This window comes from Bos indicus x Bos taurus, chromosome X (genome assembly GCF_003369695.1).
Source record: "Bos indicus x Bos taurus breed Angus x Brahman F1 hybrid chromosome X, Bos_hybrid_MaternalHap_v2.0, whole genome shotgun sequence".
In the NCBI taxonomy this organism is placed as follows: Eukaryota; Metazoa; Chordata; class Mammalia; order Artiodactyla; family Bovidae; genus Bos; species Bos indicus x Bos taurus.
This window is the reverse complement of record NC_040105.1, coordinates 143,229,970-143,499,744: the sequence shown is the minus strand read 5'-3', so window position 1 is coordinate 143,499,744 and position 269,775 is coordinate 143,229,970. Positions and strand designations below refer to the sequence as shown.

At 40.2% G+C, this 269,775-nt stretch overlaps 1 protein-coding gene and 1 non-coding gene across 6 annotated transcripts; one reads left to right on the top strand and one right to left on the bottom strand.

Moving 5' to 3' along the window:
- Nucleotides 1-4,938: 4,938 nt before the first annotated feature.
- Nucleotides 4,939-5,010, bottom strand: TRNAY-GUA. Its single transcript has one exon. It is a non-coding gene; the product is annotated as a tRNA-Tyr (tRNA).
- Nucleotides 5,011-52,293: 47,283 nt separating this feature from the next.
- DOCK11 (dedicator of cytokinesis 11) lies at nt 52,294-268,545 on the top strand. 5 transcript variants are annotated; one of them, XM_027534836.1, is made up of 55 exons: nt 52,294-52,503; nt 110,019-110,135; nt 110,212-110,301; nt 110,956-111,038; nt 112,269-112,338; nt 113,484-113,579; nt 126,764-126,898; nt 129,301-129,478; nt 129,883-129,962; nt 131,475-131,558; nt 136,136-136,276; nt 137,507-137,719; nt 147,361-147,483; nt 149,043-149,125; nt 152,123-152,245; nt 152,448-152,524; nt 155,525-155,709; nt 155,801-155,866; nt 157,568-157,660; nt 159,644-159,767; nt 164,479-164,600; nt 165,194-165,280; nt 167,982-168,071; nt 173,879-173,997; nt 175,537-175,606; nt 175,686-175,811; nt 176,873-176,944; nt 177,858-178,004; nt 183,282-183,365; nt 187,596-187,707; nt 188,216-188,254; nt 190,281-190,459; nt 197,395-197,511; nt 199,096-199,171; nt 200,076-200,185; nt 202,124-202,235; nt 209,289-209,355; nt 210,629-210,676; nt 212,180-212,322; nt 213,535-213,650; nt 217,563-217,700; nt 221,274-221,456; nt 226,092-226,205; nt 228,451-228,666; nt 228,751-228,808; nt 237,943-238,049; nt 245,227-245,349; nt 248,404-248,517; nt 249,048-249,194; nt 255,659-255,869; nt 256,235-256,425; nt 256,863-256,963; nt 258,433-258,571; nt 264,135-264,152; nt 264,306-264,398. In XM_027534836.1, the coding sequence occupies exons 1-54, from the start codon at nt 52,402-52,404 to the stop codon at nt 264,138-264,140; spliced, it is 6,147 nt and encodes a 2,048-aa protein (XP_027390637.1). In that variant the 5' UTR covers nt 52,294-52,401; the 3' UTR covers nt 264,141-264,152; nt 264,306-264,398. The 5 variants fall into 5 exon arrangements, with proteins under 5 accessions (XP_027390637.1, XP_027390636.1, XP_027390638.1 ...); XM_027534833.1 differs by lacking the exon at nt 264,135-264,152 and having other exon boundaries at nt 52,295-52,503; nt 264,306-268,545; XM_027534835.1 differs by lacking the exons at nt 248,404-248,517; nt 264,135-264,152 and having other exon boundaries at nt 264,306-268,545.
- Nucleotides 268,546-269,775: the final 1,230 nt, after the last annotated feature.

The following is a 269,775-nucleotide window of genomic DNA, read 5'->3' as shown; positions in this document are numbered from 1 at the left end:
TTTCTTGCTCTTGCCAGCAACATGCTTTCTCCTTCCTCTCCTCCCACCTCCCTCACTGTCCCCCACCTCTCTGCTCACTTTCCTGTATTCTGCCTGACAGATCAAGTTGTTATGCCATTGGCTTTCTAACCAGGCTCTTTCTTAGTCTCAGGGTCTGGATGGCAGTGGAATTGGTCTAGTGTCTCAGAGAACTCAGTGTCTTCAACTCTCTGAGGCTGCTTGCTTTCACTGACTTCTGCCTGATGCCTTGTAGTCTTGCTGTGGTGCTGGATGTTTCAACTGCATATAATCGGGGTGTTGCCATATGAATATTTCCTGATGGGTTTTATGTGGTGTCTTGAACAAAAAGGCAAAGGCAAAATAGTTGGGATGCAAGCTTAAGAGAACAATACTGATACTTCTAAATTTAGTTTTGAAAATATTGGTTTATCATTATATAAATATACTGCAAAGTTACAAGTCAGAAAGTGAGTTTGAAAAGGTAGCATCAAGATGTATGTAAAGAAAAATTGAACAGCATTTTCCCCTAAAATGAACTGTATTAGAAACTCACTATATTAAGTGGTGTGGTATTATAGGAAGGAGCACAGATTCTAGAATTAGATAAACTTAGATTTGGTTTCCTCTGTTAGCACCTTCCTTGGGCATGTTATTTTATATTAATTTCCATGTCCTTATCTGTAATATGAGAATATCTCACTGAAATTGTAAGGATTTAGTGAAAATCATGTATATGTAAAACTTGGTACCTAGTTAGTACTCAATAGACACACATTTCTCACTGCATTTCCTGAATCCCTCAGTACAGTTTTAGACCAAAAAAAAAAAAAAAAACAAAAAACAAAAAGGGAGGAGAGGATGTAGAAGCACTTTTCAGATACTGATATTTCATGGATGAATAGTATTTTAAGGATTGACGTAGGGCACCAGCCCTTTTTTCTCAACTCAACACTTTAAAAAACTTCCACCATCTATTTGTTGTTTAGTTGCTAAGTCATGTCTGACTTGTGACCCAGTGGAATGTAACCTGCCAGGCTCTTCTGCCCATGAAATTTTCCAGGCAAGAATACTCAGTGGGTTGCCATTTCCTTCTCCAGTGGATCTTCCCTACCCAGGGATCGAACCTGCATCTCCTGCTTGGCAGGTGGATTCTTTACCACTGAGCCACCATCATAAAAGAGAGAACATTTTAATACTTAAAAAAAAGTCAAGCACAATCTTATCTTAGGGCAACAAACAGTCTATTAAAGTGAATAAACCTAGCTTTTGAAAAAAGTAACCATATTTTCTTATTTTCCCTTTCTCTGGTGAAAATTTCACCACAGAGTTAGTGTGGCTGCCTAAATAAGTTTAAAGCCACATTTCATTAAAAACTCTTTGGAGAGATAACAAGCCTTCCCTTGCTTTCATCTTGTTTACATTAATTGGAATTAAAATATGAATGACTCAACATAATTTAGCATGCCATTTTCTCTGGTCTTTCACATTATACAGCTAAACAGTTGCTTTTTATTATTTGAAATACATGTATAACAATATATTCATTCCCCAAATTCCAATTTCAGATTTTGAGAGCCAGCTCTCCTTACTGATATGAAAAAATCAAATTTTCGGAATTTTTAAAGTCTTTATTATGGGGATTCAGGATAAAAATATGTTTGGGATTTAATATTTCCTCATAAGTTTTCAAAAGAAAATCATGCCCAGTTTCACTAGTTTCTAGCTTCCTGCCTTACTTCTGCATTAGCGTATGTTTATTGAACATCTATGTACAGACCATTGCTGGGACTAGAGAATAAGACAGCATCCGTGTGCCAGAAGAGCTCACAGTCTGATGAAGAAGGTGGCCATAGAAACAAGCAAGAGACTTGAAACTGTCTTGTGGCTGTAGCCCTAGGAATGCCCCTTCTCATCCTATTTCCAATCTCTGTTTTTTTGTTTTCGCTTCCTAGTAACTCATGACAGCCACTTGACTTTCAGGCCAGTCTTTGTTCATCTAATATTACAAGTAGCAAAGATAACATGAATAAAAAAAGACCTTATGAGTAAGCCAGAGGTAAGGCAGAAAAAAACACAGTACCTAACCAAGGCAACGTTTTCACTGGTCTCTGGCCCCCCTCCTCCCAGCCTAAAATCGTTGTCTATTTCCCCCAAAATCTTACCTGTCTTCTGTTTCAAACTAACTCCTGATTATCAGACTCCTCCCCGCAACTGCTGTCCTGTTGCCTTCAGTTCTGAAGCTTGGTCCATTCTATTTTCTTTTGTTCGCTAGATGTAAGTCATCTAGTCTTGGGGAGCCCAGGTTCCCCGCGTTAACCACAACCACATGACTGGTGTAGATCCATGGACATGAAATACATTTAGGTTGATATAGCAGGGCCAGTGCGAAGGGTGGTGTGGAGAAGAGGGGAGGGATCCACTGCAGATTCCCCAACAAATCAAATGTCATCATGTAGATTACAGGTTATCTAGGCTGGCCCAAGCAGATTGAGCTGGCTTGTATGTCTAGCTACTCTGCACTACATTTTTTAAATTTTATTTTGGAATAACTAGATTTACAGAAAAGTTCCAAAGGAAATATGGCGTTCCCACGTACTTATTACGCAGTTTCCCTTAATGATAGTATCTTACATTACCATGGTACATTCATCAAAACTAAAATCCACACTGCTGCAATACTATTAAGTAAACTCCCAGCTTTATTCATATTGCACCAGTTTTTCACTAGTGTCCTTTTTCAATTCAATTCAATTCAAGATCCAGTCCAGAATACCTTTCATTTAGGCATATTGTGCTTCCTTAATTTAAATAAACTTTATTTTAGAATAGTTTTATATTTTTCAGAAAAGTTTGCATAGTTCACATATCCCCTGCACCAACTTCCCCTGTGGTTAGCATGTGACATTACAGTGGCACATTTTTCACATTAAGGAACCAACACTGGTACATTACTGTTAACTCCACGCTTTATTTGGCTTTCACTAGTTTTTACCTAATGTCCTTTTCCTGTTCAGGAATCCCATCCAGGATGTGACATTACATGTGGTTGTCAGGTCTCCTTTGGCTCTTCTTAGCCATGATATTCTCTCATGCTTCCCGTGCTTTTGATGACTTCAGCAGTTTTGAGGAGTACTGGTTAAGTATTTTGTTCAATGTTCCTCAGTTGGGTTTGTCTGGTATTTTTCTCATGATTCAATAGGCTGTAGCCTCTAGGGAGGAAGCTCATGGAGGTGGATTGTTCTTTCATTACGTCACATCAAGCATATATAGTACCAGCATGACTTATCACTTGGCTGAGGAGTGTTTGTCAGGTTTCTCTACTACAAAGTTACTTTTTTCTCACTTTCCATAAATTTGTTCTTTGGAAGTGAATCACTAAGAACAGCCCAAACTCATGGGGTAGGGAAGAGTTAAGGCCCACCTCCTTGAGAAGCAAGTATCTGTATAACTTAACTTGGAATTGTTTAGTACAGGAGATAGGTCTCTTCTCCCTTATTTATTTATTCAACCATTTGTTTGTATCAGCTTGGACTTACAGGTAATTATTTTATACTTCGAGTTGTAGTCCAACACTGCATTATTTTGTCTTTCAACTTGTTCTTTCAAGTTGGTTTCTATGTCCCTTTGACTTTTTTTTTTTTTTTGAGCACTTCCTTTCTTTATGTCACTCCTAACATGCTCCAGGTTCATTTCATACGTTTCCAGTTCTGTAATCAACCACTTATCCAGGTTCCTTTTATTAGAGACTGGTGTTAAAAATGAAGATCCGGGTGATAGATGTGCTCATTGCTACTGGGCCGTTGTTTCTCTTAGGCCATCTCAGCTGACAGAGCGAAGAAATATATGCATGCATACAAATCTCTGTTTATATCTACATCTATAAAATTTTCCATGTATCTCAATATTAAATTGGATTTGAATCCTTGCTGATGTCTCTGAGTGATCCATTAGTGCATAGGTTATTCTAGTTTCCTCCTCTTGCTTATGAATAACCTCTTTCTCCAACAGTGAGCCACCTGGTTCCCACCATTCACTATCCATTTACTTATTTGTTCAATCACAACATGGAGAAGGAAATGGCACCCCACTCCAGTACTCTTGCCTGGAAAATCCCATGGACGGAGGAGCCTGGTAGGCTGTAGTCTATGGGGTCGCAAAGAGTCGGACATGACTGAGCAACTTCACTCACTCACTCAGTACTCAATCACAACATAACATGTTCAGCAGTTTCAGAACTGCTAACCCATATCCCCAGAAGAAACACCTTTACCAACTAGAATACAGTTTTTACATAAAGTCCCTTGTCTTTTATGTCATAATACCTGGTCACAACACCATTTTTCAAAGTTACTTAGATCAGTGCCTTTTTTCTCTACTCACATCACCTTTTAAAATTAGATTCGTCTATACTATCTGTTCCTCTATTAAGATTTGATGATATAGATAGCCATACTTATTTAGTAAATAAACAATGGCATTCTTTTGTAGACAACTCCCTGACTTGCTTTCAGATGCTTAGCATTATCCTAAAGCAATTTTACGGTCTGTCCTGTTGCTCCACTGGAGTTGCACTCATTCAGCAAACATCCAGTGCTTAATCTGTGTTAAGACCTCGAGGGAGTCTAATATGCTTTGGATCTCAGAAATTCATGAAGGTGTTACAATTATGATTTCAGTAATTTTATTGCATATTTTCTGAGTTCCTACTCTGAGGTACTGTAAAGAATAAAAAATAATAAAGTATGGCCTTTTCCTTCAAAGGTCACAATCAGAGCACTCTTTATTATAGAAACTTTTTTCCACTATTGGTGGTTTAGTCACTAAGTCATGTCCAACTGTTTGTGACCCCATAGACTGTAGCTCACCAGGCTCCTCTGTCCATGAGCTTTTCCAGGCAAGAACACTGGAGTGGGTTGTCATTTCCTTCTCCAGGATATCTTCCACAGCCAGGGATCGAACCTGGGTCTCCTGCATTACAGGCGGATTCTTTACCAACTAAGCCACCAGGGAAGCCCTTTGTTAGTAAAGCCTCTTCAGATTAGCAGTAGAGCATAAATAATGGCAGATCCGTTACACATTTTTCAACTTCGAATTTTGTGGGAAACCTAAATCTTAGGAGGATTTAACAAAATGTTATAGAGAAACCATGACTTAAGGATTATTTCCATGTAAAATACTATCCTCGAAGAAGCATTTGTGGAGGCAGAGTTGGGTTATATATGTTGATTGCTGGCAGGGACTAGTAGCAAGGCTTAGGTAGAAGAAAGGCTTTAGTAGCTACATACCTTATCTATAAACTGACACAAATTCATAAGAAATCCTTTCTAATTTAAAATATTTATTTTACTTTAATACTTACACATTGTAGAAAATGTGACTTATACCAAACAGTTTAAGAAATAACCACCCATAATACTGTAAGTCAGAGATAACAGATATTAATATTTTAGAATATGTAGCTTTATTTTTATGCATGTATATTTTTAAGAGCTTATATAGTTATACAAGATAATTTGAATACTATTCATACTACACATCATGGGCAGTTTCCATATTTTTTCATGGTGCATAAATAAATGTTCTATCATATGGATCAAATGTTGATCATATCTATCAGATGTTCTATCAATGTAAGCAATGTATGGATACTGAGGGTGTACCTGTATTTTATTACTATGAATAATAGTAGAAGATACAGAGGCAAATATCTTTATCAGAATTTCTAATTCCTGACTTAAGATGATAAATCCTTAAAATGGAAGTATAAAGCATGAACTTCTAAGGATAAGCAGTATCATAGATTGTAAAAATCTTCTGCAAAGGAATTGGGAGCCTGGGTTTGTAGCCTTGGTTCTAGTGGCCTTGTGATTTCAGAAAAGCTAAGGAATTCTCTGGAAGCCTAACAAAATAGGATATTTAGAAAGATTCCTTCTAACTCTGGTGGTCCATGTGCCTGGTCAGCATTCCTTCAGAGGCAGTATAGCTAAGAATTCTCTCACTTTCTTGTTTCCTCAGCAGATAGCTAGAAAACCTGTGATATGCAAGGCAATCACAGTTTATGTCACCTGCAAAGTCAGAGCCATGTGAAGTCTGTTGAAGTCAACTCAGGGAGCTCATTTCTGGAGATGGAATTCCTGGTTATGGAATTGACTAGTAGGAGAAAGGAGGGTGGGTAACAGTTGGCTCACCTTGCCCTACCTGTCTACAAGGCCAGTCACCACATCCAGGTATATCAACTCCTCTGCCTTTAGTTTACTTCCTTTAGTATAGCTTCATTTGTTTGGGTCTTGAAGGTTTTTTACCCTGCTGCTGCTGCTAAGTCGCTTCAGTCGTGTCCGACTCTGTGTGACCCCATAGACAGCCTCCTACCAGGCTCCTCCGTCCCTGAGATTCTCCAGGCTGGAGTGGGTTGCCACTTCCTTCTCCAATGCATGAAAGTGAAAAGTGAAAGTGAAGTCACTCAGTCATGTCCAACTCTTAGCAACCCCATGGACTGCAGCCTACCAGCCTCCTCTGTCCATGGGATTTTCCAGGCAAGAGTACTGGAGTGGGTTGCCATTGCCTTCTCCGTAATTAGTTAAGGTGATACCAATTAATTTTCCTTATCACTTGGCATTAACTAAGAGTTGCAAATAAAGAAAAATAGGGCTCTGGAAAATGTTGGAAGGTACCAGGAAGGAAGAAAGGGAAACATATGGGAGATAAGAAGACTCCAAAACAAACTCTATGGGCCTCACGTTTTTGTCTAAGGTATTCCAAGCTACGTTACTGTTAGAGGCCATACCAAGGTTACTTACTTCTGGAATATGGAATGTTGTGTTGTGTTAAATCAGTTCAGTCATGTCCAACTCTGCAACCCTATGGACTATATAACCCACCAGGCTCCTCTGTCCATGGGATTTTCCAGGCAAGAACACTGGAGTGGATTGCCATGCCATCCTCCAAGGGATCTTCCCGACCCAGGGATCAAACCCGCATCTCTTAGGTCTCCTGCATTGGCAGGTGGGTTCTTTACCACTAGCGCCACCTGAGAAGCCCCATATGGAATGTAGGACCACGTTTACCACTAAATGGATGGCTCACAGCCCAATACCAACAATAACCAAAACTACCATAAGGGGGCACTAGTGGTTCCAAGTCAGAGTGTCCCTGAGAGCTTCACTGTAGTAAATTCAACTGCTCCAAGAGCTGGCTGTATTATATGGCAACTAGGAACCTCAATAAAGCCAAGCCCATCACCTCTCTCACCCAACTGCCAGGACAGGTGTGGCTTTCTGTTGTTAATGTCTTTATGTTCATGTTGGCATTAGAACTTCTGACCTGTGGCACCAGAATGGCACAGTCTGACTGAGTTCTACACCTAGAATTTCTAATTTCAAGTGATCATGCCCTAAATCAGTGTTTTGAGAAGCATTTTTCCCTAATGTTTTTCCTCCAAATACATCCATCAGCTGAATCAGTAAATATTGTCTCCTCTAGCTGATACTCAACATTTAAAATACTGCAGTGCTGGGCTTCCTTGGTGGTACAGTGGTTATGATTCTGCCTTGCAATGCAAGGGCACAGGTTCCATCCCTGCTCCGGGAAGATCCCACACACCACAGAGCAATTAAAAGCCGGAGCACCGCAGCTACTAAGCCGACATACTGCAACTATGGAAGCCCACGTGCCTAGAGCCTGTGCTCCACAACAAGAGAAGCCCCCACAATGAGAAAGCCGTGCGTTGCAACAAAGAGTAGCCCCTGTTCACTGCAACTAGAGAAAGCCTGCATGCAGCAACCAAGACCCACCACAGCCAAAAAATTAAATAAATAAACTTTAAGAAATAAAATATTGCAGTACGTATTGTTCATTATCTGGATAAGAAGGCCAGAAGCATAACTTAAAATTACTAGGAAAACAAAAGGCCTTAGATTTTTCACTGTCCCTAGCTAGGAAGAGTGAGGAGGAATATTCGAGCAGATGGCAGTAATTTTCCTCTCCTGGGACCAGACCAAACAGAGAACCAAAAAGCAAGAAGGAACCGTATCAATCTGCTGAATGTCCAAAGAAATTTCACATGTATTTTAGTGAACCGCAAAACTAACCTAAGTTAGCCACAGAACAAAGTGTTTGCTAAAGCACAGCAAACCAGAACTAACCTGCTTTCTAAAACAGCTGAGTATTATAATAATGATCAAAGAGAACTTGAATCTTGCTTTTGGTAATTCACAATCCATAATCAGGAGTGTCTTCCAAAAGATGAGTTTGGGATGAGGTAAAAAAACAAAGACCTTCATTAAGTTCTGTATGTGGCAAGAGCAAATCCCTAAGTATGAGGTGGGGGGAGTGCAGACAGACTGCAGAAACACCAAAGGCTGGAACAGATCCCGATGGCAATGGGAGTGGAGTGTGGTAGAAAGCCTTAAAACCTCCAGGAACCAAGTTGAAACAGATACACAAGAGAATGATTCTACTTCATGGTCGATTATTATGAACTGACCCTTAGAATGTATATGAAAGTTGATCACAGGGCCTTACAAGTATGAGATGCTCAACAAATATCCAACTTGAGTTGCCCGCTGTGAAAAAGGCTACAGTAATAGAAGAGAGATTGAAAATTATGTGTGACTTCACTGGCTGTATTTTTACCTTGACGTGGGCATTTGCTAAATCAAAGGAATAATCCATTAGAGACCGGATTTGGTCAGTCAAGCTTTTGTGCATCTCTATTAGGGAAAGGATTTATTTTCATCTTATACATGTAAACAATTACATGAAAGCATTTCACTCTCAAGCATTAATGTCGAGAACAGAACATTTTGTTTCTCCTTTTTCAAGGCCTTCTCCCTTCAGTCTGGCTGGGCAGCACTTAAACTGTAGGATGTCTGATTTGTCTACCTTCCTCAGAAGCACCTGGGAGCTTGTTAACCATGCACACTCCTGGGTCACACCTCCTGTAGGTGAGAGGCAGGAATCTTTTTTCACATCTTTCTAAGAGACTGCTTTGCACCCTCAACTTTAAAAGTCCCTGAGCTAGGAATAGATGTTCAAGCAGCTAACTCACTTGGGCAAGGTCAAGAGGCGGTCAAGTATGGCCATGGATTTTCCCAAGGCCAACAACCAATGGTGGGTGTGCTGGTAAATGTTTCAACAGTCAGCTCTCTAAAAGAAAGCCTCCATTTGTAGCATTTGCCATTTCTGCCATGTCAATACTCTCACTATAGCTGATTTCAAGCTACCAGTGTGACATCACCTAGTGTGGACTTGAGAAGGGATACGCAGCAGTGCACGTTTATATAGTAGCCCTACCATGCAGCTATAATAGATGTAAATAACCTTAAGATCAAAAATTATAGTAAAAGGGGGACTTCCCTGGTGGTCAAGCAATTAAGACTCTTCACTTTCATTGCAGGGGGCACAGGTTCAATCCCTGGTCAGGGAACTAAGATCCTGCATGGCTCATGGCAACCAAAAAAAAAAAAAAAACTTATAGTAAAAGGTAGGAAAATAATTAGGAAGTGATGAGTTTTTGAGTACTTTCCTTTGTCTTCACTATATTTTATCTTGTAATTTAAATTTTAAGTATGACTGTCTAATACATCAGTTCAGTTCAGTCACTCAGTCGTGTCTGACTATTTGGGACCCCATGGACTGCAGCAGCACACCAGGCTTCCCTGTCCATCACCAACTCCCAGAGCTTACTTAAACTCATGTCCATCAAGTCAGTGATGCTATCCAACCATCTCATCCTCTGTTGTCCCCTTCTCCTCCAGCTTTCACTCTTTCCCAGCATCAGGGTCTTTTAAGAAGAGTCAGCTCTTCACATCAGGTGGCCAAAGTATTGGAGCTTCAGCTTCAGCATCAGTCCTTCCAATGAATATTCAGGACTGATTTCCTTTAGGATTGACTGGTTCAATCTCCTTACTGGCCAAGGGACTCTCAAGAGTCTTCTCCAACACCACAATTCAAAAGCATCAATTCTTCGCACTCAGCTTTCTTTATGGTTCAACTCTCACATCCATATATGACTACTGGAAAAACCATAGCTTTGACAATTCTGACCTTTGTCTAATACATGGCTTGCAAATTTAATGATCAGCTCTCATAGGTATTATAAGCTGGCACCAGCACACCACTGCCTGCAACTATTCCTGAAAGATGCACCACCCTCCTTTTTCCTATGGATTAATCATGGCACATGACCAATCTTAAGAAAACCTACCATCTGCCCAGTGAGACAGGAGCAAGTAGGAGGTGGGCGGAAGGGAGGGAGCAAGGCTGTATGGAGATTAATTTTGTAAGTAACGAACATCCATGAATTGCTATTGATTTATTCACTCTTGTGGGGCCTGTGTGGCCAAACAGAACCCATGAGGCAGCTACTTTAGCTTCATTCAGAGGCTTGCCCTAGAGCCAGAGCTAAGAAAACGAGGGTATGTGTATATGCTGCAGCCCATGGGCAAAAACTGTCCTCTGCACCTTACACTGTATCAGGCACAACTTGCCTCAGATGAGGAGAGGGAAGGAGGTGTGCTTAGAATGCAGAGTCCAGGCCTCCCCAGGTTTCCTGAATCGGGATCAAAGGGAATCAGGCTCCAGAATTTGCATATTTACAAACTCACCATAAATTCTGATAAGCACTAACATTTTAGAACTCCTTGGTTGGAACAGCTGTTAGAGACAAGTACACATACCCCTGAGGGTACATGAAGACTTTCCAAGGCATAAATAGTTTTGTAGGCAAAGGTAGTTTTGTAGGAATCAATTTCCAGACCCTCCATTTTCATATGTCCTCAGATTTCCTAAAATCCATCTGCCTGAGAAAGAAGCAACCTGAAGAATCTCCTTTGCTGCCTCCCCCATTCATGATCACCTGCATCTCCCTTGCCATCAAATAGCCATCTCAAAACTTACTCTAAGGAATGGCCCCAGGGTGTAAAAACCGCCATAGAGACAAAGAGAGGGACAATTCAAAATACTATTATTGGGGCTGAGGACACGAGTGACTACAACAATGGGGTAGTGTTGGTTTCCAACTCTTTTCTGCCAACAAAATTGTATGAATACCTGTCAGCTAACCATTAAAAAATCACTGATAATAGATCGGTATTTTTTAATATACTTGAAAAGGGTTCAAAGAATTGAATGGCAACATTATAACAAAATTCTCATCTACTTAAATTTGTGAATAATCTTCCTCAGTGCTTAGGTATATAAATGGAAAGGAGAATAGGAAGAAAGTGAAGCTGAAGCCTGTGTTGTTTTAGCAGTAAGAACTAGTCAGCCACAGAAATATGAACTAATTGAAAATCACCTCATACACCTCATTTAGAGCTCTATTTCCAATCAAAATGTACTAGTGTTTAATAACTGATTAAAATTGTTGCATTTATTTTCATTGAGCCTTACAGCAATATAAATGTAAGGCTAACTCAATTAAGAAGAAAAGTAATATTTAGAGCATCTTGGTCACGTGAAATGAAAAATATGTTTAACATATGTATCTGTATATTGCTGCAAAGAAGTATGCTAGGATGATCAATATAAACATTTCCAAGAATGAAAATATATTAGGATAAAAATCTGGGAGAAGAGGAACAAAACTATATATTCAAGGAGAAAAGGGAATAATAAATAATTTTCAACTGTTAAAAAAGAGCTTGTCTACATGTATTTGAAAGTACGATGGTAGCTTTCAAGTAGTTATGGTGTGAATCCTATGGTTTATAAAATATATCTTTTAAAAGCTACTATTTAAAAAACAGAAAATTGAGAGATTTCCCTGGTGGTCCAGTGGTTGAGAATCCAGCTTGTAATGTAGGGGACATAGGTTCGATCCCTGATCAGGGAACTAGATCCCACATGTCACAGCTAAGACCTGAGGCAGCCAAATAAACATTAAAAATAAAAAACATAAAATTGAGAATGGGTTGGGTGTTTTGTATAATGGAATAACTACTGATTCCTCCCCTCTCGTTCTTAAAAATAAAGTTCTGAAAAATATATATTGGATGGCAAAGTATTACAAAATTTAAGTAAACTCTTCTACATTCAAATGGGCTCTTTGTAATAGGAAAGTTTTCAAGGATTTCTTTGAAATGATGGTGTGTTCCAGGAGCAGCTTGTATTCTGACTTTTTCATTAGCTTTCTGACTTGGGGCAAGTAGCTTCCCCCCTCCCTGGGCTTCATTATCCCTACTTGCAGAATAAGGGACTGAATACAAAGATATTTCACGTCCTTCCTGCTCTATGTGGTGATCTCGCCTATTTCTCTTAGTTGGTTTAAACATCAGTGTATTTTCCCTTTCAGTTCAGTTCAGTCGCTCAGTCGTGTCCGACTCTTTGAGACCCTATGAATTGCAGCACGCCAGGCCTCCCTGTCCATCACCAACTCCCGGAGTTCACCCAAACCCATATCCATCGAATCGGTGATGCCATCCAGCCATCTCATCCTCTGTCGTCCCCTTCTGCTCCTGCCCCCAACCCCTCCCAGCATCAGAGTCTTTTCCAATGAGTCAACTCTTCGCATGAGGTGGCCAAAGTATTGGAGTTTCAGCTTTAGCATCATTCCTTCCAAAGAACACCCAGGACTGATCTCCTTTAGAATAGACTGGTTGGATCTCCTTGCAGTCCATGGGACTCTCAAGAGTCTTCTCCAACACCACAGTTCAAAAGCATCAATTCTTCGGCGCTCAGCTTTCTTCACAGTCCAACTCTCACATCCATACATGGCTACTGGAAAAACTAAAGCCTTGACTAGACGGACTTTTGTTGGCAAAGTAATGTCTCTGCTTTTGAATATGCTATCTAGGTTGGGCATAACTTTCCTTCCAAGGAGTAAGCATCTTTTAATTTCATGGCTGCAATCACCATTTGCAGTGATTTTGGAGCCCAAAAATATAAAGTCTGACACTGTTTCCACTGTTTCCCCATCTATTTCCCATGAAGTGATGGGACCACATGCCATGATCTTAGTTTTCTGAATGTTGAGCTTTAAGCAAACTTTTTCACTCTCCTCTTTCACTTTCATCAAGAAGCTTTTTAGTTCCTCTCCACTTTCTGCCATAAGGGTTGTATCATCTGCATATCTGAGGTTATTGATATTTCTCCCGGCAATCTTGATTCCAGCTTGTGCTTCTTCCAGCCCAGCGTTTCTCATGATGTACTCTACATATAAGTGGTTTTAGGCCATTGTGTAATTTCAGTTCACTTCCACTAGAGGGCAGCCAGAGAAAGGAGATGGTGCTTAAAAAAAAATTGGCGGAAGGAACATGTTACATCGACAAAAATGAAATTGGAGTTTCTGCTGGTTTCATTTCTCTTAACGATTGTGCTCCTATATTACACGAAGAAATTTTGAGAAGTAATTTACATAATTTTCTTTTTATTCAATGTAAGGAAATCAAGTATATACTTGCCTTGTTCATACTGCCTATCCCCAGCTAAGAAATTCAATCTTTACTAAATCAGTCTTAAAGCTCACTCCTTCCCCCTTCTTTTTACTGGGATTTCCAATCAAGAATTTTGATTAGAAACCTTCATTGATTTCCATTTGCTTACCACAAAAAATTCTACACTCTGGACAACTTTGTAATCAGCTTTGTTTCCCATAACTCCCCAGGAATTATCCTGTACCCCAGAGATGTGTCTTTCCATGCAAATCCCCCAAATGTAGCCATGGTCTTTGCAGGGCTGAACTAGCTGTGGTGTGACAGAAAGAGCCCCAAGCTAGAATCAAAAGATCTTATTACACAGAACTTAGAGAGATGGTTGGTTTCAGGGCTAGACAAGGTAGGCACAAGATGGTGCTGGAACATGCTGTTATTCCATAAATTAAGGAAATGCTCAAAATAAATGATGGGAGTGTGTCACAAGAACAGGAACCAGCTTGAAAGGGCCATAGGCCAAATCTCTGACAAATTGAGAAGCAAAATAAGTATGGTAATGAAATATGAAACCCTGAAAAAACAGAAAGCCATCAGTCCATACCAATAATAGACAGAAACACATACATACACATATAAATGGAGGAACGTGAAGGGATCTTGCTTAGAGTATGCAATGGTGAAGGCAAAAGAAGTACTTGAGTTGGAAAATCAACATCATGTTAAGTATTGGTCAGAGTCAACAATGACTTTGATTAGCAGTAGGATAGTTGCATGGTCTTAAAGTATTACCCCACAAATTGCTTGTTAATTGCATAGTAAAAAAAAAAACAAAAAACAAAAAAAAACAACTATACAGTGAGGAAATTGAATAACATCTTGACCAAGTGATAAAATTAACATCACCAAGGTGTCTCCAGATGTGACACCCTGAGAAGTACCCAGCATTGCCTTTGTAGTATCTCAGTTGAGAATGTCAAACCTGAATGTCAAACAAACCTCAAATAAGGAACATTCTATTGAAAAAATAAAGAGGAGAGCGAGGACTGTACTCCTTGAGAATATCAATATCATAAAAGACAAAGTCTACGGAAATATCTCCAGATTAAAGAGATTAAAGAGACATGACCATTAAATATATACATGATCTTAGACTGGACCCTGTATGGGAGGATCATGCTATAATGGACATTATTGGTCAATTGACAAAATTGGAATAAGATGATAGATCACATAAAATTGTATCAATATTAAATTTACTGAAGTTGATAACTATACTGTGGTCATATAAAAGAATATCCCTATTCTTATGAAATACATGCTGAAATATTTAGGAGTAATTGGTCATAAACTTCCCTGGTGGCTCAGAAAGTAAATAATTTGCTTGCAATGTGGCATACCTGGGTTAAGACCCTGGGTCGGAAGATATCCCTGGAGAAGGGAATGGCACCCGACTACAGTATTCTTGCCGGGAAAGCCCCATGATCAGAGGAGCCTGAGGGCTACAATCCAGGGGGTCACAAAGAGTTGGACATGACTGAGCAACTGACACTTTAAATAGTTCATAAATTATGTGACATTCTCAAATGGTTCAGAAAAAATGAATGTGTATACACAGAGAGAGCATGTGTTATAACAGTAATCAGAGGTATTCTCTGTACCATTCTTGAAACTTTTCTGTAATTTTGAGATTTCTCAGTTTACAAGCTTAAAAACTACGGTTGCAAATCCTGATCATGCCCTTCAGATCTCAGGCAACATATATGACTTCTCAACAGGGGCAGCTACCAATCCTTGTTGCTTACCATGGGTCAAAGTGGGAAGTATTGTACCTGCGTTAACTCAGTCCTCAAAACAGTATTCCAGGGGAGGTTTTACCCTGCCTATATAGATGAGAAAACTAAGGCTCCAAGAAGTTAAATAACTTGCCCAAGATCACCTAGTTATTAAGTGGTAGGGCTGAGATTTGAACCCACGTCTGATACTAGCAACTCATTCCCAAAGAAGATAATCGTACTTAGTCATATTTTTCTTTTTACATGGTAATTATGATATCCTAGAATGGGAAAGACTAGAGATCTCTTCAAGAAAATTAGAGATACCAAGGGAACATTTCATGCAAATATGGGCTCAATAAAGGACAGAAATGGTAGGGACCTAACAGAAGCAGAAGATATTAAGAAGAGGTGGCAAGAATACACAGAAGAACTGTACAAAAAAGATCTTCATGACCCAGATAATCACGATGATGTGATCACTCACCTAGAGCCAGACATCCTAGAATGTGAAGTCAAGTGGGCCTTAGAAAGCATCACTACAAACAAAGCTAGTGGAGGTGATGGAATTCCAGTTGAGCTATTTCAAATTCTGAAAGATGATGCTGTGAAAGTGCTGCACTCAACATGCCAGCAAATTTGGAAAACTCAGCAGTGGCCACAGGACTGGAAAAGGTCAGTTTTCATTCCAATCCCAAAGAAAGGCAATGCCAAAGAATGCTCAAACTACCGCATGATTGCACTCATCTCACATGCTAGTAAAGTAATGCTCAAAATTCTCCAAGCCAGGCTTCAGCAATACGTGAACCGTGAACTTCCAGATGTTCAAGCTGGTTTTAGAAAAGGCAGAGGAACCAGAGATCAAATTGCCAACATCCGCTGGATCATCAAAAAGCAAGAGAGTTCCAGAAAAGCATCTATTTCTGCTTTATTGACTATGCCAAAGCCTTTGACTGTGTGTATCACAATAAACTGTGGAAAATTCTGAAAGAGATGGAAATACCAGACCACTTGACCTGCCTCTTGAGAAATCTGTATGCAGGTCAGGAAGCAACAGTTAGAACTGGACATGGAACAACAGACTGGTTCCAAATAGGAAAAGGAGTATGTCAAGCCTGTATATTATCACCCTGCTTATTTAACTTAGATGCAGAATACATCATGAGAAACACTGGGCTGGATGAAGCACAAGCTGGAATCAAGATTGCCGGGAGAAATATCAATAACCTCAGATATGCAGATGATACCACCCTTATGGCAGAAAGTGAAGAGGAACTACAGAGCCTCTTGATGAAAGTAAAAGAGGAGAGTGAAAAAGTTGGCTTAAAGCTCAACTTTCAAAAAACTAAGATCATGGCATCTTGTCCCATCACTTCAGTTCAGTTCAGTTCATTCGCTCAGTCACGTCCGACTCTTTGCGACCCCATGAATTGCAGCACGCCAGGCCTCCCTGTCCATCACCAACTCCTGGAGTTCACCCAAACTCATGTCCATCGAGTTGGTGATGCCATCCAACCATCTCATCCTCTGTCGTCCCCTTCTTCTCCTGCCCCCAATCCCTCCCAGCATCAGAGTCTTTTCCAATGAGTCAACTCTTCGCATGAGGTGGCCAAAGTACTGGTGTTTCAGCTTTAGCATCATTCCTTCCAAAGAACACCCAGGACTGATCTCCTTTAGAATAGACTGGTTGGATCTCCTTGCAGTCCATGGGACTCTCAAGAGTCTTCTCCAACACCACAGTTCAAAAGCATCAATTCTTCAGCACTCAGCTTTCTTCACAGTCCAACTCTCACATCCATAAAAACCACTGGAAAAACCATAGCCTTGACTAGACGGACCTTAGTTGGCAAAGTAATGTCTCTGCTTTTGAATATGCTATCTAGGTTGGTCATAACTTTCCTTCCAAGGAGTAAGTGTCTTTTAATCTCATGGCTGCAAGCACCATCTGCAGGGACTTTGGAGCCCCCCAAAATAAAGTCTGACACTGTTTCCACTGTTTCCCCATCTATTTCCCATGAAGTGATGGGACCGGATGCCATGATCTTCGTTTTCTGAATGTTGAGCTTTAAGCCAACTTTTTCACTCTCCTCTTTTACTTTCATCAAGAAGCTTTTTAGTTCTTCTTCACTTTCTGCCATAAGGGTGGTATCATCTGCATATGTGAGGTTATTGATATTTCTCCTGGCAATCTTGATTCTAGCTTGTGTTTCTTCCAGCCCAGTGTTTCTCATGAGGTACTCTGCATCTAAGTTAAATAACCAGGGTGACAATATACAGCTTTGACATACTCCTTTTCCTATTTGGAACCAGTCTGTTGTTCCATGTCCAGTTCTAACTGTTGCTTCCTGACCTGCATGCACATTTCTCAAGAGGCAGTTCAGGTGGTCTGGTATTCCCATCTCTTTCAGAATTTTCCACAGTTTATTGTGATACACACAGTCAAAGGCTTTGGCATAGTCAATAAAGCAGAAATAGATGCTTTTCTGGAACTCTCTTGCTTTTTGATGATCCAGCGGATGTTGGCAATTTGATCTCTGGTTCCTCTGCCTTTTCTAAAACCAGCTTGAACAACTGGAAGTTCACGGTTCACATACTGCTGAAGCCTGGCTTGGAGAATTTTGAGCATTACTTTACTAGCATGTGAGATGAGTGCAATCGTGCGGTAGTTTGAGCATTCTTTGGCATTGCCTTTCTTTGGGATTGGAATGAAAACTGACCTTTTCCAGTCCTGTGGCCACTGCTGAGTTTTCCAAATTTGCTGGCATGTTGAGTGCAGCACTTTCACAGCATCGTCTTTCAGGATTTGAAATAGCTCAACTGGAATTCCATCACCTCCACTAGCTTTGTTTGTAGTGATGCTTTCTAAGGCCCACTTGACTTCATATTCCAGGATGTCTGGCTCTAAGTAAGTGATCACATCATCGTGATTATCTGGGTCATGAAGATCTTTTTTGTACAGTTCTTCTGTGTATTCTTGCCACCTCTTCTTAATATCTTCTGCTTCTGTTAGGTCCCTACCATTTCTGTCCTTTATCAAGCCCATATTTGCATGAAATGTTCCCTTGGTATCTCTAATTTTCTTGAAGAGATCTCTAGTCTTTCCCATTCTGTTGATTTCCTCTATTTCTTTGCATTGATCACTGAAGAAGGCTTTCTTATCTCTCCTTGCTGTTCTTTGGAATTCTGCATTCAGATGCTTATATCTTCCCTTTTCTCCTTTGCTTTTCACTTCTCTTCTCTTCACAGCTATTAGTAAGGCCTCCCCAGACAGCCAGTTTGCTTTTTTGCATTTCTTTTCCATGGGGATGGTCTTGATCCCTGTCTCCTGTACAATGTCACAAACCTCATTCCATAGTTCATCAGGCACTCTATCAGATCTAGTCCCTTAAATCTATTTCTCACTTCCACAGTATAAGCATAAGGGATTTGATTTAGGTCATACTTGAATGGTCTAGTGGTTTTCCCTACTTTCTTCAATTTAAGTCTGAATTTGGCAATAAGGAGTTCATGATCTGAGCCACAGTCAGCTCCCAGTCTTGTTTTTGCTGACTGTATAGAGCTTCTCCATCTTTGGCTGCAAAGAATATAATCAACCTGATTTCAGTGTTGACCATCTGGTGATGTCCATGTGTAGAGTCTTCTCTTGTGTTGTTGGAAGAGGGTTTTTGCTCTGACCAGTGCGTTCTCTTGGCAAAACTCTATTAGACTTTGCCCTGCTTCATTCCATATTCCAAGGCCAAATTTGCCTGTTACCCCAGGTGTTTCTTGACTTCCTTCTTTTGCATTCCAGTCCCCTATAATGAAAAGGACATCTTTTTTAGGTGTTAGTTCTAAAATGTCTTGGAGGTCTTCATAGAATCATTCAACTTCAGCTTCTTCAGTGTTACTGGTTGGGGCATAGACTTGGATTACTGTGATATTGAATGGTTTGCCTTGGAAACGAACAGAGATCATTCTGTAGTTTTTGAGATTGCATCCAAGTACTGCATTTTGGACTCTCTTGTTGACCATGATGGCTACTCCATTTCTTCTAAGGGATTCCTGCCCGCAGTAGTAGATATAATGGTCATCTGAGTTAAATCCACCCATTCCTGTCCATTTCAGTTTGCTGATTCCTAGAATGTCAATGTTCACTCTTGCCACCTCCTGTTTGACCACTTCCAATTTGCCTTGATTCTTGGACCTGACATTCCAGGTTCCTATGCAAATTTGCTCTTTACAACATCGGACCTTGCTTTTATCACCAGTCACATCCACAACTGGGTATTGTTTTTACTTTGGCTCCATCCCTTCATTCTTTCTGGAGTTATTTCTCCACTGATCTCCAGTAGCATATTGGGCACCTACCGACCCGTGGAGTTCCTCTTTCAGTATCCTATCATTTTGCCTTTTCATACTGTTCATGGGGTTCTCAAGGCAAGAATACTGAAGTGGTTTGCCATTCCCTTCTCCAGTGGACCACATTCTGTCAGACCTCTCCACCATGACCCGCCTGTCTTGTGTGGCCCCACATGGCATGGCTTAGTTTCATTGAGTTAGACAAAGCTGTGGTCCCAGTGTGATTAGATTGACTAAGCTAAGCTAAGTCACTTCAGTCGTGTCCGACTCTGTGCAACCCCATAGATGGCAGCCCACCAGGCTCCCCCGTCCCTGGGATTCTCCAGGCAAGAACACTGGAGTGGGTTGCCATTTCCTCCTCCAGTGCATGAAAGTGAAAAGTGAAAGTGAAGTGGCTCAGTCGTGTCCGACTCTTAGCGACCCCATGGACTGCAGCCTACCAGGCTCCTCCACCCATGGGATTTTCCAGGCAAGAGTACTGGAGTGGGGTGCCATTGCCTTCTCCCATTAGACTGACTAGTTTTCTGTAATTATGGTTTGTGTGTCTGCCCTCTGATGCCTCTCGCAACACCTACTGTCTTACTTGGGTTTCTCTTACCTTGGGTTTCTCTTACCTTCTCTCACCTCTGGTCCCATCACTTCATGGCAAATAGATGGGGAAACAGTGGAAACAGTGGCTGACTTTATTTTTCTGGGCTCCAAAATCACTGCAGATGGTGATTGCAGCCATGAAATTAAAAAACACCTACTCCTTAGAAGGAAAGTTATGACCAACCTAGACACCATATTGAAAAGCAGAGACATTACTTTGCCAACAAAGGTCCGTCTAGTCAAGGCTATGGTTTTTCCAGTAGTCATGTATGGATGTGAGAGTTGGACTGTGAAGAAAGCTGAGCACCAAAGAATTGATGCTTTTGAATTGTGGTGTTGGAGAAGACTCTTGAGAGTCCCTTGGACTGCAAGGAGATCCAACCAGTCCATTGTGAAGGAGATCAGTCCTGGGTGTTCATTGGAAGGACTGATGTTGACACTGAAGCTCCAATACTTTGGCCACCTCATGCGAAGAGCTGACTCATTGGAAAAGGATGGAAGGGATTGGGGGCAGGAGGAGAAGGGGAAGACAGAGGATGAGATGGTTGGATGGCATCACTGACTCAATGGACATGAGTTTGGGTGAACTCCGGGAGTTGGTGATGGACAGGGAGGCTGGCGTGCTGCAGTTAATGGGGTCGCAAAGAGTCGGACATGACTGAATGACTGAACTGAAACCAAACTGAAGAATATTATTTATTTATTTAATATCATAATAGTTTCTTTTCTGTCTTCCCTCATTGCCCCTGAAATCAGGGATTGTTATCTATTTTGTTTAATGATATGCCCAGAAGGTTCTGGAATAATATCTGGCACATAGCAGGTGCTCAGTAATGCCTTCAATGAAGACTTAAACCCTATGAGTGTTGGGAAGGTTAAATAGGATGACGTAAATAACTCTTTGAGTATCCTTTGCTTGTGGGGTCTTAGTTTCCCGACCAGGGGGTCAAAGCTGAGCCCTCTGCAGTGGAAGCATGGAGTCCTAACTGCTGGACCACCAGGAATCCCTCCTTTGCTGTAAATTTTAAATGAATTTGTCATTTTTTAGCAGGGGCCCTATCAGTTCTATCAAAGCTTTGTGATTGATGAATCTCTCCTCACAGAGCTAAGCTTAGGAGACCTCTACCTTGCATGCTTTTGGATACAAAACAGCCAGGCCATAAGGCATACTCTGCTTACATCTACGAAACAGTTTAAAGGCACTAAATTACTGGAAAGATTTTCATAACTTAAGACAGAATTTTAAAATAAGAGTAGTTTCCAATCTTTTTCAATTCCCAGACACTGGCAAGGAAACCTTTTTTTCCCCAAGAGAGACAGATTTTCCATGTCATTGGAAATGAAAATGTGATGGTAATACCTCCATTCTAGGAGCCCAATTAAGTTGAGGGGTTAGTGGAAGGTAGAAACTCAAGACCAGATCAGTAATATTGAGGTTTCAGACATATTTTTAGCATATTTTACTGGCCCCACTTTAAAGAGAAAATAAAAAATAATGAGAAAAAATATGGCAGCCAAACAAAAGGGGTAATCTGTGATTTTCATGAGAAGAGTGTCTGGGTTTGTTAACCACTTAAAGCCAACCCCTAGCCCAGAGCCTCGCATATAATAGGTACTCAAATAACTATCCATAACCTGATGACCTGTCAGATTTTGCTACAATAACAACCCTTCAAATTCCAGATACAACAAATCTTTATCTCTTGTTCATGGTTCTGTAGGCTGGTTTTGGTCTACTGGGACTGACTAGCCTGGCCTCTGAGGTCTGCTTGTCCATTCAGGATCCAAGCCAAAGAGGAGCAGCTACCTGTAGACAGTCATCTTTTAGTGGCTGGCAAGAGCACAAGACAGAAGCAAAAGTATTGGGTTGGCCAAAATGTTCATTCCAGTTTTTCTGTAAGATGGTAAAGTCTCTGTTCAGAACTGATACACTATCACTTTGGCCCACAAATATGGCCAAATAGAACCCTTGATCAAAGTAAGTCGCATGCTCAAACCCAAAGTAGATAGGATGAAGAAATATACTCCATCTACTCTACTGGGTGGAATGCACTGCAAAGTTGCATGGCAAAGGGTGCGGATGTATAATTCTATAATAAGGAGGTGGGAGAGATGAGAATAATGAGCCAGTATTCTAGACATCCTTGTTCACACACCAGAGCAGAGTTGAGGTGGCTGAGAAGACCTGTTTATTGATTCTTATGATAAGTATCCATGTATTTGTGCTTATTTAACTCAGGTCTCTCTCTTGCTCTGGGTAAGACGGTGTCAAATTTGGCTCATCGTTGAGACTCCGGCATCTAGAACAGTACTTAGTACATAGTAGATGCTTAATAAATGTCATTGAAATAATAGATGAATAAATGGATCTCTGTGTGTTCCATTAGAGTTTTCACATGACCCATTTCTCTTTCTAGAATATCAGAGTGTTCCACAATTCAGTCAAAAATGTCCTGTGATCACTTGAGAGAACAGAGATCTCTGTTAAGACTTGGAAGAAACTATTACAAAAGGACAATGGTTTGTTTAAGAGATTCTAAAAGAGGAACCTACAAGCTGGACTTCAGGTCTGACTCTGCAATCACGGAATATATCTGGAAGCTTTGATAAGGAACGTCCCTCTGAGCACACTGGATTCAGATGAAGTTGAACAGAAATAACACATTAGCCAGTTTTGTGCAAACACTCCAGGACATAAACCAAGTAAGCAAAGGAGGAAAAACTTGCACAAGCTTTGAGGGGAAAAAAGAAATGATTACCATGCATTTACTTAGTCACATTGAATAAATCTGGAGTTGTTAAATAAAATGGGCCTTACTTTCAGTTAAACCCCACCTGAGGGCTCTGAGCACAGAGATGTTCTGTGCAGGGGCATATAAATCCTGTGAGCATAAGATTTCATTGAAGTCTTGGGTTTTACTTTAAAAATCCAGGCATTTTTTGCTTTTAGCTTCATAATATATTCAAGTTTGTTGTCATATAAAAATACTATTTAAAATTACTCCTGAGCTAGCCAAATAGACCCTGGAGGAAGGCATGGCAACACACTCCAGTATTCTTGCCTGGGAAATCCCATGGACAGAGGAGCCTGGTGAGCTCCAGTCCATGGGGTCGCAAAGAGTCGGACACGACTGAGCGACTGAACAGGGCACAACACACAGTCAGATGGGTACTTGAGAAGACGCACTTTGTTGCTTTGCATACGACTGCTTCTCCACCCTGCCCCCCTCTTTCGTAGGCTCACCTGTCTCTGTGTGAGAAACAGGCCTCTTCATCCTTATGCTGGAGCTGTTCATCAAATTATAATCTCTAGATCTGCCTGGCTAGACTTTGCCACCTTATACAGGAGGCATTCCCCCAAAGGAATACCAGAAGCAAATCCTAAGCATGTAAAAACCAAACAATCAGAACCAACAAAAGTGAGCTATTACTCCAAGGCACTTGGGGTATTTTTCCAGGAGCTCTGTAGTGAATGGTATTGAGAGAAGCAGTGAGCACTTTTGCATTTCTGCCCCCATTCCCTGCCTTGAGATGTCACTCTAAAATCCTATGCCTGCACAGTCCTTGCCCCAAAAGAAATCATCCAGTGTGTTTGCACAATGGACATGAGCCTGCCTGGTGGGGTATAGGTTGTCCAATAAGTTTAGAGAAAAGGCTTCTTTTTATGGTTACAAAAGCAATTCTTATTCATTGTGTAACAAATGGAAAAGTATTTTAAAAGTAGGGGGGAAAATAAGCTGATGACCCAGAGCAACCTGAAGTTGGCAAACTTTTTTTTTTTTTTTGAAGTAGAAAAGGATAGTTTTGTTGCTTTCCCAGACAAAGGGGGCCATAGAGGGTTAATGCCCTCAAAACTATGTGTCCAGACCTGGAGTGGGTAGAGGAGTCTTATGGTAGTGATTCAAAGAGGACGTGAACCGCTCAAGGACATTCTTCTGGTTGGTTGGTGGTGAAATAAGTGGGAATCAGCGTCATCAACTCTCTGGTTCCAACTGATTTGGGATCTAAGACTGTGCTTGTGGGAAGCATACAGTTACCTTCTCCCACCTGGTAGGGTTTTCAGTATCTGCAAAACAGCTCAAAGATATTGTTATGTATGTCCCTGGAGGGGGAACCAGGACCCTTCTCCAAGGCTACATTTTTGTTCCATTTTGACTTGTTTTCTTCCAGCTATATTTTTTTCACTCTTTTTTTTTTAACACAATAGTGATCATACCACACATGTAAATTTTATCTTGATTTTTGTCACTTATTATGATAGCATTTTCCCACGACCCTAAATATTCCTTAAATGATTCTGTTTAATGATTGCAGAGTGTCCTGATATCTAAATATGCCATCATTTACTCAACCATTTTCTTAATATTAGAGGTTTAGATTGTTTCCAGAGTTTAAGTTTTCTTCAATAACACTTGGCTAAACACTTTTGTATACAAATTTTTTCCACAGTATGGACTGCACTTAAGTAAACATCTTAGAATGGGGACTCAAAGGACATGCATATTTTTTTCCCTGCAGGAATGTGAGCTTTCATATATTTTGTATATATTTAGATATATTACTAATATATTAGATATATATTGTATACATTTATTCTGGCTTAGGTTATTGTAAGGGTTTTCCTTATCAAGGTAAAATATACATAATGTAAAGTGCACCGTTTTACCCATTTTTAAGCATCCAGTTCAGTGGCATTAAGTAATACACATTGTTGTGTAATGATCACCTCCATACATCTCCAGGAATTTTTCATCTTCCCAGACTGAAACCTTGTCCCTATTAAATACTAACTCTCTACTCCCTGCTCCCTCCAGCCCCTGGCAAACACTCTACTTTTTCTATGAATATACTTCCTCTAAGAGCCTTATATAAATGGACTTACACAATATCTGTCCTTTTGTGACTATCTGATTTCACTCAGGGATATGCACATTTTTGAGGCTCTTGATACTTATTGTCTGTCAGTCAGATTTCTTAGTTGAAAGCAACAGAAGCTGACTCTGGAAGATTAAGCAGAAAATGAATTTATTAAAGGATATTGAATCATTCACAGAATTGTTGGGAGGACTGAATAATCAAGGCTAAATGGCCAGAAATGACGCTCCAAGCCAGGTCACAGAACAAGCTTGATGAAAAAGATATCATAATCTAAGTAAATAGCACATTTCAGAGTTGTACGTATGTGGTGGCCTTGAACATCACTGTAAAAAATCCCCCTGCCCTGCACTGTCACCAGCACACACACACAAAAAGCAGAACCTCACTTTTCATCACCAATGTCAGCAAGAATGGAAGCTCTATGCAGAGCTGGATTTAATTATCATCCTTACTGTAGAGTCTAAGTCTTCTGAAAGCAAAGCTGAGGTCATATGCTTGCAGGCTAACTGCAAAGGACATAGAATATGAGATGGGCCTTATAAACCTGGAATTCCCACAAGTATAGAACGTTGCCAGATAAAATACAAGATGGTTAAGTGTGAATTGCAGATAAACAACAAATAATTTTTAAGAACCAGTATATCCCATAAATGTTTGGAATATACTTATATTAAAAATTATTTGTTGTTTATCTGAAATTTGAACTTAACCAGGCTCTTATATTTATCTTTGCTAAATTTGGCAACCCTAATAGAAATGGTGTTCAAAAGATGATCGGCAGCCATGAGTGCATATTTCTAACACCCACCACACTGTCACATTGCTATAGCAAACTCAAGCACCAACAATGAACAGGAGTTTCTAACTTACCAATAGTCACACTTCAAGAAAAAGTTTGCTGATTTGATAACCAATAAATGATATTTAACAATTGTTTTAATTTGCCTCTCTTTGATTTTTAGTGAGGCTGAACAGGCTTTCAATCCTTCATTATTTTTATCTCCCACTTTGTGAACACATCAATCTTTCTGTGTTTCTTATCAAAGAGAGCATCAGTTCTTCATACAATAAATATATTATTTCTGTGCCTAGCTTATTGTTGATCTTGTAAGTCATGATCCCTTTATTTACAGAGGTTTTACATGATCCAGTCTCTTGTTTTAACATAGAACAATTTCCCCTATCTAGATAGCCAATATTCATTTACCTTTTCTTCAAGATTTTTGCGGTTTGATTTTTTTTTTTTTAAATTTTCAATGTGTATGGAGTGGGAGTGATTATAGATCTTTTTAAATAGTTAACCCATTTTCCTAGTAGGATTTGTTGAAAAATACCAGGAGTTTCTTTCTCAAAAAACTTTGTCAATATAGTCAGTTTCTCTCTTCCATTGCCTGACAGTGCTCAGCCCTTTCAATGCCTTCCTTTCAGCATATCCCTGTCACTAAAAACCAGCACCTACCAGTAATGGCAGGAATGTCATTTGGACTCTTCTCTTTGCCCATTATATACATTTGGATTCTTAAGACATTCAAAAGTTCTCTCTTGACTTCTAAGAATTACACGTAACATTCAGGTGACTCCAATGATGAGGGGCTTATGTCTTTGGGATCCAAATGCTCTGCCTCTGTGTAGACGTAGATAGCTGGGTCAGAGAATATGAATAATTTCTCCCATAATTTTGATCTGCCTCTAAAATAAACTCTCCATTACAATAAAATATTGTTAATAATGATTTAATCTGTTTACAAAGAGGCAACACATGATTTAATCTCTGTTTAGAAAGAGGCGATACACAAAAATTTTAGCAAGCTTGGAATAGAAGGTGGTGGTGGTGGTTTGGTCACTAAGTCATGTCCAACTCTTGAGACCCTGTGGACTGTAGCCCCCCAAGCTCCTCTGTCCATGAGATTCTCCATGCAAGAATACTGGAGTGGGTTGCCATTTCGTTCTCCAGGGGATCTTCCCAACCCAGGGATTGAACCCTGGTCTCCTGCACTGCAGGCAGATTCTTTACCGACTGAGCTACCAGGGAATAGAAGGTAACATTCTTAAATTGATAGAGGTATCTACCAAAAATCTTTTATATAATCCTCAGTGTTCATAATATTTTTGAAGCATTCTTATTGATATATTAAAAATATAATAAAAAAAGAAATTGCACCTGCTATCCAGCATTGTACTGGACAATCTAGTCAATCCAATAAGAAAGAAACAAAAGAAGCATAAGAATTGGAAAGGATGAGACAAAGCTATTCTTACTGGCAAATGATGTGATTGTCCACTTATTGAAAATCTAAGATAATCCACCAACTATTAGATTTCATATGAGAAATCAGCAAGATTACTGGATACAAGATCAATATACAAAGAAAATAAATAATCATACTCACAATAGGACAAGATGACATTACTAAAGAGAGAAGCGTATCAAGTTCAGTAATGGGAAGATTCAATATCATAAAGAGATCAATTTTCCCCGATGATCTATAAATTCAATACAATTCCAATAAAAATTCCCAGAGGTTTTTGTGTTTATGTGATATTTGATAGGTTAATTCTCTAATTCATATGTAAAAGTGCCAATAACCAACACATTTTGAAGGAGAACAATATGAGAGTATTTCCCTTATGAGATTTGATGACATTATAGACATAGCAATGAAGACATTGTGCTAATGGCAGAAGGACGATAAGATGTTCAATGGATTGGAACAGAGAAACCAGAAAAGACTCATTCATATATGGAAAAGTGGTATATGACAGAAGTGAATTGAAATATAAGAGAGGATGAGACTGTTTACTAAGTGATGCTAGAACAAATGGTTGTTCAGATTGAAAGAGATTTACAATATCACTACCACACACCATTCACAAAATTAAATCCCAGGCTAATGAAATACTCAAATATGAAAACCAGGTGGCACTAGTGGTAAAGAATCAACTTGCCAATGCAGGATACACAAGAGACACGGGTTCAATCCCTGAGTGGGCAAGATGCCCTAAATGAGGAAAGGGCAACCCAGTCCAGTTTTCTTGCCTGGAAAATTCCATGGAGAGAGGAGCCTGGTGGGCTATAGTTCATGGGGTTGTAAAGAGTCGGACATGACTCAGCGACTGAGCACAAATGTGAAAACAGAATGTTAATGCTTTTGGAAGAAAGTCTGAAAATTCCAAATAGAAATGAGAATGAAGAGAAAGGGAAATTTTCATTAATAGCTTGTGCAAGACTGTACCACCACTTGGAAGGACAATGTGCTAGTTTAGGGGAAAGGTGAGGACAGTCTTGGCTATACAGACTCCAGAGAAACTTTACATAGGTACCCAAGGAGACGTGTACAAGAATGCTCATCCAGTATCACTCTTGATGCTGAAAAATTGGAAATAACCTACAAGTGAAAAGGAAAATGGGTACATAAATTGTAGTATATTCATACAATGGAATAAGGTATAGCAGTTTAAAGGAATGAACTAGGTATAAATGTATTAATATGGATAACAACCAAAATCATTATGTTGAATTACAAAACCAAGTTGTATGTACAATACACCATATATGTAAAAATTTTTAAATACACAAAACAATACCATATATTATTAATGGAAAAATGCATAAGGGTATGCTCAGTCACTCAGTTGTGTCCAACTCTTTGCAACCCCAATGCATACGTAGTAAAAGTATAAAGCCTTGAATGGGAAGTTATACCTGGAATTTACGTAGTGGTTACCTGTAAGGGAGTGGGAAATAGGATTGAGGAGACAGGTATAAAGTAGATCTGAAATGTATTAATAATATCTTATTTCTTGAAAAACTCTGAAAAAGACTTGTAACTATATGAGTTACATTTGTAACTATATGAGATAACAACTTATTGTGGTAATTATTCCACAATATAAGTGCATCAAGTCATTATGCTGTACACATTAAACTTATACAGAGATATATGTCAATTATATCAATAAAGCTAGAAAAAACTTTTAAAAGAAAACCTCTGAAGCCCATATGGAAAAATATTAATATATGTCATGGGCTCCAAAATCACTGCAGATGGTGACTGCAGCCATGAAATTAAAAGACACTTATTCCTTGGAAGAAAAGTTATGACCAACTTAGACAACATATTAAAAAGCAGAGACATTACTTTGCCAACAAAAGTCCATCTAATCAAAGCTATGGTTTTTCCAGTAGTCATGTATGAATGTGAGAATTGAACTATAAAGAAAGCTGAGCACTGAAGAATTGATGCTTTTGAACTGTGGTGTTGGAGAAGACTCTTGAGAGTCCCTTGGACTGCAAGGAGATCCAACCAGTCCATACTAAAGGAAATTAGTCCTGAATATTCATTGGAAGAACTGATGCTGAAGCTGAAACTCCAATACCTTGGCCTCCTGATGCGAAGAACTGACTCATTTGACAAGACCCTGATACTGGGAAAGATTGAAGCCGGGAGGAGAAGGGGACAACAGAGGATGAGATGGTTGGATGGCATCACCGACTCAATGGACATGAGTTTGAGTAAACTCCTGGAGTTGGTGATGGACAGGGAGGCCTGGCATGCTGCAGTCCATGGGGTCGTAAAGAGTCAGACACGACTGAACGACTGAACTGAACTGAACTGAGCAGTGATTAAATAGGTGTTTATTCTATGCTCCATCCTATGTGTTTGAAAGATTTCATAAATTCAAATATTAAAAAAAAAGAATCACAAGGCTGGGTGATTGACAGAGTGTGGGTGTAAAGTCAAGAAAGGAGTCAGAGATGAGTCAGATTTTATGTCTGGTGATCCTGCATTGACAGAAAGAGAGAAGCTACGGAAGCAGACATGTTCGCCTTAGGAAACAGCAGAACATCCAGCTAAAAATGCACTTAGGATTCGTGAAGCCAGATATTGGGAAGAAAACTAGCCTGCAAATAGGAAGTGCCAAAGCAGGATACTTGCCCTGAGTTCCATCTTTTCATCATGTCACAGATTCCAGGCCTTCAGAGAAGAGATTTAAGAGGGAGGGGATGAGGAACAATGTGGAGTCAGGTAATCAGGACTGAGGAAAAGTTATTGAATATGGTGATTACTTTCAGATGAGAAGATTGTGTCATGCAAAGATGAGAGTTTAGGTGGCAAGTAGCTAAGAAACAAAGGAAGAAGCAGTGGAAGCTTATTTACTTTAGAAGATGGGCCATGAAAGAGGGGAAGATACTACATACTGTTTAAGAATAAAATACAACAAAAGTAGAAAAATATGCATGGGAAGTATATACACGGAGTTTCTGTATATATGTACATACATATTCACACATATACAAGGGTCTCCTGTGTCTCCTGCATGCAGGCAGATCCTTTAAACACTGAGCCATCAGGGAAGCCTGTGTGTGTGTGTGTGTGTGTAATATATTTTAATATAGTCACGATACTAATTAACAGATTATTCAAAATTTGTTTTGAATAAAACAAATATATTTTGAACAAATATATTTGTTCAAAATATATTTTGTTTGTTTGTTTCTGTAAAGTTGTTTATTTTTATTTTTTAATTTTATTTTATTTTTAAACTTTACATAATTGTATTAGTTTTGCCAAAAATCAAAATGAATCCGCCACAGGTATACATACAAAAATATAAATACATGCACAAATATGATATATACATAATTGTATGTATATATTATGTTTGTTCAAATTTTTAATTTTTGCAAAGAGGACATGAAGAAAGAATTTAACATTTAGGCTGACACCAGACCCAAAGTTTCAAATGGAGTACCAGTCATAATTACAGAAAAAGAAAATCTTGAAAACTTTTCACGTGGGGAGAACAAGAAGTCCAACAAGTATATTGACCCTTTAGACATTTCCAGCCATTTCATGAGAAATATGAAACTAAAGTCAATAGCCATTAAAGCTTAGATACAAAAAAATACATTTTCTAAGAGGGGAAAAATTGCTCTCTAACTATTAAGACTAGCAGAAAAGCAAATGCTACAGCAAGCACTTGATGAGAAATTCAGGCTGACTTGCAAAACAGAAGAAGAACAAGAGACCATTTGAAGTCACCCAGCTGGTAGCAGTCCAGAAAATCTGGTAAAGGACCAAGGAGATGAAGTAGTTTCACACAAGATAATAGACTAAGCAGAATTTCCCGAGTGTATTTGACCAAAATTAAAATTATCATGTGTGGCTGGAACTCCACCAAGAGCTCAAGATAATGCTCATTTGAATTAAAGTAGAAAATCAAACAACGAAAACATTTTACTGGGAGATTAATTGCTGTAAGAAATGATTACAATTTGATTCATAGGCTTTATACATTTTATAAGACACCAAAATACTTATGATAACACATTTAGAAGATTGAATTATTTTTATTTCATTAAGAACAAAATACAGGGACTTCCCTGGTGGCCCACTGGTTATAAAACTTTGCCTTCCAATGCAGGGGGTGCACTTTTGATCTCTGATCCCACATACCTCAGGGCCAAAACACACAAAACATAAAACAGAAGCAATATTGAAACAAATTCCACAAAGACTTTTAAAAATATATGTATAAAAGAACAAAATATACTAAGCTCAGATATCTGTGTTTTCAAGTTTTATTATAAGAGGAGACTTCCCTGGTGGCTCAGACGGTAAAGCATCTGCCTACAGTGTGGGAGACCCGGCTTCAATCCTTGGGTTGGGAAGATCCCCTGGAGAAGGCAATGGCAACCCACTCCAGTATTCTTGCCTGGAAAATCCCATGGACGGAGGAGCCTGGTAGGCTAGGTCCATGGGGCTGCAAAGAGTTGGACACGACTCAAGTTTTATTATAAAATGTGGTATAAAAAGCAATATTTAGGGATGAGAACAATACTTTCGTGTCTTCTGATCACACACTTTCTTCATATTATAAACAATTGTGCTGAACAGGAGTTTGACATTATTCAGTCATTTGACAAATATTTATTGAGCACCTGCTACGTGCCAAGCACTGTTCTAGGTGCTGTGAATATAAGCGATGAAAAAAAAAAAAAAAAAAAAGGACAAAAATTCTTCTCACACAGAGCTGGGAAAAGATCAACACTAAAGAAAATATATAGGTAATAGGGTGCTTTGGGAAGAAAACAAAACAGGGAAGAGAAAAAATAGGGAGTCTGAGGGCGGAGCTGGGTTGCAAGCTTAGATAGGGTGTTTAGAGAAGGTCTCAGTGAGAAGGTGGCATTTGAGCAAAGGCTGAAATTGGGAAGAGAGGGAGCCTCGAGGATGTCTGAGGTAACAGCATTCCAGACAGAAGGGACAGCAAGGGCAAATGCTTGGAGGCTGGAGCCTGCCTGGCTTGTTTGAGAAACAGCAGGAAAGCCAAGCCAGAAGTTCCCGTATGAGGATAGTGAGAAGGGCAGAATGGTCACTGGAGGGCATGAACCCCTGTTAGGACTTTGGCTTTCGCTGAGTGAAATGAGGGGTCAGTGGAGTTTTGAGCAAACTGCTGTGGTCTGACTTTCCTTTGAACAGCACCACACTGGCTGCCATGCTGTGAACAAACTGAAGGAGTGGTGACTGCGAGCAAGAAGACCCAAGGAGCACCTAAGTAAGAGAGGATGGCCCTTCGGACCAGAGTATTGGCAGCAGAGATGGTGAGAAATGATCTTATGCAGAGAAGGTAGAGACAGCGGAATATGCTAATGGCCTGGATGTAGGGTGTGAGACAAATATAGGGTTGCCTCCAAGGTTTTGGGCCTGAACAACTGGAAACACAGAGTTGCCATTCACTGAGATATGTAAGCCTCTGGAACAATTGTAGGGGGAGATGAGAAGGTTTATTTGGGGCAGATTAATTTTAACGCACCTCTACTAAATTCAGGTAGGTTTGGTTGAGTAGACACTTGGATGTATTATACAAGTCTGTGGATCAGGAGAGAGGTCTAACTTCTCTCAGGTAAGAGGTCTAACTTGCTCATAGCTTAATTGAGTTACGTAAGCCCCTTCACCACGACAAGGCAGTATTCATAGTCATGAACCTAGGCAAGCTCCAGGAGATAGTGAGGGACAGGGAGGCCTAGTGTGCTGCAGTCCATGGGGTTACAAAGAGTCGGACATGACTTAGTGACTGAACAACAATACATATATCTATTCTTTCTCAAATTATTTTCCCATTTAGGTTATTACAGAATATTGAGCAGAGTTCCCTATGCTATACAGTAGGTCCTTGTTGGTTATTTATTTTAAATACAGTAGTGTGTAGGGCTTACCTGGTGGCTCAGTTAGTAAAGAATCCACCTGCAATGTGGGATACCTGGGTTCGGTCCCTGGGTTGGGAAGATCCCCTGGAGGACTGCATGACAACCCAGTCCTGTATTCTTGCCTGGAGAATCCCCATGGACAGAGGAGCCATGGGCTGCAAAGAGGTGTACATAACTGAGCGACTAAGTACACAACCCAGTGTATACTTGTCAATCCCAAACTCGCAGTTTATCCCTCCCCTCCAGCTTTCCCCTTTGGTAACCATAGTTTGTTTTCTATGTCTGTGAATCTGTTTCTGTTTTGTAAATAAGTTCATTTTATCATTCTTTAGATTCCACATATAAGTGATATACGTCGTCTATCTCTTTCTGATTTACTTCACTTAGCATGACAACGTCCAGGTCCTTCCATGTCACTGCAAATGGCATGATTTCATTCCTTTTTATGACTGAGGAGTGTTCCATTGTACATATGTACCACATCTTCTTTATACAGTCATCTATAGATGGACATTATTCACTTGTAATTAGAAATTCTAACTTTGTTTTTGTTAGATTAAGACTCCATCTGAGAGACTTCTCGTGGGGTCCAGTGGTTAAAGATGGCCTTCCAATGCAGGGGACACAGGTTCAATCCCTGGTCCGGGAACTAAGATCCCACCCCTTAATTGGTGAGAAGTCTGTGCACAGCTATGAAGATCTGACACAGCCAAACCAACTAATACATAAAATATTTTTTAAAACCACAAAGTAGCACTTATATGAAGTAAAGAAATATAACAGAAGCTTTAAAAAAAGACTTCATTTGAGCACTCCAAGACTCTGGGTTTTTGTTTATTTTGTTTATTTGTTTATAACTTTTTTCCCAACCAAAATATCCCTGGGGAGTGAGGAGAATGAGTTAATACAGCATTGGGCCACTTGCGTGGAACTGTACAAGTTGTCCGTCCACGTCCCTAGGGGCTGCCACTCACATAGCCTAGGATGTGGTTGGAGTTCTCTAGAATTGTTACTATTCAGTATGGTAGCCCTGGCGGTACATTTGTTTAACACATAATTCTGAGTGTCACAGAAACTGTAGTCACGGATGAGGACAATACATTTTAGTAAGATAAGTTTAGTTGATAAATGCTGCCTATGCATTAATTCTCTGACTGTCACGTTTTCCTTCTCTTGGTGGTCTTTTATGGACTTTTAGTAGCTGTTGGGCATAGCACGCCATTTTGAAAGGCAGATTATCACATAAGAACAATTACATGAGTGTGTTCCCTTAGGCATCAGCGTTCCCAACACTTGCTGTTTTCCTTGGCAGTCTGTTTTTTTGCCACTGGTCCATGCCAAATCAGCAGACGTAGGCAGTTTGTCAGGGCATGATTTACTCTAGACTTTTAAAGTAATTTTAGAGAAATTCCTGAAACCAGACAATATGTATTATATAGTTTTACAAGCACCGTCTCTCTCTTGACTTTTCATTATGGAAAATTTTATATACAACATACACAAAAGAAGAAAGACCAGTATAATGAATCTTCAGATACCCTTAACCCACTTCAGCAATTATCAGCTTTTTGCTAATCTAGTTTCATCTACCACCACGCCTCCATTATTTTTTTTTTTGCTGTAGTATTTTTTAAGCTTAAATTTGAGTAACATACAGCTAACCAGTTTTTTATTTAAAAATTATCTGTGATAAAACACATAATATAAAATTTACTCTTGGGCTTCCCTGGTGGCTCGGTGAATAGGAACCTGCCTGCCAATGCAGGAGACACGTGTTAGATCCCTGATCCAGGAAGATCCCATATGCCTCAGAGCGACTAAGCCCATGTGCCACAAATATTGAGCCTGTGCTCTAGAGACCTGGAACTGCACACCCTAGAGCCCTTGCTCTGTAACAAGAGAAGCCACTGCACTGAGAAGCCTTCACACCACATCTAGAGGGTAGCCCCTGCTCTCTACAACTAAAGAAAACCCTGTACAGCAATAGAGACTCAGCACAGCCAAAAATAAGTAAAATTATTTTTAAAAATGTACTCTCTTCATCATTTTAAGTGTATTTATCAGTACTATAAACTACAGTCACACCGTTGTGTAACAGATTTCTAGAACTTTTTCTTCTACTAAAACTGAAACTGTATACCCATTGAACAACTCCCCATTTCCTTCTCTCCCCAGGCTCTGGCAACCACCATTCTATTTCTGTTCCTGTAATTTTGACTACTCTAGGTATCTTATGTAAGTGGAATCATACATTATTTGTCCTTTTGTGACTGGCTTATTTCACTTAGCATAATGTCCTCAAGGTTCAGCCATGTGGATCACATGATAGTATTTCCTTCTTTTTAAAATTGGAATAATATTCTATAGTTAATAATTTTAAAACATACAATTCAGTGCCATTTAGTGCAGTCAAAATGCTGTGCAACTACCATCTCTCTGTTAGTTTCAGAACGTATTCATCATCCTAGAAGAACACTCTATGTCCATTAAGCAATTACTCCCCATTTCCCCCTCCACCAACCCCTGGCAACCATTAATTTGCTTTCTGTCTCTATGGATTTGCCTTTTCTGGGTATTTCATGTAAATAGAATCATATGATATGCGACTTTTTGTGTCTGGCTTCTTTCACGTAGCATAATGTTTTCAGGGTTCATCCAAATTATAACATTTATCAGTACTTCTTTTTATGGATGAAGATATTTCATTATATGCTAGACCAAAATTTCCTTACCCATTCATCTACTGATGAACATTTGGGCTGTTTCCACCTTTTGGCTATTATGAATAATGCTGCTATAAACATTCATGTAAAGTTTCTGTATGGACATATGCTTTCATTTCTCTTGGATATATATCAATACCTAGGATACGAATTGCTTGATCATATGGTAATTCCATGTTTAACTTTCCAAAGAATTGCCAAAATGTTTTTCTACAGCAGCTGCACCATTTTATATTCCCACAAGCAAAGTATGAGTATTCCAATTCCTGCACATCCTGGCCAATGCTTGCTATTTTCTTCTTCCCCCCTTTCTCTCTCCCTTCCTTCTATTTATTTATGAGATTGACATATATGCACTACCATGTGTACAATAGATAGTTAGTGGGAATCTGCTGTATAGCACAGGGAACTCAGCTCGGGGCTCTCTGATGACCCCAGTTCAGTTCAGTCGCTCAGTCTTGTCTGACTCTTTGCAACCCCATGGACTGCAGCATGCCAGGCCTCCCTGTTCATCACCAACTCCCAGAGTTTACTTAAACTCATGTCCATTGAGTCAGTGATGCCATCCAACCATCTCATCCTCTGTTGTCCCCTTCTCCTCCTGCCTTCAATCTTTCCCAGCATCAGGGTCTTTTCAAGTGAGTCAGTTCTTAGAATCAGGTGGCCAAAGTATTGGAGTATCAGCTTCAGCATCAATCCTTCCAATGAATATTCAGGACTGATTTCCTTTAGGATGGGCTGGTTGGATCTCCTTGCTGTCCAAGGGACTCTCAGGAGTTTTCTCCAACACCACTTCTCCAACTGATGTTCAAAAAAGTTCTCCAACTTCTCCAATTGATGTTCAAAAGCATCAATTCTTCAGTGCTCAGCTTTCTTTATAGTCCAACTATCACATCCATACATGACCACTGGAAAAACCATACCCTTGACTAGACGAACCAGCTTGGCAAAGTAATGTCTCTGCTTTTTAATATGCTGTCTAGGTTGGTCATAACTTTTCTTCCAAGGAGTAAGTGTCTTTTAATTTCATGGCTGCAGTCACCATCTGCAGTGATATTGGAGCCCAAAAAGTAAAGTCTGTCTCTGTTTCCACTGTTTCTCCATCTATTTCCCATGAAATGATGGGACCAGATGCCATGATCTTAGTTTACTGAATGTTGAGTTTTAAGCCAACTTTTTCACTCTCCTCTTTCACTTTCATCAAGAGGCTTTTTAGTTCCTCTTCACTTTCTGCCATAAGGGTGGTGTCATCTGCATATTTGACGTTGCTGATATTTCTCCTGGCAATCTTGATTCCAGCTTGTGCTTCTTCCAGCCCAACATTTCTCATGATGTACTCTGCATATAAGTTAAATAAGCAGGGTGACAATATACAGCCTTGACTTACTCCTTTCCCTATTTGGAACCAGTCTGTTGTTCCATGTCCAGTTCTAACTATTGCTTCCTGACCTGCATACAGATTTCTCAGGAGGCAGGTCCAGTGGTCTGGTATTACCATCTCTTGAAGAATTTTCCACAGTTTGTGATGATCCACACAGTCAAAGGCTTTGGCATAGTCAATAAAGCAGAAATAGATGCTTTTCTGGAACTCTCTTGCTTTTTCCATGATCCAGCGGATGTTGGCAATTTGATCTCTGGTTGCTCTGCCTTTTCTAAAACCAGATTGAACATTTGGAAGTTCATAGTTCACGTACTGTTGAAGCCTGGCTTGGAGAATTTTGAGCATTACTTTACTAGTGTGTGAGATGAGTGTAATTGTGATGTAGTTTGAGCATTCTTTGCATTGCCTTTCTTTGGGGTTGGAATGAAAACTGACCTTTTCCAGTCCTGTGGCCACTGCTGAGTTTTCCAAATGTGCTGGCATATTGAGTGTAGCACTTTTACAGCATCATCTTTTAGGATTAGCTCAACTGGAATTTAGCTCAACTGGAATTCCATCACCTTCACTAGTTTGTTCGTAGTGATGCTTTCTAAGGCCCACTTTACTTCACATTCTAGGATGTCTGGCTCTAGGTGAATGATCACACCATCGTGATTATTTGGGTCATGAAGATCGTTTTTGTATAGTTCTTCTGTGTATTCTTGCCACCTCTTCTTAATATCTTCTGCTTCTACTAGGTCCATACTATTTCTGTCCTGTGTTGAGCCCATCTTTGCGTGAAATGTTCCCTTGATATCTCAAATTTTCTTGAAGAGATCTCTAGTCTTTCCCATTCCATTGTTTTCCTCTATTTCTTTGCATTGATCGCTGAGGAAGGCTTTCTTATCTCTGCTTGCTATTCTTTGGAACTCTGCATTCAAATGGGTATATCCTTCCTTTTTTCCTTTGTTTGTTGTTTCTCTTCTTTTCACAGCTTTTTGTAAGCCCTCCTCAGACAGCCATTTTGCTTTTTTGCATTTCTTTTTCTTGGGAATGGTCGTGATCCCTGTCTCCTGTACAATGTCACGAACCTACATCCATAGTTCAACAAGCACTCTGTCTATCAGATCTAGTCCCTTGAATCTATTTGTCACTTCCACTGTATAATCATAAGGGATTTGATTTAGGTCATACCTGAATGGTCTAGTGGTTTTCCCTACTTTCTTCAATTTAAGTCTGAATTTGGCAATAAGGAGATTTAGCAGCTCAGTCTCTTTATTATTATTATTATTTTCATTACAGTCATCCTAGCGGATGGGAAATGGTGTCTCATTGTGGTTTTAATTTGCATATCTTCAATGACCAATGATGTTGAGCATCCTTTCGTATGTTACTTGGCCATTTGTATGTCTTTGGAGGAATATTTGTTCAAGTCTTTTGCCCATTTTTTGATTGAGTTTTTCTCTCTTTCTTGTTGAGTTACAAGAATTCTTTATACTGGATACTAAACTTTTAAAAGACATGATTTTCAAATATTTTTCCCACTCTTCACCTTCTCGATAATGTACTTTGATGTACAAATGTTTTTAATTTTGATAAAGTCCAAGTTATCTATCTCCTGTTGCTTGTGGTTTTGGTGTCAAATCTAAGAGTCCATCACCAAATCCAAGGTCATAAAGATATATGTGTATGTTTTTTCTAATAGTTTTACAGATTTACTGCTTATAACTAGATTATTGATCTATTTTTGAGTTAATTTTCATCTATGGAGTGAGAAAAGGATCCAACTTTATTCTTATACATGTGGAAATATGATTGTCCCACCACCATTTGCTTAAGAAACTACATTTCCCTCCATTGAATGATCTTGGCACTTTCAGAGGCACTTTTAAGTACATCCCAGGTCATGTTATTTAATTTGTAAATACTTCAGTATGCATCTCAAATCTATAAAGACTGTTTTTAACATAGTCATCATGCTGTGGTCATATCTAACAAGATGAACAATTATTCCTTAATATCACTTAATACCCAGTCCAAGTTCAAATATTTCCTATTGTCTTAAAATTCTCTTAAAGCTAGTTTGATTGAGACAGGAGCCAAACAAGTTTCACACATTCAGACACAGTTCCTTTCATTCTGCTATATCACTTCTGCTCCTGTCACTGGCTGTTTTAATTCCTTGTTTTAATGATAGTGTTCCAGTTATCCATTACTACATAACACATCACCCCAAAACTTAGTAACTTAGAAGAACAACACTTATTTTATTATTCTTCATGGTTTCTGTGGGTCAGGAATTTCAGGAAGGGCTCAGCTGGATGGTTCTTGATGAATTTCACATGTGATTGTGGTCCCCCATGGTGATTGAAGCTGGAATTGCAGGGGCACCATAGTAGCAGGAGATTGCTCAGGCATTCTTTTCATTTCATGTAGCCTCAGGGTCTCTCCATGTGGCCTCTCCACAGGGGTCATTCTGGGCTTCCTCCATGCATGGTGTCCTGGAGACAGATAGATTGCTTATAAAGACAGCTCAGGGCTCCAAAAGGGTATCAACAAAGAACCAGATAGACTTTGTATCACTTTTTATGATCACTCCTCAGAAGTCACATTGCGTCATTCTGCCAGGGTCACAAGCCCACTGGGATTCTGGGAGAGGCAACACAGACCCGTAGCCTCATGGGTGTGCTACTTGGACAGTCTCACAGGGCCCCACCCTCAGAAGGACCCCATGCTTGGTTTAATGTTCTCCTGTCATTGTAAGTGTAAAAGTAAAATTTTGAATACATTTCAAGTAAGGGGCCCTGCATTTGCACTTCACACTGAGCCCAGAAAATTATGTAGCTGGTCTCGCCTTGAGGCCAAAGCATTAACGTCCTGTTGTAAAAAGAGCATGTTGGGGCTTCCCTGGTGGCTCAGTGGTAAAGAATCTGCCTGCCAATGCAGGGGACATGGGTTTGATCCCTGGTGCAGGAGGATCTCATACCTCGAAGCAGCTAAGCCTGTGGGCCACAACTATTGAGCCTGTGCTCTAGAGCCCAGGAGCTGCAACTACTGAGCCCACGTGCCATAAACTAAAGCCCTCACACTCTTCAGCCAGTGCTCCACAACAAGAGAAGCCACCGCAATGAGAAGCCCTCACACCACAACTAGAGAACGCCCTGGGGCAGCAACAGAGACCCAGCACAGACAAAAATAAATAAATAAGCTTATATATATATATTAAATATTATATATAGTAGAATATGTATTAATATATATTATTATATATATATATATATACACACAAGAGCGCATGGGATGGGAGATCATGCTCTAGCATCTTTGGGAAACATAACCTCTGCCATAGACAACCAATGTTTATTTGATGGCTTACTGTGTGCCAGACACTTTCTTTCATTAAATTTCCATAAACATGAAAGTCAGATACTAATTGTTATTCCCATTTTTTTCTGATGGGGGAAGGTGAGCTGCTTATGCTTACTTTGCTAGAGAGTAGAAAACCAGAAGTTGAACCAGTTCAATTAGACTCTTGTGCCCTAGTGCATACCCACTATGCTATTCTATTCCTGTTTATTATACACCCTCTCACCGGCCCTGACCATTTGGGTTGTTGTGTTCCTGTGAATTCTCCAGGGTGGTCAGATCACAGTAATCATCATGATGCCTGGGAAATGGTAGGAACTCAGTAAAAGGTCACTCCTCTCCTCTCCCCTTAGTGTGCCTTCCAGGCTTGGTTGCATTTATTACCCTGAAGAGCCCTTTTTGGCATCAGCAGAAGCACGGTCCTGTTTGTTCAGCAAACTTTTTCTAAAAAATATTTATTCATTTGGCTGTGCTGGCTCTTAGTTGCAACATGCAGGATCTAGTTCCCTGACCAGGGATCGAACCCAGCTCCCTGCATTAGGAGTACAGAGTTTTAGCCACTGGACCACCAGGATGTTGATTGTACTCCTACTAGGTGTCAGCCCAGGTGCTTTCTCTGGCCTGTCATGTGGCCCCTTCTCCTAAGTGGTTTCTTTTCCTGTGTCTGAATTTAACCCCGTCTTGTCTCCTATACAGTGAAGCAGTTTGAACTAGAATCTAGTCATTAGGTGATTTCTAAAATCTGCTCCAGCTCCAAGTGTCTGCCTTCCCTGTGCTTGTCCCTGCTCTGATCCTAGTCCCTGCAGTTTTCTGATACAATCTATCTGCCCCTAAAAGCCTCTGAAAGTAGTCCTTTGCTCTTTTCAACTCTGCACCAGAGATGGTTTCCACTCATCTCGCCCAGCGTCAAACCCTCATCTTCCTGCCCTAGCCTGGACCATTCAGTCTCTCACAAGTTTCCCATTCAGAAACATGCATTTACAGTATAAAGTAACACCTAGTACTTTCTACAACCTTTGAAATACTCAAGACCCCTACATTTGCATTTTCAGAGACATATCATTAGCCTCCAGTAGGGGAAAAGGTTATCCTTAAATCCACAAACAATTTATGGGTAGAAGATTTTTATTACACTCTTTGAAGGAGGTGGATTCAGAAAAAGTAACAAAGAGGGTGAGGTTTGTGGCTTTGACTGGGGAATAAGAAACCTCCTATTATACCAAGTGGTGCAATAGGCTGTCAGTGTACACACAATAAGGTTTATATAATTTAGAGTGTCTCATACTTGTAATAGGGCTCTTAACATTTTCAGATACTCCTATAATGCGTGTATTATTGTATCCAATCACACACCATCACTACAAATTCATGGATGATGGATCCATAATGACATGAAGTAAAATGGAGTTCTTCTCAAGGCCATTCTGGTTACCTGACACTCTCTGCTGCTGCTGCTGCTAAGTCGCTTCAGTCGTGTCTGACTCTGTGCGACCCCAGAGACAGCAGCCCACTAGGCTCCTCTGTCCCTGGGATTCTCCAGGCAAGAATACTGGAGTGGGTTGCCATTTCCTGACACTATCTGGTGTACTGCAAAGAACTAGAAGACCTGGGTTCTGTTTCTTGCTCTGCCAAATAACATAGGACTTAGCTTTCTCAGTTTCTTTATCTGTAAAATGGGAAAAATAGTCTTGGCTCTATGTACCTCTCAAAACTGTGTTGAGGATTCCAAGAGCTAATGGATATAAATGTGCTTTGGAGTTTCTACAGCTCTCCACAATTACACTGTGCTTGCTACAAATGCCTCAAAACAAAGAAGTGGGCATGGCATCATGATTGTTTTCATTTTGCTTTATTTGTCTCATCTAACTAACCATGAATATCTTCTCTTTGGAAAAGCCTCACACAATAAATTTGCATATTTTAATTAATTATTGAGTGACCCTGATGTACTGGGCACTGTTCTAAGCCAGTTTTGTCCAATTTAGTAGTCACTAGCCACACATGAAATGAGGCTTGTGCAAGTGAAGAACTGAATTTGCAATTTTACTTAATTTTGATTAATGTATATTTAAATATAAAACTAAATATATGATACAGTTATTGGAAACTTTTTAAACAACTGGGATGTGTGAATGTACTCTTTCAACTAGTACTATGAATCTAAATGTAGATCATGGATTTCTGATGAAAACTTAGTATCTGAAGAATGTAAGGTGAAGCCTAGATTTTGAAGACTTACTATAAAAATAAAGTAAAAACAAAAATCTCAGTAACAATTTTTACAGGCATACCTTAGAGATATCGTGGGTTTGGTTCCAACCACTTCAATAAAGCACATATCACATGAGTTTTCTGGTTTTCCAATGCATATAAAAGTCAAGTTTAGGGACTTCCCTGGTTGTCCAGTGGTTAAGACTCCATGCTCCCAATGCAAAGGACATGGATGGGTTCTATCCGTAGTGGGAGAGCTAAGATCCCACATGCCACTTGGTGTGGGCAAAAAAGAAAGTCATGTTTATACCATACTGCAGTTTACATATAGTGTGCAATAACATTATGTCTAAAACACAATGTATACACTTTAATTAAAAAGTAGTTTATAGTCAAAAGATGCCAACCATCATCTGAGCCCAGAGCAGGTTGTAATATTTTTTGCAACAGTAACATGAAAGATACTGATTACAGATCATCATAACAAAAAGAAAAAAGTTTGAAATATTGTGGGAATTACCCAAGCATGACACAGACATGAAGTGAACAAATGTTGGAAAAATAGCAACAGCGGATTCCTTTAATGCAAACAAACTGTCAATTGACTTAAAAACGCAGTTTCTGCAAAGTGTGATAAAACGAGGTCTGCCTGTATATTGATCTCATGCTGAAATGACAGCATTTTGGATATATTGGGTCAAAGAAAATACATTCTTAAAATATATTTCACCACTTTCTTTTTACTGAATTTTAATGTGGCTACTAATAAATTTAAAATTACATATGTAATTGCATCTTATTTCTATTGGACAGCACAGCCCTAAGCATTTAAAACAGGTAGTAAACAAAGCAGACAAAATGTCCTGCCCTCACAGAACTTGGGTCTCCCCAGGTGGCTCAGTGGGTAAAGAATCCACCTGCAATGCAGAAGTTTCAGGAGATGCGGTTTGCTCTCCAGGTTGGAAAGATTCCCCTGGAGAAGGGCATGACAACCCTTCTATCCTGAATATAACCCTTCAGTGTTCTTGCCTGCAGAATCCCATGGACGGAGGAGCCTGGCGGGCTGTAGTCCACGGGGTCACAAAGACTCAGACATGACTGAAGTGACAGCATGCATGCATGGAACTTAAATTTTAGTGTTAAAGACAGATGCTAAACAAAATAACTACATAAATACATATACAGCACATAAAATGATGATATGCCCTTTGGAGAAAAGTAAAGAAGGGTAAGTTAGATAGGAGGGAGGGTTACCATTTTAAACAGAGAGATCAAGGAATACCTAATAGAAGCTGACATTGGGCACAACCCAAAGGAGTTGAGGGAATAAAGCAATGAAGCTATGTGGGGAGGAGCCTTCCAGGGAGAGGGAATAGCAAGTGCTCTGATGATGGGCAATGCCTGCCATTCCAAGAAACCAGAAGGATGCCTGTGTGGCTCTAGCACAGAATACAAGAGGGAGGGTCAATAGGAGACGAGATCAGAGACTTATGGGAAAGGATATGTAGTATGACAGGTGGTCTAGTCTGTGACAGGCAGCTTCTGACACAGTCCCCGATGGTCCCCACCTCCTGGTGCAAAAACCCTTGCGTAACCTTCCCCCTGACTGGGGACTGGATCTAATGAATAGAAGATGGCAAAACTGAAGGGGTGTCACTTCCAAGATTAGGTTCTTAAAGGCTGAAGCTTCCACTTTCTGGTAGTCTCTCGTTCTCTCGGTAGCTCACTTTGATGAAGCCAGGTGCCATGTTCTAGATGCCCTATGGAGAAGCCCATGTGGACAACAGCTGAAGGCAGCCTATGGCCAACTGCCAGTGAGGACCTGAGGCCTTCAGCCAAGCAACTTGTGAGGATCCAGATCCTGCCAACAATCACTGAGCCAGCTTAGCTGGAGATCTTAACCCACCAATTGAACCTTGAGATAAGTGAGACCTCAACCAATGCCCTGATCATAGCCTAGTGAGAGATCCTCATCCAGGTGACCCAGCTGAGCCATGCTCAGATTTCTGATCCACAGAAACTGTGAGATTATAAATGTGTGTTCTTTTAAGCTGCTAAATTTGGAGGTAATTTGTTGCATGGCAAGAAAGTACTAATACATTGGATCTTGCAGGTCAGTCAAAGTACAAACTGGGCAAGGCATAAGGACTGATTAGAAAGATTGGCTGGTATTTCGCAAATAGATTGTAGCCAGGTACAGAGGAAAGCGGGGTGGAGGATGGGGTGTCAGTTGAGAGGCCTCTGAGATAATCTAGGCAAGACATGCTGGCTGAGACTAGGGTGTGGTATTGGTAGAGATGGTGAGAAGTGTTTGGATCTCGAAGGTATTTTTGTGTTTGTTTGCTCGGCCATACCACTTGGCATGCAGAATCTTAGTTCCCTGACCAGGGATCAAATCCGTACCCCCTGCAGTAGAAGTGCAGAGCCCTAACCATTGGATGCCAGGGAAGTCCCTCTTGAATGTATTTTGAAGGCAGAGTCAACAGGACTCACTGTTAGATTAGATGTGTAAGAAATAAGAGATGGATAACTCTAAGGTTTTTGGCTTGAGCAGCTACAAAAAACTGTCATATGCACTGAGATACAGGAAATTATAGAAGTACATTTGTGGAGAAAGAATAGGAGTTAGGCTTTGGGCATGCTTAATTTGAGGTGTCTATTAGACATCCACATAGGGGTGATGAATTGAACATACAAGTCTAGTCATTGAAGCTGGAAATATAAATTTGAGAATCTGCAGCCTTTAGGTGATAAAATGGTAAAGTCCTCTTGCTCTCCACACCCAGGACCCCACCATGAGGCCCCCCACTGTTTCATGTATAGGGGTAAAGAGACACATACGTAAATAAAATTTTTTTTTCACAATTAGAATTGTTCTGCAACTTGCTTTTGAAGTTTTTCCACGTAAGTACATGCATATATGGGCTTCCCAGGTGGCACTAGTGGTAAAGAACCCACCTGCCAATGCAAGGGACTTGAGAGACCTGTGTTCAATCCCTGAGTCGGGAAGATTCCCCTGGAGGAGGGCATGGCAACCCACTCTAGTATTCTTGCCTGGAGAATCCCATGGACAGAGGAGCCTGGTGGGCTGCAGTCCATGGGGTCTCAAAGAGTCTGACACCATTGAAGTGACTTAGCATGCATGCACATACATATATGGGGCTTCCCAGGTGACGCTAGTGGTAAAGAACCTGTCTGCCAATGCTTGAGACATAAGAAACACCAGTTTGATCCCTTGGTCAGGAAGATCCCCTGGAGGAAGGCATGGTAACCCACTCCAGTATTCTTGCCTGGAGAATCCCATGGACAGAGGAGCCTGGTGGGCTCCTTAGGGTCCTAAAGAGTCGGGCACAACTGAAGCAACTTAGCATGCATGCATATATATACATACCTCATTAAAAAAAAAATAGCTGTAGAGAATTCCTTAGTATGAATGAATCATGTTATGTCCAAGTGTTCATTCATTCACTCAATAAATATTTTTTGAGTACCTAAGCACTGATCTAGGGATTGAGGATAAAGTAGTCCCTTATGGATGGATATTTAGATTGCTTCTGCTGCTCCTAAGTCGATTCAGTTGTGTCCGACTCTGTGCGACCCCATAGACGGCGGCCCACCAGGCTCCCCCGTCCCTGGGATTCTCCAGGCAAGAACACTGGAGTGGGTTGCCATTTCCTTCTCCAATGCAGGAAAGGGAAAAGTGAAAGTGAAGTCACTTAGTCATGTCCGACTCTTCGTGACCCCATGGTCTGCAGCCTACCAGGCTCCTCTGTCCATGGGATTTTCCAGGCAAGAGTACTGGAGTGGGGTGCCATTGCCTTCTCCAAGATTGTTTCTAATACTTAGCTATTATTAACATTGATACAATTCGTATGTTTATGCAAGCATCTCAGTTCACATGAGAGCATTTTTATTTGGCATTGATTCATAGAAGTGGAACATCTAGGTCAAAAGGGTCAATGGCATTTCTAATACTTGAATCTCAAGTTCAATTAGGATAGGGCTAACATTAAATTAAACATTAGGATAGGTAACTTTGTGATGAAATCAAAGATACCTAACAAATGTGGAAACCACCCAATAAAATGCTCTGTTGGAAGCTGTAGGATTGCCTCTACAATTTCCCTTTATTATGAGAGTGTGCATGCATGTGTGTTCAGTTGCTTCAGTCATGTCTGACTCTTTGCGACTCTATGGACTGTAGCCCACCAGGCTTCTCTGTTGGAGTGGGTTGCCATGGCCTCCTCCAGGGGATCTTCCCAACCCAGGGCTTCTAGACCCAATGCCGAAGCCACGTCTCCTGTTGTCTCCCTGCATTGTAGACAAATTCTTTTACCGCTGAGCTACTGGGGAAGCCTATTATGAGAGTGTAGTCATGCCCACATCCTATTCATCTTCAAGGTCTAACTCAAACACCCCCTCCTACAGGAAGCCTTCAATACTCCTAATCACATGCGATCTTCTAATCTTCCTTTTCACCTCAAGTACGGTCCTTATCACATACTTCCTTGTATCATAAACACGTTCTCCAAAAGACTTTTTTTTTCCCTAAAGAGAATGGACAGTGTATTTAATTCATCCAGCATCCTCTCTCAGTGCATAGTACAATGTTTAATGTTTGTGTAATGAAACAGAAGCCCTAAAGCAAGAGAGTGAAACCTACAGTCTCAAGAATAAGCGAGGAGCCTACATAATGACCAGATGGTGTTTGCATACCATCCGTGTGACATATGCTTTCCATGGCTCACAAGGCTCTGTAGAAATTGCCTACTTCTCTGATTCCATCTCCTACCACTCCATTTCCTTCTATGCTTCAACCATGCTGGCCTTTTTTTGTCTTCTGGCTTTGAACACACTAAGTCTGCCCCCATCTCCATGCCTTTGTATCTGTCATTTCTTCTACCCGGAGTGCTCTACCTCTAGATCTCTACTGGCTGCTTCTTTTCCTTCAAGAATCTAACAATTTTCACCTCCTCCAAGAGGACTTCCTTGACCATCTATTCTAAAATAGGTCTTCACTTAGACAATGAACTTATGGTTGCTGGGGAGGAAGGGTGGGGGGAAGGGACAGTTAGGGAGTTCAGGATGGACAGGTATACACTGCTATATTTAAAATGAAGGGAGTTTGGGATGCACAGGTACACACTACTATATTTAAAATGGATAACCAACAAGGTCCTACTGTATAGCACAGGGAACTCTACTCAATGTTATATGGCAGCCTGGATGGAAGCGGAGTTTGGGGGGAGAATGGATATCTGTATATGTATGGCTGATTCCCTTCGCTAGTCACCCAAAGCTATCACAACATTGTTAATTGGCTATGTGAAAGTGAAAGTGTTAGCTGCTTAGTTGTGTCCAACTCTGTGACCCCATGGACTGTAGCCTGCCAGGCTCCTCTGTCCACGAGATTCTCCAAACAAGAATACTGGAGTGGGTTGCCATTTCCTTCTCCAGAGGATCCTCCCAACCCAGGGACTGAACAGGGTCTCCGGCATTGCAGGCAGATTCTTTACTGTCTGAGCCACCAGGAAAGCCCTAATCAGCTATCAGATCAGATCAGATCAGATCAGTCGCTCAGTCGTGTCCAACTCTTTGCGACCCCATGAATCGCAGCACGCCAGGCCTCCCTGTCCATCACCAACTCCCGGAGTTCACTCAGACTCACATCCATCGAGTCAGTGATGCCATCCAGCCATCTCATCCTCTGTCGTCCCCTTCTCCTCCTGCCCCCAATCCCTCCCAGCATCAGAGTCTTTTCCAATGAGTCAACTCTTCGCATGCGGTGGCCAAAGTATTGGAGTTTCAGCTTTAGCATCATTCCTTCCAAAGAAATCACAGGGCTGATCTCCTTCAGAATGGACTGGTTGGATCTCCTTGCAGTCCAAGGGACTCTCAAGAGTCTTTTCCAACACCACAGTTCGAAAGCATCAATTCTTCGGCGCTCAGCCTTCTTCACAGTCCAACTCTCACATCCATATATGACCACTGGAAAAACCATAGCCTTTACTAGACGAACCTTTGTTGGCAAAGTGATGTCTCTGCTTTTGAATATGCTATCTAGGTTGGTCATAACTTTCCTTCCAAGGAGTAAGCGTCTTTTAATTTCATGGCTGCAGTCACCATCTGTAGTGATTTTGGAGCCCAGAAAAATCAGCTATACCCCAATACAAAATAAGAAGCTTAATAAACAAGATAAATTAGGTCTTCAACTCCAGTTACTCCCTATTCTATCATCTTAACTTAATCCTCCACATAGTGTTTTTCACATTCTGTAATTAACATGGTCATCTGCTAGCACTAGCAGGTAAGCTACACCAGAAGAAGGACCTTGTCTGTCTACTTCTAGTGGCTACAACAGAGTCTCTAGTAGTAACAATGCTTTTGACTGAAAGAAACAATTTTCAACTAAAGGTTGCATAAACCATAAAGGTTTACTTTTCTCAGAGGTAGGCAGTATCAGGTAAGGTTGATTCAACCATTCAATGCCGTCTGGATTCTGGATCTGCTCCTCTTTGATGGTCTTGGACTTTCTTTGTGGTTGGAAAATGGCTGCCAAGAGCAGATGCATCGCCAGAAAAGACACCTCTCAGGGAAAAAGGGGAGCAGAGGTCTCTCTGCACAGTTCTTTTAAAAAAATATCTTCTTTTTTTTTCCTCTTTTTAAAAGAGTGTGGGAGCTCTCTTCCCACACTTCTCTTTTATATTCCATTGGCCCAAACTGAATGGGAGCTAAGACCATTAATCTAGCAAAGGATAAATATTCAACCTTGAATATTCATTGGAAGGACTGAGGCTGAAGCTGAAGCTCCAAAACTTTGGCCACCTGATAGAAAGAACTGACTCATTAGAAAAGACCCTGATACTGGGAAGGACTGAAGGCAGGAGAAGGGACAGCAGATGAGATGGTTGGTTGGCATCAACTCAATGGACATGAGTTTGAGCAAACTCTGGGAGTTAGCAAAGGACAGAGGAGCCTGACATGCTGGAGTCCATGGAATGTCAAAGAGTCAGACACGACTTAGTGACTGAACAATGGCAACTGGTAAAGGAGAGTGAGGTTGTCATGATTTTCTTTTTAACCAGTCATAATTCATCACCTGGAGCTGGGTCTGCATTTCTTAAGCCCCGTGGCTCTGCTGATACCAGAAACGAATCTGGGCTCCCTTAGCAAGGAAAAAGTGTTATGGCTGTTGTGGAGGTAACCAACAGTATGGAACACACAGGTACTCATGGAACAGAGGGGTGAAATCAGACTGATATACCAACATTCAATGATTAACAACTTTTGTACACACATGCACTGTGCAAAGCCAAGATTGGTGATAAAAGGCTTTTTCCTTTACAGGACTTCCAGGGCCCAAACTCTCTGGAAACTTTGTCTATGCTTTATTGGGACTAATGTGATGGCTGCTGAAATAGTCATGCTGCTAAGAGATCTGGCCTTCCCTGGACTCACAGAGGCCATCAACCATGCATGCCCTATATGTAGGTGTGACTGTTTGTTCTTTGAAGATGGGAAAAGTGGGGAACGTGCCCTTATGGCAGTGGTAGGATCCACTTAGAAGCGCTGCATGGATCCACAGAAATTACTGGTCATTTTCAAACTGTCAACACATTAAGTAACCAGACAAAATTGCTGCAGTTAGCAGAACCTCACTTTGCACTTGAGGAGGCTTTACAGGGTCACAAGTACTTCAAGATTCACATCCTTATTTCTGTCTTGTTGTTCAGTCGCTAAGTTGTGTCTGTCTCTTTGTGACCCCATGGACTGCAGCATGCCAGGCTCCTTCACTATCTTCTGGAATTTGTTCAAATTCATGTCCATTGATTTGGTGATGCCATCTAACCATCTCATCCTCTGCCACTTCCTTTTCCTCCTGCCCTAAATCTTTCCCAGCATCAGGTGACTCTTTGCAATGAGAAATGAGTTGACTCTTCACATCAGGTGGCTGAAGTATTAGAGCTTCAGCTTCAGTCCTTCCAATGGGTTGACTTCCTTTAGGATTGACTGGTTTAATCTCCTTGCTGTCCAAGGGACTCTGAAGAGTCTTCTCCAGCACCACAATTGGAAACATCAGTTCTTCAGCGCTCAGCCTTCTTTATGGTCCAACTCTCACATCTATACATGACTACTGGAAAAACCATAGCTTTGACTCTACCGACCTTTGTTGGCAAAGTGATACGATGTCTAGTTTTGTCAAAGCTTTTTTTCCAAGGAGCAAGCATCTTTTAATTTCTTGGATGCAGTCACCGTCCACAGTGATTTAGGACCCCAAGAAATTAAAATCTGTCACTGTTTCTACTTTTTTCCCTTTTATTTGCCATGAAATGACGGGACCGGATACCATGATCTTCATTTTTTGAATGTTGAGTTTTAAGCCATCTTTTCCACTCTCCTCTTTCACCCTCATCTGCGGTTGTTGGTATTTCTCCCTGCAATCTTGATTCCAGCTTGTGATTTATTTCTGTCTTAAGCATCTTTATTTTACATCTCGGTTCAGAATATGTTCCTTGATTCTTAGGAAACAATTTCTTGGAAGGTGAAGAGGATAAGGAAAGGAGTGGGAAATGGAGAGGTGATAGGACGGTGTGTAAACGCTTCTAGAAGATCAGTAAATCCTCTGGACTCCAGGTAATTGCCTTCCCAATACCACCCTCCTACCCGCCCCCTGGCTCCCGCGCCCCGGCCTACAGCAGTCTCTGCCCAACTAGACAACCTGCCACAGGTGCAGGCCCCCACCACCCAGCTGTTCCCTGCACTGGGGCGGGGGGGGGGGATTGCGGGGTGGGTTCGCGACAGCAACTCTCTACTCCGAGGCTGCCCCCCACCGCCCCAAACGTGAGGATGACCGATGGGTAAGGAAACGGTGTGGGGAGGTGACCCAGGCATATCGCTCCGGCCGGAAAACCATTCTCCCTCCTTCGACCTCTGACATCGGCGTGACTCCTCCCGGGCGAAGCACACAATAGGCGGCCGCTCCACGTCGTTCCCCAGCCCCTCTGGCGCCCCTGCCCTGGGGGCTTGAGGGGCGAGGGGAGGCTAGAGTTCCCCAGCCCTCCAGCGGGCACTGCAGCCTAACGGGTGGGAAAGGAGCGCTGGAGAAGAGCGTGCTGCACTCTTGGCGACTTTCCGTGTCCCCCCGCCCCCGCCACCCCCCAAATACACACGAAAAATGAAGCAGCCAGATCTCCTTTCCCGGATGCGGCTGCACCAGCAACAGCAGCTGCGGGCGGAGCCCGAGCGGTTGCCACTTCCCCCCTCTTCCCTCGTGACCCCGGGCCCCCCTCCCGCGCTCCCTCCCCCTCCGCACACCCTTCCCCGCCAGACACACCCTCCTCCTCCCGCAGCTCGCGCGCGGAGCTCCGGCTCTCTAGGGCAGGGAGCGGCCGCTGCTGTGGGGCAGGACTGCGAGCGAGCGAAGGAGGGCGGGGCCGCGGGGGGCGGGAGGAGGAGCCGCGGGAGCCGCGCCGCCGCCGAGCTGCGATGTGGCCGGCCAGCCGGCGTGTAAACACGGGGAGCAGCCGCGGCCGCCCCGGCCCCGGGCACTGAGCACGCCCGCCGAGACCTGCCCGCCGCTGCCATGGCCGAAGTGCGCAAATTCACCAAGCGGCTCAGCAAGCCTGGCACGGCGGCCGAGCTCCGGCAGAGCGTGTCGGAGGCCGTGCGGAGCTCGGTGGTGCTGGTGAGTGACCGAGGGGTCCCGGGGGACACGCTCCAGGCGAGGACGATCGGGCGGCTTCCCGCGCGCGCGCCGGGCCGGGACGGACGGCTCAGCCCGTGGCCGCCCGGTGCGCTCCGCGCTTTTTGCTCCGCTTCAGTAAGTTTTTTGCCGCGGCCACCCATCGCTGGGGGTCCGAGTCCCAGGTGCCCGCTGACAGCGCCGCGGCTGCCCGGCTGCCCCGCACGGCGGAGGAAGCGTGCGCCTGGCTGGACGCCGACGGGCCATCGGGGGCTCGGAACCGGGCCCCGGGAGGGGAGCGTGAGCTGGAGAGCGGACCCTGCTCCCCGAGACCCGCACAAAGAGCCTGAGACCCCGGCGCGGCGAGATCCTGATTCCCTCCTGGCCGCACCTGAGGCAGCCTAGGCGGAAGGATGCGATGAGCGTTTTGCACACACACGCACGCGCGCGCACGCACACACACACACACAGACACTCACACCGTGTACACAAAAAAAGAACCCCACCCAAAAAGCCCCGGGCGCCCAAGCTCGGGCGGGCGGTGAGAACGGAGGAAGCGCAGCGACTTCCTCCTGCTACTGGGGAGAGGGTGGTGATGGGTGTAGAAGGGGCGCTGCTGGCGCTGGCGCCCAGAAGGGAGCGGATTGGAGACAACGGGGTCCCGGGGCGAGTGGGCGCGGGCTCGGCAGCCGCAGGGCCAGGGTGTCCCCTGGGACCCGGGAGCGCTCCAGAGGCGAGGAGATGGGCCCATGGGGTTTTAGGAGAAGATGGTGTGCGCTAGTCTGGGGATGGAGGACCTGGGCTCAGAGCCCCACCGCTCAGGGCTGGGGGATGGGGATTGGAAAGCGAGCTGACCCCTTGGGAACCCTTCCGTTGTACCCTCGGGTTGTCAGACTCGGGAGCTCAGCGGACGGGTACTAACGGGCCTCTTCTGTTTTCAAGCCGCTTGTTGCCAATTTCCTGGACCAGCGATCAAAACCTAAATAAGCAATCAGACTGGTTAATTACTGTTTGTTTTGTTGCTTTGGTTGGTTGGTTGGTTGGTCGTTTTCATCTCTCTCTGGTACCTCTACCTTACAGCAAGTTATCTGCTGTGTTTAAATTTCACCATTTAAGAGTGAGCTGTTTTTGTTAAAACAACTTATCATCTCAAGGGAACTTCACAGCCTTTCCATGTAATTTTTCTGTTGATCTTGTAGTATCTGATAAAACCAACATAAAAGGGAGGCCAAAAAAAAAAAAAAGGAGGCCAGGGACCTGATCCCAACTGTGGAGAAAGTTGACATTAGTGGGAGTTTCTGGAGGAGGATCAAAGGCAAAATATGTACCTTTGAGATAAAGATCTGATCCCTAATAGCTACAACTGTGCAAAGCCAAGTGACTTTAAAGAAATCTCTCTATCCTGGCTGGAACCTTGAAAGTTTAATCCTGCTGTTTAGCAGAGCTAAAAACCCAGACCTTTAATGTTGTTTTAATGGACTTGGCTGATTGTGTGTCTCACTGATTGTAGAATGAGGTCCTGTTGGGGTCAGATTGGAACCTCGATTGTCAGCACAGCCCCTTAAGATTGGAAAACAAGCTGTGTGTAGGGAATTTATACCAGGGCTCTTATCTCGGGTGATTGTTAACAAGTGATTCAATCTCCCTAGCACAGGAAACCCTTTTCTAAATTCAGGAAGAAAGAAAAATCTTACTTAAGCAGGGGTAGCTGGCTCTCTACCACACCCTGTGAAGTGGACAGATGGTCTCAAGAGAATAAATGGGCCTCAGCAAACCTCCACTGGGATTTGACCAGCATTTGACCTGCCACCCTCAGCAGCGTAAAGTTAACATTAGCATTCTTGCCCAGGTTTTCGGGTTTGAAAAATAATTTGGGGTAACATAGGTACCTTCCTAACCACTGACTCTTTGGCAAAGCTCAGAAAGCTGTTAGTGGGAGGAGACTCCAATCTAGCTTACTTGGGAACCAAGGCTACAGACTTTAACAGGCAAGGCACAGGAATATTTATTTACTACTTTGGTATGTAGTCCACACTGAAATTTTGGGAGGTGGGGAGAACTGATTCGAGGAATCTAAATCTATATCTGTTGAGTCCTTACTGTGTGCAAGACACAATCCTAGATGCCTTAAAATGATGAGTGAATGTGGATTACTTTATTTTCATTTGTTTCATTAGTTCCAGCCTGGATTGGGTGTACATATGTGTTTATCAGGAGGATGCCCAGATTATATACATACGTCAATTATAGATTATTCATAGCACATTAGTGAATGCTGTTTTAAAGTGGTTCAGTCAATTAAGAAATGAGGAAACAATCATAAAGGAGTATACTCTCCTAAATGGCTCTTTTTCTTGGCCCCTGTTTTCCTGACACCAAGAGCTCATTAAGTAAAGCCACGCGTGACTGGAGAGTGAGTAGACCATGCACGTTGCAGCTGCCGACATAACGTCTGATTCTTTTCTGATTTAAGACCCAAAATGTTTATTTGTGACAGCTGAGGTGGGATTTATACTTGCTGCTGTAAACCCACGACACTCAAGTTAGGGCTTCAACATGGAGTCACATTCATTAGATTCCAATATGGAGTCATTCCTGCTGTAGATCAAGCTTTCTTGTGGTGTATCTTTTACTAGAAGTTGGAAAACCCACCAAGCTGAACAAATATACAGAATTTCCTGTTTAGGTGGTTTGTTTAAAAAAAAAACCAGTTATACCCTGTTTGGCATATTGCTAACACCATTCAGTTTTGCTCACTGTTTGAAAAATTCAGAAGGCCTGGGCTATATATAGCATGTAGTTGTGTATTCAGACCTTCATCCAGTTATCAGTACTTCCTCGACTCTATTAACTAAATAATGAAGCAGAGAAAGAAAGACCATTTTGTGGCTGCATTTTCCTGTAAGTTTGGCATTTTTATGAAGGATACTTTTAACTCAAGCAAAGGGATAATTACAGAATTAACCACTGGCAGAGGTTTCTCAAGAAAGACTTGGGGAGGAATATTATAACCTGAGAGTGTATGTGATTAACTGAGAAGTGTTTACATATATACACACATTTTAGAATGCAGAGTTTTAGTGCTGTTTTTGTTAGAATTCAGGATGGAGCTGTTTGTGCCTATGAGGGGACAAAGCCATTTGATAAACCTTTTGTATTCTGGCTGCCCTTGGGAGGAGTCCCTGTGTCAGCCTGGGAAAGTCGCCTAGTAGGTGTTTCAAAACTGTTTGCTTGCTGCTGCTGAATATACCCTCAATTCCTTGTGCGCCAAAGGATCAGGAAAGAGTTGCTAGATATTACGGGTTGTAGCCCCTTGAGGCAAGGCAATGCATGCATGGTCCCCAGGCTGGCCCCATTGCACACAAGGCCAGTAGAGAAAAGCTCTCCACACAGACACACACACACACACTCACTCACTCACCCCTGTAACACACACACACACACCCAGAAGTGTTCCTTAGGTTCGCACTTAGGGAAGGCCTGAAAATGAATCAGCTCCCCTGCTCCCTCTTCCCAAGGGAATTTGTGGAATATACTTAATTGAGTACAAAATAATAAAGCCAGTTGCAATGGGTTTTGATCGCCTGCAATGCAGGAGACCTGGGTTCGATCCCTGGGTCAGGAAGACCCCCTGGAGAAGGAAATGGCAGTTCACGCTAGTATTCTTACCTGGAAAATCCCATGGACAGAGAAGTGTAGCCCTATAGCAGGTCACAAAGAGTTGGACACGACTGAGCGACTAACATACACACACACACACACACACACACACACACACACACACACACACATGCACACTCCAGTTCAAAGACTTAGTTGGGCTCTCAATGAAATAGTCTTCGCTGCTCCTTGGCTTTTCCAGGTTTGGAAAAGGAAGGATCTGTCTGCAAGCCCAGTGCAGAGGTTACTTAGAAGCACCAAATAGTAGAATTTGTTTCTTAAGCTGAATGTGTTAAACAAATTTATCATACAAACTTTTAAATAATTATTTCACTTATCCATATTTTAAGAACATTTCTTGACATCAGTAATATAAGTCTACATAATCATGTTTAACGACTGCCAAAAATTACACTGTGGGTGGATTATAGCTAATCATCCTTTATTGTTTGATACCTTGAGAAGCTATAATTTTGTGGCATTCTGAACACAAGCTCTCCCGGACAGTAGCTACTGGCCATCTGTGGCTATTTACATTTACATTTAAATTAATTCAAAAATTAAAATTAATTAAAAATCAGCTCCTAAACTGCACTTGCCACAGTTCAGGTGCTCAATAGCCACATGTGTCTAGTAATTGGCAAGTAGGACAGCACAGAGAGCAAATTTCCATCACTGCTTAAAGTTATTTTAGACAGTGCAGGTATAAACATGGATTGGAATGAACATCTTTGAGCAGGTACTTTCAAACTTGCTAGATTGACCATCTAGGATAAATTTGTAGCACCAGAATTGTTTGCTCCAACATTAGATACGTATTTAGCATTAAAAGTTCCCCTTAAACCTGATGTTAAATTGCGCTGCAGAATGTTATTACCATTTACTGTTTCGTCACCAGAATGTGTGCGTGTTCCTCTCCCCACCCCGCATCCAGCACTGGCAATTAATATTTTTTAACCTTTGCAATCTGATAGGTGATCAAGGGCATAACACTCTTCTAATTTGCATTCCTTTCATTAGTCTTGAAGTGGAACAAGTTTGCATGTGTGATTAGCTATTTGTATTTCTTCTTTTGAGGATTCGAGTGAACCTTCTTACAGACTTATTTCCTGGTTTGTAATCCTCGCACTAACGGTCTCTAGCCCTAAGATTCTGTTTCGATAAGTCTGGGGTGGGGCCAGGCATCTGTATTTTTAAAAACAACCCAAGGTGATTTTGATGTGCACAGTGCACAGAAACACAGATCTAGGCCACTTGCCTACTCAAGGCAGGAATGTCCCCTGTACCACCCCTGACAAACGGGGACTAGCTTCTTAGCCACTCTCCGCCTATGAGAGGGCTGGGTAAAAATGTTGTGCTGAAATGTGTTTTCTTTAAGTTCCACTGCTAGGCTAGGCCCAGCTCTGCTGTTTGGAGCCACACAGAATGTTTGCTTCCTCTTTCACATGACAACCCTTCAAATATTTGGAGACTGCCACCATGGCATTTTAAAATTCTCTCTTCCCAAAGCCAAACAGCCTTCATTTTGTTCCTTCCTCACATGATTTGGTTTCAAGATGCTTTACCATCACATTTGTCTTGTTTGGGCTCCTTTCCAAGGTTTCAGTGTCCTCCTTAAAATATGGAAGGCAGAGCCCAGGTTCAAGAGTCAGACCTGGGCTTGAATCTGCCCTCTGTCACCAGCTTGCATTGTGAACTGAGGCAAGTAACCAGATCTTGTTGTCCTCATCTGTGAAATGGGGGTAGATAGTTGTCCTAACCTTGTGGAGTTCTCGTGGGGTCAAAGAAGGTAATATTTGGAAAGTGTCTGATGTATAAGTGATTCATAAAGGTAAGTCCCTGACTTCTTGACTCATATCCAAAATGCATATGAAATACTGTTACTAGATTTCTCTATAAAAAAAACTGTATTCTGGAAGGGTCTAATACAGATTACAGTAAAGAAGGGAGCAGTATTTCATACCCATTTTGGATATGAGCCAAGAAGTCAGGGACTTGGCAGCAGATACACTGTAAACAATATGGAGGATGGGACCGGGTGCTGGGTGCCTGGAGGCCAGGTAACTAGTTAAAATGTAGCTCTATGGCTCTGAAGAGGGACAACAAAGGCATAACTGAGGCAGTGACAATGGAGATAAGGCAAAAGAGAAGCGATAAAATCAACAGGATTTAGTGATGTCTTGAAGGGGGCATAGGAGTGGGGAAAGGAAGAAGTGGGAGGGAGAGAAAGTGGGATGGGGAGAGGTGGAGTCAAGATGGCTGAAGTTTGTCCACCCGGGTGATCTGCAGGATCAGCGTGTTCCATGAGAGGGGAAGGGAGAGAGTGTGTAGTGTTGTGTTTTGGCAAAAGACTGGGGTTGTTGAGGGCCAAAAGAGTGTCCCAGATGGGATTAGGAAGGGGAGGAAGAGCCAGGGTTGAGCAGCTGGTGAGGTGAGATTGTAGGAGAGATTAGCTGATTGAAGAAGTTTGCACCTTTGGGGGTGATTAGGGAAGTGGGAGGCCGGGCAGCAATAGCGGCCTCTCCAGACTTCATGGGAAGTTAGGTCACCCTCGAACAGCCTCCTCTCCAAGGGCTCAGCCTCACTAGCCTCTTTCCCCCAAAGAGGCTGGAGGTTTCCTGCCGTGGAGGGAGTGTCAGGCCCGGAAGGGAGATGAGATGTATGCAAATGACTGAAATAGAGAAGATGGTGGTGTGGCTTCTCTCTTCAGCTAGTTACATCATTTCTGCCCAGGGCCCTGTGACGATCCTTTTTGTGATCCTTAAGGGTTTTTCAAGAGTTTGATCCTTCTGGGCTCAACAGTGTTAGTGTTAAATGAGCCTCTGCTAATTAAGTGTTCCTCTTGGCATTGCCCACATTTACTGAACTACAGAGGCCTTTTTTTAAAAAAACGTAAGAATGGAGAAAGTAAACGGCAGTTGTCTGACACTCATCTTGCCATTCCTTGACTTGACCTCTGTGAGCTGCCGAAGTCCTTGATATCTTCCTAGACCCCCAGCGCTCCACCCTGGGAGCCCCTGTTGCTCCTTTGTTGGAATTCCATTCAGAGGTGTCTTCACCTCTCTGCTTTTGCTTTCTTCTGACACATAAAATCATAAGTATGTTGAAAAGTTGTTAGTTTTTTGTGTGTGTGCCATTTTCTTTTTTCTTTCTTTCTGAAACACAGAAGGGAAGGCCAGAAACCACAGACGGGAGAAAGCGCGAGAGCGGTTTCCCCTTTTCTGTAAATCCTAACGGTCATTTGATGATACATCTCTGTTTGGGATTTATATCTCTTGGTTTCCTTCAGCTTTTGTCAGACTGCAGCGGGGTTCATGGTAACGTTAGCATGTCACTTATATCAGCTCAGAGCCAGATGCCTTTCCAACTCTTGCAGGGCCGCACCCTGCAGGCTCCCAGAGCAGTAACTGGGGCAAAGGGACAGTTTCATTCAGCTCCGTTGCCTGTGACTCGTGTTTAGTAGGGCAGAGTAGGCTCTGAAAGCTTACGGCCTGGGTTCAAAGTCCAGCTTAGTGGCTTATTAGCTGGGTGATCTTGGGCCAGTTTTTTAACCTTCTGGGCCTCGAGAACCCTCTTGTGGGTTTGTTGAAAGGCTTCAGCGAGTTGCATGTGAAGCACCGGGGGCCAGGGCTTGGCACATGGAGGGCACTGAATGACTGTTGGCCTGCATTATTTTTCCTGGGCTTGATGGTGTGCAGGAGGTCTTTTGTGTATGTGTGACAAGTCAACAGACAATAGTAAATGGGTAGAAGGGAAGCAGGTACCCTTGCCTTAAAAAAAAATGTATTCATTTCTTTTTTTTTTAATTTTATTTTATTTTTAAACTTTACAATATTGTATTAGTTTTGCCAAATATCGAAATGAATCCGCCACAGGTATACCCGCGTTCCCCATCCTGAACCCTCCTCCCTCCTCCCTCCCCACACTCTCCCTCTGGGTCGTCCCAGTGCACCAGCCCCAAGCATCCAGTACCGTGCGTCGAACCTGGATTGGCGACTCGTTTCATACATGATATTATACATGTTTCAATGCTATTCTCCCAAATCTCCCCACCCTCTCCCTCTCCCACAGACTCCATAAGACTGATCTATACATTGGTGTCTCTTTTGCAGTCTTGTACACAGGGTTATTGTTATCATCCTTCTAAATTCCATATATATGCGTTAGTATACTGTATTGGTGTTTTTCTTTCTGGCTTACTTCACTCTGTATAATAGGTTCCAGTTTCATCCATCTCATTAGAACTGATTCAAATGTATTCTTTATAATGGCTGAGTAATACTCCATTGTGTATATGTACCACAGCTTTCTTATCCATTCATCTGCTGATGGGCATCTAGGTTGCTTCCATGTCCTGGCTATTATAAACAGTGCTGTGATGAACATTGGGGTACACGTGTCTCTTTCCCTTCTGGTTTCCTCAGTGTGTATGCCCAGCAGTGGGATTGCTGGATCATAAGGCAGGTCTATTTCCAGTTTTTTAAGGAATCTCCACACTGTTCTCCATAGTGGCTGTACTAGTTTGCATTCCCACCAACAGTGTAAGAGGGTTCCCTTTTCTCCACACCCTCTCCAGCATTTATTACTTGTAGACTTTTGGATCGCAGCCATTCTGACTGGCGTGAAATGGTACCTCATAGTGGTTTTGATTTGCATTTCTCTGATAATGAGTGATGTTGAGCATCTTTTCATGTGTTTGTTAGCCATCTGTATGTCTTCTTTGGAGAAATGCCTATTTAGTTCTTTGGCCCATTTTTTGATTGGGTCATTTATTTTTCTGGAGTTGAGCTGTAGGAGTGGCTTGTATATTTTTGAGATTAGTTGTTTGTCAGTTGCTTCATTTGCTATTATTTTCTCCCATTCTGAAGGCTGCCTTTTCACCTTGCTAATAGTTTCCTTTGATGTGCAGAAGCTTTTAAGTTTAATTAGGTCCCATTTGTTTATTTTTGCTTTTATTTCCAATATTCTGGCAGGTGGGTCATAGAGGATCCTGCTGTGATGTATGTCGGAGAGTGTTTTGCCTATGTTCTCCTCTAGGAGTTTTATAGTTTCTGGTCTTACGTTTAGATCTTTAATCCATTTTGAGTTTATTTTTGTGTAAGGTGTTAGAAAGTGTTCTAGTTTCATTCTTTTACAAGTGGTTGACCAGATTTCCCAGCACCACTTGTTAAAGAGATTGTCTTTAATCCATTGTATATTCTTGCCTCCTTTGTCAAAGATAAGGTGTCCATAGGTGTGTGGATTTGTCTCTGGGCTTTCTATTTTGTTCCATTGATCTATATTTCTGTCTTTGTGCCAGTACCATACTGTCTTGATAACTGTGGCTTTGTAATAGAGCCTGAAGTCAGGTAGGTTGATTCCTCCAGTTCCATTCTTCTTTCTCAAGATAGATTTGGCTATTCGAGGTTTTTTGTATTTCCATACAAATTGTGAAATTATTTGTTCTAGCTCTGTGAAGAATACCATTGGTAGCTTGATAGGGATTGCATTGAATCTATAAATTGCTTTGGGTAGTATACTCATTTTCACTATATTGATTCTTCCAATCCATGAACATGGTATATTTCTCCATCTATTAGTGTCCTCTTTGATTTCTTTGACCAGTGTTTTATAGTTTTCTATATATAGGTCTTTAGTTTCTTTAGGTAGATATATTCCTAAGTATTTTATTCTTTCTGTTGCAATGGTGAATGGAATTGTTTCCTTAATTTCTCTTTCAATTTTCTCATTATTAGTGTATAGGAATGCAAGGGATTTTTGTGTGTTGATTTTATATCCTGCAACTTTACTATAATCATTGATTAGTTCTAGTAATTTTCTGGTGGAGTCTTTAGGGTTTTCTATGTAAAGGATCATGTCATCTGCAAACAGTGAGAGTTTTACTTCTTCTTTTCCAATTTGGATTCCTTTTATTTCTTTTTCTGCTCTGATTGCTGTGGCCAAAACTTCCAAAACTATGTTGAATACTAATGGTGAAAGTGGGCACCCTTGTCTTGTTCCTGACTTTAGAGGAAATGCTTTCAATTTTTCACCATTGAGGATAGTGTTTGCTGTGGGTTTGTCATATATAGCTTTTATTATGTTGAGGTATGTTCCTTCTATTCCTGCTTTCTGGAGAGTTCTTATCATAAATGGATGTTGAATTTTGTCAAAGGCTTTCTCTGCATCTATTGAGATAATCATATGGTTTTTGTTTTTCAATTTGTTAATGTGGTGTATAACATTGATTGATTTGCAGATATTGAAGAATCCTTGCATCCCTGGATTTGGCTATGCTGGGTCTTCATCGCGTCGTGCGCTTTTCTCTAGTTGCAGCAAATGGGGGCTACTGTCTGGTTGTGGTACTCAGGCTTCTCTTTGTGGTGGCTTATCTTGTGGAGCATGAGCTCCAGACACACAGGCTTCAGTGGTTGTGGCACTTGGGCTTAGTTGCTCCATGGCATGGGGGATCTTCCCAGACCAGGGATCAAACCCCTACCTCCTGCACTGGCAGGTGGATTTGCAGGTGGATTCCCACTGAGCCACCAGGGAAGCCCTGTTGTTGTTCAGTTACTCAGTCATATCTGACTCTTTGAGATCCTATGAACTGCAGTACACCAGGCTTCCCTGTCCATCACCAACTCCTGGAGCTTACTCAAACGCATGTCCATTGAGTTGGTGATGCCATCCAACCATCTCATTCTCTGTTGCCCGCTTCTCCTCCAGCCTTCATTCTTTCCCAGCATCAGAGTCTTTTCCATGAGTCTTTTTCCATCAGGGTCTTTTTCCATGAGTCGTCAGGGTCTTTTTCCTTCGCATTAGGTGGTCAAAGTATTGGAGCTTTAACTTTGGCATCAGTCCTTCCAATGAATATACAGGGTTGATTTCCTTTAGGATTGACTGGTTTGATCTCTTTGCAGTCCAAGGGACTGTCAAGAATCTTCTCCAGCACCATAGTTTGAAAGCATCAATTCTTTGGTGCTCAGCCTTCTTTATCATCCAACTCTCACATCCATACATGACTCCTGGAAAAACCATTGCTTTGACTATACAGACTTTTCTCAGTAAGGTGATGTCTCTGCTTTTTAATATGTTGTCTAGGTTTGTCATAGCTTGAAGGTTAGGAATCCGTACTCTTGCTTTTTTATTTCCTTGCTCCAGGTAATGCCCCAGAGGGTGAGCTACATACATGGCTGAGCTAAGAATCATTCCCTCTTGGCAGAATAAGCTGGCTGCCCATGAGGTCCTGGGGAACCGCCATTCTCAGGTGGACGGGGTCATATCAGAGAGCCCAGTGGATGTGAGGTAGGAACAAAACAAAAACTCTGGGTTTTTGGCAGTTCCTGCTTTCAGACTAGCCAGATGAATGAGTGGGAAGGCTAGTTGTCTAGTGGGGAAGAACATCCCATCCCATGTCCGGGGAAGGTTCTCTGGTCTGGGGAACTTATGACTGGCTCTTTATCATGGTTCCTGCAAAAGCGTGGCTAGAAGAGCACTGGGCTCTGTATGGAAGACTAGAACTTCAACAACCCTTCCTTTCCCTCTCAAAACTTTATTAATCTTCATTTCATGCATTCATCCTTACTTCAAAAATAATCAAATGAATATTGACATTCAAATGCCTTTTTAAAGATGTATTGTGGAAACATGTAATTTTAGTGGGCACGTTTCAAGCTTAAAGGTCTCCTAAGAAATTAATTCTTGCCTGGAGAATCCCAGGGACAGGGGAGTCTGGTGGGCTGCTGTCTATGGGGTCACACAGAGTCGGACACCACCGAAGCGACTTAGCAGTAGCAGCAAGAAATTAATGTCCTTTTCTACCCAGTTATCTTGGTTTTGCAGTAGCAGGGTCAGTTCTATTAGGAATGGTGTGGAGAGGTTTCCATTGTGGTTGATACGGTAGAAAACATGCCAATTGTTCCAGGGATGTGAGGTTTACCTATTGTCTATGCAGAGCCTCACACAATCACGCCAAAATTTGCTATTAATGATTTCCTGCCATTCTTTGCCACTTTATTTTTATTGCCCATTGAGTTTATTGTTGACAGGAAGTTATATTTTGGCCTTTCTCAACAGCTTATGTCAGATTGTGTTATGTTTCAAGCTGCAGAGAAATGTTTGAAGGTACTCTGATACTTCAGTTTTTCCCTCCTGTTGCTTTCCCTAGTGGCTTAAAGATTGGACTGGGTGAGATTTAACTAAGAAGTCAAGTGTTCTTCTAAGCCTCTGAGACCAGAACATCTTTATTTGAAGTGCTTCGGTGAAGTGGGTCAGGAGGCTGGGGAATGCCTTTGTACGAAATGGTGGTTGGACAATGAAAAGCCCTTGTATTTTTATAGCCCTGATCTTAGGAAGAGTTTTAAAAAACTGCAGCTATGTCTCTGACCTCCCTCACATGTTCTTCCAGGTCACTATGAAATGCATACTGCATTGCCGTCACCTCTCTCCCATCAGAAGGGAACAGAGGCATGGTTTCAAGTGAGGCAGGCTGTAGGCAACCCATGTTTGCTAAATGACAGAACAGGTAATGAACTCCAGGTGTTTCAATTTCTTTGGCCTCATCAGGTAAAGAAGCACTAGCTCCCGGGCCAGATTCCACAATAGATTGGGTGGAGGAATCTCTTTTAGTGTGGTTTGGGTGATGATCTCCTCCTATTGGGAAACAGTGTTTATTTCTGAACAAGCTTAGGTCTCTTTTATGGGAAAGTAGAAGGTGAGGACAGAAGGAAAAAAAGAGGGGTGATGTTGTTATTGAGCAATGCAGGCAAGATCAGTATAGATTTTTCCTTGCCAAAGTCAGCCAAAGGATTTTGAGAACTGTTTGCCGTTGGCCGTTCTTCCTTTCTTTGCTGTTTGAATAATGATATGGGGGAAAAAATATCTCCAGGACACTGGTTCAGCTGAGGTACATGGGATCATTTTCAGGGAACTGTTTTTTATGTTTTTTTTTTTTTTTTTCCCAAGCAGGTTAGTGCTGTCCAAAAATAACAACATATATATTTCTCTCCATGCCTTTTATATGAGCAGTTTAGTTTTCCCACTTGTCAAACTGCCAGATTTACGCCTTACAGGACCTGTTGTCAATGTTCATGGCATGAGTAGAAGAATGTTGTTGGCAAAACCAGTTTATTTTCATAGGTTAACAAGTTCTCAAGGCTTCGGTCCATTAAATGATTTCCTAGAGACCTGAAGGAGGGCATACCACCTTCTAAGTTGCCTAACTTCCCACCCAGAAAGAACTGAAATCCAGGAGGGCTCTCCATCAACTGTTGCAAACACTGAACCAAACAGTAATTGGAAAGCTCATAGGCGCCACAGCTCTCTTCTGCCAGCAGAGTGTTTAGCTCATGCTCTAGTGCTTGTGCCGCAAAGAAGGTACTCCCTGCTAACCTGACCCTGGGGGAGAATCACTCCTCCACTGCTGGTGAGCCACGTGACTGCTTACAGAGGAGTTCTGCCTCTGTCTTCCCCTTCCAAACAAAATGAAATGGTCTGGCTGAATTCTCACTGGGGAAGTCAGAGGAGAATTCTGCAGGGCTTTCTCACTTCAGTTCTGTGATTGATGCCCAGCTCCCTCGCCCTGCTACCTCAGTGTGGAGTGGGAGCTACTCGGATGTCCACTGCCAGCCTGGCATCACCCCAGGTGCAGAGCCCGAAGCAGGGGACATTGGAAAACTCGTTGTATTCAAAGCTTGGGGGCTGGGCCTTAAGTCATCTAGGCTGTTGGTTCTGCCCTGTCAAATCCACTGCTGGTCCCTGGGTTTGATCTTCTTTCTTGTCCCCAGGGGTTGCTGTCCCTGTGTCCTGGGCTTGACCCCGTATCTAACCCTCTGTCTTGGTTTGCCAGTCAAGTGCCCAGTTCCTCTAGGAGGGTTCTCATCTTGTTGCTGATCCTGAGGAGGACTGCCCTACCCTCACAGTGACTGCACAATAGCTTGAGCTTAGCAGGAGGTCTGCTTAGAGAACTCAGAAGAGGCAGAATACTTCCATGAGGAGTTCTAGCGGTGGCCCTGCTGAGATGTGCACCAGACGCATGGTCTGTTAATTTCCTCTGGCCACTAGAAACATTGCCACAAACTTAGTGTCTAAAGCAGCACTGCTGCTACTGCTACTGCTAAGTCGCTTCAGTTGTGTCCGACTCTGTGCGACTCCATAGACGGCAGCCCACTAGGCTCCCCCGTCCCTGGGATTCTCCAGGCAAGAACACTGGAGTGGGTTGCCATTTCCTTCTCCAGTGCATGAAAGTGAAAAGTGAAAGTGAAGTCACTCAGTTGTGTCCGACTCTTAGCGACCCCATGGACTGCAGCCTACCAGGCTCCTCTGTCCATGGGATTTTCCAGGCAAGAGTACTGGAGTGGGATGCCATTGCCTTCTCCGCTAAAGCAGCACAGGTTTATTAAACTCACTGTCCTGGAGGTTGGAAGTCTGAAACAGGTTTCACTGGGCTAATGCCAAGGTATCTGTAAGTCCTCACTTCCTCCCAGAGGCTCTAGGCGGGGAGCTCTTACGGTGCCTTTTCCAGTTTCTGGAGGCTGCCTACATTCCTTGACTCATGGCCCCTTCCTCTGTCTTCATGCCAGCAATGTCTGGTCAGGTCTTTCTCACATCGTGTCATAGTGACACTGCTTCTGTCATCACGTCTCCTTCACTGATTCTCACTCTCCTGCCTTCCTCCCTCCCTCACTTAGAAAGACTCATGATTACATTGGTCCCACCAGGATAACTAGTGAGGGTAATCTTCTCACCTCAGAGTCCTTAATTTAATCACATCTGCAGAATCCCTTTGCCGTGTAATATAACATAGTCACAAGTTCCAGTAAATAGGAAGGGGGCATCTGCCTAGTGCTCAGGCATTGCTGGAAGTTGAGGAATGGTGATCTTATGGTGGATGAGGAACACCATAGGGTCTGGAGGAGGGTCTGATAGACTGGCACACTGTGAACCAGGTGCAGAAATCTTCACAGAATTAGAATGAGAAAGCACAATCCCTTTTGAGAATTTTGGCCGGAAGAAAGCAATATAGGTTTGCAGTCTGCAATTTCAGTTTGGATGTTTTCTTAAATTCTTCATAATTAAAAAAAAAATTTTCCCACACAAAAGTCTCTCAGTCTGGAGTTCTTGTAAGTGGGCACTGCTTTCAGACTTGAGGTGTTTCAAGATACAAGCTGGCCAGACACTTAGCAGGCATTTGGCCAGTTCAGGCCTATGGAATTTTCCACCCTCAGCTAAAGTGTAAAGAGGTAAGGGTGTGTGTGTGTGTGTGTGTGTGTTTAAAAGAGAAAAGGATGGTTTCAAATCACAGAGAATAACTGTTTCACTGACAAGCCCAAGACACCTGTCATTTGTCCTGTGGAGATGCACTTCACTCATCCTGATGGTCAAGTTAGACTGGCCATGGCCCTCCTGCATATTCAAGGTAATTGATGGACTCTTTCCCAAAAATGGGTTTCTAAAACACATGATTAGAGAAGCAGAGGGAAGGACTGGAAAATCTCTCTGATTCCTTCTGGCTTCATGATGGTTTCAGTTGAGAGAGAAATTGAAACTTCCTCTCTCATTCACCAAGTCCAGTCACTGCCATCTTAGACACACCACAAAAGCTTCCTGGCTGATCACATTTTCATCAGCCCTCCGAACACTGGCTATAACAATATCCATGATGAGCTGATGGCAGAGAGCCCGACTGCCCTGAAGAAGCACTCTATCATCGATGTGGATTGCATTTTCTATTTTTACATCAGTTCTAATTGGTCATGGCTATATTTCTCTGAGGGCTGGCCTATCTTTTTCCAGGCCCTTGAATAACTGGTTGAAATGTACTAAAAAAATTATGTAAATCTGGGGGTTGGCAAGATTTTGATTAAAAATCTTATAGACAAAATATACATTAACCATCTTCCCTTTCTCTTGTTCCATTTTTCCTTTCCTTTCTGCTTAACAGGAAAACTGTTCCAATTCTCCTTATAAGCCATCTCCATAAAAAAATTCAGATGTTTTCAGTGGAATTATCATAAAAATTTTTTCCTAATGTATTTATATACTGCTTATCTCTAGAATGTGAAAGGGTATTAACTGTAATCCTATTTAAATCTTTAGAAATGGATGTTCATTTTCATGTTACAGGCTCTTGCCCTTCAACCTGGCTTGTTTTATTGCAGTTAATTTCACATTATTTTACTGACTTACTCCTTTCTAGTTTGGGTTTTTTTTTTTCTTTTTTAGTAGCCCTCATCTGAATTATGGCTTATGGGCAGTAGGCATTAGATCAATGAGCTTCGTGACAGAGTTGATGCCTCAGGACTCTGGAACATCTGGGAGTGTGGTATATACCAGAAGCAACAACAGAGCAAATGTGTTGTTTGTGAGTGAGTGAAAGAAGAGAGAGAAAGAGAGAGAGAGAGAGAGGCAAGCTGAGCTGTGAGAGATAGCAAGCTGCCTGAGCTGAAGGAAAAGATAGATACTTTGCTTTGGGTCATGCTAAAATCCCAAAGGAAATGCTTCTAGAACTGTTGCTTAAATTGAAGAGAAGCAGAGAATCTATTTCCACTGATTTCTTTTTAATGGATTAAATCTACTTAGAGCAAAGTTGGGGGTGGGGTGGGGGAAGGGAGACAAAGATTTAATCTGAAGAAACTAAAGGATAAAAATAAGTTAAGACGGAAGGAAGGGATTTTTTCCCCCTCATTATAGTAGACCAGGAGTCCAGAGATTAAAATATTAACTATTTAATGAGAGTAGCCAGTATATCTTTAGATTCAGACAGGAATAAATCTACCCCTGTAGAAACCATACTAGGCAAATGGGAAAGTTGTGGGTGGGACCAGAGTGGGGGTAAGTAGACATTCAGGAGATGATAGCAGCACACCCTGTCACCTCAGATAATTCAAGACCTTGAATTAATTAGTGAAGGAGTGCGCAGGACACTTGTGTACAGTTCTCTGCTGTATATGATCATTGGGACCCAGTTCTCCAACTCGAGAGTTCAAGATTTGAAACCTGCAAAGGCCAGATTTCTTTTGGGAGTCAAGGGTTGGCTGGCTCTCACGTCCTCCATCTTCCTGTAGAAGAAGGGCCACAGTTCACAACAATCCAGACCCGTATTTCTCAAGGCAGCAAACTTGGCTAGACAGGAATGTCATGGAGACTGCCGCTGAAGCCTTGAGACTTGCTCTGAGCTCAGCGCCCACTGGAGCTGGATTCCTTTGGCTGACTTCGTGCTCTCCTTATCAGATTTCCTTTCTTTCTCTTTCTACCTTCAACTGTACCCTGACTGTTCCCCCCTCATTTTGATTTTCCTCAGTTGCTGTTCCCATCAGCGCTCACCTCTCTGTACTGCAGCCTTCCAGAAAAAGCTTCTGTAGATCTGGATCTCTGGCTCCAGTTGCACCACAACTTTCCCATCTCCAGCCCCGTGCTCTGGAAACTTCCTTCCACTGTGGGCACTTTCTTACTCGCCCTTTTCATCTTTTTCTCACCTCTTCCTTCCCTCTCCCCCATGTTTGGCCATAAAGTGTTCTCCATGGGACAAGGCCATCACTGTGTTTATTTTTTTTAACCTTTTCTGTAGCCAAGGATGGAAAATTCCAAAGGCCTGAGCTAGTGATGGCTGGGTTTCTTTTCTGGAAATTCAATGGCCTGGATGCTAAGGGAATGTCGTGGAGCTACACATCTGGCAAGGTTGTCCCCTAAAATGTCCTGGCTTTGGATTTAGTTCCAACTAAAAGAAGCAGAGGTTCTGTCTGCGGAATTATGGAATAAGAATGAAGAGTTTAAGAAATGATATAATTACAAATCCAGAGCCCAGTTTACATCACTTTGTGTGTTTTGAGTTTTTTTTTTTTTTTTTTGCTGTGTTTCATTGGGAAAGAGTGGCCTTTTTTTGGCTTAGTAGGCGTTTCAAAAGTGAAACCTTCCACAGGAGACACAAATGAAGTTCAGTTTAATGGAGGATTTTGCTTTCTTGGGGTGGTGAGTTGGCAGAGGCCATACACATTTCATAGCAACAGGGGTTATTGCAGAGTCTCCCGGGGGGCACCAGAGTCCTCCCAGTTGACACCAGGTGGAATGGAGCAGGGCTGCCCCACTGTCACGGTTCTTGTCCCTCCCCTGGAGAAATCCCTTAGGCAGGATCTTGTCTCCATGTCCCTAGAGTATGACATACCAGAGTGGATCATCATCTTGGCAACAAGCAAAGCAGTTACTGTCTTGAAATAGCTAGAAACTGACCTCCCATTCTGCTCCCTCTCAGGAAAGATGAGGGAAAATGACAAAATCCCCAAACTCAATTCTACCTGCATTGGCTCCACATTACCGGAAAAGAGCACCCAGATTTCTTAGCAGGACTTCCTGTTCCTTCCTGTCCACCAGGAAGGCCCATCCCACTTTTGGATTCTCTTCTCCCATCACATCCCTTCCTGTTGCCTGTACTCCAGCTGCACTGGACCATTAGTGGTCCAGTAACTACTGCTCCCCCAAAACACTAAAGCTTCTCATCTCCATGCTTTCCACGTGCTGATTCCTCTTCCTAGAAGGCCCTTCCACTTCCTTCCTTGCTAAAGGGAATCTTATCTGTCTTGCAGGGTTTAGGTCAAATGGCCATCCTTCACTGCTCCCCGCCCGAATGTACACATTCGGAACAAGTTGCCCATAGCCTCTTGCTTCCTGTATTGGTTTCCTGAGACTGCCATAAAAAATTACCACCAACTCGGTGGCTTAAAAACAATGAATGAATTCTCTTATAGTTCTGGAGGCCAGAGTCCAAAATCAGTATCACTGGGCCACACTTCCTTTGGAGAATTCAGGGCCACTTCCGTTCCTTGTCTCTCCCAGGTCTGGTAGGTGCCAGCATTCCCTGTCTTGTGGCTGGATCACTCTAGTCTCTGCCTCTGTGGGTCATGTTGCCTGCTCTTTGGTAGTTGCAAATCTCCCTCTGCCTGTTTCTTTTTTCTTTTTAACTTTTTATTTTATATTGGAGTATAGCTGATTTGGTCTTCATGACCAAGATAATCATGTTGGTGTGATCACTCACCTAGAGGCAGACATCCTGGAATGTGAAGTCAAGTGGGCCTTAAAAAGCATCAGTACGAACAAAGCTAGTGGAGGTGATGGAATTCCAGTTGAGCTATTTCAAATCCTGAAAGATGATGCTGTGAAAGTGCTGCACTCAATATGCCAGCACATTTGGAAAACTCAGCAGTGGCCACAGGACTAGAAAAGGTCAGTTTTCATTCCAATCCCAAAGAAAGGCTATGCCAAAGAATGCTCAAACTACCGCACAGTTGCACTCATCTCACATGCTAGTAAAGTAATGCTCAAAATTCTCCAAGCCAGGCTTCAGCAGTATGTGAACCGTGAACTTCCTGATGTTCAAGCTGGTTTTAGAAAAGGCAGAGGAACCAGAGATCAAATTGCCAACATCTGCTAGATCATGGAAAAAGCAAGAGAGTTCCAGAAAAGCATCTATTTCTGCTTTATTGAATATGCCAAAGCCTTTGACTGTGTGGATCACAATAAACTGTGGAAAATTCTGAGAGATGGGAATACCAGACCACCTGACCTGCCTCTTGAGAAACCTATATGCAGGTCAGGAAGCAACAGTTAGAACTTGACATGGAACAATGGACTGGTTCCAAATAGGAAAAGGAGTACATCAAGGCTGTATATTGTCATCCTACTTATTTAACTTATATGCAGAATACATCATGAGAAACGCTGGGCTGGAAGAAGCACAAGCTGGAATTGAGATTGCTGGGAGAAATATCAATAACCTCAGATATGCAGATGATACCACCCTTATGGCAGAAAGTGAAGAGGAACTAAAAAGCCTCTTGATGAAAGTGAAAGTAGTGAAAAAGTTGGCTTAAAGCTCAACATTCAGAAAACTAAGATCATGGCATCCAGTCCCATCACTTCATGGGAGATAGATGGGGAAACGGTGGAAACAGTGTCAGACTTTATTTTTCTGGGCTCCAAAATCACTGCAGATGGTGATTGCAGCCATGAAATTAAAAGACACTTCCTCCTTGGAACGAAAGTTATGACCAACCTAGATAGCATATTCAAAAGCAGAGACATTACTTTGCCAACAAAGTCAAGTCTATGGTTTTTCCAGTAGTCATGTATGGATGTGAGAGTTGGACTGTGAAGAAAGCTGAGTGCCGAAGAATTGATGCTTTTGAACTGTAGTGTTGGAGAAGACTCTTGAGAGTCCCTTGGACTGCAAGGAGATCCAACCAGTCCATTCTATAGGAGATCAGTCCTGGGTGTTCTTTGGAAGGACTGACGGTAAAGCTGAAACTCCAGTACCTTGGCCACCTCGTGCAAAGAGTTGACTCATTGGAAAAGACTCTGATGCTGGGAGGGATTGGGGGCAGGAGGAAAAGGGGACGACAGAGGATGAGATGGCTGGATGGCATCACCGACTCAATGGACGTGAGTCTGGGTGAACCCCGGGAGTTGGTGATGGGCAGGGAGGCCTGGCGTGCTGGGATTCATGGGGTCGCAAAGAGTTGGACACGACTGAGCGGCTGAACTGAACTGAACTGATGGCTGATTTACAATGTTATAGTTTCAGGTGAAGGTAAAGGGACTCAGCCATACATATACATATATCCATTCTCCCCCAAACTCCCCTCCCGTCCAAGCTGCCACATTAACACCGAGCAGAGTTCCCTGTGCTATACCTTAGGACCTTTTTGGTTATCCATTTTAAATATAGTAGTGTGTACGTGCCCATCCCAAACTAACTATCCCTTCCCTCCACCCTTCCCCCTGGCAATCATAAATTCATTCTCTAAGTCTGTAAGTCTGTATCTCTTCTGTTAAAAATGTTCATTTGTATCATTTCTTTTTAGATTCTGCATATAAGGGATATAATACCATATTTATTTCTCTGACTGACTTTACTCAGTATGATAATCTCTAAGTTCATCCTTGAGGCTGCAAATGGCATTATTTCATTCTTTCTCATTCCCTCTGCCTTTTTGTTATAAGGATGTTTGTGATCGCATTTAGGCCCCACCTTGATAATCCAGAGTGATCTTGATTTCTTTATCTTGAGACCCTTATGAACTCAAACACATGTTAGAGACCCTTTGCCATAAGGTATAATTTGGGAGTTCCAGGGATTATGATGGGGACATATCTGGGTGGGGGGAGAATTTTTCAGCCTACCACTCCAGTTCTCCAGTTTTAGAGAGGACTTGATTTCATTCAGCCTCATAACTATCTATGGTTGACAACTTATCTCGTCCTGCTAAGTTGCTTCAGTCGTGTCCGACTCTGTGCAACCCCATAGACGGCAGCTCACCAGGCCCCGCCGTCCCTGGGATTCTCCAGGCAAGAACACTGGAGTGAGTTGCCATTTCCTCCTCCAATGCATGAAAGTGAGCAGTGAAAGTGAAGTTGCTCAGTCGTGTCCGACTCTTAGTGACCCCATGGACTGCAGCCTACCAGGCTCCTCTGTCCATGGGATTTTCCAGGCATGAGTACTGGAGTGGGGTGCCATTGCCTTCATTAACATGTAAATGCCTAAGGAGCAGGCAGGAGAGTAGAAGGAGCTAATGCATAGTTGTCTGAGTGCCAGAAAGGCCCAGTGATTCCTCTGACCCTCTGTGTTACCTTGGACAGGCTATTAAACTGTGTGGAAACACCTTATGCTCATTTGTAAAGAGGAAATAGTATCAACATCAGGGTGCCTTACAGAGTTGTTTACAGTAGCAAAACAACAAAAAACAACACCCCTGCCCCAGGCTTCAACAGCCTGACTGTTCAAAAGTAAGGGTTGGCAAAATTTATATCCACACACCAGAAAACCATGCAGTCAATAAAATGACATCTCTGTTTATTATTGACATGGGAAAAAGTTTAGAGTATGAAACAGCATGAAAAGTATGATTGTATTTTTTTAAAATAACACATATGTGATAATATATGGTTTTAGTTGCTTAACCACTCTGTGCCTCAGTTTTCTCACCTGTAAAATGGAGATGATGGTAGATAGATCTGACTTCACAGGGTTGTTGTAAGGATTGAGTAAAAGAATACAAGGGAACAAATAATGCCTGAAACATAGGAAGCACTGAATAAATATTTGCTGTTAGTATTATTGTTATATTCAAAGAAACATTCTCAAAGGGAATGCCTGTGTTTATAATACATGTAGGTATATAGAATATTAACAGTATGCATCTCTGAGTGCTGAGATTATGAGTAAATTTTTTTTCTTGTTTTACATTTTCTGTTCTTAAAATGTATTATTTCTGTAATCGGAAAAAGTATTGATAGAATTCAAGAAAAGCTCAGTACTTACTTTTCAGGCTTGCTATAGTTTGGTGACACATATAAATGCATATGTGTATGACATGGTATCTATATAGTAATTAGCATGGTGCTCTTATTATTAAAATATTTTTCCTATAATCTTACAGCTGCTTGTTCATTGCTTTCCACATCTCACATTCTCTCTTTTGAAGCAATAAATTTAGGATGGTCTAGAAATTGAGACTTCAATTCCTATTTGCATTTCATTTCAATCTGCTTAAGTATTCCCCTAATTTTGATCATAGTGGGTTCTCTATAAAGTGAAGTCTCAAAGGGTTTATGTGTACATACTTACACATATATGTCTGTAGATCTGCTGCTGCTGCTGCTAAGTCGCTTCAGTCGTGTCCGACTGTGTGCGACCCCATAGACCTGCATATATCTATTTAATGTTTCATATTATCTTCACAAGTTTTGAGAGGCAGAAATGCCTACCCTGAATTTTCTGAAATGTAAATTAAAATTGCTCTCACCTTTCTTGCGTGTTACCTGTGTCTTAGGTTTGTCGATACTGTAGTCATCCTTTGCTGCCATTAATATAATCAATCACTAGAGAGACTGAAATTTCAAATAAAACTATTAACGGCTGATATGCATTGATACTGAAAGGATTTATGGTTGCCATTTTCCTGATTTTGAACAGGATTACAGATTACAATAGGCTGTATCTTTGTTCTGTTATTTAAAAGCAATCTTAGATTTCTTGTGGATTTAAAACAAATGGATGGGAGAATTGGGGATGAATTAAGAGCTTGGAAATGGAAGGTCTTGCCTCTGACATTTCAAATAATTAGATGATGCTGCAGATCTTGATAGGCAGGACCTCTTTTTCCCTTTTCCCTGTGTGCTCCCCCTTTTTTTCTATCAGTATGCACATGCTTGAATTAATTTCTTTTTGGTTGCTTTTGTACTCTGTCTTTTCCCCACCACATTTCATGCTCCATTTTATTTCTAGCACCCATTCTGATCATAATATAAAAGTGGTTTATAAAAATTGATTTGTTGTATTTAAACTGAGCTTTGAATATTTTCATAACTTAAAAGTAGAGGAGAGGGAGGGCTGAATAGGGTGAGTGCAGAGGAATTTTAAAGCAGTGAAACAATTCTGTATGATACTCTACTACTACTACTACTAAGTCACTTCAGTCGTGTCCGACTCTGTGCGACCCCATGGACTGCAACCTACCAGGCTCCTCCGTCCATGGGATTCTCCAGGCAAGAGTACACGAGTGGGGTGCCATTGCCTTCTCCGACTAGTGGGAGATAAATATTGTTATGTATTTGTCCAAACCCGTAGAAGGTACACCACCAAGAGTGAACCTTAGTGTAAGCTATAGGCTGCGGGTGATTAACATGCATCAGTGATGGTTCATGGATTGTAACGAATGTACCACTCTGGTAGGGGATGTTGACGATGGGAGGGTTGTGCTGTACGTGTGGGCAGGGGGTACATGGGAACTGAACTCTCTGTACTTTCAGTTTTGCTGTGAACCTAAAATTGCTTGAAAAACTAGTCTATTAAAAAAACACCACACATGAAATATTTTATTTTTAGAAAAATAAACGTAATTCTTTTCTGCTTGTGTGGATCTTTAATTTTTTTTTTCTTTGCCTGTTAGCTGTCCTAATTTCCTCCCCGCCCCCGCCCCCCAATCCCTGGAATGATATGGGTATTGAAGAACCACATGAAGAGGTACCTGTAATTAAATTCAAGCTTTGGTACAGCTGTGTTTGCTCAATGAAGCTCATGTGCAAATCATATCATTTAGCATACATTAGGGGAATCTGATTTTTGAATATGTTTGATTGGAATTCTTTGGCGAAGCAAAGAAAATCCTTTTGTAATGCAAATCACCACCCACAAATTTTTATCTTTTGTAAGGTAGGATTTAATGCTTTAAAGTTGAGACTGTTGCTTTGCCATTTACAATCAGATTGTTTTGGTGGCTGGGAGTGAAGAATCGCTCTGGGAAGTTGTATTAACTCTTTCAGGCCTGAGGAAGCCATTTAGTCAATTATTGTTTCTGGGAACTAAATAATACCCTTGTCACCTGAAAGATTTAAAATAGCCTTTGTAAGTGGCTCCTTAGTCTCTGAAAAAACATGACTCATTCTTTCATTGTAATCTGACAGAAATCCAAGTGTCAGAAGACTCTGGGAAATGGACTTAAGTTATACTTCTAAACATCAATACTAGAGCTTTTAAATATTAGGAAACCAATTATGATATGGGTGAAAAGTTGATGTTGGAGCCACTGTATTAGGATGTGGATGAACGGGCAAGGGGTGGATTGGCAGTCCTTTCTAGAATATTCCTTGGGAAATTCTTGTTGGTGGCATTAAGAGTCTTGTGCTCCAGTTGAATTCTGTATACCATGGATTGTCTTATTCTTTTGCCCACCCTGACCCCTCCATTTCTGATTGCCTCATGGTTACACATGACCTGATAACATTTCTTTTGCCAGCTTTACTGAGTGTTGCTTCCCCCATAGCAGTCTTTGGATCCATCTTCTGCAGTGAAAGGAGACTAAGGGTATTAGAACAAGTCTTGCGTTAGTGCTGGGAGATAGATTGCATTCCTATACCTTTTAAAACCGACGTTCTTGATAATATAAAATGGGGCTGTGGAGGGTGAGGTTGTCCAAGTCTGGGTCAGCCATTGCCTTTCATTGACCTCGGTGGATGCCACTTAATGGGAAAATATGATCAGGGTTCACCCTATGGAATCATTGCTTAATAGTGTAGATGACTCATTGGAACTAGTGTGTTAGAAAATCACTTCCAGATGTGTCACAGAAACTTTTCCAAAAGGGAGAAATAAACTCTGGAAAACTGAGTTAGTTTTCCTTTTGATTTTTGTGATCTTAGTGCCAGAATCAAATCTTCCTGTATACAGTTAGTCAACATAGAGTACAATTCTGTTCACTTACTGTGAGATTGGGACACATGTGAGTGAGGGGCTGCCTTCAGCCCGCCTCCTTCTCCTGTATTAACTTCAGTCCTCTGGTCTCCCATCTTTTCCCAGTGATGAAGGGTCTGGAAACCTTGCCTAGTCCCTCCAGTATGAGCCTCATTCGTTATCAGTATTAGCAAATATCTATGGAACATTGCTATGTGAAGGCTCATTGCTAGGTCCTGTAAAGGATGGAAAAAATATGTAGTTGCAGAGCAGAAGTACTGGTGATACAGCAAAGTGACTGAGAATGTGAGCTGTGGTATCAGCATCTGAGTTGAAATGCCACTGTCTGGTTGGAGAATGTTGGGAAAGTTACTTTACTTTCTAAAGAAGTCTCAGTTTCTTGGTCTGTAAAATGGGACAGACAGTGATAATAATATCTACTTTGTGAGGTAAATGTGAGACCTCAATGACATAATTCATGGTAAATGCTTGGCATCAGCTACATAAGCATTAGCTATCATTATACATCTACTTTGCCCCCACGTGTAGTTTGGGTGTGTTCGTGAATGAAAGAACATGAAACATGAGCTGTTGACTGATGCCCTCCAAGAAGCAACTCCAGTGTACAGTTCTGTGAGTTGCTCTTTAAGCTGATCTCACTCCAGCAGAGAATTCGCTGGCTGGTCCTATTCAGTGAATTTTGAGTTGGGCTGTCTGAGAAGGGATAATGGGTTGTCATCTCCTCAGAGGCACACGATGACAGATCTTGTAGATCATGCAATAGTCAGAAGGAAAGTATTCATAAGTAGCCCAGCCTGGAGCCCTTGCAAAAACCAAACCCGCTTCAACAAGGTGCCATTGGTAAATAAAATCTTAGGATTTCCAGCCTACTTATTTTATCACAACTTTACCTGTCATCATACTGCATTTGAGCAGTTTTTGATTGAATATGTATTCTTCCCCCAGATCTTAAGCCAATATGTGTTTCTGTTCTAGAATACAATCAAAACATAAATATTTTTATTCTATTTGTCTGTTGTGGGTGTTAGTTGCAGCTTGCAAACCCTTAGTTACAGCAGGTGGAATCTAGCTCCCCTACCAGGGATCAACCCCACCCCTGCCACACACACACATTGGAAGCATGGAGTCTCGGCCACTGGACCAGCAGGGAAGTCCCCAAAACATTTTTAAAACTTGAAAACTGCATCAGAAGAGGAAAAGATCATACCCATGACTGTTTGGTAGAAATGGATGTCTTGGGGACTTCCCTGGAGATCCAGTGGTTAAGAATCCATGCTTCCACTGCAGGGGACATGGGTTTAATCCCTGGTTGGGGAACTAAGATCCCACATGTTGAGTGATGCTGCCAAAAAATGTTGAAAAAATTGATGTCTCTATTTTTTCTGAAGAATTAAAAATGGTTAAGAATTTGTGAGACTGCCACTGGAACTACTGTAGTGGTTAAGAGTATTCATGCCAGAGTTAAAAAGTCCTGGCTTTGACTCCTGAATGAATGAGTTTTCTATTGCTGCATAGCAAATGACCACAAACTCAGCAGCTTAAAATAACACACACTTCTTATTTCAGTTTCTCTGGGTCAGAAGTATGGGCAGGTCACAGCTAGAGTCTACTCAGGGTTTCACATGTGTTGGCAGGACTGTGTTCCTGTCTGGAAGCTTAGGGGCCTTTTCCAAGCTCCTTCAAGTTGGCGTGGTTCAGTTCCTTGTGGTTGTAGGACTGACTGGACCCATTTTCTTGCTGGCTGACAGCTGGGGGTGGCTGTCAGTTCCTAGAGGAGAGCCTCAAGTCTAGCACTGTGGACTGCTCATAATATTTCTGTCTGCTTCTTTAAGGCCAGTGGGTGAATCTCCCTCTCCAAGAAGGGCCTGGTTCCTCTCCTATGGTTCATCTGATTAGGCCAGGCCCACCCAAAATAATCTCCCTTTTGGTGACCTCAGAGTCAATTTATTAGTCACCTAATCAGGGGAATGATAGCTCATAATATTCACAGGTCTGGCTTACAATCAAGGGGAGAGAATTATATATGGTGAGCAGGCTGGGGCCAAATATCTTAGGGGGCATCATAGAATTCTGCCTACCATTCCTGTCCCACCTCCCTTAGTTTCAATTTTTCCCATTGATAAAATGTAAGTCATGATAGTATTTTCTATTCCACAGGATTATTGTGAGAATAAAATGAGATAACACATGTAATGCATTTAGCACAGCACCTGGTACTTAGCTAGCATTCAATAAATGTTAGAATTGTGGTAGAGTTGAGCTATTTTTCTTCCTCCCCTCTTAGTTTTCTTTACCCCTACCCATTCCATAATGTGATGACTTTGAAGGGTAGAGCATGTGAGCACAGGCTAAAGGAATTCAGGTGTTTTTTTTTTTCCCCTAATGATTTAATTACCAAAAAAAGGGATTTCCTAAGAAGAAAGATGAAATTTCTAAACCAGTTGTTTTGGAATGTGTAGGTGGAGGGAGGCTTCCTACAGATATCCTTCTGTTGCAGGAAGGGGGACCCCTTCCAGGGCCCGAAACTGGGCTCTTGTCTAACACTTGGAAATGAATTGTCCCAGGAGACACATATGCTGACAAAGCAAGAGATTTTATTGGGAAACGGCACCCGGGTAGAGAGCAGTAGGGTAAGGGAACCCAGGAGAACACCTCTTGATGCGTGGCTCACAGTCTCGGGTTTTATGGTGATGGGATTAGTTTCCAGGTGGTCTTTGGCCAATAATTCTAATTCAGAGTCTTTCCTGGTGGCGCATGCATTGCTCAGCCAAGATGGATGCCAGAGAGAAGGATTCTGGGAGGTGGTTGGACAGGTGGTGTCTCCTTTTGACCTTTCCCGAACTCTTCTGGTTGGTGGAGGCTTATTAGTTCCCTGTTCCTTACCAGGACCTCCTGTGGTAAAACAACTCATGCAAATAGTTACTATGGTGCCTGGCCAGGGTGGGCGGTTTCAATCAGCATGCTTCCCCTAACACTTCCAGTTTGGTTCTTTGCTAAATGAATGCGTGTACAGTACTTGATTCATGCCCTGGGGTATGAGGTATGTTTCCATGTTAGGGGGAAAGTTTCAGATATTTGTCTTCTTATGAAAGAATGGTTTGGTGGATCAGTGATTTATAATTGAGAATATCTTTGATAACAAATGCTTACTTTGTAGAGCAGGAAATAATCAATTTACTGGATCTGCAGTGGGTTAACCTTTAGTCTTAGATACTCAACAATTTAGCCTCACAATTGTCCTGAAATTTAGACTTCATGTATTCACATTCCAGGGGATTTGAGTGTTTCCAGGATCCCCAGAAGAAAATGAATATGTGGTGCTTCTTCTGATTGATTGCCTGTAGAAACTCATTAAACTTCAAAAATGTTTGGAAAATAAATTCTCACATGACAAAGAGTTGTTTAGAAGCTCCATTTTGCTGACAGGAGTAGGGAGGTGGGGAGGGAGGAGGAGGGAGAAAAGAAATGAAGGGCAGAGATACACAAAAGGCAAAATGCCTGCAATTTACAGAGGATGTCACTTGAATAGTTTGATTCTTCAAGAAGGAACTTGGCTTGGGTGTCACTTTTCACAATGAGGAGTTGAACAGTCCATTCCATTCAGTAGTAACAAATCTGTGTGTTTATCTTCCATTTGAGAAGTTTGAGTGTATATAGTCATGAACCAGCCTGAGAAACGGTGGCATGAAATGTCTGCCTGGTGGAACTGGCGGACCTTAAAAGTCTTACAGGATCCCATGTCCTCACCACCCTGCGCATTCCCATTGGGCTCACCTACCACCCCCCAGCATGAGTTCCCTTTCTGGGACTCTCACTAGCACACCAGTGTCCTACAGCACTAGCTGCCTAGTGAGAAGCCAAGCTGAGGGAGGAGATGTGAGTTGTTACCTCGTAGAAATGACCTCAGTTCTTGTTTCTTTTCCCATAAAAAGGAAGTCTAAAAAGAAGCATGAGGATTCCCATCTCCTCTATACTTTACACTGTCTGTCTACCCTCTAAAGCTTTTACCTGTGTTTTTTTCAAAAAATAAAGTTGATGAAGAACCTTTGCGTATCAGAGGATACTATCAGGAGAAAAAAGCAACCCACAGAATACCCAATAAAGGATTAATATCTAGACTATATGAATAACTCCTAACTCAACAACAAAAAAACAAACAGCTTGATTAAATAAAAAATGGGCCAGAAACTTTAGTAGACATTTCTCCAAAGAAAATAAACAAATGGCCAATAAGCACATGTAAATCAAAACCACAGTGAGATACGTCTTCACACCTACTAGGGTGGCTGTTGTCAAAGAAATGGAAAATAACAGATGTTGTAGAGGATGAAGAGAAATTGAAACCCTTGTGCAATGCTGGTGGGACTGCACAATGGTGCAGCCACTGTGGAAAGTGGCTCGGCAGTTCCTCAGAAAGTTCAATATAGAATCACTTTGTTGCAGGAAGAGAGACCCCCTTCCAGGGCCCAAAGCTGGGCTCTTGTCTAACACTTAGAAGTGAATTGTCTGAGGAGACACATGTGCTGACAAAGCAAGGGATTTTATTGGGAAAGGGCACCCAGGTGGGGAGCAGTTTGGTAAGGGAAGCCAGGAGAACTGCTCTGCCATATGGCTCAGTCTCAGGTTTTATAGTGATGGGATTAGTTTCCGGGTCATCTTTAGCCAATCATTCTGACTCAGAGTCCTTCCTTGTGGTCCATGCCTTGTTCAGCCAAGACGGATGCCAGTGAGAAGGATTCTGGGAGGTGGTTGGACATGTGGTGTTTCCTTTTGACCTTTCTTGAACTCTTCTGGTTGGTGGTGGCTTTTTCGTTCTGTGTTCCTTACCAGGACCTCCTGTCATAAAACAACTCATGTAAATTGTTACTATGGTGCCTGGCCAGGGTGGGTGGTTTCAGTCAGTGTGCTTCCCCTAACAACTACCCCCCTGAGAGACTTCATACTCAAGATATTTCTTGGAAATTGGGGCGGAGGTCTCTTTCTTCTGTAACTTCTTCCTGCTGTGCATGGGCGTAGACCTGCCTAGCAGAGCAGAAATCTCTCTCTACCTGATCTAAGTCGAGGTATTCTTTGCCTGAAACCAGCATTCACCCTTGTAATAACAACAGTTTAGCTTGAAACTGTTGGCTCCTCTCAGAGATGAAATAGACAGGGGCCAAACAGGATACCTAACAGGATGGTCATCACTGGTCCAGAGAAAAAGAAGGCAACATTTGGGGTGAGAGCTGCAGGGTGTGTGACTTTTTTTATGATTGGTGGTGAGGCAACAGAGCTGTGCTCCAGGAATCTTGTGTTCAACCTGAAGTTACCATCCTCCACCTGGGTGGGGGCTCCAGTTCTGTAGAACTCAAAGACATTGTTATGCATATTTTTTTGAGTAGGAACCGGGACCCTGTCTGGAGGCTGTACCACCCTTTGATTGTTTCTCCTGTTTCTGTATCCCCTCCCTTCCCTGATTAGCAACTGTTTGAATCTACCCTTTGGAGCTCAGGGAAGGTCAAGGAGGCTGAATGAAGCCTATATCCTACAGACAAGAAATGGAGAACACTGAACAGATCTGTACTCCAGAGCCCCAGAGAGTCCTGCTCAGTTTTAATTCAGGGAACTAGGCAGCTGTGACTGTGAGAACTTCCTGTCAAAATGGGGCATAGGACTGTCTCAGATTGGAGAATAGACACTGATTTAGAAGTATTCCTGAGTTCCAAGTCCTAGATCTGAGTCTTGTATGATTAAAATCTCAATCCCTTGGTCTGCCATTTTGGTGTAACAGACCCAATTAGAAGTGGTTGGAGGAGTGATAACTGGAATTTTAATAGACAAAATAAATCTCATTTTTTTAATAGTTTGCATCTTTTTATTTTATTTTTTTTTAATTTTATTTTTAAACTTTACAATATTGTATTAGTTTTGCCAAATATTGAAATGAATCCGCCACAGGTATACCTGTGTTCCCCATCCTGAACCCTCCTCCCTCCTCCCTCTCCATACCCTCCCTCTAACACCAATACAGTATACTAACGCATATATATGGAATTTAGAAAGATGGTAACGATAGCCCTGTATACGATACAGCGAAAGAGACACTGATGTATAGATCAGTCTTATGGAGTCTGTGGGAGAGGGAGAGGGTGGGGAGATTTGGGAGAATGGCATTGAAACATGTATAATATCATGTATGAAACGAGTCGCCAGTCCAGGTTCTTTTTTTTTTTTTTTTTTTTTTGAAGAATAGGCCTGAAACCCTGTCTGGACCTGGCACTTTGGGGAGGCTTGTAGTCAGGTAGCCAGTTGCCTAGTTTTATAAAAGGTATGGTTGCAGTTACTAGCTGCCAGCAGACGTTGTTTTGAGAATGGTGGCATCCAAGCCTGACACGACTCAGAAAACTCAAGTGTTTAGCAATACAGGGTCTAGTCTGAAATTACACCCATAGAATCACCTAGTTATTTCCTTGGATGTCTGAACCATAGGTATTCTATTTTGAAATTTAATTGTAAAATTCTCCTTAATAACCAAAGCAGATGTCACCATTAACGATGTCAGTGTTTCTCTAGGTATGAGAAGATATAAGAATTGGAACTCATAAAATCTTCTCCTGAAAAGATCTAACTACCCGAAGGCTTGTTCTGCCAGTTTTTTTTTTTTTTTTCCAGAGCACAGAGTGTCTCATTCCCAATTTCCAACCTGAACTCCTTTTAGGGGTGTTGAAGATAAGCAGCTGCAGTGGTCATGATTAATCTTTGTAAAGGTAGTTGGCAAGTGTCAGTTCTTTAGTTGGGAGAGCCCCTTCTTGGTCATAAACTTGACCATGATTTTGAGGGGGACATTTCATGACCATTTTATCCCATGGTGCTGAGAATGTCCATTCTCAGGTTTGGCAAAGATTTTGTTGACAGGCCACTCAATGTGCTGGTACTGGACTAGGCCATAAAACAGTATCCAAAATTCTCTGGACCATCTGTCTTATTAGCCTTTTGGTCCAGGAAAACATTCCCTCTTGTTGCTTCTTCCCATATCTAGAGTTACACTGTTACCATCATCGATCTCATATGGAACTATGTATTATTTTATCAGAGGCCTCATTCACACATTTGGCAGTATAAGAAACAGCAATTTTGTAAAACAGGTAAAATACAAATAACATAGTCACCAGTATTAGTAAAGTCATAAGTAAGACTTAAGCTAAGAGCTTCCATTAGATGTAGCCCAGTATATTCCAGGTCATCTGACTTAGTCTAATTTGTATGAATCTTTATCTTCCAGGGAAATTATATATTGGCACTGTCTATAAGGCACATAGCCTAGTTTTCTAATGTTACTTGATTGATTTTCCTTAGTATGATTTAACTGTTTTCAACATACAGGAGACTTTAAATCTAAATTACCATAGCCTGGTATTATCTATATAAATCTATCCCATAATTGTGGGAGATTTTTTTTTCCTTTGCTGAAACTTTGCTTATTGTTCTGATTGAGCTTGAATAATAGAAGAAAACTCAAATTTATGACCAGAGTCAGAGCAGGCATTATTAATTGGCCAGGTGAGGGGATCCCATCTAGTAATATCAATAGTGACTTGAATATGACTATAAATTTTTTTAAGTAAATTTTCTCAGGGCCAACTAGTTAGAGCCTTGAAGTAGAGAAATTTACCAAGGTAACCCAGAACTAGACACAGGTAATTGGCCACAAACCCAACAATTGGATTGATTTTTAAAACTAGCATAGTATCAGGCCTATGATAGAAAAGCATTTGATTTATATGCAAAGGTCTAAGAAGTCAAGAAAACATTATAAATGATCATATGAATCAGGTCCAGCATCTTGGGCAAACTGTCTATCTCCTCCTGGTGTAGTGTAGTTTTTCCTCTAAGTATCATTTTAAGGTGAGATCAGGTCAGCTCTCCTCTCTTTAGACCAGTCCAGTGTAGGGGCCTTTGGAAGTGGGAATTAATCTAAGAATCAATTTCACTGTGCATTAGCCAGTTAGGAGTACCTGATAAAAAGGTCCTTTCATCCAGGTTGGAGACAGTCCTTTAAATTATGTCTTTTTCCAGTCCTGGTTGCAGCTCATGAGGCATCTGATCTTCATCCAAAGATACATTATTGAGATAAGCTTCAGAAGTAAACTTAGGGTGCTCTTTAAGAATTCAGTTAAAAAAAAAAAAAGAATGAGGTGGATGAAACTGGAGCCTATTATACAGAGGGAAGTAAGCCAGAAGGAAAAACATAAATACAGTATTCTAACGCATATATATGGAATTTAGAAAGATGGTAACAATAACCCTGTGTACGAGACAGCAAAAGAGACACTGATGTATAGAACAGTCTTATGGACTCTGTGGGAGAGGGAGAGGGTGGGAAGATTTGGGAGAATGACATTGTAACATGTAAAATATCATGTAAGAAACGAGTTGCCAGTCCAGGTTCGATGCACGATACTGGATGCTTGGGGCTAGTGCACTGGGACGACCCAGAGGGATGGTTTGGGGAGGGAGGAGGGAGGAGGGTTCAGGATGGGGAACACATGTATACCTGTGGTGGATTCATTTTGATATTTGGCAAAACTAATACAATTATGTAAAGTTTAAAAATAAAATAAAATTTAAAAAAAAAAAAAAAAAAAGAATTCAGTTAAATTTTACATTAATATCAGATAACAGCAAAGAACTACCCAGGAAATGAGTCTTACTAGATTCAGACCTCCATTAACAAACTGGGATTTAACATTTATTGAAAAATCTTTTTCTTCCTAAAATTACCCTCATTTTTATCAAATATAACCAAATTAAGCCTAGTTTTTTAAACAACTTTATTGAGATGTAATTCACATAGCATAAAATCCTCTCATTTAAACTAATCACATCAATTTTTTATTTTTTAGTATATTCACAGAGTTTTGCAATCTTCACTTTCTAAAAAGGATTTTAGAAATTTATTTATTTGTGTCTGCGCTGGGTTTTTGTTGCTGCCTGAAGGCTTTTTCTAGTTGTGGCAAGTGGGGGCTACTCATTAGTTGTGGTGCACGGGCTTCTTTTGTTTTTTAATTTTAATTGGAGGCTAATTACTTTACAGTATTGTGGTGGTTTTTGCCTTATATTCACATGAATCAGCCATGGGTGTACATGTGTTCCCCATCCTGACCCTCCCTCCCCATCCCATCTCTAAGGATCATCCCAGGGCACCAGCCCTGAGCACCCTGCCTCATGCATCAAACCTGGACTGGCGATCTATTTCACATATGATAATATACATGTTTCAATGCTTTTCTCTCAAATCATCCCACCCTCGCCTTCTCCCACAGAGTCCAACAGTTTGTTCTTTACATCTGTGTCTCTTTTGCTGTCTCACATATAGGGTCATCATTACCATCTTTCTAAATTCCATATGCGTTAATATACTGTATTGATGTTTTTCTTTCTGACTTACTTTGCTCTGTATAATAGGCTCCAGTTTCATCCACCTCATTAGAACTGATTCAAATGCATTCTTTTTAATAGCTGAGTAATATTCCATTGTGTATATGTACCACAGCTTTCTTATCCATCATCTGCTGATGGACATCTAGGTTGCTTTTATGTCCTGGCTATTGTAAACAGTGCTGCAGTACTGTTTACATTGAACATTGGGGTACACGTGTCTCTTTCAATTCTGGTTTCCTTGGTATGAATGCCCAGCAGTGGGATTGCTGGGTCGTATGGCAATTGACTGTGGCTCAGATCATGAACTCCTTATTGCCAAATTCAGACTTAAATTGAAGAAAGTAGGGAAAACCACTATACCATTCAGGTATGACCTAAATCAAATCCCTTATGATTATAAACTGGAAGTGAGAAATAGATTTAAGGGGCTAGATCTGATAGATAGAGTGCCTGATGAACTATGGATGGAGGTTTGTGACACTGTACAGGAGACAGGGATCAAGACCATCCCCATGGAACAGAAATGCAAAAAAGCAAGATGGCTGTCTGAGGAGGCCTTACAAATAGCTGTGAAAAGAAGAGAAGCGAAAAGCAAAGGAGAAAAGGAAAGATATAAGCATCTGAATGCAGAGTTCCAAAGAATAGCAAGAAGAGATAAGAAAGCCTTCCTCAGCGACCAATGCAAAGAAATAGAGGAAAACAACAGAATGGGAAAGACTAGAGATCTCTTCAAGAAAATTAGAGATACCAAAGGAACATTTCATGCAAAGATGGGCTCGATAAAGGACAGAAATGGTAGGGACCTAACAGAAGCAGAAGATATTAAGAAGAGGTGGCAAGAATACACAGAAGAACTGCACAAAAAAGATCTTCATGACCCAGATAATCACGATGGTGTGATCACTCACCTAGAGCCAGACATCCTGGAATGTGAAGTCAAGTGGGCCTTAGAAAGCATCACTATGAACAAAGCTAGTGGAGGTGATGGAATTCCAGTTGAGCTATTTCAAATCCTAAAAGATGATGCTGTGAAAGTGCTGCACTCAATATGCCAACACATTTGGAAAACTCAGCAGTGGCCACAGGACTGGAAAAGGTCAGTTTTCATTCCAATCCCAAAGAAAGGCAATGCCAAAGAATACTCAAACTACCGCACAATTGCACTCATCTCACACACTAGTAAAGTAATGCTCAAAATTCTCCAAGCCAGGCTTCAGCAATACGTGAACCATGAACTTCCTGATGTTCAAGCTGGTTTTAGAAAAGGCAGAGGAACAAGAGATAAAATTGCCAACATCTGCTGGATCATGGAAAAAGCAAGAGAGTTCCAGAAAAGCATCTATTTCTGCTTTATTGACTATGCCAAAGCCTTTGACTGTGTGGATCACAATAAACTGTGGAAAATTCTGAAAGAGATGGGAATACCAGACCACCTGACCTGCCTCTTGAGAAACCTGTATGCAGGTGAGGAAGCAACAGTTAGAACTTGACATGGAACAACAGACTGGTTCCAAATGGGAAAAGGAGTCCGTCAAGGCTGTATATTGTCACCCTGCTTATTTAACTTCTATGCAGAGTACATCATGAGAAATGCTGGGCTGGAAGAAACACAAGCTGGAGTCAAGATTGCCAGGAGAAATATCAATAACCTCAGATATGCAGATGACACCACCCTTATGGCAGAAAGTGAAGAGGAACTAAAAAGCCTCTTGATGAAAGGGAAAGAGGAGAGTGAAAAAGTTGGCTTAAAGCTCAGCATTCAGAAAACAAAGATCATGGTATCTGGTCCCATCACTTCATGGGACATAGATGAGGAAACAGTGGAAACAGTGTCAGACTTTATTTTTCTGGGCTCCAAAATCAGTGCAGATGTTGACTGTGCCATGGAATTAAAAGATGCTTACTCCTTGGAAGGAACTTTATGACCAACCTAGATAGCCTATTGAAAAGCAGATATTACTTTGCCAACACATCCATCGAGTTGGTGATGCCATCCAGCCATCTTATCCTCTGTCATCCCCTTCTCCTCCTGCCCCCAATCTCTCCCAGCATCAGGGTCTTTTCCAATGAGTCAGCTCTTTGCATGAGGTGGCCAAAGTACTGGAGTTTCAGCTTTAGCATCATTCCTTCCAAAGAACACCCAGGACTGATCTCCTTCAGAATGGACTGGTTGGATCTCCGTGCAGTCCAAGGGACTCTCAAGAGTCTTTCCCAACACCACAGTTCAAAAGCATCAATTATTTGGCCCTCAGCTTTCTTCACAGTCCAACTCTCACATCCATACATGACCACTGGAAAAACCATAGCCTTCACTAGACGGACCTTTGTTTAGGTTTTCTATTAGAATACCAGGACATATTAGAATGTTAAGAACTCCATATAATTTCTAGGGTACCTATATTAGTAATATTTACCATATACTATAACGTGAGTGGATTTATTACTCATTTGATAATATTTTTCATGTAATTTAACCAACCAAATAAACACAATTAGTTTAATATTTCTCTTTGGGATGTTTCAGGGGCCCTCTGAAGTACCCCAAAGTGAGCTAGAGGTCAAAGGAACTTTAACAGAATTTGATTTAGGAAGTTTTATCAAAAAGATCAATTAAAAGGGTTTAGAATCAGTGCTGATGGGTGTATCATTTTGCTTGTTGATATGTCACAATGGGCGTATATACCGAGGCTCAGGGTCTTGTGAAAGTTAACTCCGCCATCTTGGACCTAGTTGGCTCTAACCAGTTTTCCTATGGCTGTGTCAGTCCTAACAAAATCCATTTATCTAACTAACTGTAATCCAATTTTAGAAAATACTGATCATGTATGACTCTTTTCAGTATTTTTTTATACTTTTTTTTAATTTTTTTACTGAAAACACACTTCTTTACTTTAGCAACCAGGAACTAACTTTTATATTAGCATTTTATAGATTCCTGAGCATAAATACCAGTGATAATTTCTAAAACCTTTGCTTTCTTAGAACATTTTAGGATGGCACCAAACATTATTCATTTATAGTCCCAAATCTCTTTAGTTTCTCTGTAAAAGGAAATCAGTGTTTAGTAGTAAATGTTTCAAAATCTTATTTTATTTGGAAATGACCTAACTATTCAATAGACTTCCAACACTTAGTTTAGCACAACCCTTAGAAATTTAAGTTATCCCAATCTGGAGAGACTATTTTAGACAGATATTCCCCGAAAGCATAATTATTCTTAGTAGAGTTTATCTATGGCTCACTTCTCATTTACATTTTTTTAGAAGTTTCTTCACTGGAGGTAATTTCCTTGTTGACAAACTTGTAACAGATATGATAATATTTAACATATTATACCAGGGTACAATGGAAATATTGTACTTAATGTAAATTACTCTAAGACATGTCTGTATTAGATAGATCAACAAACATTAATATCAGGTATTTAATACTGAATATTTCCCAGTTCACTTGAACTTGGAATGTATTTTTTTAGAATTATTTGATTTGTAAATGCTTACTTTTCTTTAAGCCAATTAAATACAGCTCATTTACAAATTAATCTCAAAAAATATTATCCAGAGACAAAGACATACCGAGACATATTCAGACAGACACAACACAAGATCTAGCTTCATTTTCTAAGCTTAGTCATGAATTAGATAGTACAGTATAAAATTTACAAGTTTATAGATAACAGTTGGAATAAATAAAACTTTTAAAGGCTTTTTCCCATTTTTCCTCAGTCTCAGGAGTTAGAGATGGTCTAGATAAGTGTTCCTGAGAGCCCTGGTCTCAAGGTACAGGGAAAGAAAATCAAGTTCTAACAAAATGGCGGCAGGTCTAAACCAAATGGTGGCCAGACAAAGCAAAATGGCCATCACAAATCATAACACAGAACACAGAATATAAAACATATACACACAGATATGGCAGTCCTCATCAGACACTTAAATATAAGATTACAGTCTCTCAGAAAACCTCCTATAGACACATAGAACTCCAGATCCAAGTACTAACAGAGTAAATGAAAATTTCTCGGTCTTCAAACATTTCAAAGGGAGGAAAGGAAGCCAGGTTGAAAGAAGAAGGGGGAGGAGGCGGGAGAGGAGGGCAAAAGGGGTGGCCTTACAGACGTCTCCTGCCACCTGCAGACATCTAGGCATTACGGGACTTTACCCTGGGCCTTCAGAGAAAGGAGGACTGGAACTTGACCTTACCAGAAACCAGACCAGAACAGAACCAGAATTCGAGTTCTCTGCCAAGAGGAGGTGATCAGTCTCCAATCCCCAGCTCAGGCTGAGTCCCTTTGGCCAATTCCTGCATCTAGGACTGGGGGACAAGAAAAAGGGGGTAGAATAGGAAGGGTTAAGGACAGAGAAGGGGAGAGAGGTCAATAAAGTCTCTTGTTCCTTACTGGGTCAGGGCACTCTGGCCAGTTGTCCTAGTCAGGAGGAGACCAGGGACAAAAGGGTCCCAATTGCAGCCGGTGGGTCTGGTCCATTGATAGGCAAGCTGGTCTCTGAGTACCCTGAATGGTCAATGAAGAGTCCTGCCAGAGTCACCATTTGTTGCAAGAAGGGGGACCCCTTCCAGGGCCCCAAACTGGACTCTTGTCTAACACTCAGAAGTGAATTGTCCAAGGTGACACATGTGCTGACAGAGCAAGAGATTTTATTGGGAAAGGGCGCCCAGGTGGAGAGCAGTAGGGTAAGGGAAGCGAGGAGAACTGCCCTGCCACATGGCTCACAGTCTTGGGTTTTATAGTGATGGGATTAGTTTCTGGGTCATCTTTAGCCAATCATTTTGACTCAGAGTCCTTCCTTGTGGACTCTAAGTCCATGCCTTGTTCAGCCAAGATGGATGCCAGTGAGAAGGATTCTGGGAGGTGGTCGGATGTGTGGTGTTTCCTTTTGACCTTTCCTGAACTCTTCTGATTGGTGGTGGCCTATTAGTTCTGTGTTCCTTACCAGGACCTCCTGTCATAAAAAAGATCATGTAAATGGTTACTATGGTGCCTGGCCAGGGTGGGTAGTTTCAGTCACTGTGCTTCTTCTAACAACTGTATTATCCAGCAATCCAACTTCTAGATTGTGAACCCCAAAGAAAAAGCAGGGGTTCATACAGATACTCGTACACCAGTGTTCCTATCAACACATCCTGTCAGTGTTCATATCCTGTTATTCACCATAGGCAAAAGGTGGAAACAACCCAAATGTCCATCATAAACAAAGCATTCTACATACGTACAGTGAAATCATATTCAGCCTTTAAAAGGAATGAAATTCTGACACATGCTGTAATATGGATGAACCTTGAAAATATTAATATCATGGTAACTAAGATCATGGCATCTGGTCCTATCACTTAATGGCAAATAGATGGGGAAATAGTGGAAACAGTGGCTGGCTTTATTTTTCTGGGCTCCAAAATCACTGCAGATGGTGACTGCAGCCATGAAATTAAAAGATGCTTACTCCTTATAAGGAAAGTTATGACCAACCTAGGCAGCATATTAAAAAGCAGAGACATTACTTTGCCAACAAAGGTCCTTCTAGTTAAGGCTATGGTTTTTCCAGTAGTCATGTATGGATGTGAGAGTTGGACTATAAAGAAAGCTGAGTGCCAAAGAATTGATGCTTTTGAAGTGTGGTGTTGGAGAAGACTCTTGAGAGTCCCTTGGACTTCAAGGAGATCCATCCAGTCCATTGTGAAGGAGATCAGTCCTGGGTGTTCATTGGAAGGACTGATGTTGAAGCTGAAACTCCAATACTTTGGCCACCTCATGCGAAGAGCTGACTCATTTGAAAAGACCCTGATGCTGGGAAAGATTGAGTGTAGGAGGAGAAGGGGACAACAGAGGCTGAGATGGCTGGATGGCATCACTGACGTGATGGACATGGGTTTGGGTGGACTCCGGGAGTTGGTGATGGACAGGGAGGCCTGGTGTGCTGCGGTACATGGGGTTGCAAAGAGTCGGACACGACTGAGCGACTGAACTGAACTGAGTGAAGTGAAATCAGCCAGACACAAAAGGCCAGTTATATATGATTCTACTTGTCTGACATACCTAAAATAAGCAAATTCATAGAGGCAAAAAGTAGATCAGAGGTTCCCAGTGGTTGGGTTGAAGGGGGAGTTAGGGTTTAATGACTACAGAGTTTCTGTTTTGGATGATGAAAAAAATTGGACATGGATAATGGTGGTGGTTGCAGAACAATGTAAATGTACTGAATGCCAGTGAAGTGTACACTTAATATTGTCAGAATGGTAAATTTTATGTATATTTTACCATAATAAAAAGCTAATAAAGTTAATTTTATGTTTTTGGATTATAATAGCAATACATGTTTGTGCTAGAAAAATTGGGGGGAAAACAGAAAAAAGAAGAAAAATTCATCCATAATCTTGTCATTCAGAATACCAAAATCTTTAATGGTTTCGTTTGACCGTGTTTACTTTTTAAAAATACAGTTGTTGTTTTTTTTTTGGCTGGATCTTTGTTGCGGGTAGGGGACTTTCTCTAGTTGTAGTGAGCAGGTGGCTTCTCTTGTTGTGGAGCATGGGCTTTGGAGCGTGGGCTTCAGGAATTGTGGCACACAGGCCTAGTTGCTCTGAGGCACTGGGATCTTCAAGGACCAGGGATCAAACCAGTGTCCCCTGCATTGGCAGGTGGATTCTTAACCACTGGACCCCCAGGAAAGTCTGACCATTTTTACTTTTAACTACTCTCTTGTCAGTAAAATGACCGTGACTTTCTACTGCTTCTGGTATAGGTAGTACAGTAGCACCTACTTATTCCCCCATGAAATTTCAGCACCTTAGACAATCCCCAAACAGAAAAGAAATAGTCGGTGTCGAGTTGCAAAGCTGTTGAGCACATCGTGGGGACCTAATGGGTCAGCAGGTCTTACTTTCCAGCTGTAGTACTATGAAAAGTCTATAAAAAGGCTTTAAAGTCTTTGGTCTTTCTGTGCGACACACTGAGCCCTGGAGAATGGACTCAAGTCCCTCATATGTTGATTGTGGCATTCTAAGAGAATCTGAGGGCTCTGGTTTTTTTTTTTTTTTTTTTGATCGTTTTTAGGTGATATTTTATTTATAGGAAATATTATAGCAATTTGAAATATAGATAGAATAAATTCTTTGCAAAGTTTTTATTGAAAAAACCTTCTGAAAACGTTTTCTTGCCTACAGAAGGATGCCTGCTTACAGTTTATAGAATATTACAACAGGAAAAGTCTTCAGATCATTTCTGGTTTCATATACTTGACTCAATCAGCTGATACCAGACACTTATTTTGTGCCTCCTCTACTGTGCAAAGCACTAGGAACATGAAGGTGAAAAAGAATGAGAATCTGCCCACAGTGAGCTCCCAGTGCCACAAGGCTGAGTAGATAAGGTTCATGTCTTGTACAAGTAGAGGAGATGTTTTAGCAATTTTCTTTTCTTTATTTTTTGGTTGTGCTGGGTCTTCTTTGCTGCGTGCAGGCTTTTCTCCAGTTGCCGTGAGTTTGGTCTACTCTCTAGTTGCAGGGCGAGGACTTCTCATTGCGGGGGCTTCTCTTATTGTTGGAGCACGAGCTCTAGGGCACACAGGCTTCAGTACTTGTGGTGCATGGGCTTAGTTGCTCCAAGCATGTGGGCTCTTCCTGGACCAGGGACTGGAACTGTGCCTCCTGCATTGGCAGGCAGATTCTTAGCCACTGGCCCACTAGGAAAGTCCAAGAGTGTGTAAATTACTGATTTGTATTCAAGTATAGTTGCTTTACAATGTTGTGTTAGTTTCTACTGTTTAGCAGAGTGAATCAGCTGTATGTATACATATATTGCCTCTTTTTTTGGATTTCCTTTTGCTCAGTAGGACTTCCCTGGTGGTGGATGGTAAAGCGTCTGCCTACAATGCAGGAGACCCAGGTTCAATCCCTGGGTCGGGAAAATCTCCTGGAGAAGGAAATGGCAACCCACTCCACTATTCTTGCCTGGGAAGTCCCATGGACAGAGAAACCTGATGGCTACAGTCCATGGGGTCACAAGAGTCGGACACGACTGACTCACTTCACTTTGCTCAGTGCTCTAGCTAGCTAGTTAAACTGAGCTGATACAGTCCATGGGGTTGCAAAGAATTGGACATGACTAAGCGACTTTTACTAGCTAGCTAGCTACCTAAGTTGCTTCAGTTGTGTCCGACTCTTTATGACCCTGTGGACTGTAGCCCACCAGGCTCCTCTGTCCATTGGATTCTCCAGGCAAGCATACTGGAGTGGGTTGCTATGCCCTCCTCCAGGGGGTCTTCCTGACCAAGGAATTGAACCTGTGTCTCTTATGTCTCTTGCATTGGCAGTTGGGTTCTTTATCACTGCTCAGTGATCTGTGGTGACCTAAAAAGGGCTCTTAACTCTCGCATCCACTCTCAACCATCCTGTCCACTGGCTGCTCCAGGGTCTTCTGAAAGGGGCCCTGGCCCTAAAGAAGAAAAAGATGCTGAGGCATTGCAGTGGGGCTGCCTCTGTCTGCTTGCCGCGTGACTACCTCACTTAGAGCCTGCAAGAAGCTGCGGTCACGTTGTGGTGTTGACAAGAAAGCAAGGCTGAGCCTTTGACCTGACCAGAGGCTGTGCCTTCTCCAGTCAATTCCAGTATATTCTGGCAAACTCTGATGGGGTCAGGCCTGGATCACTCCCTCAGAGAGACTTCCAATGGTCAGAGGAATGAGGAAAAGGCTCAATGGTTTAGCATGGGATGGGGTGACAGAGAGAAAGTTCTAGAGAATTTCACTGGGTTCAGCCTTGAATTGTGCAAAGAGACTTACTTGCTTTCCTGCTGGAAAATGGAATAATACTTAAATGTAAGTTGAAAATTGTATTGGAGGGAGTGGACTTGAGATAAGAAATCTTTCAGTTGGCTTGTCCTCTGCCTATATGTATTTAAAGCAAAGAAGCAATAATCCTGTTTTTCCAGAATTATCTTGATTGTGAAATATGTAAGCAGTGGCAGTGAAGTAATTACACTGATCATCCTCTTTCAACACAGCGGAATTCCACAAGCACACAAGTGCTGTCCTTTGAACAGTCGCCATAGGAAGCCACACAATTATTTCCTAATGTCATTGCTCAAAACACAGGGAATTTTCCTCAGAATGAGTTTATGAGTCATGTGAGATGACCTGGGCCTTTACTCTATAGTCCCATCTCATGTGTTTTTTTAATCACCTGTTTTTTTTTTTATCATTAGGTGATAAAAGAAAAATGTTTTGGTAGTAAAGGAAAACCATTTTTTTAAAAACCTGACTTCTGGTGGTTTTAATTGCATTATTTCAAGTCTATGATTAAGTCATTGTTGCCACCTGTCTCCCCTTTTTTCTGGTTGATATAGGTCCAGTCATTTTAAACGAAAATGTTCTTTTTCTTAGGCTGGAGCTTTACACAGATTGTTGAAATCCCTAGAATTTTTAAACACTTTGTGTGAAAACTTGGATAAGGCTTTATTTACCTCTTGACTTTTGGAGTAGTATGTCATACACATAGCAGTGCTCAAGAAATTTTCTTGGTGGGTGCACTTGAAAATCAAAGGAATTTTTGAACACTAGTCCCAAATTCCTTGTACTCTGAAGTTTTTTATGTTATTTGGAACACTGTAACTATCAGAAATCAATAGTATGAATCCAGTTTAAAAGGAGAGAAAATAGAAAAGAGATGGAGGAACATCAAAATGGTCACTCATAGCGGTCCTCCTTGAATGATGGAATTCTAAGTAACTTTTATTTTCTTCTTTACATTAAAGATCTTCTTTACATTAAAGATCCTTTAATGAATATATATTGCTTTAATTAAAAATTTTTAAAATCAGTATTTATTTTTGGCTGTGCTGGTTCTTCATTCTGATGGCTTCTCATTGCGGAACATGGGCTCTAGGATGTGTGAGCTTCAGTAGTTGTAGCTCGTGGGCTCTAGAGCTCAGGCTCAGTAGTTGTGATGCACGGGCTTAGTTGCCCCATGGTATGTGGAATCTTCTCCCACCAGGGATTAAACCTGTGTTCCCTGCATTGCCAGGCGGGTTTTTCAACACTGACCACTAGGAAAGTCCCATGTATTGCTTTATAATTACACAAAATCAATAAATCTTATATAAAAAAGTGTGACCTGTTTATACGCAGTTAGTAAGGCAGTAGATCTTAGCCTTTCTTGGATCACACACTGCTTTGAGGTAGGGAAAGCTCTGGGTCCTTTTCCTATAAAGATGTTCATACATTTTTCATATAATTTCAGACTTTCATAGATCCCATGTAGCCCATCCAAGGATCATTTAGAGACTCCAGATTAGGAACCAAATTAGGAGTGGAGAAAGTGGCACCCAGAAAGGAGTTGACTGCTAAATCAATAAGGAAAGATATAGGGTTATATGAATTTTGTCAGTGCCAGTGGGGACTGCAGATTCAGTAGACCAGCCCTTCTGTCAAGCTATGGAAATAAAGCAGGATGCTATTGTAAGAGAGAGGGGATTTTCCATTTGTGGAACCTCAAGTGTCCTGTTCTTTAGGTCATGGTGTGCTGACAAGGAGTAAGTAAAATCCTCGAGGAGACTGAGAGCCCAGCTGAGCCAAGGATTTGTTATCCCTGTAAATGAAGGCCCTGAGCACCCAGTTAGGATTTTTTCCTGTGGCAGCAAAGACAAGCAAGGAGGGGTTTGATGTAGTGCTGGGGAGTGGCCATGGATGTGGTTCCGAATGACAAAGGACTAATGAGAGTGCTATTGACCAGGGGGTCCAGGTTGAAATGAAAATGAACACAGGATAGGAATGTGCTGTCATATGGAGACACTTGGCAAGGGGGATGTTAGCCTAGTTGGAGATGGTCCTGGGGACAACATGGGGAGATTCTTTTCTAGGAAAGAGAGTTCGATCATTATAACAGTGGTCCAGCCACATGTTATAGGTAGAGGGTTGTAGAGGGAGGGTTGTGCTGAGTCTGGAGTCTCACAGTGTCATTGCGTCAGATGAGCATCGCAAAATGGAGGTGCTTCTTGCTAGTGGTTCTTTGCATGTGTGATGAATTGCACTTTCAGTTACTTTTAGGGAAGGCAGCCAGAAAATGTACCTGTAGGCACCTTCAGCACACCGAGCAAATGTGAGCTGAAGGGAGGGGAGGGATGGGGAGAGAGAGAGGTTGCTCAGGATGAAGTTTGGCAATGGGAGAACTGTTACAAGCACAAAAAGAGTTTTTCTGGAGTCATCAACTTTCTCTCAAGTCTAATTCACATGTCCAACCAACACGATTTTCTACCCCCTGACACTTTACGTTTCTTCATGCAGGTGTCTGATTCTATGAAAACTTCATATATGATGTTGTGACTTTGTCAAAAAAGAATGAGTGATGATTCATGTTATTAAAGTGTTCAGTAGTCTGGCTGCTTTGGACGGCTACTCAAATGTGTGTTTTTCAGTGAGCATTTGGTAGATTTGAATCCTCTTGAAAGATTGGAAGAGGCAGAAAATCGTTTTATTTTCTTTTTGGTTGCACTGTCTCTTTGTTGCTGCCTGCGGGCTTTCCCTAGTTGTGGTGCTCAGGCTCCTCATTGTGCTGGCTTCTCTTGAGGTGGAGCACAGGCTCTAGGGCACCTGGGCTTAGTTGCTGTGGGACACACAGGCTTAGTTGCCCCACATGTGGAATGTACCTGGGCCAGGGATCAAACCCGTGTTCCCTGCATTAGCAGGTGGACTCTTATCCTATGGACCACCAGGGAAGTCCAGAAAATATTAATGTTGAGATTAGAAAGATAATCACAGTGGTTTCATACTTTGTTCGTTCAGTCATTTAAGATAATAATTTGAGGGTGATGAGGATAGAGCCAAGAATAAGACAGAGACCCTTGAGTCACAGAGCTTTCATTCTAGTGAGGGGAGAGGTGGAAAAGGAAATGGGCACCATAGCACTTCATCATGGGACTAAGATGGGGAAGGAGGTACAGGTCCTACCTCTGGGTTTGAGGAGGTGGGTAGCACTGGGTAGGAGGGAGTGGCCATTTGTACCTAGAAAGATGGGCAGCTTCATGAAGTCTTGCGGTGGGGTTGCGGGGAGAACTGGCAGAGGAGCAGCAAAGGTGGATAACAGGGCTCTTAGGAGCTCTGCCCACAGGGTAGGGGGGGTGTGGATTAGAGGGTGGGGTCAGAGGCTGGGAGTGGAGGCCAGATCTTATAAGCCTTACTAACCAGAGCCAACCTTTTTCTGTAGGCTATGGTTTTGTTTTTTAATTAAAAAAACTTATTGCTGATTATATTAATATATTCTGTATTTCTCAAGGAAAACATAGGACATTTTTATTCAGTCCTTCCCATTGTTTACCCCAACATTTTTCTCTGCTTTGCAAATCACCAACTCTGCAGGCTGTGTTGACCCCTTAAAGGGGTTTAAACAAAGAAATATTGTGATCCACCTTATGTTTCACTGAAAATTTAACCATTTTGAATCAAATTAGCCATTGAAAAGGTGTGGGAAACACATGAAGTGCAAATTGGCAGTTGTTATTTTCAAAATAAAATGCTCAGGCAAATTAATCTCTGTCACACAAGGAAGATATAAGCAAGCATTTCTTTCTCTGAAAGAAAAGCTGCTCACAGAAACAGAACCCTCACTTTATTTTCCTCAGTAGTTTTGTATGCAACTGTAATGAGTAGTTTTCCATAATTCTGTGTATTGCTCCTGGAAAAAGTAGACAATGGGGCAAATTTTCAGCCTATGCTGTCATTTTATGGATTAATTTCCATTAGCGCTGACCTCCTGGCTTTCCGTGCATAAATATGAGTAAAACATCTGTTCATGTCATTCCCCTGCTTAGAAACCTCTGCTGGCTCCCCATGGCCTATACTAGGAAGCAGTCCAATCTCATGGCCTTGGCATCTGTGGTCCTCTGTTATCATGCCTTTCCAGCTCATCTCGACCATTTCTCCTTATTCTGTGTCTCCAGACCCCTTGAACACATCAATTCTCATCCTCTTCTAGTACTTCTGCTTTCGTGTTTGCCTGCCATACCTTTCTCCACCTGGCCTGCCACGGGCAGTTTTATTCAGGCCTTCAAGGCTCAGCACACATGTGACGTCCTCTCTGAGCCTCCTTCACCCATGGACTGAATCTGCATTCCCACAGCCTTCTCCATATCCCCTTATCCCGCCGAATTTTAACTGTCTATTGAGGAGGTCTGTCTTCCCTCTGAAGCTCATGAATTCCTGAAGGGCAGCACCCACATCTTGCCCATCTTTGTTTTCTCAGCTCTGTAGCCCACTGCCTGGCACAGGGTGGATGCTCAGGGACCGTCAGAACTAAGCTGTGTGTTTTGTGTTTCTGTAAGAGCTCCAAAAGAGCCGTCAGGGAGTGACAGGGCAGCAAGCCTCACTTTTGTACCAGGCCTATCAGTGGACTCTGGCTGAAGCGTGGGCTCCTCACACACTGACAGCTAACCATTCTAGTGAGGGCCGCCATGGTTGCTGTCCTGGGAACTCCTCTTCCTAAATAGTGGAGGGGTCTTTTTAGGTATAAGGAAGTGAGACTGGTTAGGAGGAAATTGGCTTAAAGAAAGAAACAAGGATTACAGATAGGCATTTTTCTGTTTGTTTGTTTAGAGTAGCCAAGGGGTGGTTACCCGAAGGACGCTGGTCTGATTTAACAGCCTTTCCTAAGGGTTGACAGTCGCCATGTTCCCGGGAGCTGTGCCCCAGTGAGACCCCATGAAGCTGGAAAATGTGGACAGGAAAGTGAGAGATGAATTTCTGAATGGATAAGAGCTGGAGAGGTCACTGAAACTTACTAACCTGAGAGTAGGCTCTGAGCTTGATTACTCTCTGCTAAAGCAGCGTGGGAGTGACTGTAGACTAAACACTGTGAACAGTCCTCCCAGGACGTAGGAAGGACAATAAGATACAGGGCATGATAAGCAGCATGATGTATAGACTCCTGCCTCACATCACCAAAAGGCAGAACCTACTGGAAGGTCTATCTCTTTAATCACAAGTGGGTAGATAGGATAAACATGGCTCAGGTCACCGTATACTGAAATAATTATATATAGCAAGAAGTAGGGCATCTCCTGATTTTTTAAAGAGGTAAACTTAAGAAAAATCAAAGGAGCTCTCACTTTATTTCATATAGCTTTAGAATGTATTATGAAGTGGTATGAACTGAGGATATTCAAAAAAGGCAGAAAGTGTGAGAATAAAAGTATGAAAGTGTTAGTCGCTCAATCATGCCAACTCTTTGCGACCCCATGGACTGTACTCTCCCAGGTTCCTCTCTCTGAGGGATTCTCCAGGCAAGAATGTTGGAGTGGGTTGCCATTTCCTTCTCCAGGAAATCTTTCCAACCCAGGGACTGAACCCAAGTCTCTTTCATTGCAAGTAGATTCTTTACCGTCTGAGCCACCAGCGAAGTCCACCCCCCGATTTCCCCTCCCCACAAAAAGAGAAAAAAAGGCAGAATTTCGATTAATGGATAGATCCAATATGACTGATTGTGGAAAATGAAAGTATTTGTAGAAAGGTGTGTCTTTGCTCCTTTAAAGGTTGGTTTTCAAAATGGGGCCCATCAGTCTTCTTTACTCCATTGTCAGAAGCAAATTAATTGAATGGGTAGACCAGTGGTTGGATCCAGTGTGGAAAATGATGAGTGGCTGATTTATAGGTTACAGAGCTTTTTTAATGAAATAGATTTGTCCTGTTGTGTTCAAATGACACAAACAGGACCTTTGGGTTTTTCTGTTTTCATGGAGTGTAAGTAATCTAGCTGGCTCAATACATAGACCCGTCGAACATCAGTGCATTTTACATTTTGTTCTGCTTAAGAATGCAAGGTATGTTATAGTTGTGTTTGTCAAATTCAAGAAAAAGTCAACAAGGTTTCTTTTATGTCATTACTGGAGTGGGAACCAAGATCTGAGGCAGGTTTTAAATTATTTGATGGACACATAGTCTAATTTCTTCTTGCACGAATGAATTATCTGCAGTAATTTTGTATGTCTATGTGAACATGTTAAATTCTTTGGTTGGCTAGAAAGCAAGCCGAAAGAAAGCCATTACATATAATCAGGTTGCATTTTTCTTTTTGTCAATAATGGTTTGCTAAAGAGTACAAACTGTGCTTCTAGTTTTAAAAAGCTACTTCACTATTCTCTCAATTTATTCAAGCCTTTCTTTTTATTTTTACCTCTTTTTGTCCTATCTTTGAGTCATTTAAATACTAATTAGCACAAAGTAAACACAAAAAGTAAGGGAGTGACTGGATTCAAATCAGGTTTCCTACCTGTCAGCCAGCATATTGAGTATACTTATAATTATCAGTTTAAATCAAGTTTTGGGGTATAGAGTGCATCAAAATTTTATTTTTTCATCTGTAGATAATCTATATTACTTGCATAATATTTGAGTTGGCTGTAATGAAAACACTTGTTAACTGAGTTTGAATTAATCATAGATGATATATCAAGACTTGTCTATTTTGTGATTTTAAAAAAATATATAAATTCTTTGTAGGTTTTAAAAAATAGTTCTTGACTTTGTATAAATAGCCAAATAGACTTAGAAAAGTAATTTGGCATCTAAAAAGAATTCCTCCCTAGGTGAAAACTCTAAAGAGGAAAAAAAAATGAGTTTTCTTTTTCCTCAGATTTAAATGCCTTTAGAATCTCATTTTGCTGCTTTCTCAGAATCAAAAATCAAATTGAAACTGAGATCTGAAAATGAATTCTGAAAGCCTTAGCAATCAATGAGCTGTCCCTCTCTTCTTGTGTGCTGCCATTTGGGCTGGGAAAGCATACGTGTAAAAGATCAGTCTCTTTGTTTTATTGTCTGGCTTTGTGGTTCTCACGACTCTCTTCCAGGTTCTATGGAGGATACTGAGGTGAATTAGACACGGTCCCTTGACAACATCTTACTGTTGTTTTTTTGTAATCTGATTCTTACCCATTTGAAGTTGAATCTGCCAACTCCTGCCCCAAAGTAAAAGACCTGAGGTGCTAATCCCTACTCACTGATGGCAAATGCTAAATTGGAAGCAACAATTAAGAAATGTAAAACTTCTTATCCAATTACAAGTTCCATAAGCCAGTCATGCTCAGTATCATCAGGGCGATGAGAAGGCAAGATCTCACTTTGGTTAAAAAAAAAAAAATAAAGAAAGTGTAGTTTGAGTCAGGGCCAGCAAATCCTAAATTGCTAAGTCTGTACAAGGGAATTAAACGTGGTAGGATCGAGGATTGGGAAATGTTTTATATTTGTTTGTGTGTATTATGGTTAGGAATACTGGTTCTGGAGTCCATCAGATAGATATAGATTTGAATCCCAGCTCTGCTAATATGTGGCATTGGACCTGCCTGAGCCTCAGTTTCCTCATCTGTAAAATGGGCATAATAAAAGAACCTCCTGTGAGGTTTTGCAGGAATTAAGTGAGATAATAGATATAAAATACTTAGTGTATATTATGCTCAGTGTAAGGGATAGCTAATGTACAGACATTGTTTTCTCCTCCAGGTGTTTACGATCTTGCTAAGGAGTCTAATATGCAAAGTACCCACAATGCAATTACAGCTCTACGTGAGTAAATGCCACAGTAGTTGGGAAAGACGTTAAGGGCTGTGGATGAGAGAGGTTGGAGGTTGGACTCTCACAGGAAGAACGTGAGAGCCAAGGTAGAAATTAGGAATGAGCATTACCCATGGTCTCATGAAAAGTATGATTTTCCCTTTAGCTGTTTGTTAGCTGTAAGAAAGGTCAGTGTCTTGAATGAGATTTGTAAGTGGCTATCTGTGCCAAGATCTGTCCTGAAAAATACTCTTTATTAAAATATGTTCATGTCTATTTTGCCAAGTCGGTTGTACTAACTGAAAAGATGGCCTTCCCTCCACTAGCATCATCATCCAGTTTATATTAATTCAAAGCTCTTTTGGTACTTGACTTCCTATTTGGAAAAAGGAAAAGAAATGACCTGGTGAAAGGTAATCATATGATTGACAAAAGACAAGGGCATAATAAAGCCAGATACTCTTGACATGAACCTTATGAAAAATTCCTCACAGTCATGTTCCTTTGTTGCCATGCTGTGTAGAGTCCCCCTCTAGAAATCTCTAGTCTACAGTGGTGACGTTTGTCATTTCTGCTAGTTGCAGCTCAAATTTTGCTGCTCTCTACCATCCCGCCACTCTTGACAGATACCTAGTCTCCAACCTTACAGAATTTATCAACAAAAGTAGAAGATGAAATGATCCGAGACCATGTGTAGCCATATAGGGGAATTCTTCTGATTGCTATACATGTGAATAGATGGGCTCGCACACTTTAATGTGCAAGAACACTTGTGCAGTCGTTTTGTTGGAAGAAAATGTCATATCAAAGGGTCTGACACGTGTGGAAGCCAAATGGGGCTTCAAATTATAACAGTTTCTGTGATCAAGTTAAACAGATCAAGTGTTATACTTGTGATCAAGTATAACAGTTTCTGTGATCAAAGCTGTCTTGGCTTTATCAACCTCCCCCTGTAGATCATGAGCTCCTCAAAGTGAAGTGAAAGTGAAAGTTGCTCAGTCGTGTCTGACTCTTTGTGACCCCACAGACTATACAGCCCATGGAATTCTCCAGGCCAGAATACTGAAGAGGGTAGCTTTTCTCTTCACCAGAGTAGCTTTTCCCTTCTCCAGGGTATCTTCCCAGCCCAGAGATCGAACCCAGATCCTCCCTCATTGCAGTCGGATTCTTTACCAGTTGAGCCATCCAGGGCTAGCACAAAGCCTGGAGCTTAGCAGGGACTTGATAAGAGTGCTCTGCCCCCCAACCCACTTTCTTTTCTGCATTGCTGGAAGCAGCATGTCCCCAGTGGGCCATTTTGAGCGTAAAGTGTTATTTTGAGATCTCTGTGGAGAAAGCCTTCCAAACCTGGCTCCAAATGTCTGAAACAAAAGGGGAGCTAAATCTCTTAGTGGGTGTCTGGAGTCATTCCCAAGGGAGGGAAGTGGGCAACGGGTGGGAAGGAGAGATGCATGGAGTAACCCCCTCTGTTTGTGTCTTCCTTCTTTTCTAAGATGGTTGTTATTTTCAATATAAGTCTGTTCAGATGCCATTGAAACCATAGTCTGATCACAATACCGCGAAAATCAGCTTCTAACTTTTGGTCGCCATCATTCTCCTTCTTAAACCAGTCGTTGCCGCTCTCCTTCTGGCACCAAAACTTAGTGTGGAGAAGGAGGTGGCAGGGGGAGATTTTGAATTGGCTCCATGCCCCACTGCTAAGCCTTCTGCCTGCTCTGCTCTCTCTCCCAGTGTGATACAGAAGGGATTCTGTCAAGCAGTGTTCACTGCAGACTTGTAGAAGAGACATTCTTAGCATTCTTAAGGAGAACTAGTTTCTAAAGTCAAAAATTTACCAGCGAACGAATGACCTTTGGTGTAATATCTAAACAGAAGTAATGATTTAAATCAGCAGGCTGATTTTGCACTGTTGACAGAATATTACATGATTATGATTACTTTTTAAAAATGAAATTGAAATGATACAGTTTCCAATGATATGGTTTCCCTGGTGGCTCAGAGTTTAAAGTGTCTGCCTCCAATGCGGGAGATCCGGGTTCAATCCCTGGTTTGGGAAGATCCCCTGGAGAAGGAAGTGGCAACCCACTCCAGTACTAAGCCAGCTTGCTAGTAATGTGCACTTTTATTTTTACTTATTTATTATTTAGTTGTGGCATGTCGGATTTGGTTCTCTGACCAGGGATGGAACCTGGGCCCCCTGCATTGGGAATGTGGTATCTTAGCCACTCGACCACCAGGGAAGTCCCTGTTCCCTTTTAAATACATGAGTGGTTGGAGGGTTGAAGATATACTTGCATATACATATTTACATATTATTTTAGGATTGCAAACTTGGTTTTACATTGATACATACGTAAGTTGAGATGATGAATGATCAGTCACACTGTACAGTAGATATACACGGACTACCACTAAAGCATAAAGTCTTCAGTGTTTGATGCTGTTGGCGATTCCCAATGATGATACGTCTTTGTACCTTCCTGTCTTTGTACTAAGAAGCAGATTGTATCTGAATCTGTACTGATGAGTTCCCTTTTTCAATCTCTGTCATTTCAATCTATGTTAGAAATCAGAAAGTTATCTTCATTTGTGGAATTGTGCACTTCTTCACAATTTGAGGGTTTATACATGAAACTCTATTGAGATTTGGTCCTAGTGTCCTAAGTCTGGAAGAGTGTACTGTGTCCCAAACCACAGTACAGAGATTGACATTTAAATTTTTATTTTACTAAGGATTAGGAAAATATTGACTTAGTTTCCTCTGGGGGACTGATACGAAGTTTACTGTTGCAATAAATCCATTTCAATGGAAAAGAGATTTGAAGAAAAATATGGAGTATATAATAGTGCAGAAGTTGTGGCAAAATTTTTTGAAGACTTTTTACATGAGTAAGTTGAGTTGGGAGACACTGCTAAGAACAGAGGGGCTTCCCAGGTGGCTCAGTGGGTAAAGAATCCACCTTCAACGCTGGAGATCTGGGTTTGATCCCTGGGTCGGGAAGATCCCCTTGAAAAGCACATGGCAACCCACTCCAGTTTTCTTACCTGGAGAATCCCATGGACAGAGGAGCCTGGCTGGCTACAGTCCATGGGGTTGCAAAGAATCAGACACAACTGGAGCGACTGAGCATGGATGCACACTAAGAACAGAAAAAGGATCAGTAGTTGGAAGACCTGGATTTGAATCCAGATTCTACCATTGGATATAGACAGCTGATCTTAAGCCTCTGAACCAGTTTCTTCGTGTGTAACTTTGAAACAGTAGTATTTTCCTTGTCTATTTCACAGGTTTGGGTTAAGAAACAGGTAGAATATATATTGAAAGTATTTTCTTAAAACTTCAAAGTCATTTTGGAGTGAAACAACATCCAACCCCCTAATAATATAACCAGCAAGTTATTTCAAGAGCCCTCAGGAATCAGTGAATATGAACTTTGAAAGGCAAACCTTTTTTTTTCTCCTACATGGTGAAAACTGAGTAGGTTCCAAATTTAGGCTGACGGTTTTCCTGTCACTACTTAAGAAGAGAAGACTGAAACATATGCTTGCTTCTCTCCAGATTATATGAATGCTTTTGCCTTTTACTTAATGCTGCTACAGAATTTAGAGAAGTACACAGTGGGAGCTTGCTATGAGCTGGATGTTTATAAAGTACCATTTATTATAACAGTGTTCTTACGTTATGAGAAAGCACCTTTTCAGGCCAATCAGTGTACCAACTGGCAGGAAGGCAGTTCCCAAATCTGAGAGGAAGACCCTTTTTGTGTATGATAGAAGCTTTATTTAGGGTAACCCTGTAAGTTTGATCATCAAATGATAAAGCCAAATAGGAAAGTTAGATAAGCATTTTATGTTCTAGACTGCCAGGCAAGGGGATATATTGTATATACATGGCTGATTCACTTTGCTGTACAGTAGAAATGAACACAGCATTGTAAAGCAACTGTACTCCAATGCAAATTAATTAAAAAATTATAGACTGCCAGGCAGAGCTGCTATTAAATCATGATAATTCTAAAAGTCAAAGGTTTTCATTGTCTCTGATGCCAACAGAGTTACACTGAATCCTACTGGAAGGGAAATGTAGGATGCGGTTCTTTGGGGCTGACTCCTACTGTAGCCACTGACAGTTTGGGCTTTTAATGCCTGGGAGAGGGCTGGAGAAAAAAATTCAGATCAGAGGCAGCTGGCTGATGGGAGGGAGCCCTTTGTCCTTCTCTTTTTCCTCTTAAAAAGATGAAGCCTGATTCACAGGCTTAGATCTTCTTTCAGGGGAAGATTTGTGGGACTCAGAATAGCCACTCTACCTTTTTCTGCATTCGAGCTACCACTGATAAAGAAATAGGACCAAAGACCCAGAATGCTTAGTTGAATCGGTTTTCTATGAAAAGTGAAACCTTGTTTTCTGTAACACGAATATGTGGCCTTTAAAACACACAGAGAACTGCAAGTTTCATTTTTAGAATGCATATACTGCACGTGTAAATAAGTGGTTCATTTTGCTGTATCCTTTAGCATATTAATTTGACAACTACGTTAGAAAGCTAAAGGAGGATTTTTTCTTTTTCAAAGTTACTTGAAGTAGGTACTTATGAAATTACTATGCAGAGAGATTAATAGATGCTAATCCAACAGGTTAAACATTGAAATTTGAGGACTGTTTTTGCAATCTGTATGGGAAGATAGTTGGCACCAAAAGCAAGACTTTGGAATTTTTTTCACTAAGTCTTGCCTTCTCTGATGGGGCTTTATTCACTTTATTCTCATATTTCTCTGAGAAATGGATCACACTGATTGTTAGGGCTGGAAGCTGCATTCACAGTGTTCTTTCATTGGGTCCATGAAACATGGTAGATGTGGGACAAGGGGGTCAAATTTTCCTATCAGAAAAATCTCTGCGTTCACAATAAGAGTTTTTTTCTTTTGTTTCAACTCATTTCACACGCATATCTATAGACATGATAGGGATAATCTGCTTAATTAAATCCCATGGGTCAATAAATTCAAATTTGACTTGAAATAAAGTATATCTTTGTTCAGATCTTTTGTTCCAGCAGACTTATTGAGATATAATTGAAAAATCAAAGTATATGTTTAAAAGCTTCAACATGATGATTTAATATATATGTATCATCGGGAAGTGATTACCACAATCAAGTTAATTAATACATCTATCACCTCACATGATTACCTTTTTTTGTGTGTGAGAGAATGTCTAAGATCTACTGTCAGCAAATTTCAAGTATACAATATAGTGTAGTCACCATGCTGTACTTTAGGTCCTCAGAACTTAACTTATAACTGAAAGTTTGTACCCTTTGACTAAGTTCTCCCCCGTTTTCCCTCATCCCCCTGCCCTTGGCAACCACCATTCTACTTTTTTTTAGATTCTACCATATAAGTGATATTGCATAATATTTGTCTGACTTATTTCACTTAGCATAATGCCTTCAAGATTTATTCAAGGAGCAGAATTCCTTCTTTTCTGTGACTGAACAACCTTTCTATCTGTGTGTCTATCTATCTATTTTATGTTGTTAAAAACTCCATTCCTCTCTTGATGGAAATCTAGGTTGCTTCCGTGTTTTGGTTATTGTGAATAATGTTGCAGTGAACTTGAGATAATGATTTCTTTTCCTTCAGATATGTATCCAGAATTGGGATTGCTGGATCGTATGGTAGTTGTGTTGTTAATTTCTTGAGGCACCTCTATACTGTTTTTGTTAGCATTTTTAGATTTGTTGAAGGTAGGAGATGGGATCCTATTCCAAGTTCAGTACCTTGCTCTTTAGTATCTTTCTGTATTTCTCAGGCAACGGAAGGCTGCATGAAGTAGAAAGAACAGAGCTTTGGAGTCAGATGCAGGTTTAAATTCCAGCTCTAAAGGTGGGCAAGTTACGTAACCTGATTTGAGTCCAGGATTTCCTCATCTGTAAAGTGGGGACAAAGATTCAACCTGTTTCATTGGGTTATTATGAGTCTTACATGAAAAACTGTAGAGAAAGCACTTGGTGTGATGCCTGGCATCTAGAAAGGGCTTAGTAAATGCTGTTATCACTCTTATTAAAAGAATCACAGCCTGGATTTCTCAGAGTCACTAACCCTTGTAACCTTGGTCTCGGGCTGGACTCTACTGTCAATGGCTGTGTCACCTGCAAGTCCCACAGGGACCCTTGACTTTGCCACCTGGAACCTCATCCTTTCATGCCCTGTCCACTGAATCAAGCATCTCTAGGACCCATACCTGCCCCGGCTATGGCAGAACTTAAGGCATCCTTTGGACGGCATGCCTGGTACCGAATGGGCATAGGAATGTTGATACTGCCTCCCTTTCAGTTACCCAGTGAATAGTGCATACTCATTATCAACTCACAGGCTTCTAAATAGGCCACTTTTTGTTTTGTCTTAAATTCAATAAATTGTTGGGGGGTACACGGACAAGCAGAGTACAGGGCTGTCTCTCCTCAGCTCTTGCCTTTAGCAGAGAGATGTGTGTGTGTGTGTGTGTGTGTATTTGGTGTGTGTGTCTAATTATAGAGATGGTTTCTCTCATAAAAGTGTCTCCCTTAAGTGCTGATTATCAGTAATCCCTTTGGTGAAATAATGTATCTTGGACACATGACAAAGAACTTCAGTCTGTTTGACAGTATTACTTTCTTTGTGTCTCTTATAAAGGAAAAGACCAAAGTTGTTGAGCCCTTGGACTATGAGAACGTTATCGCCCAAAGAAAAACTCAGATTTACAGCGACCCGCTCCGAGACCTGCTTATGTTTCCAATGGAAGATATATCTGTGAGTCCACTAGTACTTCTTCAAAATTGCATTTTTCAGGCTGGTTCGTATAGCGAGAATATTCTGTGTCTTCTAGATCTCCGTGATCAGTCGTCAGCGCCGAACAGTCCAGTCCACTGTGCCAGAAGATGGTGAGAAGAGGGCCCAGAGTTTGTTTGTCAAAGAGGTAAGAGGCTCAGAGGCCACAGAAGAAAAGTCATTATTCATTCATTTAATAAATACTGTAATTAAAATACTCCAGTGGAAATGGAAAACAAAATTACTAGAATTTAACTGACCTACATAACAAGTCTATTTGATGTGACATAGAGGATACAGCTTAAATACTTTTACAAGTAGCTTGTATTCTTAGTCTTTTCTTATAAACTTGAATACTCTTTGGACTTGAAGTCAGAGAGTCCAAGAGAACATGTGAATTGGGATTTATTACCACCAACTGGTTTAGGAAGACACAGTTAATCCCCAAAGGAAGATCTCAGTACTAGCATGCCCCAGATGATTTTTAAAAGTCTGTCAGCTTATTGCTGCTGCTGCTGCTTAGTCGCTTCAGTCATGTCCAATTCTTTGTGACCTCATGGACTGTAGCCCACCAGGTTCTTCTGTCCATGGAATTCTCCAGGAAAGAATACTGGAGTGGGTTGCCATGCCCTCCTCCAGGGGATCTTCCCTACCCAGGGATCGAACCCCGGTCTCCTGCATTGCAGGCAGATTTTTTACCCCTGAGCCACCAGGGAAGCCCCATCAGCTTATTACCAGACATAAAAACAGTGTGCATGTACCTTTCCTACATTTCAAATGAAAGATTCCTATTTTCTTTCAGTGTATAAAAACCTATAGCACAGATTGGCACGTGGTGAACTACAAGTATGAAGACTTCTCTGGAGACTTTCGAATGCTGCCATGGTAAGTTTAGAATTTAAGACAAACTTTCAAGAGGCGAGTTATTAAACATTTTACATTTTTTCAAACCACTTGTGAATCTTCTTAATTATCACAGATAATAAAGCAAAACCTCAAACAACCAGTATGTTTGGTAAGTGTGTTTTGTGTAATTGGATATTTTTGCTTATTGAAATTTTTTCTGAAATGGACGTGTTCACTTCTTGGCTTTGGTGCATGTATATTGACTGTAAAATCATCCTTCTTTGATTCTGGATAATGTGAGCATTTTCTAGTGCTGTCGATGAAAAAGCCAAAAGACATTTGACTCAGTTTGATGGCCCCAGACATCTCTGACAAAAGGACATCTGTTGAAACTTTCTTGGTGATCCAGTGGTTAAGAATCTGCCTTGAAATGCCGGAGACACGGGTTAGATTCCTGGTTGGGGAATTTGACCCCACACGCTATGAGGCAGCTAAGCTCATGTGCCACAACTTAGACCTGATGCAGCCCAATAAATAAGCAGATACTTTTTTTTTAAGTTTATATTTTATTTAAAATAAAACAAGATTTTCCCCCCCTCTTCCCACTGCAATTATGAAATTTTTTTTTAAGTGCATCTCTTTCATTTGAGTTGAAAGGCTGCTGTGAGCACTCTGGCCCAACAGCCAGACTGTCAGGGTTCAAATCTTATTTCTACCACTTCCTAGCTGGGTGACCTTGGGCTAGTCACTCAGTCACTTGAATGCTTGCTTTCCTCCCCTTGTCATCCATAAGATTATTAACCTCACAGGACATCACATGGGAGATGTTTTGGAGGAATAAGACTTGGTGTACCTTTGGTAGCTTTCAAGGCACGTTCCCATAGACGAAAACTGAGTCTTAAAAATGTCCTTTAAAGCTGAGTCCTAAGATGGTCAGTCCAGGATCATATAGCAAACAGATGGAAGAGCCAGAATGACATGGGGTTGCTTTTTGGCCTGGGAAAGATAAGGTCCCACCACCGACAGCTCTGGCGTGCATTCCTTGCAATTTGGGCTTATTACGTCTTTGCTGTTGGCTGCACATGTGGGAGTCCTTTTGCAGAAGGTAATGCCAGAGGGGAGAATCTCAGTTTGAAAAGGAGAAAAGAATTCCTCCTTCTTATGTCTTGGCATTTTCTTGGTTGTGAAAGAAAGAAGTCTACTCATCTTGATTTGGTTTCTTTTTTTCTATTCTGCTCAGTGTCTAAGACTACTCTTTTGTATTTTCAGCAAGTCTCTGCGACCAGAAAAGATTCCCAATCATGTATTTGAGATTGATGAGGACTGTGAGAAGGATGAGGTAATGATGGGGGCAATTGCACTGGCTTCTTCAAGGTCCCTTGTGTTGAGAGAGATTTCTCTGAGAAAAGATGAGGGAAAGAATTGTTTATGAATGATCTGGAGCAAACTTTCAAGCTAATGAGTGTTTTGTTTTTTTTTTTTTAATTTAACATTGTTGTATTTCCAAATGGAGTTTAGGAAAAATAAAGTGAAATGGGCTGTGATGTGTGTATAAACCCATTTTCCCACCTGTGGGACACGCTTGTGGAGTTGCTTTTCCTGCACTGGGCATGTGGTGTGGTGATTCATATGGACTCTCCTGCCTGATAGATCCCTCTTAGAACAGAGGACCCATATGTCTATGACATTTTGAGGTGAAGTTTGACCATTTACATAATGTAGAAGACTTTCCCACAAGACAGCCCTTATGATTCAGTAAATATTGACTGTTTATTGTGTGCATGGCACTGTGGACTTAAAAAATATCCACAACCTAAAAACTGAGAGTTACGTTTTTATTCAGTCGACATTTGTAAGACTTCAAGTCCGGGAGGCAGCATCTCAAGTAACGCTGAAAGAACTACTCAGTGGAGGAAAGAGGTGGAGCCAGGTTATTTAGAAGTTTTGTGATGAAGGGCAGGAATTTTGAACATCAAAAGATTATTGTTAATTAAAGAAAACCAAGTTAAGGAATTTAGCACTTTTCTATGTATGGGAAGATGCAAGAGTCGGGGCTCACTGACATCATTCCTTTGATATATACCTCCGCTATCTGGAGCCAGTATCCTGAGTTTCCTCAGGGTTTAATGCAGGGAGTGGCTGCAGTCTGATGGCTGCTAGATGGCAGGTATTCTTTCCTCTCTGGGTTCTCTCAGGGCTCACCAGCTCACCATCCTTGGTGGCTGCAATTGCTGTTGACTTTGACATCCTTTGTCTACTGATACGGCAGGCAATATTCCATTTCTCAGCACAGAGCCTTTCATCCTCATCCTGTTATTAACAATTTCAAGTTTAATCAGGCATCTTCAAGGGGGAGTGGGGGGGTGCAGGGAGAGGGAGCTTTATGCTTTGCAAAATGCGGCAGGGCCTAGTTCGTGCTCCCCAATTGTTTGATTAGATAATGGGCCAGCTGCTGTTTCACTGATGGTTTTCCCTCTGTTTCAGGATTCATCATCTTTATGCTCTCAGAAGGGTGGTGTGATCAAACAAGGCTGGTTGCATAAAGCCAATGTAAATAGCACCATCACAGTTACCATGAAGGTAGGAAGTAGTTATTATTATCATTTCATCATTTTAAGGATAGTGCCATGACTAGCCTCTCTGGAAGCAATATTTCTTTTTAAAAATTTTTTAGCAAGGAGCCCCAACAAAAAAAATTCTTTAGTGAGAGGATTCTCACAGAAGTATGGAATTGAAGAACTCTGGAACCTTAGATAAATTTAGAAGCGTACCTTTTTAAAGAAATGTAATTATTATCTTCTGAATCAGGGTGTTTGAAAAGGAGGCTGTCAGTTGAGTGAAGAAAATAGCTTTGAAACAAAAAGGCATCAAAGGTTCCTGTGTGGAAATGAATGTAAATTGAGTAGAAGAATAGGGTACTCTCTTTCTTTACCAAATTTAATTAGTTGCTCATTCTATGCCGATCACAATGGGGAAAAGGTATGGATATCTAAGACGGTATTCTTGGCCTGCAGAAACCTCCAAACTAGATTTAAAAAACATACCAAATTAGCTAATATACCAAAGCTTACCTTAGTCCTGTCAGAACTAGAGTTTTGTAGTTTGGCCAGAATAGCAACTTTATGCATGCGGTTTGTGCAAAATGAAGTTAGAAACATTGAGAGGGATCAAATTGTGCCATGAATGCCTCAGACATGAAGTTGGCTTTTGTTCAGGAGGCAGTGGAGAGCCATTAAAATCCAAAGGTAAAACTAACAAGCTACTTGAAGATTCTGAGCAGAAAACCAAATTATTCTCTGATACCAAATATAACTGTTCTTTTGGATATTCAATATCACATCATGTGGTTTGCTGAGGGTGATTCACACTTCCATTAAGTAAAAAAGGTCATTCTATCTTCCACATAACCTGCAAGCAGAAACCATGGGTGTCTACCAAGGGAAGACTCAAGTTTTATCTTAATTTAATATTTTGCCTGCTGCTTTCCATTTAGTGGTTATGTCCTGTTCTCACTTTCATTTTCAAGTGCTGAAAATAATGAATCTAAGTTGCAGAATACTTCCTATATGTCTTTTGCACCTAAACCTGTGCATTGGAACGTGGTGAGGATAAGAAAATCCACTTATTGATGACTTGATCTGCGCCAGGCACCATATTGAATGTTTCACATTCTGTATCTCTTAATCCTCATGGCAGTCCTAAGATACAGGTAAAATTATTATTCTTGGTTGACACGTGGAAAGTGAGGCACAAAGAAATTCAGTGATTAACCCAAAGTCATATAGCTTCGAGTTTTCAGAGGTAGGATCAGAACCTAGGTAGGCAGATGCCTGAGCCTGTGATCTTAATCAGCATGTTGTTGGTGCTCCCTAGCTGAGTGAGTGAGATTCAAGTCTTTATTATATTTCCTATCAGAGTTATCAGGTTCAGAAATGTCCATGTGAAGGTGATAATTCTGGGCAGTTTCTTAGAAAATGGTTCTATGGTTTTTGATTCCACTCTCTTCCCCTAACTTCTCAAAATATTAAAATGCTTTACCCATACTTAAGCTTTAGTCCAACATTAAGTAAATGTATGAAAATCTGGACTCCTAAAAGAAGACATCAGGGAGTTAATATCTTTACAGAACTATTCACCACAGGATTTGTTTCAGTAGTGAGTTAGTCTGATGACTTTGGGACTTCCCTGGTGGCTCAGATGGTAAAGAATCTGCCTACAATGCGGGAGACCTGGGTTCCATCCCTGGGTTGGGAAGATCCCCTGGAGAAGGAAATGGCAACCCACTCCAATATTCTTCCCTGGAGAATTCCATGGAAAGAGGAGCCTGGTGGGTTACAGTCCATACAGTCCATGGGGTCACAAAGAGTCAGACATGACTGAGCGACTAACACTTTCACTTATAATGACTAAATTGTAATTTGTTTTACATATAACTTTTTTAAAAAAGAAATTCTTCTTTAGTTTTTTCTATTTTGGCTCTGCTGTGTCTTCATCGCACATGCAGGCGCCTCGTCGCAGCACGCATGCTTCTCTAGTTAAAGTGTGGACGCAGTTATGGTCTGTGTGCTCTCTAGTTGTGGCATGTGGCTTAGTTGCTCTGCAGCATGTGGGATCTTAGTTCTCCGACCAGGGATAGAATTTGCATCCCATGCATTGGAAGGCAAAGTCTCAACCACTGGACCACTAGGGAAGCCCCAGTATTACTTTTTAAGGAGCTTATATATTATAAATGCAAATGCAGTTGTCTGTAAAAGGTGTATGCTTTCAAATTTTCTACCATAATTCATGAACTACAGATTGATGTGGTAGGCAGAATAAAGACCCCCCTGCCAAGACATCCATTCCCAATCCCTGGAATCTATAAATGTTCCCTTACATGGCAAAGGGGAGTTTAAAAAATCACTAATCAGCTAGTAGGGAGATTAGCCTGGATTATCCAATGTAATCATAAGGGTCCTTTTAACTGGAAGACAGAAGCAAAAGAGGGGAGTTAGGGAAAGAGATGTAAGGGTAGAAGCAGAGTCAGAGAGAGATGCTATGTTGTTGGCTTTGAAGATGGAGGAAGGGCCCAGAAATGCGGGCAGCCTCTGGAAGCTGGGAAAGGCAAGGAAGTGGATTGTCCCCTAGAGCCTTCAGAAAGGAGCAGAACTCTGCTCTCACCTTAATTTTAGCCTGGTGAGAGCCATGTCAGATGTCTAACCTTCAGAATTGTGAGATAGTACATTTATGTTGTTTTTAGCCACTAAATTTATCGTAACTTGTTATAATGGAAATAGAAAAGCAATTCACTCAGTTAGTCAAAGATTGATTGTTCAGCTTTTGTATCATCTCCCCCTGAGGTTTAAAACTCCACTACTTACAAAGGCCAGGCAGGAACCATAAATTCATGAAGTGGGTCGTGGGTCTGAGATGACCTGGTAACCACGTGGCCTGGCTGAAGGGGACAGCTGCTGCTTGTTTCCGGCTAATCATTTCTATGCTGCTGCTGAGCTAGGCTCTTTGCTTCCCCCCCTCCCTTTTTTTTTTTTTTTTATCCCCAGCTGTTCATATTTTTACCACTTCTTTCTTCTTTTTGCAAAAGTGAGATGTAATTCACATAACATAAAAACACCTATTCTTTTCAAAACCTTTACCAAACAGTAAGCAGAGAAAGGAAAAGAAGAGTAAATTAATTTGGTCATATGTGCTACACAGTTCTTTTTAAAAAAATGAGTGGGGAATAATTTGAAATATAAAGGCCATAATGAGCTTTGGGAATTGTCTCTGGTTATGGATTTCATTTATCCCAGCTCTTCTTTATTATGGATTCTGAGTCTCCATTTTGGATTTCTGGGAGCTGACTATACAATCTATGTTCTTCTGGTTTTTACCTCCTAAAACCATAGCAATAAGTAGTGGATTTCCAGATTTTCTCATGGCTAGACTGGGCATGAGAGGAAGGTCCAGCCAGATTCAGTTAAAGGTATCTGAAGGATTTCACCAAGATATTTTTTTCCTATAAAAATTGTGCTTTAACTCTAATTTAGTTTAGCATCGTTGAAATTAGTGGAAACTCATAGTGTTTACTGTACTCTTTCTCCCTACATAAACAGAGGGTGTGTGAGTGTATGAAACAGGCAGGGGGAGGATGGGGCGTGGGTAGCAGTTTTATAGTCGTCAGGCTAAAGTTGGACTGAGGGCCAAAGCAGAAGTACAGGCCAATAAACTGAGATGCACTGGAGGCCTCAGGCTTGTATCCCTAGGTGCCCTGTACAGGGTGGGGGATCATACACATCAGGCCTGGATTGGCTCAGGCAGAGGACAGAAGAACCAAGGTGGAGGGCTAGAGTTTATGAGACACTCTGAAAGGGAAAATTCTATATATCTCTTTCTACTGTGCCAATGTTTGACGAGAAGAATTTTAATTCCTCTCCTGAGTGAATGGGAAGATGATTCAGGTATGCTGTTGGTTGAGTCATTTTCCCGATCCTGCTGGTAGTTTGACTTTTGGTACATGCAGAGTCCCCTGCTTGCTAGGAACTCCAGCCCATGCTGGTGACAGGCTTTGGTGGCTTCAATAATGAGCTCACCACAGGGCTAGCGCTTGCAGAGTTGAGACCAAAGAACCTTTTCTATCAGAAAATTTGCGTGTTGACAGCCCCTGCAAATTCACAGCAGGCTAACCAGGAAGCTACAGCAGAAGGCTCTGGGTATTAATCATGACTCATTGGCAAATAACAGCCTATGGGAGCCATGTGTCTGCCCTCCTATTTTATCTGCATGTCTTTGATGCGCTGTGTCTTGACACTGGCTGGCGGAGCCTTCTGTGGATGACGGGGATTAAAGCAGGGCAGCTGGGTATCTTTCAGAGGGAGGTGAAGTTTACAGATCTTTATTCACTTAAAAATTTCTGGATTTTAAAAGCTATGCAGAATCAGTCCTTTAGATTGTTTGAAATTATGCACAACCACTTTAAAACTATTTTTATCAACAAGTCTGAGTCTTTTTCCTGGCCATGTTGCCTCTCAGAAATAAGGCCATCTAATAGCCAGGAAGGAAGAAATAGAATCACGTGAGAAGGTAGAAAAAAAAAAAAATGAAGGAAAGGGGGTTAGAAAAGACTCCACAAAGTCCAGTAGATAAAAGAGGATCAGAAGACTCCTACTTTATAAGGGCTTTTGAGAAAGCAAGCACATGACCTCTAATGCAATATGAATAATGTAGCCCAAGTAATTTGTACATGAGCTGCTTTAGAAAGTTCAGCCTCCCTTGCAGCTGCCAGACAGTTTTGCAAGAACATTGAGGGCAATGGATGGTCTCTAGGGAAAAAAGTCTGGTGAAAACTGAGCTGAGCTCTTCCTATTGAAAGATTGGAAGACCCCATATTTAGAGAATAAATCTTTGTATTTTCCCCAGTATCCACCTTTCTGCCAGTGAGGTCAGACGGGATATAGTCTGCACCATTTTCTACAATTCTCATTTTCCCAGAAGTGCTTGCTGAGCTTCCCTGTTATTGGCTGAGAACTAGCCCTGAGGAACCCAAGCTACAGGAGAGCTGCTAATGACATGTGTCCGTCCCCAAGTCACAGTTATCTGGTGCCTGAGCATGTCCTTTCATGGAGGCAGATGCTGGCAGCTTGTAGCTCTCCCAGAAGTTCTGTTGGTTGTCTGGGCACAGTGACCACTTCACTCAGCTCATAATTGCTTTTTTCTCAGTGTTCATGTTAAAACAAGACAAGCTTTGTCATAGGTGATTAATTTCCTCAATTTGTACCTTCTAGATCATGAGAACACACCCCATTGCTACTCTTCAGTTCCTGGGAAAGTTCTGGAGAGCAGTTTAAAGATAGCAAAGACAATAAATGATCCCTTGGGCAGAAACGTCGGTCATCACGGAAACGTCCATACTCTCTTTCCCAAGTAGCTAGCTGCTAGGGACATCTGCTTTTTTCAGCATCTCTCCATATCAGTGAAGGAATTTAGTGTGGACTAGATAGCTCTGATATTGGACATGACCTTCCTGTGGTATTTAGAACTGTTTTTCCTGAGGGATATAATGATATGGAATAAGGAAGAATCTGATCTTGACTGTGGTTTTTCATAAAAAAAAAAATCTGTTGCAGATTCTTGGCCAACCCTTTGGGACACCCACCTTTAGGCATCTTCTTGGCTCAATTTGGTCACATTCCTCAAGTTCCCTCCTCTCCATTCTTAGCAATTAAACATTGAAGTGTCTGGGTACATTATCGGGGTTGCAAGTTCAGTTGCTTGATGTATGACTCAGTTCTGGTGCCCTTTCTTTTTGCACAAAGCAGAGCCATTTGTTATATATACAAGAGTCTAAGAGTTCTCACTTATTCTTTCACTGTTAGAGGAGGGGTTTTTTGCCTTCTGCACTGGGCGAACAACAAATCAAAAGAGGATTTTACCTAAAAAAGCACATATGAAATTAAAATAATTGCTGAGAGGCCAAGGTCACTGTGTTTATTGGAACAGAGGTAGAGGGAAGCTTTTATTTTTGCTACACTAATACCTTGTATGTTCAAGTCTTCCAGTCCATCTCTCACAGCTGACAAACAGATGACACTTATTTAATGGGTAAGGGATTTCTCACTAGTTTGTTTTTTTTAATGTTTCCTTTTCTCTCTTCATTGGTGAATGTTTAAAACCATTTATTAGGGGCTTCTTTTTTTATTTTTTAAATAATTATTTGACTGCACTGTGTCTTAGTTGTGGCATGCGGGATCTTCGATCTTCGTTGTGACATGCAGGATGTTTGGTTGTGGCACGCGAACTCTTAGGTGTGGCATGTGGGATCTAGTTCTCTGACCAGGGATCAAACCCAGACCCCCTGCATTGGGAGCTTAGAGTCTCAGCCACTGGACCACCAGGAAAGTCCCAGAGAAGGCTTCTTGAAGGGGGTGGGGACGTCAAGGAAGGGAATCAGAAAGGAGGTGAGCATGGCAGGCAGTGTGTACAGGGCAAGTATATTAGGTGAAGTTGGGTAGTCATGGGAAACAGAGTTGATTTGGTCCTCTGCTCTCTCCTCGGGCCTCAGTTTCTCTGCTGCAATATGGAGATGATAATAGTAATTACCACACAAGGTCATTATGAGGATTTCACTGATATGAAAGAAGCACTTAGTCAGAACTGTAATGTAGTAGGCACTCCACAGATGTCACAGATCGGTATTATTTTATATTATTAATAGGGCTGTGGGAGTGCCTTGAATGTCAGATCAGGCATGGGAGCCTTACCACATATGTGGGTAACTGGGGGTCATTGGAAATTTGAGCAGGGCCATGACATGCCCCAAGAAAGACAATAAATTAATTTGTCTCTAATGAGAAGGGTGGATTGTAGACCCCTCTTTTTAGACTTTGCTTCAAACTAAATAGTTAAAAAAATTTTCCAGGGCCCAGATATGATAGAATTATGTAAGTAAAGCTATTTGGTTTTTAACCAGTTGTCCAGGGGGTAGACATATGTAGTATATTAAAACCTGGTAGGACTGTAAAATAATATGGTAGAGAGTCATAAGTGATATATTAGGTTGCCAACCTATGGGTAGGGGTGCTTTAGCAGGGTGACGTTCCCAACAGTCTGGTGTCATTAACGGCAACTCAATTTTCTGATAAGTTATGGGATTTTCTTCCCCATTATTTCTTTCATCTTTGCTTTGAGTAGTTCTCAGACCCAGTGTGTCTCCTATTCTCCTGCTTTCTTCTTTTCCTCGCTGCCTCTTCTTCCCTATTCTGAGAGATGAGTCAGGTAAATTTCCCCCTCCCGATTTCTACATTGCTCCTGGCCCACCTAACTTTAACAAAGCCTTTGGACCATCCTTTCTCAGGGCTCCTGGTTCATTGAATTTAACCCTACATAATTACCCTCTAGGGAACACACATAGGTTAAACACCCTTGAGATTTGTTACATAAAATGATAAAAGGCTCTCCTAATTTGAGAATACTAGGTGCTCAAACCTCCCTGCTTTCCATCATTGAATTAACCCGAACCCTTTGTTCCTGCTCCAGAAAGGGTCGTGTGGGGTAAATGTTCAAAAGGTTGTTCTCTGAATAGCTCAGGGCCTTCAAGATACTTGGCAGAACCTGATGCCAGAGAATAATCTCCTTTGGCTAACTCTGTTTTGTTCTTCTGGGTGGTCTGGGTAAGCCACTGGTCAGGATTCATGCTTCTCACTGAGTTAAGTGGGGAATTTTCAGCTGTGTTCACCATCTAGGAAACATAATAAAACGGGAGAAGAGGAAGAAGAATATGGGCATTACAGAGAGACACCCTTCTATTGTATGAAACCACTGGAGAATCTGCACTGGGGAATGAATTATTCATTCATTCCTCATTCATTTTGCAAAATTTTATTGCGTTCCAGGCACTGTCTCAGGTACTAGGGCTATAGCTGTGGATGAGATGTGGACCTTAATCGTTTTAAAAGAGACAGCAAATAGATACATAGATGAATAAGATATATTTGAATAGTGATGATTCTATGAAAAAGATAAAATAAGATGCTGCCACGAGGGCAGGTAGTCACAGAAAGCCTTTCAGAGGAGGTAAGAGTCAAGCGAAGACCTGAAAGAAGCTGTGGATATGTGGGGGAAGAGACTTCCAGGCCAAGGGGACATAAAGCGTAAAGGTCCAAAGGACACTTTTTTGTTTGAGGAACAGCAGGTAAGCCAGTGTAGCTGCATAATTAGAAATAAAGTCCATGAGGTAACCCAAGGCCAGAGCATGCACATCATCCCAGGCTATAGGGAGGATTTCAGGTCTTATTCTAATCTCAATGGGAAGCCATTGGAAGGTTTGGGCAGGATTCTTTGTCATTGTCCTATGATTGTGATCCTAGTTCTGCCATCGCCTTGCCCATGTGAACTTGAGTGAGTTCTTAGTCTCTTAGTTTGCTGTTAGATAACATGTGGATAAAGACGCTAATCCCCAAGTGACATTAAAAAAATTAGCTCCTGGTTACAAAGAACTTGAGGCCATCAGATGAAAGGTATGATACAGAGTAATTACCACTGTTCTATATAGTCATTATTTTAACAGCTGTCTTCTTTTCAAAATGGAAAAAAATACCAAGGTAAACCTGTACTCTAAATAACAACATTAAAAAATGTCATGTTTCTGGAACTTCCCTGTTGATCCAGTGGCTAAGACTCTGCTTTCCCAATGCAGGGAGTCTGGGTTCAGTCCCTGGTCAGGGAACTAGATCTCACATGCTGCACCTAAGAGTTCATATGCCATTAACTAAAGATCCTGTATCCTGCAACCAAGACCTGGCACAGCCAAATAAATAAGTATATTTTGTGCTCAGATGCTCAGTCATGTCCAACTCTTTGCAACCCAGTGGACTATAGCCTGCCAGGCTCCTCTGCCCATGGGATTCTCCCAGCATGAATACTGGAGTGGTTTTCCATTACCTCCTCTGGGGGATTTTCCTGACCGAGAGATCGAACTGAGTTTTTTATGTCTCGTGCATTGGCAGGTGGATTCTTTACCACTAGCACCACCTGGGGAATCCCACATTTATATAAATTTATAAAGTCATGTTTCTGATTTCCCTTTTGATTCCACATGAGAGATTTAACTTATTTGCATAGTACATCATGCGAAATGCCAGGCTGGATAAAGCACAAGATGGGATCAAGATTGCTGGGAGAAATATCAATAACCTCAGATATGCAAATGATACTACCCTAATGGCAGAAAGTGAAGAGGAACTGAAGAGCCTCTTGATGAAAATGAAGGAGGAGAGTAAAAAAGCTGGCTTAAAACTCAACATTCAAAAACCGAAGATTGTGTCATCTGGTCCCATCACTTCGTGGCAAATAGATGGGGAAACAATGGAAACAGTGATAGACTTTATTTTCTTGGGCTCCAAAATCACTGCAGATGGTGACTACAGTCATGAAATTAAAAGATGCTTGCTCCTTGGAAGAAAAGCTATGACATATCTAGATAGCACAGAGACATTACTTTGCTGACAAAGGTCTGTCTAGTCAAAGACATGCTTTTTCCAGTAGTCATGTATGGATATGAGAGTTGGACCATAAAGAAAGCTGAGCACTGAAGAATTGATGATTTTGAACTGTGGTGTTGGAGAAGACTCTTGAGAATCCCTTGGACTGCAAGAGATCAAACCAGTCAATCCTAAAGGAAATCAGTCCTGAATATTCATCGGAAGGACTGATGCGGAGAACTTAGTCATTGGTAAAGACCCTGATACTGGGCAAGATTGAAGGCTGGAGAAGGGGACGACAGAGGATGAGATGGTTGGATGGCATTACCAAATCAAAGGAAACGAGTTTGAGCAAGCTCCGGGGGTTGGTGGTGGACAGGGAAGCCTGGCATGCTGCAGTCCGTGGGGTCGCAGAGTTGGACATGACTGTGTGACTGAACTGAACTGAGAGATTTAAGATATTCCTTTCTTCTTTGAAAAGTATCTTAAAAGCTTCCCAGAAGTTGAAACCCAACATATATCATAAAATATTTGAATGAAAAGAAATCTTAGAGATCTTATGGATCTGTTGTGGGGACAGTCTGATGTCTATAGAAATGACTTTAAGAAACTTCCTTACTGTGCAGACTGTATGATTTAAGCCTGTGTAGGAAATCACTTGGGGATTGTGGCCCCCAGCTGGGAAGGCAGGTGTGTTATTTGTTCATTTCCAATAAAGTTATATGTAGATAATGAAAAAAAAGGAGGTTACAGATCATGTAGTCTGATCCCATCGCTTTACAACTGAGGCAAGTCGTGAGGACAGTTGCACTGCTGGGGAGCAGGAGTGCTGGGTGAGACTCCAGATCTGCGATTCCAGGCATCTGCTCTCTTCCCAGATCTGCAAGCTACATTCCTACCTCAGTGTCACATTTAGACATAATTGCAGTGTTACAGGAACTGATTGACTGTAATTTCAGATCCCTTTCCATCTCTATTGTAATGATCGTGCCTTGCTAATATTGGAAGTGCCGGCTGCCATGAAGCGTCTTTGCTTGGTGAGGCAGCTGTACATGAAACAAATTTTGCAGGCTATAATTTGACTCTGTGCCACAACTGATTTGCTCTGTATCTTTATTTCCTCTGGTGCTGGTTAAGGACTCTGCCAGTGGATTCTATAGACTGTACCACTGAGTCTATGAACCTTGAGTTTTAGAGTTGACCATGGTTCAGATTCTAATCTGGTTGTAATTTTTTTTAAATTTTATTTTATTTTTAAACTTAACAATATTGTATTAGTTTTGCCAAATATCGAAATGAATCCGCCACAGGTATACCTATGTTCCCCATCCTGAACCCTCCTCCCTCCCCTACCCTCCCTCTGGGTCGTCCCAGTGCACCAGCCCCAAGCATCCAGTATCGTGCATCGAACCTGGACTGGCGACTCATTTCATACATGATATTCTACATGTTTCAATGCCATTCTCCCAAATCTCCCCACCCTCTTCCTCTCCCACAGAGTCCATAAGACTGATCTAGGTTTGCCTGGAAAATTTATTTTTATCATACATAGTTTTTGTGATAACTTTTAAGAAGTAGTATTCTGTTCATGTGAAATTTTGAACTGTGTCATTTTAGGTCTGGTTCCATCAATTTAATAACAGATATGAACTATTGTCATAAAAATAAGCAATATCTATATACACAGACACATATATAATGACCTTTATGATTAACTTTTTCCTTGTATATGGATCTAGATTTCTTCAGTTACAGTGGCAGTAAACTTAAATGTGGGTAAAATGAGATCACACAGAGACACACACACATACTTTCTATACCTTTGTAAAACAGTCATATTTACTTGATTGGCATCCAAACTGGTATTTTTCTGCTTGAACTTCTTTCTACTGATTCCATATAGCCCACACAGTCCCTTTCTGAAATAGATGCTATAAGCATTTACCAGTCTAACCTGTTAGGGTGTTCCTCATACTGGTATATTTTTGTCATTCATTCCAAAATCAATGGTATTTGAACAAGTCAAAAATAACCACAAGCATATGATTTCTTTTTTACTGGTTTTCCTTAAAGGAAATGCCGTTTAACATATTTTTATATTTTGCCTACTCATGCCATAGAGAAATAAATTGTTGATATTTTGGATACTTTGCCAGAAGTTAAGTAGTTTTCAAGAATAATCTTGCCAAATACTACTCTTTCCTTAATTAAAGTTCTTAAAATAGGCAGAGATCATACTGGATAGTCATATGGGTTATTGAAAACAGCAGGCTTAAATCTGAAAACTGACTTCTGTAAGACAAGATGCATAGGAATGCATTTCTTCAATAGGATCATCAAGAGGCTATTTCCTAGTCTGTCTCCCCATTCCCACCCTGAAATCATTTTAGATCTCTTGTCCTGGGGAATTTTACTATAACAAATGCTAGACATATCTTGCAGTCTGTGGCTTCTGCCACAGACTTTGAATCACAGAGCTCTGAATCCCCCTTTCCCACCTCCTTCAGCAGGTCCAAGACTCTTTTTAAGGGAGAATAGAGAGGCAGCATCTGAGTCTTTGTGACCCCATGGTCTGCAGACCACCAGGCTCCTCTGTCCATGGGGATTCTCCAGGCAAAAACACTGGAGTGGATTGCCATGCCCTCCTCTAGGGGATCTTCCCAACCCAGGGATCGAACCCAGTTCTCCAGCATTGCAGGCAGATGTTTACCAACTGAGCCACCAGGGAAGCCCAAGAAGACTGGAGTGGTCTTCCCGATCTAGTAATCAAACTGGGGTCCCCTGCACTGCAGGTAAATTCTTAGCCAACTGAGCTACCAAGGAAGCCCAGAGGGGCTTCCCAGATGGTGCTAGTGATAAAGAACCTGCCTGCCAATGCAGCAGATGTAAGAGATGTGCGTTTGATCCCTGGGTCGGGAAGATCCCCTGGAGGAAGCACAGCAACCCACTCCAGTATTCTTGCCTGGAGAAATCCCATGGACAGAGGAGCCTGGAGAGCTACAGTCCAGAAGGTCACAAAGAGTTGGACACAACTGAAGCGACTGAGCATGCACACATGCAGAGGGAAGAATAAATGCATCAGGCTGTCTTCCAGCTCTTCTCCAATTCCTGTGGATTTCACTGTGAGTTGTAGCAAGGGTATTCCTTACTATTAATCCCTAATTTCAAATAGATGGGCTGATCCCATTGGGCCTTTTAACGCACTTCTCAGCCTACAGGGCTTTCAGCAGCAACTCGTAGCAAGTGGTGGTGCTCAGTGTTTCCCTGTGAGTACTTTCTAAGCTGGACTTTCAGGAATAGGGACCCTGGAGCAGCATAAGTGAGTGTAGTAAGGTCTACAGGTGAGATATAAGCACATGATACAGGGTGTGTGTGTGTATATTACATATATATATATATATATATAATGTATATATAAGTATATATACACTGTATATATACATACAACTTGGATTTGTAGTGATGTGAATGAAATAATAAGAATCCAGTTAATGAAATAATAAGAATCCAGTTATGGTTTGCAATTAAACAGGAAAAGGATGCTGTAATGAAATGGATGGTAATTCATATACATAAATGCTTTATAAACTATAAAGAGTTAAAATTTCTCCAGATACTTGGCTGAGAGTTAAACCACTTGACTTCAAGCTCTCCATCTTAAGAAAGTGAAGATCATGCTGATTCCTAATGACTTCTCCAAGTTGTCTGCAAATTATCCGGATATAATGTCTGTGGCAAACCCATCAAGGTGTTTTGTTCAGATGCCGTGTACATGTAACAAATGTGTCATTGTTGGTTTTTCCCCCATAGGTGTTCAAGAGACGGTATTTTTACTTAACTCAGCTTCCTGATGGTTCGTATATTCTCAATTCCTATAAAGATGAGAAAAATTCAAAAGAATCTAAAGGTTGCATCTACTTGGATGCTTGCATCGATGTTGTTCAGGTAGGGCTCATGGAGGTAATATTTCTTTCTCCTTCTGGAAGAGGGTTGTTGATCTAGTAAGAACCTCAGTACTTTTCTGCCTTGATGAATTGCCTCTCCACCTATCAAAACGTGCATACTAGACACTCGGAATCCTCTTCAGAATCCCACTCTCCCTCTGTGCTGCCATTCAAGTGCTTTCGCGATCCTCTGGAGTCTGCTCCAAAGTGCCTCTTCAATCCCTCACCTTCTTTCCATTCTCACTGTCTTCCTCCTGTTCTCTCTTTTATCCTCTCTTGCCTAGAGTCTTGTCTTCTGCCTTCTGTTGCGTTGCCATGCTCCACTCCATCTTCCTGAGATATAGATGGGGTCCTTCACTCGTCTGTTCAAAACCTTTTGGCTCTTGATTTACTGTCTTGCAGAGTGAGCTCTAAAGATCCTACCAGGGCATTGCAGGCCCATGGTGATTTGACTTTTCCTACTAACCCCCCACCCCCACCCCCGGCACCCCCCTCATACATTCTGTGCTCTCATCACTCCAGGCTAAGCACTCCACAGAGTGTCACACACATGTGCCTTTCTTATATTTGTTCCTCTGCCCAGCACATACTTCCTGTTTGAACCTTATCTTTTAAGACTTAGCTCAAAAGGGCCTTGTACCATGAAAACATTTTTTGTTTTCTTCCTCACACTCACTCCCACTAAGTGGAACTATGCTCCAGCTCCCCTGTGCTACCACTGTGCTGAATTATTCCCATTCCTTGTTCCATTATACAGACCATGTCATATTCATGTCCAAGCCCCTTATAATAATTAGGTAAGTTGTATATACAGTAGGGGCTTAATACATGTTTGCTGATTTGAGTCACTGAGGGGGCATGGATGTTAGGGTTAGTATGTACAGGGTGGGGAGTAGAGGACAGAGAGATGATTAAGTAGGAAGTTGATTGACCAAGCAATAGGAGCCAAGACTACAGAGCCAGCCTGGCCTGGTCGACTAGAAGGGGCACTGCGTTGATTGGGAGGCAGGAGATGTCGGTTCAACACCCCCAAGCTACCTGAATCTTAGTTTACAGAGGTGTAAAGTGTGATTAATAATATCTCCTCACTTTATTAAGTGAGATTATCATGAGAAGCAAATGAAAAAACACTTTAAAATATAATATACAATGATCTATGTGAATAGAAGGTACCTTCTTTTATACATTGAATTGGCAAAAAGTTCATTTGTTTTTTTCTGTAACATTACAGAAAATGGAACAAACTTTTTGGCCAACCCAATATATATGTGTGACAGCTTTCTTATATTTCTGGAAAGAAGAAGGCACATACAATTCCCACATTTTCTCAATTAGCTCTAGTACAGTTTGACCTTCCTTTACTGGGGCTCCCAGGCTCTGATTTCTCCTCTATTTATGATTCCCTCCTCCCAAATATTTTCAAATATATAAATCTTTAGGACTTGCTACAGCAGTTTAATCATTCTTTACTATACTTTGAAGATGAGAAGGAGGGACTTTCTTGGATCCTTCCTGAATAATGACCATGCAGTGGAAAATTATTGATTCATGAGCCTTCCTTGAAATTAAGGCTGAGGTTTGGGAGCAGGGGACAGACTTCTTTTGTCATGACAGAGAAAGCGGTAATATAAAAGAAGGTGTCATCATGTTTGATGAAAGGAAGAGGCTTTTCTTTTCTTGTGTGCTAGGATTCAGTCTAGGCCATTTCCATCATTTTTATTGAGAACCACACTTTAATATGAACCAACTACAGTCTTCTTTTATACTTCTTTCATACTGTGATGAAAATGAACTAGATAGCGATATTGTATTTTATGGTGTGATATAAAGCAGCTACCAGATTTATTTCAGGTCACATTTGAGCTTGTTTTTAAGGACTGCTTTTGAGAATCTATAAATATGTCAGGAAAACTTCCAGCAGGGTGGAAATAGTAAAACATTGGCTTATTTTTGTCGAGTTAGTTTGATTATTTAAATGTGAAGGATGTCAGAAGGCCTTAAATGATAATACCCACTCAACATGTAGTATTTTATATCAGCTTTGTGCTTATACTTCCATGTTCAATACTGGTGGTGCTTTGGTCGCTAAGTCGTGTCCGACTCTCGTGACCCCATGGACTGCAGCCCACCAGGCTCCTCTGTCCATGGGATTCTCCAGGTAAGAATACTGGAGTGGGTTGCCATTTCCTTCTCCAGTGCTCAATACTAAGGGGAATAAAAAAGATGTTTGACATGGTCTTTACATTGTCTTGGAATTTCTGTTCCTTGTTGAAAGAAGCAATTATTTCATGAAAGTATTGACATACATGTGTGCTGAGCTGAGGTAAAAATAAACTAATGATATCTAGTATTAAAAGGGTAACTAAACTAACTGAACACATACCTCTTCTTTTTTCCCTCCAGTGCCCCAAAATGCGCCGTCATGCTTTTGAACTCAAGATGTTAGATAAGTATAGCCATTATCTGGCTGCTGAAACTGAGCAGGAAATGGAGGAATGGTTGATAACTTTGAAAAAGATTATTCAAATCAATACTGACAGTTTAGTGCAAGAGAAAAAGGAGACGGTGGAAATATCACAAGGTCAGAATTTTTTTAATAATTCGTTATTGAGGTAAAGCCCTCGTGTTTAATCCATGGGAATGTCCTTTGTGTAGGGTGAATATGGAACTCTTATTCGTGAGGGTTGACCTACTTCTTCATTAAAAGTGACTGTGGAGGTTGATAGGTTTTTCTTTTTTTTTAAAGAGTTGATGCTCCATTGGCTCTGACATGTGAAATATAACCAGACTGAAAACAGATAGGGGATTCATGGCAGATTTTCAAAAGTCCATTAAAGTTTTCCCAGTGCTTTCATAATCAAAATTCTTTGTAATAAATCTAGTAGGAGAGATTGGGGTGGGAGAGAGAGATAGTTAGGATATTCCTCTTAGGTGATTGTTAATGGTCTGCATGGTTTAGAACATCTGCTTTTAATGAATTTTCAGATGATGAACCTAGCAGCCAAGGAAAAGCCGAGAACATCATGGCCAGTTTGGAAAGGAGCATGCATCCGGAACTGATGAAGGTACACCTTTGTTACTACAACTTACCTTCAAGTGAGACAGTGTTAATCCTGCATATTAAGGCTGTAATGCTGGATTCCATTTGGCAATGTCATTTCTAAGTTCAAAATCGCAACAAATTAGTGAAACAGGTAGAGATTACAAAAGACAAGTACACTGCTCAGGTTGGACCTGCTCAGTACCAACTAACAGTTTGGAAAGTGTTATTTTTTTTCCCTAGGTTCCAAGAAATGCTACTAGATTCTTATGAATATTAATTTTATCTGCTATTTCTTATTAAGTGTATTGTTCTGGTTTAGTCGCTATGTCATATCGGACTTTTTTAGGACCCCATGGACTGTAGCCCACCAGCCTCCTACTGTCCATGGGATTTCCCAGGGAAGAATACTGGAGGGGGTTGCTATTTCCTTCTCCACATTCAGTTTAATTACTATATGTCATTCATACACTAAATATTATTCATTCAAGGAGCTATTGATGCAGATTGAACATGATATTCAGTCTAATTGTTTGTATATGTTAATTTCATATGAAAATCAGAGTCTGTCTGTATGTGAATGCCTATCTATATGTATATGAATAATTTTATCAGATAAGGATTTTGGTTAACAGACATCATTTGTGTTGATTACTCTGTTCTTTGGTGTTTGAAATGAGCCCGCTTTGAAAGTGTAGAGGTGATTATCATGTCTGTCTTACTAGGTTACATATTTTATTCTGTGGACTCTATACTAGATTAGGAGGTTATACCCTATTTCTCCATTTAAATCCTTGCCAAACCTATTTATATTTTTACTTTATTCCTCCTCCTGAGCTATTAACTTATACAGATTTAGATGTTACTTTTTTCTGTTTTAAATTTACCATTCTCTTAAGCTTCAATGTTAATATATTTTCAAAAATTTTGAAACACACTCATGATCCCCTGTAGATTTTAATGTGTTCTCTTTGAGTCTTTGTTATTTCAGACCATAGAGCCCATTATGTTTTTTTTTCCTAAAGTGATAGAATCAGAATTGTATATAATATACATATATATATATGTAACATATATACTCATGGATTTATATATATATATTATATATATCATGGATGAGTAGCACCATGGATTAGTTCTCTTGTTAATTCTCTTTTATATCACAAGTCTCTTGTATTTCTTTTTTGTACTATGGGTTGAATAATATTCTTGGTCTTAAAAAAGTGTATAGAAAGTGTAAATACTTGATTAATAGCACAGGTCGACTGTAACTGTAACTGTAACTGTAACTGTGACTGTAACTCTGCACAGCAAGCATTCTGTATCCACCTTAAGTACTTGGAAGTGGAGAAGAGTGTATATTTGAAGCTGTGTCAAGCTGCTAGTTTCTCATAAACTAGATCATTAAATGGCATTTAATACTGTTTTGAAGGAAATGAAGTAATGATCAACACGTGTATATGTGTGTGTGTGTGTGTGTGTATATATATATGTATATATATATATATATATATATATTTGTCTGTTTCAATTTTAGTATGGAAGAGAAACTGAACAACTAAACAAGCTCAGTAGAGGAGATGGAAGACAGAATCTCTTTTCTTTCGATTCAGAAGTTCAGGTATTAATGATATATTGCTTTAAATAATTGTTGCTTATTCAGATAAACAGTGTCTGAAATGTTTAAATCACTGATTTTTGAACTACTGGGCATATATTTATTGCTTTATATTTTTTTGTCTTGGTTGCTTTGAATAGGTAGCTTAATAACTAATTTCACTAGGAGGACTGAAAATATACAAATAGTTTGGAACTGTATATATGTGTGTGTATATATATATTCCTCTCAATTCTTTATATTGTTGTCACTTCATCTTACTCTTCAAAGTCAATAAATTAAAGAATCTTTAACAATGGTTTCAGTGCTTTTAACACATTAAATACAATTGTGATCCAGTATCAGTGAAAATGTATAGTATAAGGAACACCACATCATATGAGACATGTTTATTTTCCATTTTTGATGTAGGCCTGTAGAACTGGGATAATTTTCATGTCTGGTTTAATCTCACTTCAGAGGGAAAGCGATCCAGGAAAGTGCAAATTTATGTGCACATGTGTATTTTAGTCTCTTTCAGGAGAGTGAGGCACTTTTAGTATTAAGATACTACTAAATATGTAGTTAATATTTAGTTCCATGATTCTTTTTACCTTTTATTTTTTAATTTATATTTTATATTTGTGTATAGTTGATTAACAATGTTGTGTTAGTTTCAGGTGTACAACAGAGTGATTCAGTCATACATATACATGTATCTATTCTTTTTCATATTTTCTTCTGATTTAGGTAATTCCATGATATTTTCCAACTAAGTTACCAATTTTTAAAAATGGTAAACTTCTACCGTGTCTAAATTTTACAGATATTTTTCTTAATGGAAAATACTTCACAAGAAAATAAAATACTTGAGGGAAGATGAATCTTTTGGTTTTCTTTTCAGTATTTCTACATATTGTTGTTCAGTTGTTAAGTACTATCTGACACTTTGCAACCCCATGGACTGCAGCAAGTCAGGCTCATCTGTCTTCCACTGTCTCCCAGAGTTTGAGCAAATTCATGTCCATTCTAGCCATCTCATTTTCTGCCACCCCCTTCTCCTTTTGCCTTCAATCTTTCCTAGCATCAGGGTTTTTTTTCCAATAAGTTGGCTCTTTGTGTCAGGTGGCCAAAGTATTGTAGTTTCAGCTGCAGCATCAGTCCTTCCAATGCATATTCTGGATTGATTTCCTTTAGGATTGACTGGTTTCATCTCCTTGCTGTCCAAGGTACTCTCAAGAGTCTTGTCCAGCACCACAATTCAAAAGCATCAATTTTCCTGCACTTAGCTTTCTTTATGGTCCAGCTTTTTCCATCTGTACACAACTACTGGAAAAACCATAGGTTCGACTATGCAGACCTTTGTCAGTAAAGTAATGTCTCAGTATTTCACGTTCTTTTGTTGACTATGAGGGTTACTCCATTTCTTCTAAAGGATTCTTGCCCACAGTAGTAGATATAATGGCCATCTGAGTTAAATCACCCATTCCCGTCCATCTTAGTTCATTGATTCCTAAAATGTCAATGTTCACTCTTGCCATCCTCTTTCTGCTTGACCACCTCCAATTTACCTTGATTCATGTACCTAACATTCCAGGTTCCTATGCAATATTGTTCTTTATAGCACTGGACTTTACTTTTACCACCAGACATATCCACAGCTGAGTGTTGTTTCCATTTTGGCCCAGCCTCTTCATTCTTTCTGGAGCTATTAGTAGTTGCCCTCTGCTCTTCCCCAGTAGCATATTGGACAGCTTCTGATCTGGGGGGCTCATCTTCTGGTTTCATATGTTTTTGCCTTTTACTACCATTCATGGAGTTCTCGTGGCAAGAATACCGGAGTGGGTTGCCATTCTTCCTCCAGTAGACCACGTTTTGTCAGAACTCTTCACCTTGTCCTGTTTGTCTTGGTTGGTCCTACATGGCATGGCTCATAGATTCACAGAGTTACGCAAGCCTCTTTGCCATGACAAGGCTGTGATCCATGAAGGGGTTTTCTACATGAGATTTCTAATTAAAATCTATGGAATTTTTAAATAGTATGCATTATATAAGCATTAGAGTTTTTTTCTCGGTGAATATGTAGCAATAAAATATAAAATAATTTTGGGAAGATAGATTGTGTTTCTTTTGCTTCAAACATTTTTCTAACTAAAATTCTTTTAGTCTGAAATGGAAAAAGTATGTAGTCTATCAATAATGCAGAAGTTTTTCCTTAATAAAAATACTACACGAAAAAATAAAATTATCTGGGGAAAATTCATTTTAAATGTTTCATCTTTTTTCCCCCATAGCACTATTATATTATTTGTGTAAGTTCTATAATTTTTTTCCAGAAAGTGTATAGCAGGCCTTGGGAATGTTAGTTCTAAGATATTCATTCAGAAATTTACTCGTTTGAGCCATGTCTGAGCCTTTGATTCACTTGTTGTCCCGTGCACCCCCCCCCCGCCATCTTGATTGCACTCTAATTGAACACGTCAGACTCTTTGATTGTATACAAAGAAGCCAATTGACTGTGGTTGAAACTCCATCCAATGTATTTAAAAAATTTGTGGTGTAGTGTTTTTGTGGTCATGCAGCAGAACTGATTTTATGTTTGTTTATCAGTGAGCTACAGTGAGAGAAAAATTTACAGTTGAGATGAAAGTTTGAGCAAAAATTGAATTCAGTGTTAATTACGGAAGGCCAATTTTACCACAGAGAAATCCAGGTTGTGTGTACATTTCTAGGTAGGCAGGCCATCCGATAATATCAGCCTTCCCTTATGGTCAGAGTTCAGTGTCCAGAGACGAGTTTTCTACCACTGACTGTAGAGAATAAAGAAACACTGACTGAAGGAGATGGTTCTGACTTTGAACTCCTAGAGAAGGCCGTATGTCCCCACATTTGCACGCACAGGCCTCAGAAGAGAAAGGGGGCTGGAGTGGTTTAGTCCAGTTTTCTTTCACATTCCACTGTCTGAGTAAGCTCGAAAGGAGAGCAGATAAATGGGCGGAAATTAGAATTGATCTCCATGGCAATGACTTGCCTTTGCTGGCTCCACAGACAGATAAGTGTTCAAGAGGGAGCTGTCTAGTCCCACACATTTGTAGATAAATAGACTCTAGGGGAAAAAATTATGCTTTCAGGTACAAATATTATACTTTAGGCCCTTTTAAGGGGAGTTTTGTCAGTGACGCAGTCAAGGTCAGAACAGCTATAATTATCTAAGACTCTTCAGGCACAATACCTGTTTTGGCTTGAATTACTCAGGCAATTGAGAAAAATTCTTGTGTTTCTTGGCTTGACTTTTCCATACTGGCAATATATTCTGCTCAGATTCATCCAGTCACTTCCCATCTACCCTCTCTCTGGTCTTATTGAAAGTATAGTAAGTTGTGCCACAGTCTATACTTTTTCTTACATTTGTGAACAGAATGTGAATCTGTTCAGACAATCAGAATGAACAGATGAACTCAGATCGCCTGAGCTGGGTGAGCTGAAGGGGGATTCAGTGAGTTTCTTTGGGGCGGGGGAGGGGGACAGATTCCTCCCCTGCTGGGAGGAATTTCTTGACTCTCAGTATCTTCTTTTAAACTTTTTTTGAAGTACGAATAATTTAAAAAATATATCTCAGTGGCAGCCAGGATTCATCCTCCAGCTCTGTTAGAAGCTGAGCTCAGTGGTTTTGTTTCCTATGTGCACGCCTCACCCTCTGTCCATCATTTCAGTGTAGGTGGTCCCCAGGGTTCCAGCCTCATCCTCCTCACCCTAGTTGCCACTGATTCTGAAATCCAGATCTCCAACCCACACCTTCCCTATTTTCTAACCAGTTACTTGTATCCTTTCAAACTCAGTATATCCTAAACTGAAGTCATTGTCTCTATTCACCCTCCCCTTATATCTGTTATTCATTTTTATTTCACAACTAAGTTTATAACATCGCAATCTACTGAATCTTCCAAGTTAGAGGCTATGGTATTATTCTTGCCTCCCATATCCATTCATGTCAAATTTGTTTCATGCACAGCTCAGAAAAGAAACAAAATTCCTACCATCCTGGAACACAGTATTTTGTGGGGAGGACAAACAATAAATAATGAAGTAAATGTTAAAAATAATGTTAGAAACTTAATTAAGGAAAGGGAGTATAGGCTGTCAGAGAGTATATAATTCTATATAGGGAGTTAAGGAAAGTCTGTCTTTGGGACTGCCAATTGATTAGAGACTTGAATGAAATGAGGGAGTAAACCATGCATCTATCTTGGGGAAAGAGAGTTCCTGACAGAACAGCAAGTTCAAAGGTCCTGAGGTGGGAGTGTACTTGGTGTGCTGGAAAAATAACCAAAGAGGCTGGTGGAGCTGAAACAGAGGGAGGGGGCAGGCTTGAGTGGTAGGAGATGAAATCAGAGGAGCAGGGTCAGGAGTGAGGCAGGGATTTATTTCAGTGTTAGAACCTTAGTGTAAGAACACTACAAAGGCTCACTGAAAAAAGTTAAGAGTTCAAATGAAGAATGGACAGAGATCTGTTAGATTTTGCAAGTTTTACTTAGAGATCTATGTGAATTCATGTGAATTCTATTTTGGGAGAGAAATGATTCATATTATCTGTTTTTTAGAGGTTGGACTTTTCAGGAATTGAACCTGATATAAAGCCATTTGAGGAAAAGTGCAATAAACGTTTCTTGGTAAATTGCCATGATTTAATGTTCAATATCTTGGGTCAAGTTGGAGACAATGCAAAAGGACCACCCACAAACGTATGTATGACTTTTTCTTCTACCTCCCTTAAACCAGTACATTAAAGAAATTACTGTTTTGTTTTGTTTTGTTTTGTTTTTGCTGAGAACTAATTTACTGGGTGAAAATTCCATTGCTACATGTTACAATAAATTTAACATGGAAGAATTTTATTTGTCTTTCTTTTGCCAGGATAGGAATATGTTTTCATCTTAAGAGGATTCATGAAAGTCTTACCTATTCAAAATAGCAGAGTAGGTAGGCTCTTGACCTTCAGGAGGGACATATCTCCAGAACCTGGAAAGTCCTCAAATTTGTAAATTTTACTAGAGAATATGACTTCTGTGAAATTGACTCATAGCCATGAATAAGGAACACCAAAATCATGAAGGAACACAGAGGCTGTTCAGTCAGCTTGTCTCACTCACTATTCTCATCGAGTGAATTCATTGTGTTCTGCACAGAAAATTCTAATTATTAGCTGTCACAGATCATTTGAGCTGCTTAGGAATACTTGAAACTATGAATGTAAAACGCCCAAAAGACTGCATTTTCTGTTCACCTTTTTTTGTTTTCTTTTTTTTTGGGGGGGGGGGGGAGGGAGTTCTAGTTTATGTTTGAAAAGTATCCAGTGATGATTTATTCTCTTATGAAGTAGCTGAGATACACTAGCAGACTCTCGGTGTGTAAAGGGTTAATCTTTATGCCATCTGGCATGAAATTTCTCTTTGTGACCAGCTTTCAAATGCCATCTGTAGAGAGGAATCATGTCTTCCAAAATGCTGATGGGGCAAAGCTTTTGTCAAGTAATTTGATTTTGACTGATATTAGCTCTTATTAAATGTATAATCCAGTAAGCTGTAATATAGAAAAAGGGAAGATTTATTTCTACTGTGTAATATTGGCATTATTTTTAGGTAATTTCAATGAGCCTATGGAGAATTAAAATTTATTCATAGAATAATTGATGTTCTTTAAGTGTGGCTTCCGATTTCTACTCATTTAAAAAAATTTGTAACTTATGAAATTACACAGGACAAAAGTTACAATTTGAGAGTCTGTTATTTAGAAAGCTCTTTCTCATATGCAAATGAGCCATAATACACTTTTAGCTGAATATTGAACTCAGAAAGGAACTGTAATCACAGAAACTTGAAGAATAAAAAAAAAATTTCTGTAATTTGTGTCCCTCCCCCATCCCACCTAAAATAAAAGTCATTGTTTAAAAATGTAATGGTTTTCATTCCCAGGTTGAACCCTTTTTTATTAATCTTGCCTTGTTTGATGTGAAGAACAACTGTAAGATTTCAGCTGACTTCCATGTAGACTTGAATCCCCCATCTGTCCGTGAAATGCTGTGGGGCCCTTCAAGCCAACCAGCTACTGATGGTACCCCAAGAGGCTCTTCACCTGAGTCTTTCATTCATGGAATTGCTGAATCTCAGTTACGCTTTATAAAGCAGGTAAGGAATCTTTTAGTCTTGGTAGCACGTTCAGAATAAGAAACAGAAAGACCCTTGGTTTCTTGCATAGTTTCAGGCCAATGTTTTAATGTTTTCATGGGCATTCCGTCTTTTGTAGGGTCTGTGTATAGCTGTTTTTCTGGTGACTGAAGTTGGAGGGAATAAAAGGGAAAACAGCAAATATGCTAATAATACCCTAGTGAAGTGGGACGTGATGGGAATCTCAAAGGAAGTATTTTGTGAGATGGAATGCAGATGACACAGACACACCCCTGGACTCATGCACATACTTTTGAGCAAGGCAATAAGTACCTGAAAGGCTATTTTCTTTGAAGAAAAAGTTGACCCTAAAATAACCTTCCCTTTCCCATTCCCATTTCGAGTAGGTAGCTTTAATGGAGCATAAACAGTCCTTACACAAGGAGTTCTTATGTCGTCACAGCCGTCCTATCTGATACAAAGAATCCCCTTCAGAAGGAGCCAAACAGTTCCCTTGCATTTTGACCTCTGATCAGACCAGAGGCCTTAAGAGGTTAGGCAGAGCAGAACTGATAGTCTGCCTTCTAGACTTCTGCAACTGAAAGGAAATTAGAGTATTGCAGAGAACTAAAGCAGGAAGAAGCAGAACAAAGCACCTCACTTTGTAAGGAGATTTATTTTACCTCAAATAAAAATGTTATTCCTTCCATGTCCTGGCTATTGTAAATAGTGCTGCAATGAACTTTGGGTGCATGTGTCTTTTGAAAAGAAAGTGAGAGTCGCTCAGTTGTGTCCAACTCTTTACGACCCCATGGACTATACAGTCCATGGAATTCTCCAGGCCAAAATACTGGAGTGGGTAGCCTTTCCCTTCTCCAGGGGATCTTCCCATCCCAGAGATCCGAACCCAGGTCTCCCACATTGCAGGCAGATTCTTTACCAGTTGAGCCACCAGGGAAGCACGTGTCTTTTAGAATTGTGGTTTTCTCAGGATACATGCCCTATTAGTGGGATTTCTGGGTCATATTGTAGTTGTATCCCTAGTTTTTAAAGGAATGTCCATATTGTTCTCTGTAGTGGCTATATCAATTTACATTCCCACCAACCATGTATATAATGCAATATTACTCAGCCATAAAAAGGAACGAATTTGAGTCAGTTGTAGTGAGGTGGGTGAACCTGGAGCTTGTTCTATAGAATGAAGTAAGTCAGAAAGAGAAAAACAAATATCATATATTAACACACACACATATATATGGAATCTAGAAAAATAGTACTGATTAACCCACATGCAGAGAAGGAGTAGAGATGCAGACGTAGAGAACTGACTTGTGGACGCAGCAGGGGAAGGAGAGGGCGGGACGAATTGAGAAAGTGGCACTGACACATATACACCATCATGTGGAAGATAGCTGGCTAGTGGGAAGCTGCTGTGTATATAACACAGGGAGCCCAGCCTGGCGCTTTGCGATGACCTAGAGAAGAAGCATGGGAGGGGGGAGGGAGGCTCTAGAGGAAGGAGACATACATATAATTATGGCTGATTTGCATTGTATAGCAGAAACCAAGACAACATTGTAAAACAGTTATTCCCCGATTTAAAAAAAAAAGTTACTTTTTTTCCTGATTAAAAAGATAAATACATTATTATGTAGAAAATTCAAAGAATACAAAAAGTACTAAAGAAGAAAATTAAAAATCACCACCCATAAATGATAACTATTAACATTTTGGCCAACATTTTTCTAAATATCTCTGTTGTGTATATATAAACACATATACATTATGTGTGCTCTTACGAACTGTATTATAGTCCTGCTGTTTTATACCTACTGTATTCATTGAACATCATGTTTATCATCCTATATCACTCTCTGGATCAGTTACATTCTTATTAAAGAATGATATGGTGATTTAGCTTATTAGGATATTTCTAATTTTGACATATCATAAATAATGCTGCAGTATTGCATCCTTGTAGCTCATGTGTATTATCTCCCTAGAATAAATTTTAAGCATTGGGCATTTCGGTGTCAAAGATTATGCTCATTGATACATGTGTTGTCACTCCCCTCTGTGGGCTGTGGATCTGTGGTCGTTTTTCCCCATGTTATCCCTCATTCTCTTGGGTTGTTACTCGACTGTGGTTGTCACATATATGAACATTCCACTCTGATGGCCTGTGCTTCTAAAAGAGAGATTGAGCAAAACAGTATTATAAGTATTCGAGAACCTGCTATTGCATTATATGTTGAAAATTTTCCACACAATTCCAAATAAGTCCTTGTAAGCCGATGATATATTTGCTGCCTTACTTCAATGTGTTCAGCTGTCTGTTCAACGCAAGAAGTTTGAATTGTAGTTTCAGATGTCATGCCATTTATAACCCAGTTTGGAAGAAAATCAACATTTTTTTAATATCTTGTGTGCTAGAATCTTCCACTGATGTCTCATGTAAACATGATTGTCTTGTAAAATATAATTATGACTGGTTTGCAAATCAGGGAGGCTAAGTAAGCTGCCTACCATGGCAAAGCCAGTAGTGGTGAAGGTGGGATTTGAACCTAGGTCTGTTTGAAAGACCTCAGGCAGCAAAATTAGGCAGAATGTAATTAAATGCTGATATGTATAACATGTTGATCACTGAGGAAGGCTTTCTTATCTCTCCTTGCTATTCTTTGGAACTCTGCATTCAAATGGGTATATCTTTCCTTTTTTCCTTTGCTTTTCACTTCTCTTCTTTTCACAGCTATTTGTAAGGCCTCCTCATACAACCGTTTTGCCTTTTTGCATTTGTTCATAGTGATGATCTTGATCACTGCCTCCTGTACAATGTCAGGAATCTCTGTCCATAGTTCTTCAGTTACTCCATCTATCAGATCTAATCCCTTGAATCTATTTGTCACTTCCACTGTATAATCATAAGGGATTTGATTTAGGTCATACCTGAATGGTCTAGTGGTTTTCCCTACTTTCTTCAATTTAAGTCTGGATTTGGCAATAAGGAGTTCATGATCTGAGCCACGGTCCGCTCCCAGTCTTGTTTTTGCTGACTGCATAGAGCTTCTCCATCTTTGGCTGCAAAGAATATAATCAATCTGATTTCGGTGTTGACCATCTGGTGATGTCCATATGCAGAGTCTTCTCTTGTGTTGTTGGAAGAGGGTATTTGCTATGACCAGTGTGTTTTCTTGGCAAAACTCTATTAGCCTTTGCCCTGCTTTATTCTGTACTCCTAGGCCAAATTTGCCTGTTACTCCAGGTGTTTCTTGACTTCCTACTTTTGCATTCCAGTCACCTATAATGAAAAGGACATCATTTTTGGGTGTTAGTTCTAGAAGGTCTTGTAGGTCTTCATAGAACCGTTCAACTTCAACTTCTTCAGCATTATTGGTTGGGGCATAGACTTGGATTACTGTGATATTGAATGGTTTGCCTTGGAAACGAATAGAGATCATTCTGTTGTTTTTGAGATTGCATCCAAGTACTGCATTTCAGACTCTTTTGTGATTATTATGGCTACTCCATTTCTTGTAAGGGATTCATGCCCACAGTAGTAGATATAATGATCATCTGAGTTAAATTCACCCATTCCAGTCCATTTTAGTTTGCTGATTCCTAGAATGTCGACATTCACTCTTGCCATCTCCTGTTTGACCACTTCCAATTTGCCTTGGTTCATGGACCTAATATTCCAGGTTCCTATGCAATATTGCTCTTTATAGCATCAGACTTTACTTCCATGAACAGTCATATCCACAACTGGGTGTTGTGTTTGCTTTGGCTCTGTCTCTTCATTCTTTCTGGAGTTATTTCTCCACTGATGTCCAGTAGCATATTGGGCACCTACCGACCTGGGGAGTTCATCTTTCAGTGTCCTATCTTTTTGCATTTTCATGCTGTTCTTGGGGTTCTCAAGGCAAGAATAACTGAAGTAGTTTGCCATTTATTTCGCCAGTGGACCACCTTTTGTCAAAACTCTTCACCATGACCCGTCCATCTTGGGTGGCCCTACATGGCATGGCTCATAGTTTCATTGAATTAAACAAGGATGTGGTCCATGTGATCAGATTGATTAGTTTTCTGTGATTGTGGTTTTCAGTCTGTCTGCTCTCTGATGGAGAAGGGTAAGAGGCTCATGGAAGCTTCCTGATGGGAGAGACTGACTGAGAGGGAAATTGGGTCTTGTTCTGATGGGCAAGGTGTCCTTAGTAAATCTTTAATCCAATTTTCTGTTGGTGGATGGGGCTGTGTTCCCTCCCTATTATTTACCTAGGGCCAAACTATGGTGCAGGTAATGAAGATAATGGTGACCTCCTTCAAAAGATCCAATGCATGCTCTGCTGCACTCAGTACCTCCAACCCTGCAGTAGGCCATCACTGACCCATGCCTCTGCCAGAGTCTCCTGGACTCTCAAGGAAAATCTGTATCAGATAAATAAAGAACAGATGAATAAAGGACAGAAATGGTATGAACCTAACAGAAGCAGAAGATATTAAGAAGAGGTGGCAAGAATACACAAAAGAACTATACAAAAACGATCTTCAGGACCCAGATAATCATGATGGTGTGATCACTCACCTAGAGCCAGACATCCTGGAATGTGAGGTCAAGTGGGCCTTAGGAAGCATCACTAAGAACAAAGCTAGTGGAGGTGATGGAATTCCAGTTGAGCTATTTCAAATCCTAAAAGATGATGCTGTGAAAGCTCTTCACTCCATCTGCCAGCAAATTTGGAAAACTCAGCAGTGGCCACAGGACTGGAAAAGGTCAGTTCTCATTCCAATCCCAAAGAAAGGTAATGCCAAAGAATGCTCAAACTACCACACAATTGCATTCATCTCACATGCTCGGAAAGTAATGCTCAAAATTCTCCAAGCTGGGCTTCAACAGTACGTGAACTGTGAACTTCCAGATGTTCAAGCTGGTTTTAGAAAAGGGAGAGGAACCAGAGATCAAATTGCCAACGTCTATTGGATCATTGAAAAAGCAAGAGAGTTCCAGAAAAACATCTATTTCTTCTTTATTGACTATGCCAAAGCCTTTGACTGTGTGGATCACAATAAACTGGGAAATTCTGAAAGAGATGGGAATCCCAGACCACCTGACCTGCCTCTTGAGAAATCTGTATGCAAATTAGGAAGCAACAGTTAGAACTGGATATGGAACAACAGACTGGTTCCAAATAGGGAAAGGAGTATGTCAAGGCTGTATATTGTCACCTTGCTTATTTAACTTATATGCAGAGTACATCATGAGAAATGCTGGACTTGATGAAGCACAGTCTGGAATCAAGATTGCTGGGAGAAATATCAATAACCCGAGATATGCAGATGACACCACCCTTATGGCAGAAAGTGAAGAACTACTAAAGAGTCTCTTGATGAAAATGAAAGAGGAGAGTGAAAATGTTGGCTTAAAGCTCAACATTCAGAAAACTAAGATCATGGCATCTGGTCTCATCACTTCATGGGAAATAGATGGGGAAACAGTGGAAACAGTGTCAGACTTTATTTTTGGGTGCTCCAAAATCACTCCAGATAGTGACTGCAGCCATATTATTAAAAGACGCTTGCTCCTTAGAAGAAAAGGTATGACCAACGTAGACAGCATATTAAAAAGCAGAGACATCATTTTGCAACAAATCCGTCTAGTCAAAGCTATGGTTTTTCCAGTAGTCATATATGAATGTGAGAGTTGGACTATAAAGAAGACCAAGGGCCAAAGAATTGATGCTTTTGAACTGTGGTGTTGGAGGAGATGTTCGAGAGTCCCTTGGACTGCAAGGAGATCCAACCAGTCCATTCTAAAGGAAATCAGTCCTGAGTATTCATTGGAAGGACTGATGCTGAAACTGAAACTCCAGTACTTTGGCCACCTGATGTGAAGAACTGATTCATTTGAAAAGAGCCTGATGCTGGGAAAGATTGAGGGCGGGAGGAGAAGGGGATGACAGAGGATGAGATGGATGGTAGCACTGACTCAACGGACATGAGTTTGAGTAAACTCCCAGAGTTGGTGATGGACAGGGAGGCCTGGCGTGCTGCAGTCCATGAGGTTGCAAAGGGCTAGACATGACTGAGCGACTGAACTGAACTGAACTGATGTATAACACAATGGGAGTGGAGGGGTTTGGAATGTGAGGAGGCTTCAGGGGTTGAAAGTTGACTTAGAAGATGGCGCAGAAGTTGTGGGACGTCAGGGAGGTTTCAAAGGAGTAGATGAAAGCTGCAGAGGTGAGAATGAATGGAAGTGGCCTCAAATGGCTTGATCATTTTCACTCTTTTCCCAGATCCAGTAAAGGTATCAGGAAGTGGTCCTTCACTTCAAATAGTTGAACATTCCCTTTTGAAGAAGTCTTTTTCTTCAACTTCTTCCGATTAGGACTAGGATGCAGTAGTGTATAGGGAGAGACAATATTAGCAGATCTGAACACTGATCTGAGCTCATTGATTTTTTTTCCAGCAATATTTTTTTCAGTCTTCCTCTAGGTACTTTATCCGTATGAAGTCATTAATTTTTTCTTAATATTTATTTATTTAGCTGTGCCAGGTCTTAGCATGTGGAATGTGGGATCTTTTGTTGTAGCAGTTGAACCTGGGCCCCCTTCATTGGGACTGCAGGGTCTTAGCCACTGGACCACCAGAGAAGTCCTTGTGTGAAGTCATTTAATTCTTACCACACCCTAGTAAAGTAGATAGGTCCTATTCCTATCCCCATTTTACAGATGAGGAAACTGAGGCACGGACCAACCAGGTGACTCATTCAAGGTCCCAGAGCTACAATGGTGAGGAACAGGACCTGAATCTGGCTCTAACAGGCCCCAGAGTGCAGCTTCCCCCTTCCTGCCCCTCCCCTCCTGCCGTTCTGCTTCCCTCTCACCCTAGAGAGGGACATGGCACTTCCCTGGCACTTGTGGAAAGTGTGAAGACCCCACCCCTACAGCAAGGCTGTTCAAGCGGCAGCAGGATCTATAGGAAGAGGCCACCTACTCCCAGGGCTCGGTGGATGGTGGTGCTTGGAGCTATTCTAGGTTCTCCCCATCTGCTCCTTGGAGAGTCTTTCTCTGTAGCGGCTTCCTGAGGAGCAACAGTTGACCACAGGAATAGGAAGAAGCTGAGCGCATCGAGTAGTTTTGCCTTCCTGACACCAACCAGCTACTGTGACCAGTCACTTCACTCTCAGCTGCCTAACAGTTCCTTCCCAAGTGCCCAGATAGAGCTCGGTGTCCTGGGTCCCTCAAGATGACCTAGGGTGGGGTTGTTGGGGAGGTGCTGACCCTTGGGAGTCTGCTACCACATGCCCTGCCACACCCTGGGGGAGTGGGGACACCTGGCCCGTTCCTTAGAGGGAGGGGGCAGTGATGTGGGTGACAGTCACCCTGAAGAGAGGCAGGGATAGCCGTGTCTCCTTGGTGGGAAAGGAGGGCCTTGTCCTGAAAAGCCAGACTCCCAGGCCACCTGGGATTCCAGGGTATTCTCTAGCTACCCCACTGTGTTCTGGGGAGTGGAGAAGAGGTGGAAGCTAAGGGGCAAAAGGCAGAACTGCCTCAGAGAGTGTCCCCCTACCTCGAAATCCTGGTTAGTTGAACAGTGAGCATCTCTGTGCCTCAGCATTCTCATGTGTCTAACGTGCCCCATCCCAGAAAGCACTCGGCCCTGTGCCAACCTGCCGAATTTGCTCAGTACGGTGGGGCTGCTAGTGAGAGCAGCAGTCACGGGGATCACACAGTCAAAGCAGCTTCCTCTGATCAAATTGTCACATCCTTTGACACGATCATGTTCGTTTCTGGCATCAGTGTAGGGAAGTGGCTAGAGTACTAGGCACAGAAGGTGCTCAGTGAATGTTAGTTGCGGCAGTCAGCAGCGTTGCTCTTCTCATCCAGCTTTATCAGGTGAGACAATGGGAGCCTGTGTTGATAGGCTGAGTGGCTCTGTAGCCTGGGCTGTATTGTCTGGAAGCCCTGACTGCAGTCGTCACCCACTTACTGCACGAACCTAACTACGCCTCAGTTTCTTAATCTGTAAGAAGTGTGTGTCGTAGTGCCTTTGTTTGAGGGTTTTTATGAAGACGAGAAAAAAAAGTGAAAAATGTTAGTGGCTCAGTCATGTCAAATTCTTTGTGACCCCATGGACTGTAGCTTGCCAGGCTCCTCTGTCCATGGAATTTCCCCAGGCAAGAATACTGGACTGACTTGCCATTCCCTTCTCCAGGGGATCTTCCCAAAGACTAAGGGAGAGGGTGCACAAAAGCTATCTAGCACAGTTGTGTGACAATCGAAAGCCTGAGATGGTGCTCAAAAGCACTGCTCAGCATACTTTCTGTGGGTTGCTCCAGCACTCTGCCAGCTGCATCTCATAACCTAGGCAGCATGCTGCTGGCAGAACCAAAAATCGGATTCTGCGACCTTGAGATGTGGGTTACTCTGGTAACCAGTTACCTAATGTGCATTACTTCATTGAATCCACTCAAGAAGATTACAAAATAGCCATTCCTCTTGTCATAGCCCATTTCATAGGTGGGAAATCTGAGCTATAGGGAGGATGTGACTTTATCTAAACCCATAAATAGTGGGGCCAGAATTTGAACCCAGGAAATTTAACTCCTCGAACAACTTTTAACCACTTTCTTCCATCGTTGCTGCTTGGGAATCCGAAGGTGAATCAGCCATAATCCAGTACCCTTAGATGCCATTTGGATTTGGGGGGGATTACTTAGTGTCCTCTACTCAGTGTTCTCTTCTTTCCTGTCTACCTCAGAGAGTTCTATCTGCAACAGATGAGCTCATGAGTCTGAAATGCTTTGAAAACTGGAACACACTATCTTAACACAGTTGTTAATATACCAAGCAGACAAAATAAAACTTGGTAGAGTCCCAACGATGGATTTTTCCATTCAAATTCACTTGTGTGATGCTCATTTAAGCAACAGACATCACCACCTAACGGGCTATTTGGAATATATTATATTTGGAAAGAGCTGAGCTGGACATGAGATGGTATAGTTGTTCCACATGGAGCTTGGTAGCATCTACATTAGTCCCTGAAACAAACTGTTTTGGGACAAAAGGAGTTTTTGGATCGTCTGTCCTCTACCTTTACATTGAGAGCACCAGAGCTCTTCTGCTGCAACAAAGGAGTGTTTTCTATAGGATGATTTAGTTTTTATTCTATGCAGAATAGTAAAGTGTTTTCATCCTTCTTGGCTACCTTTAGTAGTAGTTAAGGGTGAGTGAATTGCAGTGGAGTTACAGGCAGCTACCTTTAAAAATGCATGTCCTGTCCCACTTCAGCAATGTATGCTATTTTAGCACATGCTACTTTAAGCCAAACAATACACATTGTATTGATTAGGCCTAAGGATACACCTTGCATACCCCACCAAACACAAGAGGCTAAGTAGTCAGGGTGACACCTACACTTTGGGGACTAATAGATGTGAGACTGGTGACAAAATTGAAAATCTTTATTGAAAGGAACATCAATCAGGACCTTTGAAAACTGTATGAATGGAAATGCTATCTCTTGCCAGGGCTCTGGACATGATCCTATGTTGAATATCAATATTCTGTGCCAAACACACTGCTAGGAATCACTAACCAAGCAACTGTATGCATGAGATTACATTAAAGAAAAATCTAACAGAAGGAATTTTTTTCCAGGGAATTTTCTCAGTGACGAATCCACATCCTGAAATTTTCCTGGTTGCAAGAATTGAAAAGGTTCTCCAAGGAAACATCACACACTGTGCAGAACCCTACATCAAAAATTCCGACCCGGCAAAGGTATTTATAAAGATCATTTGTGAGCATTTCAGCCAAATGCAAAATTTGCCTTTTATTGATACTTTAAATGATAATGTCAATGATGCCTCTAAAAAGAAAGACAATAACAACAACAACAACAACAAAAAAACCAACATTCTTTCAGCCTGCAGTATATTCTGAAAATATCGTGTGCTCTGTAAGTATGCACGTTTAAGCTTGAAAATGACTTTTTCCCCCCTTTTTACATGGCAATCTGCTTTTTGCTTATTTATCAAAATCAGAGCTAAAGGCTTTTAGGCAACATATGTTCATTGACACTATATCCTTGGAAATAGCTACTCTTTCTTTATTCCCAGCCCTGCATATTAGCCAAAGATGTCAGAGCAACAAGGGTAAATGCCAGACGGTACTCAAATTTAATCCTGTCTCTGATGACATGAGAAAAGAAAGACAAGATAGTGAGCCATTCATGAAGCTTCAGGGTATTCAATTTGAAGGAGTTTATTCTGAGATTTTTGCACTTCCTACTTTTTAAACGTCACACCTATCTGTCTTTCTATAATGTTGGTGTGTGAAGTGGCAGGGATTGTAGGAAGATTGCCTATAGGAGGGCATGGCAACCCACTCCAGTATTCTTGCCTGGAGAATCCCCATGGACAGAGGAGCCTGGTGGGCTACAGTCCACGGGGTCACAAAGAATCAGACACAGTCTTTAAATGGCAACCTTAAAAGTTGGCGACCCAGATAATTCTCCAAATTTCTGTATCATGAATTCTGAACTTTTGGAAATTATTGATCTAATCCTCTCTCATTTTATAAATGAGAAAAGTCAGGCCCAAAGACGGAAAGCATTCATGGCATAGTTCATTAGCGGCAATCCAGCTTCTGAGTACTTATGAGTCAGTCTGTTGTATGTAGCCTTTAGTTGTGGATGAAAATAGTGTTATTAAGTGGGAGATGCTGAGGACACGAATGACTAATTTGTGGGGGGAAAGTCTCAACAATATAGATAAAAGCCTTCATCATTCTGTATCCCTAGGGGTAGCATAAAGGCAGCATTTCACAGCCTGTTTAGACTCTATAGGCAGTTTATCTCCTTTGTCATCTCCCAGTGCCTGTGCAAACAGCAGCTCCTGCCCACGCTAAACTAATTGCATTGAGTCTTGGTCATTTGGCTTTTATCTTGGGAGTAAAAAGGTCAGCAGTACCCAGAACCAACTTCACCCAAGAATGATAAGTATATGCCTGCTCATGTGTGAAAGGAAATAGACATTAAAACTGCTGAATTTTTTTCCCAGTAGCAGTCTGCAGTACAAAACATGCCATACATCTATTTTGTTTGTCTTCTGATATCTTGACGAGGGCTCTGTTGATGAGAAAATCCATAACCTTAGGAAATACTTTTATCTTGAAAAGTGGGTGGCTGATGTGTGTTGTGTTTTATTTATAACTATTTCTGTATCTTGTTTTCCTAGTTTTTGATGTTTTATATCAGTAAGTTAGGGAAATTATTTGTTCTGGGTGAGTCTCTGATAGTTTGGACGAATCTGAGCCTATCTTTTTATTTCTAACCTTAGACGGCCCAGAAGGTGCACAGGACAGCTAAGCAAGTGTGTAGCCGCCTTGGACAATACAGAATGCCCTTTGCTTGGGCTGCCAGGTTTGTACAAATGTATTTCTGACCCATCTATTCATGCTCCTGTGTGAAGCTGAGGGCTGCTGTCCTTGCCAGCAGCATTCAGAAGTCTGTTTCTGACAAACCAGTTATATATTGGGACACTTCGGATGTGTCTCAGTCCATTCAGGCTGCCATAACAAGTTAGACTGGTGGTTTAAACAACAGACGTTCATTTCTGACAATCTCTGAGGTTAGAAACTTGAGATCAGAGTGCATGGTTGGGTTCTGGTGAGGACTCTTTTCCAGGTTTTAGACAACCAGTTTCTCCTTGTAGTCTCACATAGTGAAATGAGAGCAGGCTATCTCTCTGGCCTCTTATAAGGACACTAATTCTATTCATAAGGGCTACATCCTCATGACTGAATCACCTCTCAAAGGCCATACAAATACCATCACCTTAGGGATTAGATCTCAACATATGAATTTGGGGGTGTAGGGGCAGCGGAGTGACACAAACATTCAGTCTATAGCAGGATATAAATATTCTTTCTTTTAGAATTTGCTGTGCCTCAAAGACCCTTTCATTTTTTCAAATGTCTTGCTTCAGGGAAATTTTCTTTGGCTTGGGTTACTGATCTGACTGACACCACTTAATTTTATTGCATTTTAAAACAGAGCTTATTTGCTAAAGTGATGGAATTTTTTTCCAGAAAACCAGAAATTGCAGTGAATTATGTACAGTGTGCCCACTATTTTAGAGTTGGCTGGGTTTATGCTTTGAAAAGCCATCATAAAGTAATTCTGAAAAACATACTAAAAACTAGAAGGCAAAAAATGTAGTTGCTCAGTGCAAGTGTGTAATTACTTAGATTTTCTTGCTTTCTGATGACAAATTTGGCAACTTCTTCAGGGGTAGTATATTGGGAAGTGTGTTAATGGTACCACATATCTGATGGTGGTGTACATGATTTTTCTCTAAATCTTGCCAATCTACCTACAGTGATGACTGAAACTGTATTCCTTGCTTATACGCCCTTTGAAGTACAAGTTCCCTGACTTGTTTATGGTACAGCCTGTACAAATCACTGGAACTTCTGGGTAAAGGGCACTATGTTCTGAATAATTCAGTGAGTTATGTTCAGTGGGTGCTGGGGAGTACCCTAAGAGTGGAGATTTAAGGTCAGTAACTGTTCTATCACTATAATCATTTCACTTGGGAAAGGGTCTCAAAATGTGTTCCATGTTGGTAGATGAAAAGGCACCTTGTCCTTATTTTGCCAACTAGTAAGAAGTGCTAGCCAAGGACAGGTCAATGGCAAAGAGTAGTGGAAGGTGGTATACTTAGCTGTTCCAGAAGGTGAAACATACTTAGTGGTGCTCCAGTGGCTGCTGCTGTTACTTATTGGTCAGAAAGTTCGTTCAGGTTTTAAAAACCAGAATGAACTTTTTGGCCAGTCCAATATTTATGGTAATTAAGTGCTAACTGTACAGGTGGGCTTCCCAGGTGGCGCTAGTGGTAAAGAACCTACATGCCAATGCAGGAGTCATAAGAGACACAGGTTCGATCCCTGGGTCGGGAAGATCCCCTGGAGGAGGAAATGGCAACCCATTCCAATTTTCTTGCTTGGAGAATCTCACGGACAGAGGAGCCTGGTGGGCTTCAGTCCATAGGGTTTCAAAGGGTCAGACACAACTGAAGAGACTTAACACACATGCACGTACAAGGCAGGCGTCTACGTGCTTAATGCATATTTCTTTTAGAGGTAGGTACTCTTCTCCCCCATCTTGGAGATGAGGAATTTGAGTCACAGAAATGAAAAAATAAATCCTTGCCTAAGTTCACATGGCGTGTGTGTAAGCAGGTCTTAGAACTAACAGGACCTGAATTCAGAGCCCACTATAGACAGCCATGGCACAAGCTCTCCACCCCTTTTTAGGCCACATCAGTAACTGCTTGATGCTAATGTGCTTGTAGAAAAATAAATTATAAAATCTTCAAAGTTAGAAGCTTTAATCCCCAGTTCTGATGTGGAATTATGCTGTTTTTTTTTCTTCTTAAATTATTTGGGTTGTTAGCAGCAACAGGAACTGACTCTAAAGGCTTGGCTGGGATATTTAAAAGCTGTGTGATAAACCCCTGTTTACTGAAAATAAAGGAGGTATGCTTAGAAGTAGGAATGGTAGTTAGTGCCTTTACCCGCAGTTTTCAGAGGCTCTGCCAGGGGAGATTGTGCTTTGGGCCATAGTTGCTTCCAGTCTGTTGGGTGCTTGTATATTACTTCCTGTTCTGGCAGTAAAATAGCTACTTTGAAAATGAAAGAAGAGAAGGAGGAGGGAATAATTCTAATTCATATTAGAAATTTTATAGATATAAACTCTATATAAGTTGATCTTAAAGATCTAATTCAATTTTTATCAACTTCACTGAGATATAATTTATCTTTGATTAAAATGTACATTTATATGTCCAGCTTGATAAATTTTCACAGATGTATATAGTCATATAACTACCACCCCTACCAAGATCTAGAACATTTCTATCACTCCAGAGAGTTCCTCACATCCCTGTCCAATCAACCATCCACTCCCAGCCAGGCAACCACTGACCTTAGATGACTTTTACCTATTCTGGACTTCATATCAATGGAATTATGCAGTATATAACCTTGCCTATGGTTTCTTGTTCTCAGTCTGTTTTTGTATTTTATTCATAATGTTGTATCAGTTGTTCACTGAGTAGTATTCCATTGTAAGAATATACCACGATTAGTTTACCCATTCATTTGTTGATGAATATCTGGATGGTTGCCAGTTTGTGGCCATAACAAATAAATCTGCTGTGAACATTCAAGTACCATGTGGAAATATGCCTAGGAGTTGAATCGCAGGATCAGAGGGTAGGTATATGCTTAACTTCATGAGAAACTGCCAAATTATTTTCCAAAAGAGTTTCACCATTTTATGTTCCCATCACCACTATTTGATCTTTAATTTATCTATACTTTCGAGTTAAAAAAAAACCCTCTGTTGCTCTTTTAGGCCCATTTTCAAAGATATTCAAGGCTCTCTGGATGTGGATGGGAGATTTTCTCCTTTGTATAAACAAGATAGTAGCAAGCTTTCCAATGAAGACATTCTCAAGTTGCTCTCGGAATACAAGAAGTAAGTGTTTTAGAGTTACTGCAGTAAATCAATATCATAGATGAATTATAATTTCTTTGAATGATGAATGTGAGTCATATGTGGGAAAAATCAAATGTTGGAGCATTTGGATTTGGAAGCATTTGGAAGTTTGAATAAATGGTAACCAGTGCACTTAGTAATCATATTTTTTGAATATAAAATATTCTTATTTTACATCTAGGCCAGAGAAGACCAAATTGCAGATTATTCCTGGGCAGCTAAACATCACAGTAGAATGTGTTCCTGTGGATTTTTCAAGTAAGAACTTAAATATTGCAAATAAACCTAAAAGGCTACGTTTGAATCTCAGGGTTTTTATTTTGTTAATGTTTATTTATTTCGGTGTGCCAGGTCTTATTGCAGCACATGACCTCTTAGTTGTGGCATGTGGGATCTAGTTCCCTGACTAGTGATCGAACCCGGGCCCCCTGCTTTGAGAGCACTCAACTACCAGGTGTTTTATCTTCCTAACATTTTTCTTGAGATTTACATGGAGTATTTGTTTCCTAGGGCTGCTGTAAGAAAGTATTACAAACTGGGTAGCTTAAAACAACAAATCTTCTCTTGTGTTTCCAGAGGCTGGAAGTCAAAATCAAGGTGTCAGCATGGCCACGCTCCCTCTCAGGGCTCTGAGGAAGAATCTCTTCTTCCTAGCTTCTAGTGGCTGTTGGCTAGCCTGGGCATCCTTTGGCTTATAGACGCATCATTCTGGTCTCTGTCTCTGTCCTCATATGGTCTTCTACTAAGAGCACCAGTCACTGGATTTAAGGCCCACCTTAATCTATTATATGGACTTCCCTGGTGGCTCAGACGGTAGAGCGTCTGCCTGCAATGCAGGAGACCTGGGTTCACTCCCTGGGTCGGGAAGATCTCCTGGAGAGGGAAGTGGCACCCCACTCCAGTACTCTTGCCTGGAAAATCCCATGGACGGAGGAGCCTGGTAGGCTACAGTCCATGGGGTCGCAAACAGTCGGACACGACTGAGCGACTTCACTTTAATCTATTATGATCTCATCTTAACTAATGACATCTGCTAAGGCCCTATTTCCAAATAAGGTCACATTCTGAGTTTCCAATGGACATGAATTTTGGTGGGACACTATTCAACCCAGGACACATGGTGAATGGTTAGAGATTAGGAAGTAAATTAAGTTGATTTTTATCAGATGCTGTTTCATGTATAATATATGATGTGAGTGTGTTCCAGTCAGTTTCTGCTCCTTTTGCCTTGGCTGAATTTCATCAGTGAAGGGATCCAAAAGGAGAATTTCTTTTCTTGTCTAAAGACAAGAATCTATGATCCCAGGAGAAAAATGGACAGAAGACAGAAAAAACAATTTGCAGGAAATAAAATGACTGGTAAATAATTGGAAAACATCCAGTCTCAGTAATGATGCCACTAACACAAATGTAAATATTTCAGCATTGGTATGTTTTGGTTCATCTATCAAATTTGCAAAAAATAAACTGTGACTGTCTAATGCCGGCTTAGTTTTGGCCAGGCACCATCACCCATCTCAAGTAGGAGTACAGTTTGGCAAGAGACATCCATGAACGTCTGTAACTAAGGCATTCTAATTCTGACATTATCTATCCATTTATTCAGCAAATAAACATTTATTGAGTAAACTTTATTGAATACTTACTAGGTGCTTTGAAAGTATGGAGATTACAGTCTAGAAGGAGTGACAGACATTTAAACAAGAAAGCAAATGAATACTTTCTGTCTCTGATTGGGTGGGCTGCTTTCAAAAAGGGTGGCTAAGGAAGGCTCACCATGTGGCCCAGCCAGCATGAAATGCTTGGGACTGTACATTCTACTCTGAGGGTGTCACATGTAAAGATCTTGAGGTGCAGCTAGCTTGGTTTGTATGGACGCAAAAGGAACCAATGAGACTCTAGTCTAGTGTGTGATGTGAACACAGGAGATAGGAAATGAAGTGGGAGAAGTAGGAAGAATCACATCATGAAGAGCATTGTGAAAACCACGGTAACTCCTTAAAAAACTGAATTTCATCCCAAGTACAACGAGAAGTCACGAAAGGATTGTAAGTAGGAGAGTGGCAGTTGGCATGTTAAAACATCTAAGAGTTCAATGGATTATTTTTTCCTAAAGAAGTGTAGACACAAGTTTATGCATAAGATATTTTTTGAAGTGTTGTCTATATTACAGAAGGGATTGAAAGCAACCAAAGAGTACGACACTGTCAGTGTGGTTCAGTCACGGTTCAGTCATGTGTGGTTCAGTTCAGTTATGGGATCCTGATACCATGAAACTTGTATGCAGCTCTGCAAAATGATGTTTACAAAGAGTTCATGAAATAAGATATCAGATAAAATACCAACAACTAGGATACAGTTCTCTATGCAGTGAGATTTTTGTGTTTGTTAGATGAGACATACATAGGAAGAAGACTACAAGAAAATATGCCAAAATATGAGCAGTAGTTAACTCTGGGTAGTGAAATGATCACTTTTATCTGTGGACCTTTACTCTGTTCTTCCAGATATTTTATTGTAAGTATCGCTATCATAGAAAACCAAACCCAGTGAAAATTATTATGTCCTCAGATTTGACTCTCATGCATATTTCTTCTCCATCAATATCACTCTTCAGCAAGGACCAGCAGTCTTAGAGCCCCTTTAAGTGTATGAATAACCTTTACTGCAAGTGGCTACCTTAATAACATGTGCAGCTATACTTCTCTAAGGCTTTGTGTTTTCCACATTTGGGAGGATGGAATTTATTATTGGTAACACATCTGAAGATCTGTAGTTTCAGAAGGCTGCCATTATTCCTTAAGTGAAAATTTGCACCTGTACTACGTTAAGTTTTTAAGAGGGACTAGCCATGAGCTAATTGGCATAAATTTACTGTTACTTCCCTGATACCAATAAAAATTCGCAGTGAAAAGCTAAATTGCAGTCACAGGAGGAAAAATGTAATGGATTTCTTTGCAGAGTTTAAATTTGTCAAAATTATGATGTGTTATATTTGGAAAATCACTCTACGTTGAGAATGAAATAGCAATCCGCATCTGGTTTGAAGGGTTTCACTAAAATCAGCATCAGGCTACTTATTCCTACTTGTTCTTCTGGGTTCTTGAAGTGGCTGTATGAGTTTTTGTCAATCACTAAGAATTCTGTTTGTTAAACGGCTCTTTGAGAACACAATCCAGGTATATATATATATTTATAAATGCAGGAATGTGTTAACAATTGTTGCATCTTTGCCTGTTTTTTTTTTTCCTGCTATAGATTGTATTACTTCTTCATATGTGCCTCTGAAGCCCTTTGAAAAGAATTGTCAAAATATTACTGTGGAAGTTGAAGAGTTTGTTCCCGAAATGACGAAATATTGTTACCCATTTACCATTTACAAAAACCATCTATATGTGTATCCCTTGCAATTAAAATATGATAGCCAGAAAACATTCGCCAAGGTAAACAGGGTAAACTATACATTTTGGGGTGTTACACTTGTTTATAATCTTCTCGTTTTGTGACTCATTGTGAATGATGAATCATTTTTAGGCAAGGAACATTGCGGTCTGTGTGGAATTCCGGGATTCGGATGAAAGTGATGCTAGCGCTCTAAAGGTTTGTTTGTGATATTGATAAGCATGCATTTTTCATAGAGACAGACATTTTGGTAGTAGGTAGTTTCAAATGCTAAGTTTCGTGTGCTTAAATGTCAAAGACAATGTAGTAAAGTGACAAATGTAATATTGCCTTTTCTATTCTTAAACATTACCGGCAAGATTGAGTTAAATATTAAGAAATGACACAACGTGTTAGGAGCGTATATATAGCTTTAAAAAGGGTAAGCTGCATATGCCAGAATTTCTGCCTTTGCTCCACTTGGATTTTGCCTTGCTTCAATGCCCAATCACAAGGTCATTTTCTTCTGACAGCTTATAGTGGTACCATCAGGGGAGTTGAAACTCCTTTCTCCTTGAAACCTGAATGGGCTTCAAGCTGACAGTAGCACAGCATGACTGCTTTGATCTGAGATATGACTTCGAGTCTGTGGCTGGCCAAATGGTGCCTCCAAACTTGAATGAGTGATCTAGGAAAAGCATCTCAGTATCTGATACTGTGATCCTTAAAATACCTGTCAGTTTCACTCTTTATAGCCACCTTTTACTTTTGGCTCTTTAGCCCAGGAATCAGAGGCCTGAGAGAGAAGTCTGAACATCTAGCCATCACAAAGTGTTTATCTGGCTCCCCACGTCTCTAGCTTGAGCCTAAATCAGACAGATGGATGGCGAGTCTTCCACTTAAACCACCTAGGAAAAGAGGCTGGAATATCCCCGATTAAGTCATTGAATGTTTAATAGCTCTCATCTTTGAGAAGAGATTTTTTTCACAGAGAAACCTAAGTTAAATTAAGGATTAGCTGGCTAAAATGAGATGTAGGTTCTCAGCTTCTTCTTCAGTGGAGCTGAGAATAGTTTTTTTTCATCTCCGTGCACTATCCTTTTGTATTCTCAAAGATTCTTAGGTTACTCTCTGCAGTTCCTGCAAATTGCCTTCATAACCATATTTCAGGAGAGCAGGCGAGTGTCAGTTTCATTTCTTAGCTGGCCTGGAGGCTGGCTCTGAAGTACCCGGGTGAGGCCATTAGGAGCCTGGCTCGTCGACTCCATATTCATCCTTGAACGTATTAAGCCTATGGAAGTGAAAAACTCACACTAGAAATGAAATCAGATCTTTCCACTGAACCCTAGAAAGCCTTCCATTCATTTTATTGGTGTAGCAGCAAGCTGGTGACTCTGAAAGTATAGCTCGTAAAGTGAGAAAACAGTAAGCCTGTCTGGCCTAATGGCCATTCATTTTCTAATTCCTTGAGGCTAGGAACGGATCTGCTGTTGGTTCTGTTAAAACTCCTTACCTGGCCCACGCACAATGAGCATTCAGCACATGTTGCTGACCGACCAAGAAGGAGCTTCTCATATTAAGAAGTGCAAACAGCATGAGAGAAGTAAGCTTGCCAGGCCTGGCTGGAGAGTGTTTCCCTTCCAAATGATTAGAAGTGTTCAGCCACTTCCTGTCAGCTAGGTTGAAATTATATTTCTTTGGTGGCAGGAAATTCAGCAGGATCCATGGAGCCAAGTTAGGCGATGTCTGGGGGTATCTGGAGTGACTGGAAATGATTTGGAATTTACAGGCTCATGGTGAGAGCTGGGTGGGCTTGGCCATGACCCGGTGCTCACAGATGCCTGTAACTGTATGTGGTTCTCTAGCATTCTGTTTAAAGAGCAGCTTGGAGAGTGGTGACTCTGTTTCCTTCTTTTGCAGTGTATCTATGGAAAACCTGCAGGGTCTGTCTTTACCACAAATGCTTATGCTGTGGTCTCACATCACAACCAAAATCCAGAGTTCTATGATGAGGTAAAATACCTTATTTTCTCATTGAGAAAATGCTGTGGTGGTTGTTTCTTTTCTGTTTGAATCATTTCCAGTCTTGCATCTGCACCTTCAATCCCTGAGTGGTTAGTCACATGAAAATAGAAAATGTCACATCAGAATGAAGGGCCACTGCCTGCTTGGTGCCCTTTGGTGACAGTGGAGCCTGGGCCCACAGATAGAAGGGGCTCTGACATGGGATAACATAGGAAACAAACGCCAGACTGGAACAGGACTTCTAGCCCACACTTGGACATCAGCTGGCTCCATGACCTTGAGCAGGTCACTTCCCCTCCCTGAGTCTCCAATTTCCAGAGTTTAAAATAAGACATTTGGAAGGGGTTTTCTGAAGGCCCTCCTAGCTCTTACCTCCTGTGGTTCTGCATGGGAGGGTGCAGCCTGTCTGTAAGTGAAATGCTCTGAGAGACACAGCAGTGTGGCTGGGCCCCCAGAATCCCATCGGCTGCACCAAATGCCTCAGTGCAATATACACAGAGGCCATCTCCCGGCCTCTGAGCACCTGTCCTCAGTCAGGTTGCCCGATTCTGTCCCTGGCTGTCTTTCTTCCCACTTCTCTGTCTCTGCGTGTCTGTGTCCTTCTCAGTGTCTCTCTGAGTGTCTCTGTCAAAACCTCCTCTAGTCTGAGCATAGACAGCTTATCCAAATCCGCAGGCTGCCTTTGATAACCGTGTGTCTCCATGGAACCTGGGTGTGCATCCCAGGCCAGAAGGTCTGCTGTTTCTGCTTCTCAGGCTCCACGTGTCCATCCCTGGCTTGGTCAGAGACCATCCCCCCACCCTGCTGTCCCCAGTTCCCCAGGCCCAGCTGCTGTAGTATGGAGGCCTGAAACCCCAGCCCGGGACTTGCTCAGTCCAGTGCCCCAACCTTTGCAGGGAATGTGTTTTTGCCACCCAGGGAGGGAGTGTGTCCATATTTATGTGCAGCAGAGCATTAGATACCCAGATGGTCTAGATGCTGTGAATAGGCATATTCTGTGGTGAAATATACCTACAACAGAAATTAGTTATCACACCAAAGCCGTGTCTTGTGTGAATGATAATTAGGCCAGATGTCCCATCACCAAGCTGTTTAATGTATTCCTCTCTATAACCAGTGCCAGTCACTAGAGAGAAAGCTTGTTCATGTAGTAAGTAATCCATGTTAGGAAGCCAGAAACGGACTTTTGAAACATTTGCTATGTATTAACCAGGAAAGTGAGTGTGAGCGTGTATGCTTACATGGGTTCCTGGGCAGGTCCACGCATGTGCGTTAAATCAATTAAATCTGTGATCTGTCGCCCACATCCTTCCCAGGAGACATTAAAAACATTCACTTGGGTTCTGATTGGCAAATTACTTGAGGTGCTTGTATTAAAGTATTAATTTTTAGCATGAAATGCATGTGTCATGATACTTTTTATTTATTCAAGAGTAAAGCTGTGTTTTTCCTCTAAAGAAATTTATACAACTGTAATTTGTGGATTCCATAATACCTCAGTGACTTTTTGCTCATTTATTCATAAAGGCTTATTTTTTTTTTCCACGCAGAGGAGGGCAATGATTTTGAAAAAAAAAAAAAAAAAGGCAGGTTTTCAAATTCAGTGCACATTGTAGATGGATTGGATTCACTGACTCAGATTGAATTACATAGTATCTCTGGGCTTTAAGGATGTGGTTTTGATCCAGTGTTTCAGAAAATGCTTCTGCAAAGTTGAATCCAGGAGAATCCACAACTCTCCAGGAAGAGTAATAAATCAGCCCTCACAACCCAAGAGAATATTGTTGTCAAACTGAAACTGACCAGAAAGGCATTTGGAATATATTTAAATGATATCTATTATTTGACCACTTGACCTGTGATTTAGAAAATTATGTCATTGGAAAAGTATGATGAAACAAAGCTAAAGGTCTGACAGTCCCACTTGACGAAGAAAACAAAATGCTCTATATAATTCTGCTTTCATTTCAGATAAAAATTGAGCTTCCCATTCACCTTCATCAAAAACATCATTTGCTTTTCACTTTTTATCACGTAAGTTGTGAAATTAACACAAAGGGAACAACCAAAAAGCAGGACACAGTTGAAACTCCAGGTACGTGTGTTCTTTATTGGAGAATAGTTGATTTACAATGCTGTGTTTGAGGTGTACAGCAACTTGATTCACTTGTACATATATACGCATCTATTCTTTTTTGGATTTTCTTCCCATATGGCTTAAGACAAAGTGTTGAGTAGAATTGCCTGTGCTGTCCAGAAGTCCTTGTTTATAATCCTTTCTATCTATCTATTTATCTATATTTATATCTATGTCTAATCTATCTATAAGTGTGTATCTTTTAAAATTAAAAAAATGTTAGAGTATAATTGCTTTACAATGTTGTGTTAATTTCTGCTGTACAACAATGTAAATCAGCTATAGGTATACACATATCCATGCATTCTTTAAATCTCTCTCTCTAGAGCTATTCGAAATGGAGTTGTCTTAGGATATACCCTCTTTCATCAAGCTACAGACTGCTTCCCCTTATCAAAAAGTGCATTTCTGAGTTAAAATTTCCTTGCTAAAATATGAATTGCATGTTAATTTTATCATCATTTCTACTCAACATCATGTCCAAATGCTTGCCAGTGTGCTTAGACTACTGTAGGCAACATAAAGTAATATTGTTCTTCTCAGAGAGAAACCCATATTGTGATGCTATATTTTTGTTATTTCTTTTGTGTGGAATGGCCCAGCAAGCAGAATCTTCCAGCTCTACTCATTGAGAAGAGGGAAGTGAGCCCAGAGCCATGGGCATTTTTGAACCCAAGGGAGATTGGAATTCTAGGGAGAAGAGGATAGATTTAACAAACTTGAATAAGCGTTGGTAGTGAAGCCCCAATTGTGGTCTCATTCCTCGAGGCTTTAGATAGACCAATGGGAAGCATCCTTGGGAGAATATCACAGGTCCTACGGACATGGCCCATGCCACATCCACTATCTCAGTGTCAGTATGCTTTGGGATTCAAATCCAAGTTAGCCTGTGCCAATCTTTTCCTTTCTTTCTTTCTTTCTTTCTTTTTTTTTTTTTTTAACATTTTTAGTGGAGTTTAGTTGCTTTACAATGTTACATTAGTTTCTATTGTACAGCAAAGTGAATCAGCTATATGTATACATATATCCCCTCTTTGTCATCAGGGAGCACTGAATAGAGATTCCTGTGCTATATAGTCTATTTTCATTAGTTAATCCATTTTATACAAGGTAGTATGTATATGTCAATCCCAATCTTCCAATTCTTTCCACCACCCCCTCCCACCCTTGGTGTCCATTTCTTTGTTCTGTACATCTGTGTCTCTATTTCTGCTTTGCAAATAGATTCATCTATACCATTTTTCTAGATTCCATACATATGCATGAATATGTGATATTTGTTTTTCTCTTTTTGACTTACTTCACTCTGTATGACAGCCTCTAGGTCCTTCCATGCGTCTGCAAATGGCACAACTTCATTGCTTTTTATGGCTGAGTAATATTTCATCACATGTATGTGCCACATCTTCTTTATCCTTTCCTCTGCTGATGGGCATTCAGGCTGCTTCTGTGTCGCTAGCCTGGACCCATCTTAAATTTGTTCATTCACTTGGTAAATATGTCTGCATATCTATTATGTACTAGATATTGTAGTAGGTAATATGGAGAAGACAGTGGAGCATCAAACATAGATGTCATCTTCAGTGAGCACATGGTCCAGTGGGGGAAACAAGATCTATGTAGACATTTATAACACAAGATAGAAAGTAGTAGTTACCAATAAAATGGTGCTATGTGATATCAGAGAAGAGCGAGTTATTCTCTGACATCACATAAAATTATTCAGTTCAACTGGTGGAAGGACAAGTGGCTGGGAGTCAGGGAAGGCTTCCAGGAGGAGATGATGTTTGGGTGAGGTATTGAAGGGTGGCATAGAGTTTGACAATGCAGTCATGACAAGAAGGTAGAGTATTCCAGCATGAAGGAATAGCCAGTATAGAGGCAGAGTATTGAGGGATCTGGACAGGGAACCCCAAATAGTTCCATGCACTGGAGCACCGGGAACTGGGGAGGGAAGCATAGGATGCCAGATTGAAAAGGAAGAGTCAGATGATAGAAGGCCCTGAATACCAGGTTGTGGGTTTGATTTTGTTCTGTTACCAATAGGAAATACTGGAGGGTTATAAACATCAGTAGGAGCTGTTTTGCAGGAAATCCAATCAGGCAGCAATATAATGGGTGAGGTGAGGTGGAGCAGGAAGAAGGAAGGAAGGAAACACCAGTTAGGGGGTTGTTTCAAGAGTTCAGGAGAAGAAGGGGACCACAGTGGGGCTGTAATGGTGGGTGGGCAGGTGGTGAGGGTGGAGAAAAAGACAATTGCAGAGGAATATACTGGGCCTGGCAAGTGATTGGCCTCTAGAGAGATGATTCAAAGTTAGCACTGAAGTTTCAAAACTGGAAAGAAGGTATTGCCGAGTAGCAGAGTTATGCCTAGGGCTGGTGGGTTTTGACTGATGCTGAGTTTGCAATGTTAGTGACACATCTGAGTGATGCCCAGCAGGCAGCAGTACTGAATATTAGGAGAGTCCCTTTGTGGATAGTGTGTTCTTTTTCTAGATCCCCTTAGAAATTGCAGTTCATTTAGGATAGTGACCTTGCAGGTTGAGAAGAAATCTAGCAGAATAATGAGACAGTGAGGTATATGACAGTGTACCTCCAGAGGAAACTAACAAATGTTGTCTTATCCAGATCCTAGACAGAAGTGGGCAAGATGCTCAGTAGAGCATGAGGTGGTTATTTTCTTGCTACTCATCAGGTTTTAAAATATATATATTTAAGTTTTTTTGCAGTATTATTGATTTATAATGTTTCAGGTGTACGGCAAAGTGACTCAGTTATACATACATATGTATATACACACACATATCTGTTCTTTTTCAGATTCTTTTCCATTATAGGTTATTACAGGGTATTGGACATAGTTCCCTGTGCTGTATACAGCAGGTGCTAGTTTTTAAAATCTATTTTATATAGAGTAGTGTATATCTGTTAATCCCAAACTCCTCCCCAGCACTCATCACCTTTAACTGTCTATCCTTTAAGTGGTTTCACACCTTTGAGGCAGATGGTGTGTGCTTGACATTGTACCTTTATAGGTTCCAAGCATTCTAGATGACTTTTGACTAAGAGACACACTTGGCCATGCTCTGATTGATTTGCAGTGCAACAGTGTTGCCCAAGCAATTCCATAGAGACAGAAAGTAGATCAGTGGCTGTCCGGGACTTGAAGAAGAGGAAATAGAACGTGACTTCTGTGGGGTATGGAGTTACTTCTGGGGGTGATAAAAAAGTTTTGGAATTAGGTAGTGGCAATAGATGTAGAGCTTTGTGAATATACTAAGAACCGTTGAATTGTATCCTTTAAATAGATTAATTGTAAGGCATCTGAATTGTATGTCAATAAAAATTTATGTAAGGAAAAAATATCCCTGAAAAACAAGAAATATCTTTTCCTTTTCCTGCTTTCTGGACTGGAAACCTTTTGTCATTTGTCTGATTTTCAGTTTAACTACTTTGACAGAGTCCTTTTGAATGGTTCTTCTGCTCATGTTACTTTCCTCTGCTTTTTCTAAAAGAAAAGCCCTGGGTAAAGCATTACTGAAGCTGTACTAGTGAAGATGCCCTGCAGGCGTGCTTTGGCGTCTGAGAAAGCCATTCAGTCTACTTGGAGAATGCAACGTATCAGTCTCTTTAAGAATTAAAGCTTTGCCAAATTAGACACGTTCTAACCAGATTTGTGTTGACTTTTGTGTTCACACTGTAAACACACGCACACATCGTGTGCACACACACACACCCACACACTCACACAAAGAATTTTAAAGCATCAGAAGGCAGTGGCTTTCAAAAGTACTCTCGAGCCAACACCCTCCCTCATATGCCAGAACTCAGTTCAGAGCAATCCTTTTTACAGCTAAGTTATAAACACTTGAAGTCCAGAGTAATCTCTATAATGGAAATACTGACACTGCTTGACTTGAGCAACACAGATGGCTCTGGCTTTTTTAGCTTAGAACATGATGAGTTTTCTAATAAGAAGCCAAGAGGCTCTTTGGGGTAGAACTGTTAAGAAATGTAGAGACTGGGGAGGAAAATCTCTCAGTGATTCCAGTTGTAAGTACTGTGCTGTGGCTGTATTCTCTTGCTACCTCTCTTCCTTCTGTAATCAGGAAAACCGCCCAACCAAATACTGCTGTGTATAAATATAGAACGTAACCCTGACGTGTGACCTTCATTTTCCACAGTCCTTTACTTACCCTAGGGTTGCTGGAAGAAATTTTGCAACACGGTGATTGCTGTCTGATTATAGTCTCAGATATGAGACTGTAAGGTGGACAAGAGACATCTGAATCCAAAAAAATAAGTCTACCAAAATGCTCCCCTAGTATGTCAAGATAATGAAATGGATGCACTTTAAAAGCTTCCAAGTGTTTTGGTATATCAGCTCACTTTGGTCTTTCAATCACTATTCTATAGAAGAGCTGGGTGTTATTGTTCCTATTATAGTCAAGGAGGTAGCGTGAATAACCTGTTAGTGGCCAGGCTAGGATTAGGAAGCCATCCAAAGTCATTTTTTTTTCCCCCAGTGCTTGGATGCCCAATACCTGGACTCTCACATACAAACCCCTGGCAGCATCACCAGCCCTACCCTGCTCCCCAGTGACCAGATATTTGTGTAGCTAATTGCATCTGTGATTTCATTTCTCATGGTTGATTATTGTCTTGTCAGTTGGCTTTGCCTGGGTACCTTTACTGAAGGATGGTAGAATCATCACATTGGAGCAGCAGCTGCCAGTTTCCGCCAATCTTCCCCCAGGCTACATGAATCTGAATGATGCAGAATCCAGAAGGGTAGGAAAATATCTGTATTTGTTGAAGAAATCATGATGAAATGTTATTTTTGCCTTCTTTTAAAAAATGTTATTGAAGTACAGTTGATTTAGTGTCATGTTAATTTCTGCTGTACAGCAAAGTGATTCAGTCTTCCGTATATGATGAAATGTTTAAAAAATAGAATACTGTTGGCGTATTGGATGGTTTAGTGTGGTTGATAGCTACTCAGAGTGTAGTTTGAGGGCTGATGCTGGTCCACAACAAAGTAAGTATGGAAAACGAGTGTTGGGAAGTTTCTATCATAGTTTGACAAAGTAACCTCATCTCAGTTGATTCCAGTAACTTAAAATGGGACTCTGATTTTGTGCATGATAAAAAAATACCTTCTTATAGTCATTTTTATTGTCATTAGGAAAAGTATCCGCCTGCCAAGGATGGGAACTTCAAAATGATTTAGGATACATTTATTCTAAAGGCAGGTTATTTTCACCAATAATTCCCTATGTCTGAAACTAGCACATTTGTTTCTGAGAAAAATGTTGAAATACATATATTGCTCATCTGTCCATTACTATGGTACAAAAACTCACATGTATGTTTTCTGTTCCCAGCAACCGAATGTGGATATTAAGTGGGTAGATGGTGCAAAGCCTTTGTTGAAGATCAAAAGCCACTTGGAGTCTACCATTTACACTCAAGTAAGTTGCATCCCATGAATTTGTCAAAAATTTTTTTTTGGCCACTCCATGTGGCATGTGGGACCTTAGGTCCCCAGCCAGGGATCAAACCCATGCCTCCTACTTTGGAAGTGAGGAGTCTTAACCACTGGACCATGAGGGAAGTCCCTGAATTTTGTCAATTTTAATACTTGAGGTTTTTTTCTTGATTAAAATAGATTATATTCATTTCTACATGAATATAGAGAAGTTGTGGCCTGAAACACTTTCTCAATAGTTAATAACACCATTCTTAATAATAGCTCAAATTTTTAAATTCTTCTCAAATGACCAAATCCTTTTATTCCCATTGACTGATTAGAATCTTCCAAAACTCTGAAAAAAATGTGGAGGCTATATCACCATTTTTAAACCATATATTTTTTTGAGCTGTTTTAGATTTACAGAAAAATTATGAGGATAGTTCAGCTACCTCCCATATGCCCTATACCAAGTTTCCTCTAGCGTTAACATTTAACATGAGTGTGACACTCTTGTTACAACTTTTGAAGCAGTATTGAGACATAATCATTAGCTGAAGTCTGGCCTTTATTCAGATTTCTTTAGTTTTTACCTATTAGTACCCCTTGCAGTTTCAGGATTCTATCCAGGATAACATGTTACTTTTAGTTGTCACATTCCCTTAGGCTCTTGGCTGTGACAAGTTCCGAGTGTTTCGTTGCTTTGGGTGACCTTGTCAGTTTTCAGAACTACTGGTACTTTGCAGATGGCCTCTCTGTTGGAATTAGTCTGATGTTTTTCTTATGGTTAGACTGGAGCTGAACACAGAAGTTGGCAGTCAGTGGATCAGGGTTAGCTACTACAGTTTGCTCTTAGACTCAGCATCCTTGAAATTAGAATCAAGTATCTGTGAGACACCTCAAGCACCATTTGAAAAATCATGGTGGAGAAGGTGAAGCCCACACTCCTTGGTGCAGCCCTCTCAGGTTTCCTTGGCCATTCCATCCTTTTATAGGAAAAGAAACAGGGGCTCAGTCAGGTTAAAAGATTTACCCAAGGTCCCACAGATAATAATTAGAGGAAGCAGGTCAAAATCCGATTTCCATTTTTTTCTCTTTAATCCCTTTTGTTAAAATTGGAGGATAATTTCTTTACATTGTTGTGATAGTTTCTTCTGTACCGCAACGTGAATCAGCAATGCATGCTTTCTCAGTTGCTTCAGTTGTGTCCGACTCTTTGTGACCCTATGGGCTGTAACCCACCAGGCTCCTCTGTCCATGGGATTCTCCAGGCAAGAATACTGGAGTGGGTTGCCATCCCCTCCTCCAGGGGATCTTTCCAACCCAGGGACTGAACCCAAGTCTCTCGCGTCTTCTGCATTGTAGGTGGATTCTTTGGCAGTGGCGCCACTTGGGAAGCCTGAATCAGCTATATGTATACATATATCCTCTCCCTCTTGGACCTCCCTCTGCGCCTTCCCCCCCCACCCCGACCCCAGCTCTCATCCCTCTAGGTCATCACAGAGCACAGAGCTGAGGTCCCCCGTGCTATATGGCAGCTTCCCACTAGCTAGCTATTTTACACATGATTGTGTATATATGTCAATTCTACTTTCTCAATTCATCCGGAATTTCTTGATTCTGATTCCTGAGACAGTCTGTGCTATCCACAGATTCAGTGTCTGCAGATTTCACATAGGACAGTTGGACACTGGCTGCCGCAGGGTCAGGTGACTCCCTTTTCTTCACCTGTCAGTTCAGACCTCTCTTCCTGCTTGTTCCATTAAAATACAGAAGCAGCCCAACTTCAGAGATGACATTACTGAAAAAAGGAAACAAATATTGGACTCAGTTCAGTTCAGTCGCTTAGTCGTGTCCGACTCTTTGTGACCCCATGAATCGCAGCATGCCAGGCCTCCCTGTCCATCACCACCTCCCGGAGTTGACTGAGACTCAGGTCCATCGAGTCAGTGATACCATCCAGCCATCTCATCCTCTGTCGTCCCCTTCTCCTCCTGCCCCCAATCCCTCCCAGCATCAGAGTCTTTTCCAATGAGTCAACTCTTTGCATGAGGTGGCCAAAGTACTGGAGTTTCAGCTTTAGCATCATTCCTTCCAAAGAAATCCCAGGGCTGATCTCCTTTAGAATGGACGGGTTGGATCTCCTTGCAGTCCAAGGGACTCTCAAGAGTCTTCCCCAACACCACAGTTCAAAAGCATCAATTCTTTGGCGCTCAGCCTTCTTCACAGTCCAACTCTCACAGCCATACATGACCACAGGAAAAACCATAGCCTTGACTAGACGGACCTTTGTTGGCAAAGTAATGTCTCTGCTTTTGAATATGCTATCTAGGTTGGTCATAACTTTCCTTCCAAGGAGTAAGCGTCTTTTAATTTCATGGCTGCAGTCACCATCTGCAGTGATTTTGGAGCCCCAAAAAATAAAGTCTGACACTGTTGGGCATAAATGGTGGCCTACCCGGTGCACTGAGATGCATGCTGAATGGGCCTGGTTCGCTGTTTTGTGTGTGGATTGAGAGGACTCTGGGACTCAAGGAGGAACATGTGTGCTGGTGGCTGTAGATGCCGAGTCGGGTCATTAGAAGACCTGGGGAAACAGGCTTGCAAGATTCTGAGTGGGAGGACGGGTGGTAGAGGTGGAGAGCCTGTGTTTTGTGGGTAATGAATCAAATTTCATATGGCTGTATCCATCTGGTTTTCAGGATCTGCATGTGCACAAATTCTTCCAGCATTGCCAGCTGATTCAGTCAGGCTCGAAAGAAGTTCCTGGGGAGCTCATTAAATATTTAAAGGTAAATGAACAGCAGCTTTCTGTGAAAGGTTTGTTTTTCTTGTCTTTTGGTTGCCACATTTTTGATGTGGGGGGCCAAAAAAAAATGAATACTTGAAAATACTTTTGGTTGCAAATCCTCAAGAGAGCACTTTCTACTATGTCCTTTTCCATCAAGTGGCTGTTTAGAAGCACACAACGGAAGCGTGGCATTAGGAAGAGAATGTTTTAGCCAGAATTCAACAACATACTTAAAAAAAAATCTCATGAAAATGTTTATTTTGGGTCCATAGATTGATTTTTCCAGGTCTTTTCTCATCTTGCTGACAGCCCAGTAAAGGTAGAGAATGCTGTGGAGAAAAAGGCCAGGAGAAACGAGTCACTTTTACTTGGAATACAATGTGAAATGGTTCCTGGGTCCGTAGGTGAAAGAGTATCAAAAGGGTCAGCTGATAAGAGGGAACCTAGTTGCTGCATTGTGCATAGGAGCCATAAGAAATGCCATATTTTATCAAAAGCATTGAGAATCCAAGATTCCGTTTATTCCCTAACATGGTGGGACAAAGCACATGTCATAAGACCCAGCTGACAGTAGCTTTTCTCTTGGCTGCGCCTTCAGTAGATCAGCCATGGCCAGTCTGAGGAGTTTTGATTTTAAATGAAGTCCTCTACAGGATTTCCCTTTTGACATATGTTAATAATGAATGATGTGAAATGAACAAAAATACTCATTTCTTTCAGAGAGGCAGTGTGAATGAGGTAATACGTGTATGGGTTCTGGAATCACAAAATGAGCTTGTACCCCAGCTCTATCACTTGTTAGCTCTGTGATTGACCTTGACCAAGTTACTTAACTTCTCCAAGCCTTTGTTTTTTCTTCTGTCTCATAAATATAACAGTAATACCCACTTGTACAGTGATTGTGAGGCCTCAGTGAGACAGGGCATCTGCTGTGTGGTATTCATTGCACACTTTTTTCTTGAGTACCTCCTGTGGGCCAGGCTTCATTCTAAACATGGGGAGGATAAGTGAAGAAAACAGACAATATCTCTATTTTCAAGGAGCTTACTTTGTTGTGGAGACAGATGGACACTAAACACATAAATGAATAAATATATACATCTGCAGTCATGGTTCCAGGACCCTCCCTAGATACCAGAGATTCTCAAGTCCCTTGCAGTCAGCTCTCCATATCTGCAGATGTGAAATATGTGGAGATGGAGGGTCAACTGTATATCTTATGTCAGTTGGTAATAAGTACTATAAAGAAAACCAAAATATAGGGAAGGGAAATAAGGAGTGATAAGGATCTCTTTTTTAGATTGTCAACAAGGAGCTCTCCAGTAAAGAGACCTAAGGGAAAGGAGGGTGCCAGCCATGTGGAATTCTGGGCAAGGAACAGCAAGTGCAGAGGCCCCGAGGAGCTTCCTTGGTGTGTTCCAGAAACAGGAGGAGTTCCAGTGTGGCTGGCACATGGAAGGATATCTGGGTTACTGGTCCAGTAGGGCTTCGTAAGATATGATGAGATGGGGAGCTGTGAACAAAGGAGTGTGATGTAATGTGACTTTGGTATTTAAAGAATCATCCTGCTTACCATACAGAAAATAGATTGTTGGAAAGGTAGAATCAGGCAGGTAGCCGATAAATGGTGGCTTTTATTCTTAATTAGCATTAAGAAGTACAGTAAGTCATCTAATTTCAAGTCCTTATCTTGGGTAATGTCCAGAATCCCGCTCTATATGTGAATGCCTTGTGTGCTCAGATCCGTGGCTTTATTCTTCCACCGGGGAAGCTTTGTAAAAGTTTTAACAAAGTTAAATTTCCTGTATTGATATTCTTAGAATGGAGGGGGAAGAAAGGTATTCATATTTGTGTTTTTGAGGGTGTGGAATTTCTGTTAGTTCTGTGACCTGTGCTCGCCCTCTAGTGGCAATGAATGAAATGCCATGTGTTTATAGAAAGTGCCAAACTCCTGTATGGAATGTTAGTGCTAAAAGGTATCTTTAGGGATACTTTTTTTGCAGATGAGGACACTGAGGCCTGAGGACAGAGATTTGCCAGTGGTTATTCAGCTGGTTAGTAGGAGATCAGAGCCGAGCATGTCTTTTGATGGGTCAAACCTTGCTATCTCTTGTCCTTATAAATGACATTGTTTAATCACTTCATCTAACCATCCACATGCTGAGCTTATTATGTGTTCAGTATTTTCCTAGATGCTGTGTCTTGCAAAGAAGAATAACTTAGGCTATTTTCCATAGGGATCTTATGACCAGTCGAGAGGGGCCCACTTAAGTCAAATGACAATATAAGTCAGTAGTACAAATAATCGTCCAAAGCAATATGTAATTAAATGTCAATTGCATGATACAGGATATAAATGCTCAGAGTTCACAAAACTGTGGAACCACTGAGATTAGACGGTTCCCATCTTTATCCCTTTGATTCCTTCATTTATTCCGTCATCCCCCAAATAATTATTGACTACCTACCATGGGACCAGATATTGTACTGGATGCTGGGAATATAATTGGAATAATTCAGACAACATACCTACTCCAGTTGGCGGAGAGGGATTATAAAGAAGTCCCATTAGATAGGGATGAGTACTGTGAAGAAAACAGAACAGGTTAAATCTTAACGTTCAGAAAACTAAGATCATGACATCCAGTCCCATCACTTCATGGCAAATAGATGGGGAAGTAGTGGAAACAGTGGCTGACTTTATTTTGGGGGGCTCTAAAATCACTGCAGATGGTGATTTCAGCCATGAAATTAAAACACGCTTACTCCTTGGAAGGAGAGTTATAACCAACCTAGACAGCTTACTAAAAAGCAGAGACATTAGTTTGTCAACAAAGGTCCGTCTAGTCAAGGTTATGGTTTTTCCAGTAGTCATGTATGGATGTGAGAGTTGGACTATAAAGAAAGCTGAGTGCAGAAGAATTGATGCTTTGGAACTGTGGTGTTGAAGACTCTTGAGAGTCCCTTGGACTGCAAGGAGATCCAACCAGTCCATCCTACAGGAAATCAGTCCTGGGTGTTCATTGGAAGGACTGAAGCTGAAACTCCAATACTTTGGCCACCTGATGTGAAGAGTTGACTCATTTGAAAAGACCCTGATGTTGGGAAAGATTGAAGGCAGGAGGAGAAGGGGACGACAGAGGATGAAATGGTTAGATGGCGTCACCGAGTCAATGGACATGAGTTTGGGTGGACTCCGGGAGTTGGTGATAGACAGGGAGGCCTGGCGTGCTGTGATTCATGGGGTCGAAAAGAGTCAGATGTGAATGAGTGACTGAACTGAATGGGCTCTAATGTGACCAGGAGTGCAGTCAAGATGGAGTTCTCAGGGAAGACCTGTCTGAGGAGTTGATGAAATTTCAAGCTGAAAAGAACTGATGAGGGGAAGACAGCCATAGATGATAAAACTGTGTAAAAGTTTTATCTACAGACTATTGCAGCAGGTGTAAACACCTTGCAATGGGATGTGTGAAAGACAGCAAAAAAAGCAAAGACAGCATAGCTAGAGCACACTGAGCAGCAAGGAGCAGGGGATGGCCCCAGATGAGTGGAGGATGGGGAACCCTTCATAGCTTTTTGTTCGTGGCAATTGGTTTTGTTTGTAATAGAGGGAAATGGCATTGTTGAACTTGCCTTTCAAAAAGAACCCTCTGGCTGCTGGGTAGAGAATAAATTCTCTGTGTAGAGAAACAGTACTGGTACAGGGAGACCACTTCTGCAAGGAATGCCCATCTCTCTTTTTTCTACCTGATGTGATCCTACTTAACCTTGAACCTTAGAACCTCCGTCCTCTGAAGTGTGTGACATTCCCTCTTCACTTGCAGACACGATTGCTTCTTCTTCTGTGCATGTACTGTGTACTGTTTACTGTTTGTGTCACAGCGATTCAGTTCCATGTGTTTTCCTTCGATTGTCTGTGAACTGCTTGATGATAGGAACCATGTCCATTTGATGTGCTTGGCAATCGGAAGTTCATTCAGTATGAAAAGTGAAAAAAGTGAAAGTCACTCACTCGTGTCCAACTCTTTGTGACCCTGTGGACTATACAGTCCATGGAATTCTCCAGGCCAGAATACTGGAGTGGGTAGCAGTTCTCTTCTCCAGTGGAATCTTCCCAACCCAGGTCTCCTGCATTGTAGGCGGATTCTTTACCAGCTGAGCCACAAGGGAAGCCCATTCGGTATACCTTTATTCAGTATACCTTTATTGAATGAGTGCATGAATGGCTTCACCGAAGTTGAGGGTGAACTTGACTGGGAAGGGTGGCTAGGACTTTGCTAAAAAAATATGAACAAAGGCACGAAGGTAGGCATGCATTTGACAATTTCAAGGAGCAGAGCAGTCAAGACGCTAGTTTGGCCTCATGAAGAATGGTGAATGTTAAGGCTAAAAATATAAGTTGGGTTTTAAGTAACTTAGACTTAATAGCCTGGGTCGGGTTTTCTCCAACTTGGCGCTGTTGGCATTTGAGGCAGGATGGGTCTTTGTGGTAAAGGACTGTCCTATGCATTGGAGGGTGCTTAGAAGCACTTCTGGTCTATCCACTAGATGTCGGTAGCACCTCCTCAGTCGTGACAACTGAAAATGTCTCTGGACGTTGCTGGATGGCCTGGAGGGATGGGGTGGTGAAGGGGTCTCTGGTTGAGAACCGCTGCCCTAGCTAATGGAGAGGCATCAACAATTTTTTTGACGGTGGCAGAAAGTGGCCTGATGTAACCACTATTTGAGGAGGATTGAGTTTTGGAAATGAGAGTTAAATATACTGAGATTGAGGAGAAACTGTACATAGGCCTACTATTAATGGAAAATTACTGGACTATTTTGGTTATAGGTTATAGTCCTGAAAACAGGGTGATGGCTGTATGGGTAGAAGAGAGAGGGCAAAACATTTGGAAAAACGTGAAGGAAAGACTAGAGGTTCCCTGAGCTCAGTTTCTCGCATTAGGTATCTGATTGAAGAGAAGCTGTCCAGAAATCTAAGAGGTCACTGTTGAGATGAGAGAGGCCTGAAAAGGGAGGGTGAGCATAAGGATGGAAACATGGGGCACTCTGAAAGATGAATATTGTGTTCCTTAGGATACAGACTTGTCTGACCATCTCTGTCTTTTCCAGGCACCAAATATTGAACTGGTGTTCCAGTATGTAGAATGTGCTCAGTGAGGTGCTTTTTGGTTGGCCAATTGACTGAGTGAGTGAATGAATGAATGGGTGAATGAAGGAAGGAGGGACGGAAGAAGAAAGACATTTCAATTATTGGGTTGGCCAAGAGTTTGTTCGGGTTTCTCCATAAGCTGTATAGAAAAACCTCAATGAACTCTTTGGCCAACCCAATATTTTGCTGCTTGTATCACTTCTCTGTATACATGGATATATTTCTTCTTTCTGATGTTAATGTGCCAATCAGTAGAGGTAGGGTGTTAGCACTTTGAAGAAATGTACTGTGAGGATGTTAGAATGCAGAACTGCCTCAGTTTGTGGACGGAGCCAGTGTAAAGCCAACCATACATAGAAATACACTTTATCGAATCCCGTTCTCACTGCAAAGTGATGACCCACTTTCCCCTGTTGATCCCAGTTATACTTGTTATCTTCAATAGAGTATTTAATATTAAAGGAACTAACAAAATCTGAGTGCCAAAATAGAGATGTGTATAAAGTAATTGACAAAGTCCCCTATCCCTGGAAGCATGTGTTTAAAGTGAGCTTATATTCGAGTGAATGTATTTATCATTACTTAATTTTTGGTTGTTTCACCTTTGCAAGTTATATCATACTTTGATTTTCATAACTAATAATGACTTATTTTAGTGTTTGCATGCCATGGAGATCCAAGTCATGATACAGTTTCTACCTGTAATTCTTATGCAACTCTTCCAAGTTCTCACAAACATGACCCATGAAGATGACGTTCCTTTCAACTGCACCATGTGAGTTTCGGTGTTACAATATGAAGAATCAGCTTTTGTTTCCTTTTGCATTTCTTCATTTATCTTCCAAATTAGAACCCCAAAGGCAGAAGCCTAGTATAACTTTTCTCTAGTTTCTTTCTTCTCGGACTGAGGGACTCACATCCCCAGGGATAGATGGTACCAGAAACCATCGGATAAGTTTACTGTGTTTTCCTCAACCAGGGGTTCTAAAACTGCTGCATGTTACAGCAACCGGGGAAGCTTTTTAAAATATCTGTTCCCAGACCATACATCATACCAGTTAAACCTGAATCTCTGAGAGCAGAACTCAGCATTGTTTTTTTTTTTTTTTCTAAAGTTTCCACAACGATGCCCTAATGAAATGGAGTTTGAGAATCACGCCCTTGACCAGTATTGTCCAATAGAATTTTCTTCAGTCATGGAAATGTTCTATACCTGTACTGCCCAATATGGTAGCCATTAGTCATATTTAGCTGTTGAATCTTGAAATGTGGCTGGTGTAACTGAGGATCGGAATTTTTCATGGTAGTTAATTTGTTTACATCACCACTTGTGACTAGCAGCTCTCACATTGGACAGAGTGGCCCTAGGCCATTAGTTTTTACTCACAAGAATAAGAGTGTTCTTTTTATAGGAAAACAAACAAGGATATATTGTAGAGTAGGATGCAAAATGCACTTAATTTTTGAAAATAAAACAGGGGTTTAAAAAAATTATAAGCTCACTGCTGGGTGTTTCTGGCTTTGCTGCTTCTGCTGTTGCCACAGCGTCTCTGGAGCCTCAGGGTTCAGGCTCCACACACCCACATACTGTTTACTCTTCTCTGCTATTGGGGGTAGTCTGGTTGCTAATTTAAGAAGCATTATTCTAGTCCAGTGGTTCTCAAAAAACGTGATTCCCAGACCAGCAGCATCAATACACCTGGAAGCTTATTAAAAATGCTAATCATGGAACTTCACCCCAGACCTAAAAAATCAGAAACTCTGGGAGAGGGGTGAGCACTCTGCCCTCTAGGTGTTTCTGATGCATGCTAAACTTGCAGAACCACTGCTGGCTTCATAACTTTAAAACTTTGTATTAATCTTAGATTTGCCTACAATTTTAGTTCATCTCATTATACCTGCTTTGTCTTGCCCTTACCTTCCCCCCATCTGTTGACATGTTTAACATTTTTTCCTATTATTTTCCTTTGATTTTTACTAGAGGGGATTTCAATATTTACCTTACTGAAGGCTTTTTACTATATGGTAGCTATGAACATACTTCAAATGTGATTTAGAAAGGAGATGAAAAGAAATATCTTGGTTGCCAAAATAAAACATCCTTCTTTGGACCCAAGAAATGTATTTTACAAAGCCCTGAACATGTTACATGCTGAAATCTTTGTTGGATCCAAACTAAGATGCCATTTAATATTTTCATTATTTAGATAGTATTAGGTATTTTTAAGGGTTAGATATGCTGGTTTTATCTAAGAATCAAACTATAGTGTTTCATTGTGGTCTGACGTGCTGACTTTTGTGAATGTTGTTTCAGGGTTCTCTTACATATCGTATCAAAGTGCCATGAAGAAGGCTTGGATAATTATTTAAGATCCTTCATTAAGGTTTGTGGAGTAAGCTTTCTTTCTGAGCATTTGTCTTACGAGAGAATTTGGTCTTATGATTCATTCTCTTTGATTGTAGTATAGCTTCCGACCTGAAAAACCCAGTGCTCCTCAGGCCCAGCTGATACATGAAACTCTTGCGACTACAATGATAGCGATACTGAAACAGTCTGCAGACTTTTTAGCAATAAACAAATTGCTAAAGGTAAGGACACAGAGACATGCTTGCTTGATGCCCTCCCATTCCGGGTCTAGTCTGTCCTCATTTCCTCAAGTGACTCCCTCTTTGCCCAGCACTTTGCCTATGCATCCTTTCCCCCCAAGTTCTCCACAGAAATCCTCCATTCCCTTTACCCTCCCCACCTACCCCTTGCTCTCAGTCAAATGCATAATAGAATTTTGGAGGGTATAGCTCTGGGCGAGAATGCTGTATTCATCACACAATAGTTCTGTGACCTGGGGCCTGTTAGTTAGCAGTTCTGAGCATCCACTTTCTCATTTCTGAAATACAAGTAAAACATCTAACATGTTGTTTCTGGCACATAGTAGGCACTCTCTCAAATGGTGGCTCTTCTTATTGTCATAATTTTTACTATTCCTATTAGTAATGGTGTTAGTCACTCAGTCATTCCAATTCTTTGCAACCCCAAGGACTGTAACCCTCCAGGCTGCTCTGTCTATGAGATTCTCCAGGCCAGAATACTGCCGTGGGTTGCAATTTCCTTCCCCAGGGGATCTTCCCAACCCAGGGATCAAACCTGAGTCTCCTGCATTGCAGGCAGATTCTTTACCATTTGAGCCACGAGGTATCTGCTTGAGACTTCCCTGTACCCTTCAAATGCTACTTACACAAACACCTTTGCTACTTGGGCTGGCCCCAGTATTGTACAAAGGGCAGGGTTGGGTCCCTCACTGGGTGGAGGCTGTAATATGATTCATTGTCCATAGAGAATTTAAAAGCAGTAATTAAGTAAACTAAAAGTTGGTTTGTTCTTATCACCACATGTAGGCAAATCAAAGCAGTGTCAGTGATAAAATACCCCTCTCCACCAAATATCCTTTGTACATCACAAGCCAGCCCTGAGGCATACCTTTTTGCCAACACAATTTGAAGATATTCTATGGGACTTGGCTAGTCAGTAGTGATCACTTTAAAATGTTATTAAAGTTCAGAGACAAAATCCATAGTGATTTGTCAGCCTTTTATAAGCTTCAGGGATTTGGGTAACAATTAAAGATTGATTTGTATTTATTTGTTTATTTTAGTACTCATGGTTTTTCTTTGAAATTATTGCAAAGTCTATGGCCACATACTTGCTGGAAGAGAATAAAATTAAGGTAAGTAGGCTGAAGAATAATATTTAACATAGACAAAGAAGGCTAATCTTATTCATGGGTAGCTGTGATGTGCAAATCCTCTTTTATATTTTAAGGACTCTCAGTCCGTAGCTTTTTTCAGGTTTTCTTTAAAAAAAAAAAAACAACAAAAGTGTTCATATGTTTTCAAAATCTCAACTTCAGAGGCTCACCACATACATTCTTCCCTGTGAGGTATTTGCCATATTAAGTACATTATCTTTGAAGCTTTCCCTTTGTCTTGTGGTTTTAAAATGTCAGTGTCGAAAATATTCATTAGGAAAGAGAACACGTACCAAATCAGAAAGAACTATTCTCTTAGAAAGATTGAAGGCATGTACAAAGTTAAAAACATTTTATGTAAAAAAGACAAAAACCAAAATCTCTTTATATAATGCGTGTGTTCCTGGAATATGCTGTATATATACCTTTAGTTGTATTTTGAAACTCCTTCAGAAGTACAAAGAAATTTTAGCTATAGGCATTGAAAGCTAAGACCTTGTGAAGTAAAAAATAATCACTTCATATTTACATTTTTATCAATATTTCCACAGAACAGGTTTACTGAAATTAAAAATGCATGGATGCATGTATACTTTGTGTGTCAGGAAAAAGATGGAATGAAAAACGGATGTGTCTGTATCTCAGGAACATGATTCCAAAGTTGGGTCAGAATGACCTACTCTTGTTCATGATTTCAGTCAGTTGTAGTATTACAGGTCCAAATAGGTGCTGTAATGATCTAAAGTATAGATTTAACTAGCCATGTCTTTTTAATTTGGGAGAAAAAGTATACTGCGGTTAAAAACACATTTATATACAGTATGTGTTTGAAAATACAACACTGATTTAGACCTTTCACAACTCTTTTTTTTCTTTGCCAATTTAATTGAAGCTTCCAAGAGGCCAGAGGTTTTCTGAGGCATATCATCATGTCTTACATTCACTGCTTCTTGCAATAATTCCCCACGTGACTATTCGCTATGCAGAGATTCCGGATGAGTCCAGAAATGTCAATTATAGTTTGGCTAGCTTCTTGAAGGTGAGTTAAAGGCATCCAGAACATGGTAAGGAATTATTCTTCACAGGTATTGTCTTTAAAGCCAAAGGAAAAAAAATTACCCACTTTCTAGAGACTCAGCTGGGCTGCTGGAGGAACTACTCATTGAATTAATCCATCAGTTCAGTTAAATAGCCATGTTTGATTCCCCACCTCCAATGGCTGATTAATTAAATCAGAGGTCCCACAGGAGGCTTAGCCAGGAGGAACATCTTTCTGCTTTTGCATGCTGTTTTTAAAATATATTCATTTGAATGCCTTTCAGTACAGTTCAGTCGCAAAGTCGTGTCTGACTCTTTGTGACCCCAGGAACCACAGCACGCCAGGCCTCCCTGTCCATCACCAACTCCCGGGGTCTACCCAAACCGATGTCCATTGTGTCAGTGATGCCATCCAACTATCTCATCCTCTGTCGTCCCCTTCTCCTCCTGCCCCCAATCTTTCCCAGCATCAGGGTCTTTTCAAATGACTCAGCTTTCTGCATCAGGTGGCCAAAGTATTGGGAGTTTCAGCTTCAGTATCAGTCCCTCCAATGAACACCCAGTTCAGGGTGTTCTAAAGGACTGATCTTTAGGATGGACTGGTTCGATCTCCTTTGCAGTCCAAGGGACTCTCAAGAGTCTTCTCCAACACCACAGTTCAAGAGCATCAATTTTTTGGTGCTCAGCTTTCTTTATAGTCCAACTCTCACATCCATACATGATGACTGGAAAAACCATAGCTTTGACTAGATGTACCTTTGTTGGCAAAGTAACGTGTCTCCTTTTTAATAAGCTGTCTAGGTTGGTCATAACTTTCCTTCCAAGGAGTAAGCGTCTTTTAATTTTGTGGCTGCAAGCAAACTCTGCAGTAATTTTAGAGCCCAGAAAAATAAAGTCAGCCACTGTTTCCACTGTTTCCCCATCTATTTGCCATGAAGTGATGGGACCAGATGCCATGATCTTAGTTTTCTGAATGTTGAGCTTTAAGCCAACTTTTTCACTCTCCTTTCACCACTTTCACCAAGAGGCTTTTTAGTTCCTCTTCACTTTCTGCCATAAGGGTGGTGTCATCTGCATATCTGAGGTTATTGATATTTCTCCCAGCAATCTTGATTCCAGCTTGTGCTTCCTCCAGCCCAGTGTTTCTCATGATGTGACAATATACAGCCTTGACGTACTCCTTTGCCTACTTGGAACCAGTCTGTTGTTCCATGTCCAGTTCTAACTGTTGCTTCCTGACCTGTATACAGGTTTTTCAAGAGGCAGGTCAGGTGGTCTGGTATTCGCATCTCTTTCAGAATTTTCCACAGTTTATTGTGATCCACACAGTCAAAGGCTTTGGCCTAGTCAATAAAGCAGGAATAGATGCTTTTCTGGAACTCTTTTGCTTTTTTGATGATCCAGCGGATGTTGACAATTTGATCTCTGGTTCCTCTGCCTTTTCTAAAACCAGCTTGAACATCTGGAAGTTCACGGTTCACATATTGCTGAAGCCTGGCTTGGAGAATTTTGAGCATTAGTTTACTAGCGTGTGAGATGAATGCAATTGTGCGGTAGTTTGAGCATTCTTTGGCATTGCCTTTCTTTGGGATTGGAATGAAAACTGAACTTTTCCAGTCCTGTGGCCATTGCTGAGTTTTCCAAATTTGCTGACATATTGAGTGCAGCACTTCCACAGCATCATCTTTTAGGATTTGAAATAGCTCAACTGGAATTCCATCACCTCCACTAGCTTTGTTCGTAGTGATGCTTCCTAAGGCCCAGCTGACTTCACATTCCAGGATGTCTGGCTCTAGGTGAGTGATCACACCATCGTGATTATCTGGGTCATGAAGATCTTTTTTGTGCAGTTCTTCTGTGTATTCTTGCCACCTCTTCTTAATATCTTCTGCTTCTGTTAGTTCCATACCATTTCTGTCCTTTACTGAGCCCATCTTTGCATGAAATGTTCCCTTGGTATCTCTAATTTTCTTGAAGGGATCTCTAGTCTTTCCCATTTTATTGTTTTCCTCTATTTCTTTGCATTGATCACTGAGGAAGGCTTTCTTGTCTCTCCTTGCTATTCTTTGGAACTCTGCATTCAGATGTTTATATCTTTTCTTTTCTCCTTTGCTTTTTGCTTCTCTTCTTTTCACAGCTATTTGTAAGGCCTCCTCAGACAGCCATTTTGCTTTTTTGCATTTCTTTTTCTTGGGGATGGTCTTGCTCCCTGTTTGCTGTACAGTGTTCATCAGGCACTCTGTCTATAAGATCTAGTCCCTTAAATCTATTTCTCACTTCCACTGTATAGTCATAAGGGATTTGATTTAGGTCATACCTGAATGGTCTAGTGGTTTTCCCCACTTTCTTCAATTTAAGTCTAAATTTGGCAATAAGGAGTTCATGATCTGAGCCACAATCCACCCTGAGTCGTGTTTTTGCTGACTGTATAGAGCTTCTCCATCTTTGCCTGCAAAGGATATAATCAATCTGATTTCAGTGTTGACCATCTGGTGATGTCCATGTGTAGAGTCTTCTCTTGTGTTGTTGGAAGAGGGTGTTTGCTTTGACCTTTAGGTGGGGCATTTACCTTCTAGGTTACCATGGTCTGTACCACTCCTTAATAGAACCCCTGACACTCTATACATTTAAATAATTTCTCTGACCCTGTTGGCCTTTGAGTTTGTAACTCTTGAACTAAAAGCACATTCTACATGTTGCTAATATAAGCACCATCTACTTGTTGCTAATACATGTAAATGAGAATTGTTAATTTAGGTCAGTAAGATTATTTTGAGACATGCCACAAACTGTTAAGATAGTCCATTTCTCGCTGCTCTGTTTTGTCATTCTCTGCATGTAAGGGGCAATGCTGGAATGCAATTGTTCTAGAAAGTGGGTAAAAGCAATATTTGATTTATTGCAGAGACGGGGCCTAGACTTGTGATGCACTTAGTTCTTACTTCTTCCCACTCCCCATCTTCTCAGAGCCCTTCATCATGTCTCAACCTTATTTTAAGAACCTGCACTCAACAATCTAGCCAAGCAATTTTAATATCTAACATACCCTTTTTTTTTTTTTATTGAAAATTCACACTAGGTTTCAGATCTCTACAGTGTGATTTTCTGATGTAAGACCTCTCTGCCAGAACTAAAATAAAGTTTCAACACTATTACATTAGCCCTTTTGTGTTTAAAAACCAACCACATATCTTTTTAAAGTAAAGGTGAGACTATCTGAAATATAAGATCTCAGTTTCTTTCATGGAGTTAAAACTTGAAATTTGCTACGTTAGGGAGTAGAACATAGTTGATTTAATAGCAGTATTGACCTCATTACAAGTCAACAAACATTTGTCTGACTTCTGTGTGAGCGTCCAAAGATGAGAAAGGCTGTCTATAATTATATTCCAATACATATACATGATAAAGTGTGATGACTATTATACTGAAAATATAAACAACAAAATACAATAGGAAAACAAGAAAAGGAGGGATTATGACCAGGTAATATGAACAGAGACTAGAAGAACAGTTCCCCAAAACGGGGATGAGAGTGTTGTAGGTAGAGGATTCATGAGCAGAGATGAGATAGGCATATTCAAGAATTGTTTTGGAATGAGCGAGAAAGTCACTGTGCAGAATTTAGGTTGTCTGGAGGCAGAGGTGGAAAGGCCATCTGATGCCAAATGATGAAAGGCCATGAATGTCAGGCTAAGGAATCTAGATTTTGAGCTGAATACCATGGAGCTATCTACCAAGGCCTTTGAAAGAAGTGAGGAAAAAGCCAGAGTCAAGACAACCAGTTTGAAGACTAGTCCTTCCCCCTTGTCTGCCTGGCAGAGTCTATTCATCTTTTAGGCTCAGCTCTTCCCTAACCTTCCCACACAGGGCTGATCACCTCTGCTGTTGTTTACCCGTCCTTTCCATACTTCTGTAACTTTTTATTGTGCTGTATTTTCAATATTTATTTGTCTTTACCATTGGACAAGACTAAAGACCATGGGTTATTTATTTGCCTTTGTATTTCTCTAGAATGTAATACATTGTCTCAAACCCAGTAGATCGTCAAAATGATCTTGGATGAGTGGTAAATATAAGCCTACCTCATTAATCCAGGTGAGAGGTGATGAGGCAGGGAAAGCTGAAAGGAGAGGTGACAAGATGCACACAGCTGGTTAATCAAATATTGAGTTCCTTCTATTTCCCAGGAATGTTCTGGGTACTATGGGGAACATAAACAACATACTATCCTCTTTAGGTGAGAACAGCAAAATAATAAGTAAAATACAAGCTACTATAAAGTGTTTCAAGGGCCCTGTAGGGTAATGAAGATGGGCTTCATCGAAGATGGGCTTCATCATTGAAGAATGGGCAGGATTCTGTAGAAGTAGTGATAGAATTGCTAGCTAGACCTGGTGTGAGCACTAACCCGGAAGTGGGAATGCACAGTGCATTATCACATGAGGGGATAATAAATAGATAAAATGGGAAAAAGAAGTTTGAGACAAGGCTGTGGTTTCCTTGAATGCCAAGCTGAGGAGTTTGAAATTATATTAGAGGCAACAGGGAACTATTGAAAGCTTTTGGGAAGAAAGGGGACATGATTAGGGCTAGGACTTACAGATGAATCTGGAAGCAGTTAGATGGAAAATTAGTGGCAGGAAGACAGGTTAGGAGGATAACTGCAGTTGTGCAGTTGCAAGGTAATGAAAGCCTTAACTAGGAGAGTGACAGCAGGAAAATATGAATAACTAGTATGGCTATCACACAAGACGAATGTTTTGTAGGCCAAGACTTCACAGAACCCAAAGAAAAACTTCCCCTTTGGCCTGAAATGTTCACATAGGCAAGCCCCGCCCCACCTTTCAATGGCTGACTGACCACCCTATAGTTCACTTTGAGCTTTGAGAATGAACCAAAATGAGGCAGTATAGCTAAATAGATTGCATATATATGTGTATATGTATGCATATATGTATTTGAATGTGTATATGTGTGTATGTATATATATATTTCAAATATTTATCATATATATATAAGAAAATATATATCTTATTTTCAAAATAAGATGTTATATATATACATCTTATTTTGAAAAGAACACAGTTGAGTCCCAATTCCAATGATAAGTAATTTGCTCTTTATCTCTTTAAGGTCGTGTAAATCTTTGAAAATTTTTCTGTTATCTGTAAAAGTGAGAATGTCATCCCCTTAATGTGGAAAAAATTTTAAATGTGTTGAATTTTAAAAACTAGAATTAGGTAACTAACTGTTCATTTTGATTTGGTTCCTATAGCGCTGTCTGACCCTAATGGATAGAGGATTTGTCTTCAATTTGATAAATGACTATATATCTGGATTCAGCCCCAAAGATCCTAAGGTACGTTACAAGGGCATAATTATAGTGGGTGCCAAACATTAGAGTGTGAGACCAAGGGTGACATGTATTCTCCTCTGGAGGATTTGGAGCTGCTGTTTTCCTATAGGTACTTTGAGTGTAGTTGTACCTCAAAGCAGAGAATAATGGATGGGGTTTTGAGGGTCCCATATAGTCGTAGTCATGGCTAAGATTCATTACAGTGACACAGTAAGGATGCTCAGCTGGATCACTAAGGGGGAAAGACATTAAGTGGAGTCCTTGGCAATCTACGTACATGCTTCCTGAGCACCCTCCCTCATGTTAAGGGGCACGCAGACCACATCCTCTCTCCAGCAGTGAAAACTGAGCCACATTATGTGCAATATTTCTCTTTAGGGAAGCCTGTTTGAGACTCAGAACTTAGGATTTTTATTGGGGTTAGTTATGTGTTGGAGGCTGGTCATAATTCCAGAAAGGAATTCCTGGAAAGGAAAGACAGGGAAGCTCACCATAAATCACATTGTTTGCATGGTGCTGAACAGGCTGGCACAGAAAGCACAACCTTACCTTGTAGGGAATGTTGGTATCAAGATAAAATTTCCCACACCACAAAAAAGAAAATCACATGCCAATATCTTTGATGAACATGCAAAAATCCTCAATAAACTATTAGCAAATTCAATATAATAATACAATAATAATAATATAATAATACATAATAATAATATAATAATAATAATACAATAATTAAAAGTATGACACAACACGGTCAAGTTGGATTTATTTCAGGGATACAATGATGGTTCATCATCCACAAATAAACCTGATTCATCACATTAATAAAATGAAGGATGAAAATAATACAATCATCTTAATAGATGTAATGTGTGTGTTCCTGGAATATGCTGTATATATATACCTTTAGTTGTATTTTCAAACTCCAGAAGTACAAAGAAATTTAGATGCTTAAAACACTTTTGACAAAATTTGACATCCATTTATGATAAGAGACTCTCTGAACAGTGGGTCTAGAGGGAACATACCTCAACATAATAAAGTGTATATATGATAAACCCATAGTTAGCATCATACTCAACAGTGAGAAAAATTGAGCTCTTTTCCTCTAAGATCAGGAATAAGACAAGCATGCCCACTCTCACCACTTTTATTCAACATAGTATTGGAAGTGCTAGCCACTGAAATTAGTTAAGAAAAAGAATGAGAGGGCATTCAAATTGGAAAGGAGGAAATAAAACTGTCACTAGTTGCAGATGATGTGATAATATATATTGAAAACCCTAAAGACTATACCAAAACTCTGTTCAAACTAATAAATGAATTCAGTAATGTTGTAGGATACAAAATCAGCATACAGAAATCTGTGACATTTATATATACTAATAACAAACTATCAACAAGATTAAGAAAACAATTCCATTTACAATTGCATCCAAAAGAATAAAATACCTAGGAATAAATTTAACCAAGGAGGTGAAAGACCTGTACACTGAAACTATAAGACATTGATGAAAGAAACTGAAGAAGTCACAAATAAATGGAAATATTCCATATTCATGGATTGGAAGAATTAATATTGTTAAAATGCTCATACTACCCAAAGTGGTTTACAGATTCAGTGTATTCCCTATCAAAAATCCAGTGGCATATTTCACAGAGCTATTAATAGAACAAATAATTATAAAATTGGTATGAAACCACAAAAGATGCTGAATAGCCAAAAATAGGAAGAACAAAACTAGGGGTTTCATGCTCACTGATTTCAAACTATACTAAAGATATATTAATCAAGACAGCATGGTACTAGCATAAGAACAGATACACAGGTCAAGAGAACAAAACTGAGAACTGAGAGATATACCTACACATATGCATGTGCTTAGTCGCTCACTCGTGTCTGACTTTTTGCAACCCCATGGACTGCAGCCCCCCAGAATCCTCTGTCCGTGGGCATTCCCCAGGCAAGAATACTAGAGTGGGTTGCCATGCCCTCCTCCAGAGGATCTTCCTAACCCAGGGATCGAACCCAGGTCTCCTGCATTGCAGGCAGATTTTTTACCATCTAAGCCACCAGGAAAGCCATACCCACACATATACAACAAACGAGCAAAGAACACACAATGCAGGAAAAGTCTCTTCAATAAATGACATTAGGAAAACTGGATAGCCATATGCAAAAGAATGAAACTACACCATTATCGTACATCATAAAGAAAAGTTGACTCAAAATGCAGCAAAGACTTGAATGTAAGACCTGAAATCATACAATTTCTAGAGGTGTTTTTGTGGATCTGATTCCAAAGGCAAGGGAAATAAAAGCAAAACTAAGCAAATCTTCCACACAGTGATGGAAATCATCAAAAGGAGAGGACAGCCTACTGAATAGGAGAAGATATTTGCAAATCATATATCCATCATGGATTAATACAACTCAACAACAATAAAAACCACCTGATTTAAAAATGGGAAGAAGATCTGAATAGACATTTTTCTAAAGAAGACATAAAGATGGCCAACAGCACTTGGAAAGATGTTCAACATCACTGATCATTCAGTTCAGTTCAGTTCAGTTCAGTCGCTTAGTCGTGTCTGACTCTTTGTGACCCCATGAATCGCAGCACGCCAGGCCTCCCTGTCCATCACCAACTCCTGGAGTTCACTCAGACTCACGTCCATCGAGTCAGTGATGCCATCCAGCCATCTCATCCTCTGTCGTCCCCTTCTCCTCCTGCCCCCAATCCCTCCCAGCATCAGTCTTTTCCAATGAGTCAACTCTTCGCATGAGGTGGCCAAAGTACTGGAGTTTCAGCTTCAGCATCCTTTCCAAAGAAATCCCAGGGCTGATCTCCTTCAGAATGGACTGGTTGGATCTCCTTGCAGTGCAAGGGACTCTCAAGAATCTTCTCCAACACCACAGTTCAAAAGCATCAATTCTTCGGCGCTCAGCCTTCTTCACAGTCCGACTCTCACATCCATACATGACCACAGGAAAAACCATAGCCTTGACTAGATGGACCTTTGTTGGCAAAGTAATGTCTGATCATTAGGGAAATGCAAATCAAAACGACAATGAGATAGCACCTTACAAACTGTTAGAATAGCTATTATTGAAAAGAAGAAAGAAATGTTGGAGAGGATGTGGAGAAATTGGAACCCTTGTACACTGAAGGACTGTTAATTGGCGTAGCCACAATGGAAAACAGTATGGAGATTCCTGAAAAATTAAGAATAGAACTACCATGTGACTCAACTTTCCCACTTCTGGGTATCTATTCAAAGAACATGAAAACACTAATTCAAAATTATATGCACCCCTATGTTTATTTTACTGTAGCATTATTTAGAGTAGCCAAGATATGGAAGTAACCTAAATGTCCATCAGTGGATATATGTATAACAGAATACTACTCAGATGTAAAAAGAATGGAATCCTGCCATTTCACAATGTGGACAGACCTTAAAGGTATTATGCTAAGTGAAATAACTCAGATAAATACCATATGATTTCACTCATAGGTGGAGTGTAAAAAAAGTGAACGGAAAAACCAAAAACAAACTCATTGATACCAAGAACAGATTAGTGGTTACCAGAGGGGAAGAGTATGGCGGGGGGGAGGTGGGCGCAATGGTGAAGAAGGTGTGAACTGTTCGGTGATGAGGGATGGTAACTAGGCTTGTGGTGGTGATCACGTTGTAGTGTTTACAGATGTCAAATCATGATATTGTGTATCTGAAACTTACATAATTAAAAAAAAATCCAATCTCCCAATCGGCCAGCCAATGAGCAGCCTTACAAGCAGGCCTTTTTAAGGAAAGTAGTCTTGAGCCTGCATTGTTGACTCTTTACTGCACAGGTCACATTTCAAGGTATACCTAAAATACTAAACACTTCTGTTTTGAAAATTAATGCTCTGTATTTAATTATTTTAGAATGTGTGTGCTCAGTTGCTCAGTCATGTCCAACTCTTTGAGATCCTATGAACTATAGCCCACCAGGCTCCTCTGTCCATGGGATTCTCCAGACAAGAATACTGGAGTGGGTTGCCATTTCCTCCTCCAGGGGATCTTCCAATCCAGGGATCTAACCCACTTCTCTTGTGTCTCCTGCATTGGCCACGCGAGTTCTTTACCACTAGAGCCACCTGGGAAGCCCATTAAAATTTAATATTTTAAATTATTAAAATAGTAAATGCCTACTATATAGGAGTTCATGTATAATTTCTTTGTGCTTAGGTTCTGGCTGAATACAAGTTTGAATTTCTGCAAACAATTTGCAATCATGAACATTACATTCCTCTGAATTTGCCAATGGCTTTTGCCAAACCTAAACTTCAGCGAGTTCAAGGTATGTATTTGTGTTTTCCATCATTTGGAATTGTGTTTTCATTTTTTTTGCTAGCGCTAGTATAGTATAATGTTTTCTAGTTAAACCAGTGATTCTAGAGGTAATCTCAGAATTGTTACTATCTGAAGAACATTAACAGTTCGTTAATGGTACTCTGCATTTCCTTCATAGTGTCAGTGGTAGTATTCATAGTGTGAAGAAATTTGGTGTGTTACATAGATTGCTGCTTAAACACAGACATCAGATACTAATAAAATTGCTCTCTGTTGTACTGTTTGGATTCTTATATGAGACTGAATTTTGAAAAAAACATATAAATGCACTTCTGTGAATGGAACCTCAGAAGAGAAGTATAAAAGCAGAATAAAATAGTTATATGTATGTATGAACTTTATGAAGTGCCTTCAGTTATCTCCATTGCTAGTTTTATTGGCTGCTTTGTTGTGTAGCACTGTTCTTACGTTACTATGTTTTTTATTTGTCCCTTTTCTTTTCATATATTAATTAGATTTTTTTTCATTTGCGGTGGACCGTTTGACTTCAGTAGGTAGGTTTAACTCGGTTCACTCTAAAGTAGTTTGCTGTTTTTAAAAACAATTGATTTCATGAATGGCTAAGATGGATGGGGGCCTTGTTTGCTTTTCAGATCCTCCCTAGCCAAGATGAGGCTTTATTTAATGCATCCAGAAAACCTAGGAGGCAGTGTATTTGATAACTCTGAAAACCAGCTTGAGTAATATTCCAGTATATATATGCACACTATTGATAGTATGTATAAAATAGATAACTAATGAGAAGCTACTGAATAGCTTAGGGAACACTGCTCAGTGCTCTGTGGCAACCTAAATGGGAAGGAAACCCAAAACAGAGGGGATATATGTATAGCTGATTCACTTTGGTGTACTGCTGCTAAGTCACTTCAGTCGTGTCTGACTCTGTGCGACCCCATAGATGGCAGCCCACCAGGCTCCCCCTTCCCTGGGATTCTCCAGGCAAGAACACTGGAGTGGGTTGCCATTGCCTTCTCCAACTTTGGTGTACAGTAGAAACTAACACAACATTGTAAAGCAACCTATGCTCCAATAAAATTATTTTTTTGAATAAAGGAAAAAAATAAGCTTCGATGTTGATTGCTAGAAGAATCAACTTTAAAACACCATCCTCAGAAAACATGTGTTGGCCCACACCAGCTTGGGGACTGATGGGTATCTTTTTTTTAAGTGTATGTCATCTCTCCCAAGCTCGCCTCCCTTCTCTCTGACCCTGTTTAATGACTTCTTGGCCACAGTTTTTGAAGGTGTGGATGAAACTACCTTATTGGTCTTATTCAAATCCCTCAAGTGAAAAAACCGTACTGCCATTGTACAGTCGACCCAGATAAGGCAACCTGAGTTAGTCTGTACTGACCCTTGTACATAGAAAGTGATGGTGATTCACAAAAGACCATGACCAATGGCAGAAAGAACACCAGCTGTCTTGGTCTCTCGGGGAGTAGAGACCACTGCTGAGCAGTGGTTTTAGTGATTGAATGGCTGCCTGTGAAAATGGAGAAAAATATTAAAAAACCCAACCACCCCTATTCAACCATTCCCTTAGTATAATAGAGTCTGAGCATGTATAGCTCAGATACTTTCCCCATCATTTATTGATAGCTTGAGGAATTCAGGGAAAGGAAGGGGTGAGGATTGATGATTAAATCTGATTTAGCATTTATTAAATCCTAGTTGAATATATAGCATCCTATTAAGTTTTAAAGAGACTAGACAAGAAACAGAAAACATATCCTTCAGCTTTGTGGCCTCACTAAAATTAAAGGGTAGGGGAAAGGAAATAAAGATAGCAGAAGTTTCCTGTAGAAATGTCCGTACTCGGTCACAATTCCTTCTGAGTAGTTATAAGGCAAGTCCCAACCAGGATATTAGCAGCTGGGATTTAAAGTGGATGGAGGATCTAAAAGGAAGTGAAGAAAATAGCTGGAAGTGGTAATTTTATGAAATAAAAGATTTGTATTTGTGTAATGAATTTGAGTGAGATGAGGATGTTTTTCTTACCATTCTTGTACTCCATTGAATTGGGGCCAATATGTAACATTTAGTAAAACATTCAATAGTTTATACTGTTATAATGATGCAGTTGTCTAGTTTCTCTTTCTGCTCCACAAATATAAACAGATGAGTGAATCAAGTGTTGTTTAGAAGTACTCCATTTTTTAGTTGTAACTAAATCTCTTCAGATACGAAGAAATGTGTTAAAACATTGCCAAATCTAGTATTCTTTCATTCTAGGTTTTATCCTAAGATTTGAAAAGCATCTAGAAAAAAAAAGAATTCTAGGAACTACTTTACCAACTGAAATTGTCATTAAGGCTATCATCTGGCCCCAATGACGAGTGCTTGTATCTTGTAAAATTTTGCATGCTTATTCTATATGATAAAATATTGTTCATATTTGTTTACAATAAAAATATAGCTCTTGCTAGCATGATCACATATTACTAAGTAATATAGTACTTTAATGTTAAAGTGATCTTTGAATATTTTTATAAATGAGTTTTAAATTTCATTGTACTGCAGATTCAAATCTTGAATACAGTTTATCAGATGAGTATTGCAAGCATCACTTCCTGGTTGGTCTGCTTCTGAGGGAAACCTCCATTGCTCTTCAAGACAATTATGAGATCAGATATACAGCTATCTCTGTCATAAAGAATCTTTTGATAAAACATGCATTTGACACTAGATACCAGCACAAGGTAAGGATGTTTGTATCATCACGAGTATCACATTAGCTAGTTTCTATAAGATTTTACATTGAAGATGAAGTTTTCAGTAAGAAAAATAACATGAGTATTGAGTAATTTATTTTTACAATAATGTTTTGTTTCTATTTCAAATGATTATTGTTGTTTAGTCACTAAGTCACCAAGCTCCTGTCCGTGGGATTTCCCAGGCACAAATTCTGGAGTGAGTTGCCATTTCCTTCTCCAGGGGATCTTCCCCACCCAGAGATTGAACCCACGTCTCCTGCATTGGCAGACAGATTCTTTACTACAGAACCATCAGGAAAGCCCTTAGGTTTTAAAAATACTGTTCAGTTAACTGTTGAAGAAAAACACTGGTTTTTCAAATGATGTCTAAAGAACGACATAACTCCTTCATGATTTGTTACATAAACTGATTAGAATTAAAAAAAAAAGCATGGTTATAGCCCTGTGTATACTTTTAAATACCCATATATCCTTAAATATATCTCCTAGATAAATGCTATTATTATTAAGTGATTAATAATAAGACATATTAAGTATGTCAAATATAAAACATATAATATGAAGTTTATCTTCTTACTGAAAAAAATATATGCATGGCTATAAATCTTACATATACTACACAGTGTCTACATGTGAAGACCACAGCTGTAGCCACTATTTGCTACACCTTTAACATATATGAAGATAAAGGGTATATTCGAATCTTATTAAACCCTATGGGTTGCAAAAATAGATGGCAAATTTTATTGAATTTAGAATAACCTAACTTACTTACAAAGGCAAAATGGTTGTCTGAGGGGGCCTTACAAATAGTTATGAAAAGAAGAGAAGTGAAAGGCAAAGGAGAAAAGGAAAGATATACTTATTTGAATGCAGAGTTCCAAAGAACAGAAAGGAGAGATGAGAAAGCCTTCCTCAGCAATCAATGCAAAGAAATAGAGGAAAACAATAGAATGGAAGGACTAGAGATCTCTTCAAGAAAATTAGAGATACCAAGGGAACATTTCATGCAAAGATGGGCTCAGTAAAGGACAGAAATGGTATGGACCTAACAGAAGCAGAAGATATTAAGAAAAGGTGACAAGAATACAGAGGAGCACTGTACAAAAAAGAGCTTCACAACCCAGATAATCCAATGTTGTGATCACTCACCTAGAGCCAGACATCCTGGAATGTGAAGTCAAGTGGGCCTTAGGAAGCATCACTGAGAACGAAGCTAGTGAAGGTGATGGAATTCCAGTTGAGCTATTTCAAATCCTAAAAGATGATGCTGTGAAAGTGCTGCACTCAACGTGCCAGCAAATTTGGAAAACTCAGCAGTGGCCATAGGACTGGAAAAGATCAGTTTTCATTCCAACCCCAAAGAATGCTCAAACTACTGCACCATTGTACTCATCTTATATGCTAGCAAAGTAATGCTCAAAATTCTCCAAGCCAGGCTTCAGCAGTACATGAACCGTGAATTTCCAGATGTGCAAGCTGGATTCAGAAAAAGCAGAGGGAAAAAAAAAGCAGAGATCAAATTGCAAACATCCCTTGGATCATTGAAAAAGCAAGAGAGTTCCAGAAAAACATCTACTTCTGCTTTATTGACTATACCACAGCCTTTGACTGTGTGGATCACAACAAAGTGGAAAATTCTGAAAGAGATGGGAATACCAGACCACCTGACCTGCCTCCTGAGAAATCTGTATGCAGGTCAAGAAGCAACAGTTAGAACTAGACATGGAACAACAGACTGGTTCCAAATAGAGAAAGGAGTGCGTCAAGGCTGTATATTGTCACCCTGCTTATTTAACTTATATGAAGAGTACATCATGAGAAATGCTGGGCTGGAAGAAGCACAAGCTGGAATCAAGATTTCCAGGAGAAATATCAGTAACCTCAGATATGCAGATGACACCACCCTTATGGTAGAAAGTGAAGAACTAAAGAGTCTCTTGATGAAAGTGAAAGATGAGGTTAAAAAGTTGGCTTAAAACTCAACCTTCAGAAAACTAAGATTGTGGCATCTGGTCCCATCACTTCATGGCAAATAGATGGGGAAACAGTGGAAACAGTGGCTGACTTTATATTTTTGGGCTCCAAAATCACTGAAGATGGTGACTGCAGCCATGAAATTAAAAGACGCTTGCTCCTTGGAATAAAAGTTATGACCAACCTAGACAGCTAATTAAAAAGCAGAGACATTACTTTGCCAACAAAGGTCCGTCTAGTCAAGGCTATGGTTTTTCCAGTGGTCATGTATGGATGTGAGAGTTGGACTGTAAAGAAAGCTGAGCACCAAAGAATTGATGCTTTTGAACTGTGGTGTTGGAGAAGACTCGAGAGTCCCTTGGACTGCAAAGAGATCCAAACAGTCCATCCTAAAGGAAATCAGTCCTGAGTGTTTATTGAAAGGACCGATGCTGAAGATGAAAGTCCAATATTTTGGCCACCTAATGCCAAGAACTGACTCATTTGCGAAGCCCCTGATGCTGGGAAAGATTGAAGGTGGGTGGAGAAGGGGATGACAGAGGATGAGATGGTTGGATGGCATCACCAACTCGATGGCCATGAGTTTGCCTGAACTCTGGGAGTTGGTGATGGACAGGGAGGCCTGCCGTGTTGCAGTTCATGGGGTTGCAAAGAGTCAGATGTGACTGAGCGACTGAACTGACTGACTGACTGAACTTATCTACTTGGTACCAGATGGCTCAAGGTAATATCATATTGTTTCATAATAATTTGTTCCTTCATTTTTACATTCAAATTTAAATAAAGTCATTATATCATTTATTTTGTGATTACTTTGGAAAGCTGACTTGGAGATGGGTTTTATTGTTTTCCTATAGTATTCCTATTTGTCATTAAAAAAAATAAGCCTGCCAGCTATATCCAATTATATTTCTTTAATTACAAAGATATGTTTTACTTGCAAATTTTGCTAGTTTTCTAGAATTCTAGCCTAAACTAGATTTAAATGCCTTAGCTTTAAGATGTTATTATGTACTGTGGTTTGCATTGTTTTTTCACATTATAATAACATACTCACATTTAGTGTGGTCTATTCTATTATGCATCGCTTTCTTTTTTGTGGATGTTGGTGTTGACTTAACATAAATTAACCAGTATAATGTATCAAATGAAAAGATATGTTAAAGTCTTCCATTCCAACCAAGCTTTGTCAAATCTTTAAAAGTGCCAGTTACTGCTGGGGTCTGTTTGTGCCTACTAGTAGTGGGAAAAGGGTCTTATGCAATGTGAAGGAAAATGTCTTTAACTGTGATTTCAAAAAATTTGTGGGTAAAGTACAAAATGAACTTCCTGTTCTTGAAGCAGGAAGTTTTCTTTTTCCCCTTGTGTCTTCAGAGGAAAGTGAAAGAAAATGGGATTTCACTAGTGCCTTACCTAGAGGTAGAAGTTAAAATATTTTATATCACGTATTTGCACTTTATTAACTTTTTAAAATTCTGAGAACAGTATATGTACACACATGCACACACACACCACTACTGTTATCTGTAAATAACACTGCCGGTTTGAGTATTTGATGTTTTATAGTTTCTGGCCTTACATTTCGTTCTTTAATCCATTTTGAGTTTATTTTTGTATTTGGTGTTAGGAAGTGTTCTAATTTCATTCTTTTGCATGTAGCTGTCCAGTTTTCCCAGCACCACTTATTGAATAGGCTGTCTTTTCTCCATTGTATATTCTTGCCTCCTTTGTCAAAGCTAAGGTGCCCACAGATGCATGGGTTTTCTTTGAGGTTTTAGACTATGGGACACATTGAAATACCCACCACATTACCCTTTCAGGGATTTCTAAAGCCCCTTCTTTGTTCAAAATCTTCTGACAGGTTTTAATTGAGTATAGGATTCTCCCCAATAAAACTTTGTTTCATGGGCCTGCTCACTCAGAGCTTCAATTCCTTTCTGTGTTTGATCCAAAGAGCTCACAGTTGGCCTGAGTAAGAGGTCATTTGTCAAGTACATTCACTTAAAACATGTTCACCATTAAGAATGATGCCAAGGTGAGGGCAGAGGGGAGCTTTATACACCCATAATTTCCATCTGGCTTCCCAAATAAAAATACAGTCAAGAAAAAATGCTTCCTGGGGAAAGGCTGCTTTGAGACTACTTGTCCTAGTATCCCACCCAGGCCTGCACTCCAACCATGTTGCCACTCCTCAGCCTTTCTTCCGATGACATTATGGGGATGTCACTGGTCCCTGTTACATGCTACTCTTAAACTGCTTTGGGACCTCTCCTTATTTGCTATACATACCATGAGATATCTTTCCTGCTCAGAACCAGAATGTTCAAAATCTAACATTTATTCTGGGGCGTATATCGGCTCCTGTACTCACTGCAAATGGTACTGACAACCGAAGAATCGCAATTTCTACTTGGACTGTCGGCATTTTTTTTTTCCTTTTTTAAAATAATAAGCTGCATACATGGTAAAAAAAAAATCAAAATGCCTCTCTCTCATTCCTTTCCTCTATGCCTCAATTCTTCTCTCTACAAGCAACTACTGTTTATCAGTTTCTTATATAAATTTCTGCTTTATTCATGCACAAGCCTACACACACACACATATATAAAATAGAAACCATTATGTATTTTTATTTTTTCACTTAACAATATATTCTGAAGATTAGATCTATATTTTTTAAAAATCTGCATAGTATGCTCTCATATGAATACACCTTATTTTATTTGTCTAACCTGTCTTCTTTAATAGATTCTTAGATGGTTTTCTGTCTTTTGTGCAGACAAAACTTTTAATGTGTTTGCCCTGACTGCATGTGTTTTACCTGTGTTCCTGTTCACCTAAGAAGGGTGTAGTATCTCCTTCCCTAGTAATCACTATCTGAACTGAAATGAAATCCCATCTAGAAGCTATAATATTAATAATCATAGCTAAAATTTATTGAGGACTCAGTATATGCCAGACACTATATTAAATATTAGCTCATATGAATTTATATTACTATTATTAAGAGAAAACTATGGTTAAGTGATTTGATCACAATCAAGTCACTAGTAACAGGAGCACTGGGATTCATGTGTATCTAAAATTCAAAATCTGTGCTCCTAGACTATACTGCCTCTCAAATATTAAGTCAGTTCAGTTCAGTTCAGTTGCTCAGTTGTGTCTGACTCTTTGCAACAGCATGAACTGCAGCACGCCAGGTCTCCCTGTCCATCACCAACTCCCAGAGTTTACTCAAACTCATGTCCATTGAGTCAGTGATTCCATCCAACCATCTCATCCTCTGTCATCCCCTTCTCCTCCTGCCTGCAATCTTTCCCAGCATCACGGTCTTTTCAAATGAGTCAGTTCTTGGCATCAGGTGGCTCAAGTATTGGATTTTCACCTTCAGCATCAGTCCTTCCAATGAACACTCAGGACTGATCTCCTTTAGGATGGACTGGTTGGATCTCCTTGCAGTCCAAGGGACTCTCAAGAGTCTTCTCCAACACCACAGTTCAAAAGTATCAGTTCTTCGGCACTCAGCTGTCTTGATAGTCCAACTCTCACATCCATACATGACTACTGGAAAAACCATAGTAGGACACTGGAAAATTACAGAACTGCCGAAAAATGGTGATGATGGTATAAACTCTTGAAATCAAAGCCATATGAAAAATAAAATAATAACAGCTACTTAGCTTTGTGAAGAGTGAATTAAGACAATTCGTGATGTGTCCCCAGATATTTAAAGGGTTACTGTATAAAGTAGAAGTGGACTTACTCTTTGCAGATCCAAAAGGCCTAACTCTATCTAGCAGGTAGAACAGCTTAAGGACTTTTCTAACAGAACCTCTGAAAGTGCTGAAGTGTTTAAGAAGCTTAAAAACTAGGCATCTGTCAAAGATGCAGGTGCAGGCTGCTCTTGTCTTGATCAGGAAGTTGAACTAGATCAGTGGTTCTCAAACCTCTGTGCACAACCATCTAGGGAAGATTCCTGGGACCCAGCCCAGACCTACTGAACCAGAATCTCCTAGTGATAGAGACATTCTTGATTAGGGTTATATGTTAGCACATATATGTTATATATTAAGAGTTCCTGAAATTCGCAAGAGAAGGACAAGTGGTCGATTAACATATGAAAAATTGTTCAGTTTCAAGAGTAAATGCAAATTAAAGGAACTAAGAGATACTTTAGATCAGAATTCTGTTGGTTAACCATTGTACCCTAGATGCCTTATATAAGTCTTCCAAAGTGCTGACATATGGAGGGCAGCTCATGTGCCATCACCACAGTTTTTGCTGATTTGAATGATTATAAACATCTGACAAGGACTATAGCTGAGAAAAGCAGTACATAAATTAGTATAAGAGGTACCACATTAATTAAGACTACCGGTGTCCTGGTTTACTTGGATATTTTCAAAGATATCAATCTCCCATGTTGTATAATTGATTTAGAGGGCCAAGATCACATTATTTTAATTGCAGCTTGAGTCAAAGCAAAACTTATTTTTGGAAGGAATATTTTGTTACTTCTTCCATCTATTCATTCATTCAGTTAATGTATAGTGACCATATCCTGTGTGCCTAGGCACAGAGGATGAAGCAGTGAACAAGACAGACATGATTCTTGATCTTATCATACTCAGCCCTCACCGGAGTTAAAAGACAGGACTAATACAATCTGCTTTATAAGTCAACTGCTATTTAAAAAAATAAACTTTTGCCTTTTATGTAGTGATGGTTGAGGGATGTGATTTGACTATATTGTATATAAATCCAAATACCTATAAGTTCTCTGGTAATTAGTCTTGAGACTATGAGTATAAATAGACTCATGCTTCATTGTTTTGTTATGGATATTAGGTCACTTTTAGTCTTTAAACAGATAGATGGAGCCAACTTTATTTGTAATATATACATAGTATATATCTACTAAGCTTTTGATAATTATTTTGCAGAACCAACAAGCCAAAATAGCACAGTTGTACCTGCCATTTGTTGGACTGCTTTTGGAAAATATACAGCGATTAGCAGGTCGAGATACATTGTATTCTTGTGCAGCCATGCCTAATTCTGTAAGTAGTCACGTGTTTCTGTTGGCATTTTATCCTGTTTTATTGACTGTATTTGGAACTAGGGTCATATGCTGTATGGTCTCAATAGTTCACCTTTTACATCATTTTAAATTTATACTTTTTCCTGTAGCAGTACTTCTCAAATCTTAATGTGCATATAGATCATCTGGGGAATTAAGATAAATTCTAATGTAGTAGCCCTGGGGTGGAATTTGAGATTATACGTTTCAAACAAACTTTTGGCTCTTTCTGGTCTAAGGACCATACTTTGAGTAAGGAGGTCCAAGGGAACACCAAGAATCCCTTGTGCTCAGTGTGTTGTTTTTAAGATTTGCTGCTGTTATATGCCTTCATCTATTTATTCAACTGGAAAGCTGAACAAAATATTCACTTTCCAAAATGTTAGGCTCCAGGCCTTAAACTATATTCCTTCACCTCTCCCTCCCTTTGACAGCCTTGTTTCAGCACTTCTGGTGAGCGGCTTTTAACTCATCATGGTTGGTCTGTGTTTTCTTTCTCCCCTTAGAATCTTAGAGTTGCAAGGAACATTGGAGATGATCAGTCTCCCACTTGGCAAAAAAAACCTTTAGCCATAGTTGTATTTAAAACTCTCCTTCTTGCATTTGATCTACATAATTTTCTATCCACTTGTCCTGGTTTTGCCTTCTAGAGGTACACAGAGCACATCACTTGTACCTCCACACAGTACCCCTTCATACATGTCCCTTCTAAATGTTTCTCCAGACCAGCTAGCTCCACTTCATCATTTGTTGTTTCAAACCCTTTACATTCTCAGTTCCAATCTTCCAGACATGCTCCATTTGACCGGTCACCATTTTAAAATGTGGTGTATACTTTATAGTTTTGCCCAGTAGGGTGAATAACTCCTGCCCTACCCCCACTCCATGCTCTGTATGGCCAAAATCCCCATCACATGTTCGGTAGCTGAGTGGGTGGCCGGTAAAACTGTGTTCCTCACAGCTTCCTTTGGAAATTCCCCATAATAAATGTCTACAGATTTGTCAAGCCTGCCCTGGGTTCCTGAGAAAGCTGCTTTTAAGCCTCACTGAGGGCTTGATTGCCTGTAGCTCCCAATTATGTAAATCAGCTAAATGCAGATGCTGCATCACCTACCTGGTGTCAAGCGAGCGCCAAGGGAGCCTTTCTTCACAGTCACTCATGCTTATGCTCACTCCACAACATTCAACAGTGATATGTGGAAATATTTTACTTACCTGTTCTTTCTTTTGCAGCTCAAGTTCATGTAGGGCCTCTGGTCACACCTCTCCTTCTAGTACTGCCTTTGGTTCAAGGAGGAGAATGGAACCATGTTCAGACCACACGAGTTGCAGCTTTTACCAGCCACCTAGAGTTGTATCACTTTGCCAGAGGTCATAGTTATAACAGTATACTCGGATCCATTTTTAAAAGAGAAGTCACCTAAATACCAGTACTGATACCTGATTTAGACTTTCGCAGTGAGCTTTGTTTAAAATTGGGGTACCCTTTCATTCTGTTAATTCTGATTTCTTATCCTAGTGTACAAATTTGTTTAAGTGACAGAGGTATCACATTGTGTTACAGGCATCGAGGGATGAGTTTGCATGTGGCTTCACTTCACCTACAAATAGAGGGAGTCTGAGCACTGACAAAGACACTGGTAATTAAGTCCTTCCTTTAAAGATTATACATGGTATGGCTATCTAGAAAGGTACCCTACAGTTTTCTATATTTTTTGAAATATTTCGTGATAAAACTATATATAGCATGATCTCTACCAAAGTTTAATTAAAATCTGACTCACACTTTGTGCCATGTTTCTTTGCTTAGGTTTCCTTGTTTCAGGTTATAGAAAAAAGTAGCTTAGTATACTCAGAAAATGGAGGATAATGAGAAAAACACTAGTTTCCAATCCTCTTATCTGTCTCCAGTCTTGGACAAGACACTTCCCTTTTCTGGGCCAAAGTTTCCTTAACTATAAAATTATCTCATTGTTTGCCTTTATGTTATGACTTCCAAGGAATTTCTTGTAGTTTCATAATGTTAAGTGTTTCGAGGTAAAAAAACTTGCTTACACTTTATTTGGCTTCCTATGGTGTTTTAATATAGTATATAAAATTCACATTTTAGATGCCCAAGATCTATTTCTTAAAATATGACTTTACCAAAATTAACCCAGTGCTGAGCCACTTCAGTCATGTCCAATTCTCTGTGACCCTATGGACTGTAGCCTGCCAGGCTCCTCTGTCCTCCTCCCTCCAGTCAAGAATACTGGAGTGGGCTGCCATGCCCTGTTCCTGGAGATCTTCCCAAGCCAGGGATCCAACTTGCATCTCTTATGCCTCCTGCATGGGCAGGCAGGTTTTTAACACTAGCACCACCTGGGAAGCCCAATTAACCCAGTACTTATTTTTCAAACTATTTTTTTTTTTTTTTTTTTGGATCTTTGCATTTTTTTTTTTTTTTAATTTTATTTTATTTTTAAACTTTACATAATTGTATTAGTTTTGCCAAACATTTTTGACAGTTCCTCCTGTTGCTAACAAGGACTTGGCTTTTTCCAGCTTATGGGTCTTTTCAAAACGGACATGGAATTAAGAGGGAAGATTCAAGAGGTTCCCTCATCCCAGAAGGAGCAACTGGATTTCCAGATCAGAGCAGCACTGGTGAAAATGTAAGACCCTAAAATATATAGGTTAACCCTGGTGATGTTTTAACCATGACAGTCTTTCTTTTTATGTAAATAAGGAGCTCTCTACTCTCCTGTAGTCTATACTATATCTATAAAAAGTATCCCATAATGTAGCAGTTCCTTCCTATCCTGGCAGCTGCTACTTGGATATCTTAAAAACTGTTTATAGAGGATAAGGTATTCATCTTTCAGAGTTCTAACTTTGAATCTGTAAACCTGTTCTAGAGAGGGAAGGTTCAAGTTTAAAATGCCTAATATACCCGTATCACTTAAATCACTCCCTGGCAGGATTAATTCAGCTTTTTATTCTTTTCTAAGAATAATGACCTTAACTTGGGATGAAAAAAAAATTAGGTCCCCAGATTGATAATCTCAACATCCCAGAATCACATAATCAGAATATACTAACTTTTCCATGAGATTGTTTCAAGCCTAACATTAAAGTTTGGGATAGGTCAGCCTTGAGATAGAGAAACCTCATTTTAGACCAGTAAAGCCTTGTCATGCTGCTACATGAAATCATAGAACCATATAAAATTAGTTAGAAGGGTAAATATAAAATAAAACATAAAAATAATAAATTCCAACTCTCAATTTACAAATGAAAACTGGGATTGTGACTTAGGGCAGCCACACAACTATGGCAGGGCCAGACCTAAACCCAAGTTTTCGAATTTCAGCACTTCTTCTCCTAGATCATGGTGTTCTCTCTGTGTATCAGAATCATCTGGGCGACTTTCTAAAAAATCACGTGTACACCTGTGGCAGATTCATGTTGATGTATGGCAAAACCAATACAATATTGTAAAGTAATTAGACTCTAATTAAAATAAATTTAAATTTAAAAAAATAAATAAATGAATGAAATTCCAAAAAAAAATAATAAAAATAGAGAGCTGAGCTTCATCCTGTTTCTGTCAGTCTGGGGGCCTGCTCATTTGTATTTCTAAGTTCCCAGGTGATGCTGACGCTGCTGGTTGGGAACCATCCCCTTAAGAACCACTCTATATAGACTGCCTTGAGTCTTTGCCCATTGTTGTTGTTCATTCGCTAAGTTATATCCAACGCCTTGCTACCCCATGGACTTTATTTAATCATAAAGTTCTTATTTCCCGCCATGTAGAAATAAGACAACAGATACTGTCATGGGTAAGGCACACAAAGGACAAGGAGGTTAATGACTTGCCAGCAGTCACACAGCTAGCAAGCATTCAGAACCTAGATGTTTTGTCCCAAGTAAAAGTTTTTAGTAACTCCTACATTGGTAAGTGTATAGCCTAAGCCCAGGTTAGCTCAGCTGAAAGCACTGGTTTCTAACAAGGGCAATTTCTTTAGGACATTGTTATTACTGTATTCATATAAATCCCCGAATAAGTCAGATCTTGTCATGCTTAACCGATATTTAAACAAAAGTCACTAAATAATAGGAACATCACTACTTTGTGGAGGCTCCAATTTTGAAGTATTACTGGGTCCTTCTTAGTAAAATTATCTTGTAATATTATTAAGCTTCCTTTTAAGATAGATTTTTCTGAACTATTATTTAGAAGTTGAGTTTTAATAAACTCTTAATGAGATTCAAGTTAAAAACTTTAAAATGTAAGTTTCTCCTTGACATAAAGGCTATTTTTCCTAGAATACCCACATATGATTTAAAACATTATCTTACTAAAACACAGGACTTAGGGAATGAAACATACACAGTATATTCATGGCCATATCTTGAAGACTGCAAGATAATTTCCAGTGATATTACTAGGTACAGTAGCAACAAAGATTCAGCCCATTTACCTTCCAAATGTGGTTATATGTGATGTGCTTAGAAGTTTCCCAAACAGGACTAAAATGTTATTGAGTTAAAGGCTAAGGGAAGCTAAAATACCAGCATTGTTTCACAAAAGCCTTATCTTTGTATTACAGACTCGGCAGAGTTCTACAAGGAGTAGTGTATCCCAGTATAACCGATTGGATCAATATGAAATCAGAAGCCTCTTGATGTGCTATCTGTATATAGTAAAAATGATTTCTGAAGGTGAGTTACCAGCATATTAATCATAGACTGTACTCCACCGTCACAGATTCACAAGTTCACGTAACAAATATTTGACCATCATCTGCATGTAGGACATAGGCACATTACAAACAGAACTTTGAAGACTTTGACCTTAGAATGTTCCTATATTTTAACATAGAATAGATTCATTTCCATCATACAGGTTTGATTCCTTGAAATAATTTTTTTTCTTTAAAATTAATTTCTAAAGCTTCCCTTGTGGCTCAGTCAATAAAGAATCTGCCTGTAGTGCAAGAGACCCGGGTTCGATCCCTGGGTTGGAAAGATCCCCTGGAGAAGGAAATGGCAACCCACTCCAGTATCCTTGCCTGGAAAATCTCATGGACAGAGGAGCCTGGTGGGCTGCTGTCCATGGGGTCGCAAAGAGTTGGGCACGAATGAGTGACTAACAGTTACTTACTAAAGTGAGGCAATAGTTTTAGAAGTGCTAGAGTATTTTTTTCATGCACAGCACAGAATGCATTAAATGACCAATGTAAACAGAAGAAAATAACAATAATCAAAAGTCATATTTAACACTGTAGCTTTTATTTGACCCAGGATTTACAAAATCAAACGCAAGGAAAAAGACAGGAAGGGTTCTCTGAGGGTAAGGAATGCTGTCATTATCTTCACAGGAGCATTATACAGATTTGTACGGTGTCAGGTTCTTTTCCAGGCTGTTCTCTTTACCTTGATGTATAATTTTATTATTTATAATTTACCATTTCCTCTTTACCATATATAATAGAATATAAGCAAAGGATTTTCATAAACTGCATGTCCTTTGGAAGTAAAATCAGAAGGTTCTATCTCATTCCAAGTACCACCTTTGTTTACACAATTCCTTCCTCTTTATTCCTTTTCTACTTTTGCTCAAAAAGAAAAAAAAATCATAAAACCACCCCAACGACCCCCCAAAACAAAACAAACAAAAAACCTAGGGATTTCCCTGTAGCTAAGACGCTGTACTGCCAATGCAGGAGTCCCAGATTCAATTTCTGGACAGGGAAATAGATCCCACATACTACACCTAAGACCCTGTGTGGCCAAATAAATATTCTTAAAAAAAAGGCAAGCAGAAGTGAAGTACATAAAAGCACCCGGGTTTTGACCATCACAATAGAGTAGTTAAATTTTAACTTATTTTCTATTTCGTTTTTAGTAAATATTAAAAATTTTTTGTAATCAGAATATAAAAACATAAGTTGATAGTTAACTTGCCAGAGAGATTGAAAAACATCAAAAGTTAGATATTAATACTTAATTCTAAAGTACATTAATAAAACAGTTTTAAGTAACTAGAATCTTCAAGCACTTAGAATGTATGATTTACAGTAAAAGTCAAATCATCATATAGTAAATTTTACTTATTTTCTATTTTGTTTTTAGTAAATATTATCTTAAACATTTTTGTAATAATACAGAATATAAAAACATAAAATGAGTTGATAGTTAACTTGCCAGAGGGATTGAAACACATCAAAAGCTAGATATGACTAGTTAATTCTAAAATACACTAACAAAAGTGTTTTAAATAAGTAGAATCTTCAAGTACTAACAATGTATGATTTAGAATAAAAGTCAAATCATAATACAGTAAATTTTACCTATTTTCTATATTTTGGTCTTAGTATTAAACATTTTTTGTAACAATGCAGGATATAAAAACATAAAATGAGTTGATAGTTAACTTGCTAGAGAGATTGAAACACATCAAAAGCTAGATACGAAGAGTTAATTCTAAAGTACTATTAATTTTTTAAATTAATTAAAGCTATTAAACAGTTTTAAAAAACGAAAATCTTCAACTACTTAGAATGTATGATTTAGAGTAAAAGTCAAAGATTATTGAGACTATGTTATAAGCTTCCGTGTTTGGGGAAAGAAATATGTAAAGGGCAGTAATTTTCAACCCTGGTGGTATTTCATTCCAAGAAATAATGGATCAAATTAACAACCATAGCCACAGCTTATTGTTTTTGTCTCCCCACAAGCTAAAAAGTGGGGGAATGTAGAAAATGACTGCTATTATGTATGGGCTTTTTTAAAGGGTGATGAAGATATTCTAAAACTGTGGCAATGGTTTTACAAGTTTTTAAATATACCATAAACTACTGTATTGTGCTCTATTTAAAAGAACGAGTTTAATGGCACATGAATTCACTCAATAACTTGGTTTTTCTAGAGGTTCAAGGATACAAGGGAGATGAAAAACTGTAAAGAAAAAAGGAGTTGAATACCACCAGAGCCCAGGGAAAATGAGGGTGGTAGAGGGAGGAGAGAAGGAAGGAGGAGAGGGACATGCATTGCTGAGTAGTTCTCCCCTCCTCCACTCCAGTACACATGTGCACACTTGCATACGTATGCAAGCGCATGTGCACGTGTGCACACACACTGACAACCCGTGACAAGCCACTGGCTGCTTTGTGTTATGGGTAAAACCATAACTTCTTTGTTTCTTGAGGTCTCCTCTTATAAATGCTGACCTTGCTTGCTAAATAGTTGGTCTTTGTTAATGAGGTTTTTCCTTCTTCTGCTTTCGCTTTTTGATTTTTAAAAGCAAATTTTCATAACTAGTATACAGTCTGTGTCACATCTTCTCTTCTGTAATTTAAGTCATGCTATATGGTATCTGTAAAGTCATACTCATTTTATTCTGAAAAATATCTGCTTCTGACTCTTCCTCAGTGTAAGTATTGTAGTTACCTTGTCAAGTCCAGAAAGTATTTCACTTTATATGTATTTCAGGGTTGAACTCTTACAGTCCAGGCCTTTTAGGTGTTCTCTTGGCTTTCTTTTTTTTAAGCCTTCTTATTGACTCATAAGGGCTTCCCAGCTGAATCTTTCTCAGTGTAAGTATTGTAGTTACCTTGTCAAGTCCAGTAAATATTTCACTTTATATATATTTCAGGGTTGAACTCTTACAGTCCAGGCCTTTTAGGTGTTCTCTTGGCTTTCTTTTTTTTAAGCCTTCTTATTGACTCATAAGGGCTTCCCAGGTGGCACTAGTAATAAAGAACTCAGCTGCCAGTGCAAGAGTCTAAGAGACTCGATGGATGGGAAGATCCCCAGGAGGAGGGCATGACAACCCACTGCCATATTCTTCTAGAGAATCCCACGGACAGAGGAGCCTGGCAGGCTACAGTCCACAGTGTTGCAAAAACTAGGACACAACTAAACCAACTCAGCATGGCACACACTGACTCACAGACACTAGCAGCTTAATTTCAACAAAAAGATGGTCATCTCTACACTTTTATATAGAAGTAGAGGGATTCTGAAAACTAAGTTTCTCTCTTTGTAGCTGAATTTTATTAACTGGCAATAAGTCACTATTTCAAAGTCTTAGTCATTTGCCCAACTTTTTGCCTGTATATTATATTCTGGGAAGTAGAATCAAAGTCAGGAATTATCAGTTACATAGTCTGAATACAAATGTTAAAGTCTGAATTGATAGGAAGACTGTCCTCTTGGACCAGAAAAGCAGTCTCCTTAAGAGAGAGATGGAGTGATAGCTACTTCCCCCATTTTCCTAACTGTATCTTGACTTTTCTCTTGATTGAAGACCCCGAAGTGCAAGCCTGAGTCTCATCTTGTGGCTTATCAGCATCATGGGCTGCACCTGTAGCTCCATTCGTATCCTTCCTTGCTGTGGACTGTTCACTGCAAGGTGGCTGGCTACTGCTCTCTCTCATTGAAATACGAAAAACACCTAATGATGGTCTTTGCACAGTAGAGCTTGAAGTATAGTCTAAAGGAAATAGATGTAAAGTGTTGTTTTCGTCTCTCTGTGTGAGAGGAGAAAATATGCTTTTGCTGTAATCAATTATACTTTCCTCTGAAGTTTCAGGTAATATTTCAGTAGGTAGGTCTTCTTCTGGAGAAATACTGGAAAGGCTCCAAGGGAAATCAATCTCAGTTCCTCGCTTTGGTGTGGAGATCCTCTGTGGGGAGGTCCTCTGTGTGAAAATGGATTTGCTTTGTGGACGGCCAAGCCTGGCATCAGGAAGGCTGGAGTCATCTTGAAATTCACACACAGTCTGAGGGCCGAGTGTAGACGCTGAAGGAACAGTGCTAGATGACTTCTGACTGCCACTGCTTATTGTGATAGTCTTAGTGCTGTTAGAGGAAGTCTCTTGAGGGCTCTCTGGCACCTCAAAGACGTCCTGCCTGTACAACGGAACCTGAAGTTCGGAACTGTGTGGCTGTTTCTTTTTCCCTCGAGCTTTCATCTGTTTGGTTTTCGTTTGCGTTATCATTTTGAGAGCCGCATACCTCTCAGGTCCAGGTGGAGGGTCCCCGATCGAAATAAATGACTCGCTCTTTTGAGACCCAGGGATGAAGTCGTCATCACTATCAGAAGAAGAACGGCGAGACTGTGGCTGTTTCCTCTTGAGCCTAGCCAAAAGTTGCTTGTTTTCTTCTCTTAATTTATTCCTTTCTGCTGTAAGCTCACAAATAAACTTCAGATTTTGTTGTTGGATATCATAAAATTCTTGCTGTAGTGTATTTCTGTATGTTTCGTTTACTGTACAGTGATCGCATACTTTCGCGTTTAACTGACCTCGCAGGTCATGGATAGTGTCATTCAGCGCTCTCTTTTGCTCCGTCAACTCTTTAATTCTGGATATGGAGCCTGTCCTCCTCCCGTCTGACAATCGCTCTTTTCTCAAACTGTTTACTTTCCCCTGAAGTCGGCGTAGCTCTCTGTCATGGAGCTCTTTTAGTGTTAGCCAGGTTTTTTTAAAATCTTCAGAAGACACATCACAGAGGCTAACCTTCTGAATTGTATATTCTTCAGAAGAGCTCTGCCCACTTTTCCTGTCTTCTTCACCCACATCGCGCGCCTCCATCTTGATTCTCTAACTGGGATTGTCAAATAGTGGAGACAGGCACCACCAAAAAATGGCGGAAGGGCCGTCAACTAGAACTGGGCCGCGGACCAATCGAGAGTTTCACCGCTTTTACAGACCTGTGAAGTCGTCTCAGGGCACCCAGTAGGCGAGAAGATGGATCAAAGATGGCTCAGGGGTGGACAGCAGGACGTAGGTGGGGGGCTGGAAGGAGACACCAGCCTCCTTTGCCGAGAAGAGCGAAGGCACAAGGCAGGGAAGATGGCGGCTTCAAGCGACCCCGTGCCGACAGGAGACTAGAGAGAGTGGAAACGCAGTGAATTCTGGGAAAGCCCCGCTGAGCTGAAGTGCGTCACAAAAGGGGGGGGGGGGTTGGAACTTACCCCTTGCTTTATTTTTGAAACAAATTAATTTGACCCGATTTTAGCATCTTTATTCCGGACAGTCAATATTTTATAATCATTGAAAACCACAAATACCCATGGTCATTAGTAAGTTGGACATAAAGTCAAAAGCCATGCACTCTTTCCTCCCTGTCACCCCTCCGTTTAGGCAACATTGCTTAGTGGTCCATTCCTAGATTTAGAGGCTCTCGGGAGACTGGCAGTTTTGTAACTGATTACTGTGCGATCCACGCTAGAGCTTTGCTGGTGGTGTTGGTGGCTCAGTAGGTAACACCACCAGCAAAGCTCTAGCATGGATCGCAACAGTAATCAGTTACAGAATTGCCATGCTAGAGCTTTGCTGGTGGCTCAGTAGGTAATGCGGAGAAGGCAATGGCAGCCCACTCCAGTACTTTTGCCTAGAAAATCCCATGGACGGAGGAGCCTGGTAGGCTGCAGTCCATGGGGTCGCTAGAGTCGGACACGACTGAGCGACTTCACTTTCGCTTTTAACTTTCATGCATTGGAGAAGGAAATGGCAACCCACTCCAGTGTTCTTGCCTGGAGAACCCCAGGGATGGGAAGCCTGGTAGGCTGCCGTCTATGGGTCGCACAGAGTCGGACACGACTGAAGCAACTTAGCAGCAGCAGCAGTAGGTAACGAGTCTGCCGGCAATGTGGGAGAGCCAGGTTCAGACTCTGGATCGGGAAGATCCCCTGGAGAAGGAAATGGCAACCCACTCCAGTATTCCTGCCTGGAGAATTCCATGGACAGAAGAGCCCAATGAAGCTACTGTCCATGTGGTCACAAAGAGTCGGACACGACTGAGTAACACTTCCACTAGGTTTTTAAAATTTAGACGTGAAACTGCTGACACCATTAGCTATATCTGAATAGGTTACAAAACGGAATGGAAGGTTAAGTGGGGGTAATATTTTTCTTTTAAAAAACTTTCAGTGAGTGTGTTGGAAGTTAAAAAAAAAAGAACAACTCAAAAGAGAAGTATATGTGATATAGAGGCTTTTGTATCTAAAATAGTTGTTGCACGAATCTGTGTGGTATGTATGTATATTGCTAGAACTTCAGGGTTAATAATCCAAAGAGAAAGAGGAAAATAAGTTATCACTTTTCCTCTCAAGTTCTCAAACTTTTTGGTTCTCCAAGTCCTTTGAGTAGCAGGCAAAGGTGCTTGACCCTGCCTTCGGAACAATGCACATAAATGCACCATTTTGCATAAAATTTTAAGAAAAACCCCAGGTCTACTTCGCTTCCTGTCTTCAGGGATGATAAGCCATCAAAAAGAACATGAAACATGTAAAATATCATGTATGAAACGAGTTGCCAGTCCAGGTTTGATGCACGATACTGGGTGCTTGGGGCTAGTGCACTTGGACGACCCAGAGGGATGGTATGGGGAGGGAGGAGGGAGGAGGGTTCAGGATGGGGAACACATGTATACCTGTGGTGGATTCATTTTGATATTTGGCAAAACTAATACAATTATGTAAAGTTTAAAAATAAAATTAAAAAAAATAAAGTAAATAAAAATAATTGTTAAAGTTGAAAATAATTACAGATTTAGCAGTATATTTGGAATTAATTCAATAGAGTGTAGTGTGGGTATTGGGCAGTGAGATGAGATAGGAGGGCAGGATTCAGATGAGACAGAACTGGTTATGAGTTGATGGTTATTGAAACTAAAGTTATTGGTACTTTGGAATTCACTGTGCTATTAATATTTGCTGTTATGGTCTCTGCTATTTCAAGCTGTAACACTTTATTCCATTTTCAGATACACTGTTAACTTACTGGAACAAGGTATCTCCCCAGGAGCTCATAAACATTCTCATACTTCTAGAGTAAGTTGTCTTATTTTCATAAAATTTCCTCTTATTTTGGGGAGCTTAATGTTTATAGTTAATGAAATATTACTCCTTTTTTGTTTTCATCAGCATATTTGTACATAATGTAGGGAATGTTAAACTATTTTCATAGTTTATAGGTTGACATATAGCTTCTTCACACATAGAAGAAAAACATGTAAACGAAATGCTTGTGGTATTATAGAAAACTAGCTAATAATAGCCCATCTTTGCAGACCATCAGGAATATTTGTGTGACCTGGAAAACTGGAAGTGGCACCAGCTGTCCTAATCATTCATTTAGAGCAGATGCTGGCTTAATGGAGCCCCTTAAATGTTGGAGTTTAGAATGTGTATCTTTAGATAGAGCCAAGTAATTCTACCCACTTCAGAAATGTGTGTTTGTGTGTACATGTATATATATTCCAAGGTACTTGATTTTTTCCTAAGTGGAGGGGGGAAGTTGTCCTATATTGTTTGCTGAGCTATTTTGTTGAAAGGTAAGAGAGAAATTAGAGTGATGTGTAATTTCTAAATACATTTTAAAATAAATAGTACACATAACATATATGATAGTGTATGTGCATGTCCAGCAAAACATTTGGAGAAAATATTTGCAAACAAAGCAGGATTAAAAAAAAAACACTCTAAAAATGAAATATTCACTAATGAAAATAGATGATATTGTTGGGGATTTACTTTAAAATTATGGAGGAGGTAGTAAGTGTGGAGGGAGTGGGGAGGACCTGTTTGGGGTAGAAGTTAAACAGGAGTGGCCATGAGTTGATAATTGTTGAAGCTCGTGGGTGCTGGGTATGTGGGGTTTAGTTTGCTGTCCTCTCTACTTTTGTATGTTTGGGATTTTCTATACTAGAAAGTGGTTTAATGCCATTATAAAAAAATAGCAATTGCCACAATTTTTAGGGCTTAAGAACCTTTTTAGGTGTGAATGACTATATTAGAGACCTTTGCTATGACACACACTATAAAGCTCGAAGGATGATTTGCATTGATACGTTTTTTAAAAATATGTCATTATAATTGTATATGAAGACCTGAGACTTGTTGGTGCTGAAGTAACTGTAGCAAATGAATGTAGAGTGATATAATATGGCTGGTGGTTGTATATTTATTTGTGTATACCAAAACATATTCTTGTAATATGATTTTAAATAGGTCATTCTTTGTAACACATGAATTTTCAAATATTATTTGTTAAAATGCAAAGTATGGTAATATAGTACTAACATGCTACTGTTTTTCTTTCTAGAGTATGTTTGTTTCACTTTAGATACATGGGGAAAAGAAACATAGCAAGGTAATTCCCATAGCAGTGCAATTCCCTCTTTTTTTCTTCTCTTCCAACAGAGGGCAGTCTTAATCATGCCATGCAAAACCTAGATGCTTCCTTTTGAGCTAGCCTGAAGATACGCATGATTTATTTAATGCTTCTCAACTTAAAGTTGAAATTAACCTGATGTGAAGTGTAACATTTTTTTAAGTTTCCCAAAGGGTAATGGTTAGACTGATGTGCACCGTTTCCGGTCTAATCCTAGAACAGATGCTTGTCTCTTCTGAAGGATGTGAGAAAAGACTAGATCCAGGGGAAGGCAGGAAATTGTCAAGCGAGGACAACTGTCAGTTGTGTCCTTTTGTCTACAACCTATCAATATTCACCTCAGTTAGTAATGTAAACAGAAATCCCAAACAGTAATTGCAACATGCATTATATATTATTTCTTTCTTCTTTTTGCTGTGTAAGTCTTAGTGAAATAAATACTTTAGAAAATGTTTGTGGGATCCTAAGGAAAAGATTACTTGCTTATTTTGATAAGATATATTTCAAAGGTAGAGTTAGACATTAAAGGATCTTAAATAGAATTATTTTCTTTATGAAAGTAAATTTCATGGCACTTCCAAAAACTAAAGAGGCAGTTTGAAAGAAAGTGAAAGTCACTCAGTCATATCCAACTCTTTGCAGTCCATGGCATTCTCTAGGCCAGAATACTGGAATGGGTAGCCTGTCCCTTCTCCAGGGCATCTTCCTGACCCAGGAATTGAACCGGGATCTCCTGCATTGCAGGCATATTCTTTACCAACTGGGCTATGAGGGAAGCCCAAGGAGGTGGTTTGGATTAGGTTTATTGCTGAGACTCTGGGACATACTAATAATTCAGGTGACGATTTTTGTTGTCTTCCCAGCACTGGGAGCTGGTTGGGAACTGGTATGGTAACTACCATCATGAACCTTAACCTCTAAGATGCTGGTGACCTGCCTTCTGTGTTTACTAGAGGATGGACAAACTCTTCTTCTTTCTCAGGCCCTGCATTACCTAGTTGTTAATTTTTTTAATGAAACCCTAAAATAAAGGAAAACAAAATAAAAATATGCAAATAGACATCTTTGTAGAGTAAAAATTTCTGATCCAAGTTTAACTCTGGTACAGAAACCGATAGGTGCTCATTCTTAAATATCTGACTCCAGGAAACCACCCCCTGCCATGTCAACTCTTGAGTGTCCCTCTCATTGTTTTCTCTGACTCTTGCCTTTCCTTATCTCCTGAGATAAAGATGGAATCTTATTGCAGTATTGTCCACTCTGATATATTATCCACTGTCTGATATTTTTGAGAGGAGGAAGGGAAGTAAGAAACTCTCTCTAAATTCCTTACTTGCATTCTTGTAGTATAAGGTATTTGAAATATACAGTAAGCATTATAACAACTCCCAGTGACGTCTCATTTAAGCCACATAGTTAAAAATGTAACATTGAGATACAGTATTAGAGTAATCCATTTCCTAACTTTAACATTTATTTTAGGGTGCATGATGCCTGGCTGTCAAAACACTTTGGAGTAGACCGAAAATCACAAACCATGCCAGCTCTCCGAAACAGATCAGGAATAATGCAGGCCCGGCTTCAGCATCTTAGTAGCCTGGAAAGTTCATTTACACTTAATCACAGTAAGTGCAGAATGTGGGTAGGGTACCCATTTGAAACAGATGTTAATACTATTTAACCTAAATCACCAGTACAGCTGGACATCATTTCACATCTCAGTTTCTGTACAGTCATTTCATCATATGTGAATATAATATCAAATATGCATGCATTGTTTTTAGCAATTTTAGTTAATAGTGAGTTCTTAGTTTAATATGAAGGAAATTAATTTTCTCATTGAATTATTATTCTTGTATTATTTTACATTCAATATCTTTTATCCATACTTTAATGTAAATAATGACATTTGAATATAATAGTATATATAATATTTGTTTAGAGTGACTGTTGTTCATTCAGTGATTATTAAGGGATTGCCCATGCTGAGCTGTCTGCAGAGGTCAGAGCACTGTAAATACTATTTTGACAAAGACGTATTTCACACAGGTTGAAATATTGACAAGTTCAGTAGGAAGCTAGAGGGTTATATACATGAAAGCTATTCTCTGAAAGCAAATCTTAATAAAAAGTCAAAGAGTGAGACAATGTTCATTACCAGACAGTCCTTTAGAGGTTGCATAAGAGGAAGCCAGCAGAACTGGCTCTGCTATGAGGACTAATCATAAACACAAATGTCTTGAGCAGATGGATGCTGAGCTACTAGACTCAGGACCTTTCAAAACAAATTGGAGTGGGACAGCCTTCAGCTTTGCTCTTTGTCTCTTGTAACAGTGTATTGAAGCTGTCTTTCAGTTGGCCCAGATGCTTTGTTTTCCTTCTGATTTAGAAACAAGTCTCACACCATTGGCATCATCAAAAACATCAGGCCATAGGGAACCCCTGTACATAACATAGCTACATTTCTATGAGTTTCTCATTTTTGCACATATAATTAGCAGCACAGCCTAAAATGCCTCCCACGTTATTTCTTAGTTACATACCTAGTTCATCACTCACATCTTGTCTACAAAGAAGTTGGCACCTATTTATTTGTTGCAGAGCTGTTGATACAGAGCTGAAGTAAAAAAAAAAAAATAGCAGAATTGATTAACCCAGATTGTATTCGATTAAGGAGTAAATACAGCGAAACTCATTAAGTCTGCAGGTATTGAGAGCCTGGTGTCTTTTTGCTTGTACCTCTCTGAGTCTTTGGGAGAGAAAGTCATTCAAAACTGTTATGTGAATCCCTGTGTCATACAGTTTTAATTTCCTTTTTTTTTTTTTTTAAATTTCAGGTTCTTCAACAACTGAAGCAGACATTTTCCATCAGGCACTTCTTGAAGGAAATACTGCTACGGAAGTTTCCCTAACAGTATTAGATACCATATCATTTTTCACTCAGTGTTTCAAGGTAAAAATGAAAAGTTAGGATTCAGTTGGTATCATTGCAAAGAAAGTATGCAAAAATTAACTAGACAGATGAAGCTTAGTATAAAAGACCCCAGTGAGCAGTCAGGAAACGTGGGTGGCAGACCTAGTGTGACCTCCAGAAATAACTGAGACTCAGCCTTAAAATGAGAGAGTTGGACTGTTAATAATTTGTTCTTTATTTCCCTTCTCTGTTATTTTTGTGTTTAAAAACAGGTTTTTTCATACTTTTATGAAAATATCCAGTCATTTTTAGCCTAAATTATGATTGAGTCAGTCTGTCCAAATACCTGTTGAGATGAGGTGTCTTGTCAAGCCAGATGATATCCAGGCAGGCTGGCTGGCTGGCGTCCCTTGTCAGGGGTTTATTGGTTTTACTCAGATGCTTGCCTCTCAGTACAAATCATCATTGCTAGGATTAAAAAATAGAAGAAGAAGAAACTGAAAGCAGTTATCTTGCAGGGTTGCTGAAGGTGTAAAATGAGATAATGGATGTTAGAGAGCTTTGAATAAACACTATATAACTATGTGCTTTGCTTAGTCACTCAGTCGTGTCCGACTCTGTGACCCCATGGTTGTAGCCTTCTAGGCTCCTCTGTCCCTGGGATTCTCCAGGCAAGAATACTGGAGTGGTTTGCCATTTCCTCCTCCAGGGAATCTTCCAACTGAGAGACTGAACCCAGGCTTCCCACATTGCAGGCGGATTCTTTACCAGCTGAGCTACCAGGGGAGCCCATATAACCATAATGTGAGGTAACAGTAGTGGGAGAAGTCAAAAGTGAAAACTCTTGCTGGCTTTTCATCTGAGCTTCACAGATTTTTTTTTCTTTTCTTTCCCCTTCTCAAAGTAATTCAGTTAATTGCTTCAGGCCTCCAGATTTACTATGGAAACCAGGCCTGTGCTTTTCAAAGAGTCTTATAAGGGAAAACTGAATTAGATAGTAATGAGAAATAGACTGCAGAATTTCTGTATGAAGTATTAAGTTTGTTCTGATTAAAATTCAACCCAAATTCATTTTTTATTTTGCCAGTAAATAAGACATTTGGTCTCAAGGTTTGCATTGTTATTTCTTCCTCCTATTCAGACATTTCTTATTTATGTAACACACATCTCTTGTTAGTTGACATCTCTGTTAGATGACAGGCACTATCCTAAGTGCTTTAGAAATATTAACTCACTTTTCTATTGTGGGACTGGAGGTGGAAAAGAGCACTGCAGATGGGCACCAAGGATCTTTTTGAGATGATGGGAAAGAATGGATTGCAGTGACTGCACGACTCTGTAACTTTACTAAAAATAACTGAATGATACATTTAAAATAGGTAAATTTTGTTGTATGTAAATTAAACCTCAGTCAACTTAAAAGCACAAGTATTAACTCACCTTTAATCCTCATACTAGCTTTGTGATGTAGATACTATTATTTTTCCCATTTTAAAGTGAGAAAAGTGAAACTCACAGGGAACTTAATGTCACATAGCTAGTCAGTAGCAGATCAGGAATTTAATCTTGGCTAGTTATCACAAGAGTCCTTGCTTCTAACCACCTCCCCATGCTTTTAAGTAGACTATGGGAGGAGACAGAAAGATGGAGCACCATTCTGGGATTCTGGCTATCAGTGTTACCATTAAATCTGTTACAAATATGCATATGGTTTTGGGCTTCCCTGATAGCTCAGACGGTAAAGTGTCTGCCTGCAATGTGGGAGACCTGGGCTTGATCCCTGGGTCAGGAAGATCCCCTGGAGAAGGAAATGGCAACCTACTCCAGCACTCTTACCTGGAAAATCCCAAGGACCGAGGAGCCTGGTAGGCTATAGTCCACGGGGTTGCAAAGAGTCGGACACAGACTGAGAGACTTCACTTCACTTGACTGCAAGGGAGGAGCCAGAAAGATGGAGCACCATTCTTGGATTCTGGCTATCAGTGTTACCATTAAATCTCTTACAAATAGTCATATGGTTTTGGTTTTTTGTTGTTACTTACGGCCAATTTGTAACCTACTAATTGGTTTCTTAAAGGACAGGAGAGCAGGGCTGAAGACATTATCCAATGCATTCTTTTTTAAACAAAAAGGGTCACAAACCAATAGATCAGATCAGATCAGTCACTCAGTCGTGTCCGACTCTGCGACCCCATGAATCACAGCACGCCAGGCCTCCCTGTCCATCACCAACTCCCGGAGTTCACTGAGACTCACGTCCATCGAGTCAGTGATGCCATCCAGCCATCTCATCCTCTGTCGTCCCCTTCTCCTCCTGCCCCCAATCCCTCCCAGCATCAGAGTCTTTTCCAATGAGTCAACTCTTTGCATGAAGTGGCCAAAGTACTGGAGTTTCAGCTTTAGCATCATTCCTTCCAAAGAAATCCCAGGGCTGATCTCCTTCAGAATGGACTGGTTGGATCTCCTTGCAGTGCAAGGGACTCTCAAGAGTCTTCTCCAACACCACAGTTCAAAAGCATCAATTCTTCGGCGCTCAGCCTTCTTCACAGTCCAACTCTCACATCCATACATGACCGCTGGAAAAACCATAGCCTTGACTAGACGAACCTTTGTTGGCAAAGTAATGTCTCTGCTTTTCAATATGCTATCTAGGTTGGTCATAACTTCCCTTCCAAGGAGTAAGCGTCTTTTAATTTCATGGCTGCAGTCACCATCTGCAGTGATTTTGGAGCCCAGAAAAATAAAGTCTGACACTGTTTCCACTGTTTCCCCATCTATTTCCCATGAAGTGGTGGGACCAGATGCCATGATCTTCGTTTTCTGAATGTTGAGCTTTAAGCCAACTTTTTCACTCTCCACTTTCACTTTCATCAAGAGGCTTTTTAGTTCCTCTTCATTTTCTGCCATAAGGGTGGTGTCATCTGCATATCTGAGGTTATTGACATTTCTCCCGGCAATCTTCGTCTCTACAGTTTCTAGTTTCTTTTATATCTTTACTTTAGTAAGTTTACAGAGTTGTGCAGTCATTACAATCCAATCATTCCCATTATCTCAAAAAGATCCTTGGTGCCCATATGCAGTCAGTCCCCCTTTCCACCTCCAGTCTCACAATAAAACAGTGAGTTAAAATTTCTAAAGCACTTAGGATAGTGCCTGTCATCTACCAAGAGATGTATATTAAATAAATTAAGAAATATTTGAATAGAAGCAAGGAATAAGAGTGCACATTTTGAAATCAAACGTCTTTATTTACTGGCACAATAAAAATGAATTTGAGTTGCACATTAATCAGAACAAATTTAATACTTCATAAAGAGATTCTGCAGCCTATTCCTAATTAGTATCTAAGGAACCTTTAAACAGTTTGTGTAGTCTTTCAATTGTGATACCTGTTATTATCTCTACTCCTAGAGGGTTTAATTGTCTCCAGTGGCTAGACATACACTAAACATACATTTTAAAACAAATTGGATAATAGAATTTTAAAATAGAATTGATGTTTTCCTTAATTCTTACATTACTTTGTTTCTGTCAGAGAAATACAAAAGCTATAGGAGAAGGCAATGGCAACCCACTCCAGTACTCTTGCCTGGAAAATCCCATGGATGGAGGAGCCTGGTGGGCTGCAGTCCATGGGGTCGCTAAGAATCGGACACGACTGAGCGACTTCACTTTCACTTTTCACTTTCATGCATTGGAGAAGGAAATGGCAACCCACTCTAGTATTCTTGTCTGGAGAATCCCAGGGACAGAGGAGCTTGGTGGGCTGCCGTCTATGGGGTCGCACAAAGTCAGACAGGATTGAAGTAACTTAGCAGCAGCAGCAGCAAGCTTCTTATTGTTAATTTTCAAGCAGTGGTTTGATGAATAGGTATTGGTAAAGACTGTTCTCTCATTTTAGGGGGAGCAGCATAAACTATTTGTCAAAAAAAGCTTTTTTATGTTTTCTAGAGTCAACTTTTAAATAATGATGGCCACAACCCATTAATGAAAAAAGTATTTGATATTCATCTTGCTTTTCTTAAAAATGGGCAGTCTGAAGTGTCGCTGAAACATGTATTTGCCTCACTTCGAGCGTTCATTAGTAAGGTAAGGAACAAATCTTTGCGGCTGCGAGTGGCCTTGCTTCTTGGTAAGAAAGATCAGGGGAACAGGATCTCCAAACCTCAGCTAATGAAGCCATTAAATCTTGCCTTTGTAAACATTAATACAGAACAGCAAAATACAGAAAGAGGGCCTGACCATGAATTCCCTAAAATCAGCACGTGCTTTTAATTTCATTTTGTTATTCCTTTTTTTTTTTTTCCCCAGTAGGCTCCTTTGAGGAGTGTCATGGTAAAGTTATCAACGGCCAATATTTCTTCTCTTTGGTTTCTTTTTAAAGTATTATCATGCTGAAGATATATAAATTGTGAGTGCACTCATGTGTAATCACTTTCAAAGCAGAGACAAGTTACAAAACCCCAGGGCCTTGTATGGTATCTTGCAAGTGGTAGGCACTTAATACATGTATAGATGGATGAATCCTTCCTTTCAGTGCTAATTGTATCTTTGGGCTCCAGATTTTCAGGCCATTTACTTCATGTAAACTAAAACTTCAGACTAGGTTTTTAGGAACAAATATGACTCAGCAAAAATTTATTGCTGGTCTGTTAAGCATCAGAAACCTAGACGGAGTTAAAATTATGGAAAGGCACAGTCTAGGCTTCCACTCTGGTATGTGTAACTCCAACAAGACAAATTCAGTTAACTGATTCTTGGAATAGGCTAGCTGAGCAACTTTTTTTTGTCATTATTTGCATGGCAACTTATTGTCCCAAATTCATAGAAAAGTAGATGATTTTGAAGGTTTATTTTTAAATTGCCATTCTTTAATGCAATTTTGTGAATAAAGAAATAAATGGAAAACTGAGTTCAGTGGAAACATATGACAAAAAACTAAGGGAACGAGATTCAGAAATAATTCATTTAATGAACAGTGACTGGATGGGTAATTCCTGGTGTCAGACTTTGTGTCAAGGATACAGTGTGAAGACTTATTGTCCAGTAGAGGAAAGCACACATTGATGCGCACCTACAAATACCATTAGGATAAAGGAAGCCTACAGAGAACTGAGGGTAAATGGAAGGACAGGAAACACTAATTGAGCAACATTTCTCTGCAGCACTCAAGTTAGGATTTAGTTTGTACTCAGCAACTGAGATGAGACTGAAGAAGTCAGTGAGGACCAGATGGTTGTATCCTCATGTTTTTCAATTAGATTTCATCTTTTAGGTGTTGGGGAGCAGGAAAGCAACATAATTAGATTTGTACTAAGAAAATTGTTGCAGGTATGGGAAAATCTCTTTGAATATAGTACAGAAGCATAATCTCTGCTGTCATGCAGATTTCAGTGGGTGGAAGGGGGAGAGAAAATAAATTAGTAAATAAAATGGTAATCGGAACAAGTTCTTAGAAGGAACCAAGGGGGTGAAATAGAGGATAATGATTTGTGGGGGTTACTTTTGATGGGTCTGTCACTTATTTTTATATTTTAACTTTTTAAATTAAGACTCTATGTTTTGAAACCAATTTTAAATTCACAGCAAAATACAATGGGAAATACAGAAGTTTCCTATATATCCCCACCCCCACAACCATACATACAGTCTCCCTGATTATCAACATCTGCCACCAGAGTGCTGCATTTATTACAACTGATGAATTTACATTGACACATAATAATCTTCCTCATGGGCTCCCCTGGTGGGTCAGTGGTAAAAAGAACTTGGCTGATAATACAAGAGAGTCAGGTTCAATCCCTGCACTGGGAAGATCACCTACAGAAGGAAATGGCAACCTGCTCCAGTATTTTTGCCTTGGAAATCCCATGAACAGAGGAGCCTGGCAGGCTAAAGTCCATGTGATCGGGAAAGAGTCAGACACGACTTAGCAACTAAACAACAACAGTGTTGCAAGGTGCACAGTGCACATTAAGACTCATTCTCAGTGCATATCCCATGGGTTTGGAAAAATGACATGTTCCCATCTTAGTATCAAACGAAGTATTTTAACTGCCCTAAAAATCTCCACCAATTCACCACTCCCCTCCCCACCACCCCCTGGAAATCTACAGTCTTTTTACTGTCTCCCCAGTCTTGCTTTTCTAGAACGTCATGTAGTTGGAATCTGGGTTTGTCACTTCTAAAATGAGACCTGAAACATGAAAAGGGGCCAGCCATTTGAAAAGCTCAAGGAAGAACATTCTAGGGAGAAGGGATAGAGCTTGAAATTCTGGGAACTGAAAGTTCAGTTTAGTTGGAACAGAGTGAATTAGGGAGCTCATCAGCATACCAGTGGCAGTTGGAGCCATGGGAGTGGTTTAAGTTCCCCTGGAAGAGCAAGAACAACAACAAAAAGTTTAGAGCAGTATGTTGGAGAAAAGCAACATAGAAGGGGTTGGAAGAGGAGTCTATGGAGGAGATGAAAGGCAGCAGTCACAGATATAGAAGAAAGGCAAGAAAGAAACAAAGGAGAAGAGAGTATCAGCATTATTATGCAGTACAGAGTGGCCTAACAAGATAAGGTGGAAAGGGAGTCCATTGGAATTGGCATTACAAGGTCATTGATAATTTTGGTCATTGCCCACTCAGAGAAGTGACAGATAGAAGACTTCCTATAGCAGATTAACTACTCTACTGCTGTGCCTTCCCTTCCTGTATTTTCATACAGGAGTATCTTGCCCAACAAGGTTTATTTGATCTGGTGAAACCACTGATGAGATTTTTTTTCAGTGCCAGCCAGAAAACATTTATTAAATGTTCATTAATAGATGACGATGCATAAAAAGTAAGAAGCATTGTACTTAGTGTTAAGGTGATAAAAAGAAGATAGATTCCTATAATATGGGCTTAAATTCAATATTTCTGAGAAATAATATTGAAATTAGGCCCTAGCCTTACGTTGATTCCTATAATATGGGTTTAAATCCAATATTCCTGAGAATGATTTTGAAAGAATCTAGCTTCACACTCCCTGAAAAAATGCACTGTGTACCCTGGAGCAGCTAAGTACTCACTTGCCGAGACATGTCAGCATGGAAGTTTGCAATAAGCCTATGTTCTATGTACAGCTTATATTCCACAAAGCAGACTCAATACATTCCAAAAGTAGCAGTCCCTTGCCTGTTTTGAGCATTAGATAGTCACTTGTGTACTTTTTCTATGCCAACCTGTATTTTACTCACCACTGTTTATGAGTAGAGGATGCACGTGTTTATGTTTGTGTGTCTACACTTCATCTATACTCCATTTTGTTAAAAGATCAACTTTCTTTGCTGAATAGATATAATTTTCACAGCATTTGGAAGTTTACAATGTAAGGAACTGTTTAAATATAAAGCAAAAGAGTAAGTCATGCAGATTGGCCTTCCCATTTTTATGGCCCAAATTGAGACCATCATCATGAAATGAGTCATCATTTCAGTCGTTCATTAATACATGCTGGTCTGTATGTTTTTATCTAGCTTGGGTTCTCCAGAGCGGTGCCCTAATCTTATGTTGATTGTGTATCCTCAACGCACCCAGCTTAGTTTTAGGGAGAATACTGTAGGCACTTGATAGTTGATTGATTTCTGTTTTATGGTTTTTCAGATAATTCTTTATGTTTTTCCTATTGTTTAGTTTCCCTCGGCCTTTTTCAAAGGAAGGGTAAACATGTGTGCTGCATTTTGCTACGAGGTTCTAAAGTGCTGCACATCAAAGATTAGCTCAACCAGGAATGAAGCCTCTGCGCTTTTGTATCTTCTGATGAGAAACAACTTTGAGTACACCAAAAGGAAAACGTTTTTAAGGACACATCTGCAGGTCAGTGAACACCGAAGCTTCTCTTTCTTCTGTTCAAACTTTAGCCTCTCTACATTAAGATCTAGAGCTCCCCAGTCTAATACAAAGCTACTAGCCACAGGTGGCCATCTAGTACTTGAAATGTGGCTAGTCTCAATTCAGGACGTATTGACTTTTGAACATTTAGTGCAAAGAAGTAAAATATCTCGATTGCTTTATATTGACTATATGCTCAAATGATATTTTGGATATATTGGTTTAAGTAAAATAAATCAAAATTCACTTGTGTCGTTTTACTTTTTAATGTGGCTGCTAGACAATTCAATATTACACATGGGACTCATATCCTATTTCTACTGGACAGCACGGCTTGAGAACAGAGATATTAAGAGCATAGTTTTCAGATCCCACAAGTATCACATACTGTGTGACCTTAGCAAGGACTTCTTTGGTCTCTCAGTACCTCAGATGCTTCATAAGTAAAACAGTGGTAAATATCCATACCTACCTCATATGGTTATGGTGAGTATTAAAGAGATGATTAAGTAACAAATGAAGTTACTTGTGTTTTATCATGTTCCGGCATGCCCAGTTAGTTAAGAAATGAGTGAAGTCTCAAAGTTTAGTGGAAAACATGGACTTTGGAAACATACCTACCTGGACTTCAATCATAGCTTAGCTACTTACTTAATATGTGACTCTAAGGAAGTTACTCTGGAGAAGGCAATGGCACCCCACTCCAGTACTCTTGCCTGGAAAATCCCATGGATGGAGGACCCTGGTGGGCTGCAAGTACATGGGGTCACTAAGAGTCGGACACGACTGAGCGACTTCACTTTCTCTTTTCACTTTCATGCATTGAAGGAAATGGCAACCCACTCTAGTGTTCTTGCCTGGAGAGTCCCAGGGACGGGGGAGCCTGGTGGGCTGCCGTCTATGGAGTTGCACAGAGTTGGACACGACTGAAGCGACTTAGCAGCAGCAGCAGTGGCAGGGAAGTTACTCAGTTTGTCTTAACTATTTGCCTCATCTGTAAAATGAGGCCAAGTATGTTTTAGCTTGTGGGGTTTATAATGAGGGTTAAAAATAAAGTGTGTGTAGTGCCAGGCACAAAATGCCTAGCTCATAATAGACACTTAGTATATGGCAGTTGTTATTCAACATCTCCATAATTTTTTGCTTATGTGATGAAACAGGTGTGAACTGAAACACAGTTGGGAGTTCTTGGCTCAGTTGCCCTCTTTGTAATATGGGAAATGCTTGGTCATATTTCTATCTTTACTGCCATGATCAGTCCCATTGCATTTGTTTGTTGGAGACTGGGTTATAAATAAAGAAATGGCCATAAGTAGCTTTTTAGAAACGTCATGAGAGATGTGAAACTCTGATAGAAGTATATGCTTTCTGTAAAATGTTGTATCTAGTTATTTTTGGATACTAGGTCTAGCATTATATGTTAGGGTGTCTAATACTTGCTTTCATTGAGATGTCACTTGAATACCACCTTCTTCCAAAGCATTTCTGCAATTAGTGTGCTGATATTTTTGAATTTCCCTATTAGGGTCCATTCTTCTGTGTTAAAACATCAATTTGTCTCAAGTCCTATATTCTAATATTAGCAAGGTGAAAAGGCAGCCTTCAGAATGGGAGAAAATAATAGCAAATGAAGCAACTGACAAACAACTAATCTCAAAAATATACAAGCAACTGTGACAGCTCAATTCCAGAAAAATAAATGACCCAATCAAAAAATGGGCCAAAGAACTAAATAGACATTTCTCCAAAGAAGACATACAGATGGCTAACAAACAGATGAAAAGATGCTCAACATCACTCATTATCAGAGAAATGCAAATCAAAACCAGTATGAGGTACCATTTCACGCCAGTCAGAATGGGTGCGATCCAAAAGTCTACAAGCAATAAATGTTGGAGAGGGTGTGGAGAAAAGGGAACCCTCTTACACTGTTGGTGGGAATGCAAACTAGTACAGCCACTATGGAGAACAGTGTGGAGATTCCTTAAAAAACTGGAAATAGAGCTGCATTATGATCCAGCAATCCCACTGCTGGGCATACACACTGAGGAAACCAGAAGGGAAAGAGACACGTGTACCCCAATGTTCATCGCATCACTGTTTATAATAGCCAGGACATGGAAGCACCCTAGATGTCCATCAGCAGATGAATGGATAAGAAAGCAGTGGTACATATACACAGTGGAGTATTACTCAGCCATTAAAAAGAATACATTTGAATCAGTTCTAATGAGGTGGATGAAATTGTAGCCTATTATACAGAGTGAAGTAAGCCAGAAAGAAAAACACCAATACAGTATACTAATGCATATATATGGAATTTAGAAAGATGGTAACAATAACCCTGTGTACGAGACAGCAAAAGAGACTCTGATGTATAGATCAGTCTTATGGACTCTGTGGGAGAGGGACAGGGTGGGGAGATTTGGGAGAATAGCATTGAAACATGTATAATATCATGTATGAAACGAGTCACAAGTCCATGTTCAATGCACGATACTGGATGCTTGGGACTGGTGCACTGGGACGACCCAGAGGGATGGCATGGGGAGGGAGGCGGGAGGAGGGTTCAGGATGGGGAACACATGTATACCTGTGGCAGATTCATTTTGATATTTGGCAAAACTAATACAATATTGTAAAGTTTAAAAATAAAATTCAAATAGAAATGAATTAATAAATTGCAGACTCTGGTTGTAAGTGCTAAATAAGCTGATTAACTTGTAGTATTATGATTATGATCTTTTAAATCCTCACAACGCTCTATAATGTAGGTATTGTTATTATCCCTATATTGCCTTTAAGGAAAGTGAGGCACAGGGGGTTTATTCATTTTCTCAAAGCCATTCAGTGCGTAATTGATAAAGTCAAAGTTTGAATCTAGGTCAGTTGGACTCAAGAGCCTACACCCAACTCCTACAGTATCTTGCTTCTCAGGACCAGGGGTAAAGCTTCTGGCCACTAACACCTTAGCCTGAATCATTAACGGGAGCCTGAGAGATTTAAAAGTACCATGCATACATGCTCAGTTGCTTCAGTCGTGTCTGACTCTTTGCGACCCTACGGACTGTAGATCACCAGGCTTCTCTCTTAATGGGATTCTCCAGCCAAAAATACTGGAGTGGCTTGCCATGCCTTCTTCCAGGGTATCTTCCTGACCCTGGGATCAAACCGACATCTCCTGAACTGCAGGCAGATTCTTTACAGCTGAGCCATCATTGAGGCCTAGAAGCACCATTACATGGCATTATTTAGATGGGCCCTAGTCAGAAACAAAGGAGAGAGCTGAGCCACTGGAGTTGGAAGTCCAGCACACTGAGATAGACTAGTGAAAAGAAATAATAAACCATCAAAGAAATGTCATTTATTCCCAACTTTGCCAAAACTACTAACTAGCAAACATACTGAAGGCAGATACCTGTATTTACCATTGTATCAGTTCACTAATTATGAAAACGGTTTCAGGTCTAGCTGTGCTATGTGTTTGGAAGATTTTTCACATCAAACCAAGAGAACTCTGAATAAAATTTGAAACTAGGAACCTCCATTGATCTATAATTCTGGTTTTGTGCCAATACCATACTGTCTTGATTACTGTAGCTTTGTAGTATAGTCAGAAGTCAGCAAGGTTGATTCCTCTAGCTCCATTTTTTCTTTCTCAAGGTTGCTTTGGCTATTTGGGGTCTTTTGTATTTCCGTACATATTGTAAAATTTTTTGTTCTAGTTCTGTGAAAAATGCCATTGGTAATTTGATAGGGATTGCATTGAATCTGTAGATTACTTTGGGTAGTATGGGTATGGTCATTTTCCCAATATTGATTTTTTTTCCAATCCACGAACATGGTGTATTTCTCCATCTATTTGTGTTGTGTTTGATTTCTTTCATCAGTGTCTTATAGTTTTCTGCCTTTGAGTCTTTTGTCCCTTTAGGTAGGTTTATTCCTAGGTTTTTACTCTTGTTGTTGAAGTAGTGAAGGAGTTGTTCCTTAATTTCTCTCTGATTTTTCATTGTTAGTGTATAGGAATGCAAGGGGTTTCTCTGTATTAAGTTTGTTTGTATCTTGTAGCTTTACTGAAGTTGATATTTCTTTTTTATGATATGACTTTGTCTTTAGCTAAAATTTTTTTTTTGTTTATTTTTGCCTGTGCTGGATTCTTCATTGCTGTGTAGCCTTTTCTCTATTTGCAATGAGTAGGGGCTGCTCTTCATTGCTGTGTGCAAGCTTCTCATTGCAGTGGCTTCTCGTGTTGCAGAGCATGGACTCTAGGACACGCAGTCTTCAGTAGCCATGGCATGTGGGCTCAGTAGTTATAGCTCACGGGCTCTAGAGTGCAGAGGCACTCGTTGTGGCTCAGTGCTCTGTGGCATGTGGGATCTTCCCGAACCAGGAATCGAACCCATGTCTCCAGCGTTGGCAGGCAGATTCTGAAGCCCCTACCATTGCTATTTCAATAGAAGAATTTAAATCCCTCATATAAGAAGAAAGTAGCTTTTCTTGGAACTCTAATATCTTTAAAAGAAGCATTTCATATGAATGCCTATGGGTTTGTACATTGAAGAGAACAAGCAACATGTGTTCAAAAGACATTTGAAAGATGGTGTTTTCTTCTTTCCACAGATAATAATTGCTGTAAGCCAGCTGATAGCAGATGTAGCACTAAGCGGAGGATCGAGATTTCAGGAGTCTTTATTCATTATCAATAACTTTGCAAACAGTGACAGACCTATGAAGGTATGTTCTCACTTTAAGTGAAAAATTAGGACCATGTTCACTGTCAGGGGAGTTTCACTTCTCAAGGTAAACTGTGCATTGGATTCAGAACTTTTATATAGTATCAAGTGTACAGAATGTGAGCTTCAGAGGTCAAGGCTTTGTCTAGTCCATCCCTGTACCTCTAGCACGTAGAACACTGCCAGGTACACAGTAGATATTCAGTATTAGTTGAATGGATGGATGAATGACTGTACTGTGTATACTTAAGTATGATAGGATTTCAATTTTTTCTGGGGTTGCATTTTAAACTTACTCAACAAAGAAATGGGTTTTTTCTCAACCGTTGTTACCATTTATAAGATTGGTTAATTAAACACTGAGTTGGAAATTTCACAAAACATCACTTTCTAGAGTTGCTGATAGCTGCTGGATCCTTTTGTTAGCAGATGAGAAATGGCACAGAAGGGATTCATTACAACATTATATTCCGAGATGAAAGAATCATCTGGTAACTGGGGCATGCCAGAGATACTCATTGGCAAACCCATGTCCAAGGCTATCGTTCTTAGGTAACCATTGGCTGAGGTCAAACCCATGACCCTGACCACCACTCCTCAGACCTACCTATATATTTAAAACCTAAAACGTTGTAAAAGCTTATTTGTTCTGTTGTATGGAGAGTAGGTTCTGTTCTTTAGTGATGTACATGTAGAAGGGAAGAAGACTCCTTTGCCAATTGAGAATGTTTCCTCCCAGAGGAATCGTCCCCATTCTTGGGAAAGGTCATCTTCCAGCATAATTTGACAATTTGTGTAAAATCTGGAAAAAAAAGTTTGCAGTCATAGCATACTTGATGTTTGGGACGTGTCGAATCTTTGTACCAAAACATATTCCCATAGGAATGTTGCTTAGACTGAAGAAAACAAAAAACACTGAATAGTGCCAGCCAGTCTCAGGCTGGGAAAGTAGAACTTTTCAGCCAGTTCTACTGGGTCCTTAGGAAATCAGTATATGCTCCAACTAATCCCATGAGCACAGCAATAGCTTATGTCCTTTAGCATCTTTTACTCATACCCTAAGAGTATTTTCCATTTTTTACCATCCTTAATTCCATGTTATATAAAAGTTAGACTGCCAGCTTTTACAAAGTAAATGGGGTCTGTTTTAGCCCTCCGTGATAGGAAATGTTTTTCATGATTCATTTGTGAAATGACAGTTTTATTCTGGTAGGGCAATCATTACCAATAAACTCTATTACAACAAAGGTATAGATTTCTCCCAGTAAATGAAACCTCTATTAATGTATATGAAGAGACTTTATACACACACACACACACACACACACACACACCAATAACAATTTTTAAAAGTCATCTTTAAAGAAGACTCTTTTGAAAATTATTTTCTCCACCTTTGGTGATATTCACATTGAAAAGCTCCCTAAGGCCTGTACCTGTCCCTACTCCTCTTCTCAGAACCCTACATATAATTGTGATTACTCCAGTGGGGTGAATAGGAAACTCTAACTTCCTATTTTTGAAGACAAAAGCAACCCTTTAAGAGAAAGTAATGATGTAGTTAACTTGTTGAGAGTGTTCTGTGATTCATAAACTCTTATTTCCATAATTTGAAATTTGTTTTCATGTTAATGCATATGGTAGTGGGTCGATGGAAGAATGACTAAGGTCATGAGCTCTGTAGCCTAACTGCCTGGATGTCAGTCCTGTCTCTACCACTTACCAACTTCACAACTTTGGCCAGACTACTTAACTGCTGTGTATCTCAGTTTTCCCATTAGTAAAATGAATTATGATAGTCTTAATTCATAATGTTGTTATAAACTTTAAACATGTAAAGTGCCCAGGCCTCTGCTTGGTACATAGTAAGATATCAATTTTTAGTTATTATTGTAACTAAAATTACACAGTAAAAGTGAATATGGATTACCTTAATTGACATTGAACTGACAGCAGAGGAGGTGGGGTTCAAAACCAGGTAGTCTGGCTCCAGAGTCTGTACTTTTATGTGTTAGGAATATACTACCATCAAACTCAGTGCTTTTGAAGCCTGAGATAGTAGAATATTGTTTAAAGAATTAATTTAAAACTCTTGAGGCATGCCCACATGCCAAGAACCAAGAACCTAACACCAAGATTTCTAACAAGGGGTAAAAGTTCTATGTTATTCCCAGGATGGGCTGCTTAGGTTTACAGCACATGGATAACATTGAAAAACATGTCTTTTTTGTTTGTTTTGATATTAGGCAACTGCTTTTCCCTCAGAAGTCAAAGACTTGACCAAGAGAATCCGTACTGTTCTTATGGCCACAGCTCAAATGAAGGAGCATGAGAAGGACCCCGAAATGCTAATTGATCTCCAGTATAGCTTAGCCAAGTCCTACGCAAGTACCCCAGAGCTCAGGAAAACCTGGCTTGATAGTATGGCCAAGATTCATATAAAAAATGGAGATTTTTCAGAGGTGACTACTTATGACTTTGTTCTAAACACAAGACTTCCCAAACCCCTGGAGCACAATCTCACGGTTCCTTGTCTCCTTTTGCAGGCAGCAATGTGTTATGTCCATGTAGCAGCTTTGGTTGCAGAGTTTCTTCATCGAAAAAGTAAGATATTTCTGTTCGTCAAGTCAGGGAGAACTTCAGTTAGCCCAAGGAGTTTTATCTTTGTAGCTTGCAGCTATGAATGGGATATGATTGAGCTCTGAAAATATGCTCACCTTTCATCTGACTCACTGTTGAACAGAAGTTGTTCTAAAAGAAAACTGGATTGTTCATTTGCCTTCTGCTTTCATTAAGAGTACAAGAATAAGTTAAATAGTACAGGGCCAGGCCTGATGCTCAATGTTTGTTTTCCAAGACTGTCTCCCTGCAAGACTGCCACAGATTAAATTCTTCTCAGGGCTTATGGGAAGCTCTGGATAACATACATCACTTATTTTCCCCTGTCTGCCCCAACTTTACCAACAACTTTCCACGAATTCTATCTCTACAGCATTTTAGTGTAACAGTATCTTGGTATTAACAGGGAGTTGACAGGACTTCCCTGCACTCCCAGTTCTCATGTTCTGTCCCTGGTCAGGGAATCAGATCGTGTATGCCGCAACTAAAGGTCTCACCTGCTACAACTAAGACCCAGTGCAGGCAAAGAAAGAAAGAAATATATTTTTGAAAATGCTAAAAAGACAAGAAAGGGAGTTCACACATCAGCTAGATGGCCCTATAATATGTCATTTGTTTGTATAACCATCTCAAGAACAATTTGGCATCCATACATGGATGAAGTGCCTTTGTGGGAGCTGTGGGATCCAGCCCCACATACCAAGGGACCTGGGAGGAATTTTACCCACCCATGTGTCAGGTAATGGGCAGACAGACCTGTGTTCTGTCTGTGGACCTTGCAGTGGCCTATGAGCTGGCTCCAGCCTCTGTCAGCTGCAGTCTAGGATCCCCCGGAGAACACTTATTTTGGATAATCACCCACAGACAAGAAAGCCTTGGGGGAAGTCCAGAAGTCCAGTGGAGAAGTTCTAGGATACTATTGGAGCAAAAATTATACAAGTTTGAATGCATTGAAGAGGGTAAGAGGAATAGTTTGATTTATTCATGTCACCTTCCACAAGGTGGCAAAGCTCAGTGCCAAGTGAGACTTTCTCACCCTTGATTTCTAATGCAGGGAAAAGTGAGAGCATATGATGAGGTACTATATTTCCCAGCAGCACAGGATGCTCCCAAAGAGGCCCATTTCTCTCTTGCTCTATCCAGAGTACTGAGTTGTGAGCTGAATGATGGAGGCAGGAAGAGGCTGAGGGAGCTGCAGATAGGATTCTGAGAGGGCATTACAGGCAAACAGACCCTACTAACCACATCATGGACTTCATGAAAAAGCCTGCCAACAGATCCCTAGAGATATTTAGCCTGTGGATCCCCCACTGGGCCACAGGCACCTCCTGTGCTCCATGTGCCTCAGCCACACTCTCCTCCATCCTGTAGCTGGATGTGTGTGCTTGCTGCTGAAGGCAGTGAGAGTCAGCTCTCACAGAGGGCTAGTGAGCTTGTGCAGAAAGCCAGCCAGAGTTTGCGGGCCAGGGGGAGACCACAAGTAGCACCACCATTGGGAAATCAAATGAGAGACTGTTAGCACCTGGCCTTGTGTGTTACATGATGGGGAAAAGACATATGTGGTTATGAATTCTGTCATATATGTGAGCCAGAATTGCAGAGCAGGTATATCCATAGAAGGTCTGTGAAAGCCTCAGAATCTCTAGCAGGACAGATGGAAAGTATTTCTCACCCTCAATCAGTAAAATTGGTTGAAGGTGGCTGACATTTAAAATGTGAAGATAGTAATGCAAAATTTCAAGGAACATGAAAAATGAAGGAAATATGACACCCCCAAAGGATCATAATAATCTTATAGTAAGAAAGAGATCTGCAATTTATCTAATAAAGAATTCAAAACAGCTTTTCTAAGGAAGCTCAATGAGCTACAATAAAACAGAAAATTTAGTAAAATCAGGAAAATAATACACAGACAAAATGAGGAGTTAAACAGAGATGGAAATCTCATAAAAAGAACCAAACATTTTCTGGCACTTACGAATACAATGAATGAAGTTAAAACTGAAATAGAGAGTATTAAAAATAGAATGGATCAAGGAGAAGAAATAATCTGCATTAAAATACTAGACCTTTGAAATTATCGAGTCAGAGGAGAAGATAAGGATGAAGAGTGAAGAAAGCCTATATGATCTGTGGGATGCTATCAGCAGAAATCTTATAGGCTAGGAGAGGGTAGGATGATATTTTTCAAGTTCTGAAAGGAAAAAGTTACTGCCAACCAAGGATACTTCATCCAGCAAATTTGTCCTTCAGAAATGGACAGATGAGTACTTTTCCAGGCAAACAAAAGTTGAGGGAGTCCATCACCACTAGACCTGTCTTCCAAGAAATGCTGAGAAAAGTTCTTCCTGTTGAAGTGAAATGATGCCAATTAGTATTATGGAAACATGAAATGGATCCATATGAATGGATGAAGAAGACATGGCACATGTAGTCAATGGAAAGAAGGGAATCCTCCCATTTGTGACGACACGACTGGACCTTGAGGATATCCTGCTAAGTGAAATAAATCTGAGAAAGAGAAAGACAAATACTGTACAATCTTACTTATACGTGGAATCTTAAGCCAAACTTGTAGCTGCAGAAAGTAGAATGGTGGTAGCCAGAGGGGTGCCAAAAATAGGGCGATTTTGGTCAAAGGGTGCAAATGTCCACCTACAGGATGAATATGTTCTGGATATCTAATGTATATAGTGATTACAGTGAAGTAGATTTTGTTATATACTTGAACGTTGCTACGAAAGTAGATCTTAAATGTTTTTCCTCTGTCCAAAATGGTAATTATGTGTGGTGATGAACTCTAGTGTGGTAATCACTTCACAATATATACATGTATCAAATCAACACATACACCTTAAATGTACACAGTGATCAATAACAATTGTGTCTCAATAGAGCTGGGGCTGGTATAGGGCTGGCAGGGGGGCATCCACAAAAGGAGTCATGGTCTTAAAGGGCTCAGGATTCCACAAGTCTAATTCAGGAATCTGCCTGAAAGCTTCTCTTTCCAAAATTAGTATTGTTGACCACTGTAACAACTACTTAAATAGTAAACCAGTTGAGTTCAGACAACAGATACACATATATGTATGGCTGAGCCCTTTGCTGTCCACCTGAAACTGTCACAGCATTATTATTTGGCTCTACTCCAATACGAAATAAAAAGTTTTTTAAAACTGATTGACATTGGGCACTGCAAAGACATCTCCTATTATCGATCATAATTGCCAAGCTATTGGGTTGGCCAAAAACTCCATTTTGGTTTCTTGTAACATCATATGGAAAACCCCAAAAGAACTTTTTGGCCAACTCAGTATTTCCTTGAAGGCAGTCAAATGAGTAACATTACTGGAAAATGAAACCATCTTGTGGAAGTCACATCACTCTGGTTTTGGCTATGAGAACACAACCATGGTTTATATTTTAATTCCAGAATTTCTATAGTTAACCAGGTATTTTTCTTCACAAACAAAATGGCATAACTAAAATGATCCATTTTCCTTGCATATTAAATTAACCACTTTCTGTTTGGTACTGAATTTCTTTTCAACAATCATATGTTTGAAATTGACATGTTCTAGTATTTTCTTTTTAGTACATATGTGGTTTTAAAGTGGAGAACAAAATTAAGTATCAAAAGAAGGCCTTGTTTGAAGCTTCTTTTCCTTACATCACTGGTATGCCTGTGAAACTGCCATAAAAACAAATACTGAAATTGCACACCTGCAGTTAAAAATAAACTAACAAATATGAAACCCCTAAACAAAACTAATTAAGGTTTTAGGTATGTCTTTCAGATATATAAGGTTAATATTATCTCATCTTTTCAATTAGTAGAAATTTGAAATAAGAGTTTTATGTCTACTAAGTATAAAACTACACCCATTCGATACTGAAAATAGTTAACTATATTAAAGTATTTCCTTAGAAATTTTTCAGAGGGGCAAAGACCTTAAAACTAAGCAAAAATCAAGAATTATTTCTCTCCATTATCAGTTCTTAAGCTTTAGAATTATAACTATATAGGATTGGAGAAAATAGGAACTGAAATATATAAATTTGCTGTGAATTTTTTTGGACATTAGCTTGAGGCAGCCAGTCTGAACAGCAAACAATGTGACATGTTTCAAGAAGTGAAAACAGTGGTTTTAACCGATCATTTAAATACTTATTTTACAAAACCTTCAAGGGTTGTTGGTTTTTTTGTTTGTTTGTTTGTTTCAGAATTTATCCTTTGTAGAAATCAAAGAGCCCTTCTCTGCACAGGAAAAGATGTTTTGCATTTTAACAAAAGTAATGTTAAATTTAGGAGAAGTTTACATGTTTATTTATAGGTACCATCCATTTTTAAGCCTGGAAAATTCTACTCACTTAAACTAGAACATCTTATTCTGAAATTGTGGCAGTAGTAAAAGCCTTAGGGTTTCCCTCCCTTCACTTCTTTCATTCAAATGATCTGAAACACCTGATTTTGTTAATTTTGTGATTAAAGTATGATAGTCATGCCAAGCTAAACCACTAGTGTTAAAACACAAGTTAAAATCTTAATCTGTTAACCTGTCTTCCAGTCTGAGAAATCCATAACCTAGGTAAGACCTGGATATTCACAGAGTAAATAAAAGTACATTTGAGTGCAGGACTGAAAGAAAAATTTCCATTTACACTTAAGACAAAGTTATTTATCAAAAATAATATAGCAATTGTAGAACCCTTTGATTTATGTCAAATATCCTTTTATGATTAAGACAAAATCTCTGACATATCAATTAGCAAAATTTTTCAGTTTTCTCAACATTGTATGCCATTTCTCTTGAAGTCATCATAAAGCTTTCTTTTTCATCAAGATGGAATGAAACACTACAGCTGACGCATTGGAGACAGATGTTCTCCTGTTTAGAGTTTTTAAGAAAAAAAAATTAGTTTGTCCCATTGGGTGGTCTCCTGAGTGAGCAAAGACTTGGTACCCCTGGCATCCCGAAGTGACCACAGAAGACCAGAGAGGGGCCATTTCTAGATCCTGCTTTTCATGCTTCAGGCACTGAACGGAACGGGAAAGTGGAGAGAGAGGTACAGTGCTTCCTGCCTCACTCCCACCTGCAAACTTCTTTCAGCCAGAGCTCTTGTTCTTTGTACCAGAGATCTCAAGGATCTCACTTTCTTCCCTTTTTCTAAGTTACCTCTAAGCGGTGATATGAGGTGTTAGTTACTCCCAGTCCCAAAAATACATAATCAAAAAACAGATCTAAATTTCCTTACTTCACTTTGTCTGCAAACCTCAACATGTTCTAGGTGTCATTCTCTGGAGACTAGACTCCTGCACCTCTTCTCTTCCTGAGACAGTGCACAGCTGTTTTCTCCCAGGGTAGACAAGAATCAAGTGTGCATTCTTCCACCACCACAGAGCATCCGAGATTCAGCAAAGCTTCAGGCCTGTAGAGCTCCTCCATCACCCCAGGCAAAGGAATTTCCTTTCCCATAGAGTCTGTTCTTGTCATGCCTTATCGGGTAATGTTGGTCGCTTTCCCAAGTCTCTATACCCAGGATCTGACAGCTTCCATTCTGCGTAGCTTTTCCTTTCCTCAGTTCCTTCCCAGTTACAGCCTTTCCCCTTTAGCCCTCCACTTGAGGCTTGGCTCCTAATCCTCTTCTAACTGGCAGTCTTATTTTAGCAAGGGTAGCGTTCCCACCCTCCAAACTCTCCTCCCCTTTGTCCACAGGACCATTTGTGCTCAAGGTAGTGGTCTAGTTGGACAGTTTGCATCTTGCTTGCCCTAGGATAACATCAGGAAAACAGAAGCCACAGCTCTGAAGGGCAGAATCAGGAATCCAGGTCACATACCAGAAAGATTTAAAGCTGACTCTTTAAGACCATGTGACATAATGCTACATAGGGCCACAGAAGAGCCCTCAAACAGATGTACACTGGCCTAGATTTAGTAACTTGTTTCATCTGAAACAAGACTAAACGAAACAAGACTAAAGGGAATCAAAGTTTTCCCCAAGCATTTTTAAAGTGAAGTTGTTCAGTCGTGTCTGACTCTTTGCGACCCCATAGACTGTAGCCTACCAGGCTCCTCTGTCCATGGGATTTTCCAGGCAATAGTACTGGAATGGATTGCCATTTCCTTCTTCAGGGGATCTTCCCAACCCAGGGCTCAAACCCAGGTCTCCCGCATGGTAGACAGACGCTTTACCGTCTGAGCCACCAGGGAAATCCCACAAAAAAGCGTTTTGAAGACCCACAAAAAAGACTCCTCTTATCATTAGTTTGGTGGGTGTTGATAACTTAAACAAACAGGGACATATATATTTATATATGCATTTAGCATTTAGTAAGAAGAGTGGACTCTAAAGCTGAAAAAATCCTTAAGAGTAGTCTTTACACCAGATGATATAGACCAGAGAGTCCAAAAGTAGCTCTTAACCTGTTTGTTTCTGACAGGAACCATAATTTACCCTCCCTCTACTTGAGATACACACCGAAAGACCCTTTCCTGAGATGCTTTGACCCCTTTTTATCCTCTCCTGAATCCCGGCCTTTTCTAGAAACCCTGGATGTGGGAATCATTTAAAATAATAATATCCTCAGAGTAGACAGAATTTTTCCCCCAGTCATGGATGTAGCTGCATGAGCCCTTCAGGGGGTTGAGTCTTTTCTTTGTTAAGGACTACATTCTTTACCTGTTCTCAAGTTTTGGGGTCCTCTTCCTTAACTGCCTAACTAACCCTTCACTTTATGAAGCAAGTGGGATGTTTTCTCCTAAATTTCAATGCACTGCTCACAATGCACTGCTACTCAACGAGTGTCCCGTAGACCAAGTCATGATACATGACCCTTTTTCCATCAAAATGCTGAGAAATCTCAATATGAGGTTTGGCTTTCTTAAACCTTCTTTCTTCCTTCTCCAGCCTCTAACACCAGGAAGCTTACCAAACATTTAGTCGTGAGAACATCATCATGTCTAATCATCACTATTAGATTGTAGAACAGTAGCTGTTTGTCCCCTTTGCGACCAGTGATTTTCTACTAACTAGCAGATTCTGTTATTAGGAGACTGAATTTTCCTTTAAAGTGACAACCGACTTATATAGGGGTAAATTCAACCACAGCAAGAGTGTTTGGACGTGTTCCTAAGTGCAAAATCTGTGCGGCAACCATGTGGCCTTCTAGCCCCAGACTCTTGTTTGATGGTAACAATTTGGTCCACAATCCTACAGCAATAGTTTTCAGCTGGGGCTCACTACTTACCCTCCCAGTGGTCCAACTGCAGTCACTATACCAAGTGCTAGCAATTATTTAACGTTATCTTCAGAAACCTAGTTTACTTATTGGTAGCTTTGGTTAAACAAATTTATTAAACAGTTGTTGTATGTTTTTTTTTTAATTTTATTTTATTTTTAAACTTTACAATATTGTATTAGTTTTGCCAAATATCGAAATGACTCCGCCACAGGTATACCCACGTTCCCCATCCTGAACCCTCCTCCCTCCTCCCTCCCCTTACTGCTCTAAACACTTTACTTTTCACTGAATTCTTATAAGTAGTGGTTATCTGTTTTACAGATACAGTCCTAGAGAGAAACATGTCTAAAATCACACAGTTAATGATAAAACTGGGTCTGTCTAATTCCAAAAGCTCTGGTTCTTCCAGTGCCCCATCCTATTTCTCTAAGGATTCCCCGTCCTTGGCATCTATTTTATTTCCTGCCTCTCTTTACAAGTCCTAGGCCACTTTTCCAATTCTCCAGTAAAACAAGGAACTAGAGATGCTTACAAAAGCTCGTTCAGTGTTCACCTGAAAAGTACATGCCCTCTTTGTTTAGGTGACAGACGATAAACATACACAGGATCAAAGTGTTAATTTTTAGATCATATTCAGTTCAGTTCAGTCGCTCAGACACGTCCAACTCTTTGCAACCCCATGAACCACAATCCGCCAGGCCTCCCTGTCCATCACCAACTCCCGGAGTTTACCCAAACTCGTGTCCATTGAGTCGGTGATGCCATCTAACCATCTCATCCTCTGTTATCCCCTTCTCCTGCCTTCAGTCTTTTGCAACATCAGGGTCCTTTCAAATGAGTCAGCTCTTCACATCAGGTGGCCAGAGTATTGGAGTTTCAACTTCAACATCAGTCCTTCCAATGAACACCCAGGACTGATCTCCTTTAGGATGGACTGGTTGGATCTCCTTGCAGTCCAGAGGACTCTCAAGAGTCTTCTCTAACAGCACAGTTCAAAAGCATCAATTCTTCTGTGCTCAGCTTTCTTTATAGTCCAACTCTCACATCCATACATGACTACTGGAAAAACCATAGCATTGACTTGATGGACCTTTGTTGACAAAGTAATGTCTCTTCTTTTTAATATGTTGTCTAGGTTGGTCATAACTTTCTTTCCAAGGAGTAAGAGTGTTTTAATTTCATGGCTGCAATCACCATCTGCAGTGATTTTGGAGCCCCGAAAAATAAACTCAGCCACTGTTTCCCCATCTATTTGCCATGAAGTGATGAGACCAGATGCCATCCCAGCAATCTTGCTTCCAGCTTGTGCTTCCTCCAGCCCAGTGTTTCTCATGATGTACTCTGCATATAAGTTAAATCAACAGGGTGACAATATACAGCCTTGACGTACTCCTTTTCCTATTTGGAACCAGTCTGTTGTTCCATGTCTGGTTCTAACTTTTGCTTCCTGACCTGCATACAGGTTTCTCAAGAGGCAGGTCAGGTGGTCTGGTATTCCCATCTCTTTCAGAATTTTCCACAGTTTATTGTGATCCACACATTCAAAAGCTTTGGCATAGTCAATAAATAGATCATATCAGGAAACTGTTACTATACCAAGCATTGCAGATGAGAGATAGTCAGAGAATGAAACTTATTTGTAAGTATATTGAGCTCATCATTTGGGGAAAAGACTGGTAGGATATATAGTAGATAGAATTGGTAAAAAAAAGTTTTTGTTTTTGTTTTTTTTGTAACAGAAAATTACACTTATGACTTTGTTCCTTACCAAAAGTATGTGTTTATTTTTAAGGATAGGTAATGCATGTAAGTCTGTCTTTCATTTACAAAACACTTTTAAAAAGTAAATTTACTTCACTGCTTTTTATTTACACAGAATTATTCCCTAATGGATGTTCAGCCTTCAAGAAAATTACTCCCAACATAGATGAAGAAGGAGCAATGAAGGAGGATGCTGGAATGATGGATGTCCATTATAGTGAAGTAAGACTCCAGGGCCTGCATTGTCAGTTAGATAAATGTAACTTCTTTAAATATATTTACGTTAAGAAATTATTACAGCTAACTTAATTTGAAAGGTAACTAAGGGTTGATGAACTATAAGGACTAAAACTACCCAGGGATCAGATGTGCCTTTGTGGAATGTGGAGCCCTATCTCTGCAACAGTTCTTACTGTCTGGCTTTAGAAATGTACCATGTATCATCATCCAATCACCTTTCAGTAACCAGGTCACAGGTACCATACTTAGAACACATCTCCATAAAAAATAGAGTTAACAATGTAACAGCTAAAGAGAGGAGGCTTCCAGGTGTTTTAAAGATGGAAAATTTCTGCTCTGAGCTTCATATGGATGGTAAACAGCTGCTGTTGTCACTCACTCAATAAGGCTTTGGACTTGGTGATAGAAGAGATATAAAATAATTAGATACGGCTGATCCCTGACCTCCAGAGTCTACCTAAAGAGACAACCCACCTACACAAAATGGAGAAAAGCAAGACAGTGTCATTTGAATAATACAGACAATAGGCAGTCAAAGGTGAGAGATACCTTTGGGCTGAGGAGAGTTAGGACTAGAGAGAGCTTTAAAGAATGAGGATACCCTGAAGTCATTTCAGCAGCAGCGGAGAATAGCTGGGATAAAAGTTAAGAGGTGGGAAAGTGTAAGGCGTATTTTAGGGGGCACAGTGAATGGATCACTCTGGCTAAGCCATTGGGTTTGCATAGGGGAGAGTAGTAGTGGAATTTGAGAAGCTTTGAATGTCTGGACTTTATTGATTAGAATGTTGAATTGCTGTCAAAGGTTTTTGAACAGAATGATAACAAGATGAAATGAAGCAGGAGGAAAGGTTAAATAGGTGGTAATGTGGGAAATGTATTGGAGGTCGATGGATGGTGGCTGGGGTCAGAGGCTGGAATGTGGGCTGCCCTGAGTGTCCAGTTGTGAAGCAGCCAGGCCTAAACCCAGCTTGTGACAGGTTCAGGGACCACTGAGGAAAAGAGGAGACTTGCTGGCTGTGTAGGAGAAGAGTCAAAAGTAGCATTGAGATTTCAGGTTTGGATATTTATAGAATAATGATGGATGGACAATTTTACAGGGAAGGTGATGAAGTCCATTTTTTGATGAGTATTGAATTTGAAGTATCAGTGGAAGGTTATTGAAATGGAAACAACATCAGGTCATTAGGCATTAAGAACTGAATCTAAGGAGAGAGATCAGGGTTGTGGAGCTACATCTGGAAGTCATAGCTGTGTGAGAAGCAAAGCACACTGATAATGGGAGATAACATAGCAAGTGAAGACCAGAGAACCAAGAACTGAATCACAGTGACGTTCACATTTAAGGAATGTGAAGACCAAAAAAAGAAACAACAAAAGGGGGGAGACTGAAGTGCTTGCAGGCCCACAGAAATGAATTTTTTTAAGGTTGTATTAAGAAACATAAAATGCAGCAATTTAAAGTGACAGAGACACACTTTGTACTCTATGAACTGTATTTTTTACATATAAGCAATTTCAAGCTAGCTCTTGTTCATTTAGCTAAAATGATCTATGCCTAGAAGCTTTACCTCCTACCTCTTTTTTTTGCCCACTACTTCTCTGTGAGTCTCTCCTCAGCAGTATAACTAGAGGCACAGATGTACAGAGTGGACTTGTGGACACAGTCGGGGGAAAGAGAAGGTGGGATGAACTGAGAGAGTAGCATTAAAACGTGTACATGACCGTATATAAAACACATAGCTAGTGGGAAGTTGCTGTATACACAGGGAGCTGAATCCGGTGCTCCATGATGACCTAGAGGGCTAGGATCTGGGGGTAGGAGGGAGGCTCAAGAGAGAGGGTATACACACGCACACACACACACACACACACACACTTAATGACTGACTCATGTTGTGTGGCAGAAATGAACACAACATTGTAAAGCAATTATCCTCCAATGAAAATGAAAAAAGATTCATAACAATAGGAGCCCTTCTAGCATCAAAAATGCTGGAGTGGGTTGCCATTTCCTTCTCCAGGGCCTCTTCCCAACCCAGGGATCAAACCTGGGTCTCCTGCATTACAGGCAGATTCTTCAGCGTCTGCACCACCAGGGAAGCCCCAAATGATTAGCACATAGTATGAAATCAATAAATATTTCTTAAGTGAAATAAAATAAAGATAATAATACTATCCTGGTCACTTCACAATAAACATGAAGGTTCTTTGTAAGTCATTAGGTGCTACATAAATGTCCGGCTTTATCACTGACCAACTGGATAGTAAACTTGGCTTTTACTCCCGGAACTTAGAAGAGTTGATGTTTAAAACGTGTTTGCTGGATTAACTAATCATAACAGAGAGTCAGATACTTGAATTTTAATCCCAGTTCATTGCTTGACTGTGAAGCCTGGGGTAAATTAATTCATTTTTTGGGTTTTAGTTAGACTTAGATGTTTTCATGTAAGATCTCCAGTTTGTGTGGGCTCACAGCAGGTAGATTCCAGGGAGTTCATGGGAGATAAGTGGATTAGCACAACTGCAGTTACGTCCTTTTTTCCAAACAGTAGCTTCAGCTTAGTCATAGAAGTGGCCTTAAGCCTGACCCTTTTTTGTACTCCAAGGGAAAGTAGTAATATTTCTTATTGGTCAAGAACTATAATCAGTTTCCTATGCAAACACATTTGTTACAACTGCTTTGTGTTCTACCGTAATAATTTATATGTGCCTTTCATTTAAGGTATACAGTAGAATCATATTCTCCATAGTGCCATTTTATGTTTCAGTTTATATAATACGGCTTCTTCCTCATGCCCTAGCCAATGGAAAATAACTGCCACTGACTTACAGGTTTTATTGAAATGAAAGATACAAACTAGTGTTCATTTAGTGGCTTCTTTATGTAGGTGAATTAACCCATTAATAATTTAATTTGTTTTTAACACTGCATTTCTGACTTTTGATTTGAAATAGTTTTAAAGAAAAATTAACATACAATAAAATGCACACATATTAGGTGGACAACTTGATGAATTTTGACAGTTGTCTACACCCATATAACACCATGGTAACACATTACTATGAGAAACAAAAAAGTAGAACATGTGCATTACCCCCAGAGAGTTCTATTGAGCCCATTTCCAGTCAGTTTGCCCAGTCCCAATATCTGATGTAGATTAGTTTTAACAGTATTTGGTGTCATAAAAATGAAATCATTCCGTATCTACCTTTGTATTTGCCTCTTTTGGTTGGCAGAAATTTTTGGAGATACATCCATACATCTCGGGAAGTTTTATATGTAACGTTATATGAAATTGTCAAGAGTTTTTAAAAGTGGTTGGACCATTTTATATCCCATCAACAATGGATGAGAGTTCCAGCTGCTTCACTTCCTCACCAACATTAGCTGTTGCTAATCTTTTTGTATTTTTGCCATCCTATTAGACATGAAATGGTATCTCACTGTGTTTTTCATTTGTATTTCTCTAATGACTAATGGTGTTGAGCATTTTTCATGCAGTCTTTGTCTGTCATTTATCTTTTGTGGAATGTTTGTTCAATTCTTTTGCCCATTTTAGAAAGTGCATTTTTCTTTTTGTTGTTGATTTATGGGAGTTATTTCCATATTCTGGATATAAGTCCATCATCAGATATATGTGCTGCAGATTATTTACCACTGTTTGATTCGTTTATGTATTTTCTTCACTAAGTCTTTTCTTGAGCGGAAACTTTTGGTTTTGATAAAGTCCAATTTACTCTTTTTTAATGGTTTATTTATGTGTGTGTGTGTCTGTGTGTGTACGTTTGGTCTGAGAAATCCTTACTTACCTCGAGACTGTGAAGATATTGCCTGATATGTTCTGCTATGAACTTTGTTCCTGAGTTTTATGTTTGGGTCTACAGTCTCTTTAGAATTCATTTTTGAGTATATGATGAGATAGAAGTCAAGATTTATTTTTTGTAGACAGGTATTTTACATAGTCCACACCATTTGGGGAGAAATAAAACTTCTTGCACCCCTGCTGAATTGGTTTGGCACCTTAGCTAAATTTCAGTTCTTTATATGTTTGTGATCTATTTCTCGACTCTGTTTTGTGCCACTGATCTATTTGACCATGTTGATACCAATATCACACTGTCTTGAATGCTGCAAGTTTGTAAGTTATGGAATAATATAGTCTTAGTCCTTCAACTTTGTTCTTTTTCAAAGTCACTTTGGCTATTCTGTATCCTTTGATTTCCATATAGAATTTCAGAACATCTTTTCTCTTTCCTCAAAATAGCCTGCTGGAAGCTTTGTCAAGATTTTGTTACATTTATATATCACTGCGTGGAGAATGGATAGCTTGAACAATACTGAGTCTTTCAATCAAGTCTTGTTTAGGTTTTTAATTTCACCCAGCAATATTTTGTGCTTTTTCAGAGTAGAAGCCCTTTCCTGGAAATTTTGTTAGATAATGGATGTTCTGATGCTACTGGAAATAGTATTGTTTGGTTTTTTAATCTTATTTTTCAATTTGTTGTTGCTACTCTACATAAATACAGTGATTCTATATGTTGCTCTTATGATGTGCAACCTTCCTAAATCCTCTTACTTGTTTTAGTAGTTTGTATATTCCTTAGGATTTTCTACATACACCATCATGTCATCTGCACAGAAAGATAGTGTCACATTTCCTCATCTCTTTCCCTTCTCTCTTTCTTTCTCTCCTGCCTTATTACACTGGCTAGCACCTTCAGCATAATGTTGAATAGAAATGATAAGAGCAGGCAGTTTGACTTGTTCCCAAATTGAGGAGAAGAGTGTTCAGCCTGCAGGTTTTTAATAAATGCTCTTTATCAGATTGAGAACAATCTCTTCGATTCCCTGTTCTAGGTGGATTCTTTTTTAACATTGCGAAGGGATATTGAATTTTTTCAAAGTCTTTTTCTGCAACTATTGCTAGACATCACGTTTTTTCTCTTTTATTCTGTTTTCATGCCTCTTTCTGTTTACATTGGATTTTTTCCTAATTGTAAACCAACTTTACATTCCTGGGACAAACATTACTAGTTTTTAATAGATTTTTTTTGTGATTTCCCCAAAGTTCCTCCTTTCAACTTTTATTGGAAAATTTAACTATTAAATGTTAATATATAGATTATCAAGTAGCAACATTTAATGAACATCTATTTACTACCACCCTGCTAGTGACTGAAAAAAACAATATAATAAATGTGCTGTCCCTACACTTAAAGAGTCACAGCCAACTTGTAAAGTCAGATACATATATAACGGGCAAGTATAGTGATAAATATCCACCCAATGTGGTATCATAGTAAGAAAAATAGGCCTCGTGTCGCTACTCTGTGTTAATCAGGAGAAGGATCCTGGAAGAGGTGAAATCTAACTTTTCTTACAGGGTTAACTACGTGAAAGGGATTAAAGGACACGAGGGCACAGAATGGACAAAGGCACAAAGTTAAGCCAACACCGTGGGGCTTCAGAGAAACTAATAGTAGTTCATCACTGCTGGGGTATTAGGTACAAGGCTCGCTTGAGGAGCGATGATTTTATGAAATATCAGCCAGATCACTGCAAACCTTGTGTGCCAAATGAAGGAATTTGTCCTTAGTTCTGCAAATGATGGGGAGCCATGAGATTACAAGGGAAGAGGGATGTAGTCTGGTTTGTATTTTAATCAAAACCCTCTGGCAGATTTATAGAGGACAGATTTGAAAGTGCCAAGGCTGGAGGCAGGAGGATCTGTTAGAAAACAGTAATGATGTCCTGAATCTTAGCAATGAGAGTAGAAATGGAGAGGAAGGGTCAGAGTTGAGAAATATTTAGGAAGTAAAAGTGGCAGAACTTGGCGATGAACTGATTAGAAGATGAGTCAAGATTGAGAGCGTATTAGTTTCCTAGAGTTGCCATAACAACGTACACAAACTGGGTGATTTAAGACAATAGAACTTTATTGTCTCACAGTTCTAGAGTCCAGAGGTCTGACATCGAGGTGTCAGTATGGTCATGTTTCCTTTGACACTCTGGGTAGCAGCCTTCCTTGCCTCCTCCTAGCTCTGCTGGTGGCTGTTGGTCTTGTCTTTCCAGTCTCTGCCTCTGTAGTCACATGATGTTCTCCCTGTTCGTCTCTGTCCTTTTGGAGTAAGCCTCACCCAGTAAATCCCTTCACTAAGTAAGTCACTCCAGTGTGATGTCACCTTCACTCATTATCTCCAGTGACCCTATTTCCAAATAAGGTTACATTCTGAGGCACTGGGAGTTAGGGCTTCAGCTTATCTTTGTGAGCGACACAGTTCAACCTATAATAAAGAGTAAAGTCAAAATTGCTTTTAATTTTCTAGTCTGTAGGATATGACCCACTGGCTAGGTGGGAAACACAAGGAAAAGAGCTTTTTTAGAAACAAGATAAATTCAGAATTGACTAGAGGACATACATTGAGAGCCGTTGTAGCAGTCAGTTTTATAGGACTGAAATTCATCTCTTTAAGATAGAAACAAACTGTTAAGACATATGGATAGCATGAATAATCGGCATCATCTTTTCATTGTTGAGAACATGCTATGATGGTTGTTTTATAGTAGCTGTTATTATGGCAAAGTCAGAGATCTCTCTCGTGAGGTATTATACTATCATTCTCACTGGTTTTCAAACCAACAGTTAGGAAGGAAGCATTGTTGACCAAAATCACATCATTTTAATAAACCCCGATGTAACTGATGCAGCAGCTTGAAAATTGTGAAATTACCTTAAGACTCTATTAACTGCATATAAATATAATTTTAGTAGAAAGCAAAAATCATGGACATTTGTAGGCTTAGTGGAATTTACCCTGTTAGACATTTAAATATCCTCAGTTTGGAAAACCATATCCCATTTTAAAAGTACTTCTGAACATGTTACATTATGTAAGTTTGGTTAACATCTTTATTACGTGCTAAACAAAGTAAATAGTAGTTTTCTATTGTCAATATTAATTTCAAATTTTAAGAATGTGGTTTCAATTTCAAGTATTTCAAGCATGTCATTTAGAATATATAGTTACACAACTGTACTCCTGTGCATTTCCTTAAATTTAGTACGTTCTGTTTTTTATTCCTTTGAAATAGTTCAAACTATATTTGCGCAGAGCTCACATATCTCTAATTCTTGATTGCATTTTTTTCTCAATGCAGGAAGTTTTGCTGGAATTGCTAGAACAATGTGTGGATGGCTTATGGAAAGCAGAACGTTATGAAGTAATTTCTGAAATTTCCAAGTTGATCATTCCAATTTATGAGAAACGTCGAGAGTTTGAGGTAAGCAACTGAAACATTTGCATCATTCACGTATATGTTTTATTTTGGTCTTAAATTCCTATCCTTAAAAAATTCTGAAAAGTCCTAAAATGCCAGTCCTACCTTGCTGCTGCTGCTAAGTCACTTCAGTCGTGTCCGACTCTGTGCGACCCCAGAGACTGCAGCCCACCAGGCTCCCCCATCCCTGGGATTCTCCAGGCAAGAACACAGGAGTGGGTTGCCATTTCCTTCTCCAATGCATGAAGGTGAAAAGTGAAAGTGAAGTTGCTCAGTCCTGTCCGACTCTGAGCAACCCCATGGACTGCAGCCCACCAGGCTCCTCCGTCTGTGGGATTTTCCAGGCAAGAGTACTGGAGTGGGGTGCCATCGCCTGCTCCAAGTCCTACCTTATATTCATTTAAATTTTCCAAATGAAATTAAGGATGCAATGTTTAAAATGTAAATTAAAATTAGCATTATGCCAGTTTTTCTCACAGCGGTTTTATCCAGCAATCTTCCCTTCTCCACTCATGGCAGAGAACAATCCATGTTGTCCTTCACACACACACACAAAAGTTACTGGATTTCCATGTGGTCAGGGAAGAGATATAGGTGTGAATCACTTCTTTTCAATTTGATGGTGAGGCTGAAGTTGCTAACAGATGATAGTGGGGGGATAATAAGTTACTAGGAATTACCCTTTTATGAGGAGCTTTTCCAGTTTTGTCTGCCACATAAATCTTTGATCAAGGACAATTAGTAAAAAAATCATAGTATAGCTATTGCCACCAGCACTCAACAGGACTTTTTATATTCAAGAATCTGAGTCCATAGCATAATTTTCTATCCCTGCTAAGCTGGAAAGGGATGCTTAGGATTCAAGCCATTTTTAAAAGCAAAGCAGTCTATCCTTAAACATATATAACAAGTAGCCTTTCATTGTGGAAGTGTCCCAGAGTGAAAACATACATTTAATGTCATCTGTGTAGTGTTCTAATCTCTTCTCCAAATTGGCTCTTATCAAACTCACTCTTTCTTCCTGGGTTCTGGGTCTTCCTACTCTTTGCCCTGCTTTTGCTGTATACGGGGACATGCCTAAAAAATCATAGTGCAGCCCAAATGATTATATTAAAAAGTGAGAGTTAAGTAATTAAATCTATGTTATATAGATGACAAAGGATAGCCTATGAGACAAGACAAGAATCGGCATTGCTCTTTCTGTCAAAGCATTGCATCCTAAGAACCTTTGTAAAAGTGCCAAAGTACCTACTGTCTTACACTTAAGTTGAAGACCAGGTTATTAGAAACCCAGAGAACATATTGCTACTCAATGGACTAATAGGGAAAAAATATGTATATTCCCTACACATTAAAGGAAACAATATGTTCTATTGGGGAACTACTCCTATTTCCTTGTAGAGAGGCAAGGGTCTGAATAGATTCAGAAGCATCCTGGGTGGGATAAAGTAAGTTTTCAGTGTTCTTTATGGGGTGGGCTAAAAAGTGTCAGCCAGAGCAGCCATTAAGGAAGGAAAACTTCCCTCAAATTGACTTCAACTGCAGAAAATAGTATGGAAAGAATGTGAAACAAAGAACATCTGCTTCCCGGCTCCCCTTTTAGACTTGAAATGAAATTCACCAGCATACAGTGAACCGTTTTCTAGTTTGCAGTTCAGTGGCATTTAGCGCATTCTTCGTATTTTGCTCCCACCACCTCTCTCTATGTTCAAAACGTTTTTCTCATCCCAGGAAAAACTCCATCTCCTTCAAGGAATCACTCTTCATCCCCTCCCGCACCCCACTGGTGACCACTAATCTGCTTTCCGTCTATGGATTTGCCTGTTCTGGATGTGTCATGAAAAAGATGAATACAAGATGTGACCTGTTGTGTGTGGCTTCTTTTACTTAGCATAATATTTAGAGGTTCATTCAAGTTGTAACCTATATCAGAACTTCATTCCTTTTTCATGGCTGAATGATATTCCATGGTATGGCTACGCCAAAATTTGTTTGTATGTTTGGGTTGTTTCCACATTTTGGCTATTATAAAGAGTGCTGTTGTAAACAGTTATGAGTAAGTTTCTGTGTGGGCGTGTTTTTGTTTATCTTGGATAGACACCTAAGAGGGGAATTGCTGGGTTACATAGTAATTCCATTTATAACTTCTGAGGAACCACCAAATTGTTGTCCCTTTTACCTTCCCAGCAGCACATCTGGTTGGCACTTGTGTTCTGGGGTTCTCATTAGAACCTAGTGAATGTGCCATCCTAGTGAATGTGAAGTGGTGTCACATTGTGGTTTGGCTTTCTAATTCCTCAATGACTAACGATTTTGAACAGCTTTTCATGTCTTTGTTGGCCGATTTTATATAGTCTCTGGAGAGGTGTCTATCCAAGTCCTTTGCTCACTTTTAAATTGGGTTGTTTTTCATTTTGTTGTTTAACCATGAGAGTTCCTTATATTTTTTGGATAAGAAAACATCAGATATGTGACTTGCAAATATTTTCTCCTGTTCTGTATGGTGTCTTTTCACATTCTAGATAATGTTCTTTGCATAGTACATTCCCTTTTTCTGAGTGTGTAGAAGAATATATTCTTTGGAAGTGTCTGTGAACTTGTTATAAAAGCATTCCTCTCTCTGGCTTATACTGTTATTTTTGTGTCTTCATTTTACTTTCCTCTCCTAAAGTGTTTGCATGATTGTTTACTCACATCTGTCTACCTTAGGGCTATAGCAAAGCATTTTGCTTCTTTTTCAGTTACAATAATTCAGACATAAGGAAAAAAGTAGTCAATAACACAGTACTTTTAATGTATATACTACCATTGAGATATGAATGACATGAAGCATGATATTTAGAATTACAGTGTTATTTGACCATTTTAAGCTCTACCCTCTCACCTAAAGTTGTTAAGGCATTTTTTCTGTGACCATGGGAGAAGGGAGTGCGAATGACCCCACCAAAACCATTTTGGAAAGGAAATAGTATTGATTTTTTCCCCTTATGCATTTATTGTAGACATTTCATAACTAACCAAAAGATAAAGCTAATTTGTTTATTCTCATATTTTCAGAAGCTTACTCAAGTTTACAGAACTCTTCATGGAGCTTACACAAAAATTTTGGAGGTTATGCACACAAAGAAAAGACTTTTAGGCACTTTCTTCAGAGTTGCCTTTTATGGCCAAGTAAGTATTCTTTAGTTCATCAAGTTGTTTTCCTTTTTAAACATTCACCTTTGAGTTATTAGAGTACCATAGCAGCAGTTACTGGCCCTAGGATTCTGTCTAGATAAAGCACCTGTCACAAGAGCAGGTGTGACACTTTCTCAGTGTAATGTTCACTTTGGTCTCCAGATCTAAATCCACTAGGTCAGAGGACAGCATATAAGATTTGAAGTTTCCTTCAGTTTCATTTTCAGTCAGGCTTCTTAAATGTTAATTTAATACGCAGTACTGAAAGTTTTCAAATAAAAGTCAGGTAAGTATGCAAGTGATAAAAAATCTAGTGTAAAAACATTCAGGCCAATGATGTGCTCATATGACTGTGAGTTTGAACGTTCTCATTTATTTCAGCTATAATATATGCGTGTGGCTTTTAGTACCATTGTTTAAAATCTATTTCAAATACATTGTTGCTGATTACTTAGTGGATGTTCTTTAAATGCTATATTTGCTCATAATACTTATAAATTATTGTATGTTTAACTTTATAATAGTCTTTTTTTGAAGAAGAGGATGGAAAGGAGTACATCTATAAAGAGCCAAAGCTCACCGGCCTCTCAGAGATTTCCCTGAGACTTGTTAAACTTTATGGTGAAAAATTTGGTACAGAGAATGTCAAAATAATTCAGGATTCAGACAAGGTAACATGCCCTGCATTTTGAAATCATTATTTATTAGTTCCAAATGTGGCACATTGCTTCTGACTTTTTCCTTTTTTAGCTGGTAGAGGAGAGGCATGGGAAATAGAGTCTTTCCAGATCCCGAAAGAAAGGACAGGGGCTTTGGAATCAGAGAGAAGGATTCAGATCTCCATTCTCTGCCACTTGCTAGCTGTGTAACCATGGGGAATTTACTTTACCTCTCTGTGCCTCATCGTTCTCGTTAGTAAAATGAACTTAATAGTAGTGCCTTCCTCATAGAGTTGTTGTTGGGATTAAATTAGTTAAGGTATGCAAAGTGATTGAGTTCTTGATGCATAAAAACGCCTTCAATAACAGCATAGAAGCTAGCATGCTCAACCAATGTCAGCCATTATTGTTACTGCTGTTGTGCCTCGTGATTGTCAATTTCATACTGTATGAATAAATCATCTTAGGTGGGACATCCCTAGTGGTCCAGTGGGTAAAAGTCTGCCTGCCAACGCAGGAGACACAGGTGCGATCCCTGGTCCAGGAGGATTCCACGTGCTGTGGGGAAACTCAACCTGTGCACCACAGCCACTGCACTGGCGCTCTAAACCCCACACACCACAACTAGACAGTACTCACTGCTCATTGCAACCTGAGAAAGTCCGCAAGCCACAGCAAAGAAGATCAAGTGGAGCCAAAAATAAAAATAAATGAGATTTAAAAAAAAAAATCATCTTATGACACACATTTCACTCTTAAGATAGCCTTAGTTCAGTAGCTATATTTGCAGTGATGTAGGTTTAGGAGAGATGCCTTGATCTAAAGATGATCCATCCCACTAGACCCTGCCAAGGCAAGGATGAGAAAGGTTCCAGCAAGAGAGGCTGTTTCTTAGAAATGCATAGTTCCTTATAGACAGAATTGCAGAAGAGCACAATGGGAATGACTGATTGTCCTTAGTCACCATGGGCATGTTCAGGATGAGAGCTGATTTTTACGGTAGGAAAGCCCTTTAACACAGTGCAAGATCTGCAGGCCCCAGAAATACGTACCGAGTGACTGTGATGTGCATGGTGCTCTGCAAAACACTTGATAGCTAACAGGCAGCATTGCCAGAGTGAAAGGCCCTTGGCGATGGTAAAGACACTTCATTTTCCCCCATGAAAATGATCTCTTCACTTTGTAAATTTAGCTGTATCTTATGGAGATGATTTTATCTTGAACATATGCCTTAGACATTTAAAAACAGGTATGCTTGCAGGTCCAAAATTCATTAACATTTGGCAAAACCTCTCTGCTTCTTATCAGTTTCAGTCTTCTTAAGACCACAGAAGTTTTCTCTTTTGTAGCCAGCAAGTTTTAGGCTTGCTAGCACACTACTGATACTATAAATGGAAAGTTATTAGAAAGCCAGGCTTGCAGAAAAACATGCAGTTTTCTACGTTATGCTGCCTCTGAAAACCTGGCCAACAGGCACTAATGACAAACCACCATCAGGCAGCTGGACTCCTGACCCTCTTTGTAAACACAATATTTTAGTCACTCTTCATAGGCAACAGATAAAAGAAGCAGTTGCTACTTTCAAAATCCTTCTTCTTTCTTAATGTGTGGAATTAAGAATTTTAAACACTCTTTTACTTGCCAAAGAATAAAATCTGCCTAAGGGCACAAACAGTTTAAAGAACAGTGGGCAATATTTTCCAGTATTTTAAATGTACGTTTCCTGGACCCAATAATTTCACATTTAAGATTTTATCTTGTAGATGTACACACATAAAGATGTATGTTTAAGATGTTTATTGCTCTTAAGTTTATATAGCACAAAACTCAAAACAATCTAATGTCCATACGGTTAAGGACGTGGTACTGCCTTCATAAAGGATCTAACTAAACTACTTAAAATATTTATAAGTTTGGATGTAATCCAATCAAAATATATTCTTTTTATATAAATTTATTTATTTTAATTGGAGGATAATTACTTTACAGTATTGTGATGGTTTTTGCCATACATCAATATGAATCGGCCATAGATGGAATGATACAAGTGTTAACCATGGTATCTCAAAGGAGAGAGTCTAGAGTCTTATGGAGAAAAAAACCATTTTTTACTTTTCAAGTGTACTTTTTTAATGTTTTACCATATGCTTAGTTCATTTTTATAACGTTAAAATCCGTCTTGATCTCTTTTTATTTTTCTTCTATGCTTTGTGTTATTTAGATAATTAGCTTCAACTATTTCCTAAGTTTCTCTGGAGAAATCTAGATATTTAATGGGAAAAAAAATAAAGAAGTTTTGAATATAGGCTTTTTGGAAAAGTTTTAAAAGCTACTAAGAAAGTTTCTATCTCTTGTCACAGCATTGAATATGGTGTTTGCTGTGGGTTTTTCACAGTGGCCCTTCATAGGATTGTAGTCATTTCTTTCTATTCCTAATTTGTTGAGTGTTTTCATTATGAAAGGGTATTGAATTTTATAATCGAATGTGTTTTCTGTATTGATTTAGATGATTGTGTGTGTGTGTGTGTTTTTTTTTCCTTCATTCTGTTAATGCAGTGTATTCTCCCCTGCACTGGATGAAGGATCCTTAACCACTGCACCACCAGGAAAGTCCCCTATAGTAATAATTTTATAATGTATTAATCTTTTACATCATGGAGAAATAAAAACGAATTGTTACTATTGTTATGTTAATACTAGATTTTATAATTACCCATGTATTTATCTTTACTGAGACCTTCATACAGGTTTGAATTCCTGTCTGATGTTCTTTCATTGTGACCAGCAGGACTCCCTGTGGCATTTCACATGGGGCAGGTCTAGTGGTGACAAGCTCCTTCAGCCTCTCTTTATCTGGGAGTGCCTTAATTTTTCCTCACTTTTGAGGACAGTTTTGCCAGATATCAGTTCTGTTCAGTTCAGCCTCTCAGTCGTGTCCGACTCTTTTGTGACACCATGAACTGCAGCACGCCAGGCCTCCCTGTCCATCACCAACTCCCGGAGTTCACCCAAACCCATGTCCATCGAGTTGGTTATGCCATCCAACCATCTCATCCTCTGTCGTCCCCTTCTCCTCCTGCCCTCAACCGTCCCCAGCATCAGGGTCTTTTCCAGTGAGTCAGCTCTTTGCATGAGGTGGCCAAAGGATTGGAGTTTCAGCTTCAACATCAGTCCTTCCAATGATCACCCAGGACTAATCTCCTTTAGGATGGACTGGTTGGATCTCCTTGCAGTCCAAGGGACTCTCGAGAGTCTTCTCCAACACCACAGTTCAAAAGCATCAATTCTTCGGCGCTCAGCTCTCTTTATAGTCCAACTGTCACATCCATACAAAACTAGTGGAAAAACCATAGCATTGACTGGACGGACCTTTGTTGGCAATGTCTCTGCTTTTTAATATGATGTCTAGGTTGGTCATAACTTTCCTTCTAAGGAGTAAGAGTCTTTTAATTTCATGGCTGCAGTCACCATCTGCAGTGATTTTGGAGCCCCAGAAAAATAAAGTCAGCCACTGTTTCCACTGTTTCCCCATCTATTTGCCAGGAAGTGATGGGACCAAATGCCATGATCTTCGTTTTCTGAATGTTGAGCTTTAAACCAACTTTTTCACTCTCCTCTTTCACTTTCATCAAGAGGCTCTTTAGTTCACTTCCTGCCATAAGGGTGGTGTCATCTGCCTATCTGAGGTTATTGATATTTCTCCTGCCAGTCTTGATTCCAGCTTGTACTTCCTCCAGCCCAGCGTTTCTCATGATGTACTCTGCATATAAGTTAAATAAGCAGGGTGACAATATACAGCCTTGATGTACTCCTTTTCCTATTTGGAACCAGTCTGTTATTCCATGTCCAGTTCTAACTGTTGCTTCCTGACCTGCATACAGATTTCTCAGGAGATTTTCTCTTTAAGATTTTTCCACAGTTAATTGTGATCCACACAGTCAAACGCTTTCGCACAGTCAATAAAGCAGAAAGAGATGTTTTTCTGGAACTCTCTTGCTTTTTCGATGATCCAGCAAATGTTGGCAGCAGTTTGATCTCTGGTTCCTCTGCCTTTTCTAAAACCAGCTTCAACATCTGGAAGTTCACGGTTCCCGTATTGCTGAAGCCTGGCATGGGGAATTTTAAGCATTACTTTAGTAGCGTGTGAGATGAGTGCAATTGTGCTGTAGTTTGAGCATTCTTTGGCACTGCCTTTCTTTGGGATAGGAACGAAAATTGACCTTTTCCAGTCCCGTGGCCACTGCTGAGTTTTCCAAATGTGCTGGCATATTGAGTGTAGCACTTTCACAGCATCATCTTTCAGGATTTGAAATAGCTCAACTGGAATTCCATCACCTCCACTAGCTTTGTCAGATATAGGATTCTTGATTAATAGATTTTTTTTTAGCACTTTGAATATAGCAGTCCACTGCCTTCTGGCCTCCTAAGTTTCTGATGGGAAATCTGACCATCTTATTCAGGATTCCTTGTGTGTGACGTGCCATTTGTCTCTTGATTGTTGCAAAATTCTCTCTTTGGCTTTGGCTTTTGACATTTGATTTTAATGTGTCTCACCGTGGGTCTCTTAGAGTTACCCTGCTTGGAGTTTGTTGAGCTTTGTGTCTTTCATCAGATTTGAGAGTTGACCCATTATTTCTTCAGATAGTCTCCCTGCCCCTTTCTCTCACTTTTCTGCTTCAAGTACTCCCCTAGTGTGTATTTTCACCTGCTGGATAATGTTCCACAGGTTCCGTAGCCTCTGTTCGTCTTTAATTTTTTTCCTTTGTGTTCCTCTGATGGATCATTGATCTTATCTTCAAGTAGGCTCACTATTTCTTACACCTGCTGCAGTTTACCTTTAATTCCCTCTGGTGACTTTTCATTTCAGTTATTGTATTGTTCACCTCTGAAAAAAAGGTTTTTTGATTTCCTTTTAGATTTTCTAGCTATTTATTGATATTGACATTTGTTGATAAATAGTTTTCTTGACTTTTTCCACAGTTCTTTGATCATGAATACTGCTGTTTTAATGTCTTTTTCTAGGAGATCTGCTATCACTTTTTTTTCAGTGATAATGTCTATTGGTTTATTTTTCTTTTTTGAGTGGGCCATACTGTCCTATTTCTTTGTATGCCTTGCAATTTTTTTTGGTGTTGAAAACTGGACATTTGTATTTAATATTGTGATCCCTCTGAAAATCAGATTCTCTCCCTGTCCCAGAGTTTCCTGGGTTTTGTTGTTGTTTTTAATTGTTGTAAGCTATGTCTGTCCCAAGAATCCACCTGAGGTGTAAATTTGGGATCTTCTCAAGTCTTTTCTGAGCCTGTGCCTTCCCCTGGGCATACGCAGCGACTTTCTAGTCACCCTCATTTATGCAATTACCTTAGAACAGTCTAGTATTGGATGTCCAGCTCCTAAGAGGGGATGGAGAGGAAAATGAAAGAGAGAGGAAAGGTGCTGGTCTGTTAAATACCCTGAAAGTCACTTTAGGCAGAGGGGGAGGGCATTGCAACAAAGGGAAGAGGTGGTATAAAAATGGCCACAGCCTCTTTGACTGTCCCCCTGTGACCAGAAGCAGCAATCAGCAGTCATAGCACAGATTCACAATATTTGGAAGACAGGGTCATTGTTCATCCTGGCTCCTACAAGCTGTTCTAGGAATATGCACACAGCTATCTGCCGTAGTACTTGAGGGATGAGGTATGGGTGGCTGCCATTGTGCCCAGAGTTAAAATTGAACAAAATCAAATTTAAGGCAATTTTCTGTCCAAGTCTTCCCCTGGAAGTTGCAAGTCTTCAACAGACTCCAGAGTTCCAAAATTGTTCCATCAGATAGGTAATGACGGTGTAAGTATTGTCTCTATAAGAAGATAGACGTCTGGTGCTCTGCCATCTTCTGAGAATCCTCTCTGTAATAGGTATTTTTTGAGGTGGAATTCAAATGTGCAGTTAGCCATTTTAATACATGGGGAGCACATGTACACCCGTGCTGGATTCAAGTCAATGTGTGGCAAAACCAATACAATATTGTAAAGTAATTAGCCTCCAATTAAAATAAATAAATTTATATTAAAAAAATAAAAATTAAAAAAGAAGTTGAATGTAACATAAAAGCAAATAAAACTAAATAAACATTTCAAAAAAGCAAATGATAAAGCAATGCTCAGCATGATCTCCAGTTTGTAAATAAATATATATGCATAGAAAAAAAGATGACAAGGAAATATATGAGAATGTGAATGATGGTCATTGCTGAGTGGTAGCATTGCAGTTTTTTCTGTCTACATTTCTGTAATCTCCAAATAGCTTCTGTAACTTCTTAATAATCAGAAGGAAACAATCCTTGAAGAAAGAGCAAAGACCTCTTCCAAGTGTATATTCATCTCGCAGTGTATTCAATGACACTGTTCCACAGTTGATCTCAGAGGCGTTAGTAGCTTACCTGTACCCCATTTTCCCTCCTGTTTAATAAAACACAAAACTTTCTTACTTTCCAGGTAAATGTCAAAGAGCTTGATCCCAAATATGCTCATATCCAAGTCACTTATGTGAAGCCCTACTTTGATGATAAAGAACTCACAGAAAGAAAAACTGAGTTTGAAAGAAACCATAATATCAACAGATTTGTTTTTGAGGCTCCTTATACATTGTCAGGCAAAAAGCAAGGCTGTATAGAGGAACAGTGCAAACGCCGTACAATCTTGACTAGTAAGTAGGACTTGGCATAACTTCTTTGTTTGACATGATCTTTTTTGATACATACAAGCAGCAGCTGGTCAGCAGGAAAATGTAACTAAAATTTTAATCATTTATTGTCCTTCAGTTCAGTCACTCACTTACACAAACATGGCTATGTTATAAACCATTCCTTTCCCATATGTAATTCATGCTTAGTCTGAGTCGTCTCAGAGAGAATTTCTCCTTCAGTCCTGAAGTAATAAGGCAATATTTGGTCTCTAAGGGATTTTTCCAGATTAAATATGGGGAGAATTAAGCACAATAGATTTTTGTTTTAGTTTGGCTATTTGATGTGCTGTCTTAAAAACTCATCTGTCAATCTTAATCTGTAATAGCTTCAAACTCGTTTCCATATGTGAAGAAGAGGATTGCTATAAACTATGAGCAGCAGATTCATTTAAAGCCAATTGATGTTGCCACTGATGAAATAAAAGATAAAACTGCAGAGCTGCAAAAGCTTTGCTCCTCTGCTGATGTGGACATGATTCAGCTCCAACTTAAATTGCAGGGCTGTGTTTCAGTGCAGGTATGTTGGTTGCTAACCATGTATTAAATGTTTCTTGTTGTTCCTCTTGCTTTCATAAGGGCACAGAACAAACACTAATTATAATTGTCTTATACTCTGACTGGGTGCAAAAATCTCTACATTATTTATTAATTTAATAAAGACATTATGTTCAGTTTCTGTAAATTTTTTGTTATGTCAGATAGCTTTAACATAAATCCCTCTGACTATAGCTAAGCCCTATATTTAGATAGCAGAAATTGTTAAGTAACTTGTTAGAGTATAATTTTGGCAGATGATTTGCTTTAATCTTTTTCAAATAAATTTATAGTAAGAATAGTAAATATGTTTCTCAGGTATGGATTTTTGTATATTGTATTCTTTTTAAAAAGAGAAATGAAAAAATTACTTTTTGATTACATCCTAACAACCCTCATTTTTCTCCTTTTGTAATTTAGGTAAATGCAGGTCCGTTAGCATATGCAAGGGCTTTCTTAAATGACAGTCAAGCTAGCAAGTATCCAGCCAAAAAAGTAAATGAGTTGAAAGACATGTTTAGGTAAGTGCTTTGCAGTTTTCAGATCAGACCTCTAGTTTTCTTTTACTCCATTGTCTTCTTAAGTGAAATCAAAATATTCACCAAATAATGTCCTTCTAAAAAAATTATCTGTTCCCTTTTATAACGTTTAAGTTACCTTCTAGTGGTATTTTAGGTAGTCAGGAAATGTGTGATCTCTTTCTTGCTGCAGAACTGTAACAGTATCCTAGTGACCCAAGGCGTTAAATATGACAACGACTTCATTGCTGTGGATATTGTGACACAAACACAAGCCCACATTCATTATGTGATTTCCTCCTTTGCCTGATTGAGCTCATGTCACAGCTTTTCCAGACCATTTAGGCTAGGAAAGGTTGGATAGGTTTGCTTCTATCCTGTATCCTTAGTTCCACTTGGATTCTGCTATTCTAGGGCATACGATAATCTTTTCTGGACTGAGCATCCCTCTAAGCCAATGCATGTCTGAATGGTTGCACAGTAGAAAAATCTGTTTCTTATATAAAAGAACTTAGATTCAGAATAAGAGAGAAAGATGATTTAAACAGACTGAGTAGAAAGATTATCTCCACTCATTTGCTCCTGACTTATTTCATTTACTTTTCCTATCTCTGTATTATCAGCTGTTTCAGGTTACAGAGTAACCATTACTCATTCCCTTGTAGCTCAGTCGGTAAAGAATCTGCCTGCAGTGCAGGAGACCCGGGTTTGATCCCTGGGTTGGGAAGACCCCCTGGAGAAGGAAATGGCAACCCACTCCAGTATCCTTGCCTGCAAAATCTCATGGACAGAGGAGCCTGGTGGGCTGTAGTCCACAGGGTCGCAAAGAGTCAGGCATGACTGAGCGTCTAACACTTCCTTACTTACTTAGTACTCATTCATTCAATGTTTATTAATGCCTGGCATGTACAAAAAGATTCTGCTCTTTGCTATGACAGGGATACAGCACAAATGGTCAGTGAGGTACTTTGTCCCCTAAGATTTGCGTTCTAATTATGGACATGAAACATAAACATATGAAATAATGATAAAAAAAGTTTTTATGATACATTATAATCTCTCTGTCGCCACTCTTACCAGCCCAGGGCAGATACTTCATGCCTATAAGCACCCAGCAGTGTACTGGGTACATAGCCCCAAATAAATTATTTTTCAATAACTGACATTGTCTATAGATGTTAATTAATGCAAGTGCAAGCATAGCTGAGATCATATCAAGTGATTGAGCAGGCAGGCTTCCCAGAGGGTATATATTTCAAGCCAGGTTTGGAAGGAGATAAGAAACCAGAAGACAAAGATAGAAAAGGAAAGATATTTCAGACTTAGGAGATGGCATTAGCAAAAACACAGTGAGAAAATATGGGGTTCTAATCTTCCTTCTAGGCAAGCTGTGGTTAAAGTAAATATTAAATTGTCAGAGAGACTTTTGAGTAATAAGTAACAAAAACTTTATCTTTGATCTTCATCTATAGGAAGTTCATCCAAGCATGCAGCATTGCACTGGAACTAAATGAACGGTTAATTAAAGAGGATCAGATTGAATACCATGAAGGGCTCAAGTCAAATTTCAGAGACATGGTGAAAGAATTGTCTGACATTATTCATGAACAGGCAAGTATTAGGGTGATTGAAAAGGAAAACATGATCTGGGTCCCTAAAGTGTTACTTAGCAAACCTATTAGTTTGAAATAGTATTACCTTGAAATTACTTAGTCTCTTATTTTAAAATCTGTTCTTATATTCTTTACCCATATAAATGATATAATGCAAATCAGATTTGAAACAATCACTGACAATTGCTTTAGCAGGTGTTTCAGATGTTAAACTATTTTGTTCTTTGTGCCACAGTGCCATTAGAAGTGAATAGTTGGGCAAGTGTGAATTAATCTACTGTGAGCATGGCTAAGGTCTCTCAAGAAGGATCCTAGAGAAGTGCCAGATCCCTAAATGAATACCCCTGTCTTAGATGTAGAAAACTGCATACAGTTGGCCTTCCATATTCGCAGCTTCCACATCCTTGGATTCAACCAACTTCAGATCAAAAATATTTGAAGAAAAATTTCCAGAAAGTTCCAAAAAAGCAAAACTTTAGTTTCCTGTATGTAGGCAGCTATTTACATAGCATTTACATTGTATTAACTATTATAAATAATCTGGAGATGATTTTAAAGTACAGGGGAGGATATGCATGAGTTACATGAAAATACTGTGTGATTTTATATAAGGGACTTGAGCATCCTCAGTTTAATAACCATGGGAGAAGGGGGGCAGTGGTCCTGGAACTAATCCTCTGAGGATACCGAGTGACAACTGTACTATCGTTTAGGTGAGATCCTGAGTGAGTTCCAAAATTCAAGAATTGTCTTAATACCCATATAGCCTGCAAAACTCTTTTTATAATACCTAGCATTGTAATATTTGCCTGTTAATGTCAATTATAGCTAACTTAGTAAAACACAATCTGAAACATATAGAGGCAAAGATCTGCTCACCACTGACAGCCAAATTCTGTCATAATTAAGCAGTTAAGACTTTTATACATCTACTTGCCTTAAAACCAGAGTACTCCTGAATTGTCCTTGTAAACGTCATTCCTATATTAGGCTCCTGAAATCTGTGTTTGCAACCACTCTATACATGGATTGTCACTGAACTATTTTAACGTCTTCACCACAGATGTAAAAGTCATGGCCTGATGGTCTGGTTCTCAGTGCCTGAGCCCTATTGAGCTTACATAATGTCTCTTTGCTTTCCTTAAGAAGGAAAACAGCCAATAAGATCAATATTTGCTTCAGAAACTCTTCAGACTCTCAATTTTTTATGAAATTCAGACCCCTTAAAAGAAACAAGGATAACTACAGCCCTTTAGAGAACACATTCTTATTGCTGGTTCCAGAAAGGAGAACCTCCTCTGTCCTGGTATGAGCATTTCACTGCTTGCCTGAAGACACTCCCCTGGGTGAGACCATCACATGGAGGGTGTCCTTACAAATAGACTGACCATGGTTAGTGCCAAAGCACTGCAGTGTAATGGTGGGGAGGGGCAGAAGAGAGATTTCAAGGAAAACAGGAGCTAGTTGACTATCTCTGCTATAGGAGCTACTTGACTGTCTCTCCTCTAGCTAGAAGAGCTAGCTATCTCTTATGGTATCTTGTATGCTTTCTCTTAGAAAGGACTTTGGGAAATTTGTTATAATTAGTCCAGAGTTGCACTGCGTGACCAGGAGTCCAATTTTCTAACCATGGTCATCTTCTCAGTATGGAGAAGCCAGGCAGCTAGACTTTCATCATCCATCTTGCAGTGAGATGAGTCATCCCAGTCTCCTGCTCTCCTATTCTCATGGCAGGGAATCTCGCCGGCCTGAGGAGTCTGGACTCAGTGATCTGTTTCCTCTTTCTGTCATCTTGACTTCTGTTAGCCCACTTAGGAGTGAGTGTAAACCATCCCAAGGCATACCTTTGCTGCTCAGTTTTCCGAGGTCCTTTTTTGTCTCCTTCCTAAAGCAGGCTGGTGATCAGGACTAGGCAGGCAGGGAATCATTCCACTTCCTTTATTGTCTGTATCTCAGGTTCAGCCCCTGAGTACGGTGGGGATATGCCTCTCTTCACCTTCACTGTTCTGGGGTATGTTGAAGTGTTAGTCACTCAGTCATGTCCAACTCTTTGTGACCCCATGGACTGTAGCTCCCCAGGCTCTTTTGTCTGTGGAATTCTCCAGGCAAGAATGGAGTGGGTTGCTATTTCCTTCTCCAGGGGATCTTCTGAACCCAGGGATCAAACTCGGGTCTCCTGCATTGTAGGTGAATTCTTTACCATCTGAGCCATCTGGGGAATACTTTAATCAAATAGACTACATAATTTGTTCCTAGAAACTGTCCAGTTTACGGGGTTCTGTTCTCCATTGTCTATAGGGAAAAACAGCAAAACTCCTCCTTTACAAAAATATAAAACAATTATAGCATTTTAAGCCAATATATATTACAGTTATAGGGGCTTCCCTGGTGGCTCAGATGGTAAAGCATCTGCCTGCAGTGTGGGAGACCTGGGATCGATCCCCGGGTCAGGAAGATCCCCTGGAGAAAGAAATGGCAATGCACTCCAGTACTCTTGCCTGGAAAATTCCATGCATAGAGGAGCCTGGTAGGCTATAGTCCATGGGATTGCAAACATTTGGACACGACTGAGCAACTTCACTGGTATATTACAGTTAAAGGATTTGCATGCAACTGTATGACCTAGCCTTGAACTCTAAATTATTCAAATTGAAAGCAAATTATTCAATTTACTGCTAGTATGATGATCAAGATATTTAGAGCAGTCATCCTATACAGTTCTTTTTTCCTTGCTAAAAATCAAAATTGAACTGATGTTGTTGTTCAGTTACTCGGTCATGTCTGACTCTGCAACCCCATGCACTGCAACACACCAGGCTTCCCTGTCCTTCAACACCTCCCGGAGTTTGCTCAAACTCTCATCCATTGATTTGGTGATTACATCCAATCATCTCATCCTCTGTTGTCCCTTTCTCCTCCTGCCTTCAATCTTTCCCAGCATCAGTATTTTCCCGTTACTCAGCTCTTCACATCAAGTGGCCAAAGTATTGGAACTTCAGCTTCAGAATCAGTCTTTCCAATGAATATTCAGGGGTGATTTCCCTTATGATTGGTTTGATCTGCTTGCAGTCCAAGGGACTCTCAAGAGTCTTCTCCAACACCACAGTTTGAAAGAATTCATTCTTCGGCATTCAGCCTTCTTTATGGTCCAACTCTCACATCCATACATGACTACTGGAAAAACCATAGCTTTGACTAGATGGACCTTTGTTGGCAAAGTAATGTCTCTGCTTTTTATTCAGAGTCAGCCAAGTCAGTTTAAAAGATTTTGGCTTTATTCAGTGATTCATGAGTCTGGCAGCATCCCATCTGTCAGAGAGAAAGGAGCTCTGAAGAGCTGTAGAAAATGGAAGCCTTTTACAGGTAGAAGGAGTCTGGTCAAGGAAGTTATTCTAAAAGAGACCTGATTGTTTCAAGCAAGGTCACCTTCCTCTGGGGCACAGCAAGGGTCTGTCCAGTGAAGTACCTCACTAGTGCTGACCAGGAAATTTCAAACTTGAAAGTAATGCATGTACTTTTTTGACTAGTTCAGATTACCTGCCTGGAAAAGACTGAAACTGCAGTTAGGTTGATAGTAATTCTCAGGTGATGTGGGTTTAGCACAAGTGACTCCATTTTGGGCCTCTTGTCTCTCTCTCTCTTTTTTTTTTTTTAAATTTATTTGGCTGCACCATGTCTTAGCTGCGGCATGTGGGATCCAGCTCCCCGAGCAGAGACTGAACCCAGGCCCCCTGCACTGGGAGCGTGGAGTCCCATCCTCTGGACCACCAGGGAAGTCCCTTGTCTCTTTAACACCCTGAAATTTGGATTTTATGAATCTGCTGTCATATTTTCCACCTGTCTTTCTCATTTAATTTCTATAAACCATGGCTATTATGTTCAGTTCTAGAGACCAAATTTTAGACCCTTGATATTATATATTCTCCTGTAGTTTAAATTCTTCTATATTCTATATTGATAGGTAACCAAGAAAAGTCTTACTTTCTATTGGTTTATATTTATGAAATCTGTATTGTCATGATGTATCCTATTTAGATGCACCTTGGTTTGGGCAAATGTTGACTTTTTAGTGAATTTTTGTAAATCAGTATTTCCAATATTTCCATATAAAAGAGAGCTTTTTTTTTTTTTTTTTTAGTCAGACACTTTGAGATATATTATTTCCCAAAGGCAAATATAATACAAAAGAAGATAAAATATAGCTGTGTACTGAAATGTGAGTTATCTGTTTAGCTCCACAAATGATGACTTGACAAAAAGATATGGCCTGGCTATTCCTTGGCCCTTTTCAGTGTTATCTGTTACCCTATACCAAAATATGAAGTTCTTTCTCTTGTAAGAGGAAATTTTTCTATTTTACGGATTTTATATAAGACATGATTTGCAGCAGCACAAATGATATGACCCATTTCTGCCACCAGAAGCCAATTTGCAGGCTTAATACTGAAGTTTCAAAGCTAACTTGAGAACCTAGTATTGAAAGCTTGAAACCTAAGTTGGTACTGTACAGTAAAGAGGTTGGATGTGATGTGTATGTTGTTCTTCCATCTTGTCTGTGCATGAGATATCAGTTGATTTTGATCACACAAAATGGATAATTTTTAAAACATCTATACTAAATTAAGAGACACTTACTCCTTGGAAGGAAAGTTATGACCAACCTAGATAGTATATTGAAAAGCAGAGATATTACTTTGCCAACAAAGGTCTGTCTAGTCAAGGCTATGGTTTTACCAGTGGTCATGTATGGATGTGAGCGTTGGACTGTGAAGAGAGGTTGAGCGCCGAAAAATTGATGCTTTTGAACTGTGGTGTTGGAGAAGACTCTTGAAAGTCCCTTGGACTCCAAGGAGATCCAACCAGTCCATTCTAAAGGAGATCAGCCCTGGGTATTCTTTTGAAGGAATGATGCTAAAGCTGAAACTCCAGTACTTTGGCCACCTCATGCGAAGAGTTGACTCATTGGAAAAAACTCTGATGCTAGGAGGGATTGGGGGCAGGAGGAGAAGGGGATGACAGAGGATGAGATGGCTGGATGGCATCACCGACTCGATGGACATGAGTTTGAGTGAACTCTGGGAGTTGGTGATGGACAGGGATGCCTGGTGTGCTGTGATTCATGGGGTCGCAAAGAGTCAGATACTACTGAGCGACTGAACTGAACTGAATATGATTATATGTATATATTTATGAAGTTCTTCATTTCCAAGAAAAATGTTTTGCATCAATTAGTTTACATAATTATGGTATACATTTGAAAATTTGACTTATTTTCTCTTTACTTAAAATTATTTATGAAATCTCCAGGGAAAGGGCATGGGTATCAGGATATTTCAAAAGCCCCCCAGTGAACTTGAGAACCACTCTTAGAAGATGATCTATAAACTCATATCAAGAAGTTCATTGTTTAGGCTCTTGTTATGACCATCTGTTAAAAAAAATTTTTAAAGACTGTGTTACGTCTCAGTTGCTGTTGAATTTTGCATTTTACGACCTTTCGTTTTTCTTAATGAGTAACCAGATCTTTTCTGCTTTTTTGATACGCTGCCTTTGTAATACAGCTTTGAAGATTTGAGTCGGTAATGTTTTTCTTTGCTCTTTCTGCTTTATATCATTTTAAATAGCTAAGTGTCAGTGATAAATTGGAATATGCCTATGATTTTGTATACACATACCTTTTTTGGCCATGGCTATTTTGCTTAGTGATAAACATGCCATTTCTTTCGTTTTAGATAATACAAGAAGACCCAATGCATTCTCCCTGGATGAGCAACACATTACATGTATTTTGTGCAATTAGTGGTACATCGAGTGACCGAAGTTATGGTTCCCCAAGATACACTGCTGAAATATGAGGACATGCAGATGTCAAGTGACAACAAGACTGAACTTTCTCAGGAATATTTGGAGCTGTGCAAATGTTAAAAATTTAAAGATTTGTTATACACAGAGTGTTTCCTCCTGACACCAAAACTTTCATGCTTTCATACAGGGTGCTTACATATTTGTAAATATTTAAGCAACTTGAAAGTGCCTGGAAAATTGCACCACTGTGCTTAGTTTGTACTTTTTTAGGTAAATCTATATACTGAGAAGTAGAGTTCAAAAACTAATTCGATTTGCTTAATTGTCGCTTAAAATATTAATGGTACTGTGTAAAATTGTATAATGGAACACAATAAAAGGTAAAACTTCTTTGTAATTAGAAGTGAAGGAAATAATACTTTGAACTTAGCATTTTTCTTGATAGGAAGCTAAATTCATTATCATACTAATCCTTGGAGAATAAATTGATAAAATTTTCACAAAACATGGATACTTCCAACTGAGGAGATAATTTGAAACCTTGCCTTCCAGTGGTCTAGACTGGGCTAAAGGAAATAGAAGCATTATGTGAAAAGGAAAATTTCACAAAGAAAGGATATACATAGAAATACCAGGCTTACCAGTCCTTCAAGTTTTGATCCAATGATGCTAGGTATTCCAGTCAGTGGTCTCTCTAACATACGAGGCAAGGGATTCCATTGTGGCCTGTGTTTGCCTAGCAAGCAGCCTTTGTTGCCTAAGCTTCATCAGCTGAGACTCTCCATAAAGCTAAACAAACATCTCTGAGATTTGCAGTTACTTCAAAGTTTAGCAGCAGAGTCTGAGGGTAGGGACTTTGTAATGATGACTTTCTTCAGTTAACAAGGTTAATAAGGATTTTGATAGAACTTGATGATCACAGCATTTCTTGGGTCAGTATCCATAACCACCACGTATTTAGCAGCTGCTGGCTAAGGATTACATCTCTAACTATGAAGAAACCTCAGATTAACTAAATAATTCAGGAGAAACCAAGATGTGAAGGACATTTTTACCTTGAACTATCCATAAAATTTTGGCTGCCTTTCATGTAAACATTAAGTCCTAGATTTATTTTTCATATGTAGTTTAGCCTATCTTATAGACATTAAAAAAAAAAAAAACACACCAGAAAACAGACACTGAAATATAAGTGTATTGTATGGAGCTTTGGCTTTTTAAATACTCTGTGATCAAGTAAATCTTAGAGATCATTATGCACCTGGCTTGGGCATATTTCTTTACATGTTATTTTTAAGCTTTCAAGGGAGCATGAAATTACTTATAAAAGATTAATTTTGTATTTTAATAAGGGATTCAGAAATTCCAGAGGCAGTCGGTAATTCCTTAATATCTTGGAGTCACGTGAAGAGTTAGTTTCACCTTTAAAACTATTATATGTGGCACATATATGTAAAAAAAACTGTCACCCAGAGAGAGTGCTGCCTTCTGAGAATGAGATGTCTTAGGGAAACTTGAGTAATCTTTTGTCAATGACCAGTCTCTATCCTATCCCCCAGTATATACTGTGCCCTGTGGGTCACTTTAAAAAGTGTAACAAATCACCCCTGCCCTCAAGGAAGTTGCAGTCTAGTTGAGGCGGCAAGATAGACACGAAATTAAATAATACAAGAATTAACAATATAAGACAAGATAAGTTGTCTATGAGAACTGCCAAATGAATGACATTGTCCATAACTCATATCATATTCAAGGGATGAGAAGCTGCTGTGAGTGTTAATGTTCAGGGATGACTTCATGGAGAAAGGAAAGCCTTGAACAGGCTTTCAAAGATGAGAAGCTATTCTAGGCAGAAGGACCATCACGCGCAAAGGTGTAGAAAGATTTTGTAAAAGTTCAGGGTAATGGTGAAAGGACCAGTTTTGTTCAAGGGAGTAGTAGATGCTAAATCTAGAAAGACTATTTGGACCTAGATATTGGAAAGCCTTGAATACCAGGATAATAGTATTTTGACTTTACTCAATGAACAGGAGGAAACCAGTCAAGGTTTTTGAATGGAGAGATTACTTGACTAAATATTATTTTTATGAAGGTAATCCTTTATATTGCTGCCAGATGCCTTTGAGTCTGAGAGAGATGGACATATGGAAACCAGTTAGATAGTTATTGCAGTAATCTAATGAGTCCATAAGCCCATAGATGTAAACAAGAATGGAGAAGAAAGGACAAGTGCAAGAGATACTATGTGGAAAGATTGGCCATGACTTATTGATGACTAAGGAGAAAAAAGGAAAAGGTAAAGATAATTTTGTGTCCTGTGGCCAATGAGTTCTCCAGGTCATGGCAAAATTTTACACAATTATTTTCACCAGCTTCCAAACTGAGGGTAGAAAGGTATATAGAGAGAACACGGTGGGTTAGACTAGAGAAAGCCACTAAGTATGCCTTGAAACACTGCATATGTTAGGTATTACTGTTTATATAGTTTAATGATTTCATGAAGTGATTTGGCCTCTACAGATGAATTCACATCAAGAATACATTTCTGCTATACTGATTATTTTTGCAATTAAGCTTGACTCCAGGTTCCCTGGAAACTACTGTTTTGATAGTCTTTGAACAGCTTGTAAACTGTGAATAAAGTCAGCATAGTAGTGTTAGCTTATCACAAGAATGTTAACCCATAGAGAAAGTAAGCAATTCCATGCAGATTTTCTGAGTAACCAGTGCACCAATGGCATCATGTCCATAGATGGTATTGTTATTGTTACCATATTTATATGAATTGACTGCATATATAAATACAGTATCTTTTCAAAAATGAAACAGCAGCAGTGGTAGCAACAGACTTGGAACTGTGACCAACATATCATAGAACTAGAGATGACTCACTGGTTAATTAACAAACTAAATAGGTCAGCATAATACAAACCCAAGCCTTTGATTATAAATACTAGTTTATCTGTAATGCAGAACCTGAGCAATGTATTGAAATCTTAGGAATTTCCTAACTCTTGAAACTCTTAATAAAGAGATACATATTTCAGGCTTCTCATACACAAACTGGTGGGCTACCTTCAGTCTTCTAATAACAGTACACTATGCTTCAGCTATCGAAACACAGGGAGAGGAGTAGAGTAAAAGACGATTAGGGGTGGGGAATGGGTTTGTATCACAGGACTATTCCCCTGTCCTGGGAAGTGGCCAGTAAGAGTGCTTTGTTCATCTTGTTCCACTGACAATGCTTTCTTTCTAGTCCCTAGCCACATAATGGTTCCTCTAAGAAAAGTGTATATGTATGTTTATCCAACTCCAGATTGACGTGGCGACTAAATTCTTCAAAGACTGTGCCTCTATGTATGGCATCTTAAGACTTTTTCCAACATACTTTCTTGTCTTCTCTTTTCCTCTTTATTAAGCTGTAATTTGTACACCATGCAATTCACCCATTTAAAACACAAAATCTGTAGTTTTTAGTGTATTCACAGTTGTGTGACCATCACCACAAGTAATTTTAGAATATTTTCATCACTTCCAAAGGAAACCCTATACTCATTATCAGTCACTCCCATTGCCCACCAACCAGTCCCCAGCCCCTAGTAATCAACTTTTCTGTATCTATAGATTTGTGTCCTGGACATTTCTTATAAATGGGATCACATACTGTGTGGCCTTCTGTGACTAGCTTCTTTCATTTAGCATGATATTTTCAAGGTTCATCCATGTTGTAACTTGTATGAGAATTTCACTCCTTTTTTGGCTGGATAATAACTCCTTTTGTATGAATATGTCATATTTTGTTTGTTTATCAGTTAATGAACATTTGGTTTATTTTTGCTTTTTGGCTATTGTTGATAATGTTGCTATGAACATTTGCCTACAAGTTTTTCTATGGATATGTTTTCATTTGTCTTGGGCATATACCTAGGAGTTGAATTACTGGGTCATATGGTAACTATGTTTAAACTTTTGAAGAACTGCCAGACTCTTTCCTACAGGAGTTGCACCACTTTACAGTCCCAGCAGCACTAAATAAGGATTTCAATTTCTCCATATTCTCAACAACACTTGTTATTATCTGCCTCTTTAATTACACCTTCCTAGTAGGTGTGAAGTGGCATCTCACTGGGATTTTTATTACATTTCCCAAATAATTAATGAAGTTGAGCATTGTTTCATGTGTTTGTTGACCATTCTTATACGTTCTTTGGAAATACGTCTATTCAGAGGGTTTACCCATTTTTAAACACTGGTTTCTCTGTTGATCATTGAGTTGCAAAAGTTCTTTATATGTTCTAGATGCAAGTTTCTTATCAGCTATATGATTCCCATATATTTCTGATGTTGACTTTTTACTTTTGTAATGGTGTTGAGACAAAAGGTTTTAATTTTGATGAAGTCCAATTTCTCTATGTTTTCTTGTCGTTTGTGCTTTGATGTTGTATCTAAGAAGGCGTTGCCTAATCCAAGGTCATGGAGATTTACACCTATATATTTTTTGAGTTTAAAAAAATTTTTTTTTATTTTACTACTTACCCGTACTTTATTTACAAATTGCAAGTCTTCTTATGGTACATAAAATGCTTTCTGTAGCTCATCTCAGCTTTGTTCACACTGAAGTGAGTTCTTTTCTATGCTCAATTGCTGCTGCTGCCACTGATTTGTTTTCTTTCAGGATCAAGATGGGCACTTTCATATATAATCTTATTTTTAATTCCTTTTCTGCAAGTCTTTTCTGGATTCTTAGCTTTGCATAATTATACCTACAATGGAACCAGCATCCTAAAGTCGCCAAGATAAATCCTCCTATTCCAATGTCACATAATTTTCTAAATCTGCCTTCCCCTTCCCAGGGTCCCCGGGCTCCGGCACAGCCGCCATGGGGACTGTCAGCACCTCCGAGTTTTAGTTTTAACTCCTACTTTTAGGTCTTTGATTCATTTCAAGCTGGATTTTGTTTATGGTTTGAGATAAGGGTTCAAATTCATTGTTTTGCATGTGGATATCCAGTTGTCTCTGTATTATTTGTTGAAAAGATTTATTTTCCCCCATTGAATGGTCTTAGCACTGTCTTCAAAAATCAGTTGACTGGAAATGTATGGTTTTATTCTGGGCTCTCGCTTCTATTCCATTGATCTATATGTCTGTCCTTATGCTAGTACTACATTGTCTTGGTTACTGTATCTCTATATTAAGTTTTAAAATTGGGAAGTGCAAGTCCTCCAGCTATGTTCTGTTTTCAAGACTGTTTTGGATATTCTGGTCCCTTGCATTTCCATATAATTTTTAGACTCAGATTGTCAGTTTTTGCAAAAAATGTAGCTGGGATTTTGGTAGTGTTTGCTGTGAATCCATAATTTAATTTGACGAGTATTGCCACCTTAACAATATTAAGTT

Bases quoted from the DNA above. Each gene is read 5' to 3' on its own strand.
- DOCK11 (XM_027534833.1), top strand. From the start codon at position 52,402: ATGGCCGAAGTGCGCAAATTCACCAAGCGGCTCAGCAAGCCTGGCACG. The intron at 110,136-110,211 runs GTGAGTCCACTA...TGTGTCTTCTAG, and splicing joins TTCCAATGGAAGATATATCT to ATCTCCGTGATCAGTCGTCA. The intron at 221,457-226,091 runs GTCAGTGAACAC...TTCTTTCCACAG, and splicing joins TTTTAAGGACACATCTGCAG to ATAATAATTGCTGTAAGCCA.